The sequence below is a fragment of the Dasypus novemcinctus genome, chromosome 25 (genome assembly GCF_030445035.2).
Source record: "Dasypus novemcinctus isolate mDasNov1 chromosome 25, mDasNov1.1.hap2, whole genome shotgun sequence".
Taxonomy (NCBI): domain Eukaryota; kingdom Metazoa; phylum Chordata; class Mammalia; order Cingulata; family Dasypodidae; genus Dasypus; species Dasypus novemcinctus.
The window spans coordinates 24905010-25173584 of record NC_080697.1 but is presented as its reverse complement, the minus strand read 5'-3'; the positions used below and the strand labels follow the sequence as shown (position 1 = coordinate 25173584).

At 41.5% G+C, this 268575-nt stretch overlaps 1 protein-coding gene across 1 annotated transcript; it reads right to left on the bottom strand.

Moving 5' to 3' along the window:
• Positions 1 to 36493: 36493 nt before the first annotated feature.
• EBF2 (EBF transcription factor 2) lies at positions 36494 to 239943 on the bottom strand. The gene is made up of 16 exons (XM_004466523.5): positions 239260 to 239943; positions 236624 to 236780; positions 235480 to 235543; positions 235175 to 235230; positions 234597 to 234670; positions 228447 to 228515; positions 95875 to 95956; positions 79454 to 79571; positions 77797 to 77927; positions 76748 to 76874; positions 55170 to 55258; positions 53708 to 53773; positions 52600 to 52777; positions 50829 to 51014; positions 42367 to 42534; positions 36494 to 37096 (listed from the first exon to the last, which is right to left on the bottom strand). The coding sequence occupies exons 1-16, from the start codon at positions 239388 to 239390 to the stop codon at positions 37065 to 37067; spliced, it is 1728 nt and encodes a 575-aa protein (XP_004466580.1). The 5' UTR covers positions 239391 to 239943; the 3' UTR covers positions 36494 to 37064.
• Between the last annotated feature and the right edge of the window lie 28632 nt (positions 239944 to 268575).

The window sequence follows — 268575 nt, the reverse complement described above, 5'->3', positions numbered from 1 at the left end:
TGAAAACAAATACTCTGATGGCAGTGGGGCCAGAGGGTGGTGGGCATTAGGACGGGCATGGAGTACGCTGGCATTGTCCTCCAAGCACCAGGTGCTTTGCTAGTTGCTTCGACCTCATTCGTGGTCTCATTCAAACCTCAGTAAGTCCTTTAGTACAGAAAGTACCGCAGTCCTCAGCTTTACGTTAATTCTGAGAGGTTAAGTCTGAGTTTGCTAAACTACAAGTCACAAGGGCTGATGCTCCAAATCGTGTGTGTGGCCGGTATGCAGAGCAACACTTCATAGAACTTTTACTTTATTCAGAATGGGGGTTTTCTTTGGGAGGGGGTATTTTAATATTTAAAAATAAGAGGAATGCACAATTTACTTAACTATTTAAAGATTGCAAGCACAATTGCAAAGAAGATGCATTATGGTGGGCTTTCAGGCCATGCTTCCAACCCAATGGTATTGGAGTTCTTTTCTTTTTCTTTTATTTATTCATTTATTTACTTCTCCTCCCTCCCTCCATTGTCTGCTCTCCCTGTCCATTCACTGGTATTCTTCTGTGCCTGCTTGTATTCTCATTAGGTAGCTCTGGGAACCAATTCTGGGACCTTCTGGAGTGGGAGAAAAGTGATCATTATCTTGTGCCATCTCAGTTCCCTGGTCTGCTGTGTCTCTTGTTATCTCTCCTCTGTGTTTCTTTTTGTTGATCATCTTGCTGCGCCAGCTCTCCACGTGGGCCAGCACTCCTGCGCAGAGCAGAACTCCTGCACGGGGCAGCACTCCGAATGGGCCAGCTCACCACACAGGCCAGTTCGTCTTCACCAGGAGGCCCTGGGTATTGAACCCTGGACCTCCTATATGGTAAATGGGAGCCTAATTGCTTGAGCCACATCCACTTTTGTATTGGAGTTCTTTGACGGAAAAGTTCAAAATGCAGGGATGCATGATTCCCAAGGGGCACGCAACTGGCTGTCTTAGAGCCACAGTCATCTAAAGAAGTTACAGACTCTCAAAGATTTTTTTTCCCCAGCGTTAGTCCTGTTCTGTAATTCCTTTCTCTACTTCTGAGAAGGAGAGAGGGGAAAAATCACTTTGTTAATTAAGTTTGCAAACAGTGTTCTTGCTCCCGGTAACAGTTTGATGCTTCCAGTCCTGTGGCATGCCCTCCAGTATCCCTATCCCTTATTCCAGACAAGACACCATCTGGAATTATATTCAATCTGAAATATAAGTTAGTCTTTATATACATCACATCGTTAGTCTTTAAATACATCACATTGAAATATTTGGATGGGTTTTTGCTAAAATTTAAGAGTATTTGTAGGGTAAGCTGATTTAAAACATATAGGCCATCTAAAGTTTGTGAAATTTCCTTTGGGCAACCTCAGGAGGCATCTCCAAGGCAGAGACTGTTCTCCTCCAGAGCATCTGAAACTGAGTTCGCCTGAGATGCCCCTGTGACTTCTGATCCAAAGAAGCATGTCATACACACCCCAGTTACGATGCCCAGGAAAAGAGAAAAGAAATACAGTTTCAAGTGTGAATCCCAAATTAGAAGTCTCAAAGCAGATGCTCTGAAGTGATTTGCTGTGAAGCTATTTCCTGCATGGGCAATTCGAATCTCATGAGCTCTGGGACTTTGTTTACATGCCAATAAATGATATTCTATCCGAAAGGATGTGAGAGAGGGCACTGGTATCATGACACGTTTCTCCAGCAGAGTAGGGTCTCTTTTACATTTGCCTCCTTTGAGTTGAGCTGTTCTCTAATAAACAAGTAATCATTGACTATCTGCTCTAGACCCCAAAAAGTAGTATCTATTCTAACAGGTAACCTACCACACATTAGAAGTTTAAGGCTAAAGACACTTTGGACATTCTCTTGTTGAAATCTCATACTTTAATAGTGAAGAAACTGAGGCCTAGAAAGATGAGATGACTTCCCCAAGGTCATATGATTAGCTAATAGTAAAACTGAAAGAGAGCTCCCAGTTTAGTGTACTGTACATTGTTCTAAATAGCATGCCATGTTTTCTAAGCATCACGGTACCCAGAAAAAGAATGATGCTGGCCTATTTGGTCACTTTTCTCTGAAAAGAGGGAGATCATGACTTCTGATACAAACTGAGATGTTGAAAATGATTTCTCATTGGGGTATGATTTTGAGCAAAATTCACCCTCTTCTCCCTTCCCTGTGAAAGGAGTATCTCTTCCCACACCATTGGTGCACTAAGCCATGTGACTTGTTTGGCCAATGAAATGTGAGCAGACATGAAAATGTATCTAAGCAGAGGTTTTAAATGCACTCCTGAGGGTTGGACTCCTGTGCTTCTATCCACTATGAGAAGACCATGTTTCAGCTTTCTACTGCTCCTTCTTCCAGGACCTTAAAATCAAAAGACACAGAAGGGGAAGCGACTGTGGTTCAACCATTGGGCATCTGCCTCTCACATGGGAGGTCCTGGGTCCCGGTCCCAGTGTCTCCTAAAAGAAGACGAGCAGACGCTGCTCCGGCAAAGAGCTAGACGCTGCCCCCTGCCTCGGAGAGTGGGGAGCAGATGTGGCTCCAGCCATTGGGCACTCCCCTCTCATGTGGGAGGAGGTCCCGGGTTCAGTTTCTGGTGCCTCCTGGAGAAAGCTAGCAGACAATGAGCAGAGAGAGGAGAACCATCTAGGGGAGAGTCGGATAAATAAAGATAAAGTAAATAAATAAATCTTAAAAAAAAAAAAGACATAGAGGCAGCCTTGAACCCAGCCTGCAGTCTGACTGCAGCTGACGAACAGACACATTTGCCAGAATAGAGGTGTGTTGCTGAAAAACACTGAGATTTAGAGGTTGTTTATCATACAGAATTAGCAAAGCAAACACTCAAATAGACCTTTCCTTAAGCATTCCCTTCTTGCATTGCAGTGGACAAATTCAGAACGTTTGCTCCATTTTTCAGATGAGAAAATTGCAGCCCCGTCAGATCAAAAGATGTTTATAAGATTACACAGGAAAAACACAGAGACTCAGCCCAAGTTAAAATCCACATGTCCTTTCTGACTCCTCATATTCAGTTTTCTGTGGTATTTAAGAATGAGACTTTCCTGCCTTTGATAAAGAAGAAACCAAGGCAATTTGGTTCTATTTGGTCTGTCTATCTATCCATCCATCTATCCATTTATCCATCTATGTATTTGTTTGAACTGAAAAAAGATAGTCTGAAGGTTTCGTTGCTTTTTCTGCTGTGGGGTTGACATTTTAGTGACTAAAAAAAATCAGCTGAGTTGATAATGTTTAGGTGGATCTGTCTGCATCTGATTATGCTTGTTTCCAGATCCAAGCAGTTGTTAATGAAACAGTTGCTGTTTTGTTGACAGAACATTAATTACTTGATCTTAGGACTCAGTAATTGCACAAGGCCCCTCTGTATACATTACTAATTACATTAGCAATTATATGGCATTTTAAAGACAAAGAAATGACTGAAGCAATTGCAATGTCACAGGTAACCTGCTGTTAGATTTCAATCACATTCCTTACATTTCCATGATGTGCTAAAACAAGGTCTAGTGGAGTCTGTGACACTGGTGTGACAGACCTGAAGAATGGCCCAAGACTTCTTACTGATGAATCCACTGCCTGGTGGTAAGCCTACTACTATCTAGGAAAAGATAATATGGGCAAAGTATATGAATAAAGCAGAGACTTATATATATTTAAAGCAGAGAAAGAAAGTTTGGACTAGAAAAATTAATTCATTTATTCAGCAAATATTTATTAAATACCTCAATGTTAGGTGCCAGGAATACAGCCCTGTCCATGGCTTTGTGAACTTTATAATCTTGTGGAAGAGAAGGGTGTTAAATAATAACCACTCAAATAAATGTCTGTAATAGTCAGGGTAATGCATGTTAGCTGCTGTAACAAACAACCGAAAAAATCTCAAGAACTTAATACAATAAAATTTTATTTCTTCCTTACATTCTGGACAGTTCTTTCCAAGTGATGACTCAAGGATCCAAGCTTTCCTATCATGGCGCCATCATTCTGGGGTCCTTAATTCCCAGCCATGTGGAGAGAAGAGTCAGAATCTTGTGGGAGATTTTAGACACCAGGGTTGGAAGGGGCACATTTATTTGTCTTACATTCCATTGGTCAGTATCAACCACATGGTTTCTTCCTCACTGCAAGAGGGACTGAAAAATGTACAGGAAAAGGAAAAAGGAATACTTACCTCTTTATCTGCCACACAACATAAATACAAATTGTTGCTAGGGCTATGAAGGAGGTGGATATGGTTCAATGAAAGCATGTACTCTGATTTTGTGTTCCAGCAATCATTCCCCCTTTTTCTGGTGAGTTCTCTTGTTGCCTTAGGGAAATTACTTCTCTTCATTGAGCATAGTTTTCCTGGGGCTGTTATTCAGGGTTCCCTGCTGTCCCTCCCCATCTGCATCAGGGATGGGCACATAGTATCAGTTAGGCCAATCAGATGCTCTCTCCCTGGACCTTAATCTTATCTAGAGTGAGGCAAAGTTAAGAAAGGTTGGCTCTGATTCATTGCAGTTAAAGTGCCACAAATGGACTATCGGTTCTTGCCATTTGGGTCCCTGGATCTCTGATCTCTTTCCTTTCTGAGCTTACTTTTTAGTGTCCCTTTGCATCTCTGAATGATCTCATGTTGTTCCAATTAATTCTCTTTCCTCCTAGGCTAACCAGTTTTTTTGGTGCTTGCAATCAAAGAACCCTAATTGACACAGGGATGTAATTTAGATTATGAGATTTAAGCAAGGCCTCTCTGAGAAAGTGATGTTTTCACTCAATAGTAAAGCCAAAGTCAGGGTTAACCAGACAAAAAGTGGAGGAAATAATTTTTCAGGAAGAGGAAATCACATGTGCAAAGGCCCTAAGGCAGAAAAACCTTGCAGTGTTTGAGAATTATAAAGTAAACCTGTCTAACTGGAGAATGTAGAATGAAAGAAAAAAATGACATAAGATGAGGCCAGAGCAGTGGGCAAGTACCAGACTTCCATTACTTTGTAGAAATGTTAACAAATTTTGGATTTTATCCTAAGTACAATAGGAAGTCACTGAAACTTTTGAGAGGAAAAGAGACATGATCCAATTTACATTAAAAAATAAAATATAGGCAAGCTAACCTGTGGGAGATAGCTAAGAAAGGATCAGATGAGAAGAGGAGGATTACTTAGGAGTCCATAGGGATAGAGAGGAGGGACAATAATGATTTGTCATGTCAACTCTTAGAGAAAATGGAGGAAGAAAGGCAGACTCCAGATACTGGGGTAAAAATGGCAGGGCCTGGAGGTGAGAAGGATTTGTGGAGACAAGGGAACGATGTCAAAGGTAGACATATAGGGCTGGCATTCAGATGAGAGGCTTTGGTTTGAGATAAATATTGGGGTATTATGAACATAGCTATGGTATTTGAATAAACGGAAAGGAGGAGGCAAGACATCTCTAAGGCCCTTCCAGCTTCAAAATATATTTGCCCAGTGAGTAGATACCAAGATTCTACCATCCACCCCCACTCCAACCCATGTTTGGACTGTGCTGTGTCTACAAAAGCCCCATGCCTTTAAGTATGTCAGCCCATCTGCTCTACTTAGCTAAGACACAGTTGGAATGGCTCCCTTAATTCCCTTAACTTGGTCAAAGCCTCACTCCAAGATCACCTGCCCTCACCCTTCTACCCCTTTGCCTTTTTTTTTGTATGAAGCAACCCTGCTCCAGCCTCCCCAACATGAAGCTGATCACGTGGCTCCCTCCCTTGACTCTGGCTTCAACAGTGCGTGGGTTATTTCTGCTCCCCGCCTGATCCAGCCTCACCTCCTAGATGCTCCCCTGGTTTTGCCCCAACCTTCAAAAAACATAACAAATTTGAATTCATGGCATCCTGGCCATGGGACTAAACCACAGTTTTCAAGAGTTGAGGGGAGTAGGATAGAGGGACGGGGTAGAACAGCAGATGCCCGTCCCTGGAAACCCAGCCTGGTGCCCTGGAACTGGAGAAGGTCCCCAGACAGTGGGAGGGGGATTGTCCTCCCGACCTCCAGCCTCCCCTAGCCCTGGGTCAGTCTTCTTCTGTTCACCGAGCCCATGCATGCGAGAAAAACAAGGCCTTGCTGGGCCAGGGACTTGTGTATGAGAGAATTTGAACTTAATTGGTCCTGACATTTCTAGCTTGGCATGTGCAACAGTTGTTACACATATGGATTGTATCAAATGAGATAATTTATGCAAAAGCAATTTGAAATTTTTACGGGGCTATCCAGGGTATTGTATTATTATTATTATTATTATTATTATTATTATTATTATTATTATACCAGTACACAGGAAAGACTTTCCTCTTTAACATCGCTCAAGTTTTGATTTAAATTAGGTGGCAAATTTGCAAATCTAAAAAGTGCTTTCTTGTGTAGCCCGTCACGTATATCTATGGTGACCATATGGTCTACATTTTCCAGGACAGCCTAGATTTCATGTAATTTTATTCTTTACAACAAAGGTGATGTGCTAAATTCTTAGCTGAGTGCAATTTAACTATTAGACCTCTGTAATTCTTTTCTCAAAAATAAATTCTTAAGCCAGAATAAACACCTTTGTCACATCTCATGTTTCTGACTGCTGAAATCATCAGTTCTCCTTTTAAGGCCTACAACTGATTTGATGCACCTTCTCTCATTGCTGATGGCAATCTCCTTTGTTAATTGTAAATGTCATCAGTTGTAAATACAATCAACTAACTAATGATTTAAATGCAGGAAAAATCCTCACAGTAACAACCAGGCCAGTGCTTGCCTGACCAAACAACTGGACACCATAACCTAGCCAAGTTGACACATGAATTTAACTATCACAAGAAGGAACTAATATTTTGCCCCACTAATATATTCCAGAAAATCCAAGTGATACTTTCACGTTTGTAACCTCATTAATCACCACAGCTCCACCATGACCCAGTTTCACTAGGGAGGAAACTGAGGCTTGGAAGGATAATAACTTACTTACAGTTACTCAGCTAGTAAAGAAAATGGATGCATCAAGCATGGACCTTAACTTTCTGGCTTAAACAAATACCTGTATTTTATTGTCATTTACTGATGATTACACAGGTTAGGTGATAGGAGAGAATTCAAAAGTTTATTTCGGACATGTTGGGTTTGAGATTTCTGTGAGATATCCAAGTAGGCAGCTGTGTTTGAAAGTCTGAATATCAAAAGAAGAAATATAAATTTGAAAGTTATCTGCTTATAAATGGCATTTAAAAGCCAAGCTAGCAGAGAGTGTACAAATTGTCAGAACCTCTATAGAGAGGGGCAACCATAAAATTTATCACCTAAAGCAGACAGTTTTAAGAGGAAAAGGTGTTATTAATAATTATCCTAGGACAATGTCCTGAGCAAACTATGGCAATTGGACATTCTCTCTACAAAAGGAAAACTGGCAATATTTGAAAATCACAAATGCACATATTCATTCACTCACTTCTGGGAACTGATCCTACAAATACACTTTAAATATCCTGCAAATATACTCTGATATGTGCCAAATGACAAATTTATTATGTATTCACATCATTATTATTGATAAAAATAGAAGCAGATTAAATGTCAATAGACAAGATATTTAAATTAAAAATGGAATACAAGGCAGATATTAAAATAGTCTTCATCTATTGATATGGAAAAATTTCCAAAAAAATATTTTAAAAATCAAGGTACACTAATGTGTAGCATGTGGTACCATTTGTGTAAAAGAGGGAAGGGGCAACATATGTTTATGTATATATTGGTTATATTGATTACCTCCAGAAAAGTATATTGGGTTGCTATGGGCTCAGTGTTAGCGGGAGATTTTTCACTTTGCCCTTTTGACTATGTTGAATTTTGAATCTTTTAAAGATGTTACCTCTTCAAGAAATACATATGAACTTAAAATTTTAAAATAAACTAATAAAATGAACAGACTAAACTGCTACAATCCATGGAGGAAACGTGTTGTGGTGCTTACAATATTTCAAACATGATTTCTTATAAGAACAATAAACTACATTAGATTATGCAGAGAAAAAAACTCTACTTCTCATGTGAGATAACCAAGTTATCTTCACCCAGACCAATAGACTGACACTAGATGAAAGATGGCAAAATACCATCAACTAGCATTTGAGATTAATACCTGGGAGAAGCACAATAATAGCAACCAGATGGGTAGTGAAGATTAGCTAATAGACTCCATCCATACTTTTACCCATCCAAAACAAATGGGCAGAATCATTTCTTGCTCATGGATGAGCAAACAGGAAATAATAACTTGAGTCTATAAAAATGTTCTGCAAACATAAAGTGTGCAGAGCTCAAATGTCAGAGACAGAACATAGTTTTGAAAAAGACTTCCTAAAAGAAATGAGAGTTTGAAAAAGATTTCCTTAAAACATTTTTTACATATTTTCTTTTAAACTCAAAACTTTATGAAATCTTAGAGTCAATGAAGCAACATATAAATAATTTAGAAGAAAAAGAAACTGATGGAAATATTATGTTTTAATTTAAAAAGAGTGGCATGAGATAGATTTTTATATACACATGTACAATTGCAGATTTAAAATCAAATTTAAAGTTGCAAATGTTTTCAGCCATGACGGAGTAAGTAAATGGCACCAGAGTAGTTGTCACTCCTTAAACAACTAGGAAAAAAAGGGCAAATATATGAAATAACTCTTTTCAGACATTAGAAATAGTCAGTGAAGAACTGTAACAGTGAAAGAAATGAAACAAAACAGTAAGCCCTATAATTGCCCTACTTTTCTACATGGAGGTACATTCTGGAGGTACAAGAAGGAAGAATTCAAGTAGAACATGGCAGGTTTGCTGAGTTAAAGGAGTTTAAGAGATTGGAATTTGTCCTAATTTGTCTTCTGTGGGCCCTAGAAAATTATTTTCTTATGCTAACCCATTCCTATGCATATAAATGCAGTGTAGATGGAGCCTTTGTTTAGATTCCGTTAAGGGGCCTTGATTAGATCACTTGATTAGACTGATTTTGATTGGACTACATCAGTGAGGCATGACACAGATTGAGTCGCCGCCCTCTTGTTGGGTCTTATATAAACTGAGAACACACAGAGGCACAGAGAAAGGAGAGTGGCCGTTTTGACTCTGTCATGGGAGAGAGGACTCCAGGATCACTAGCAGCTGAAGTTGAAACAGGATGCCCCCAAGAGGCTGGGTCTGTAGAGCAGCTCAAGGCTGAAAATATGAGCTAAATGCCTAATCACACACAACGGGACTTGGGAAGAAAGCAGAGCAGCCTAGGCTGAGAGAGGAGGCCCAGAAAGAGACAAGCTATATGCCTGATTGCTCACAGCTGAGTTCTGGGAGGTAGTGAGCCTTGATGGGAAGGCAGGAACTTTGGCAGAGATCACCCACCATCTCGCCTCACCACATGGCACAACTCCAGGATTACCCAGTAGTTGACTTGGGTGAGAAAGCATCTCTGATTTAGACTTTTCATGGCCTTGGAACTGTAAGATTTTCTCCTAATAAAATTCCCATTATAAAAGCTAACCCATTTCTGGTATTTTTGCACTGGCAACTTTTGACAAACTAACACCAAGTTTCAGTTGTCTGTATGTAGTATGTATGTATATGTGTGTGTGTATGTATGTGTGAAGGGGGAAGAGATCCAGAAATATAGGGTCCCCTAATATGTGATGCAGATGCATTTATAGGATGCAATTCCATGAGGCCATACAAAATCTACTAATGTACAGCTTACGACTGTAAGTTGAACAGTTGGAAGAGCTTACAAAGGGCTGGAAAATGTTTAAGTTCCAATCATTTAAAGTGGAGAGACATTGTTGAACACTGGGGCATTCAGTAAGACTCTAGAAAAGTCATGTCTTAGTACTAAGGCTAAATTAACACTAGAGAAAAGGCTAATCTAGAATCTCCTGAAAAAATTTAAACAAATCCACACAAGGACCAAACTGATATGCAAGTAATTTAACTCCCTTTCAAAACAAAAATCAACACTCTTTAAGGGAAAACAACCAAAGCCAAATACACAATGTTCTATTCACAATACCCAGGATACAATAAAAAATTAGTAGACATATAAAGAAGCATGGATATATGATCTACAACTAGGAGAAAAAGCAGTCAGTAGACATATTATATAATTGGGATTTCTGAAAACTGTGAAACATTGCTGAGAAAAATTTTAAATGCCTAAATAAATTGAAGCTATACCATGTTCATTTATCAGAAGACTCAATATTGTCAATATGTTCATTCTTCCCCAATTAAGACCATTGTGGTATTGGCCTAAGGGTAGGTATATAGATCAGTGGAACAGAGTAAAAGAAATTGACCCATACTGTAAGTATGCATGATTGATTTTGATAAATGGGCCAGTGTAATTCAATATGGAAAGAATATTTTTTTCAGTAAGTAGTACTGGAACAATGGATATCCATATGGGAAGAAAGGAACATCCACCCTTATTTCAGACCAAACACGAAAATTAAATAAAAATAGATCCTAGCTTAAACACATAATCTAAAACTACGAAAGTTTTGTAAGAAACAAAAAATTCTTCACAATATTGGGGAAGGCAAAGATTTCTTAGATGAGACCCACGAACTACTAATCATAAAAAAAATTGATAAATTGGACTTCACCAAAATTAAAAACGTCCACTCATCAAAAGACATTTCAATTGGAGAACCATTGGAAAAAAAAAAAAAACTAACTCTAAGCCTCACATCTTTTACAAAAATTAATTCAATATAGATCATGGACTTAAATATAAAATGTACAACTATAAAACTTTTAGAAGAAAACATAGGAGAAAATTGTCAATATCTAGGGTTAGGTGAAAAGTTCTTAGACTTGAAATCAAAACACAATCCATAAAAGGAAAAATTGATATAGTGGATCTCATTAAACTTAATAATTTTGCTCTGCAATAAGTCCTTTTAAGAGGATAAAAAGATAAGCTACTGACTGGGATAAAATATATTCAAACCACATCTCCTAAAAGGACTACTACATAGAATATATAAAGAACTCTCAAAGTTGAGAAGTGAAAAACAAAAACAATCCAATTAGGAAATGGGCAAAAAAAAATGAAGGGGCATTTCACCAGAGAAGATATTTAGATGGTGTATAAGCACATGAAAAGATGGTTAACCTCATTAGCCATTAGGAAAATGCAAGTTAAAATCACAAAGAGATGTCTGTATGTATCAGAATGGCTAAAATAAAATAATGACAACATCAAATGCTGTCAAGGCTGTGGAGAAACTGGATCATTTCCATTAGCAATGTAAAATTTTATAGCCACTCTGGGAAAGTGTGTCCTATAAAACTAAACTTGCAATTACCATATGACCTAAAAATTGTATTCCTGGGCATTCATCCCAGAAAAGTTAAAGCATGTTCACACAAAAACCTGTTCATGAATGTTCATAGCAGCTTTATTTGTAATAGCCCCAAACTGGAAACAACTAAGATGTCTCTCTATGGGTGCTACACCCATACTATGGGATACTACTCAGCATTGAATAGCATCAAATTACTGATACATGCAACAACTAGGATAAATCTCAACAGAATTGTGCTAAGTGAAAAAAACCCCAGTCTAAAAAGGTTATGTACTATGTGGTTCCATTTACATGCTACAAATATGGCAGATGGGCAAGAGATTAATGTTTGTCAGGGTTTGGGGACAAGTGGTGAGAAGAAGGGAGGAAGGTGGGCGAGGTTATAAAATGACAACACAAGTGATTTTTTTTTTTTTAAGATTTATTTTTTTATTTTTTATTTTTTTAAATTTATTTCTCTCCCCTTTCCCCCCACCCCCGTTGTCTGTGCTCTGTGTCCATTCACTGTGTGTTCTTCTGTGACCACTTGTATTCTTGTCAGCAGCACTGGGAATCTGTGTGTCTTTTTGTTGTGTCATCTTGCTGCGTCAGCTCTTTGTGTGTGTGGCACCACTCCTGGAATCTTTGTGACAATAGAACTATTCTATACTTGACTGTGGTGCCAAGAACATGTACCCACACACATAGGATAAAATTGTAAAGAACTGAATATATACACACACACAAGCAAGTATGTGTACAACTGTGGAAGTTTGAATAAGATCAAGGATTGAGCAATATCTATTTCCTGATTGTTCTATTATATTATAGTTTTGCAAAATACTGTCATTAGGGGAAACTAAGTAAAGGGTACATGGAATCTCTCTATATTATTTCTTACAACTGATATGAATCTATACTTACTTTGAATTAAAAAGTTAAATTTTTAAGAAGACATTTCATTAAGAAAATGAAAAGGTAAACCATAGACTGGAAGAAAATATATCTAGTACATATACCTGATGATGAGCTTGTATCAGGAATATATTTTAAAAACTTTTAAAACTCAATAATAAAAAGATAAACTATCCAATAAAACAATGAGCAAATACCTTGAACAGATACCTTTCAAAAGACAATAAAGAAATGGCCAGTAAATGCATTTTGAAAATCACTGGTCATCAGGGAAATGCAAATTAAAACCACATTGAGATACACTACACATCCATTAGATGGCTAAAGTCAGAAAGTCTGAAAATATCAAGTGTTTGCAAGGATGTGGAGCACCTAGAAATATCATTTATTGCTGGCTTGTGTGAAAATGGTACAACCACGTTGGAAAACAATTTGATACATTTTAAAAATTTAAACTCATGCTTGATAAATGACCGAGCAATTCCATTCCTAGGTATTTACTTGAGAGACATGAAAATAAAAGTCCACAAAAATAAGTATATGAATTTCACTGCAGCTTTATTCATAATAGCCAAAAACTTGGGGAAAAAAACATCTAACAGGTTAATAGATAATTAAATTAGGATATAGTCTTACAACAGAATACTACATCAATACACATCAATACACACAACAAGGTGGATGAATCTCAAAAACACGATGTTTAATGAAAGAAGGCAGATATACAAGATTCCATGCTGTGTAATTCCATTAATATACAATTCTGAAAGAGGCAAAAGTCATCTACAGTGAGAGAAAACAGATCAGCTGTTGCTTGGAGTTTTGGGTGGGGGTATTGATGGCAAAGTGGCATGAATGAAAGTTTGAGGATGATGAAAATATTCTCCATTTTGCTTAGGGTGGTGTAGATTCACCAAAACTCATCAAACTGTATACTTTAAATGCTTTTTAAATTGTATAAATCATAATCACAATTGATTTTAAAAGTAAAACTGAGGTTTTAAAGAGCATATAGAATCTGTAAAATATAAAGTCTCTGAAACAGAGAACAATCTTAAGATGATCTCACAGATTGGAAAGAAATCAAAGTAAAGAAAGAAAAAAAAATAATGGGTATGGAGAACAGATTACAGAAATTCAACATTTGATAATCATTGCCCCATAGAAGGAAACAAATGGAAAAGAAGCAATAATTTAAAATGTAATTGTAGAAAAAGCATATGATTCTTATAAATAGATGTATACATCTATACACTATATAATCAATAATAGGATATGGGTACCTTTTCAGTCTAGGAGAAAAAGAAAAGATGGTGCATAGAGTTAAATATCTAAAACAAAGAAAACCACATAAAGATATAAAATACAGAAAACTGTGCATCAGAGATGAGACTAAACCAATCACTTGTGACATTAAACATAAATGGACTAAGCTTCCAGATAAAAAACACATATTCAACATCTGAAATAATGGCAAACATGGATGTTTGATAGACTTTCTTTCATTTTTAACTGAAATGACCAAGAAAATATAGAAGTAGAATAAAATCGACATCATTATTAGATATTAGGGAATGCAACAATTCAAATTCCTTAAACTTTGAAGGATTTATGCTAGATACATGCAGAATGAAACCAAATTGAAGAAGGCTCAATGAGCATCCTTGCAATTCACAGTTCAAGAAAGATTTGCAAGTAGTGAATAGAGGAGATTTTGGGTCTTGTGAATATTCTGTAATATTTAGTAGCAATGACTGGATATAAGGGCAGTCAAAAGGATAGATGTATAATATTCCTATTAGAGTCTCTTTAGCCACTGCATGCCAGTGATATTCAGTAGCAATTATCCTAGAAAATCCAGAAATAGGTAGGTACATCCAGCTCAAATTCAGCACTGAGTAAAATGGACCTATTCTAATAAAACAGCAAGGCTCATCTCTAAAGTGAAAAAATGAATCTGTGTGAAATTTGGGGGCATAACCCTCTCAGTCTTTGATATAATTGGATAGCAAAAATATACATAAGGCTAGATAAACTCATTAATACAATTTGAAATTATAGATATCTCTTTATTCTAAAATCTCACCTTCTTTTCTAAAGCCATGAACTTTTAAAAAAAATTATCATATTTTAGGTCACAAAGAAAATGTAAAAAAAAAAATACCCCTAGTCAGAAGCTGTACATACCACACTGTAGGAAAAATAGAAATTAATGACAAAATTATGAAATAAAAATTCTCATTGCTTAGAATGAGAAAGCCACTACTAAGTAATACTTGGGTCAAAAAATGCAAAACGAAAATTAAGATTATTCAGTTCTATGGTTAATCAACAAAAGCTGATCACATTAAATAAAACATAAAGATGTTTTGGAAGGATCCTGAGGTAGTAGTACACAGAATTGAAGGGAGAAATGAACAAAGAAATCTCAATGAAGTAGAAGGAGCTTGTTCCCAGGCTTTTAGCTATGGGAGTTAATAGTGTCTCACTAAGGCATCCTGCTAAAACTGCATAGAAGTAGAGTCAGCAGACAAAAGCAATAATTACCAAGACTCTGTAGAAGAGAGAATTATAATTTAAATCCAATGGGTTGGGGACAAATCTGTAATCAGAAGGAAATTAAATAACATTAAATCATTTTATTTCTAAGAAGTAAAAAGGTAAATAAACTTCACTTCAATTAAAAAAGGAAATATTACCACCATATCACTCTCCAAAAGTAAAGCAGTAAGGATAAAAAAATGAAAAAAGCAAAATTTGAAATTTTAACAATTATAATAAACCCCAGAATTTATTCTTTGGAAAAACAATAATCAAGTACCAAATTACTAAAAGTAAAAAAAAAAAAAACCCAATTCTACTATATTAGACTACAAGAAAAATTATAGGTACTATGCATAACTCTCTGCTAATCAATCTGAAATTCTCAATGCAGTGGTCATTTATGTAGAAAAGTTTAAAATAATAAAATTGACACTAAGTGAAACAAAAATCCTTAATTGACCAATAGCTAAGAGTAAAGCATTAAAATCTAAGTATTGTGTCCAAGAAAGTCTTCAAGCCCAGAAATTTTTATGAGCAACTTTCCAAGAATTTTTATCAAGAAAATTTTATCCAGAAAAACAATTCTCTCCTGTTTTGTAAGCTAGAAAATAATGAAAGGATTCTGATTTACTTTCTTTTTTTTTAAGAGATTAAAAAAAAAAAAGATTTATTTATTTATTTCTCTCCCCTTCCCGCCCCGCCCCAGTTCTCTGTGTCTATTTGCTGCGTGTTCTTCTTTGTGCGTTTCTGTTGTTGTCAGCAGCATGGGAATCTGTGTTTCTTTTTGTTGTGTTATCTTGTTATGTCAGCTCTCCGTGTGGGCGGCGCCATTCCTGGGCAGGCTGCACTTGCTTTCGCGCTGGGCGGCTCTCCTTATGGGGCTCACTCCTTGCACGTGGGGCTCCCCTACGCGCGGGGACACCTGTGTGGCATGGCACTCCTTGCACGCATCAGCACTGTGCATGGGCCAGTTCCACACGGGTCCAGGAGGCCCAGGGTTTGAAATGCGGACCTCCCATGTGGTAGACGGATGCCCTAACCACTGGGCCAAGTCCACTTCCCCCAATTTACTTTCTGATTGTACATAACCTTCAAGAACAAAAGCTTAGTAGTGCTAATACACGAGAAATACAAGCCAGACTTACTTTTGACTTGACTAGCAAATCAAATTAACAACTTATTTAAATAAAGAACACAGCAAATCAAGAATGCAAAAGTGGTTTGATAATAGAAAATCCATTGATAAAATTCATCATATTTATAAATTAAAGGAGAGTTATATAATTACATTACTAGACATAGACTTTTGATAATTTTCAGTGTCATTCCTAATATTCAACTTAAAAATATTTAAACTTCTTAGCAACAAAGAATAGAAGGCTTCCTTAACCACATAAAGAATATTTATATCAAATGGGCCAACATCATATTTAATGGGTAAAACTAAATATATTACCACTGAAGTCAGAACCGGACATGTGAGCTTGCCATCAACTACTTTTTAATATTTTCCTGGAACTGTTTGTCAACAGTATGTCAACCAAAGAAATATGAAGTACAAATATTGGAAATGAGAGAAAATTATTTGCCTCTGAGGAAACTAAGATAATATCCTTGATGGGCTGGGCTTTTGGAAACCAAACTCTCCTTCCTTTCTGTTTTTCGGTTGTGTTTTTTTTTCCCGTCTCATTCTTCCCCTAAAGTAACAAGGACACAGCCTCTTATCTGCTAGAAGAATGGAGAGAAGGAAAAGGAATACAAACTGGAAAGAGAGAAAAGAAAAACTGGGAATAACTACAAAAATATTTGGCCTAAACGTATCTGTGCTGAAAACCAATCTGGAAGATACACATCAAAATGTTAACAGAGTTTATTTCTCAATGGAAAAACGAACTGTTGATCATTTTCCTTTAAGCTTTTCTACAATTTCCAAATTTTCTAAAGTAAACATTTATTCCTTATGTAGTAGAATAAACCGCACATTATTTTTTAAAAACAAAAGGCAAATAAAGGGGGGAAAGGCTTTCAGATGGTAAGAGAAATGACTAGTTTGGAGCTGAGGAATCAAAGGGAAATGGGTCATTGGGGTGTACTGAAAGATCCATGGATTTGGAGCCAGGAGACTTGGATTTCGCTTCTGGTTGCATCCTTTATAAATGTGTTAACTCCGGGCAAGGCCCTTAATTCTCTGGGCTTTGATTTCCTTTGGGAAGCTCATATTCCTGCTCGTCATGTTTCCAATTGGAGTTTCTATGCTCGCTGCCAGACTTGAGCAAGCAGTCTGCTGGGGTCTCAGTGAAGCCCGCTTTCATATGTGGCTGTTGCAGCTTTCACTGCAACTACTCGGGCACAGCTTGGCATCGTCGCTTTTTAGGCACTGTTGGGCCGAGCTGTGCTTGCTGCTTTGGTTGTGGTTCTTAGCCAAGTGTGCCACTTTGGTTGTGGTTCTTAGCCAAGTATGCAAGCCAGGAGTTTAAACTGCAGAGTCAGCACATGGTCTATGGAGCACGGAGATGTTTCGTGCCAGGTATGAGCAAGCAGATGCCCCAGCTAGATCCGATGCCCCAGTTGCCATTCCTCTTTGTGTTGCTTCGGATCACAGTTGGAGCTGAGTGAGAGAACTATGGTGGGATTTAAAACGAGTCAGGTTCGTGTGGTTTGTTCACACATTCAAGAGTTGTTCACCCCAATTTGCCCCAAAATTTGTTAAGCACTGACCAAATTTTAGGTTTCAGGGATCCAAACTGTGACTCAACCTGCAGATTTTCTCCTTCCCTTGGATCCTGCTGCTGTGCTCAGGCAATACTAAATATGAGTTCTAAAAATATAACTTTGCATGGAAAACTGCTCTGGTGTTTGGGGATTTCTTGTGGTTCTAAATTTTGTGGAATATGGAGCTGATCCTATAATAATCTATGTGTTCTATTAACTCTTTGAACCCTCTGAAAAATGAGGCTCATGAGAGGCCATGAAGCAGCCACACCCGTTCCCATGGAAGACAGCCCAGGCTGCAGCTGCTAAAGGCACTAGAACAAGGCACTCTCGCTGAGACTGAGCAGAGCTGGAATCTGGGAAATGAAATTTTGGACATTAATTTCTTTGCATAGCAAATCACAGTAAAAATAAAACTTTGAACTGAACTTTAATTTCTTTGCACTTTTAACTTTACAAGTTAAGGGAATTTAATTTTGGGCTTTAATTCTTTTGGACCTAACCATCTTCGAACTTTCCTTAGAAGAGGATTTACTACTTTTGGGCTGCCATATCGCTTGGAAATTTCTACTGGGAGAAAGTTTATATTCAAATTGGTTTCCTCTATGTTGCTTGCATTGTAATATTGAGTATCTTTATTAGCATTTCATTTCATTTCAGAACCACTGAAAAGCATTGTATTGGACAACATGACAACATTATTTGGGAGAGTGAAATGGAATAGGCAGTAAATGTGCAACCTTGGGGTACAGTGCAGCCTTGGAGTTATTTCTTTTAATGTGCTTTTTGGGCCCCATTCAGAGTCTTCAAAAGGCAAAATCTAAACTGTCCACGTTTGATTCGAGACAGATTCTCCAAAGAGGTTGTGGCTAGTAGTGGGTGATTGGCTTCATGAAGATAGGAGCAGCATTACCATGAGAGAAAGTTGATTTCCTTCAGGGAGAAGAATCACAATGGTAGATAAGCTTGATTGTTAAGTCCAATGACTCAGGAAGATGAAAGAGCTGGGAAATGTTAGGGGAAATGACTTCTTCCCCAGGACTCATGTTTCCATAAGTAACTGTTCTGCTGTCTCCTTCCCTCCTTCCCCACCTCTCCTCCTGAGGAGGAGGGAGTTACTCAATGGGGAAATAAGTCTTTGTTGGATGCTTCTCCTTTGGGCAGAGGTCATCTATTAAAAGCCTGTAAGTACATGGAATTGTTCTCTTCCCTCTCATCCTGGATTCCTAATAAATGCATATGCTTTGAAGACTAAAATCTGGACTCGTGTGGACTTCCCCAGTGTTATCGTGGTGTGTGTTGTGTGTGCCTATGGACAGCGGGGCAGGGAATGTGAATAGGCTAATTGCATTCTGTGGCCACGTTCCCCAATAGCTTTTATCAGCTGGTATTTCTTCTGCCTTTGTCTATCTCCTGTTCTGTCTTGCAACTGGTTCTGAATTTGAGCAAGGAGAAGCTTCTTATTTGTTTCCATACAGAACCCCAAGAAGCCTCATCTTTAAAGGGTAAAAAGCAAGCAAACCTACCTTACAAAGTTGTATTTGAAGGTTAAATAGATACTGGACATGAAAATATTTTGTAAACTGCTAATCATCATGTAGTTTGGTCAATTATTTTTATTAGTTCTGAGATAACCATAACCTACTTTGCCAATTAGAATTGAAAAGGGCATTGTTTACTGTAGTGTATCAGTAGTGCAAGCAGCCACCCTTTATTGACTTCCTCTTCTAGGAATAGTGCTGGGTACTCTCCTAGATGGAATTGAGCTCCTGATTGTCTAGAAGCCTTGTCCTGCTGTTGCATTTAAGCCAGTTTTTCTCAGAAGGTAGAGATGGTTAAGTAGCTCCTATCTGGGAATAGTATGAAGCTCGGAGAACATTGCAATGGATGCCAACCAGACACTCTGGATGCCATTGCTATCTACGCATCTTTCATAAAAACGGAATAGAAGCAATATTTGTAGGCTTTTGCAAGAAGAGTTGTGAGCAAGGGGTTGCCTCCCTCTGTGTTGTTCAGAGTTGGAAGGATGCAGAGGATTACCCATTTCCTCTCTTCTAAACTGATATCTTTGTGTGTCGACTTCCCATTAGCTATTCTGTTGACACCCCTGTACAGCCCCAGCTGCCCCGTGAACTCTATCCCCCAAGCAGAGATAATGAGACAGTGCTACTTATATAACCTGGCCTGATTAGAGGCTCAGATCTTTGCACCTCAACAGCTGTGTGTTGTCACCAGTGGAAATTTTTAACTCATCTGCCAATTCCCTAGTTGCCCAAATAAGTGGCTGAAAGAGTGGCTGCTGTTTCACCATTTATTAGAATAGAATTTAGGTTCTGATAAACCCTAATGCTGAAAATTAGCTCCGAGGAAACTGCCGCTGCAGTTCCTGGTCTCTGGCTGTTAGGAACAAGTAGAATGTATTCAGGTGGGTTTTTTTAATCCTGTAGCCAGTTCAGCACACAAATTACTTGAGAGCTATTTTTAAAAATGTAATAGGACCAATACTTAGGAGAGCCAGATGCAGTGTGAGGAGGATCAGAAAGCATCTATTATGGGCTCGACTTTCACTCTCCCACCAAGCCTCGAATGATATTGAAAAATCTCTTTCCGGTCTTATTGGTGGCTTAGCCACGTCTCTGGAATCCTCTGGGTGCTCTCAAGACTTGCCGTGGTTGAAGAAGTCATTTTAGCCTGTGAAGGCATGTTGGAATCAGCCTTCTGATATCGGCACAGTCACAGGCATCACTGGCCTTTCAGACTCTGAGTAACCTGGAGAAGACGTCTCGAGGGCCGCGGAACTGCGATCTCTCCACTCAACGCTGCAGCCCTTGAGTATACTTTTTGAGTTCTCCATCATCAGCGGTGTGTTTATGTGTCTCACATCCATTTCATTGAGAAAAAGACAAATGATTAGTTTTCAAATGCATTCCAAACGCCCCCCCCCCCACCCTTTTTTGTTTTGTTTTGTTTAAAGTAAGATTTCTTGTTCTGACATAGTGGTCATAAACTCTTTTATTTATTTATTTATTTATTTATTTGAGAAGTTGTGAACTTACAAAACAATCATGTACATCATGTGTGGATTTCCTGTACAACACCCCTCCACCAACACACTACATTGTTGTGGAACATTGATACAGATTATGAGATAATATTATCAGACTATTACCATTAACTACGGCCTATAGCAGGGGTTCTTAACCAGGGGTCCATGGACCCCTTAGGGGGTCCGTGAGCTTGAACTGAAATTTTTAAAGAAACATTATTCTTGGGGGGACGTGTTGGTGCAGATGTGATATATTTATTAAATAATTTACAGTAGAGTGTGGACTCAGTAAGGGGTCCATGGTTTTCACCTGACTGGCAAAGGGGTCCTTAGAAAAAAAGAGGTTAAGAACGCCTCGTCTATAGCATATATTTGGTATATTTTTTCCATACCCCCCTATTATTAACACAATATATCTTTGGCATTGATACAATGATATTACAGTATTGCTGTCCATAGGTTATATTAATTGTGTTTTTCCCCTGCTTTTCCACATTCTTATCACCTGACAATAGTGATGTACGTTTGTTCTAGTTCATAGAAGGACATTCTTTTATTTGTACTATTGGCCACAATTTTCAGTCACGTCTGGGTTCACTATGTTATTCAGTCCCTAGTTTATTCTCTGACTTTCTTTCAATTGACATTTACATCCCTAGACTACTCTTTACAGCCACAATCCGATTTATAAACCAGCTGTGTTAGTTCTACTCACTATAATGTATTACCATCAACTCTATCCATTTCCACACTTTTACAGTCAAGTTAATTAAAACTTCTACATACATTAAGCATCAGTACCCCTTTTTAGCCCTTCTCTTACCCATAAACTCCTTTTAATCTCCACTCCCCTCTGACTTCTTTATACGCAATTCTTAGAGGTTGAAATTAATTCTACCCCTTTAGTCTTTCCTTTTTCAGACTCTAATGATCATTAGGTCAATTGAAATATACTACATTTCCAGCTGGGACGCTGACAAGGATAAGAGGAGGACACTAAGAGAAGTTATAAGTTATAGTTCCTGGTCTCATTGGAACTTAGCTTCTAGTGAACAAATTCTTGAATTTTTCCCTGTCAAGAAAACTTCCCTTTTTCTCTCCCAGGCTTTTGTTCATCTTGGCCATGTCCTTCCCAAACCTTTCCAAGTTCTCCCAATTCTTTCTTCATTTCCAAGGCCCAGCTTGAATATTGTACAGGAAAAAAAATCATCTTATTTTTAAAAATTTTAAATTTTAAAAATATAATGTCTTAGTTATATTATTTTAAAGTTCAAATGGGAGTTAGAGGTAGAGCTGGATTCTGGCTCTGCCACTGCTTGGCTGTTTGACTTCTGGCAAGGTCTCCAACCTGCCCCAGCCTCAGTTACATCATCTGTAAAACATGGACAGGGATAGCAGTTTTGAGCTTCATAGGAATATTAAAGGCTGAGGATAGAATGCTTCTTGAACCGTTTTGGGTTTTTTTTTCCTCCTCAAATTAAAAAATCACAAATATCCAAATTAGTCATTTCACGAATGAAAATAAGACAGGCCTATGGTTCTCAAAAAGCAGCAAGGTCCACGGCACCTCCTCTGTGATGCCTTTCTTGATTTCTTCAGTCATAGCAGGGCCTGTGTGTTTGTCAACCCACCTCTTCTGTAATTAAGAGGCCTTCAGGGAATGACATGTGTCTGTTCATTTGTGCACCCTCAACACATTTATACTGGCTGCACAGCTTATAAAGCACTTCCATGTGTACTATCATATATCTCATTTAATCCTCACAACAATATGGGGTCTTTATTTGGGTCCATTTTACAGACGATAAAGTGCACTCAGAAATACCAAATCATTTCTCCACAGTCAAACTCAAGTGAGACCGAAGAATCTCAGTCTTTTGCAAAGACTGTAAGACTCATGTTCTTGTCACTTCTGTACTCTCCAGTTCTGTGTCCTGCATTCAGAGCCATCCTCTTACTCACACACACACTCAACACCCTCTGCTACCTGGAACTTAAATCACCCCCCTAGCGAGACCAAAGTCTCAAGTAACCCACATGTTGGTGAATTCCAGGGGTGCTGCCCAAGCTGGTTCACTTTCCTGGATGAATGGGTAGACAGTGTCTGTTACTCATCCTGAGAAAACCAGACTGCCCTTGGGAGCTCATTCAGTCTGACTTGTTTGCTTACCCTGTGGCCCAGAATTTTGTCTGAAATATTTTTGTAATACCTGCAAAACAGCTTCAGTGGGCTTAAACTCTAAACATCACGGGGACAAGAAAGATAGCAGGTTGAAAGTTTGAACAGACTCATAGCCAATGAACTAGAAATGCTTTCCAGTGGCTTCTGATACTAAGTCTTAGTTCCTCTTCACCAAGACTCTTGGGCAAGTATACATAAGAGGGTGGTCTGCCCGTTGATCCTGACCAAATATCTTTCCCTGGGTTTCTCTCTTCTTCTATTCCTTTCCTCTGGGCCCTCTGGTGTCCTCTTTGTTTATCTGGGGAAATATTTGGACACATTTCCTCAGCCTTTGTCAGCATACTTCCTCAAAGTTCTTTCTGAGCAGAAGCTTTATGGCCTGAATTGTTCTAGAAGCTTTGCTGACCCCTTTATGCTCTGCAAAATGATTATTGCTAGCTCATCTCTTGGTCCTTCTGTTTCTTTGACTCTAGTTTTATGCCTCACTTGACTCTGGAAGTTCTATGTTCTCTGACCAGTTGCCTTTCTTTCTGCTTGTGATATAGTGAGAGAAGAGTTGCTCTCTATTCTACTCCTTTTGGCTGCAAATTTGGTTCCAAGATAAAAATTGATTCTCTGGTACACAAAAGCAAGGACACTATGAGGGACTGAATCGTATGTCCTACAAAAACATGCTCAAGTCCTCACCCCCATCCTGTGTATGTGAACCCATTGGTCAACAGCATCTTCAAGGATATTGTTAGTTAAGGTGAGGCCAAACTGAAGCAGGGTGGGGGGGAGCTTGATCCAATATGACTGGAGTCCTGATAAGGAGAGGAAATTTGGGCAGAGGCAAGAGGAAGAGACAGGAGACAGATGGCCATGTGACAAAGGTACAGAGAGCAAGCAAGCCACCACGAGATCACTACAGACTTCCAAGAAAGCATGATCCTGTGGACATCTCCACCCTCCAAAACTGAGACAATAAATTCCTGTTGTTTAAGTCACCAGTCTGTGTTATTTGCTAGAGTAGCCCTGGCAAACCAAGGCAGGCACCATGCTGCTTCAAAGCTCCATCCATCTGCTTGCAGCAGGCTGGAGTTCTACTCCTTTCCTATTTTATCTCCAATATTGTATGGGCTCTCTGTGGGTGCAGGTACACATCATTGGTGTCATCTTTAGCTGAATTAGAAGAGGAATGGGATTCCTCCTGAGTCTTTGAGATGGGCCTGGGCTGCTTTCTACCAAAGAACTGGCATTCTCTTTCATCCCTTAAGACCCCCAGGGTGGGTGAAGGATGAAGAGGAAACAAAATAGGCACAACAGGCCCTTCTACTCTAGGCCTTAGTCATGTTTTACCTTTGGAATTATCATTCTGTGTCTTTTACCTCTTTTTTTTAAAAAACAACACTTTACTGAGGTATAATTGACATCTACAAAGTGAACATATTTGAAGTGTACATTCTGATAAGTTTTGACACGTGTAACATCTGTGAAACCATCATCACAATCAAGACAGTGAGTGTATCCATCACCTTCAAGCTTCCCAGGCCCCTTTGTATTCTTTCTCTTTTCCCTGACAACCACTGAACTTCTTTCTGCCACTAAAAGATTAGTTTGCAGTTTCTAGAATTTTAAATGAATGGAATTATACAGTACATTGTTTTTAAAAACAATTTGTTGAGATGTAATTTAAATACAATAAAACTCACATGATTTAAGTGTGCATTTAACAGTTTTCTTCTGTTTACAAGAGTTATGCCTCTATCATCACAATCTAATTTTAGAACATTTCCATGATCCCAAGTCTTAAACATTTTTTCTTCCTGGATTTATCTTTCTATGGCTCTTTTCTGCCACCAGGGTCATGTCTTTGGGTCAAAGGTAAAGGAGCCAGAATGTCCCCTATTCCAATTCTTCATATTTTCTGAATATGAAGAAATTTTAGCAAGGCTTTTCCATAATTGCTCACTGATACTTATTACTCACCAATATATTAGAATTGGGGAAAAAATTACTCCTTAACAGATCTGATTCCTTGGTTCACATCCAAAAACCAATTCCCAGTTGTTGATTCAGAGTCTGAAGTACTTTTAATTCTACTAGCACATATTGAGACCTGCTCTGTGCTGGGTGCTTTCATAAGAGTCATCTCATTTGATTCTTACCCCACAAAGTAAGTGTAGGAGTTTGAGTCTTTTGTGGACCCCAGAAAATTATGTTAAGTTAATCCCTTCCTGTGGGTGTGAACCTATTGCAGGTTGAAACTTTTGATTAGAATCAGTTAAGGGCCATTTGACCAGATTACTTCAGGAAGGTATAGCCCAGGGTAAGTCTTAATCCTCTTACTGGAGTTCTTTCTAAATGGGAGGATATAGGCAGGAAAAAAGCTGCAGACACAGAGAGAAACCCCCTTTGGCTGAGAGAGAAAGCCCCAGAAGTCAGAAGCTAAAATCAGAGGAACTCGAGAGAGAGGCTGACAGTAATGGAGCCTAGAGGAAAAGGCAGAGCCCAGTAGACACCAGAATTGCCCTGCCATGTGAAAAAGGGCGCCAGGAACACCAGCAGCCAGTCGTTGGGGAGAGAGCTTTACCTGATGCCTTGATTTGGACATTTTTCTCAGCCTCAGAACTGTAAGCCTATAAATTGAAATAAATCTCCATTGTAAAATCCAACTCATTTCTACTATATTGCCTTGGCAGCCTTTAGCAAACTAAAATAGTAAGTAGTAGAATGTCCATTTTATAGATTACGGAACAGAGTCAGAGAGGCTGCAAACTGACATAATCCACAGGCAAAGGAAGATTTGAAAATAGTTCTTAGTACTTCCATTGTGGCTCAGCTGCTATTGTAGAGATTATCTGTACTATGTTCACCAGAGGCCCTGATATAGCGTCAGATGTGCATGAGTAAACCTTGCTAGGGGGAAGAATTACTGCGTGAAGGCACTTGGCTGGGATGTGAGAATCAGAAGGCAGGTTCAACTGGTATTTCCACCCATGCTTCAGAAAAGACAACAGGAAAGGGCACTAGGGTATTTACGGAGTGTTCTTTGTTACCATTGTTTAAGTCCTGGATTTTTAGAAACTAGGCTAGAGCATGTTAGGGAAAGCATGCTCTCCAGACTTATTCCCTCTTGTCTTTCTCTTGCCAACACAGTCCTCTATTAGGCAGAAAGCAGCACAGTGCTTTATAGGAGGGACCTGGAGCATTTTGCCTAAGGCTTTGTGTCTCCTTTGCTCCTTCCCTGACTCCTCCAGCTGCCGCCTCTGCCATAGGCTCCTTCTCCTCTGCCACTCTGATGGATGTCAAGGTGAGACTCCACATTCTGCTCATTTCCCAGGAGCTGATGCCATCAATCATGTCTCCTGTGCTCTCACAAAGGAGCAACCCCCCCTTCACTCCCCACCTCAAACTATGTCCTACAGGATAGAATCTTGGTGCTACTTCATATTTCTCTTTGACTTCTCCTTCCTGTGCCTGAGGCTTCCGAGAATTTACTGAACTGAACTTTTCTTCAGCGTGGTACTCGGTTCCATGCCAGCGTGGACTTCCATGCTAGGAACTCCTGCTTTTCCTTGAGGTCAAATACCATGCTCTCACGTCATTTGATCTCTTCTTCCACTCTGACATTCCTACTTTTTTTTTTTTTAAGATAAAGGCCAAACCATTAACAAGTTGAGTAGCAACCAGTGTGAAAACTACCCATGCAAATTAGCATAGGCTCACAAACTTGGGGCCTTCGGCCAGCGCAATATAATCCAACATAGAAGAAAAATTTATTCTCACACAGGAACATTTCCCCAGGCTTCTGGCACACTGCCTACTCTACCATCAACGTGCCAACCTTGCTAAGTCTGAAGAACGGGTCGACTTTTGAAAAGACTTACACAGGAAGGGTTTTTTTGTGTGTGTGTGTGTTTTTTTCTGGTTTCCCTGCAAAGTTGGGGGTGAACTTCCCAGAGGAGCTAGTATGATTTTTGTATTCGCCTCTTACACACTCAATGAACATAGGAAAGTGATAGATTCTTGGGCCTCAGCATGCCCATAGAGATTTAAGGATGATGGAGACAAGTACCAGTTGTTGGTTTCAACAATAAGAAAGTGAAGGCACCAGAGCATCACTTAGTAGGTGATTTTTGTAGCTTATGTCACAGAACTCTGTAGGTATTGGATTTTCCAGGAAAACTCCAATTTCAGATATACTTATGCTTGTCAAGTCATGAGTTTTAATAGTTGGCTTACAAAATATGATCACCTTCGTTATAGGGGAGCCTGTGCTATGTGAGGTCATTATAGTAATTAATTTTTTTTGGATGGCGTCAAAGATGACTCTGAGTTCTACCAAACTATATACCAAATGAGTCATAATACTGAGATGAAACAGTACAGTTACCAGGTGGTTCTGCTAATAATTAGAAACACATTTCTGAATTTCATAGGCCTAAGGAAAGGAAAACATCATCAGGAAAATGTTACATGTGGGGACAATTATTCAATAGGCCCTTGGCTGGGATTTATGGATATGAGCATAATTTAGGGCAAAAATAAAATATTGGGATAATACATGGAGATTTCTTTTATTGATGCTAAATTACAGAACACAGGAATCAACATTTAGTCAGGCTTTGATTATTAAAGGGATGATGACCCAATTTGTAGATTACCAATCCTTTTTCTTCCCTTTCTCACTCCCATACATAGTCCACTGCTTCTCAAATTTGAATGATGTATGAATTAAGAAAAAAATAGAAGAAAAAAACCCTTAAACCCTCAAACACCTCTTAAGTCATTTATATTATAATTATATTAAAATTTTCATAGATTTAGAATTTAAGATTAAATTCCTTATGATTATATACATGCTTGTTTAAAAAAACAATTCAAAAGCAAAAACAATTGGAACTACAAAAATCAATAAAGTCAATATTAACAACATTAATTTGCAGTGATGGATGATGTTTTGTTGAAACAACTTGAAGAAGTGCAATCTTCCCATGTGACCAGAAGCAGAGGAGAACCAAATATTGGAGATCAGTGTTGGAGATCCACAACTCCCAACTCCTCCCCCAGGATATCACAGCCCTTCTCTAGGGATCTATGAGCCCTGGCTTGAGAAATACTTATTTTTCTCCACGTGGAATTGATTTTCATTTTCTGTTCTTGCATTCCAAGATCTGTCAGGGCAGGGAGACAATGTGAAACCAGATTGGGTCAGTTACCCTTGTTGGTAAAAGTTGTTGGTAAATGGAATTTAGGGCTGTTTATACATTTCATTTAGATAATCTTTTCATTGGTTTCTCATTGCCATGGTTGTTGGAGGATTTTCCATAAGGATTCATCTCTGGGAATGCATACCTACTAGCTGTAGCATGGCAGGCAGTCATATGCTTTTTCCTAAGACTCCCTCATTAATTCTCAAAGAGCAGGAACACATCTATTAGGACTCCTTACAGTGTAAGTAGATCCACTCCAAGGAGCAGCCAACTCCCGCATTGTGATGTAAACAGTGCTCTCTTCCACCCCAGCCCTTTCATCTCCTAAGTGTTTCACAAATACTGGCTAATTAATAATCCTCTTTTCAGTGTTGCCAGGGATTTGTAAGGAAAGAATGATGAGTGGCTTTCCAGATAAACACATGTTAATTTTTATCCAAGGCTAAGGGGAAAGAAACAAATATATAAAGAAGAACACTTTCTGCATCTGCCACTTGCACATTCATTATTTTATTTAAACCTCACAACAATATTGACAGGAAAAGAATCTAGGTATAATGGTGTCCTTATCACCATTTTACAGTTGGGGAAATTGCATCTCAGAAAGATAATTTACTGATAGTCATTGTATTCATCAGAGGTGGAGGTGGAACTTGAACTCAGGTCTGCTGGCTTCTGATCACATTTTTTCTCCCACACCACAGTGCATTGAATAAAAGTTTTGCATTTTCACTGTATTAGTCATTATCATTATTATTGTCAACAACATTTGTTATTAATATTTAATGACCACAATATTTGAATTTATGTAGACCCTATCTTTGAGGTACTTATGTGCAACTGTTCTGTTCTTGCACAGTTCAAAATTGGTAAATATTTGGATTTGATATTAAAAGTCATTCTGACATCATTCCTGTGTGAAAAGCAATTTTTCAAGTTCAAACTCTTGGATTGGGAAAATTTGGAATTAAAAACAATGATGCTTTGTCCTCAGAAGTCATCGCCATGACAAACCAGATGTTCTGGTATATGAGAAAAAAATCTTACTAGCTTTTAATGGAAGAAAACATAGACTGGTGGTTAGAACATATCCTTCACTCTTTGTTATCATCACTTACAAAGAACGCTGAGTGCTGGAGAACTATTTCCTAGGCATGGAGGCTGTTGTTCAAGCCTAATTTTTACTCTTGGGTCAGGGGGTGTCCATGGCCAAATGTGATCCCATTGCTGCTCATTCTTTTAGCCACAAAATAGACCAGAGTAAACTAGCACCTGTCTGAGAGGAAGATGTTAACTCACCCCAAGGTAGGACCAGGCACTATGATTCTGCTCTGTCAAAGATGATGAGCCAGAGAATGTTGGGTTTCAGTGATTATTCCATCCTTGTACAAGTAAGTAGGAAAGCTGGGATTCAAACCCAAGCCTGTGGGACTTAAATGCCCATTTTGAAGCTGTTGTTTAATTTACAGTCTCATCACGTGAAGACATTTTACATATTCGTTCAATTGTTAATTTTTAATTTGACAAGTTACTGTCACTTAATGGTATGGACAAGTGACAAATACTATTTGAGTGCTGGGAAAATAACAGTAAACAGACCAAAACCAAAAAATCTCAATTCTTCATGAAGCTCACATTCTCTAAGGTATACATGGTTTTCATGATACATATATATGAATTGTGTAACTATATACTTATAAATACATATATACACACAATTCTAGTTTTGCATTTGAATATATACATTTGTGTTTTGCATTTGAGAAGACCAAGGCTCAATACAACAATTTATTCAAGATTACATGTCTAAGGCTAGTAGACTTTAATTTGAACCCAGACCTCTGAATCCTAGTTATTTCCATTTTACCATATTGTCTTCTGTGCATATAATTTATGGAAAATAAGGTTTTTCTGCTCAAAGTGGGATGAACTTTAAGGGAATAACAGAAAACACCCTCTTCAATACTATCAGTGATCCTGTGACCTGATAGTTCATGCTCCATTTCAGCAGATTTGTAATGGTCAGGCAATGAGTCCCTTTTTGTATATTATTCATTATAACAAATTCTTGCTGGACAATCACATTTATTTGTTGTTGGGAAATTATGTGTATCTCATTATTTGTATTTGACAGAATCCAATGGAGAAAGTGGAAAGGTAGCCAATGAGCTGGTTCATGAAGACTGGTTATCAAGTGTAATCTACAAAGTCAAAGGTAAACTGACACATGATGCTAGAATAAAGGAATTTGTAGCACTATGTAGCTCTCCCTTTTTCTTGAATTAACATGGTGCAAAGGAGAGTATATGAAAACATCTAGATTTAAATGCTATTATAAGACTTTTACCACCAATTCCTCTCAGAATCACTTAAAAGAAAATAGGGGGATGAGAAAGAGAAGCATAAATTTAATCTTTGGTGAAATAAGGAAAATAAGTTACCCCAAATCCCAATGTATTAGGAAGGGATGGCAATGGCTATGAAATTCAAACAGGAATGTGCAAAGACTGAGGAAAGATGCTTCAGCTTCCAGTGTCAGACAAAGCTGATGGGATACAACATGTCTGCCCTGAGGGCCAAAACCATAGTCTCGTGTTTGAAAAAATTGAAACAAGTAGATAGTCTGATTGCAAGCATATCTCTGGACCCCATTTGGCAGACAGATGAAGCACAGTAAGCAGAATTGAATGAGGAAATTACTGAAATAAACCATATTTTTAAGAAGTAGTCAGTTGGTGAGTAGAAGTCTGTAGTGTGAGCAATTGCATAAATGCTGATTTATTTTGTCCAAGAAGAAGTAAAAGTGAAAAGAACCCCTTCTTTCCTCCTCTTCCCCCTCTCTTTCTATTTTTCTCTCTCTCACACACACACATACACACCTGTCTAAAATAAGAATTTCTGCTAACCTGGAACATGGCCCTGGACCCTCCCTTCTCAAACTTCTGGCAAACAGCTGGTCCATGAAAAACTCACCTCAATCAAAGACAAGTAATGTCAAAAATTTACCAAACCATGATCTATGCAGATATACACTGGGGGAAAAATGGCAAACAAATGATAGGAACACTCACCAGAAAAAAAATTTGTCATGGAGCAGGTGATAATTTTGATCAAGCTTATTGCTACAATAAAAATAATATAAAACAATATCTCAAAGTAGAGACACAATATCTCAAGGAAAATAAGCCACACAATAGAAAGAAATGGGACATAAGCTGGCACAGTTCATGAAAGAAGTGGAAGAGAGAAATAAGTGCATCTGAGAAATTAAGGCCACATTAGAAGGAACATAAAGGAGCAGAAGAATGAGAAAAGCAAGCACACAGCATACAAAGGTTAAGAGCAGTTAGAGAGACTATGATAAATATGAATAATGGAGGACAGAGATCAAACATGTGCATAACTGGTGTCTCTGGCAAGAAGAACCAAAACAAAGTAACAGGAAATATATTTTAGTGTTATAATTTGTAAAAGTTTCCAGAAATAAAAGAAGGCTTGAATGTACACATTGAAAGAGAAAACTGCATTGCAGGGGGAAAAAAGTGACACAGAAAAATCAACACCAAGACATATCTTAGTAACTAATAAAGTTATTGGACTTATAAGTAGGGTAATCAGAGGATAGTTCTAGTTTACATCCTTTTTCCAGACATAATTATTTATTATGTCCCTTTTTCACCCTCAAAAATGTCATCATTTAGACAAAAATTATAGAATAGCCTTACTCATGAGGAGAAAAAACCCAGGGGAATGAAAAGGAGAGTCATGATTTCAGACATCTTCACAACATTCCACACTAGAAGATAGCTAAAATAAAGCCTCCTATGAAGTCCTTAAAGAAATCATGTTTTGATATGTATGAACCAAAGAGTATAATTCTTCTGAACCCTTTTAGAATAAACTACTGGAGAACAATATTCAGCCAACTGAGAAAGGAAAGGAGAAATACAGTGGATGTTGCCCCAAATGAAAATCATCTCTTTCCCTTCCCACAATCTTTCCCTCTGTATTCCCTACTTCCGCTAATATCAGAAAATCAAGTTGTCTAACTAGAAAACTTGCAGTTATCTTATTTGCCCATCTCCCTCATTCTCACACCTAACCATTCTATAATTCTTGTGAAATGGTAAAGATATCTTTCAAATATTTCCTCTACTCTTCATCTCCATTGCCATGGCCTTTGTTCCTGGTATGAGTATTTCTTGTCTGGACAATTGCAATAGTATTTTAATTGTAGGAATAATTTTAAAACATTAACAAGCTAGCATGGCACAGGCACACACCAATTAGAATAAATGTCAGTCATAAACCATGGCCCAGCACATGGTCTAATCTTTTGGTCCTGCCTAATTGGTCTCCATGATCCACTCTCTCCATCCCATAATCCACACTATATCATTGTGATCTTTCTAAAAAGTGAAGTCAGTCATGTCATTCCTTGACTTAAGTTCCTTTCATAGCTTTCCATTGCCTACAACATAGGTGCTACACTATGAAGTCTAAACTCTTTGGCATAAGGAACAAGTCCTTGCCTAACTCTTAAAGTTTCACAGGACATCACCCTCTCACATTCAGTACCCTATAGCCATTATGAACTTTTTTCAGTTTGGTGAATGTACCACAAGGTTTTCGAAGTTTGAGTGTGCAGTGGTCAACAAATTACATATCATATCTAGAATAGGAATGGAATGTGCATTCCCCTCAAAGGCCCTGATTCTGGTTCTGGAATTATATCTGTGCATCATAAGAATCCACATGGGATAAGTTCTGGCGTCCAGGGGCAAAGCAAACTGCCCAACAGGCCACCAACTAGAGTTCACTTCTTCCTTGCTTTCCCTCCCACTTTGAGTTTCCTATGTTCATTAAACAACCAGACCTGCTATGATATAGACACATTTCATACTTTTTCAATTAGTTGACTAGCAAGATAGTCCCTAAGGAGTAACTTCTCAAAGTGATGCTATTTCCTGTAATTTGTGACAGATCAACTACCTCTCCCACATATCTATGCAGAGTTGCCTCTAGGGATCAGAATTTATTCTGTTCATTCACTCATTCAACAAGCATTTGTTGAGCACCTCAGGCACAGAGCTCAGTGTTGAAACAGATATGGTCCCTGACCTTATCCAGCCTTCAATCTAGTGTGGAGTCAGACAGCCAGTAAACAAAAAACAAACAAATGAATACAGATTACAACAAGGACAGAAACAGAGCTGAGTTTAAGAGAATAAGAGGGGAATCTGGGTACTTGGGGGAGGCAGGCCATAGATTAGGCCTCCCAGAGTAGATGCTGTTTCAACAGAGGCTTGCAGATGAGAAGGCAGCAATCATGCAAGGACCGAGGAGAAAAGCATTCCAGGCAGAGGGCTCATCCAGACATAAAAAAATAGAGTTTTTCTTAGCTTAGACATATGTGTTTAGACATAGCATTTCACCCACTTGTGTAAGGAAGGCAGCAATTTATTAGATTGAATAGATCTGCACCTGCATAGAGAAATGAATACATCCAAATGAGTACATTTGTGGATACTCTGAGAATCACTTTAGGCCCAATTTCTCCTCAATGTGCTTTGTGAATTTCCCTTTACCCGTCTTTGTTCATGTTGTCGTCCTCATCTGGAGCACTTACCTCAAAATAACTACCCATTCTTTAGAGGCCCAGTCCAGCCCCTCCTCCTCCATAGAGTCTTCCCTGATCACTCCAATTCTCTGTGGCCTCCACCTTCTCTGAACTTCTACAGCCCTTCTGTCTTCCTGTATGAGCTGTTTTTTATGTATTATTTCTTTCCATGGGCATGTGTCTTGTCTCCCTCTCTCTGACTTAAGAATAAGCAACAAATCTTCATGTTCCCATCTTCCAATTCTTTACACAGTGTCTGATGGATCAAGTTATAATGCTTGTTCAACAAGCAGGTTCAAACTAAGCAGATTGCCCACCTGCTTTGGAAATTCCATATAGCCCAAATCCAAATAAAGTAAATAGACACTTTGATTTTTTACAAGGAAATTGGACCAGATGGGTGTATAGATAAATAAATATGGTAAAATCACCTAAAATCTTACATATTCTCTCCTCCAACTGACTACTTCAGTACACTTCTCATGTAAGCAAATGCTATAGTAAGATTTTTTCAACCACAGCTCAGGGACCAGAGTTATCAGAAAATCCCCAAAGTTAAGAAGAATAAATCTCAACCTAAATTTCTTCCATGTCAAATAAAATCAAAGTTCCAAATCATTTTTACAGTACAAAAATTTTATTTTTTGTTAGGTTAATTTAAAGTTTAAAACTGAAGTAGACATATTCATTTTACAAACAAGATATTCTTTCATAAGTAAGACCATTAAAAACAGTAAACAAAAAAGCTGTCTTTACAAAAAGCTCTGTGCATAGCAACTTTATACTGTATATAACTGACAAAGCAAAATGATTAAAAAAATGAAACTATACAGCTTGAAAAAGAAACCTTACTGTACAAAAGGTAGAGAAGATAATGGTTTTTAAACCATGCATATTGAAATGTGCAAAGAAAACCTGGGAAGAATTACGATGCCATAACAACAACAAAAAAAGTAATGAAGTAAATTGTCCCTTTAAATGAAAACTCTTACACAGCTCCTCTTACAAAGATAGGATAGAATTTGGAGTTACCTATAGAAATACTCGTATTCCAAGTGGCACAAAAATAACCTGGGACCAGGATGATTCAACAGCAATGACTAAAGAGAACAGAGTAACTTTGTTTTTAATTTATTATTACACTAAAAATAATCCTTACACACATTTGTACAATTAAATAGATCTGTTGCTGCCAAGGTTCTAGCTGAATGGTCAAGGATGTCTGGTATTTAGTTACACACATTTTTCGGTGTAAAGCTACCAACAAATTCTACAATCATTTTGAAGACAGTACTGCACTCATCTTCATGCAAGAGCAAAATTCACAGATTCTAAAAGCAATGCTACTTAAAAAAACATTTCCTTATGTTGGATTGGCTCAAATCCAGGTTGGAACATGCTTAATTTTGTTCTGCCTTCATTTTTGGACAGTCATGTTTGCATTCCACAAGCACTTCCCCTCCTGTTAAGATTTTTTCACTGGGGAACTTTCTCTCATGTGTTTCTGTGTATTTTGGCGCTTCCAACCCTGAAGTAGTTACAAGCACGCCAGGTTTTCTAAACCTTGGATTCTAATGTGCATAGAAATAATATTTGGGTCATACTGGGTGATTCCAGAACAGATTAAAGCAAATAAGACCATCAGGGCTCTGATAGGTGTGGGGATGGGTCAAGGGGAGAAGGGAAGGGACGCAGAATGTATGAAGTCACCTAAAATTGGCTCAGGTACACTAACGATGTTTTTCCATGAGCGCTGCATCCATTTCTAATGTTAGAACCCCACCCAAGAACCCCAAACTGAAGTCTGTGTACTCTATATTGTGGTGCCAACCCTGGCCTAGAAAAAAAGAAGCCATTCTTACTGGCAGTCCAAACAAGTCTGGGTGTATCTCCAGGAACACACAGGCTTTTCAGCATACCTCTTAAAGCATCAGCTACGGTTGGCCGCTATCGCAGGGACTCTCAGAGAGCCCAGGACTGCAGAGAGCCCACCAGAGGGCTGGGTAACTGCGCTGTTTAGAACAGATCTCAGAATCTGCCAAGAATCTAGATGTCCATTTTTTGAACATCAGAAGAGGGACTTAGAGCTTGAACATTCCTTTTCCGATCATCCCTCATCGCATTCTTGCCTAGAAACGGTGTAAAGTTGGATAAATTTTTAAAGAGAGTTCAATGCCATCAAAGGGGAAATCTGCAGAGAGAGGTAAGGACTTGGTGGTTCTATATGGACTCTTAAAGGGTCCAAGAAACAGAAGCCATCTATTTAAAACCCTGTTTCTGAAGCTCTGTGGAACTTATACCTTTGTGCTGAAACAGGCAACCAAAGGGAGGGAGTGTGTGGCTCTAGGGAGGAAGAATTCCAAAGGGAAATTTGTGGTTTCTTCTTTAAGGTGAAACACTTCTTTCCCTGGGATGTTCAAAGCCCAGGACACACTAAACATGGGAATTCTCTGAATTGCTCAGGGGGAGAAGGTTGAAAGCTAATCTGCATTAAAATAAAAAATATTCACAAAACGTGAATATTAAAAGGGACGTGTAGAGACTATTTAGAAAGCAGATGGAGCTGGGAATGAATTGATGGGTTTGAGTATTTACTTATGTGCATTTACTGGAGTCTTTGTTTCTATTTTGGGTTTTCTGTAGGAATCTAGATAAGTTACATGTTCTTGCTCATGGCTCAAAAAAATGATGGAAAAAGAGGGGGAGATGTAGGGTAGGGGATAAGAGTCTAGTAAATAACTGCAATAATAGTCACACACCTTTAAAACTTGTTACTACATGTTTGCATTATTTTCATTTTACATCAGGAAGAGAAATTTCCCCCTCTTCCAAAAAAGGTCTTAATTTCTACCTCTACTTACAATAAGTTACACGTTTATTTATTTAAATAATTGTAAAACATTTTTAAAATTTTCCCTTTTTTTTTTTTGTTTTTTTAAGAGATTAAACTATAAGCAAACACACATACAACAACATTTCATCATTCAATTCAGGTTTTGTTTTAAGAAAGTCTTCCATGCTGGTACCCTGTTTTGTTCAATTTTTTTTTCTGCATAAACTAAATTGGTATCTGAAAGGCTTCATAGAAAATAGAAACTTTCAACTTTTTTTTTCCTACAAAGAAAAACAAATAGTATCCAAAATATTAAGCATGAATTGTTTGCCAATTTTTTCTTAAATATTTTACAAACATAGGAAGGTGGTTTTCATAATGTTCATAACAAAGAATTGCATTTCTGCTCTTAGCACTGGCCAGCTCAATGCCATCTTTTGTCCTCATCCGCAAGAGGGTCAGTTTGTGTAGCCACCATCACAGCTACAGGAGAAACGCAGGACCAAGTAAGATGCAGGCTCCTCACATACCCAAATCTGTCCATCATGTTCATTTTGGGGCACAACTCTCCCCAAAGAGCTCATAGTGCTTTCCTTATTATTGGTCCATCAGAGTAAGTAGTTTTGTGCTATGACAAAGCAGTTCTTCCTCTTCTTTACATTGGGGGTACAACGAGGCCAGTCATGGCTGTAAGAAAAGAGTGGCAGAAGAATGAGATTTGGGGATGTTTCACGTAAAAGCCTGCAACAGAGAGGAGTAGGGGATGAGGATGAGAGAGTCTGGCATAATCCAGAGGGATCGTGCTTCAACTGGTATGTGAACCAATTTGTCCAGGTCTGGTCTAGCAGACAGCCTCTTAGAGGCATGGAAGCTTTATTTAATCGCTGCAATTTGTATTTCCAAGGCTTGTGTTATAAATGAGATAATAGATGTACATATGTAAATTTAATTGTCATATATGTAATAGGTTTTTTACTATTAGACTAAAATAATTTCTGATTACATTGCTCCAAATCACTTAGTTGGAACAGGAAAGAACATTCCAGTTGCTGATCCCGTTGAGTTACTAGGCATCATTTACAACAAACCAAACTGCATTCACTAATGGGCATGGAACCTTGGAACAGAAGATTTAATCTAGTTCCTAATCTGGGAGTCATTTCAGTGCCCACCCCTTGGCCCCTGTCCATGTGCAACGCCCCCTCCATCTATTCAGGAGGATGTGGACAATGCCTTTCTTTGTGCAATCACCTCCAAGGCTTCCCCTCGACGCAAGAAATAAAGCAGCATCAGCACAATGTGGAAAACTCATGCAGCAAAACACCTTCCTCTGGCCTCGGCTTTTATATGATAAACCAATAGAATTTTAATATCTCTAGAAACTGACAGAATATTTTCCTTACATCAAAGATTCAAACCGTACCTAGATTTTGATTCTTTGAGTTTTATTGTCTACATTTCGTCTGGGTGCTTATCAAAGCATCCTAAAAACCTTTGACTGAGTGGTACTTACTAAGCTCACAGGCAAATGGCCAAAATTCCTCCAGCTTCCCCCAACCCAGCTCTCTCTCTCTCTTTCTCTGTCTGTCTCTGTCTCTCTGTCTCCCGCTTCCTCCTCTCCCCTTCTCTCCACGCCAGCTAGTCCTCTCTCTCAGGCACACTCACCAGCCATCTACTTCCCTGCCCGTGCAGGTTTTATTGAATGTTTGTGAGATCTGGATTAAGGTCTTACACAGCTAGCAAAGCCTTAATTATTTTTGCCTGTATTACTATATATTGAATCGATGTAACTTTTCAATAAAGGTGGTTCAATTCTGGACACTCCCTGATGATTTGAAGATACAGCAGCCCTGGTAATTATCCCAGAGAGTAGGAGTATTTTTTATTTTATTTTAATTTTTTCTTCCTGGAGGGAACTAGAAAAAGGAATCAGGCGTGTAAGTGTATAATATTATCTTGACAGTCTACACTCATCAACTGTAAATGCCTGATAAATGAGGTACAAGGGGAGACAATGAATGCTGTATATATAAATCTCTGGCAGTAGAATTCTGACTCACGTTTTCAACTTTAACTTGTCTATTACACTTAAAATTCCTCAGCCATTCCTTTTCTGCGTCCTTAGAAAGTTACCAAAGGAACTTATTGGAAGGGCAGAGCTGCTCAAAGAACAGGAGCCATGGAATGGCAGAACAACAATAGATATTCACAGATTTTTCTTCTTCCTTGCCCCACACTGAGCACTGGATGGGCTGGATCTCTGCAAGCTGGTGATCCCGACTTTTCACTTGTAGAAACCAGGGGCAACAGAAGGTAGTAGTTAATTAGAGGGAAAAAGTAGCATTTTCACGGGGTGGGGGTGGGGGGGCTGCATCACTGCACTTTTTCCAATTCCTTTTTTACCTTTGGCATTTCATGGGAAAGGAAAGCAATAATCTCTCTTTGGTCCAGGTGGAAAGTAGTTATGGGCCCTGAGTAAAGAAAGAAACCACATTATTACTATCCTGAGAGAAAGAGTGGGCTGTGGGTGAGGGCACAGGCTCGGGAGTCAAAACATCTGGGTTCAAGTCATCTGTCACTTACTGTGTGACTTTGGGCAAGCTACTGAACAAAAAATGGTGATAATGGCATGACACTCCCCTTAGGGTCATGTGAGAGGCCTGAACAAAATAGTTCGTGGAAAGTTCAGTTCCTTCAGTTCCTTCACACTCCATGACGGTTAGCAACTCTTGGAGGATGTTGGCTGCACATGCCTTTTGCTGATGAGCAAGACCATCCTGCCTTACAATGAAGTTAGAGAAGGCCTCTCCATCGGTCTGTGATCACCCAAGGCTCAGCTCACATTTTCACTCCCGGACTCTAGGAACTAGGAAGCCGACTTGGCTCAACGTATAGAGTGTCTGCCTACCACATAGGAGGTCCAGGGTTCAAACCCAGGGCCTCCTTGACCCGTGTGGAGCTGGCCCATGCACAGTGCTAATGCGCACAAGGAGTGCCATGCCATGCAGAGGTGTCTGCTGTGTAGGGGAGCCCCATGCACAAGGAGTGCACCCTGTAAAGAGAGCTGCCCAGCGCGAAAGAAAGTTCAGCCTGCCCAGGAGTGGTGCCGCACACGGAGACCTGACACAACAAGATGACACAACAAAAAGATACACAGATTCCAGATGCCGCTGACAAGAATATAAGTGGGCACAGAACATACAGTGAATGGACACAGAGAACAGACAACTGGGGCGGGGGGTAAGGAGAGAGAAATAAATAAAAATAAATCTTTAAAAAATAAAAAAATAAAGAGATGGAGCTTTCAGCTTATCAGCCCCTCAGATCCCAGGATGCCTTCACTGACTGTAGGTAACCTCTGTCAACCCCAGCCTTCTCTCTGCCAGGATGTATGAAATACGGTGGTATTTCATATTATTAATACTTCACCTGTCTTGGTTCTTCACTCTAATTAATTCACAACAATCTTTGGCGGTTGCTCTCATTTCTCCTATTTATCAGACTAGGAAACTGAGGCTCTGAGATAGAATGACTTGCACAAATTTGCACAGCTTGGGAGGAGCTGAGGGAGAACTCAAAAACAATCTGGTAAGGTCACATCTAGTGCTCCAGCAACGGTTAATGATCTCTGTGGTTCTCGGAACACTCTTTTATTTTTTCACATATCACTTTTTATTTTCATAATTCTTTGCAACATGTTTTCAGATCTAACTAAATTGACAGGTCCCCTCCTCCTCCTCCTCCTTTTTAAGGTTCAAATCATCAGGGAAGGTCATTCCTCGACAACTTGGGGGTAACTGTAAGACCTAGGAGAGGTTCGGGCTTCACAGCGATAGCAGGTGGCAATGACGCTGGGACTTAGAGACTGTGCTTTTACGTAGACAGCTAAATGGTCACTTCTACAGACACCGTCAAGACTGCGCAGCTCAGCCACCTCCCTTGGTCCAAGCAACCCGACTGGTGGTGACCAGAGGGTCATGTGGCTGAGGACACCAGAGAGGGTCTTCCGGTTCTTTCTGCAGTTGCTGCCACCACAGGGAAACCTCGTTAAGACTATACGAAACTTTTCCACATCGCTGGGCTGACTCGAACCTGACTGGCATGGCACCCAGGGAGCTGGGGCCCCCGGCCAGAGGCAGGGTGGGCATCACACTCCATGGGAGCCTGTGCAAAACTTGGTCCTGGCATCTCTTAGGTCCAGAGCCAGGCAGCCCCCGGAGGTGAGACTCCCTGGCAACACAGACTCGGGAGATCTGAGACAACCAGCTCCCGTTTCCCAAACAGCCTAAGTGTGAGAGCAGCTAGGGCAGAGGTGGCCAGTGGAGGTCAAGGGACACTTTTTTTTCCCCTAAAGTAAAACTGAAAATATTCGCAAGAGCTGCCAGGAAGGAGAACAGGGTCGTTCCCCTCCTGTGCGCCTCCCATGCCAAAGTGGAGGGAAACCGCACTCCTCCTTGTGCCCCTCGCCCTGCATCGTCCCGAGCCCTGTTTAGCCCCCACTCAGTTTAAGGTACGTGAATGAAAACCAAAGAACTTGGAGAGGCGGAAACTTCATTACTGAAGGGTTCGTGGGAGAGAGGATGCTGCCGAGGATATCCAGCAATTGGTTTCTTTTCCTGGCCCGGGGATAAAGCCATGACGGAAAAAGTTCTGGGCACATCCCCTAATAATGGGAGAGAAAACACTGGTCTTGATGAAAGACAGGGCAGGTCGAATCACTTTGTTATAGGCTAAGCCCCTTTCTCTATGGATTAGATGTCTGGATGAAAACAAAACAACAGAATAAGTTCCATCAAATGTACAGATGTTTCCAACTACCCACGTGTTGGGTGGCATGCAGGCTAAGACTGCTTTGTCTACCTAGAAGGAAAGGGATTTCAGTGACTTCACTCCTCTGGACACTGGGTATTGGGTTCCAGTCTTGACAGTTTCTCTGTCAAGTCACTACATTTTGAGGAGATGCCATCACCTGTAATAGCAGAATGGGGCAGAAACCTAACCCAACCGCCAGAGCCTGCTCAGCCACAACTGGCAGAAGTCCCTTCATTTTTCACTATTATAAACCCACAAGGTCGATGCTGTCCCAGGGGCGGCACAGCTCATCCAAGGCTCCTGCAAAGCTCTTCAGACCTCAGCAGCTTTGACCCATGAGGGGTTCACTGAATCTCTGCCCTCTTTGGTTTTATCCAACTCTGCTTGTCGTGACTATTTTCACGTCAAGATGTGTGGAGCAGCCTAAAAATAATGTGGGTTGTCAATGAGCCATGGTGCTCAGCAGTTTCCAATTTGCTCTTTTGCCTCCCATCAGCTGCCTCCCATTCACATGAGTGAACATGAGATGATTAGATTCTCATGTACTCATCGCATTTGTGTTACGTCATGTCATATTATATTTTAGGGCTTTGCTCAAAAATGGGTTTGACGGCCGATATTAATTTTTGTTCTGAAAACCAGTATTTTTTTTTTTTCCTTTTCTTTGCTAAGCCTTCCCTGATAAAGCACCTGCTATCAATTCAACTAACATGTAACCACAGTTCTCAGAACTTGCTGGTTGTACCTGATGGGCTCTGTCCATTTGGGTCATGGGAATGTGCATGCACTGCAGATGGCAAGCACATTAGGTAAGCCATCATCACCACATGGCATCAGTTATGGTGATCCAAGCTCCCTCTGGGGAAAAGCGGAGGGGCCATGTAGAAAGCACGGTGCAGGAGTCCAGCAACTCCTGAATTGTATGTACAGCTCTACCCCAGTTGATTCAATGACCTTGCAGAGTTTGCAGACTTCTTTGTCTTCTCCTATCTTGCTTTTAGCCCAGTTGTGTAAACCGTTCCTGAACCATGATGAAAACACCAAGGTATCTTTTGTAGGTAGATGGCTAGTGATATAAAATGATGTGGTTTTTATTCTTACTTTGTGTCCCTATGGCGCATACCCCAAGGGGTACCTTTGCTTACCTCTGAATCCATTTCCATTGCCACTAGAGCAGGCTGGTGAAGGGGAGCCTTGGGGCCTGATGACAGGGGCAAAGGCACTCTTCTGTTTGACAGCAGGAAAAACTGAAGAGGAAAATGGGAGGATGGAGGACGTGCTGGAAGATCCGACGGTGGGACTTGATGACATGACTGGAAAGCAAATGCACAATCCTCTCTGAGAAAAGGACTCATCTTGGAATTAGGATCTTCTTTCAGTACTTATATTCTCTATACATCTATTGATAAATTACTGGTTTCCAGGCATTGTACCAGATTTCGGGGATAAAAAAGCTGAATGTGGCACAGCTACTCCCCTGACCAGTGAGAGAGAAATAAAAAATAGAGACAAACAGACAAATAAAAATAATATAGTAATCACTATCAGAGGAATGTACACCATGCTAAGGATACGCAGAGGGCAGAATTCTCTTCTGTGTGGGACAGTCAGGAAAAGTATTGCAAAGGAGCTGATATGGCGATAAAACAAGGCACCTTAGCAATCACCTCTCTACCCAAGAATGGACAAATCCTTTTCGTCCTAAGAAACCCTGCCTAGGAATGATATCCTTCCCTAGAGACTCACAGGGCTTCAGAGCAGTGATCTATAGAAATAACATCTTCTCTGAGAGTGCCATCTCCACGGGCCACTTCTTCATTAAATGTAAAAGTTTATTAATGTTCAGTAGATTACCTCCCTCTCTCTGTACTTGCAGAGCTCCTGGGAAATAAAAGCTGCAATTCAGTGTCCTCTGACATGTTTAGTAAAACACCGAAGTTAAAATATTAACATTAAAATTACCTAAAGAAAGCCAAAAGCTAAGTGTTGTGATTTCCAAGAAAAATAAAGGCAACTTACACAATGAACTGCCTTACCTCTTAATACCAGCTACTTCACCAAGTTACGTCATAAAGATTGGTTTATATTCTGAAATCAGCTTGCGTAAGAACTCGAGTTCATGAGGGTAAAATTTTTAGGTATAGCACCTGATAGTATAAAGTCACATTTCAGGGACTCATTCTAGTGTAATCCTCAGAATTCTGAACTGTTCAAGTCACAGGACTTGGTAAAAGAGTTGTTGGAGCCTAATACCAAAGCCCATGCTGACCCCTGGTTCGTATTTTCAGGGGACCAGTTAACCCATGAAGCAAACTTTGAAAGTGGGGATGTGAGTGTGACTTATGGTCTAAGGGCCAAGTTCAAAGTGCATTGAAAGTTTCGTGTTTTGACATCCTGTGTCAGACTCCGCCCTCATTTTCCCTTTCTCCCTGTAAAAATGTACTTTGGGCAATGGTCACTCAATTGAGACAAAAAAGTAATCATATAGCACACCTCTAGTGTGGTGACTTTTATAGCAAATACACAAACCAAAGGCTTCAAAACAACTTATCTAAAAACCAGTTATCCTAGGAAGGAAAAAACAAAACAAAAGTAATGATCTTTAGATAGGCCTGATTTAAGGGACTAGGCAGAGGAAAGATTTTTTTAAAATATCTCTGTCGTTCTTCAAGTAAAATGAATCAAAAGAAAAATGTTGGAAAGGGAAATAGAGTCCTGGAAGAATCACATGTAATACTTGAAGAAGTAAATGAATAAAAATTTAATTCACTATAATAAGAGACAGGGTTAGAGCATCAAGTATGAGTCTTATTCACAGTTCTAAGCAAACTCTTCTAGCCTTGGTTTTCACACAAATGAAGTAGAGATTGAAAAAATACTCTATCCTTTCTCTGAGACACAGAATTAGAAGTCAAAGAAAAACTGATACTCTGGACGCCCTGATTCCAACTTCAATTCAATCTGTCACACTACGTGATCCATGCTAACACTAACTGTATTTGTAGTATCAGAACCTTCCCACATACACCATGATAAAGAAGGATTTTCATAATGTTAATTAGGTAGAAACACACACTCGTTTCAATTTATAGACAGCATCTGATCTACTTTTACACATGCGTGTATTTTTTCTAATACCAGGTCCCATCCTAACATGGGGCTCACTAAATCAAGTATGGCTGCCTCTCCATGGAAGACAAATCACCCCAAGCTTTTCTAAGGAACATAAACGATTTCTTGCTGGGTTGTATAACACAAAGCTATAACATGTTGCTGGATGGGAAGAGCCACATTTAAGATATTTTTACAAAAATTTGTGATATCAAATTATTTCCAAATTAATTTTAAATTTTATGCAAATATAAATAAAGCTCCTAGATTTTAAAATTTGTGTATTTTGACAAAATAATTTAATAGTCATACATTAAAACACACACGCAACAAACAACAGCAAAAACAGTGTAAGAACCAGAAAAATTTGTTAATTTTTTTCTTAAAGTAGCAAGGATATTAAGAGTTATGAAATAACTACATGTGTGAAGTCAGTGTTTTACAAATGTACTAGCACAAAATTAGGCAGACAATCCTGAACATAATAGAGTCCAGAGACAGACCTGGATGTATATAAGAATTAATACCTAATAAAGGTGACATTTCAAGTTAGTGGGTAAATTAAATGCTTGGGAAAAAGAATCACTTGGAGATCAAAATAAATTTATAGCACTTCATGCTAAACACCAAAATGTACATAAGTAGATTAAAGGGATAATAGAAAAAATTAATTATAAAAGTGCTGGTAGAAAAAAATTAGGAAAACTTTGTAATTTATATAAGCCAGGGGTTCTTAACCTTTTTTGCTCCTCAGACCATTTTACCAGTCAGGTGAAAACCATGGAATACTACTGTAATTTATTGCATACATTCATAAGTGAAGGAAATGCTAGATTTCAGTTAGAGGGCAGAGAAAATAAAAATTGTTGTTGTTTTTTTTCCAATTCAAGCTCACAGACCCCTTGAACTCTTTCCAAGGACCCCTGAGAAGAATCCCTGGTATAAGCATTTCAAAATAAGACTCCAAAGCCTGAATGGAAATTCAAAAGACAAACTTGACTGTATAATGAAAAACTTTCTCTAACACACAAAAAAAGGCAAATAACAACTTAAGAAAAATATTTGCAATATTTATTTAGATATAATGCTAATAGCTTTAGTAGATAATAATTTCTTATAAATTAATTAGAATAGGAAAAATATCCCAGTGGAAACATGGGCAAAGGATTTGAAAAGGAGAGTCACAAAAGGAGAATGGAAATGGTCAAGAGACTTATGTAGAAATGTTCCAACTTGTTAGTAATACAAAGTAATAAAAAATAACTTACCAAATTGATAAGTATTAAAAAAAAATGATCAGAACAGAAAAACAGATACTCTTCCTTTTGTGGAGAGAATTAACATCTCTGGAGGGATTTTAGAGATACATATCAAAGTAATTTAATTTCTAGAAATTAATCCCAAGGAAATAATCATGAATCCAAAGACACAGAACCAAGGATGCTGCTTATTCTGTTTGTATAATAATACGACTTTGGGAATTAACTTGCCCAGCAAAAGGGTATATTTTAAGTCCACACAGTGGCATGCTATATAAACATTAAAACCAAAGTTGGAAAAGAGTATTTAATGATATAGAAAGATATGTTTCCTCAGGTGAAAAAAGCAGTTGACATAATATACCTCAACATCTATTTTAATAAATGCACATAGCAGAAGTCTAGAAGGATGTGATATACATCCAACCTTTAATGGGATAGCTCTGGCTGATGGGTTATGGGTATCCTTAAATTTATCCCGTTTACTTGCCCGTGTTTTTAAATTCCTTTACAATGAACATGTATCACCTTTGAATTAGGAGAAATCAAGGAATCTATTAAAATTTAAAAGTGAAAGTCTCTATTTCTTTGGTAAGAAATAACACAATCCTTAGCCACCAGTACAATACCTTTCCTGAAAAACATTAATGCTCCTCCTAGATTTAAGGTTTTACTGCTCTAAACAAAGTTGTCTGCTATCCCTCCTCTCTGTTACAAAAAACAGACAAACCCAAAACTCTTAGGAGAAGCTCGTTGGTTACAGTGAACTTTTAAAAGCAAACATCACTCCTAAAATCCATTCCCCAGCTCCTGGGACATAGTTCTGCATCACAGAAGGAGCCTAGCTTCATATCTGTGCCTTTGGAAATTTTTCCCCTTTTCTTCCACTCTCTCTTTAGTTGATCTTATAGCAGAATCCCATTAGTTATGCATCAGAGCAGATGCCGTAATTTTCAAAATGTTTCTATTCATGACTGGAAGACTGTACTTTAAAACTTAACAATGGTTATCTCCATATAGACATGCAGAGGTGTCATTTTCCTTCTTTTTATATACATATGCTTCTCAAATTGTCTATAATGAGAATGTTGCTATTGTAATAGGAATTTTTATGCTTTTCAGAAGAAAATAGAAATAAATTAAAATGTTAAAAGAGGTTGTTTCCAACAGTGGGAGTATGATTTTTTTAAAAATTATTTTCATATGTTCTAAACTGTCTGTAATAATTGTTTAATACTTCACAACAGAAAGTGGCTTAACATTTATTTTTGAAAATATAAAAGTATTTAAGCCAGGGGCAAAGTCTAAGACTATGTAAGTGAAGTAGGATTCCTCGAGAACAGGTTGGATTCCTGCCTGTATGGCTTCTGTCCCAAATTTCAGACTCTCGTGATGGTTATTCTGCTTTGGGAGAAGTGGTCCCAGTGGGCACTGCACGGCTATTGGGTAACTCATCTTTTGGGACACCAGAATTTTATGATAGTTGATTACACACACTCTCAACTGAGAATTTCTCTGGATATCTATCTATGGATGGAGGCCAAAGTAAAGACAAGCACGTCAGGCCCAGGAATCTATGTGAACGTGGGGACTTAAGGAAAAAACACTTTTCTTCTTCCAAGGATTGATTGGCTTGCAGAGCCCCAGCTGGAACTCACCGGGCACATATCCTCCTTTGCATCGAGCCATTGCGTTTGCTGGCGCTAAGGGGTCTGTCAGCATTTCATTATAACCCTCTATTGTCAGGGGTCTAGAATTCAGCCATAAAAACTTGCACTGAGCTGGAACTTGGCACACACTGCTACCGCCAGGAAGTGAAGTTTGTATGTAAAATTGAAAAAACATCTGTTTGGCCATTTTTGAAGTAGTGTGAGAGCAAAAGCAGTAAAGATGCAGGTTTTTTATACTCTGCATTAGCTGTAATGCAAGTCAAACTCGACCGAGAGGCTTGACTTTATTTCTTTTTCATGTCTCTGGCAAGTGATTTCTCCATGGCATGGTCTAGACACATAAGACCAGTTTAAAAAATAAAATGGAAAATCATAGAATTGTGTTTTCAGACACAAGCAACTGAATTGATGAAATATGTTTTCCCTTGGGCTTTTTAAAAAATTTCCCAGAGAAGTTAAGATTTAGTTGGTTAGAAACACAGGTCAGATACTATTATAATGAACTCCACTGGGTATTCAATATTTTCGCAGTAGGGGGATTTTATTGTATTGAATGTACTGTTTCGAATCCCATTCTCTCTGCAGCTCCATCAGACCCTCCCTCAGAAAATAAAGGTGCAAAGGATCACACAGTATACATCTGTAGAAAAGAGAAGGTACCCTGTGCAGTGCTGCTCATTCCTGGTTGGTCATCGGGCATGTTTTTCTTTTTCCTATTATGTATATGCTGTCTCTTATTAATGAGATTTGGGCTGTGATCATTTTTCTTATGGCAATGGGTATGGTGACCATGAAAGGAGAAGGTAAAAAGTGGTGGGAAGAAATCGTCCCTGGCTAGAGAACACCAAAACAAGGGAAGGGGCTGTCCTACTACATAAATTTTCTGTTAAGAAACACTAAGCAATTAACACCCAACTGGACACTTTCATTCATCTACTCTCATTCTCTATTTTTTTCTCTCTACCCACCTACACGTACCACTTACTGTATTTTTAGATTTACCATTACCTAATTTACAAAAACAATAATTTCACATGGTTCAATCTAATACAGATATTACACATGAAAATGCAGGGCTGGACTACATAAAACTGCTATGTCTGTAGACCAAAAAAGGCAAAATAGAGGCAATTTCATATGGATCAGCTTCATAATACATTATAAACATATTAGATATTACTTATTACAGTGTAATTTTTAAAACATGGCATTCTGAGTCAGATTAAATATGTTGGAGTTCCAATTTTTTTTTGTACTTTTTATTGGCTATGAATCCTTGAATAAGTTATTTAATAACCTTTCATATCTTAGAAAGGAAAATGATTGAAAAATAGTGTTGTGTTTGGATCTGGCTGGACTCTACATACAAACATACTTTTTAGGTTGCAAAGTAGAACTCAATTGTTACTTACTCTTATTGCCATCATCCTTGTTATATGGGATAATTTACACACTGACTCTCTCACCACTGTATTAATGTAGACAGTTGAGGATGGTGTCCCTTTAACACTCAGAGTTTCCTCTCTATTATTCATGGGAGAAACCTCTCTAAGGTGTCAGAAACAAAAATTAGGGTTTCTTCTAAGCCGCTTAAAAAAATAATGTGTAGACATAAAATTTAGAACCATAGTATTTCTCTCTTAGCTTTAGCATCTCATTAGCTCTAAGCCAAATCAATGGCCTTTTTGAATAAACAGAAGGCACCCATATATGCCCTCAGATTGATTTTCCTAAACTTATTTTTTTCTTTCATCTCTGTTTCTTATTAGCTTATGCTTTTGTATTACCCATTTGACTATTAAGATTCCCCCCAAATATTCCAAAACTAGAAAAGCTAAAACCAGGCAAAGGAGTAAATAAACAAGGCAACTATTTGTTTCTTAGATTACTCAAATCTAATATGTCTGGGTCACCTGACATGACACAATACAGAACTCACGTTTTGGAGTAATAAGATGTTAGTTGTACCAGAAGACTGTTGTACCTGTCTTGCCCTCTGCTTCTGGTATCTTTGGTAACTGTGTCCTTGTCATACTGTATAGAATATGATTGTATGAGGGAAGCGGACTTGGCCCAGTGGATTTGGTGTCTGTCTACCACATGGGAGGTCCATGGTTCAAACCCTGGGCCTCCTTGACCCACGTGGAGCTGGCCCACGCATGGTGCTGACGTACACAAGGAGTGCCCTGCCATGCAGGGGTGTCCCCTGCATAGGGGAGCCCCACACGCAAGGAGTGCGCCCCATAAGGAGAGCCGCCCAGTGTGAAAGAAAGTGCAGCCTGCCCAGGAATGGCGCTGCACACACGGAGAGCTGACACAACAAGATGACGCAACAAAAAGAGACACAGATTCCCATGCCCTGACAACAGCAGAAACAGACAAAAAGAACACGCAGCAAATGGACACAGAGAACAGACAACTGGGGTAGGGCAGGGGTGGGGGGAAGAAAGGGGAGAAATAAATAAAATCAATCTTAAAAAAAAAAAAAGAATATGAGTGTATGAATTGAGCAGAAAAGTAAAAAATAATCTGTTAGTGTAGTTTCCAGGGAAGACAGGCTCAACAGCTGTGAATGGCAGCCTCTGGATCCATGTCATGCAACTCTTAGAGCCCTGGTAGACATGGCTGTGTGCTGTCCTCAACTTGCCCACTGTCCTCAACTTGCCCTTGATCCTGGCATGAGGAAACTACTCTGGGTGAAAAGAGGGCATGCTGCAAAGCCTTACAAGAGCCAGCATTTCAAGACCATTCTACTATATCCCTTCGACTCTCCATCTCAGCTTATCCTCTGGTCTTAAGTATTTCCTAAGTACACGTACTCTCTCAGGCCCCTGGGACCGTTGTGTAAGTTCTAAGTTTAGGCCTCAAAGCAACCCAAATGAGTTTTCACAACGTCTCAGGATATCTAACTTGTATCTAGCAAGACCACAGATTAAGATGAAGAGGCTCTGACTCAATATATTACATTATTACAAGTATTCAACTCTCAACTCTCTAGAGCTATCTAGGGGAGGAGGCAGTCATGTAACAGAGTTGGAAGGGAGTACAGTGTGAGGTACAAAGCGACTGGAAGTCATAAATTCTGTGTTCAAATTATTGACATGCTATTTTCTATCTGTGTGATCTTGTATACCTCAACTTTTCCATGTATAAAATGGACATAATCATACTAGCCTCAGAAAGTTCTTATACAGATTAACTAAAATATTACAGATGAAAATGCTGAATAAAAAGTGCACAACATGTTAACTGAAATGGCATCTTCAGTCCTCAGGTGCATCCTCACAAGCCACATACATACCTTCTCGAAAAAAGGCAATAGTCTCCACACACACACCCTTTTTTTTCTTCCTTTTTTTTTTTTTTACCTCAGAAGGCCTTAAGTAACTGAGTGATCCCAAACCCAAGGGAAAGGAACAGGAAGTAGGGAGAATATTTCATCAAGAAATTGTAGTGTTTATTTGTGAATTACTAAGATTAGGGAATTCAACTTTTCTCTAAAGGGTTGACCAGTGAAAACCAGAGACAAGGAACCCCGAGAGCAGGCGAGACAGAGAGAGCACTTACTTCCATAAGGGGAGCCTGTGGGTGAGCCGTTTAGGAAGCCTGGCGACCCGGGCACGCCCAGGTTGGCCATGGGGACGCTGCTGTAGCCATTCATGCTGTTACTGGAGGTACTGTAACTCGACTGCTGAGGTGTGGAGCTGGAAGAGTACCCCCGTGGAGAGATGCTGCTTGTATTGCGGATGTATCCTTGACAACAGAGGAAAAGCTCATGTAAATCAGCCTGTACCTGGCGTAAGCTGATGTGGACAGCAAAGTCCATTGACCCCGGAAGACACAATACCACCAAGCTGACCCCAGGCACCGGTAGAGAGCACGTAGTTAGTTACATGCCCCTCCTGTTTTCTGCAAACCTGCACTCAACACCTCAAACTCATACCTAGGAGTGAGAGATTAATTGCAGTGGAGAATTATACCTCTTAAATCATATTTCATATAATACTAGAGTCCTATGCTATATTAATTGATAGCACTGAGAAAAGCTTCCATGGTCAAATATTGATGCTGCATACATACTGTAGTCACTTCTTGAAGATCTACCTATAATGGGCCTAGAGAATAAATAAACCAGTTTAACGTTGTTAACCCAGTGTTCTCCAAATGAAACAGACCATCCAATAATTTTGGGAGTGGTGGGGGTAAGACATCCTAATAACATCTCAAGGGTCACCAATAGTCTACAGAACACAGTTATAGAAATCTCAGTTCAAAATTGTTACCACGCTTGGGATTGGGGTGAGGCATTTTCATTCAAAAGGTGCTGAATTGTTCATCTAAATTCACTGCTCTCTGAATGCTTTTGAACCATCAGAAGTAAGCGTGGGGAGGTCTGGTCTGTGGGTGGAGTGGGGGAAGGTACAATAAGCCCCTCCCTTCAGCCTAGCATAGAGACATCACCTAATCCATTCTGAAAGAGCCCACTTTGGGTAACTGTCCCTAAAACTATTAGGAAATGATACACACATACCCAAAAAAGGAAGGCAGTATTTATGCCCTGTCCATCCTTTTGTAAGAACAAATTGATTCCACCTGGGGCAAAAGAATGAAGAATTCTCTTCCAAAGGATGACTACAGTTGATTTTGACAAGAAATAAACTTACATGTCATTTAATTCTCTGAATGAATTTAGAAATAAAACTATCCCAAGGTATGGACATCATTAGGAATATTTACTCCTTTTAAAAATTTTTTTTTTTTTGGTTAAATTTAGACTGGCACCTTAACAATAAAAAAAAAAAGTCAGTGAAAAAAATCTCTACCCCATCTGCTTCACATGTGAAAGTACATTTACATGTATATGTTTGTTGCTATATATTCATATATGAAATGATACAAAAGCAGAAGTTACCAAATAAAATCAAGCCATTCACTCTTGGTTACCAGGAATGAAGAGTTGGGCATAATAAACGATAATGGCAATAACTCAACCTCTTTCCATTATTCAGGGGTTATTACAACAGCAGAAGTGTCAATTTTATTCAATGTGTACCTGCAAATCTCATTTCAGTAAGGCTAAACCTTCCTGAATTCATAATACTCAATTCTGACCTTAGGTATTTCCAACCAAAGGCATTCTACTTGGTACTTTAAAAAACCTGAAAATCTAACAATATACCACATTAATGTTGAGATAATACAATATATTATTTTATTTCTTATCTAGGGACAAACTCTGTTTGACAATATATGACTTGAGCTTTGACTCCTTCGACTTGAACAGAACAGGAATTTACAAGTATGAATGCTTGAAGTTTGATCCTGAGAAACATAGTACCTTGGTTATTCCCCTGTGTTGACTCTGAGATGCTGACCCCAAGCTGGCTGCCATACGAATTGATTCCCATCATGCCACTGTGAGCTGGAGAGCTGGAGAGAGCTGGAATCTGGCTGGGATTCCTGGGGACACTGTAGAGAGCTTCAGCAATGTCTGCAGCTCGCTTTAAAATGATGTCCTACAAAATGACAGATTGAGGTGAGTATTTTATCCAGTGTTCCAAATTCAATGGGTAAAAGATGTGTGCCTCTGGGAAGAAGATTTGGCCCAATGGATATGGCGTCCACCTACCACATGGGAGGTCCAAGGTTCAAACCGAGGGCCTCCTGACCCGTGTGATGAGCTGGCCCACGCGCAGTGCTGATGCGTGCAAGGAGTGCCCTGCCATGCAGGGGTGTCCCCCAGGTGGGTGAGCCCCATGCGCATGGAGTGAACTCCATAAGGAGAGCCACCCAGTACAAAAAAGGGCAGCCTGCCCAGGAATGGCACCGCACACACGGAGAGCTGATGCAGCATGATGATGCAACAAAACGAGACACAGATTCCAGGTGCCGCTGACACAAGTGGAAACAGAAGAACACACAGTGATGGTGGTGGACTTGGCCCAGTGGTTAGGGCGTCTGTCTACCACATGGCAGGCCCGCGATTCAAACCCTGGGCCTCCTTGACCCGTGTGATGAGCTGGCCCACGCTCAGTGCTGATGCATGTAAGGAGTGCCGTGCCACACAGGGGTGTCCGCAGCATAGGGGAGCCCCACATGCAAGGAGTGCGCCCCATAAGGAGAGCCACCCAGTGCGAAAGAAAGTGCAGCCTGCTCAGGAATGGCGCCGCAAGCATGGAGAGCTGACACAACAAGGTGACCCAACAGGGGGAAACACAGATTCCCGTGCCGCTGATGACAACAGAAGTGGACAAAGAAGACGCAGCAGATAGACACAGAGAACAGACAACCGAGCTGGGGTGGGGGGGAGGGGAAATAAACAAACAAATAAATAAATAAACAAATCTTTAAAAAAGAACACACAGCGAATGGACACAGAAAGCAGACAACTGGGGGGGGGGGCGGGGAAGGGGAGAGGGGAAAAAAAAAAGATGTGTGCTTCTAACCTGGTTATTGTGTGGTGTGCCATAGAGGGCCTCCACTAGATCTGCAGCTCTTTTCAGCAGCATTTCCTGGTAGAGACAAGAAAGGATGTGTTATCAAATGGTAACACCCAAAATGGCAAAACAAAGGAAAATTACATATAAAAATCAAAAGTCCATACATCCTTCTCTCAATGTAAATAATTAGCCGTGAGGTCCTAAAGTTTTGTTTGATAGGCAGACTATAATCATACATATAAACCTCTCTTGAAATATGTATCTACATGTAATTCAGTTCAATAAAATGACTCCATAAATTATTGTGCTACTGAAACAAAAAACTACCAACCAAACTGAGGGTGGAGTTGTTTAAAAATAGTAATTTCATGGAAGTTCTGTTGAAAATTGCTTTCAGACCACTCAACTAAAAATCTACTACTCTAATTACCAGAGTATTACTAAGATGATTGAGTGACCGGAGTTTAGCTGCTTGCCAAGGAGCTGTCCAGAGTACTGAAACCATCTTGCAATGCCTTGTGCAAAATTTTATTCTAATTAAGATGAATTCTTTCAATAATATTTTGCTCTGTTCATTTTAAAAAGAGAGAATTAGTAATCAGTAATCCCTTTCCTCTCATTTTGTCTTTTACACCTCCTGGGTTTTTTGTTTGTTGGTTGGTTTGTGTTTGTTTTTTACATTTTTTAAATTGCTATTAACCTACTTTCTCCAGATATCATCTAATTTAATGGTGGGGTTGAGGGGTTTTCCAAGAGGAAAATAAAGGTGTGATGCAGGAGTGACTGCAATACTGGAATTTTACTTACTGCACAGAAGAGAGAACATTGTATTTTATAAATTGTGTGTTTAAAATGCAAACATAAATTAAAATTTAACAATTTCTCATTAATTGAATGACAACTAGTAAACTGAGGTGTTTTTTATAGAAAGAAAGCTAAAATCATGGGCCTTCCTGATAATATACTTTTCATAAGCAAATTCACTTAAAGTTTATGCATTTCATAGAAATTTTATATGGAGGTGTTTTTCACTTCATTAAATTCTTGTGTAAATAAATACTCCTCAATAAGTACATGGAAATAAATAAATGGAAAAATCTGTCCCTTCAATGATGGGTTAAAAAAATCATATAAATACAATAGAGTAGTGACTTTTACTTTTAAATAATTGTACAATTATTTATTTATTTTCATAAAACTAGTGACATTTTATAAGTATTCTTGTAGTATATCTGTTTTATAGGCCCAAATTTTATATTTTATATTTCTTCAGAAATCAATCATAGTACATTTCATAATCAGTAGATACTTTATGGGAATCTTGTATCTAAAGCTAGAGAAAAACTCTATGAGACTATTAGCCAAATTTTTCATAGCTGAGTTAAAGATGTTTAAATTGTTGAATTTGTCTAAATTTGTTAAAGTCTTACAGAAATGTTTTTACATGCCAGTTTCCAGTGTATTTTACCTTAGCTAATCTCTCAGGATCTCCAGGATGCCTTGGGATGACTTTCTGCAGTCTCTGGAAGCCATAGTCTATGGTGGGTTCATTTAATGCTGAAAAATAAAAGTCCTCTTTTTGAGAATGTTTCCTGGCCAAAAAAGCAAACCTTCTAATTAAATCTTCCAGCAATAACAGAAAAATTCTGATATTATCTGTCCAAGAATTGATATATAATGAATGCAGTCAATTGTGTTATTTGTTATTGACACTGGTTAAATTTGGAGTTTATAGCAATTGTACATTTTCCATTAGAATAGCATTTCAAAATTTTAGGATTATTATAATCATTTTATCATATCTTCCTCACAGGTACACACTTATAATTCTCTGCTAATACACAAATAATCAAGAATATTACATAATCAACCATATCTCAATTTCTTATGAAGACAATGAATTACTTTTGTTCTTTTCCCTTCTCTTCTCTCTCTGTTTCTAAAGTATGTTTTTATTATATCTTAATTCTTCTCTTAAATACTTTTTTCATAATTATATCTTAAATATATATATACATATACATATCTTAAAAATATATACATAAATCTTTCATGAGTTTATTCTCATAAAAACCCTGTTCCTATGCTTAATACACTTTCCACAATTTGCAATTTAGTTATACTCTCCAGAATCCAATTCTTTGATGTCAGTCTTCTGCATTAGACTATACATTCCATGGGAGCAAAGCTTGTATTTATTTGGTTTTTCCATTGCGCTCCCATTGTTTAAGACAGTGCCTGGCACATAGTAGGCACTTATCATCAGCAATTGTAAAATATTAAATAAATGAATGAATGACATACTTCAGCAATTCTCCTATTCTAAAAAGTTTTGACATTGGTTCCTTTGGTCTTTTTCTCCTTCTTCTTCCCTTTCTTAATTTTTAAGAAGTTTGTTTTAATTTCAGGATTTCAAAATTAAAATGGGATCAACACAAAGAAAAAAGAAAGAATAAAATCATAATCACTTATACTCACATTATACAGATAACCATAAGAGTGTGTATTTCCCTTTTGTCTTCCTTTTTGCATATAGGTTTTATAAATTTTATTGCTACTGTTCTAAATATAATAGAAACACTTTTTTTTAGGACAATCAAACACAGAACTTCATACATGGGAAGCAGCTGCTCAACTACTTGCGCTACATCTGTTCTTCAACAGACAACACTTTTTAAAAAAAGAAACCATAATATTTTTAAAGTAAAAATAAAATTACCCATAGTCTCACCACTTTAGAGATTGCCTAGATTCTTTTTTCTTATGTCTTTCCAGATTTAAACACTCCACACATACTTAAAATTATTTGGAGACATGTTAGTCACCCTGTAACATAACTTACATTTTATTCAATTAACAATAGAGCATAATATTTTCCCCAGGTTATTAAATATTCTTTTATAACATTATTTAAAATTGCTGCATATTTTCCACTATATGTTTTATAATTTATTTAACTAGTTTCCTATAGTTGGACATTTATCATGATCTTAATTTCTATCATAGATATCAGAGCAATAATTATCCTTTGTTTATTTCAATTGGAAAATTCCAAGAATTAGAAGTATTGGACCAAAAGTTGTGATTACATTTAAGGCCTTTACGTATGTTGTCAAATCACTCCTCAGAAGGATGTGGGGATTTGTACTCCCTGCAGCAATGCATGTGATTGCTCACCGGTGAGTTTGAGGAATGTTTTTCTTCTATTTCCTGTTCATTTTAAATTCTTTTATGAATGCTTATTAATACTTTCTGCACCTTTTTCTATTAGGATTAATCTTTTTCTTTTATTTTCTTAGGAAAAACACTTTTTACATTAGGATTCTTAACACTGACTGTCATCCTTGTTGCAATATTATATCCCAATTTGTCCTTAGGTATTAGATATAGAAAGACCACCCCAATTCCAAGATCTGAGGTTTTGGAAGAGAAAGCAGAAGACATTGCCATGTGACGAGAGACAGGGGATACAGGCAAAGGAACCCCAGGGATAGCCAGCAGCCAGCCTCAGAACAGTACAGACTTTGTGAAAAAAAGCATCCCCTTGCCAACACCTGAGTTTTGGATTTCTCCTCACCTCAAAACCATGAGCCAATAAATTCCCATTGTCTAAGCCAAAAAAGAAAAGGAAAAAAAAGATCTGGGGCATGCGTGTATGTGTGTGTATGAGTATATATATGTGTGTGTGTGTGTGTGTGTGTGTATATACATGAGTATGTTTATAAATTCTTATCTGGGCTTTGTTATATAAAATTAAGTATTTACATTTTTCCAAGTGTGTAACACAATTTATTGAATGGTTTCTAGGCATTCTATTCTATTCCATTGATTTGTGTTTCTATTCTGGGGTGAGAATCACATTGTTGGTTATAACATATGCTCAATATCTGATAGCATAAGCGACCCTCCACAAATACACAATCTTTTTAAAGTATATTTTCTCAACTATTTTCATTAATTTATTCTTCCAGATGAACCTTAGGGAAGTTTCAAAAATATTTCAGCTGTGTTAAGCCTATAACTAATTAGAGCAAAAAGCTGTATACTGTCAATACTCCTATTTTAGGTCCCTCAGCAAAATGTGTACTATTCATTATAGGCGTATGGTTGTGTTTTTGTTTTTGTTTTTGTTTTTCTGTTTTAGCTATTATTTTACTTTTTTGTTGTTTTTATTTTGAATACAATTTTCCCCCATTATAATTTCTAAGTTAGTGTTACCTCTATCTAGAAACACTTCGGGCACTTACATATCTGTGAAGGCAGTGTGCGTGATAATTGTAGGTGGCGGTACATGGTATAGTAGTTAAGAGAATCAGCTTTGGAGTCAAGTAGATCTTGGCTTCAAATTCCAGTTGCACCATTAACTAGCTACATAACTGAAGAGGATTTAATTTCTGTGTGCTCCTGTTTAAATTCATCTCCTAGGGTTGCATCTCATGAAACAATTTATATAATGTTTGTGTTTGGCACATAAAAGATCTTAACCAGTGGTAGCTGTCTTTGCTATTTCTAACCACACCCCTGACAGATGTAATTTTTTTCTATTCCTTCTTTTAGGCATGTACATTCAAATCACCTACATATCATGATCAGTTTGTCTCCTTTAATAAGTACCTCTTATTTCTCTTTAATCCTCTTCTCGTGTTGGCTGAAACTTATCAGTGTTTCAAAATGAGGATGATAGTGAATATTCTTACTTGTTTTCCTCTAAAGCAGTATTGTGCTAACAATTGACCACTAAATGTGGTGTTGGCTATTTGAGATATATATTATTTATTATGCTATGATAAGGTTTTTATCAGGACTTGTTGAAATTTTGAAAATTACAACATTTTCAATTTTCTCCTTTGACAAATTGATAATTGTATTTTATAAGAGATTTCCCATAATGCACCATTAAATGTCTACCCATGGCTATGGTGTATATTTTCTTAGCATATTCTTAATTTGTTAATATTTTCTTAAGACTACAATTGTGAGAACTGAATCAATTACGTTACTGAGATTAATGTCTGGCACAAAGTGAGTACTCAACAAGCATTACTTGTTTTTAAGGATTTATGTGTTCATATTGGATAATTAGGTAGTGGTTTTGTCCAACTTCTGCTTGATTTTTTTTTAATCAGGAAAGGTCTTTAGTAAAAGTATATGCCTTGGAAATCAGAATCTCTATGAGGGCAGAAGATCCGGGTTTGGAGTCCACAGTGTGAAGAACTGCCCCAAGTCCCATTGCAGAATTGGTCTGTTGAAGACCCCATGAAAAATAAACTGAGAGGCTCTCTAAATTTTATCCAATGCTCTATAAAACTTGTATTGTATGGATATTATCTCTATACCAAAAGTTTTAAAGAACCACACTGAAATTGCTCTTGTCAAGGTCATCTATAGTACTTTAACCAAACCAAAAAAGATTTTCCTGTTCTTCTCCTAGCCTAAAGTTAGCATTTGTAACAGCTCTCCTTCTCTCCTGGAAATACTCCCACCTATTGGCTTTCCTGAAGCCATGTTCTCCAGTTTTACTCCTACCTCTCCAGCCATGAATTCTCAGCCTCCTTTGAGGACTGTTCTTCCTCAGTTTGTCTTATAAATGTTGATGCTCTCCCAGGCTATTGTGAAGGCAGTGTTCTGCTTTGCTATACAATCTCCCCAGGTGTATTAGGCAGGCAAAGGGATGCTGATGCAGAGTACAAGAACTCTGTTGCTTTTATAAAGGGTATTTATTTGGGGTAGAAGCTTACAGTCACAAGGCCCTAAAGAGCCAATTCAAGGTATCATAAGAGGCACTTTCACCCAAAGTCATTTGCCACTTGTTGAAGCAAGGTAGTAGGTGATGTGTGTGAGGGTTCAGCCTTCCTTCTTTCTCTTAAGGCTCTGTGGTCCCAGACTCTACCCATCTCAGCTGCAGGCTGGCATAAGGCTGGTCTCTCTCCCCAGGGTTCATTTTATTCTGGGCTCAGCTGCTCTGTTCTCTTCACAGAGACTATCAGGCTCATCTCTCTTCCCTGGGCCTTTGCTGTGTCTAATGAACTGTATCTAATGAACTGTCTCTCTTCCTCCGTGTTCTTCTTCTCTACTTCTGTATGAGTCTGTTTCATCAGCCCACCAAGGGGGCTGGGACCAACACTCAGTCATACTCTAATGACATGGTTGAATCAAAGTTGTAATCTTAACATAAGTTAATCAGACGTCTCATCTGAATCTAATACAATCAAAGGGTTATCACACCCAGAGAACAGACCAGTTTACAAATATGTGGTAGTTTGGCATTCTTTATGAGCTCCAAAAATTGACATTGGATTGTGTGTGTAAACTGGTCTGCTCCTTTGGGTATATTAGATTGTATTGAATTCAGAGGTTTTGCTTATTTGATTAAATTATGATTAAGGCTTTGATTCGGCTACATCAGTAGGATGTTGAGTCCCCGCCCACCAAGGGACAGAGAAGACAGTACAGAGAAGGAAAACACAGAAGCAGATACGCAGGAAGAGAGAGTGCTCTGTAGACATGACCCCGGAAAGAGATGAGCTGACAGTCTACAACTGACCTTGTGGAGAGAACAGAGCAGCTGAGCCTGGAAAGAAATGAGCCCCAGGGAGAAAGATGAGACTTATGCCAGACACAGCTGAGATTGGAAGAAGCTGGTACCACAGAGCCTTAAGAGGAAGGAGGAAGGCTGAACCCTCACACACATTGCCCACCATCTTGCATCAACACGTGGCAACAGACTTTGGGTGAGAAAGTACCTCTTGTGGTACCTTAAGTTGGACTCTTTAGGGCCTGGTAATTGTAAGCTTCTATCCCAAATAAATACTGTTTATAAAAGCCAACAGAGTTCTGGTACTTTGCATCAGCACTCCTTTGGCTGACTAATACAAAATATAATCTATATCTCTTTTTGGAATTCATAAATAATATCAAATTGCCACGCTGGAAAACCTCCAATGCCCATGATTTCCATATCAAGCTACATGTTTACCATCACCAATCTATCTCCCACTCAGAAAGCTTGCCCGGGGTTCAGTCAAATATCCAAATGCCTGCTGGAAATTTCTTCTTGGGGGTCCCATAGGTTTCTCAAGCTTCCCCAAGCTCATGTGATTCTCATTGTCTATTTGAATGTCATTCAGAAATCTCATTAAGATTTTCCTAGAAAAAGCACCCATTTCATGAAGATTTTACACATTTTAGCACAGATTCTACAGAGTATTTGTTTTAAACTTTAACTTCCCATCTGTGATTCTTCTTCTCTCTTTCTCTCCCTTTCTTTGCTGTCATTTTGTGAGTAGTCCTATTTCTAATTTTGACTGCCTTTTGTTCCAAGAAGCAAGTTCTAAAATTTCATGGTGCTTAGGTACTAAATTGTTATTTATTTATTTTAGTTAACTTCATTGGGTTTAAAGATAATGACCTGCACAATATCTACCTTTTGGGATTTACTGAGGGTTGTTTGTTGAATTAATTCCTTTAATCTTACCTGTGTTCCTCAGGCACTGCATTAAATTACATTTCATATATCCTATTGATCATATATTTAAAACATTTTATCCATTTTTGCTACTCTGCATTTGTTTTTCTACTTTCCCCTTGTATTTCTAAAAGTTTTAAATGTATATATCTTTTCTAGTGATTTGTAAACTACACATCCTATTTTACTTTATAAGAAGTACCTTTAGATTTCTCTAAAAATATTTTAATTTTTCCTAATTATTTGGATCTGCTGAGCCCCTCCATGTAAGGAATTTTGCTTATTTTTAATTTCCCCATCTCATTCTCTCCACATTTAATTTATGTTGATAATTCATTAGTTTGAGTTGCTATTACTATTACTAGCTTTTCTATGCTCTGTATCTGTTAAGAATTAACTTTTATAGATACTCTATAGTTAACTGCTTTCTCTGCTGACTACCAGTCCTTTGGTACCACAACTTTTCCATTCTTACATCCTTCATTGATTAAATTCTCCAGGAGTTAGATTACATCAACAATAAGAGCTGAATTCTGTCTGGGTCCTTGAAATCTGTCTTCCTCACACATAAATGACAACTTCTCTGGACATAGAGTTGCCAAGCACACACTCGTTTCCCGTCTAGACCTAGTATCTGTTAGTGTCACTTGTTTTCACACTTGAGGCCGTGTGCAAGTGGTGTCAGGCAGGCTGAGCAGGGTTCTGTCTGGGTGTGCCCTCTAGAGTTCCTAGCCCTGCTCTTCTTCCCCAGGAGAGGAGTGATGAGTCTCTGCTTACACATGTCCTCCAATACAACCCTGTCTGCACATACCAGCACAATGGCACAAAATTTCTGGCATATTGATGACACCTGCCTACCTCCTAATTCTAAACTGGATTTCCATTATTTTTATGTTTTTTATAAAAATATCTTCAGATACATTGTGGGGGTGGGGGTGGATTAAATAGTTGCCCCAACATTACCATCTTACCAAGAAACACGTGTAGGAGTAGATATGTGTATAACTGGAATCATTCAGCAAACTTTTTTTCTTCACTTAGCATTATAATATGAGCAATATCTAAAACTTTTCTCTTTAATAAAAAGATTTTTGGTGGCTATAATATTCAAAAATGAAAATCACTATTACCACCATTACAATGTACTCTGTTACAAGCACTATGCTAAGCATTTTACACATATTAGCTCATATAATCTTCATTACCACTCTATGATTTTGGAATTATCTCCATTTTAAATATAGTTACAAGTGGTAAAGATGGGATCTGAACTCCGTCTTCTCTAACTCCAAAGCCTATGCTTTTAATCTTTTTGCTATGGAATCATAGATATTGTTCCCATCTTCAGTAAAGATATGCCAGCATCCACCCTCTGAGCCAACGGCTACCTACTCTGTACCCAGCTACTGGACTAGAGCTGGAGAAGAGCAGAGAAAGTGCTAAAAAATGGGCCACCCTCTGCTCCCTCTGATCCACTTCTAAGCCCCCTTTCCACCCATGCCCATGCTTCCTCCTCAGCTTCAACAAAGGGCTTCAGAGTTGGCCAATAAATCTCTGCCCAGGTTGCCTAAAATTCTCAGACACTAAGAGCAAGAGAAGGCCCCATTTGGTATCAATCAGCAAACACACACAGCTGCTCTGTGCTGCAGGGTGAACAGACTTGGTGACAAAATAAATCAGTCATTGCCCCTTCTCTTTTCAAATATATACAATTTCACTACCCACAGTGCAGTTGTTTTTAAATGGAGAAAACCAGAATTATAGATGTGGGTATGCTTGCAACATGCAACTACAAATGAAATAGCCCATAAGCTAGAAAACCCAAGTGTCCTCCCACCACTATCTCCATTACTATTCTTGTTCTTTCCTTTCTGTGTGCAGTGTGACTCTCAGGCAAGTGCTCATTCCTGTCATTGTAGCACTATGTGCTCCACCCACAACTCCCAGCTACCTACCCCTTTGTTCCTCCATCCTTCCTGTTGCCTGCAGAGGAATTCTCTAAAGCTCAGCTTTAAACAGTACGCAGAGATGGGATGTGGATGATGGTTTCACGTTAATAGAATGTATTGAACATTTGTACCATTTTTCTCCCCTATTAGATTGAAAAGCACCAGGGCACAAGGGTAGTGTCTGGTTTATAATGCATCCCTTCCCTCTCTTCCTCCCACTCACTCCTCTTAGAACATCTTGCCCCCACTAGGTGAGCAATTCATGCTTTTATCTGAATAAGTCGGTTAGGTACAGTTATCGCTTTTTATGTTGATAGCTTTTTGACAGGTCTCTGCTAGAATTCATAGGCATGAATCCCAGGACGGGTTACGTATGTACGCAAGATGAGAAAGCCTACAGTGCAATGTACTTCATCTCTGTGGCCAGGGAACTATATCACATGCACCCGGGGGTGTGCATACCCAATTTTGTTTAATCAAGTGCACTTCTGAAGTAGACCATACTCGGGCTCTGTTTAGTCAAAAGCAAACCATAGGAGGAAAATGCAGTCAACCCCTCAAGTGTTCAGCCTTCAAAACATCAGGGACAGTGTTTGACAACTTTCACTTGGGTTTGAACTGGCAAGCCAACTGACCAGTTGTTTTTTGCATCCTCTAGACTCAGTCTCATCTTGAGTCCCAGCTTCCCTTCCCCACGACCCATCCCCAGTGCCCTGGGTGTTCTCTGAATTTTCAAGTCGGTGTGAGCCAAGTAAACCTCAATTAGCTAATGAGCTGCCCAAGACCAGCACCAAGTCTGTCTCTAAGGGCCAACCAAGTCATTAACCAGCATCATCAGTGGAAATTTACAACTTCTCCTACCACATGGAGTGCAGGGATGCTGTGAAGTTCTGCCAACCATTTGGCTGACAGGTACACTGAGAAATGCTGGCAAGGCAAAAACAGAGTAAATTAAAAATATGCTTCAATCTAAAGGCTCTATTTATCTATGTCTTTCTTTAGTAACGTAACATTAAGGTAAAAGGTCATATCCCCACAGAAATATAATTTATATTTACCTTTTATTAAATAATTATGGCCTGGCATGAAGTTAAATATTACAGAAGCTAATCAAGGGGGAATTCAATAGAGAAAATTCCGACATGAGAATTTCGTCTTTGCTATACATAGAATGTCTTAATCCTCCACTGGGAGTCATTCGAGTTTGCTTAAGGAGTTTAATAATACACATTTCAACTGCCACAGAATCTAAATCCCATTTGGATCAGGCTTGAAGAACTTTCATCAATACCTTGAGATTTCATAATATTTCTCCTGAGAGCCTGGATCTTATGTGTCATTTCTCATTTTGATTGTGGGTATAATATATTAGATTGCTTACATATCTTGGGCCCAACAAATAGATATAAATTATAAGCAATGTGTGAAAGGTTTCTTTTTTAAGTAAATAGTATTTAACTAAAAATATCTAATGGGAACCACTCATATAAGAAAAAAAAGCTGGCTGGTGTCCAAAATTAATCTTCCCAAAGGACTTATGAGATATATAAATTCTATATGCTTTTTATCTTCCTTCCTTAAGAGGAGGCACTGAGCCCAGATAATCCTTACCCCAGTATGCTTCTATTTCTGTTTCCTGAAAAAGAAAAAAAGAGGAGATGCTGCCTAAAATGGAAAGAGGGGGTGCTTTTAGATTTTTAGTTAACCCTCAAGATACACAGCACTGACATTGCATGAGGGGTTTCTTATACCACTGATGAATCACTATGATGCCAACATTAAAGTCTGATCGATTTCCTCTGCAGGAATTTGGGAAGATAAGAACAAGATGATAGAATGAGGGACGATCTGGCTGCTCATCCCTGCTCTGTCACTATAGGGATTTTGGCAATTTGCCCCCCTGGCCTGGAATCCAGTTTCACTCATTAGTGAGTCTTCACTTGGATCCAGAGATCACCAAGGAGTCTATGGATAGCCTTCAAGAGGCCAATAAATGTCTATAAATGCTGAGCTTAGCTGATTGTGGACATTTGCATTTATCTTCAGAAAAGGATCTTCGCTTTTATCAAGTGTTCACAGCACCCATGGTCTAAAATGGGTTGCCACACATAGAAAAGCTCTCTACAGCCCTTATTTTAAACCCCATTCTTCAGGAATTAAAAAAGGAATTCTGTTCTTTGCATTCCAAATAAACAAAGCAAAAGCAAACCTAGAATCCATTTAATATGATTGCTAGGTCAGAAGATGGGTTTTGATATGCAAATGAAGCAGAACACATACATCAGGAACCCTCCACTGCCCATGTGGCTTTGGTCAAAGAGAGTCATTTTCTGTTGGCAGGGTAGAAAGGCCTAAAACAATCTAGCTTTGGGAGGAATTGAGATATATACATGGGCTGGCTCCTGTGCCACCTTTACGACTTTTCCACTCTCCTGTTGTCTTTCAGTCTCTAAATCTTTATATTGTTTTGGTTTTGCATGAAGTTCCTTGTGTTATGATTTTGCTCTTATGATTCGCCCTCCTCTCTCTTTCCCTCTCCCCAGTTTCTGCATCTAGTTATCTACTTTCTGCCCTACTTCTCCTGTGCCCAACATTCAAAGACTCTGCTAAATTAGCATTTGAATGCTCTCAAGTTAAATTTTTTATAGGATTTGATGGTGTCATGGAGAGAAAGCTGGACCCTGGCTTAGTATCTGCCTTTGTACTGGCCCTGGCCAACTATGCCTTCTCCGTCCAGTCCCTTGGTTAGGTGGGGCTTTGGCTTATTTCTCTGCAAAAAGAAAGGGTTGGACTAAGTGGCCTCTAAGACCCCTTGCAATTTTGTTGTATTTTATTATTCAAAAACTATTATTTATTTGATGCAGTGAAATTCTTCTCTGAGGAGTAGAGTTGGGTGGGGTTGAAGTCAGGTACTGTTGAATTTGTCTTTAACTTCTACTACATTGAAATCACTCTCCATTTCTACTTGTTGCAATGGAGCAAAAGTTCTATGCCACCAATTAAAGGGAAAAAAAATGAACAAAGAAAATATAGGAACACATTATTAAGAGATGGTACCTAACTGGACACAGGAAAAAGAATACATGTTGAGAACCACAGTGCACACGTGAAAGATTAGACTGAAGCCTTTGATATTTAATTTTAAATGAAATATTAATTTAATATTTAATTATGCTTTGGTTTCAAGAAAAACTGTAGCAGCAAGACAGATTGCTTGAAGAAGGGAGTAATATTCATGGTTAAGGAGACAACTGTAAAAATTAAAGATAAATTTCAAGGGTAAATCTAAATGCCACAATGGAGCATTTACGAATATGGTCTTGCTCTCTGTAATGTGTGTTTAGAATATTATAGCTGAGAACACCAGGCCATTAAGGGGCTGGCAAGTCTCTAGAGGAAGGAAAGCCCTCTACTCTGGGGCTGCCAATGGAGACATCCTTCTTCAGACTCAGCTGAATGATGTATCCGAATTCGACAAGAGGTGAGAGTGGAGAGAACTTCAATAAAAATGTAGGATACCCAGAGAGCTATTGGCTCAACCTGTTTCCATTTTGAGCAGGGCACAATTGTACTCAGGCTAGTTTTTGATGTTTGAATTGGGTATTTTTAACTAAAAATCAGATTCATTTCTTAAATGGATTTTTTTTCCCAGAGTAATGCTTTAAGAAAAAAAAAGAAAGAAATGAGAAGTAGGTAAGCGATTAACATTTGAAGTCTAGCGTGCACATCTGTGCAGTACAGCTTTGGGAACGGAAGACACACTCACTAGCCCCCTCCCCCCCCAACCCCCTTGCCAAGCCTCAGCTTTGACACTGTTCAGGGCATGAGTTTTGGGTCTGTGGAAAAGCTAGTCTTCCCATTTTTCTTCCTAATTGCTGCCTATTCTTGGCCATTCTCCTGTGGATGAACACTTTCTCCCAAATAATGAACAGCAGGAGTGAGTCAAATACATTTGTTCTTGCTAAAGTGAAAGATAAGGTGTTTTTGGAGGAGGAGCTAGCTGACATGAGTTCTTTGGATTCTCAGTGTGTTTCAATTACCCATGGTGTCTGGGTCTCCGTTAGGATTCAATCACACACCTTGTAAAGGTATCTACTTGGGGTGGCCCGGGTCAGCCGGAGCACAGTGGTCTTTTCTGCTTCTTTCTTTCTTCTTTTAATACCTGCTTCCCCTTCACCCACCACCTGCAGACTTCATGTTCTTGGGCTGCAAAATTCGGATTTGCTCATCTGGAACAAGATAGCAGGGGCATGATGTGGCGGGCCTTTCAAGAAGAATCCACGTTTCACAGAAAAGGAGATGGTGTTTCACACTAAGAAATCCATCAGCCAGGGAGCAGCTGGGGAGCAGCGAGCTCATCACACGATACTTTCCAGCTCTTGGCCAAGTGCCCGCAACAGGGAATTTTGCTATATTTGTATATTTATTTTACATACATATATAATTTCACCTTCCCATGACGATAAGTATTATCCCCTTGTTCAGGTTGGAAAACTGAGGTGAAGAACGGCTATGTGATTTTCCAGAAAATTGGGACTCAAGTGCAGACCTCTAAATTCTTGGTCTAGGGTCTTTCTACTGGCCATGAGCAACATCACCAGTCCTGTGCCCCAGCACTAAGTTCTTTTAAGTTGAATAACAAAGTGGAGTTCACAGTTCTTTGCCTTCTGTAACTTCCGTAATTCATGGAGAGGATAATTTCGGTTACTTCTAAGAAATTCAAAGCACTCCAGAGGCTCTCAGCCTGTAACATCATGAGGAATATTCCCATTTGTGAATCTGGAAAATTGCAAAATCTTCTGAGCTCCTCCTCTATGCTGACAGGTCACACTGCCTATTTCCCATGTACCTCCTCAGAGTAACAGCCAGAGAGACAAGGCAATCAGTATTTGCTAGATATACCAGACGTGGCCCATTTATTTGGCCTCAGTGTAATTTCCTCTATTAAGCTGCACAGTACTGGGAAATAATATTGGGTGGTTGTGGTTCAGAGCAGACCTTTGGAGTAAGACTACTAGGGTTGCACTTCCTTGGTGATCTTTGGTGGGTAACAACCTCTCTAACAGCAGGATTCTTACCTATGAAGTTAAGATACTGACGGAACCTAATGAGGGGAAATGGTGGTGCTCTACAAACTCAGAGGACAGAGCCTGGCCCCACGCACTCAACAAATGACTGATGCAATTACTGGAGTAGCATCATTTTCTTCTTACTAGTTCTGTTATAAGGGACACTTTTTAATAGACAGTGATCAAATGTTTAGCCCAGATTCTGCAAAGGTCCATAAGAACAACGATTGAAAAGTGGCGCTCATCTACCCATTTCTCAATGACAGGCTGTCAGCTCGCAGGTGCTGGATGAGTCTCCCTTGTCAGTCAGAATCAGCACCGCTGAGCATCATGGGGAATTTTCTGGATGGTGTTTCACTGGTTTTCTGTGGAGGGTGCAGGTTTTACAATTACAAACACAATCCCACCCCGAAATGCCATTCTCCAGACATTCTCTACCTGCACACTCGCTGCCACCTGACACCAACACAGCACAGAAGGACCTGCAAAACCAAACACCACGGTCCCATTGGACGTTCCTGCTAGGATTGTGTTTTTCCTGCACTACCAGTTCACTGTGGAAAACTCCGTGAAGGGAGCAGGGTAAGGATATTCCCCCTCTAAGCCTGGGCTGGCAGTCTTAAACCAGACAGAGGAAATCGGATTTTCTTGAGAAGTTACATTCTCGTTGCTGATCTCTTCATTCTGCAGCAACAAGCTGCACTTTAGCAAACCATGGTTGGAGAAAAATTAAACCTGTGAAGTCACACGTGTGAAGAAAACATGTTGTTTTTCAGAGCCCTGATGTTGTTTGTGCAACACTTGGCAGCAGCAACCTAGGGGAGCTGATTATTCTGTTTTGGCTAATTATACCCGGTAAGTTTAAATCTAATAGTCTTGGGTTCATTATGGTGGTGTCTCCTTGGATATAGGAATTATCCACGGCTGGACCATGGACCAGAGGAGGTGTGCGCAGGGTGGGTGCTAAAGGCTCTGTTCACCAGAGCCTCCTTTTGTGTCTCCCACTTTTTGAAACTCCTTTCGGAAAGGCTCCACCTAACAGGAAATACTATGTGTTCAAGGCACATGTGACCCATTCTTCATAACGACCTGCCCCTGGGGAGAATGGGGGAGAAAGTCTCCGCAACAGCCTCACAAGTAGGTTTCAGGGTCTCTCAAACTCGTTTATATGTTTAATATCCGGATTCCTAGACCCTTCCAAAAAAACAGGCTTGATATGACTGGAATGGAGCCAAGCATGAGTCTCATGATCAGCCAAACTAGGGGAATACCTGTGGGTAATAGTAAAATTAGTACCAGGGATTTACAGGCGAAGCAAATGAGGCTCCCGGAGGTTAGGTGAGTTGACAAAAGGACAAGCACCTAATGGATGACACACCCTGGGTCAGAACACAGGGCTCCTGGCTCTGAGTCCTGTGCATCACCTTTTGGATCTCAGCCTGCCCAGAGCGCTTACCGTCACTACTGAAGCTCTCTATTTCTGGGTGTCAAGCGTTTTTTCCTGCTATAAAATCAAGATTATTTTTTCCACTCACCATTTGAGCTGTGTATTTTGTTTAGATCTACAGTGACCTCCAAGCCCTGAACTGCAGCTAAACAATGCTGTGGGGTGGAGGGGCTGGTTCCCAAGGTTCTCAGGGTGTGTGGTTCAGCAATTCAATCCCAGCTCCCCCGAAGGCCAGGCTGGCTGGAAATACAAGAGCCCTCACGCTGCCTCCTCCACGGGAAGAGTCACGATTTCCCAGGCTAGCTAGAGTTAGGACGCAGGGCTGAGGTGAAGTCCCATCTTCAGCCACCTGCAGAAGCCTCCACCTGTTCAGCCATCAGACTAAGATTCTCAACTGGTTGTAAGTTAGATTTTCATGTCAGTAGTCACCCATTCGGTGGGAAAAGACAAGAGATCATCAACCCATGTCCCGTGGCATTTGGAACCTTCCACAAATGGTGTCAGCTTCTTGTCTCCACCAACCTGTGTTAAGTTTGGCTCCTTAACCTCAAGGGAGATGTTTTCATAGAATAACCAGCCTCCTGAGCCATCCTGGATGGTGGTTCTATTTCTCTTTTCTTCTCTGAACATGAAAGGACACACCACGAAGTTGTTATCCTTCTCATCCCTGTCTCCCAAGGTCCTTCTCAAAGGGAGTATTTTTGAAGAAGCTTCATTCACTCCCTGACAGGAAATACTCTTTGGACCTGAAAAACTAAGTTAACTTAGGTGTGCTCTTTCAGTAAACATGAATGACATTAATTTTATATATTTTGTCTTCTTTTACTTTTTAATTAAAATGACTTAATTTTATTAGAAGACAATAAACACAAAATAGCCAAATGAAAAAATATTTAAATAATACCAACCCCCGTAAACCTTTGTTGTTAAAACCTTGGTGTACAGGCTTCCATCCCTTAATTGTTTTCTTTGCACAGCTATTCTTTTTTCACACACACACATATATATGCATATGTGTATATATATAATTGGATCATACTGTGCATATTGTTTTTAAGCTTTTTGTTTACCTGTATCATGGATGGGTTTCATATCAGTAAATATCATCCACAGTCTAAATTGTTCCAGTGTAAGGATGTCCCATTATTTAATGAGTCCCCTAATGGACACTAAGAAAGTTTTCAATTTTTACTACTATTAACAGAGTTCCACTGAACAACCTTCAGGAAAACAACCTTCAGGAAAACTTATTTCCCAAGTATACATTCCTAAAAGTAGAATCCCTATGTCAAAGGGTATCTACATTTTTAAGAGTAGTACCATCAAAGTAAAGTACCCTCCTATAACAATTCACATTTTCTCAACAACATGTTAGAAAGTGCTTACTTCCTTTTGTTTTTGCCAATCTAGGTATTCTCATATTTTTAAAAAACTTTGCTAAATTGATAGGGAATAAATGTTTTCCTATTTTTGCCTTATTTTAATTTATTTGATTATTAATGTGGTTGGGATTTTTAAAATGTGTGTATTATTTATTTTTATCTTTCCTGAATTAACTCATAATGCTCCTTGTTAGCTTTCTATTTGGGTACTTGTCTTTTTCTTCCTAATCTGAAAGATAGCTAACGTTCACCTTTCTACCCAATGCATTACATATTGGCTGACAAACAGTAGGCATAAAATTATTTTTTGCTGAATCAATAAATGAATCTTCATATACCTAATGTAAAGTGTCATATAAACAAGTATTTTCCCAGCTTATCTTTTTCCTTTTGAATTAATGCAAGATGCTTTGATATGTTAAAATGTCTTGAAATATAATCAAATCTTTTGCTCAAAGATTTTTATCTTTGGTGTCAAAGTTAGCAAGGTTCAAGAGTGTATAATTATTTAGTGCTATTATCTTTTTAATGTCTATATTTTTAATTAAAATTGTTTAATTTGAATATATTTCAGCTTATGATGTTAAGTTAGAAATCTAACTTTTTAAAAATGCTTAACTAGTTGGCATAACACCAGTTGTGAAACATCTGATCTTTTCCACATTTACCAGAAATGCTCTCTCACCTATACTAATCCTTATGTATTTATACACTCAATGTGTGTGAAAATGGTTTTTTCTTTTACTTTTTCTTCTGTTACATGACATTTCTATATGTTCCTACAAAGCCCCATATTTTTTAAATTATTGAAACTTAAAATAGGTTTTAACATCCGCTAGGGCAAGCCCCCTCATTTTTCAAAACTCAGGGTCCTATTTTAGCACCTTTTAATTTTCCAGGTGAACTTTTATAAAGTTTCCCCCAAACATTTTGTTGGTATTTTGATTGGCATTGTGTTAAATTTATTCATCAATTGACATCTTTACAATATTAAATCTTCCCACCTCTCCGCCAGCTGGAAGTATTTTGTCCTTCCCCTGAACTCCCTTAGCACTTTATACCTTTTAAAAAATCACTTTCTAAACGATACCCACCCAATTTTTCAAACCTGAAACCTGAGAGTCATCCCTTCTCTCCCCTCCCCAACCTTCACCCCATCCAATTAATCATCAAGCCCTGTCAATGCTACCTCCTACATTTCACCCATTTCTGCCTCTCCCACTACTGGTGCTCTAGTCCAAGCTGCCATCATTTCTGACCTGGACCACTGCCCTGGCCTCCAACTGACCTCCTTGCCTCCATCCTTGCTTCCAAACCATTCTCTACACTGCAGCCAGAGTGACCCTTTAGAAGGCAAATCTTATCATGACACTCCCAGCTTTAAAATATTCCAGTATCTCCTCATGGTACTTGAGGTAGAGTCCAAAAAATAGCCCTTGACATAACCTGGCTCTTGATCTTCCCTCCAGTTTTAACCCAGACCCCTCTTCAACTCACTCTTTCCACCATTATCATAGCAACCATCAAATACATCTCATGCTTTTTCCTACCTCAAGGCCTTTACACATACTGTTCCCTCTGCCTGGACCATTCCTAACCTTCCCTCTCTCCTTCCTGGCAGTTACTCCCAGCACCCATCCCCCCCAGCCCTCACCATCCAATTTTTTTTAGTATTCATCACATTTGTAATTCCTTGTCCAAATCAGTCTCCATGATAACAACGATAATAATAATAATGTTAGTAATGAACACTTTTTGAATATTAAGATATTGGTCGATCGCAAAGCTTTTCTTTGCTTTTAAAATGCAACTTGATTGTTATCTCCTCTGTGAAGCCTTCTCTGATTCCCTAAAGTTGGTTAATGCCCCTACAATCCTATGTTTTTATATCTATTATATTAGAGGACTTAACCTATTTTCTGTAATTTTGTAATTTTATTGAAGGGTTTTGTCTTCCATCTAGAACTGTAAGCTGCTAGATGGATAGTGATATTGTTGATTTTGTGCCTTGAGCATAATTTCTAGCACAAGTTTGTTCAATGAATAAATGGATTATACTGATACTTGAGTCTTAGCTTCGGAGGTTCAAATTTAATTGTTCTGGGATCCAGCCTCAGCATTGTGATTGAAAGCTCAGCAAGGCTGAGAGCCTCTGTTTTCAGAAGGTTACCCATGTACACACACATGCACACAACTCTACAGCCACCCTGAGTACGTATCAGGGTCGTCTGCCCTCCCATAGAGAGCTGAGGACTAGGTGCAGCATGACTGTCACTATACCTACCCATCTTCTCATAGACCAGGCCCGTCACCCACAAACAGCGGGGGTCTGGGAGACCTAGAACTGCCTGAGCCCTCTATGTGGAAAGTGTCCTGGAGTGAGGCCCAAGCTGACCACTCCTTCTCAGGTTCCTTCACACACTGAGCCCTACGCGTGGGTACTCCCAGGGCACCATCTTCAGACTTCTTCTGTCTGCTAGCTACACTCCCTTTCATGGTGATCTCATGTAGTCCATGACTATAACTTCTGTCTTTAGGCTGATTGCTCCCTTCTTCAACATCCTCGATGTCCAAACTCCCTGCTCCTACCTGCTTTTCCTACCTCTTCTCCTATCATTCCCTTCCCTACCTGCTCCACTCCAGCCTGCTGGAATTTTTACTCTCCCTCAATTATACCAAGCTTGTTCCCTCATTAGGGCCTTTAATCTTGCTGTGCTCTCTGCCTGAAATACTTTTCCCACAGATTCATTGAACATCCAGTGCTGTTCTCATGAATGTCAGTTGACAAAACAGGAAAAACAGCCCAGAGGTCTGCAAGGATTGGAGGTGAGTGAGGGGAGAAGAGGCAGAGAGGAAGTCAAGCAGAAGGAGGAAAGGGGGGACAAGTTTCCATGGCTGGCACGTTCGTGTGATTCAGGCCTCTGCTACATGTCCCTTCTCAGAGAGACTGTCCCTGACCACCGTATCCAAAGCTCTACCTCCTCCTCTATCCCTTATTTATTACTATCTGAAATTCTATCATTTATGTTCTTTGTGGTCTGTCTCCTCCTCTAGAAAGTAAACTTTATGAAGGTGAGGACTTCATCTTGCCCACTTCTACATCCCAGAGCCCAGAGCTGTGCCAGCCCACAGTAGGCATGTAATAAATGTTAGTTTGAATGAATGAATAAATGAATGAATGAACTGTATCAGGGAATCTAGAACAGTTAGTTATTCCACATTGTTTGTTGGGAATGCAACAGAATCTTCCAATGACCCACAAAAATAAAACGCAACCAAGGTATGTCTATCATATACAGAGAGAACATTCAAAGACAAAGTTTTAAATAAATAGATTTTAAAAAGACCCTCTTCCATCTACTAGTTGCTGTCTAACCAGACATTTATTTATACTTTAATGAGAATAGGAGGCTGAGACCAAATGAAAGAAGAATATAACTGTATATAAACTATTACTAAAATTTGTAATGTACATGATATATTTTCTTGGTTTACGTATTTCTTAAGATATACCCTTTATTTTCCTATTCAAAGTACACTATCCTAGTGGATCTCTGCCTTCAATTGTTCTCTGCCTTCGCTAACCCAATCTTTATATCAACAACATTCATTTTTCCTAAAATAACAACTTTGAGTCACTCTCCCTCAATGTCTTATTTTTTGCCAAATCAAGTCCAAATTCCCATAAAAGGCTTATGTTTTATAATCTGTTTCATAATTTCCTCCCTTACCACGCCTAGCTCATCTAGTCTAAGTTCTGGTCTAAGTTCTATTCACATGCACTTGCCATTGCTGTTGAACCAGCTTGTCTTCTCCATGCTGTGCTCATTTCATCTTCAACCTTGTACTGTGACTCCCTAGAGTCAAAATGTTCTCCCTTCTTTTCCCCACCTATCCAAATTCTCCCTATTTTTACATTCTTTGATGCTCATCTCTTCCGTGAAACACCATCCCATTGCTCTAGCCCCCACCAAAATCTCTTTTCCTAAAACTCTTGCCCCATTCACTGGAAACACCAAACATTTCGAATTTACTATTTCTCCCTCTGTTCTAGATCAATATACAATTGCCTCCTCCCAAAGTTTCTAAACTTCCAATTAGAGACCATGTCTTATATGTTGTAACAATTTGAGATAATCTATGAATCCCAAAAAAAGAAAGATTGTATCTGTAAACTAATCTATTCCTCTGGGTGTGATACCCTTTGATTGCATTAAATTTACTTGATAAAATCAATTTAGGGCTTCTGATTGGGCTATGTCAGTACAGCATAACTCAGGTGGAATCCCTGCCCCCTTGGTGGGCCAATACAAATGGACTTCACTCATGAAGACACATGGAAGAGAGAAAGAGCTTTGTCAGTTCTGATCCTGGAGTGGTGGGAAGCGAGGTGAGACTGACATAGGAAGCCCTGAGAGATAGGCCCTATGCCAGCCTAAAGCTGAGATTGGGAAGAAGCTGGGCCCACGGAGCCTTAGGAGGAAGAAGCAGCCCAGGAAGGAGAGACCAGGCAGAGATCAGCGACCATCTTGCTTCAACATGTGGCAACGGACTTTGGTGAGACAGCAACCTTGAGTTGGACTTTTTAGGTCTTCTAACTATAAGCTTTTACCCCATATAAATACCCTTTATAAAAGCCAACAGTAAGCCCCTTCTTGATTTAGAGGTGGAGTGGACATCGCCATCCTAGGGTCCTCAGGATGGAGAAATAAAATATGAATTAGAGTGGACTCACTGGTATTCTACTATAGAATTATTGTGACTAGCAATGGAAGAACTTATATCACTGATGTGGAGACAGTGGCCACAGGAGTAGCTGAAGGCAGGGAGAGGGAAAAAGAGGTGTGATATTGGGGTATTTTCAGGACTTGAATTTGTCCTTAATAATACTGCAGGAACAGATGCAGGACATTATATATCCTGCCATAACCCACTGAATGGACTGGGAAAGAGTGTAAACTACAACATAAACTATAATACATGTTGTGTAGCAGTGCTCCAAAACGTACTCATCAAATGCAACAAATGTACCACACTAACGAAAAAAGCTGTCGATGTGCGGGGAGAGTGGGGTGTGGGGAGTGGGGTATATGGGAACCTCTTGTATTTTTTAATGTAAAATTTTGTGTGATCTTTGTATCTTTTTTAAAAAAAGATAATAATAATTTTTAAAAGCCAACAGATTTCTGATACTTCGCATCAGCACTCCTTTGGCAGACTAATACATATGTCATCTTTACCCTCCACCCAGAAAAAGCAGTAGACACAAAGTAGACCTTCAATAAAAGTTGGACTAATAGATTATTTCTACTTTCATAAAATTTTTAAACAATATGAATCACTCTGCAGCATAATTTGGGATATGGAATATACATCTTGAATCCTTTCTAAGAAAGTTTAATTGCATTGATCAACTTTGTCTAATTTTTCAAATCTGATTGTTTAGACAAAAGACTGTCCTAGCAGGTTCCAGAAGTTAAATTTCCAAGTTGTACACCTGAAATGAGATGCCATGACCATCTCCCAAACTGTGCAGAAATTGAAAATAAAATACACGTTTAGAGTTGAGTCTATACTTCCACATTCAATGTTTTATTAACTCAGGCCACCCTTTCCTACCAGTAGAAAGATCTAGAAAAATTAAATGGCTATAAAATGAAGAGACTATCTCACTGGGAACTAGGGCAAAGGTGAACCAGAAGACATTCTTCCTTGGAACCATTTTATCACCTACCTGTATATATGAACCTCCCTGGAGCGCCTTTGCAGAACTGTTTGGATTTATAAGATAATGTCACTTCCACCACTCCAGGGATGTGCCGAGGAGGAGTCTGTACTCTGATGGCATGAGGAGTTATTAGCTGAGGAATGAACAGGCAAGAAAAAAATACCTGTTACACAAGCCATCACTAAGACACTAAGAATCTCCCACTCCTACCCTCCCAGGTCTTCTCTCTGCTGTAGACAAACTGGCACATCCCCTGTGCTCCACGAGCATCTGAACATCCCTCCTGTGTCTGACATCTCTTACTTTCTCTACTTTCTCTCTCGGGAATTTTCACTCAGCCCAAGCTATCCAGGTCCTTTCCTTCCTACCTGAGCCCACCTTAAGTCCCTTCCACATCCTACTGTCCACTGCTCCATTCCTGCAATCACTCCCTCCATTGAATCGCTACCCTACTTATATGACCTCACACACAGACTTGGCAATTTCCAAGCCTACCTTAGCACTGTCACTTATCTTTCTGTAATGTGTTTTGTTGTTTTACTGACTAGGAATGAAAACATATTCAATTTAGAAAATATGAAAACTTTAGAAAAATATTAACACCACGTAACCCAGAGACAAGCAATGATAATCTGCCCCAGTACTTTTTCTGTGGCTGTGTTACACAATTAGACACTATATCCATAAACATTGTTATCTTGGTTTTTTTTGTTGTTTTTTTTTTACCACTTAGCATTATAGTGTAAACATTTTCTCTTCTCTTGTGCCATTAGAATTCTTTTCAAAACATCATTTTTAATGATGGAATTTTATTCCATCACTTTAAACATTCTTCTATTTTTTAATATTTAGGTCATTTCCGATTTTTCTAAATAACACCACAATGAATATTTATCATTTAAGAGATCTGTCCCTGCAATGATTCATGACTTATATGTCCTTTTATCCTTGGTGCCCTGCCCAAAGTGGTATTCAGTAAAGAATATTCCTGCTGCCGATGCTCCAGGCATCACGAGTTTCCCCAGACCAAAGCCATCTTTGCCTTCTTCGCCTACCTCGCTCCATACAAGCATGGTCCCAAACACCACTTGGAGACCATCAAAGAAATTATCCCCAATGATGATGACCATGGCTCCTCCTGTGGTCCAGCCTTCACTTGGGCTAATGGCTTTGATGCAGGGAGTAGCTAAGAAGATAAGAAGGAAAAAAGTCAGGTCTTCCTTCGGTGCTTGAACTTTGGAGTTTGGGGATGGGCTGCTCTTGAAAGCTGTTTATCATTTCAAGGAATTCAAGCTGTGCTCTGTTGACTTGCCATCATCCTCTAATTGGTTGGTTTTCACCAGGTCATTAAAGCCTAAAGTTAACTGTTAGGCATGAAACAGTGAAACACTTAGCTAATTGTGCAAAGGGTGTTTTAAAAACTCTGTTGTTTTCCCCATATTTTTATAAGTTGATCACATTGGAAATGTGTAAATCCCCTTTCTTCCCCCACCTCCTCTGCCACAGACGACAAGGTGTTAAGATTTACACAGCTTCTTAATGTGCTAGAGAGAGAAGGAGAAAGCAAAATCTACTGTAGTTTAAGATCATTTTTCAACTCTATCAAGAGACAATTTCTAATCACTTTATCAACTTTGTAAGAAAGAATTTTCCCTTCTTCTTCCATATGTTCAAGGCCTCTGGACTTTACATCCCAACAGGAACCCAATATGGTTTTCAGGCCATAACTAAAGTCAATCCATCACTCCATTTCCAAAGTTGACAGGGTCAAAGGTGGAGGAGAACTTTGGCAGGACTCCAAAAACATGAGCCTCCTTTGAACAGTCAGTCAATCACATCCAATCAGTCAAGGGAAAACTGGATGGGTTCCTAGTTCTGAACTCTGGGATTTTCATCTCCCCTTTCAGTGCCCACTGTGGGAGAATTAACACCACTCTGAATTCTTTACTGATTCAATCATTTTCTTTCAGTTCATTAATTCTTATTTAAAACGATACACGATACATTTTAAAGGCTGCTGTGGGGTGGGGGCTGCTGGGCAAGATACAGCAAAACATCACACTAAAATAGCAGCCCAGTTTGGCCATTCATTCCATCTTACAAGGCCCTCCTATACCAGAGAGTCAGAGAGTGTGGAAGGAAGGAGAAGAACTAAGATGGAATTTACTTAGGTTTGGCAGTTATCTTAATTGGTATACTTTAATTTTTGGACAACTTGAAATTTAGCAGTTACCAATATTTCTAATTACTTTAATGCACTTGGATAACTACCCAGAGCAGACCATGATTTCTCCTTGTCCAAGCAAACAAAAATCAATTAGTGTCAGTTTCATTCTGCACATTGTTTTGTTTTGCCCACAGTTTGTTTAAGGGCCCATCTGACACTTATTCATACATGTCTGGCACTGTAATGTTCCTGTTTAACTAAGATGTCATAGGCCTACATTTGCCTGAAATGCTTGTCTAGCAAAAAGAAAAACAAAGAACTGAATGGAAGAGACAGTGAGGCCCAGGGACTTCAGCATAGGCTGAGGGATGTGTGGAAATTACAATTGTGCAGGCTAGAACCAGAGCTTACAACTTCATTTTAAAAAACCCACATGGGTTTGCACACTTTCTTCACACCTACCCTTGGATGTAAATGTGAATATCAAACAAAGGAATTTGTGGAGAACGTCATTTGTCTACCATTCCTAAACCAGACAGCCCTACCTTCCGACGGGTCAAGTCTTCTTGCTCTCCGTCCATGCTTAGAGTTGTTATGAACAAACATGTTGTCAGAAACAGCCAACACATGTCCATCCACATTCACGGTTGTGGACAACACCACCTACATATTGAAAGAACAGGGGGTGTGGTAAGATCGGAAGGGTTAGTTTCACATAAAGTACTAAATGCTCTAGAATTCTATTTTGCCAGATTCCCATTTGGTGAACGAGATATGGAACAGAACTTGGGAACCGAGTCATGTTCTTGGCATCTTAACAGGTTGTCCTCCTCCTGAATCATGTCAGAACTTTATGGAAAAAGAGGCTGCTCTTCACCATGTGTCATCACATAGTGCTCAAGCTACGCCTGTGTAATGAAGTGGGGAAACTGGTCATCTGCCTGTCGGTTCCAGAAACCTAGTTCTCTCTCAGAGGTGTCCTGGACAATCATTCCCAGCTGAACCTCAAGCTGTAGAAACCACAAGAGCCAGTCGTGTGCAATTAGAAACCTAAGATCTATACTTCAGCTGGAAGGTCATTTCCCCAAGCTTAGGAATGGGTTCTTGCACTTCTGACATGTCCTAACACAAGACTGGGTACGAAGGTGCTGGCTGATCAGTTGTTTGTGATGTCCCTGCTCATTAGAAAGCAGAACAGAGATGCATAGACTTTTGGTAAGAATATAAGGTTGCCAGACTTCAATTTGAAAATGTAGGGCATTTAGTCTCTAACTTGAGGAAAGGGAAGCAATGGCATGGAATAGTGAAAGAACATGGATTTGGAGTCAGATAGAGCTGAATTCAAATCCTTGGCCTACTTTTTTCTGACTTGTAACCTTGAATAAGTGATAAGTTTTTGAACCTTAGTTTTCTCATCTGTACAACCTAAGCAACCATATCTACCTCACAGAGCTTTTGTGAGCATAAAACGAGATAACATACGTAAAGCACTTAGTGCAGGGCCTAGTAGGGGCCAAATGAAGATGAATTCATGTCCTATTTGCTTTGCCCCTGCCTGGTTTACCCTGTCAGCAAACCAGACAGCATTACTCATTGAGCCTCTCCTATATTCTAAGTCTGGGTGAGATTCTAGGAATGGAGACTTGGCACTAGGTACCAAAAGTTAGGACATATTCCCTACCCTCAGAGAGCTTACTTTCAAGGTGGAGAAACATGGTGAACACATAAACCAAACAGTTCACAAAATGCTATGTGACAGGGAAGCTGATGTGGCTCAAATGACTGAGCTCCTGCCAATCACATAGGTGGTCCCAGGTTCAGTTCCTAGTGCCTCCTGGAGAAGATGAGCAAGACAGCGATATGAGCTGGTGCAGCAAACTGACACAAGATGGTACAGCAAGATGACACAAAGAGGAAACACAATGAGAGACACAACAAAGCAGGGAGCTGAGCTGGTTCACGCGATTGAGCGCCTCTCTCCACATGGGAGATCCCAGGGTCAGTTCCCAGTGCTTCCTAAAGAGAAGATGAGCAGATATAGAGAGCACACAGCGAATGGACACAGAGAGTAGACAGCAAGCTCAAACAACAAGGGGGCAGGAATAAATAGAAAATAAATTTTTTAAAAAAATGCTATGTATGTGACAGGGTCCTGCCGTGTGGGCTACAGACCAAGGCTGTGTGAGCAGTTCCAAGGAGGTGGAGACCAATGAAGGTCAGAGCAGTTAAGGAAGGGGGTGGCAAAAGAGACTGCTTGCTTGATCCAGAAGAGAAGCCATCCTAGATTTAAGTCTACTTCTCAGCTCAAGTCAGTTATACTTGGCATTTTTGTTTTTTAAGAAAGGAACTGGTCTATGCCTTTTATGCATTTGCACAGATCTTTTAGGGAAAGGAACCGAATAGGTACATAGTGCAGAGAGGTGTTTAAAAATGGTTCTTCCTGCCTACTCCCAGATTAAATTTTCTGACACCTTACTTGTAATTTCTCTGCCACCTCTTCATCATCGATTAAATGAAGGAGAAAACCCTTCACCCTGCCTTATTTCCTAATATGGAAGCAGACTCATTAGATGGCATTTTAAAAACTTATGAAAGTCCTCAAACAAAATAAACAGAATACCATAATGAATCACTAGGTACCCATCATCCAGCTTTGAAAATTGTCAAAATACGGCAAATTTGGTTTCATCAATACCACCGCACACTCTCCAACCCTACTCAATGATGATGATCACAGCATTCGGTTGTTGCTTATTGTTTAGGTAAAATTTGTATACATTGAAATGAACAAATCTTAACTGCACACATTTTTTTTTTAAAGAGGTACCAGGGATTGAACCCAGGACCTCATAGATGGAAAAGCAGGCACTCAACCACTGATCAACATCCAATTCCCAGTGAGGGTTGGTTTTTCCATTTGTTTGTTTGCTTTGTTTTGTTTTTAGGAGGTACTGGAGATTGAACCTGGGGCCTCGTATGTGGGAAGCAGGCACTCAACCATTCGAGCTACATCTGCTCACCACTAGCTGCACAATTTTGACAACTGGATCCACTTGGGTAGCCAACACTACTATAAAAATATAGAGCATTTCCATCTCCCTAGAGAGTTATTTTGTGTTCTTTTCCCAGTGGATCCCAGCCCTACCCCCAGGCAATGTTCTCTGATTTTTTTCACCCTAAATCGATTTTTCCATGGTATCTTTAAAATTGTTATAAAGCTTAAAATTTAATGGGTTTGGGAGAACCCCTAAAACCTTGAGTCCACCAGTGTTTTACCTGTCCTTCTGTCCCAGCTGCCATGTGCAGAATGGTAGCAAACAGGGAATTTGACATGGAATAAGTAGGCAGTGATCATTCAACCCAGCAGATATTCACTGAGCACCTACTATATGTCAGATATTTGACAGGCCTTGGGGAGTCAAAGATGAACGAATAATGTGTTCCCACTCTGCTCCATGTCTCTTCCATGCTTCAGTCCCACACTGTGGACACATTACAGATAGAAGGAGGGTTGTTCTCTGTCTTTGCCTCCCTATGACATTAGCATGAACTTAAAGGAACCTAAGTTGCCATTCAGAAAATTATCAATACAATTGCTCATGATTCAAAGATGCAGCCTGTCTAGCTCTGGGTCTGTTTTCAATTGTGTACATGTTAACACGTTAGTGTCTGGGAAAAGTCCTTCCAGCAAGCTCCTATCATTTGGTGGCAACTGTGGGACGGAGACATCCATCACTCTCAGCAAGTGCTACAAGGCACAAGTTCTTATCAGAGGGATCTGAGCAAAGCCCAAGATTGAGTCATAGTCAAAGGGAGAGGCTGTGCCTCGTGACCACAGGCTGAAGACAAATGTGAAAGTTGAAAGCAATCACCACTGTACCAGCTTTCAGGTAGGAAAATAATAGGAGAAGGGGGACAGAAAAGAGAATACAGACCACAGTTACAAACTGTGCGTGTGAATGGATTTTCAAAGACGTGGCTGCCATCTCTGGAGAAAAAACAAGAGGAGGCTTCGGGATTTAAGTGTTAATGAGCTGCACTAGGCACACTGATGGGAACCCTTGCCCTGTCGGAGGATTATGAGGATGTAAAGAGTGTTCTCTTCAAGACTATTTTAATTCATCCCACAAGATTCTTGTCATACTGTATATTACAAGCTCCTCGTGCATTCCTGTCACAGACTATGAGGTTTTCATGAGCCAGCTGATTTCATCATTGTCCGTTTGGGTGGAGTGAGACTTAGTTCCAAAGTGAACGTTTCCCGAATGACATACCCTGATGGTTCAGATGCACTTCATTATTTTCTATTAACAATGGAAATAAATTTTAATCTCTTGCTGGCTAGCACTGGCCTCTCATGACAGCAAGGGAATTAACCTGAATTACTTCAGTGTCTGCAAAATTTATTACAAGATTTTAAATTATGTCCAAATGTATGTGCATATGTGTATATATAGAGAGATGAGGCATGTTCCAGTTTTTAAGATTTCAAATATCGTAGACCATGAGGTATCTAGAACAGCCTGCCAATGAAACTGAATTTGCAAAATGTAAAAGACTTAATTCACAAAGTCCACTACATGAAATCAGATGCATTTGGTTTTTATCCTTAAATATTGAGACACAGGCTTGTATATTGACTCTTGCATACATTCACTCCACTTCTGGAAGGTGAAGATACATTTGGTACATTCAAACTTCGAGTTTAACTTCCTTCACTATTCTCTGATGAATGATGACAACACTGATATTATTCTATTCAGAGAAGTTAAAATTTCTGAATGTTTTAAGACTAAAGGAAGTGGTATGTACATTCCAGCATCGTCTCACTCCCAGGCCTTCCCCTTCCACAAGCCAACTTCTTTCCCCTAGTGAGTATTTCCTGGGTCATGAAGACTGACCCTTTCCATCTGGAATCAATCAGTCAACTCCTGACAACTTCCTGAAACACCTCACTCCATTTCCTGTTCTCTCCCCCTTCTTTCTTTCCCCCTGGTTTGCTTCACTCTTCAAAACTGCAGGCCACAGCAGCTTAATGTTAGAGGGTCAGACACAGTTAGACTCCAAAACACTACACAAGGACACCTTTGACCTTCAAAAATCTTTACATCTTAGCTAAACAAATCAAGGTCAACATTTCTTACCATTACCTTGTTAACTGTTTGTATGCATCTTTGCCAATGATATTAAAATATATAACCATCAATACCACTTGTTCTCCTAAGATTATAAACCAATTTATTTTAAAAGTAGCCAATTCAGTATTGACAAAAGGTGCCAGCTGGAGGTACCTGAAACTAAAAACCACCAGCATTATGGCACACATAGGCAGATATTCCATACAAGGATTTTGCTGTCTCATCAATGTCTCCCATCCCCTAAACCTGATACCTACTCCTTTCTGAGGCTGTCGGGCTCTCTTGGCTCTGCCATTCTGCTGGCACAGCCCTAAAGGATGCCAATTAGGAATACAGATGTCTGTAATTTGTGTGGGATGGACCCCCAGTTTCTGCTGCTGACACTGGTGACAGCTTGCATTTATTTCTCATAGTTAGTGTATCTGTATTTCAACTCAAAGCTCAACTGGGAAAGCCTGTAGATCTAAAAACTAAGCCACTATAGATGATAGCTCTCCTCAAATACTGCATTTCCATTCAACACAAAAAGAACAACCAATTATTTTCATGAAAATATTATTTATGACGTGGTACCTTAAAGCCAAGTTTCCAAGAAGGCAAGTAGGGATCTAAAGAAATTGTATGTATGTGTAGAGAGAAGGTGGTTTTCACATTTTGCCATTCCTTTTTTTGCTTTGATGTGATCTCTAATTTCTGGTAAGGTCAGACAGTAAACATGGACCAACTGGAGAATGGCAATGGTAGGTTAAATTCAGAAGCATTTAATTATATGGACGTTTTAGTTGATCATACAGAAATAGGCACATGAATAAGAAGTTTGTACCTCCCCTTGAAAAACACAAGAAAGTTTGAAAAACAATATTTGCAAGTATGCTAGCAATCTGTTAAAAGCACTCAAGAAAACTGATTTGTTTTCACAAATTATATTTTTCTTCTCGTTACCCAAAAGTTCTCCATGTCCCTCGCTCTAATAATTTATACAAAGCAGGAGCTGAGTTGTAAAGAGCTTTTTCCTGCCCATAAAAGGCCACTGGGGGAGTTACTCTTTAGGTGGACACATATGTTAATCTGCCTGTATAACTTATTTTTCAAAAGAGGAGCTGTTTTTTTGGCATAAGAACATAGCCTGTGGCATAGGAACTTTTACCAAACTGACTTATTTCACTTTGAAATGTTCTTGGCTTTTTGGACCATCACCCTTTTGTTTTTACTGACTCTTTTAATATCTATCCTATTCAAAGCTCTAACTGCAGGATTTAGTTCATTTACATAAGCCAGAGGAAAGGCCATCTTGAATCCTACTCCCAGCTATCCATTCTCAGCTTATGCCCAGGTGTTCCTACAAAGACCCTAAGTCTCACACAGGAGGGTAAAAGAAAAAGAGAAGTCAAAATGAAAAATGTGTGGAATGACTAAGTGATCTGCTCTTTGAAGCAGATGACAATTCCAGTGTCTGTATTCACTGGAGAATAATTACATTGGTTAGAAACCTCCCCATATGAATCAGAGTTCTTGCTTTGAAAACACACCAAACTCTACCATTAGTCAGACACATTTCCCCTCCATTTCAAGGAAGGTCATGCACCTTCTAGCTGAATGTGGGGCCTTTGGTAGTTTAATCTCAGTAAAGCTACAACACACAGCATCTAGAACACACTCAATATTGAAGACACACAGAAACCTATTTAAGAACATACATACACTGAAGCAAATGAAAACGGTCCCTAAAACTCCTGTTATTTTGCCAAGTATGGAAAAAATATGCTTCCTGACATTTTACATCTGGAAATGGAATTAAATTAATGATGTGCTTTTCCCCTATAACTATTCAGTTGCTATATATGTTATTTCAGCTTTCCCAAAGCATAATTGTTATGTGGGATTTTATTTTCCACCTGTGAAAAGAGGAAAGGGACATAGAGACCATTAAAGGGGAAGGGAAAATCAAGACAGATTTCTGGTTATGGTGGTCGACTGAGTTTGGAGCCCTCGCCATGAAGAGAAATACGAAGCTGGTGTTTTTATACCTAGGCTAATTCTCACAATCAACAAGTTGAATCTGATGAAAGCATTTTATCTATGCTATCATTAATTCAGTCCAGGCTAACAACAACCAAATTGGCTACTGCAAATTGTTTCCTCCTACCATTTTATTCTTGGCACACATCATATTTTCAAACCAGGGTTAAAGCCGAGATTTTTCTGGGTTACTGGACTCAAGAGTTTACAAAGTTACCGTTAAACACCTACCCCACATGCATGGATTTTCTCCTCCTCTTATTTTAAGGAATTCCCAGAATTCTTAGTAATAGCTATTGTTTCATATTTTCTAAGGCTAAATTTTGTTCACATGAAGCATAATCAGAAAATATTACTATGCAGTAAGATATAATTAAGGAGCAAATAGTGTGGCCATCATATATTCTAAGAGTACAAAGGTAAGAATTAGTCCATATGGAAAGTAGTAAAAGATGTTTTCTTCAAGGAAGTGAGATTTGAGACAAACCTTGAAGAACTGAAAAAATTTAGTCATATAGCTAGAGATTATGAAATGGTTATTCAGACACTTAAAAATTTTTAGTTGGCATGAGTGACACAGTATACCAAAGAGCATCTCAGCTGGCGTATTTTGACAAATTTAGCCTAAGGTGGGCACTTTTGAGAGCTTGCTTTTTAAAAAGTAGCTGAATATGTACAGAAATCAGGTAGCAGTGTTCTAAAGCAGGGAGCCTGAGGGTTGTTCATCTGCTTTATGACACTGAATTTCCCTTCCTCTCAAAGATCACAGACACTAGCTACTTCTACCTTACTCATTTTATTCCATTGAACCCATTGCTTTTCCAACTTAAAACTTATGCCAAATGGGGGAAACGGACTTTGGCCCAGTGGTTAGGGCGTCCATCTACCATATGGGAGGTCCGCGGTTCAAGCCCCGGGCCTCCTTGACCCATGTGGAGCTGGCCCATGCGCAGTGCTGATGCGCGCAAGGAGTGCCGTGCCACAAAGGGCTGTCCCCCGCGTAGGGGAGCCCCACGCGCAAGGAGTGCACCCATTAAGGAGAGCCGCCCAGCGCGAAGGAGGGAGCAGCCTGCTGAGGAATGGCGCCGCCCACACTTCCCGTGCCGCTGACGACAACAGAAGCGGAGAAAGAAACAAGACGCAGCAAAAACACACAGAACACAGACAACCGGGGGAGGGGAGGGGAATTAAATAAATAAAATAAATAAATCTTTAAAAAAAAAACAAAAAAAAAAAACTTATGCCAAATGGGGATGGCTATGGTCAAGGGGTGGTAATTTCCAAGAAGAGTTTTGAGAGCCATAGGGCAGCCATGGCATATTTGATGCAATTCTTGGTTTGGTTCAGCCATTCTCTTTTACCCAACTCTCTCTACGGACATCATGAATCACCCATCATATATCAAAAGTCAGGAGCATGGGAGGTTCCATACACAGCTAAGGAATCTACTCAGTCTTATTGCAGAACTAAGAAAGTTTTACTTTCCAGGAATTTCTATATCTGATTGCTCGGGAATGTGTTCAGAAGGTGTTAGCACCCAAATTTGATTCCCCCAAAGTAGTTTAGCATTTAGCCCTCGTTTCCACCTAACTGAGGTCTGACATATTCTTTTCCCAAATTATTTAGGTAACCACCTGGTCTTTTTTTTTTTTTTATGTCCCCCACCCCTTCCCCCCATGGCTTTTCATGTGCTATCTGCTCTCTGTGTCCATTTGCTGTGCGTTCTTCTGTGTCTGTATTTATTTATTTATTTTATTTCCCCTCCCCCCTTGTGGCTTGCTTGCTGTCTGCTCTCTGTGTCCATTAGCTGTGCATTCTTCTGTGTGTCTATATTTACTTTTATTTATTCTCCCCCCCCCCCCCCACCTTGTGGCTTGCTTGTTGTCTGCTCTCTGTATCCATTCACTATGCACTCTGTGTTTTGCTTGTCTCCCTTTTTTGGCACGTCACCTTGCTGAGTCGGCTCTCTGCAGCGCTTGCAGGCCGAGTGGTGGCCTGCAACTCGCGGGCCGGCGGCTCTGCGCAGCATGCGGGTGAGCCTGCCTTCACAAGGAGGCCTCAGGACGTGAACCCAGGGCCTCCCATATGGTAGACAGGAGCCCAAATGATTGAGCCACAGCCGCTTCCCTAACTACCTATTTTTAACTTCTCTCCTTTTTCTCCCATGAAGAATTCATTTCTTTCCACAAAGAGCACATTTCCTGTATGAGTTTTTTTGTCCTCAGTTAAGACACCAAAAGTCAGACATAGCAGATGCCAACCACAGAACAGCTTGAAATCACCTACAGACAGCCATCCCCAAACTTAAAGCATTAGACTGAATGAAAAATCTGAGATTTTTTTCCAACTGCAAAGAGATAATTATTATTTCTGAACTTGAAATATCTGGTTTGTTTTACCACCAGATAATGGACTCACCTGTTGATCAGAGAGGCCATAAGTCAAATGATTTTCATTATGGGCTTTAAAACTGCTGCTCAGTAGCACAGCAACTTTCAAATGGTGGATGAGATCACAAAGCAGCTGGAGTAGCTCTTGAACTGAAAGATTTGAACTGAAGAAACCTGCAGGCAGCTGGAGCTGTATTAAATTTTTACCATTTGGAGTTAATTTAAATTCTCGTTTCCCTCTTAAACTGGCGTGAGAGAAACATTCAACATTTTTTATTTAAGGAAAATAGATGGTGGTGCCATTAAAAAGTTTTATATAAGAGCTGGGGTTTAAAAAATCATAAGGGGTTGGCTGGATCTTGGCCCTCTTCCAAGATGTGAGTAGCACTGCCCTTTGCTCTTACATCGTTTAGTAAAACAGACTAATGGTGAAGGCCCAGCTGTGTCTTTGTCATATGCATTTCTTTCCCCATTGCTCTTGGGCAGTTGTTGGATCCAGCATGTTGCTGCAACAGGCCTTAGGCCACTCACATTATCAAACTACCCTCACTTGGTCTCCGTCCTTTCTGCATTCTGATCAAATGGATCTCAGTGCCCTCAATTCACTTCCCCACTACTGTGCATGTCTTCCCATTTTCTCAGAGGTCTTACAGACTTCCCAGGGTATCCAAACACAGTGCCAACCCACTCCCTCCTGCCCTTCAAATTCCCCTCAAGATGCTCTTCTGATAGGCCCTTCCTGGGTATGTGTGCAGATCTCTAAAATGAAACCATAATCAACTCAGGACTGACGACTTTTCTTTCAATAGAAATATTTGTACCCTTTCATACACGCCAGCATCTTATCACTTGAATCAAAAGATAGCACGACCTGTATATGGTTCTCTCCCTAGCATAATTGCACATATTAAAAATGATTATTGTGGTGGACCCGGAATTTACTTAATCTAACCAGAGTAATTTAGGGGGTGAACTTGAGACACCCAAGAGATAGAAAAATTCAGCAAATGGCATTAACAATCTTCAACCTAATTACAAGAAAGCTACAAGTGTGAGCAAAAGAGATTAAAAATGATTTAGGGGGAAAAGGTATAGCTCAGTGGTTGAATGCCCATATACAAGGTCCCAGGTTCAATCCCTGGTACCTCCTTAGAAAAATGATTTAGGGGCTAGAGATGTGTTGAGTCACCTGCTACCAACTCAGAGTTACCTAACGTACAAACCGATGCTACCCATCTGATGGAAAAAATACATCCCTTCACAATGATCATTTCTTTTTAAAATTGAGTGCTTTTCCTGGCAGGAGAAAAAATTGGCACCCAGACCTCTAAACTTCCCAATCTCAAGAAAATCATCTGTGGATTAGAGTTGTATTTTAGACAATAGTGTAGAAAACTTAAAAAAAAAATTTTTTTGACTAGCATCCACACTTGCTATTGTCATTATAATCATTATAATTACTTAGCTCCTATATCACCCATACCTGATCACATCCCTCTGCTTCTAGACAAGTCACTCAAAGGCCACAGCAGACCTAAGCTATGGAAATCACCCATTTATTTTATTTTCTGTATCGCCCCATTAGGCTATAAGCTACGTGAGGGCAGGGATTTTTGCCTGATTTAGTCACTGATGTGCCTCTAGCACCTAGGAGAGCACCTGGCACATAGAATTCACCGTATAATATTGGTTAAGTAAGTGGGCAGGGGAATGACTGCACGTATGCTTTCATTCTGACCTGGAGCGGACCTAGTCAGCATATATATGAATGTGAGCAGGTAGCAATAAGCCCTGATTGCTGTCAACTTCTACTGGGTTTTTAGAATTTGAATGTGGGACATGATAGTGTTGTGACTGATTATTTTCTAGGCTTGGTTTCCATGTAGGTTTTATAACTGCCTGCTTTCCATCCACAATGCAGAAAAATAAAGAATGGGGTTCATTTTAGTCTTAACAGGCCTGTCATCTTAAACTAGACATAAACTTCCTTTCTTTCATTACGTTGTTAATATGGGTATTTTGTCTAATTGTTCCACTTCAAGAAGGGCAAAAGTGATTCTCTGCATGCATGCTTCATAGATTTAGATACTTTGGGCCCTGGAAATTTTCCTTTCTTTTCTTTTCTCTTCCTTTCTTCTTTCTTCTTTCTTCTTTCTTCTTTCTTCTTTCTTCTTTCTCTCTCTTAAAAATGTGTTTACAAACATCTTATTGAGCCCTACAAAGTACCTGACATTGTGCTAGGCATTAGGAAGAAATATAAAAATAAATAAAACATACCAATTACCCTCACGCAGCTCACAGTATGGTGGAGAGACAAACATTAACTGTAATGCAATGCAATAAATGGCATAGTAACAGTTCGTGGGGAATGTGAGGTTGGCACAGAAGAGGGAACCAATTGCTCTGCCTAGAAGAGTCAGGAAATGACTCCCAAAGGAGGTGACATTCAGATTTAGTCTTGACACATGAGTAGGAATCACACATTGGAGATGGGCAAAACCACACAGGCAGAGAGACAGGCATGTGGAAAGGATTCAAAAAGTAATAGAGGGAAGTGGATGTGGCTCAAGAGATTAGGCTCCCATCTACCATATAGGAGGTCCAGGGTTTGATTTCTGGGGCCTCCAGGTGAAGGCAAGCTGGCCTGCATGGCGAGCTGGTGCAGCAAGATGATGCAACAAAAAGAGACACAGAGGAAAGAAAATAAGAGATGCAGCAGACAAAGGAGCTGAGGTGGCACAAGAGATTGAGCATCTCTCTCCCACTCTGGAAGGTCCCAGGATCAGTTCCCAGTGTCTCCTAAAGAGAAGACAAGCAGACACAGAAGAAAACACAGCGAATGGACACAGAAAGCAGACAGTGAGCACAAAATCAACAGGGGTGGGAGTGGAATTGAAATAAATAAATAAATCTTTTTTTAAAAAAAGAAATAGAAAACGGAGATGTTCCTGGTGAGCAGTGAACATCTGAAAACATCAGGAGATGGGTATGGCAGAAAATCTGCCCAATGTAAGACTACAAAGTAGGTCTTCTCAGCCATGCTAAAAAGTCTCATCATTTCTATAAGGACAGTGGATACTCATGACATGCTTTAAGCAGGGGAGTGACTTGATTAGATTTGTCTTTTAAAAGAACTCTGGCAGAGGTGCTAAGGATGGACGGATTAGACAAGAAAGGAATTTGGGGGGTGGGGGAGAGATTTAACAAATACTTAGGAAGGGAAAGTGACACTTTAACAATAAGGGTTGCCAAGAAGGGGAGTAAGTATTGAGTTCAGTTTTGGCCATGTGCTCATTTGTCATCCAAGTGAAGATGCCCAGTAGGGAGTTACAGCTATATGCATGTGACTCCAGAGTGGGGTGAGGGCTGAGGATATGCATCTAGGAGCCATCAGGAAAAGAGGGTATTTGAAGCCAAGAGATTGGAAAGGTCAGCAGGAAGAGTCCTGAAATCAGATTCCTGGAGTAAGGGTTAAATTACATTGAGGATGTCTAGTTAGTGTTAGGTGGTGGTAGATGCATTTGATTTCTTTAGATCAGAGGTTCCCAATTTGGGATCCATAAGAGATGTTTCAAAAGGTCTAGGGACCCTTGAAATTTTAAACAAAATATTGATTAAATGTACTATTTTGTTGTGACAGAGGCTATAGATTTTACCAGATTCTCAAAAGAGGGTCAAAACGCATGTGCTTAGATAAATATTTTCTATGTCCTGTGATATTTAGGACTTGAACTGAATGAAAAGGAGGTTTGATTCAGGCTGAAAGATGAATTTGGTATAATGATTTTGTTTTCATTCAATCATTTCTGAAAAAAGAATCCAGGTTCTGCCAGTATTTTGGGGATAAAGAAAGGAGGAGGGATGAGAAAGGAGAGAGAATTTGGTTGGACTCATAATTTGGTTAGAAAAGTTTTCTGTTTCTATTTCAGTCAGATCAAGCCCCACAAAAGAATCTGTTAAATTAAATCTATGTTTGATCATATAACAAAAGTGAAAAATTGAAGTAATTGCCTATATATAGTTCTGGCCAAATGAAAGTTCTGAATGTTTTTACCTGAAATATTCAGACAACTGAAACCAAACTATGTGTGGGTATTTGGAAAAGTTGCTTAAATTATCTGGGCAACTGCCTCAATTTTTTCTACCTCATTTTGCATATATTGAGAGCCAAATTGTTATGAATACCTTTTTCATTCTGAATGAGATATATATTTCAGGAATTCCTCAAAGTTACCATACCTTTAGATATCCCTCCCCACTACCACCATTGCCAACAATCTCTGATTTTGCTTTATGTTTTTTAATGCAATCCAAGTTTCTAATGTGCCCATTAAAGCACATAGTCAAGCCTTTCTCCATAAGAGTCTTCTGTATCTCTATTGAAAAGATCTTTGGTTGAAGGATATATTCTTAATTAGAATCTAAGGACAGTATAAAAATGTCCAATTCTTTTATACATCAAAGAACCCTACCAAGAAAGTGAAAGACAACTCACAGAATGGAAGACTATATTTGTAAATTATATATCTGATAAGGTTCTGGTATCCTGAATACATAAGGACTATTATAACTCAACAATAAAAAGACTAATAACTCGATTTAAAAATGGGCAAAGGATTTGAATACACATTCTTCAAAGAAGATATACAAATGGCCATACATACATGAAAAGATTCTTAGCATCATTAGTCACTGGGGAAATGCAAATCAAAATCACAATGAGATGCCTCTTCATACCCACTAACATGGCTACAATTTTAAAAATAGCCAAGATGTAGAGAAACTGGAACCTTCATACATTGCTGGTGGGAATGTAAAATGGTAAAGCAGCTGTGGAAAACAGTTTGGCAGTTCCTCAAAAAGTTAAAGATAGGGTTATCATATGACCCAGAAATTCTGCTCCCACATATCTGTCCAAGAGAATTAAAAACCTGTGTTCACACGAAAACTTCTAAGTGAATGTTCACAGCCACATTATTTACAATAACCCCACAGTGGAAACACCCCAAATGCCCAGCAACTGATGAATGTATAAACAAAATGTGATACACACACACACACACACACACATATACACACGATGGAATATTATTCAGCCATAAAAAATGAATGAAAGCTGATACATGCTACAACATGGATGGATTTCTAAAATAGTATGCTAAGTGGAATAAAAGCCTGATACAGAAGGTCACATATTATATGATTCCGTCTATATGAAATATCCAGAATAGGCAAATTCATGGAAATAGAAAATGGATTAATGGTTGCCAGGTGATGGGAGGAGGGAGGAGGAATTCAGAGGCATGATTTCTTTTGGGGGTGATAGAAATGTTCTGGAATTAGTGGTGATAGTTGCACAACATTGTGAATATGCTAAACCTACCAAGGTGTTCACTTTAAAATGGTTAAAATGATGAATTTCAAGTTATATGAATTTTACCTCAATTAAAAAATGCCAAAAAATTTGCCAATTGACTTTAGCTCTACCCCAGAAATAAGATATAGAATCCACAAACTTAAAAAAAAAATAAGTTTCCCTTATCTTTGTAAAAGTCAAATATTTTCATGCAGAATGAGAATCCCTTATCATTTTGAGATCAGCAATATATATTCTAATCCACTCAAAAACTCTGGCCCATTAAAAACCTCTCTTAGTAAACAAAGAAGTGGAGGCAATCTTAGCATATATTTGTGTTGTGAATATATTTCTAAATTTTAGGTGAAATAAAATGGCAACACATTCTATTAGTAGCCTCTTCAAATTTATAAGGGTTCCCTCTAATTTAAAACTTTGGGAGTGGTGGTAGGGGTGAGACTAGAATCCAACTTCTTTTCCCTGCATCCGATTCTTTTGGAAGTGAAAAAGTCAGCTTTGGTCATTGAGGCACCTTAGGAATTCTTTTGAATTTTACTCTTTTTTGGACTGAAATCATTTCCATTTCCATTTAGAATACTGAGTAAAATGAACTTCCACTGGGCACAAGGTTCTTGTTCGGTCCCCAAAGAGGCTTGTTTTATTTCTATTTGCCTTCGCATCATACATACACCCGGGGAAGAATCTGCATGATGGAGAGGAATGGTTTAACTTTTTAAAGAGAGGCTGGTAATAGTGTTAACTTAAATATTGAAACAAAGCATTCCCAGTAACAGCAAGATTGTTTGATAACCACAGTGTAGTGGGGGAAAAAAAACAGGAATTTTTTTTGCAGGGTAGCAGTCACTGGGCCTAGTGTGTGCCACTCTCTGCATGTTCCCTTCCCCCCGTTAACTCTTTCATGGCTCGGTTCCTGACCATCTGTCTGCCTACGGCCAAACCACAGAAGCTCTCTGAGTGACAGGCAGGACCGCTACCTAATTTGTGGGGCCCAGAGCAAAATGAAAATGCACGACCTCTGGTTGGAAACTCAGTACGAATTCTAAGACAGCTACAGCAAAGCATTAAGCCAAGCGACTGCCCAGGTCGCACGCCCGTGGTCTGGGGGCACGAGTTTGATCAGACAGAACCTTCTGGCTCCCAGCTCTACCTCCTTCTTACTGTAATTAGGGGAAAGTTACTTAAACTCCCAGAATCTCAGTTTCCTCAGATGAAACCCAAGGCTAAGGGTCTCTTATCTCTCACATTGCTGAGAGGATTCTTATAAAAAGCCACAGGCCTGAAAACTGTCATTTAACATGTTTGTTCATTTTTCTGTGGAGAAGTGGACACTACAAATTTAGATTAAATACAAATGGCAGCAAAGCCATTTGGTGAATTAAATATGGGTCCTTCAAAGATTGAGGAAGGGGGCCGGAAGGGGCTGTACTTTCTCTCATCTCCAACCTGACACACTTTGCCTAGCTCTGGGTTTTTATTAGCTCGTATTCTCGGTACCTCCGTGGCAAGGGTGATGAAACCAGTGGCAGATTTAACTGCCAGGCAGCTGGGTCCCCGTCCCGGGGGTCTCGTTGCCACGCTGCGATCTTAAAGTGACCACGGCTGTTTGGGCTGCTGCTTTCCAAAAAGACTTCAGAGAGAGACCACTGAATAGTTAATCGAAGAAAAAGGAGAGACCGAGGGTGTTGCTTGCAGAAAGCACAGAGAAGCTGCTTTGAAAAATCCCAAGGTGGCTGAATATCAAGAACACGGTTCCTGCTGTGGGCAGCTGTGTGTGCGAAGGGCAGCCTGGGGGCTTGAAATCAAATCTCCTTTAGGGGTCCGTGCTTCTCCCCGGTGGGGATTTTTGGCAATGGAGGCAGTAGGCCTCAACTCTGCAGAAATGAAGAAAGCCTCAATACTCTCGGAGAAGGGTTATCATTTACCATTATCTTTTCTTATTGTTAGCAGTATTGGTGAATAAATTAATTTTTTTAAGGAAAAAGTGAGGAGGAAAAAGAAAACAGGATGACTTATTTAACAGGCAAGAACTGCAGGGCTCTTACCTGAAACCGTCTCATGTCCCTTGGGTTTCCAGCTGTTTTCAAACAATTCTGATTGCACTTGAGGAAAAATTTTAAAAAGAATCTGTGAAGAGAAAGCAATGTGTTACATCTTTAAGTAAACATTTTTTAAGGGGGACTATATCTGCATTATATTAGATTTGATTTGAAAGTGATTGTATTTCAGGTCTGGGGAATTTCAACCAGCCCTGCCTGTGAAAGAACATTGCTGACCCTTTGCAATTTGCAAATTTGGATGTTTTCAATCGCAAGTCATCCTCCCCCTTCTCCATCACTGTCGGGGATCGTTAAGTGGTTCGCAAGCTGGGCTCTGGGTTGTGCATGGCCCCGCAGTCACTAGGGCACGCTCTCTCCAGCGAGGGCTTCATGAGCAGCAGTGACCCCTGCCGTGCAAAAATGTCTGGCTCCGGGGTTAAAAATGGCACGCCCAGAATCCCTGGGTTTATCACGTATGTGGCTTTCCGCTGGCCACACACAAACTTGAGCTCATACACCTCACACATATGCCCTCACACCACAAAGGTGGGCTGATGTTTTCAACCAATTTACAGCAAATCAGAAAATTCTATGTTACCATCCGAAAACGAAAATCAGTTTTCACAGGTATATGTTAGGGTTTTTATGACTAACAAGTGTGTCTCCTTCAGACCATCTATAGATTATTAAAAACAAAAAAGCACGAAGGCACAAAATAATGGTTTGACATTATCATTTGTAAGATATATTTTAAGCCAATATTCTCCCAAATAACATACCTGTGCAATTTTTAAATTGTGAATCTTTGATTAGACATCTACATCAACTTAGAAAATTGGTGGAAATGGACTTTCACCAATTTAGATATTTATTGTTTGAGATTTTGTTTCAAAATACAAATAAGTTTTTCATTTATTTCACTTGCAGACTCCTTTTTCTTAAAAAAAAAAAAAATCGAGCTTTTGCAGTGTTAAAGTCCCAGGTGAGCTAGGCCTATTTCCCTTTCTGTTACTATGACAACGAAATTTTACCGCAGTCCCAAAGTCCCTTCAGAACTCTCACATCCATGCCTTGAATTAGAACTTTAAAGGAAAAGATATACATTTTTTCTAGGATTTACCAACAAAAATCAGTAGAAATCAACAATGCTTCCGAAAATTTTATTTTAAAGCAACACTGTAAAAAAAATGGTTGCTTCTTATAATTATGACTTTATTTTTGCATTTTTACCATCACACAAAATAAGTACCTAGTACTCCAATTAATTGTATTTATCATTTTAAAAAACCTGATGAGAAGATAAACAGTAAATGACAAAGGAGGGGAGAAGGAGAATGGCACTCTTTAAGAGTGGTTTTGTATCCAAGGGACTCTTTCACTCTTAATTTAATAAAAATATTCGGCAAAGTGCTTCTGACCCTGTCTATAAATAAGGAGAGACAAGAATTTGGAAGTAACAGCTATCTGGTTTTTTTCTTGATTTTCTGAAATCTCCTTTGATGGGCAGGGGATTAGAGATGGCCTTGTGTGCCGCAGAGGTGTCGGTGGTCCTCGTACGAGGTACCTCCAGCAGGACAGAGAAGATGATTGCGATGCTTTATGCACTGTTCACATTCACAACCTGCCTCTGGTTTCTAAAGTACAATGAAGTATCTACTTACAGTCACCTGAGAGCATTAGAAGGGATTCTGCTTTTATTTAAGAAAAGATTGCTCAGAATTCAAACATTTTCTTTTCGAAAGGGAACACATTCACTCTGACATTTGTGCATTCATGTCAGAGTCAGTCAGGGCCTCTGACAATACCTACAGATGCTGTGTGGACAGACTTACACTTGCCTTTTTTCTCAGTTGAGTCTCTTTCCGAACAATAGCCCCCATCCTTGCACCACATTTTCCCTCAACGCTCCCATCAGCAATTTCTATCTTTTCCCCTGTTAAAATTAAAGTGCTTTTTCTTATTTACTCCTGGATTTTCTGAAAGTTTTGCCACAACTGGACTCCTTATAATGCATTCTGCATGTCATTATACTTCCCCTTATTTACCTCCACCCCTTCTCCAAAGTGCATCTGGTGAAAACAATGTTTATGAAGGCATGATTATACAAACTGGTGTTTTAGGTAGGAAAGTGCAAAGGAGATAAATGTTTACATAAAATCAAATTGATTTAGTGTAACTAGGGGCCTGCTGAAAGGCTTTATTCATTTTAAATTAGGACCTTTAACAGTTCTTTGGATGGAAATTACCCAGTTTTGACTCTTTCAGTTTGCCTGGGGTCTGAATTTGTAATCCACTCAGCCCCTCCCCTGGCACACTAAGGATTTAGAATTCGGCTGATAATTGGGCAGGGGTGATGGAGAGAGGGAGGGAGGGAGGGAGAAGGGAATGGAGGAAAGAGAGAGTCCTTTTACATTGTATAGTACCTTCTAAAAGGTACTATACATAGTACCTTTTTCAGAAGTAGCACAGCTACTTCTAAACGGCTAGCACCAGAAATTATGGCCTGGGTATTTTGTATGTGGACCTGAAAACTAATTAAAAGAAATTCCGAGGTGTACTGACATCTCCCACTTTTTCTCTTCCTTTCATTGCTGTCTTCAGTCGCGTACCACCCCCACCTCTCCAACCACCAAGCTCGAGGTCTTGGTGCAGAATCCTTTACTAACCACACCATCCATTAACTGCTGGGTAACTTTCAGGGAAGGACTTTTCTCCAAATCCCCTGGGTCTGGATCCCTCCGAAGTAGAGCTGCCTGGAAAATGTCAGTTCTCTCCACTCAGAAATGGGAAACCCAAATGAATTACAAGATTCAGACCAAATGTGCAGATTCTCATCAGGATGGAAGTTGTTATTTCCACTTTCTCCAAACAACGTTGACTACATAAATATTATAACCACTTAGCATGCACACTTTGCAAGGCTTCTGATCTCATTCCTTAAGAGTCAACACTACAGGTTTATCCGGTGGGGTCAAAATGTGAACTCAGGCCCTAAGATTTCATTCTTGTTCCTAGGTCACTGTGGCAGCATAATGGGTGAAAATAGTGTTCCTTCACTCCACAAATATTTATTAACTGCCTTGTATATGCTAGTCTTGGCCCTGCTACCAACTAATGATGCAACCAAGTTACCCCACTTCTCTGGGTCTCAGTTTCTTCAAATATTAAAAGAAGAGTTTAACTGGGATATCTCTAGGGTTCCTTCTAACATTAATACTCTATGATTACAAAGAAAAATACACAGTGAGCCCTCCAGAAAGGGCTACTTTGAGGGAAGGAAACAGTGAAGACAGAAAGCCCATGACTTTCTAAAGACCTAGGGTGGGTTTTTTTCATGTGTGTTGGTGGCAGGGGTTTTCCTAAGAGAGAGGTCAAACTCACTGAAAGGAGACTGTCAAAGAAATATAAGCAAGGACAGCCAGTTGGTGAAAAATGGCATCTTGGGTGATGCCTTGGCCAGAGGGGGCATCCTGAGGTTGATGGGCAGGTGGTTGGTCAAGTGTACCATTCCATTGGGATCCCTTCTCTAACGCTTTTGAAGCAGGAGAAGGTGCTGCAGGAACATCACAGATCAGAACCCACTGGCCCCACTCACCATCCTGTGTCATCTGGAAGCTGAAGGGCAGAGAGGGGTCGAAAGGAGAAGGAAAGAATACTTGCCGAATGTCTATTCTGTGCCATGCAATGAGCAATGGGCTGGATATACAATGCTTCATTTAATTCTCAGAATAATCCAATGAGTGATGAATCATCTCATAGCTGGGAAAAACTAAGACTCCAAGAATTTAAGAAGTTTGCTGAAGATCACATAGCCTGTAAGTGGCAGAAACCAGGATTTGAGCCTAAATATTTCCAGCAACATGTTCCATCTGGTGTTCCGTGTTTCCTGCACCAATTAGATTATGGTGATGGCTGCACAATTCTGGGAACATACCAAAAACCACTGAATGGTGCACTTTAAAAGGATGAACTTTATGATATCTAAATTATATCTCAAAGAAAGCTATTAATGCAGAGCAAGTGTAGCTCAGTGGTTGAGCCTCTGCTTCACATGTATGAGGTCCCAGGTTCAAACCTCAGTTCCTCCTTAAAAAAAAGAAAAAAAATCTCTTTAAGAAAACATTGTCTGAAAAAGGCAAAAAAAAAAAAAAAATCAGGGAAAAAACCAATGTGAAGGAAGGCTGGTGCTGTGGAGAGTGAGAACACAGTGGCACCCTTAGTCATTATGTCAAAGATAGGTCCCATGGCGTTAAATGCTCACTATCAAAATCTCCTGCTGAATTCATTTATTTACTCATTTGCCTTAACACATTACTAATGTGTGTTCAGTGTGTACTACATGCCATGAAGGGCTCAGGCAGAGGGGGAAACAAGACAGACAAAGCCCTTGACCTCATAGAGCACACAAGCAAACTATTGAAAACATGCTTCTCCAAACTTGGAGATGGTTCTAGAGATCCCTGAATATGGGTCTGAGTATGATCCCAGGGAGATCACACAATACCTAAGAAATCCCTTCACCCCAATCTCTGGAATATTGGAAGGATACTCTATACTGTTTAAGAATAGAATGAAAGAGTCTAGGTGGCTCTAGATGTATTCTGAGCCCATCCCAAAAAGAAAGTGAGTTTCAAATTAGATGCACAAATAGGGCACAGAGGAAGGTCCAGCAGGTGATGTCTCTAAATCACAGGAGGGCCAACTACTTAATACAGGGGCCATGCTCTGGGATTATGACCCATGTTAGGACTATTAGAAAACCCAGCATCCATTTTTTCTGCACATTTATGGAAGAGGTCAATTTGCCCTTCTGAAAAACTTTAATGTATGGGATGGTTACCAAAAAATCATTAAGAAAAGAAAAATCGCTAGGAATGCACTGTGAATGATACCAAAGCTACTTTTAAGAAAAAGATTAGACATAGATAAATAGCAAAGAAATAGCTTAGCACTAATAACAGCTACCAATAAACAGAGCCTCACTCTATGTAAAAATAATATATAAAATACCTTTCACTTTTAAATCTTATTTCCTTACTCCTTTGGGGAAAAAATGTAATTCTGCCTACCCTGGAAACAACCTCAGCTATGACATGGCCACATCTTACACACCATGGAGATGAGGACCACCCACACTGTCCAAGAGCCAAGAGCAGAGCTCCTATATCAGGTTCTTCCTGTCTGCCATGATGAACCACATAAGCAGGCTGAATCACTGAGGTCTGAGACCATTATACTGTGGATACAGCCTCCCAAACCATGCAGGTATTTAAAAGGTTTGTGTCAATTGATTTCTGAGGAAGACACATTTTATCAGGACTGGTTGTTAAATCTTCTTTTTTTACAGTCCACTACATTAAAATATAATTGGGTTTCATTGTTTGTGTACACTTCTAAAAAACACCTGCACACCATTTCTGAGAACTACCAAATATAGGGATAATCTAGACCATAAAATCCCATTTGAAAAAAATGGTCAGTTTCCTTTCTTCTCCCAGGATCCTCTCAAGTTTACCTTCTTTTGATGCCTAGGTAATCCAAACTTTTACACTAGAGTGAGGAGCCAGGCTGAATGGATAAACCCATGGCACCAATTTCTCACTCTGAGAAGAGCCTTCATGGTAGTTCATTGTGCTCTCGATGACAGGAAACGACTGTTTTCCACTTGCAACCAGTGGAAACCACAATGATAATATTTTAGCTTTAATCTAGGTTTCAATTGTAATGTCCTCTTTGAAGCTTCCAACAACAGAAAGAATATATTTTCCTCTTCCAAAAGCTTTCAAATCCAGAGAATTCAAACCCAGACAGTTCAAGTAAGGTACAGAGCAGTAGTGGACCCCAGCACTGAACTGAAGAAACTAGTTAAATATTGAGCCGTCAGCCCAGACTAGAAAGGGTTCTAAAGCTTTCTAGGGCCCTGTGGAGACTCTACTGCAACTTCACAAAAGTGAAAAGACTCTGGAAGATCAGGTCCCCAATCAGTTCTTACCACACCCTAAAGTAATTTGGCAAAGAAGTGTCCAAGAACACTTACACTTGATTCCTGTTTAGTAAGGTGCAGCCACACAAAAAGCTGTGAAGAAACATAGAAGGACATGACAATTTGAAAGTCTTGACCAGCTGGCTTTTTTTAGGCTTAAATCAAATACTCATTTGTTTAAGCTAATTTTGTATCTAATACTTAAATGATCTCTTAAAATGTAAATATAAATACATGAGCAGAGTAAGTGCAAAATCTTTTTTATTTCACAGACCTGTCAATGGAAAGGATATATTATCATTAAAGCTTATTCATCTCAAACTATTTCAACGAAAGGCCATTTCAGGTTGGAAAAATTTAAGTTTACAGAAATTTCTTAAGCCATTTGCTTTCTTATTTACAGCTACACTTAACCTCTTTCCAATACCCCTTAACTAAAAGACTAATTATGATGATGACTGCAACAGTAATTTATAATATTCTTTGAGCTCATATTGTTTGCCATGCATGTTTTCATTTAATCCTTCTAACTCTGGGAGTAAGAGTATTAATATCCCCATTTTTATACTGGAGATAAGCTAGGCTCAGAAAGGTTACATTACTTGCCCAAGGACAATGAGCTAGTCAGTGAAAGAGCTAGGTGTAGAACTCAGATTTGTCGCTTAGCAAAACACTGTTCTGGGTGGGAGCTTATCTAAGCTCCTTTCGAAGGAGAAGTTGGATGGGATACACTGTCAAGCAGCCTGGGGAAGCTGTTTCAGGGGACCAGTGCCCTCATCGATCTATGGGGGAATCATGTCACTTCCTTTGTCTTTCTGGAAATGATAGGGGAGCCATTTTTCATGTTACAAAACAAAACAAGCAAACAAACAAAAATATCTATCATTCCTATTAGGGACTGCATTCTCTAGGAATTCTGTATTTCTTCTGTGGGTGAGAAGTTAAGGAAGGTCTATCAGAAATCTGGAAAACAAGACTTGTGAGAAGAATCCAAGAGATCCAAGGACGGCATAGCCCAAATAGCTGCAGCCCTCTACAAAAAGTGGAAAAGATTGCTCAGTGGATGAAGAAGGAGCAGGGTCATTAGTCCTTGCAGACCATGGAGGAGAAATAAAGCAGGAAGTCAAAAGTGTAACACAAGAAGTTGAATTAAATCTTGGAAAACATTTTTTAAGAATCAAGTCACCAAAGCTAAATTTTGAAACCATTACCCAAGGGATAGCATAGAATCTCCAACATTGTAGATTTTTAAATAGACCAGCAAGCTAATTCCTTTGGCAGCAGATAATTTCAGTCTCATATGTGGCAGCTAATCTGGGTGTTGCTATGAGCCATTTCCTTATGATTTCAAGGCTTCCACAATTACTGATTTTGCTTGCTTAATATTTATTGTAAAAATTAGGGAAACTCAGTTTCTTTCTCTTTTAACATGATCTAACAGGCCAGTAGTGAGGGTCAAGTATCTGGGCAAAGTGTTTGGGAAAATGCCTGGTACAAACATACAAAATGAGCTTCTTCAGCTCTTACTAGGATCACCCTATGTACCCTTCCCCCTATTACTCCTTTCTTACCCACCACATTTTTAAATGGCCCATTTCTAAACAAAGGTACTCCAGATGGAGTTGCCACAAGTTCAAGTCTAGTATTCTCCACCGCTGAGGTCTCCAACGCTAACACACACACCACTTAAGAAGTTCCCCTTAGAAGTTTTAGGGAGGAGGGGAGGGAGGGAGGGAAAGGGAAAGAAATAAAGAACAAACCAACATGGAATGAATCCATCCCAACAGATTTCAGGAAAAGGACAACAAAACAATGATGGATCCAAGTCCTCATCACTATTTTCAGGAAACTGCCATCAGGGCAAAAGAATTCCTAGCGACACACACATACGTGCCTTCCTAACTGGCAACAGGCCCCTTCCAATCATTTTCTATTCCGTGTTCAGTCGCATTACAAGCTTCTGGAAGTGGCATTTCAGTTTGGCAATAGATCCTTCATTACTATTACACACGGCCTCATGAGCAGGATCTGCTGCATTCATTTAGGCACCGGGAGGGAGCTCCTTCCCTCACTGTGTAATTCTGACTCCTTATCGATAGACTTCATTTCAAAGCCATTTCATGATTTCTTCTGAAGTGAATGTCTCCCATAGCTCAAGTGTCAAGCCATTGACTGTGAACAGCCACTGAGGTGCAAAAACAAGGGGGCCACTTAATTCTCCACTTATTTCTAACCGGTAACACCAGAGTTTCTGAGGACCTGGAGTTATGTGTTGAGATTTTTTTTCTCCTACATTCAGACATGTCTTCACTCTCCTGAATTCCATTACTTGGCACCATGGGGCTCATAGGGGGAAAATCTCTAAGGAAAACTCCTTGTTTTTGCACTCGGATGAAAATCTGACACCATTAATGAAAATAATAATTGAACTCTTTGGGCTTGAATTGGAATGAAACAACACTAAGAGCATGTTTGTAATTCCAATTGTTCTCATAAAATGTCTTTGGAGGGTGCCTCACAATTTGCACAGATCTCTCTTTTTTTTTTAAACCATATCCCCTTTCTTTGCTCTCCCTTCTCTTCAAGAAATGGATAAAAGGACTGAGCAAAACTGAACCCTGTTACAGAATTACTTCAGAAAAAAAACCTTTCAGTGAGACTTCAGAATTACAATACAAATCTATTTCCTCTTCTAATGCCATGACTACTCGGGTGAAGGAGAGAAATGAAGTTATTAGTCAGCCATCAGCTTAATGGGTCCTTACCGTCCTATTTCCTTAGCACCCCTCTCCCCTTCTCCATCCCGCCCCCTTCCATTTTCCTGCCCTCCCTGTGAAGCTCATCTATGCTAGGCTGAGCAGTGAACACCAATTACACCAAGAACCCTTTGCTGCTGCCTGGTCCGCTGGTTTTACTGTTTTGCCAGATGGTTGAGGCCAATGTGTAAAACTCTCTACCCTACCATTAATTCATAATTCGGTAATAACTTTCCCACGACTCTAGGAAATTGAAATGAAGTGCAAATGTGAATATTCGGAAAGGGAATCAAGGTTGGACAACCATTTTACACCTGCCAAAACAGATACCAGTCAGCCAAAAAGAAACCCCTTGTTTACACTGTCTGAAATGTTACTTTCCTTAAACTAAGACCGAACGAATAAACATGCATTAGTAGAAACGATGGTGAACAAAGTTCAGAGTTTAGTCTCCTCCTATCATCACTTTCTCTTTGCAGTTTTCAGCTTTAGACCTAGTGCTCCTACGGGTCCATTCACTAATGACCTTGGGTTTGAGCATCTATGTAATGCTATATTTTTATGACAGATTCATAGATTAGCAGATATGAGTGCATTCTCTTGTTAAGACAGGACACCATCCAATGTTTGTTAGCATCATTAAACTAAAACTGACTTTTCACCTGCTCCCATACCATATGCAGCTGCAAATTTTTAAATTAAACTATGAAGCCATGCATAAATTTACATATATTGCAGACTAGCCTCTCCATTTAACATGCAAATGTACTCCAATGTTTCAGAACACCTTCTGTCGCTAATTAATTTGCTGAATTATAATTAGACTAATCCTGCATAATTAATAAGCACAGATTTTTTTTTAATTTGTAAGCAGCTTGAGGAGATCATTCACTTCCTTCTATAAACTGCTAAGTAAGTGTTAAAAAAAAATCTGGAAAGAACATGTGTGAAAAGGTATGTTTGATGTCGCATACAAACTCAAACTAGCGTGGAAGATACAGAAGTCAGTATTGATAAAGGTACATATTTGAAGCCAACATTCAAACAATCAAAAAAAAAATCATATTCATAGGATGGGGATAATTCCCCCTTTGTCTCCCTGTATATAGTGTCTTATTCTTTGCCTTCTACCCATCGGATCTTCTGAGATCACAGAGGCGGGAAAGGATTAAAGTAACCGTATGTTGTATTAGGAGAGAGAATTATATTAACACTCCACTGTATATCAAAACACTCTGTGCATGCTGGGTGCTTATAAGCCCCTTTGATGGTATTTGGAATCATTTTCATTTTGGCTGCCAAAAACACCCGAGATCCATCTAGTGGAAACAATTAAGTTCCATTAGTACTGTATCCATTCGGTAATGATTACAATGAAGGGTCGTTCTTTAATGCTGAAGAGTAGAGTCTCAAAGAAACGGATGCATCTGTGAGCTTGAAAATGTGGCACTGTAAGTTTTACAACTAAAGATGAATCCTAATTTTGACCCCAAAATTTAACCAGGATCAGTTCTCAAAGTGTGAGTAGACGACCTGTTAAAGAATTTGAAGCAGGGCAAGAAACTGGAAGGCCAAGGTAAGTCGAATATATAACCATGCAAGTTGAGAAAGAATCTTGAAGGACAAAGTGGGGAATGTATTTTCTAGCAGGGGAAGTTTTGAGACCTTTGAAGAAAAGAAATACAATTTTAGAGAGAATATAGAGAGTCATAACCCTTCTTCTCTGCTAAATCCCTAATATCTATGGCCAAAAGATTGTGAGGCCAAAAATCTAGAGTCACTTGAAATGTGACTAGCTTTCCATCTCTGCAATTTAGTTTTTTATAGTGACTCTATATGCAATAGATGCAGAAAACGGGAGACAATTTTCCCAGCTCCATCACCATACCAAATACACCTTGTCACTACCAATCTGCCAACATTTCTGCTGTTTTTATTTTGTTTTGTTTTCAAAGCTAGGACATAAACTAGCTTGGGATTTAAGAGGAAAGTTATAAAGTGCCCATGACCAAAGCTGGGGAGCAGTTGCCAGCTGCTAATAATCTAAGGAGCCCCATTTGTGTCTTCCAGGCAAGCTGCTTCTCTTCTCCCTATCTGGAAGGAGACCCCGGACATGAGGGTATTACCATGACTAACTCAAGTGAGAAAAATATTTTGAAAGTGCCTGGAAAAGGCTGTTAACAATTTTTCTGAGGTAAGATAGTTTGGAAACATAAGGCATTTGGACAGTTTTTCTAAGGCAAAACATAGTCCTCGCCATCTATCCCCAACTGAAGAGATTAAATGGTTCAGAAAGATTTTTAAAAGCCTGAAAAGAAAGGAAGCTTTCTCTGCCTTTAGTAGTTATTCAGAAGGAACATAACAACAGCTGGAATAATAAAAGGATGAAATTACTTTCTTGCAAAAAACACATGAATGGCCAAAATCTTTAATAACATCTTCACCTTTCAAGAAAAATCATTTCAGTGCATTGTGCTTTTCTTCCAGACTCCCCATATCCCATTTTGAATGGTTATAATAGGAAACCTGATTTCCCTGTAGTTGGGAATGAGAGCAGATCTGTTTTGCTAGACTTAAAAAAAAAAAGTACTTAATGGTGAAACTATCCCATTCCAGAGAGTAAAAGGGTAGGTCTTCCTCCCACACAGCGGCTCTGCAAACCTACGGAAGCAGAGCTTAGAGTTGGAAAGAGCTAGGCAGGCAGGTCAACCCGGAAGTCCCGTCTATTGACAGGCAAGTATTTGGGGTTTGGTTTGGATATTGGCTTCACTTTTGCTCGGTCAGTTTGGAAGTATGTACTTGTGGAAGAGCAGAGAGAAAGTGACTGTGATCTGTGTGCAGTTAGCTTTGAGAAACTCCTGACAAGTTATTAGGGAGAAAGAAAAATTACTTTGCTGCATTTAAATACTAACTTGTTAAGTAGTTAGTTAACAAATCCACATCTTTGGCTAATGGCTTTGGCTCCTACCGTATATACGCCAGGAAATTTCTCTAATTTTATTTTGGCAGGAGGATTTTTTCCTCCACGAATACCACTTTCAGTTTATTCTTTTGATTCATTCTCTCTCCCTCACTCTTTCTTTCTTCTTTCTTCTCTTTCTCCCCAGGTCCATATTTTGTGCTTTTAGGTGCTACCTAAAAGTGGGGGAAGGGGGGTGGGGGGCAGGTAAGGAGGTAAGAAAGTATAATCGAAGAAAAAAAGTCAAGATGTTAATTATATCAAAGCTCTATTCATCTGAAAAGTATGATGGTTTGTTCCAATCTTGCCATCGAGACCCATACTCACAGTTAATGTAAACTTCATGCCAAAAAAGGAAAAAAGAAAGAATGTGTAACCTGACAGGTAGCAGGTGGTACATATGGAATTATCATTGGCTATTAACACCAGGCCAGGTATCATATTAGCCATTTTCAGGCTGCATTTGCCAAACCCACATAAAAATATAAAACCAGGTATTTCAATATTCTGTCACTCCCTTAGCAAAACAGATTTTCTTATATTACTCAGAGTAGAGTCAGCCGGCTTTCATTAGAAATTTTTTAAACTTTTTTTTTTCTTAAAGGGAGAACTAAACCTAGATGATGGAAAAGAGAAACTGGGACAAAAATCAGGTCAAGAACTTGTACAAAAGACACTCAGATAAAGCTAATAATATTCCAGCGTGTTGTCAGTTTAGCCGACTATCATTACATTTGGCAAATCTACATGAGGTTAGAGGAATCAGTCATTCTTTTTGCTTTTCTCATTCAAAATTTTTTATTTGAAAGCCTCTATTAACTCTATGTGTCATTTCCAAATCTTTTCAGAATCCATATCAGAAATGGCATCTTTTAAATGCCTAAGGAGATTTTTATCTGTTCCACTCTTCATTATCTGTGATAATAAAGCATTTTGTACTAACCAGTCATCTCATAGAGACCACTAACTTGTCAGGTTTCATTTCTCCCATGAGTGGACAACAGGAATCTCTTTTTTCATTTTCTTTTTTAAAAACTGAGGCAGAGATGAAAAGCCTCATGTGAGCCATCACAAGGGAACCAGAGCCCTCTCCAGACCTGAGCCCTCTCCTCTGGGAACTGACCCATCCCCTGGGCACTATTTCCGGGCCACCCTAAACGTCTCATTTTCTCTTCCATAGCTCAGAAATATGCTGGATTACTAGAAAAAGGTGAAACTGAGCCTTTCTTTTTTTTAAATGAGGTTAAGCATGAATTCCCTACCCCATTTCAGTTGCTGGGACTTCTCACCCCAGGTTCAAAGGAAGGCCAAATGTGAATGGGGCAGATTCATGTGAGTTCCATAAATCAGCAACAAGATCCTGAGTTCACTTTAAAGTTTCAAAAGCCCCTGACTGAGCCTTGCCTGATCTCCAGCTTTCCAAATAACTTCCAAGCTGATGAGGTTTTTCTCTCTTTTTTTTTTTAACCTGGATTTATGTTACACAATGTTTCAAAGCCCTGATCATTTCTAGAGATTAGAGCTCATGTTTGGTACTTATTCCTGCCCTTCATTAAATAAGACCCATTCTCAAAGCCTGGTGCAGTAGAATGTCTACGCAGTACATTCACTTGAGGTGCTGTCATCAGGATGACTCAAGCAAAGGAAACCTTTCCTGAGAAAAAGAATGTGGGGGCAATAGATATCAACATAGCCTAAACCTTTAACACTTCATTTGCTTTGCCAGAATAGATATCATTATTGAGTCAATACATATACATTTTTTTTTAGCATAAGAGATAGGGAAACCCAAAAAGATACAGAAGTCACATCTAGTTCCCAAAACTCAGTAGAGACTTTTTTAGTGCCAATGGCTTCCTCACCCTCTGAAATGCCTTTGAAAGGAATGCTGGTAAGCCAAAAGGAACCACTACAAATTCTTTTTGAAATGAGGCAAAGAATTAAATAAAAGTCTAAAATTTTAGCAAAAAAAGAAAAGGCTTGGATCATCAACTAGCTCAACATTTAGTAATCTGCAAAAACCAGAAACTTGGTTTTACCTACAGAAGTCTTCCTGGCCCAGTAGTTTAGAGTCAGGTTAGTGGATTTTCCCTGTGCCGTGGATAATGGAACACAGTCATTAAAGAAAAGTGTTAAAGGTGACTTCCCTTGAGGAGTCAGCAGCTGACCTGGAAGTAAAACACGTCAACCGCTCACTCAGAGGCCACAGGGCCTCTTCTGTTTTCTCAGGGGACTGCAAGGACTCTCGCGAGCAGCAGCACTGGATCCCGCAGCATGGGAAAGACACAGCCACTGCTCCCTTGGGAAGAGGCACAGAAAAGTTGGCGAGGCCAAGGCTGGGAGAAAAGGCTGCTCTGTCCACATGAGCACTCTCTGCTAACTCGGACACCAGGGATTTGATGCCAGGCTCTCCCCGGCAAATCTATCAGCAGGATCACACCTCGAGAAATGAGCCGGGAATGGCTATGGCCCAACACCACCACAGGGAAGTCATCTCGTCTCATGTGTGAGTCAGAATGTATTGGCTGCTCATTTGACCTGAACTGAAGATATGAGCCCATTTCTTCTGGCAGAGTCCTCCCTTGGAACATGGCAGAGCCCAAAACACCAGGCCCACTTTTCTTTTCACTATTTCTCAGTTCGCTGAGATTACATGAAAACCACACTGAACAAACAGCTAGGCATCTATTGCGTGCCTAAAGTTCATTGTCTAAATAAAAGGAGATTTTACAAATCCCCAAAACCTGCCTTTTAAGGCTGTTTTGTAAGACAATTTCTAAACTTTGTTCAAAAAGTGTCCCCATCTCTGTCCTTTGTTAGCTAGATCTTTTGGAGGGAGGGCTTATTTTTTAGTTCAAGTTTGATAGAATTCAACTCACTGGTGCAGTGAAGTTTGGTTCACACTCTTTATAGTTTGTACTTACCTTCAAGTTTATCATTTTGTTAGGAATCTATTCCATCTAGTGACTGGCCAAGATGGTACTGACAAAGACTTTTTGGTGAACAAAGCTAGGCAGACTGACTTTTACATTACAGTTTTTTTAAACAAGTGATAAAGCATTTAGTGGATTAACTTTTCTTTTAGCTCAATGATTTTAACCTAAGCTGGATGTTTACCCTTCTCCTAATGAGATGACTCACTGAAAAGTGAAGATAAATGTCATCCACTTTTCATGTGATCTATAAAATTAATCTCCCATGCTTATGTTATAACCAGTAATATAATGTAGGAGGCAGTGTGACCGAGAAGATACACTTAAGAGTAAGGAGATTATGTTCGATTATTCCCTATATTATTGACAATATTTTCACCTCCTCTGTGTTTCACATGCCTGCTCTCACCCCTCATACACATCCCTTCACACATCTTCCCTGTAAAATTGGGTAATTCCTCTGAGAGTCGCTGAGAGAATTACTTAGGTGCTTTGGGAAACAACTTGAAACACCTTTTAGAACTTTCTTCTGAAAGAGCAGATATTGTTAATATTCCTACCATAAAAATCAGCCTTCTGGTAAATAACCAGTGCACATACAGTAAACTGCTTTTACTCAGAAAAATGATACCCTCCACCCAGAGGGTTCCTTCCATGTATTTCCAGAGAATAAATTATCCAGAAGGAGGGCACAATTGATAGTAATTAAGTACCAAAGTTAAGAAGGATCAATGCCACACTTTAGGGGTTAAACTAAAAGCTGATTATGTCAGGAAGGAATTCATGTTCTGTATTCAACTGTAAAACAAACTGGGTGTTTTACGCTCGGTATTTGAAACCTCTTTTGAAACACTAAATCAATTTAATATCAATAATTGCCAGATATATGCTAGATTAAATGAACCAATACAGATAGCTTTGTTCACAGAGAAAACAGGGCCAAATGGCTTTCATTAGCATGACTAATCCCAAAGTTCTGTGGTTTTGATAATCAGATGTCTAAGGCTGAGTTTTTTACTCTGGCGATATATGATTTGGCACAAGTCTTTCTAAATACTACTCTTATATGACTCTAACAGACTTGCTGCATATCAGATCATCAAGGTGACCTTTTCAAAGCACAGCGGGTGCTTGGAAACTCATGAGACACACAGAAAATAAGGAACCTGCTCTTCCATATAGGGCTAAGGCATTTTCCAGACCCGTTTTTAGGGTGCTTTGGAAACACCTGTCTTGGACTTGGAGGGAACAATCTTAACAATGGCTTCAAAAACCAAACCAGTTTTCATAGCTCCTTAGGAAACCTGGGACCCTGGCATTTTCTTCCTCTTGTCGGCCCAGGACTGAATGGGGCCCTCTTCCCACCCTCAGCCCCTGAGAATATTTCCCCTGGGCTAGGGGGCCCTTTTTCAGAAATTCTGGCACACCTTTTCTTCTTGGAACGCTTTTAATTTTGTAAAGTTATATTAATGACAAACTTAATCTCTAAACAGCCCCATGGATTTCAGGATTTCTTTTAGGTTCTATTAACTAAAAGAGTTAATGGTCTTTTCAAAAAAGAAAAAATGAGTGGTGAAAATGAGCCAAGAAAAGTCACCAGAATGGCTCACAAGGGTGGAAACTGGTGACTCGTCAGGGGTGCTGGGTTCCGCCATGAGCTGTGGGCACTTTACAGCAAGTCATGCAGATGTGCAAGAAAGTATCGGCAGGGCACTTGGAACCTCGCAGAAGGGGGCCCTGTGGGCTTTATCGTTTGTTGGGCTTCTGTTTCTCCAATTTATCCCCCAACCCACCATTACATCACCTCAGTCAGACCTTGTGAATATACTCCATCAGCTGCTTTTTGAAATGTGTGTGTGCGCATGTGCATGTGTGTGAGCTGCCAGAAACACAGAACAGCTCTTAAGGGCCTAATCACAGCACAGCCGGGTCTCTGGGCAGTCTCCTTTGGAGGTCTGTGCAAGCCTCTGGTCAGAGCAGCTGCCTCTGAGTCATGATGGGCTGCGGGGCCCCAAATCCCTTCATAGCTCATATGGGAAAAGGGAGAAAGTGCTCAGTTTTTCATTTCTATGATAGAAAGGACTTTTTTTTTTTTGCCAAGTCCTTATAGCACATATGGAGAATGCATTTCAAAGGTCAGATGTGATTACTCCTTATCTTAGATTTTGAAACTCAAACTGATTATAAATGTTCCTGAAGTGCAACTGATGGCTGCAATTATCAGCCAATTCCTTGATAGATCCCTACCCCCATCTACTGCTTTCAGCCTCTACTCTCCTTTGCTATTTGTATGTGTGACAGATGCTGATTACAATGGTTCTCCTACTTTCCCTGTCTACATGATTGCAAACTATCCCTCAACCCTTCAACCCCAACAGGTGTTCAAAGGAATCTTGACTCAAACATGCCAGAAGCTCAGAGGTGTTAAGAGAGCTGGTAGGCCTTCTACAGTGAAGCAGGTCCACCAGGTGACAGCTCCATGTCTCCACGTATAATATCTCACGGTACAATGTGTGCGGAGTCCTCGTCATCCCTTCCAAGTGGTGGCGCAATGAGAAGTAATGCATTTATCTGTGTATTCTCTGGGATTCCATCAAGGTCAAGCTGGTATGGCCCACCATAGATGCCAGTGCATCTTTAGGATTTTAGGAAGCTATTTAGGAAACATCATGGCCTATGAAGTCTCTCCTCCCACACCCACCCTTATTTCAATTCCTATCTTTACAATGTTTTCCACAAATCTTGCTAAGAGATAAATTATTGCTTGGGTTACATGATGGTAAAGTCACTTAGGAAATTCCTTGGAAAGATGGAGACAACTTGTGCCTCTGTGAGTCAAACATCCCTCTTTATTCCTGGACTTTCACAAAGAGAAATGTATGCTTTCTTCTCTATCACCTCCTGTGGCCCAGAGTCTTCCATAAGGAGGGCTTTCAGTTAGTGAGAAATCTGCTTTGATGCCACTCTCCATCACACTCATTAATCCCTCGCATGGAGGACTTGAGGTTCATCTCAGTCCATACCTCCTCCATGAAGTCTTCTTCAATAATGTGCCAATATCGAGATCACCCTTTTTCAAATCCATGAATTCATTCATTTAACAACAGATACTTCTTGACTATTTACAGTATGCCAGGCACTGTCCTAAAATCTAGTGTTACAGTGATTTTAAAAAATGGATGAAAAGACCACTGCTTTCATGAAGCTTTCATCCTAATGGGGCACAATGGCATTGACTAAACAAATAATGTCAGAGAGTAACAAGGGCCAGTAACAAAGAAGATAATCTATTGCCTTATGGCATCTCTTTTACTGTAGTTTTGAGATAGTACCTCTTATAAAAGCCATTTATTTATGCATACTGAGATTCAGCATGTGGTGGAGAGTGAGAATATGTCTGCATTTTGTGGTAAGACACCATGGGATCAAATATCAGCTGTGCTACTTACTAGCCAGATGAGTTTAGGCAGGGTTCTTCACCTGCTTCATTTTTCTCATCCATAAACTGTAGATAATACTACAACCTAGCAAAAATGGCTTTTGTGAGCATTCAACAAGTCAATAAATGGAAGGCATTTAGAACAGTACCTGGCACAGAGCAAGGGCACTAGAGGAAACACTGTGAACGAGCAGGATTGGCTTGTGCCCCGACAAATTTGACAGTCACATTCCACAGAGCCAAATTGTTCATTTTCTCCTCTTATTTTAGACCACGACATTGCAGGTTCCTTAAGCCAGAAGTCAAATATTAACACTGCTTTATATGCCCCATGGTGCCTAACAGACATCACGGACTTTTGGTGTCCTCACCAGTGGAAGGAGAGAGTGGGACTTGATGTTTCTAAGGGATATCATCCTCCTCCCCAGCCCTATCCACAGAGCAGCTGGATCATTCCATCACCTACGAATCCTGACTTTCCTGGTAATGGGAGGAATAAATGAGCATTATGGAGAGTGGGACCAATGCAGATTCTTTCACTAAATGATAAATTTCAATATGGAGCATTCTGAATCAGAGAAGGTAATAGGGAAGAAAATATGTTCCTCTTTGTGAGAGTCTATTAATAAAGACTGATATTCAACTCACAGAGATATGAGTTCTCTCCACCTCTTCAGAATACTTAAGAGAAGTTATCACCATGCAACCCAAACCACTGTTTATTATTTCTTAACAAGACTTGGGAAGAACATTAGAAATCTCTGTTCATCTCCACTGAAGCAACCTAAGTTTACCAAATAACAACTGAGGGTTTCAGCATAGGATCTCTGACGAATCAGATTAACTCCCTGAGATGAAGAAGGAATTCCATCAGATCATTTCAGGCTAGCAAGAAGGCTTGGAAGTCCCAGGAGGCAGGAAATTAGAGAGCTTCAGGACCAACTGGAAATGTCCTCTCTAGGGAGAATTTCGATCATTATAGAAATTTGAAGACTCAAAAAATACTGACAGTACTAAACAGTGGGCACATTTCTGCCTCGGTGAACAACCCCTGGGTAGTCCATCAAACTTTACAGGACCTTCCTTCTGAGTGATGGGAAGAGCTGGATAAGGAAGCCAGAAGGAGAAGGTGGAATAGTGCTACTGTGACCTTACAACATTTATTTTTATATATTAGACTGAAAAGTACTCAACTGGAACTTAATTCCTAGAATCTACATGATATTGTTATTATTATGGTCCAACTATAATTAAAGTATATCAAGCATTTTTTTTTTCTTTTCTGAGAAATCCCCTATTTCTCCAGAGGGATTACATAACCGATAAGAAAACCTTGTCAAGAATAAAACCTGGCCTACGTTGCTTCAGGATAAGCCTGAATGTATTTGTTCCATTCTGTGAAAATAGAAATATAAGTAATCAGGCCCACAGTATCAAAGCTTATATCCTCTACCTCATTTCCTCCACACAACTATAGCCAAACTTTTGGAAACTCTAATAAATGGGATTCCGCTAACTAAAGGGGAAAAGAAATGTGTTAGAATCTGGTCGGGTAAAGGTTTCTCTCTGGGCCGAATTCAGCCAAGGAAAGAAATGTACAGCCAGCATGGATTTTAGAAATGTTTATGAAATAAAATCTTGCCTATTAAGTGCCTACTTAATGACGGGTCTCCATATCAACACTCAATAAATGGCAGTTGTTAGTATTATATTATTATTTTAAGTGCAAAGAGAACTGTGCAGAGTATTGAAAATAATGTAAATAATTTAATGCTTACTGAGTGCTGACCAGTGATCTAAATGGAATAATTCATTTATATACTCACAAAATCCTGTGAGAAATACAGCATTATTATCCCATTTTACAGGGATGGGGAAACTGAAGCACAAAGTGATTAAGGCACTTGCCCAAAGTCACACATCTTTAAGGGGACAGAGATGGGGTATGATGTGATATAGCATTCTAGCTCCAGAGCCTGCTGGTTTACCTGGTGCACTAGGTCACTTCCTGTTTGAGAAAAGTAATCTGGAAGATTAGAAATTCCAGAAATGTTACCTCAAAGAATAGCACTCAGTGCAATTGTTTCTGCTAGGGCGTTTGATCAGAGTCTATGGTGACTTAAAGCATCTAGTACAAAACTTACTGCAAAGACACTCGGTAAAGTATTTAATTGTGTGTTTACTCTGTTTTTAAGGCAGAGAACTTCTTATTTTAGTATGTATTGGTGTTCCACCATTCCTTTCTATCCAGCATGTCTCTCCTTTGGCTTTTCTAATCTAGCAAGTTCTGCCCATCTTTCAGGACACACAAATGTCATCCCCTTCATAAGTCTGGATACTTCGGTCCACAATGACTCCCTCCTCACAATATCGACACACACCTGTGGGGAAGACAATCTCGGTCCTGGGTGCGGCTTCAGAGCTTCTGTGTCTCCCACCATGATGCACCCAGGCCTTCTTCAATCCAGACAACCAGTGGCAAGTGGGATAATAATTGTAGTATTGTGTAAGAAAGGGCTAAGATTTGCTCATGAAAGGAAAAAAGAAAAAGAAAGGAAAGACGTGAAGGGGGAAACTAGAGAAGCATTGAAAGTGAGGAATGGGAATACAGACTTCATGGTAGCTGGGGATGAGAGAGGGATGGAGAACAAAATAATGAGGCAAAACCCTACACTTTGAATTCCATTTAATGGCTTTAATGGTCCTGAAAGATGCATAGAAAAAAATGAGGATTACTTTCAATTACTTTTGGCTACTGGAATGTTTGAGTATGGCATCATGCTGAGACAGGGACACATGGGCCTTTGATTTTATTCAGATTAGATTTCCAAGATTCAGGCAGGATCATGTTTTATACTTCTTGACTGTACTACTCATTTGGTACTTAATCTTACACTGACCTATATTGTTTCATATAGTGTAGGAAAAGCAACTCAGGTAGACGTTGACAAGAGCATTGCTTATAGCTGTGTGGCTTCAGCGAGGTCACTGAATCATTCTGAGCCTCACAATAATATATGCCTCCTTGGTTATTACAAGAAGGAAATAAGACAGTATAAGTGCACTATGCTGGGAACCAGAAAGTGCTATATAAATGTTATCATCCTTCAGTGCCTAGCAGGGACTCACTACAAACTTGTTGGTTGATGGATTGAATAATGCTGGCCCAACTTCCTTAAAGTTTGCTCATTTAATTAAGGGGATGGCTCTGTAAGTCAAGAGACATCCAAATAATCCACTTGGTTTTCTAATAGCCAAGTCCAAGGAATTTTTACGTATATATATTTGCTTGCAAACAATCCTCTTTCTCTTCATCAACGAATTGGACTTTGGTTGGGATGATGAAATCTGTCAGAATAAATAAGACCATGATTTTGACTAGATGCACATTTGAAGTTGGAAGAGTCTGGATTCCAAAAATCTAAGTGAAGGAGTCAGGGATGCCAAACCCCTGGATCAGCTCTGGGCACACAGTAGGTATTTCTAAAAACATTGGGAATTTGGCTGCATCTTAAATCTAGCAATCCAAATATTGCTGAACATACTGGAGTACCTGATAGGATTTTCATGAAACATCTCAGAGCTCTGTAACCTCACGTAAACAAGCTGACCTGCTGTTGAGTAGCATTGAAGAGAATGAAACTTCAAACTAAATTTTTATTTAAATTCTCCCCATTGTCAGCCGACATTTTCAATTTTCATTTCCCTGCCTCGGCCCATTTTGCCATAGAAACTTGGATGTTTTCATTGAACAGCAGCCAGTCAACACTGGACTGAAGGGGCACACTGTAAATTTGGAAAAATAAATAAATGCTTCAGAACTTCCACTTGAAAACCACAGCTAAAAATGAAATCAAATCTGACCCACCCCTTTTCTTTTAAATTGTGGGAACAGACTCAGTCTGCCTCAATTTTTAAGCCCATATTAAATTTTATATAAGCACCTTGGAGATCAGTGCATGGCCTGATCTAAAGCAATTGTGGGACCTCTGACTCATACAGCAAGGTTTGGACAGCTTGAACCATAAGGAATCATCCCTCCCATACCATGTGCCTTAATAAACATGTGTGCTTAAAAAATAAAAAGGGAAGAAAAATTGGCTTATGGGCATAGAGAGAATAATTCACTCCAAATTGCTCCTTTGATGAATGTGGACAAAAGAATAAAATTTGTCACCCAGCTAATATTACCATCAATATTTTGTCCAGTTACATTCCTTCCAATTTAAAAACAGTTCAATATCCCTTTTACCTTCAAGTAGCAGCACTTAATAAACAGTGATGGATGGTTTTTATTTTTGTTCGCATCTCAGTCTTCCCTGCTTCTGTTACAAGGGGACTATTTTGCTTGGGGGAAGTGTAGCTCCTCCGTCTTTCTTGCATTGACATGCATCCCTCAAGGAAAGACGGCCATATTTAATTCATAACCCCCGTCGGCTACACAGATATACAACTTCCCATCAATTAGGCAACACAGAGATGTTGTTAAAAATCAATGAGCTTATTATTAAATATATTTTTTTCATGTAGCAATAATAGTTATTGCTGCACTATTGTTATTACTGCACTGTCAACTGTTTAGGCAGCTTTCAGAGAGTTTGATTGGTTTTGATCTTGATAGCAAGGCATCTTATTATACAAGGGATCCGGGTGAAGCTTTCCTGTTCTGTCTTCTGACATATTTAGATGCCATCAAGAGAAGGGGAAAAAGCTATGCTGGAGTGGAACGAATCCTGGATTGCAGGCAGAAGACTTGGGTTCTAGCCCAAGCTCTGCACATAACTAGCTGTGTGACCTTGGGTAAGTCCCTTCTCCATTCTGGACGTTAGGTTTCCCATTTATAAAGATGAGAGGGTTAGCCTACGTTATAACTAAAGTCTCCCCCCCCAACTAAAATTTCTTAAATTCTTAAATAACTATTGCTTTACTAGCAAAGGAAAAGAGATCGAAATTGATACAATCCAGCAACTCTCAATTGTTCCTTTTCAAAAGACTCATGATTTTAAAAAAGAAGGGGGCAGAGTAGGGGAATGCTACTGAATCTGAAGCAGACGTTAAATTGATCTGAAAACCAAATATGGCCATATTTGTGTTTTCATCCTTGTGTGTTTATTAAAAATTATTTTGATATTTTGACACATGCCACTACTGTGGGAGCCTCCTGCCTACAAACAGAGATGTTAAAACTGTGCCAGCACATGCAAAGGTTAAAAACAACATTGCACAGATTTTGGCAAGTACATCATATGCTGTCTGGCCGCAGCTGATCTGAACTGAGTCCCCCGTAATTACAGGAGAAGGTGGAACAGGTTTGCTGCTAATTGGAAAATTCTGCAAATGGCAGCACTGAAGTAAATTGACAGTCGTTAGAATATTAGCAAAATGAGAGTACTGATTAGTAAAAAGCTCAGATGCAGACTTTTTTTTTTTTTACTGCCGGATTCTACTGGCAAATTGATAATAAAAGCTGAACTTAATAATAACAGCTGTTATTTGACCTAGTAATATTTTTTTTTAATCTGTTGCTGTTCCCAGACCAATAACACATAAAGAAGGTCTGTATCCACTGTTGCAAAATTATTTTGAATCCCAAAAGGTATATTCAGACTCAGTGAAGGAAAACTATGCTTAAAGGGGCAGTCCATCAATAGTCACGTTCTAATGAAAGTGTATTAACTTGAAAAGCTATGAGTTGTTTTGTTTTCACCACCTTCCAACAGGTCTCTGTAGACAAGATGGAGTGTTAATGTTTCCTTTTCAGAACTAGGCCTGAATTCTATTTCCAGTTTGCTTTTAATCTGTGACTGGTAAAAATGTCAGAGTTAACTTTTTTTTTTTTTTTTTAAAGTGGACAGGAAGGAAAGTAGGATGTTGCCAGACGCTGAGGCTTCTATCAACACTTGGCTGCTTGTACTTATTATTTTTCAGCAACTACAGGCAGAGAAATACAGATGGAAGGGACTGGGAATGGACATACTAATTAGAAATACTATAGTGGGTCTATGGGCAAGGGAGTGTAACTTCATACTACCTATACTTCCACATAACGGAGACACACACGGCTACATCCAGAAGACTTCCATTTTGGAGTACTCTGATTGACCACTGGTGGGAGTATAAATTGGTACAATCTCTCTGGTGTTTGGCAATGTGAATCAAAATTCTTAAAAATGCATATTGCCCTTGGCTCAGTAATTCCATTTTAAGGATCTGTTGCAAAGAAATAGGCATTGCTATGCCTAAAGCTTTACTCACATAGATGTTCCTTGCAGCATTGTTTATAATAAATAAAATATTGGAAAACAATTAAATATCCTGAAATGGATAACTGAATATCATCTACAAAGGAACACTACATTATTGTCTAAAATATGCTGTAGAATAATATTTAATGACACTGAAAGATAAACTAGTAAGTTAAAAAAACAGACTAGATTATCACTTTTTTTAAATACAGAGAAAGAGAGAAAAAGGACAAGACTGGTTGCGGGTTAACCAAGGGTTATTTCTGAATGGTGGGTTAATGGGTTGTTTTCATTTTATTCTCTTTTGCTTGTCCATATTTTCTAAACTTTCTAAAACGACTGTGCATTGTTTTGGTAATAATATATAAATTAATTTTAGAAAGAAAAATCTCTAGAGGGTTTCTCTTGTTGTTTTAAGTAAAAACACAGTCTATGTCAATGCAGAGAAAAAGCATTCCTACATGGCAATTTGGTTTCTTTGACTTAAAACTCTGCTGCCTTATGCAATACACGATCACCTTGGGTCAGGAGAAAGAAACAGGCCGCTGAAGGCATATCTTAAAACTCTAGGTGATTTAAAAATACTTATTAGTAATAATAAAAGATTCAACAACAACAGCAAAAATACCTCTAGGTGAAGAGCCAGTCTGCTGATTATGGTTCACTTAAACACACACACATGCACACGCACGCACACACCTGCACACATGCATTACGCATGCTCACGCACACATACCTTCTTTTTCAGATCTGCTGTCTGGAAACACTGGTCAGCAATCCCTTAGACCCTTACAGAAATGGACTTCCTTTTATGACTTTGGCCTTCATATTCTGGTAATTTTGCCATTTTCTTTTGCCCTTATGATAACAACACAGAACCTCATTTATTTTGAGTCAATGCAGGAGAGAATCGTTGCGATTTTCAATTTTTTTTTCCCATCCGCTAGTCAGTTGGAGGAGAACAGAAGTTAGAACCACACAAATATAAATCCAGCCCACAGCCTCACAAAATAAACTCTGTCCATTTATTCTAACGAGTAAGGTTTATTCCTAACTATATGCGGTAGTGCACATAGCACCCTGTTTACAAATCTCTGCATATTTAACAAAATGGTCGTGGCCTGAGCTCTCACAACATTCTTGGTATTTGAATTTCAGCCAAGTAGTTGAGTGAGGCTGCAAAATTTCAGGGCCAGTTGTCCAGTGTGTGTACGTTTGCTCGGCAAAATTGAATGCATTGAATTTCCTATCAGATCTGCTTTTTTAAAAAAAAATTCCTACTAACATCCTAGGGCGCCACTGCCAGAAAAATAAAATAAGATTTCAAAGGCAAATCCCCTAAGTTCTAGCACTGCCAGAACTGGCATTCTAGGCTTTGCCCTGGGACTGTAAACTGCCACAGTTGCTTCTAGCAGGGAGCACAAAGCCCACCCCGTTAGTTTCAACCAAAGGACCCAGCGACTTTCAAGCTGTTTCTCACCAGGAGTGTGGGTGGGCAGTGGGCAGGATCCCAACGTGACAACTAGACTCAATTGACTGTAACCCAGAATTTTTTGGACGGTGGTATCCAGGTTCCCATCGTTCATTCTTTCTAACAGTTAGGCATCCGGAAAACAAAGCGACAAGGAGGGAGGAGGTATGGGGTTGCTGCAGCCAGTTTGTGCCAAATACAGTTAAGGGTGGAGAGAGAGGTGGGAGTGGAAAGGGGGGGGGGGGAATCAAGTCACTTTCAATCAAGTGTCACACCTTTAAATAGTGGTTAAATCTTTGCATTATGCAGCTCATCCCTTTACAACATGGGGTTCCCTTAGAGAATTCCCTGTTTACACTGGGAATTCCTCCAGGGCCGCATCAATAAAGCTGAACAGATGTCAGGGTGGAATGCCAGCGGCAGTGGCTGTTGTCAGGGGTACCGGGGAGGGAGGCCCCGAACAATGAGAGACGGCATCTGCTCCACAAAGCCCTTGCGCGTGGGTCAGGTTCTGCCAGTGTGTAGAGATTCCACCCTATCCTTTGTTTGGGCACATTGCCTTTCTTGTTTCTCGATGACAAGGGTTGACACATGTCACCCGGCCCTATCAGGAGTGTTATTTGTTTGCCACTTGCATATGCACCAGTGTTCCTGACCTCCCTGCATCTCCGCTGAATGCATTGAGCAGGGCTGAAACTCTCCAGCCCGGCCCCAATCTACAATTTCATTATGCACTTTGAGTCGAAAGTGGGATGTAGATGTCCTTCTTTTTAATTAAAAACATGATTGATGAGACTTAACTGACAGTAGGAAATGCAATTTAAATATTCCTTAAAGAGGCACTAACCCTGCTTGTGTGGCGAGGGTTCCGTTTGTTTCCAAAGTTGCAAGCAGCAGGAGAAAGGAAATTAAAATAAAAGCCCGTTCCAGCCGGCCTGGCTGCGGCAGGGTAGCACCGGCAGCCAGCATAGCAGTCCTGCAAGCAGAACCGTGGGCGCGTTCGGCGCTAACCGGCAGCGTTCCTCACTCGGGGCCGGTAACGTCCAGTGTGATGAAGTCAGCAGAGGAGTGGGGAAGAATATGATAAGAAATCATGTAGAGGCAAAAACAGCCCATTCCCCGTATCTCCCAGCGACAGTCGGCTTCTTAAGGACCTTATAACAAAACCCACCATTTCCCCGCTCTACAAAAGTGGTTTTTCACCTCACTCCTGTGTCGCTCAGTTTCACTGTCATTTGCTCCTTTCTCAAGCTTTCCTTCGATTGTCATTTCCAAAATTCGCATCATAAGAAAGTCCTCCGTGTCTTGGACATTTCATCTTCAGCCGGGACGTTAGCTGCATTTCTAACACATTCCCAGTTTTTAAAAAGGCCTTCTCAGATTTGTTCCCCCAGTGACTGCTATTAGGGGAAATCGCGTGAGCCGCAGGATACAGTAAATAAACAAAATGCGATAGAGACGGGAATGAGTTTTCCTAATTACAGGACGTTGGCACTGGCATTTTCAATCTAGAAATAATGGATAATGTTGAATCTTAGGCGGAACTAAAACAAAATAAAGACCAACAACAATAACAGTTTAAAATTTATTTTTAAAATAAATCTCTCCTCCCTTTCTGGGTATCAATTACAAGAGGATTCTGTTGTTGTTTTGGAATGTTTTGCTTTCTTTTCCGTGGAGAGTTATTTTCTGAGAAATGGCAACTTTGAATTAAAAAAAAAAAAAGAATAATACGTTCCTAAACATATGCACAAGAATAGTCTAGTCTACACTTGGGAGACTTACTAAGAGTATAATCTTTGTGTTTTTCTGTGCCTTAAGATTTTATTCTAGGTTTTCAAAATCCCTTAAAGAACAGTAGATACCATTCAATACAGTCCTTCTCTTAATTCCTAATGAAAGACTGATAAAAGAACAGCGTTTATCGAAATGCTTGGATTAGAAGAAAGGGACTTACAACTGGAGCTCATTTTTAGTATTTATCTAGCAAAGGTTAATTAGAATTTTAGCAATGAGAGGTACAATACCAGATTCTGATCAATTGATTAATGAAATGTCAGAACGTACAAGAATTCACCTTTGGGAGAAATATTAAAAATGAAATATATTTGCAAAGCCATAATATCTTCCCTCTTAAGATTATTAACTCTAGCAGCTTTAGATGTTTTCCCATTGATGGCAATGCACAGAAAATTTCAGCTCCCAATTCTGTCAAAAAACAGCACCAAACTCTCACCCAAGTTGCTGCTATCCTAAATTTTCCCCTGCTTATGACATCCATAAAAGTTAACAGAGTCACTGAGAGTCCCTGCTTCAGCTCCTCTCTGTCGTCTCCCTCATTCCCTCTGCCATTGAATTATACATTCAGATTTATTTAAGAAAAACTCATTTCAAAATTCTGGATTCAAATTCATTAAAATAGGACGTTCTGAAGTGCCAGGACTGGATAGCCCCGTATCAGTTTCACTGATGACCTGGCGATGGGGCAGGGGAAAGCGTACTGCAGCACTTTCCTTTTCTCATTTGACTGTCCTGATGAACAAGCAGGTCTTCCTATTTGTGGCATAGATGTTCTTTGTCACAATAAACCACGGTATATTATGTTTATATGTGTCCTTCAGGCATGTCACAACAGTTTGGCATTCTGAGCGGCTCTACCACTGTGTACATTAAATAGTCATGTAGTTACATTAAACAGTGGGGAGTTCACACTTCACAACCACTCAGTGTTTTAAAACAGATGTGGGCTGTCTGTTGTCAGACTTAGTGGAAAAGCTTAGCAGGATCTTGGTGGGAATGCAATCTCCAAATGATTGAGGGCTCCCCCAGTTTTCCACCTATGGTCCCTCATTCCCCAAGTACTAGAGGGTGTGGGTGAGAGAGATTTGGGGGGGAAAGAAGAGAAAAGAGGGGAGAAAGTAATAACTTTTATGTCTTATGGTACAGAGATCTGCAAAAAAAGAATTCAGAATTTTCAATAGTTTGTGGCATGGAATATTTTGAGCGGGGTGGGCTTGCTTAGGGTATCGTGGGATTTACTGACAGGAGAATTTTTGACAGTTGATGGACAGATGAATTCCGTCATGGAAGCGTTAGTCGAAAGCGGCAAGGCCAGATGGAAACTCACAGCTTGTCTTTAATATTAATTTTCTTTTTTTTTTCAGGAGATCAGAATTCCCTAATTCCCTAAAATGTTTCAATGCATCTTGAGGTATTATTTTTCAGATGCCTTTCTCCACCTACTCTTAGTAAGAGTGTTCCTTTGTGTTAATGTTATTTTTTCCTCCCTTACTTAAAAAAAAAAAGAAAAGAAAAAAGCCTGGTTTCTTTCTTTCTTTCTTCTTTCTTTCTTTTTCTTTCTTTCTTTCTTTCTCTCTCTCTTTTGCTCTAGTTGTACAGCTGTTAAAATTCTCCCTTCGTTTACAGAAAATATAGATAAATATCTTAATCTTACATGGTACTAAATCTAAATATGAGCAATGCATCTGAAGCAATTGTGACTTTGAGCTTTGATAATTGAAAGGGGTAACAACAAGATTTTCTTGAATGAGAGGCATAACTCGGCATGCTTTCAGAAGGATGGAAGGGAAATTGTTTTTAGAGTGTCCATCTTCTGGACAGTAAGAATTAAGTCATGCACGCTATGTTCAGTGAGGCAGTATAAAGAGCAGTAAGGTAAGACTCAAAGGCTTGAGTTCTAGTCTTAGCTCTCCCTAGTTAGCTGAGTGGTGTTACACAGGTCACTACAATTTTCTGGAACTCAGTTTCTTACCTATGAATTGTGATTGGTATTGGGAGGGGACAGGGAGTTGAAAATGACCTCCACATTTCTCTTTATGGTGCTACAAAAACTTCTGAGTGAAAAGCTTAGAAGACCGTTCATATCTAGATGTCAAGGGCTGGTTCTTCTCCCCCTCACTGCTGAACTTCTCAGGCACCCAAGCAATCCTTCCTTGGACTCTTAGGAAGTGGAACAGTTCCCCTACCCACCTCTTGGTCTTAGTTCCCCGCCCCCCACCCCCCACCCCCGTGTTCTACACAAACTTAGTCACTGGCATTTTTTCTGTTTTGTTGACCTCACTGTTAAGACAAAAATCTAAAAACTAAAAAAACCAGTGACCAAAGATGACATTCCATGTTCTAATAAAACAAAGCTCAAATTTTCCTAACTTTTCTGTTCTCTGATTTTTCCCCCCTAGTTCCTTTTATTTTACATCACTGGATTTGTTTAGGTTGAAAGCAGTACTTTAAAACTCAGAGATATTTTTTGTGTCTACATTTATCTGTTTTTCTAACAGAGTTTCAAGTTTAGCATAAAAACATTAACATATGACAGCTTTCCCCAGAGTTTTCTGGGACATCACTTTGGTTAGGTGTTGTTTCTCAATGTGAGTTTCAGTGAGTGAATATTGCGGGGTGTGTGCGTGTGCTTACGAGTTAGTCTGGTCAACCAGAAAAACCTTTTGCATTTAATGTAATGAAAGCATTTAACCAAACAATGATATCCAAAACAAAGCAATGGCATGTGGTTTGCTAGTACAATGAAACAGCGGCTTCCCTGCATAAGTTGAGAGACCACCGCTATGTGGTTCAGGAAGGTTGAACAGTGGTCTTGAAACCCTGGTACAGTAAGGTCTCATCATACTCATGTGTAACAAGATCCCAGTCACTTAATTTTGGTTCAGAATTCCCTAATACCCTAATTCCCTTATATGTGAGGCTGGGAGAGGATTATTAACCTAAGCTAGAGAGGAGTATGAGATAGAATGAATACACACATATTTATTTAGGGTTTCAGAGGATAGAAACTGGGAACAGTGAGTAATACATAACTGGCTTGATATGAGAAAAACTTACTAAAGTATAACACTGCTCAAAATCAAAACAAGCTGTCTTGTTATGTGTGATTCCCCTATTATAACTAACCCATTGTCAAATATGCCATAAAGAGAATTTCTGCATGGCTTAGGTTGGACTAAATGGCATCTAAGCCTCTTCTAATTAAAAAAAAATTTTTTTATTAATAATAGCTAGCCATTAGGTTGTCTCACAAAAATACTTGACAATATTATCATGAAGAATAGATAATTACAACTGGAAGAAACCTTAGGAAAATAATATCTGAGCTGCCCTACATTCTGTTGGAGCTGGTGGCATAGCCCAGGTTAGCAATGATTTATGCTTGAAGAGTACTTTACAAGAGCGCAATTCACATACCTTTTTTGAGACTTTCAGCAAACTTCTGAGTTGGGAAATGCTAGTCCTACATTTCATTGAAGTAGAAACCCAGGCCCAGAAAGGTTATATGACTTGCCTCTGTCCCCACAGTTAGCAAGTGGGAGAATAAAAGGCAAGAGCTCAAGCTCCGCTCCCCAAGCTACTCCCTTGTTTCCTTCACGTTTTTCTTTTAAGGATCTCTGAAGAGTTCTCTCTTAGTCTCATTATTCCCTGCAGCATCCCAGATAGATGCATTAAGTGTGGTTAGCTTTAGAGACTCATCAACTTCCAAAGATGAAAAGGAACCTCTACTTTTATTTTCCTTACTTTCTTCATTTTTCAAAAGAGGAAACTGAGGCTTGGAGAAGTCATAACTTAGCAGCCTTCTGAAATGAAAACCTTGATTACTGCTTATTTCCTAAAGGATCTTAAATAGGCACCCACCCACCCGACCAAGCAAGTAATGATTTAAAGCTGGTGCGTGCGAGAATGATTTCATTCATTGTATTTTCCATGTGCCTCTTGAGGGAAGGCATGTGGAATATGTCTAGGGAGAGGGATGCCCAACTACCATTGCTTTCCCCTCCCTCCACACACAGTAGACTAGTAAATGTTTGTTAGCTATTTGCAAGGCTGACAGTAGGAATTATTTTTCCCATGTGCCAAACAACTTCATCCTCAAGGAAATATTTTAGTCTGGTAAGATTTAATAACAACGATAATAAACCTTTATATTTATACAGAACTTTATTTTCAAATCCTTTTTCACGCATTATTTCATTCATCAGTTGCTGGGATATGACACCAAATGATGCAGGGGTTTGGGGCACTTTGAGTGGGGCAGGAATGGCGGAAGTAGAGGCTGCCCTCCTCATCCCTGCATGCCCACTGCTGCTGAACTGGACAACCACTGGCATCTGTGAAGCAACAGAAGAGGTTGGGGTGGGGATGGGATTTCCACTCCTTGTCCTTTCTGCTCACCTTTTCCATCTGACATTTTCAGGAATGGGACGCAAAGGAGTCTGGGAGGGATAGGGGAAATAGAAACCATGACTCTCTGTCATCAGACCTCCTGGTCTGTTCTCTTGGAGGCAGTGGTGAGAACACCCTGACTGACCAAAGGGATCCACCTATAGTCCTGGCCCTCTGGCTGCTGCAGAATGGCCAAACCCACTGGTCCTGCTCCTCTTCCTCCCCTTCTTTAAGGTTCTCCCCATTCTCAAGAAACCATTACAGCACCTCAGCAAATTAGGAAAAATGTAGTGTGGGTGTCCAAAGTGAAACATTTCCACTCTCCTCATGGCCTGGGGGCTTTAGTCCATTTTAGTCAACACCATGGCTAAATTACAGGTTACTTGTCCACTAAACCAATGCTTATTGAATGTCTATCATTTGCTAAGCACTGGGCTAGATGCTAGAAATAAAAAGGCACTTCCCTGCCCTCAAGGAACTCACAATCCAGCGGAAGAGATAAGCACTGAAGAGAAAACTGCCAGGTGATTTTTAAGTCCCAAGACAGTGGTAAGCACCAAATGCATTGGAAACACCTAGAAGGAACCCCTAATCCGGGTCAGGTAACACATAATGGTACTCAGAGCCCACCTGCCAGGGTTAAACATGGATGATTAAAAACTACCTGCAGGGCGGCAGACTTGGCCCAGTGGTTAGGGCATCCGTCTACCACATGGGAGGTCCGTGGTTCAAACCCCGGGCCTCCTTGACCCGTGTGGAGCTGGCCCATGCGCAGTGCTGATGCGCATAAGGAGTGCCGTGCCACACAGAGGTGTCCCTGCGTAGGGGAGCCCCACGCGCAAGGAGTGCGCCCATAAGGAGAGCCGCCCAGCGCGAAAGAAAGTGCAGCCTGCCCAGGAATGGCGACACCCACATGGAGAGCTGACACACAAGATGGGGCAACAAAAAGTGACACAGATTCCCGTGCCACTGACAACAACAGAAGTGGACAAAGAAGACACAGCAAATAGACACAGAGAACAGACAACCGGGGTGGGGGGGGGAAGGGGAGATATTTAAATAAATAAATAAATCTTTTTTAAAAAACTACCTCCAGCAACCAGTATGCTAATATCACCTTTTCTCATATGAATCTGGTGAGAATCCTAGAGGAAAGGTGCCTGGTCAGATGGTAAACTAAACCAAGTACCTTTTTTTGAAGCATGCACAGTTCAGTAGCCCTCAAAACAGTGCTTGGCCCATTGTAGGTTCTCAATATGGGGAGTGAAAGGAGCCCATGGAAAAGGGAGGTGTTTACAGAGAAGCCCAGAAGGACTGGGCATACCTCAGATTTTCTCTAACTTTTTCAGACCTTGTGTATTTGGTGAGTTAGCAGGATACTTTTTGGAGATGTTCACAATTGGCGGTTCTGAAACCTAATAACAAAAAGCATTTTCCACTTGGAAAATTGGTCATTAAAAAGCTCTATGCATGGGACATGGTATAAGCACCAGGTACTGGGACAGTGTGGATTTGTGGAGTCACTCCTTTGCAGTCACCCTGGACATTAGCTTAAGTTTGTGTACCCCATGCAATTTGATTCTTCAAATGACTTGCCTTCAAGTCTGTTAATGTGCACACATTTAAATCTCAGGAAATGTTGAAGGACTCTTCTGAGGCATATACCTTCATTTACTGTGTCCTAATACCTGACATGAGAATATATATATATACAGCTTAGGTGTTTGTTGGATTAATAACTTTATCAATACACTAACTAATTGCTGTAGTCCCTCTCCAACAACCTTGGATTTTGGATTTTAAAACTCTCCGCCCTTTGCTTTCTTTCACGAGTTGTCAAAGTTCCCTCAAACCCCTATTCTGAATTTCTTCTGCCCCTTCCAGGACTGAGCTCTCCGCTGCTTAGAAATTCCCAGATCCTTTAATAGTTAGAAAACTGGGCTTAAGAAGGCACAGGCTGGACCATCTAAATTTGGTTCAGGATTGCGAGAAGCTGCAAATTCCTCCACTAAGTGAAAATGAAGTTTTTGGGCAAGAGTGTCTGGAAATAGTGTTTTCCTTTTCGCTTTGCTGTGAGCAGCTTTCCTCTAGAACTTGGGTGTTTTCGAAGCATTTTATAGCCATTCGTAAACTAAGGCAACATCCCCATGAGGTTTGTTCTCCTTTTAAAGAGGCTCTGTGGAGATTAACTGCTGTTAATCTCAGGTCACCCAGGAAAGACTCTAATCCCAGCCCCCACCTCAGGCGGCTGCCGATATACATATATGGCAAAGTTGCTCTTGATGGGGAAACTGAAAGGCTTTTCTAATTTGACCTAAGTCTAAACTGGAGATTCTACACATAGCTCCTTTCCTTGATAATTAAGTGAGGACTTTGGCACAGCCCAAGCCCAGAGAGGCTGTGTGAGAAGTGGGACGCCCCTTCAGCCCTGCCCACTCTATCCACTTCCCAGGCTGGGGGCTGTTTCCCCTTTGGCGCCACAGAACTGAATGCCTGTTTTACATCAGGGGTCCTTAACCAGGGGTCCGTGAGCTTGAAATGAAATTTAAAAAAAAAAACATTATTCTTGTGGGGATGTGTTGGTGCAGGTGTAATCTATTTATTAAATAATACACAGTATAGTGTAGAATTAATAAGGGGTTTTCACCTGCCTAGCAAAGGGGTCCATAGAGCAAAACAGGTGAAGAACTCCTGTTTTATATGCTCTTCGGTTGTTCACAGGTCACGCTGCCTATTTTTGTGTGGTGTGCATTGTAGGACATTTTGTGTCTGTGTATGTGGTATGTTGTGTGCAGGTCTACCCCAGTGAAATGGTAACTTCCTTGAGCACAAGATTTTTCTCCATGAAACTTATCTGAAAACTATTGTTCATCTTCTTGAAGAACTTTACAGGGTTCTTTTTTGTTCAAGCCTTAGTACTTTGTCTCAACTTTCTAGGATCTGGATCAGCCAAATAGTCAAATATTTATTTCTTCTATGTAATACAATTGTTCAATTTAAAAAGACTTTAGAGGCCATCTGGGTGGAAAAAAATCTCATCTGAAACTGAGATTTTAATTCTTATTTGAGATTTCCTATGTCCTTTCCTCTATATTATCCTGATGTCACAGAACCTGTGCGTGACTGGTCTTCAAAAAAATATATACAGTGACTGCTTTAGCATGGGTTAGGTGACAACTTCCCACCCCTTAATACAGGACCTGGCACATTTAATTGGGGAGGGGGTGCTGGATATACCCCTGGAAAAATACTTCTTCCCAGCTGAAACACTGAAACTCAATGAAAGAGGTCTATTTTGATCTTGAACATTCTTCTCCTCCATTCCATGGAGGTTGACTTTAACATGGAGCAGAATAAGATACTAGAGCATCCTCATGAGTGCCCTGATATCTTAGGATGTCACAAATGTCCAGAATTAGCTTTTAGCCAAAGGAAAAAGACCTAGAGGCAGAATAGGGACCTAATGTTCTCCAGACCCATGGTCCCCCAGCCCTACCCTCAACCAGGCTCTTATTCTCCTTTTCGAAGAAGTCTTACTGAACAGATCAGCTTGATCATGAGGAAACAGCCATTAAAACTACATCTCCTTATCATTATTATTTTCCATTTGAGTTATGCTAAACACTTGTTTGTTGTTTGCTCGACTCATACTGGGTACTCTCTGGAGATAAGGGTAAAGCACAAGACAGAGCTTCAACACATGAAGAAGATACAATTTAATTTGAGAAAAAGACATCAATGACAGAGGTTATAAGTAAATTTATAACCGAAAATGTATGAAAACTTTATAACATAGCACTCAGGTGGAGTGATCTTTCTCATCTCTAAACTCATAATAGTACCTACCACCCATATCTCTTTAGACCTTTAGTATATTGCCTGGTGTAGCTAGTTCATTTCTCATGGATATCAGTCTTTCCTCTCCTGATAAGACTAGAGGAATTTAACAGGCTCAGGTCAAAGTGTACTGTTTGAATTCCCCCTAACATCTACATCAGGACTTTGTAGATGATTGCCCATCAAAAAACATATGGTGACTCAACTTTATGCAGTTAAAGAGTTAGACCATTAGAAGTATTCCTTTCATGCAGCCTCTGTTTGGTGAGTCAGGGAGAACCCCTGTATTCAGGCCTACTTTTGAAAACCTTATTTATTCTTTGGGCTTCGGGTTTCGTACATGTAAAACAAAGGGTGGTGCCCATTTCTTACTCCACATGATAATCCTTCAAGTGTGTGGAGATTACTATGGTGCCCCTCCTCCTCTCACCCCAGGCTCCTCTGCTCCCAGCTTCCTCAGGTCCCATGACCTGGAAGATGTCTCCTGTGACCCGGTTTCATATCATGCATAGTTCCAATTGCTTTCCTTTGACATAGGTCCGGTTTGTCAATATTTGTCTGTGGTGGCCCCAAAACTGAACCCAATACCTATGTCTTACTTTGCATGAGTTTCCACTAGGCTTTGACTCCCCCATTCTATTATTTATGTGGTTCTGACCAGGGAATTTCTAGCATTTCTTCCCCTCTACAATTCTATGGGTGGCTGGGTTAAGGGGACTTAGACACAGATGCCACTCTCCTCTGTATTTTCCCAGCATTTTCTTCTCTGGCCCTGGATCTGAATGAATCTTGCAACATTTGGTAAAGAAGCAAAAAGAGTTGCCTAGGTTCACCCAATACAGAAGGTCTTGTGTACCAAATATGAGGACATGGTAGGGGTGGCATCTTTAAATGGAATCAACTATCGCTTTCTTCCCCTTCCTTATGTCTCTTTCAGCTTGAGCAGTGTTTGGTTTCTGTAATATAGTGAATGCCTGTGGACTTTCTTTCTGAAAATGTAATCCTCTGAGGGCCCCTGAATAATGAGTCTGGTAACTCGTGCCATATATAAATATACTTGCTGAGGGAGAAGCGCCTGAAATGGAAAGTTATCAAAGACTTCCCAATTTCCCAACAGTCAGCTGGGAAGGCGGGTGAGGAAAATTGCCATCAAAGGATTTTATTCTTCTGAATTCTGCAGAGGAGGTATCATTTCCAACCTTCTCTGACCTCCATGTACCTCATCTCCAATATCCCAAACGAACTCCTATTCTGAAACTGTCCCCATGAGCGATACCACCCCAATGTCTCCACCATCAACCAAGGCAGAATCCTAGAAAATGTCACAGACTTCTCCCTCTGCCACACTGTAATATCCAACTAAATCCTGGTGATTCAGCTCAAAATATTTTTCATGCTCATCCCCTACTTTCTATGCCCACGGCCACATCTTTTCTTCAAGCCTCCATCACTTCTCACCTGAATTACTGCCCATGGTCCCCTAATTGGTTGCCCTGCCTCCAGGTTCTCATCTCCATCCCCAGTCTGTGCCCCACACCCCAGCTCTAGCCCAAGGTATATTCAATCAGGTTGCAGCTCTACCTAGAAACTTGTTCTCCCCCACCCACCCCAGACACGACTGCATTCAGACCAAAGTTTACATTCTTTGCTGGGTCTAAAAGCCCTCTGATAATCTGGCACCTGCCTTCCTCTCCAGCCTCAGGGCTCCGCATACCCCCATATGAGCCCTTTTGGAAGTTTTGCAACATGTCATACTCCCATTCTCTTTTGCATATCTTGTTCCTTCTACCTGGCATGCTGTTCCTTTTTCTCCTGCTTGGTTAAGCCCTCTTCTTTCTTCAACAACTACTCTGGGAAATTACCCATGATTCTACTTTCCCCATGGCCGCGTTAGGCACCCTTCCTATAAATTTGATACAGACCGCTTATACTTATATACTCTTGTAATTTTTAATTTCTTTGTCTGTTTCTCCAACTAAACTGGGACACTCTAGAGGGCAGGGACTGTGACACTCAACTTTTATCCTTAAAGCAGACAGTCTGGTAAATGGGAGAAGTGCAAAAAATGTTTTTTAAAGGTACGAATGATGTCAGAAAGTTCTGCCAAAGGGCCTACTTGGCCAAGCTATTCATTCATCCATTTGTTCATTCACTTATTCATTCATTCATTCATAGAGTCATTCTTTGGGCCTCCTCTGCTTTGGACTTAGGATCTGACCAAAGGTTAATTTTAAGGGAACTGACTTATTAAATGACTCAGTTTCTCTTTTGGTTAAAGAAACCAAAAATGGAAACATGCAGTCAATTCTCCCTGCCCTGGCACAGGGTTCCTATGGATGGATAAAACCTTCAACTTTCACATTTCTCTGAAGAGCTTGCACTGTTACTCACTGTGGGGAAATGAACCAACTCTAAAACTCTGAGCAAGCAAACATGTAGAGCAGCTTAGAGGACTGGATGAGCAAGTTCTTTTCCAGATACCTCTGCCATCCAGAGAAAGCAAACCAGCTCATTGCTTCATCCTCCCCAGTTGCCATGTCTTATGAGGGATGGGCCCAGAGTCCCATTGTAATTAGACCCTGTTTGACTAGGAAATAGAGTTCCTGATCACATTGCTAAATCTCAAACTGACTCGACATTTATAACTACATTAAAAAGGAAATGCTCTTTGCTGTATGCTTTCGCTAGAGATAATTGTACAGTGATAACACTGTTGAGGGGCCTGAGGCCCTTCCCAAAATGACAGAATACAACCATGACTCATAAAGTAAAGGAAATACTAGGTCCCTCCTTGAGCCCCTGAACACAAGGGAAATAAACGGAGCCTTAACTGAAAGAAGAATATATCTCACAGAACTCCCGGGTTTTGAAATTCTGGGAGTTCTAAAGTCTAATCCTACCTTGGCAGCTGACTACCTCAGCTTTTCCTTATCTCTACAAAGTAAGGCTAGCGAGGGTGTGGGTTTAGTCCAAACTTCAACTGTGCTTGAGATTGCTGGGTGGTTAGGCGTTACTGCAAGTGATCCAGGAATCTAAATACACCCCAAAAACTGTGCACCAAATAAATAACAGGTCTTGCACAGATACAGTGTTCTACTTTTCAAATGTTTGCATCTATCTTCTTCTTCATCGTCATCATCACCGTCACCATCATCAACATCATCCGAGATACCATTTCCTGGGTGCTTGCCATATGCCAAAGCAATGTTCCAAACACGGCCTACAATTTAACTTCTTTAATCCTCACAACCACCCAGTGAGATATATTACCATTATTGTTCCTATTTTACAGATGTAGAAAATTGAGGTACAGAGAGGTCAAATAATCACCCACTGTCATACAGTTAGAAGATAGAGGAACCACAATTCAAGCCAGGCAACCTGCCCAAGAATAGTTCATATCTACTACATCACATATACATATCTTCCATTTCTCAACTAAGAGTCAATACAAGCATGCCCAAAACACATTGGGAGGCTGATTATTTTTCAAATATTTTATATATTTAACAAGGGTCTGCACCAGGTTTGGAACCACCAATTGGGCTAAATAAAGAGGTCCCAAGAGGCGGCCCCTAAAAAAACAGCCCTCCTACTACTACTGTGAGCGGGTCCTCAGGGATCATTTCCTTTGGCTTCAAGGGGCCCTCTTCATGAGGTTCTCTTAAATGCAAGTAACCTGAGCAAGGTGATTTAACTAGTCACCAGTACCTTAGAATGCAGAGGTTCCCTGGGCCATTTCCTCATGACCGGAAAAGGGGGGAGGGCATTTGAAGGATATAAGTGAGAGTGAAGAAAAAGGAGAAGATGGCCCTGAAAGCAATGAAAAGTAGCCATATTTGGAGGCAGTCAGGAAAGTCAAAAATAAAATTGGCCTATTTCACAATTTTGCCTAGAGCTGGCCTGGGGGCACTCATCAGTACCACACAGGATGACATTTTTGGTGAATTGTTTTAAAATTAGTTGAGACTTAAATTCTTATTTCTAGAAATATTAACTTCATCACCTTTTAAAACAAAAACTGTAGCAATAAGCAGTAGGCCAAGCAGACCTGGGATTTTACTTGAGGAAGACAACACGACATGGCTTAGCGATCAAGAAATGTATTAATGAACATCACCTAAAGACAAACTTTGAAAAAGTGTGGCCCCTTCATAAGTCCATCTGAAATGAGTTGCTCCGCTGGGCTGGCCATTTCCCCCTTACATCACTGACATGCCCTTTAGGTTCCATTACTTTTGCTTCCTTCAGACTCATGCAATGGCCTCTCATACACATATTTTTCAAAAACAAGACCATAATAAATGCCCACCCCACATCAGCTTTGCACACTTTTACTAAAAAGAAAAATAGATACGTGCAATAAAACAGATCTCAGTTTTCAAGAATAACTTATAAAGCATGGCCTGGAAATAGAAAAGTTGTGCTGATTGTGAAGCAAAGTCTGAGCCCTTCTGCTTCAAGTATTTTAATCATGCTCACAGTAATCTGTCTCTACCCCTTGAGCAGGATTTTTACAGTCCTGATGGGCTCTGAAAGCCCTGAAAGCACACAGGGGTGGGGGGTTGGGGGGATGATTTGCATAAAATGGGATGCCTGGGCAAAAGGGGGTCTTCAGTTCGTAACACTTCGGTGTGCCTGAAGAGTCCTGGCTGTCAGGCAAGTAGATGAGCCACCGCTGGCCACTGCCCTGAACATCTTATCTGGGTGGGTCCAAGACAGCCTCTCCATCCATGGCTCCTTATTCATTGCTGCCACCTGAGCACTGACTCAGAAGAGTAAGATTTCCTGGAGCCAACGAAAAACAAAAAGATCGGGCCTCTTCTAAGGGAGGAAGGGGTTAAAGTCGGTTAAGCCACCGACCTAAGGTCAAAGACATCACCGTAACAGTTATCATCTGCCTCAGGCATAGAGCCACAACCTTAGGGTTTGGGCAACCTTCAGGCAATCTTTTAATGCCTTGGCAGCTCCAAATCAGACCAGAAATACATAATTCACAGGCCAGCGAAGCTGTTAACAAATGAAGCCAGCCCTCCATAACCTTAACACAAATTCGTAAGAAGAAACCAGAATAAAATAAATGCAACTCAAATGAAATAAAAATGAAAGGTTTTTCTCCCCACCCTCCCCCAACTGACATCCCAGACCTGCACAGAGTAGTGTTTAAAGATTTTTCAAGGGGGGAAAAAAGCATGCTGTATGGCTTTCTCCCCACATGAAAATCAAAAATAGGTGCTGCTTCCCTAATCCATCTGATTTGGAAATTATTTGGCATTTTTATAAATTAATTTTTCCAGGCAATTAAATTAGCCAGTAATTTGATATCACCATCTTATTTCATTATATAGAACACATGCTGGAATGACACACAACCTCATTTTCATTTATTATTTTAGCAAATTTAGTACTCATAAAAAGGTGTTGGATTGACAGTGCCAGGGACCAGAATCTTTCCTGCTGGCTGGGAGAGAGCCGGAGGAGTGGTTACGTGAGCTGGACCCCAGGCTGGTGCAGGCAGGGATTGCCAGCTGGGAGAGCAAGATCAAATCCCACATCATACAATCCTTTATTCTCTGCTCCAGAATCCTGGTTGGCCCATCCAACTGAACATGATAAATGGCAGCACAACTGGATGGAATCCACCCCCTCACTTCCCAATGGCCACCTGGTATTTCTATGATTGCTTCGTCCAAAGAAATTTTAAATACTTTCCAAGCCATCCAACTCAGTTCTCCAACCTCTTAGACAAAGATGAATCTCTGCAAACCTGGAAATCCACTTGGGGCTGGGGGGAGCAGACCCAAAACCCTTTACTAGAGCAAAGGTGGGTGAGTTTTTCCTTCTCTGTAGCTTCTAAGGGTGAATTGTTATATTCTACCAAGTAAAAAAAAAGAAGTTGAAAAATTCTTTTGGTGCTATGCACCCATATAAAGAAATGAAAGCCCCATGCATTTCCCCATTTTATACATGGATAAGCTACGGTTATGGAAAGAAGACATAGTGCCCTCGAGCATGCTCTCTAAGAGAAAAAGGCAAGGTCAAGATTCACATTCAAAGTTCATCAGAAATGATACTTTTATTTAACCATTTAACACATTTAACACTTTAAAAGTGGGCTCTGTTAATAATGACACCAGGACAACAGGCATGTACCCAGCACTGTCCAGGGCAAACTGGGAAATGTGCTCACCCTGTATAATTGGAAATTTGCAAACTGTTTGGGCAGTTGTTCTGGTAGGAAGTATTGCAAATCATTTCAATCTTTTGGCTCTTCCCCAACCTGCCATGTTCACTCCTTCCTGCAGGCTTTGCTAATCCACCCCCATCCTCCAGCCCTGTGATATCCTCCCCCACCTTCCCTTCATCTACGTAAATCCTATACTTTAAAACCCAAATGAACATCTCTCCCAAGTAACTTTTACTATGTACTCCAACTCACTTGATTCTTTCCCTTTCTGACATTCCTTCATATGTACTGTATGTATCATATGGCATAGCTCTGAACTACAGAAAAACTTTGGGGTTTTTTCCTACTTGTTCTCTAAGTGTGAGGGTTTTTTCCCAGTTAGGATCTAAGCTCCCGGAAGACTGGAATCTACCTTGGGCTTCTCTTGTATCCTCCACAGGACAACCTCACACCTTATAGGGATTTTAGAACTGAGGAAAAAAGCATCACAGAAACCGCTAGTACCGTTACAGATCAAGATCCTGCAGCCTAGAGAGAAGCCTTCCCCAGAACCCCAGCCCTTATACAGCCTGGGGTCGAGTCCCCACTGTGCTTCCACCATAACTTCTGCATTTCACTGTTCAGCACACACTGTTGTATTTCTTCACATGCTGGGCTACAGTGGTTTGCTTACTTACCTGCCCATCGCCATACTGAAAAGTCCTGAAAGACAAGAACTTTGTGGGGTTGATTATTGCATCCCCTATGGCTGACACATAATAGACACTCAGTAAATGTTTATAATGAACAATTGAAGGAGTGAATAGAAAGTGGTTTTCCTTAAAAGAAGGTAATATAGGCACATATTGGTTTCAGTTGGATTTCTAGGATTCTAAGAGAGAAAAACTCCTCCCTAGACCAGTCAGGGGAGCAGATTGGGATGGCTGATTCCTGACTTCTTGCCTCCCAGACCGACATGGAGGAGGGAAAAAAGCACTGAATTCAAAGTCAGAAGAAAGGATTTGGGGGCTAGCTCTTCACTAAGTCTCTGTGTCACTATCACCAAGCCACTTTCCTCTGGGTTTCAGACTCCCCTGTGGAGGCCACTTGGAGCCCAGGTACCCACCCACCCCAAAGCTACCACACCGACCATCCCTCCCAGTGAATGCTGATCCTGGGCTGGGCGACACACCCAGCAGGGCTGGATCTCCCGCGCCTGTTTTCCCCAGTCATGGATTGACAGCTTAGTGGTGAGAGCCTCTGATTCTCCCTTCAGCTGCTTCCCGGTGGAAAAGTAAGCCTCAAATTAGGTTGCATATTAAACAGATGGGATGCACGTTTGAGACCTCTTAAGGGTTGGGGTTTTTCCTTTTTTTTTTTTTTAATAGACTGCCGTCAAGGTATGTTAGTATCTCTTTATTTAAACAAACTCCTTAGTCTTGGTACACAGAGCTGGGACTCGAAAAAAAATGAGTAGAATAAATAATCTATCATGCTAGCAACATAATTATAAGAACATATGTCAGCTCGAACTAGCTATATTCTAGTCATATTAAGGGTATGTGTGGGAGAGAGATGGCAGCAATGTCTCAAAATAGTTCAGGCGGAGGAAGAGCGATATCAGGCGACGTGGGAGCCCAAACTGCTTTTCTGGAGCCTCCATTTTGGCGTCCGTAGCATCGCAGAGGGCGGCAGTCGGTGCTTTCCTGCCGCTACTCGCCACCGCCTGGGTCAGGAGCTGGCCTGGGCATCGCGCCGCGCAGCTGCCTTGCCTTGGTGCGCAGGCCCGAGGGGAGCAGCAGGCCGGAGGGGAGCAGCAGGCCGGAGGGGAGCAGCAGGCCGAGGGGAGCAGCAGGCCGGAGGGGAGCAGCAGGCCGAGGGGAGCAGCAGGCCGGAGGGGAGCAGCAGGCCGGAGGGGAGCAGCAGGCCGAGGGGAGCAGCAGGCCGGAGGGGAGCAGCAGGCAGAGGGGAGCAGCAGGCCGGAGGGGAGCAGCAGGCCGAGGGGAGCAGCAGCCCGCGGGCGTGGCACATCCGCCTCACACCCGACTAGGCCGCAAGAGGACCGAAAGGCAAGGGCTACAGGGCCTGGTTCTTACAAATGCCTCATGCCATGAAGCATTAAAGGGAAAAAATATGTTTATTTTAACGACCCGCAGTGAAGGGCTCAAAGGGCGGGGCGGGGGGGGGGGGGGCATGCTGTTCCCCCCGGCTCCCGTGGGTTCTCCACACTGGTCAAGGCCGCCTCCGATAGCCCTTCTCAGGGAGGCCCAGGCTGGAAAGCGGCTCCACCGCCAGCCCCTTTCCCTGGGGAACTCCTGCTCCTCCTGCAGGCCTCGCCTCCACATCCCTTCCCACAGGAAGCCTCCCCTGCTCTCTACTCCGGTTTAAGTCCCCTGGTTATTTGCTGCCGTAGCACCCTGCAGTTCTGGATGCTACTAATACTCATTACACTTTTAATTATACAGCGTCTGTCTTCCCCGGCTGGGTTGCTGCCTTGGAGAAGGTAGGAGCTGTGCCTAATTTGTTCACCACGGTGACTGCTGCGCTGGCTCTGGGAACTGAGGTCCCCGCGCTGAGGGCGCAGGCGCAGCGCCAGCCTGTGCTACATCTGTAAACAAGGTGGGGCGGGAGCCCACCCGAGGGGAGGCAGAATCAGAGAGGGAGGGCTTGTGGGTGCAGGCCTCCAGGAAAGGTGGGACTGCAGCAGCCTGAAGAAATGACGGCAGGTCCCAGTAGCCAGGCTCAACCACGAGCACGGAGAGGTGGCCTGGGCTTGGCTTCCCTGGCAGGCATCTGGAGCCACTGAGAGGTAGGTCTTTGAGCAGAAGGCAAATGCCATCAACTCTGTGCTCTAAGAGGTTAACTCTGAGGCCGAATGGCCTGGAGGCAGGAAGATAAGGGACTAAATTAAGATGCAGACTGAGAGGAGAGAGTTCCAGAGAGCTTTTGTGGGAAGGATTATGGATTTTGTGAGACTTGTAAACATTTGGGGGGCCTAAAAATTTAAGGACATAATAGCGATTCAATAAATACTTGGCCATATGTAAAATAGATGACTTATGTCCAGGAACATATAAAATTGAAAAACAGATTTTTTTAAAAATAGTTTTAAATTATTATTTTAACACAATTTCCATATTGTCATATTATCCATTAATGTATTTAAAAGAATATGAAAGCAGGAAGAAGGAGAAAACTTGGGAGAGTCAATTGCTTATCTTAAGACCTTCACCCCAGACCACTTTTGTGCAGGTTTCCACCCTGGCTGTTTTTTGCATCTAGAGTGGAGGACTTTAGAAGCTACCATTCTGGTCACACTTAAGTGCTACGTTCTGCATTTGGTGAGTATAGTTAAGATTTGGAGATAGTAATGTATCTTTTCTTTCTTTCTTATTAGTGTACCCCAATAAGCATGGCAGTGACTGAGCAGGAGATGCAATTCTGCAGATGGATGGGGGAGGAAACCTTTATCTCTGGCCCTGGCACACCAGATTAACTAAAAGGGCAAGAATGGAGCCTACAAAGGCAGGGGTGCTGCTGTGACAGGCAAGTTTCAACGGACACTCATCCTCCAATTCTCACTTAATTTTCATTTTTAAATGCTAACATTTAAACAGTACCCTTTCCCAAGATGACATACAATCAGAATTGAACAAAATCCAGACTGTTTTGTCAGCAGCACCGATATGGAAAATATGAAGTTTGTGCTTGTCCCCAAGGAAACACTGCTCATTATTTGGAGGAAATCAGGGGGGTCCAGACTGGCATATCACTTGCTGCTGTGCATTTACCAATATCCATACTGATGGATTGGAAATATTTGGTGAGAGTGGCATTTACTGCTGTGTCTTACACTGCTTTTCAAAATGGTACAGAAGGGTCCAAAATGTACATTAAAAGGACACTCACTTCCCCTTTTTGAAAGAAAGATGGCAAGGGGATTTTTTTTTTAATTTTTGATTTTGAGAAGGAAAAATTATTTATTGACGGCCAGCTGAACTCAGGAGTTTCCTGTTTCAAACCTGAGCCCCGAACAAGAATTTTGAGTTTTATACTTTTATACAGAGAGGAAGGGCCAGATCATGCTTTGTTTTGGTGCTCAATAGGCTTGAATTAGCATGTATCTTCCAAATCCTAGGTAAGCTTTTTTTTTGGTCTTTATTTATTTATTTAAATATTACATTAAAAAAATATGAGGTCCCCATATACCCCCCCACCCACCTGCAATGGGATTTTTGTGTTCAGACTGCCGTCCTGCCTCATGACACCTCTTTCCTTTGCAACACTGCCATTTCAGCTCCAAGACCAAATCTATCTGCCCCCAGATAATGATGATGATGATGATATTTTGCCTGCAGATAATACAGGATACTCTACAAAACACTTTCTTATTTCTTTTTCTCCCAAGAGTTTCACCAAACAAAATAAATTGGCTAGTTATTGCTAATCCCACTTCTAAAATAGAAATCCATGTCAAAGCATGGAAAAGTGACTTTGTCCAGTTTCTCACCTTTCCACTCAGAGACCTTTCCAGTCCCCAGGTGCCTCCTCTTCAACACCTCCACTGCCTTCCATCCCCACAGTGTGAGGCATGCAGGTATTTAGCTGGGTCGGTCCATTCATATGATTTAACTACACCCAAGACAGGATGAGATATCAAGGAGACAGTAGAATTGGGGAGGCCAACTCCAGCCTTCCTATTAGTTACGCCAAAGAAGACAGTGTTTAAACTCTAGACTGTACTGTAATTCACCGGCTGCCTTCAGCCAAAGAGTCAAACCCAGCACTGCCAGACGGAGCCTGAGAAAGCGAGGGGTGGGGGCAGATCAAACTGCCAGGCTTCTCTCCACGACAAATAGAGAGGTGGGACAGCAGGGACAGCCCGTGCTTCCTGCCTCTGCAAGTGCTCCCCAGACAGAAAACTAACCTGCGCAGCGGTACAGCCTCTCCAGAGACGTTTCAGCCATTTCTAACTAAAGAGAAACGGATGGATGCAGTCCCCAGCAGACCCCAAAACACCGACTCCCACCTGGATTCAGCATACCCCGCAGCACAAAGGGCCTCCCGGCAGAAACAGCCCAGTCTGCCCAGAGCAGGAAAAGGTGAAAGTAAACAAATGCTGCCTTAATCTTGCCAGTAGATTGGAACAATCTGAACCAACCTGTAATTTCATCCAGACATGCTGGGATCATAATTTTGAAAGCTTGCTAAACCTAAATGTACCTCCACTCATTATGATTTCCTCTGCATTTTTTCCTTCCTGCCCCCTTCCCCATCTGCACTTTATTCAATGAACACATCTGCATTCTTTCTCTCTTTTTTTTTTGGCCAGAAATTCTATACAGCCTTATCACTGACACCTCTCTGCAGTTTCAAATTCCAACTTTGTGCCAAATCCCCATTTCCTGCTGCTTAATTTCCATTCATTTACTCTTGTTTTTGCTTCTTCTGCCATTCGCAGCATGGACCAGCTCCAGCCCAGCTTCTTCTAATTTTTTAAGGAAGGCTCCCCATCGAGTGCTATTGGAATCTGAGCCTGCACTCCATGCCAGTGACTGGCCATTGTTTATACTTCCTAACAACAGTTGCCAATAGTACTGTTTCTTTCCCTTTCTTTGTTTCACTCCCTGAGTATATATACTAAGGCCCAAGAGAAACTTTCCCTACATATGGTGACCCATTAGGTCTGATTTTATTATTACTTCAGTAGAATCTGAGGTAGTCTTTTTCCATTTCTTTTTCTAGAGGAAAAATTAAATAAAATAGATCTGGGAGCTTTGTTTACCCTGCCCCTGGTGCATGGTCAGCCGTAGCTTCTGCTAAACTGCCAGAAGGGTGGGCTCTTCGTTAAGCTAGGCTTGGTGAAAGGATGGAGAGAAAGGCTCTGGGAGCAGGGGGTGGATAAGCTGAGGCAGAAGTTTATATAGAGGCAGAGGGGTGACTACTCAGTACTTCTTGGGTGCAAGGATGGCTTAGATTCGTTAGATTGTTCTGCAAAGCTAGGAAGAAACAAGGATTGGTATTCTGGCTTCCAGGGAGAACAAGTCATTGTCAAATATCCTTTTTTTCTCTCTCTCATTATTTTTAAAAAATGTTACATTCAAAAAATATAAGAGGTTCCGATATACCCCCCCATACCCCCCTCACCTCGCTCCTTCCATATCAACAACCTCTTTCATCATCATGGGACATTCACTGCATTTGGTGAATACATTTTGGAGCACTGTTGCACCACATGGATAGTGGTTTACATCGTAGTTTACACTCTCCCCCAGTCCACCCAGTTGGCCATAGCAGGACATACAATGTCCAGCATCTGTCCCTGCAGTACCACCCAGAACAACTCCAAGTCCTGAAAATGCCCCACATCACATCTCTTCTTCCCTCTTCCTACCCTCAGCAGCTACTGTATCCACTTTCTCCACATGAATGCTACAATTTCTTCCATTACTAATCACAATAGTTGCATAGTAGAATATCAGTAAGCCCACTCTAGTCCATACTCTTTTCCTCCATCCTGTGGACCCTGGGATAGTTATGTCCACTCCACCTCTATATCGAGAGGGGGCTTAGATTCCACATGGACAAATACTACATGACCTCTCTGATATGAAGTAAGTAAACCAAGCTGTCTCAGAGAGTTAGAGAGTGGGTGATAGACTTAAAGGAAGTTGAGGGGAGAGGAAGGTTGCAAGTTAAATATCCTTTTATAAGCAAATGAATTGCAGTAAGGAGAGGCAAGCAGCATTTGTGTTCTCACCATGAGATTGGTTCTATTGTTTGGGGTGATTTTGTTTTTCCTAAATCCAAAGATCAGCTGCCAGCTCCATCCTTCACACCACAGCCATTTCGCCTTCGCTAAGAACACCTCTGCCCCCGATCCCAACACATCTCTACCCCCAAGTCTCTGCCTCCCTTCCTTTCCCTCTGAGTTTCCCACCTAGAATTATGTCTCTGGATTCCATCTCATTCATGGCAGCCAAAATGGAAAAGCTAAAAAGTCAGGAATGGAATTGCTCCGAGGCAAATACCATGGAGGGGTAAGAAAAGAAAATCAGTCATCACAAAGACTTAAGCAACACTGGCATTCCTGATGGTCTCTCCTTCCATTTGTCTCACTGCAGACTCTAAACTATAGAGCAGACCCCAAAATCCAACCACATCAGGTCTTTGGTCTCCTCACACTAGATTCTTCTATGCTAGGTTCCTTCTCTGAAACTGCCTTCAGAACATTCAGGATCATTCCTCAGAATGAAAGGAAATTTTGATCCCACAACGTGTGAATATTCTCAAACACATTGTCCCTTTCCCCAGCTTGCATAGCAACAAAATTACATCTCAGGCAAGAAAAGGAAAAGGGCCTTCTTACGTGGTTATATGGCACAGAAGTGTAGTGTGCCTCAAAAACATTACTTTTTAATTTATTTACTTTATTCATATTTTAAGAACAAAGTCATTCTTCCAGTAGGGCAGGGTTGGGTTATCCTCCTGACCCAAAGCAGACCAACAGTCTCTCAAATAGTATAGGTTATACTTATAAAACATAAAAGCCTGAAAGCCTTTCTCACATATTTTAAAAGTCACATGAGTGTGTGTGTATGTGTGCTTGTAGGTGATCAATCTCAAGAATATGGACAAGAATTAGGTAATATCGTTCCATTCTGCAGATGAGGAGCCAACAGCTCAGGCTTGCACTCATAGGCAAGTCTAAAGCAGAATAAACACAAATGATCCAAATCCTAGCCCACTGGACTTTCCTGTGCAGGTGAGGCTACACTTCAGCCCTACTACCCTGGAACAATGATCTTCCGGTTTCTAAATATGGGGTGGGGAGAACTTCACTGGCAACACAGAGAATATCAGCACCCACCCTCACATTTTTCCTACTCCCCTGATGGGGTCTCACAGACATGACAAGCTGATTCAGCACTTGCCCAATGGTATGAGTGCTCAATACCATGGCGTCATCTCAGTCCCTACGTGAAGGAAAGTCTATCATCAGATGGGCAATTTATTTTTAAAGACGTGGGATTCCAACTGAGAAGAACCAATTCCCCACCTTAGGGCCGTCTGTAGCTCTCCTCCCAGAAGCCTGCACAGCCTCCTAAAGCAAACTTGTGAAAGAGACAGCACTGCGTTTTGTTCCAGCAAATCTGAAGCAAGGCAAAACCACCACCTTTGAAAACAAAGGTCATGTACAAATGAGAAAATAGATGGCCGGGATAAATATTCATCAGATCTCTTTGGAAAAATAGAGAGATGGGATTAAAATTGTGGAGGAATTGTCGCATCAACAGTCAAGAAGAATCCCCGGGAAAGTTCCATTTACTGTAAAATTTCTGCATTACTGGGGGATACCTGTTGGTGCTTCTCTCTATATGAATTAGTGAAAGAAGAAATGGTCTAGTGAAAATATATTTTTTAAAGATTTATTCTCCCCTTCCCCTCCCCCACCCTGCTGTTTTTACTGTCTGTGTCCATTTGCTGTGTGATCTTCTGTATCTATTTCTCTTTTGTTTTGTCATCTCATCTTTCTCCTCTAGGATTCAGAGGGATTCGATCCTGAGGATCTCTGATATGGAGAGAGGTTCCCTGTCAATTGCACCACCTCAGTTCCTGGTCTCTGCTGTGCTTTACTTTGACTCTCCCCTTCTTTCGTTGCGTCATCATCTTGCTGCGTCACTCACTTGTGCGGGCTACTGGCTCACCATGCGAGCACTCACATGGGCACTCAGCTCACCACCTGGGCCCTGGCTCACTGTGTGGGCACTGGCTCACCACATAGGCATGCTTTCTCTTCTTCTTTTTCACCAGGAGGTCCCGGGGATCAAACCTGGATCTCCCATATGGTAGGCAGAGGCCTTATCACTTAAGCCACATCCGCTTCCCATGGTGAAAATATTTTGCCTATTAAAGAGTCTTTACTTTTTGATACCACGTCTTCTCTAGATCATCATCCAAAGGTCTCCCAAGAGATGGAGCTGTTGCGTTTGTCAGAATTGTTTCTACCAGTGACTTTTCACTGGTAGACTCTTCAGAAAGTTGGACTCTATATATAATTAAGTCTACTTAATGGTATCTTCCTCATATCTTTCAACTCCCCAATTTTAGACTCCTACAACTATGGGGGAGGAAAATACCACTGGTGTATAAATGTAAAAATATATATTCACATATGTATAAAAGTGTTAAGTGTGTGTGTAAATAACTATCACTCTAACATAATACTCATTTCATTATACATATGGAACATAAGAAAGAAGTATATATATGTACATTATATTGCATTACAGACATATAAAAAAGAAAATAAAAAGATGCAGAAAATTACAGTATGAGAAAGGAAAATAGAAAATTATAATTAAATTCAAAAAGGAAGTTAGGGTATATTGAAACAAGATTGGGTGATATTGTAGATGGGTATTCATTAGGTCATTATGTTTGAAATTTTCCTCAATGGACAATTTAAAAAACAATAAAATTTAATAAAAAAAATAGGATTTCAACTTTCCTGTTGCAAATAAAATGAATCTGATAATTTGTTATTTATGGAATATTTCAAATAATCAACATAGAGCTACCTCCTCATTTTTTAAATTATCTTTTTGTAGATTACTCCAAAACTTTCCTTAGCAAATTTATAAATCAAACCATGCTTGCCATAATTCTAGAATGTCCTTCTCCCAATTGCCCAGCTGCCCTTGTCATTCATTAAAGTAGCTAAATTTAAACACAAATAATAATAGCGGGGGGGGGGGTGGAAAACATGCATTCTGAAACTAAATACAAATCATACTTATTTTCTTCTCCATTCAAACACATAGCTTGTGTTTTATGTGTTCCTATACATAAAAGGTAAAACAAAGAAACGAGGGTAGCTCAAATCTTGATTCCAGATTGCATCCAAGACCCATTTCCTTGAGGATTGTAAGCAATATCGGCACAGTGTGTTGGCAGTGGTAGCTATATGATGCATCTGGTTTCCCCTGGACCCTGTGTGCAAGCGAACTGTCTCGGATAACAAGCAAGTCCCAGGGTAACAGGCCCCTCCAGAAGCAAGAAGTATTGGCCCCAATGTAAATATGGTGGGTCCCAGGAGAGAGCAACCCCTTCGGATCAGCTTCCAACAATTACCCAGACATATCTGAATCTAGCCTCTGAACCTAGAGCCATCCATCTATCACGGGTAACACCGCACAGTTTCTTGGATCCACACAGCCTGACCGAAAAAAAAAAATCCTGCAAGTGTGTGACATCAACATGTTTTCCTCCACTAACAAGCTTCGCTATTCACCAGCAGCCAAAAATTTTAAGTGCCTCTTAAACAAAGACAGCCCAACGAAGAATAATGATGTCAAATCCAAGCCATAGTTCCGTGGTGTGAACACAAAATCTACAGGACCCAAGTTAAAAATGATTTACAGACAGATTGATCAGAGTCAGATGTAAAATGGTGTCTTACTGGAGACAAGCCAGTGGCTATCAATCCCAATCCCCTACAACAAGTTATGTCATTAGCCCGAATCAATACATTATGGAGACAATTTTCTCTTTTGTCTCTTGGCCCATGAAATTTTCTGAGATGAGTTGTATCACTGGACTGCAAGGAACTTGCATTACAACGTGGCTGACAGGAATCACAACCACGACTCCTTCACATGGCTCTTTTGGAGGGCAACAGAAAAGTTTAAGGAATAAATCCAGTTAGACATGGCAGTCTCAGAATAATAGTTCCAAGGCCTCTGTTGGCAGGTTTATTTTGAAGTTGTCTAGTCCATTTCTGCAATTTATATCATTTTCTGAGGTCATGATTTTGGACTCTCAGGTATAGAAGTGGCACCAGTCAGACTCTTGGTTCCATCTCTCCCAGGGAAGGAATCACCTGATGATCTTAGTTTAGCCAAAACTTAAGAAAAATTACTTGCTACTAAAGGTCAAGACTCCTAGTCTCTGGCCTTTCTGCTCTCATTTTTCTCTCCTATGGCACACAGCCCATTCACCTGCAAAGTCTTCATGTACCTGCTTTCTTCTTTAATCCTTAGAGAATGGCCACAGTGCCTTAATAGTAGGTAGTTGTGTAAGATCCCTCTCAAGTGCCAACATGTGAGCAGTATTTTTTCCATCATTAATGTTATTAAGGATATTTTGCATCATAGATTGACACTGTCATTTTAAGAACCTTAAAAGCTCTTGAGGGGTATGATAGAGAATAGGAGTGAAAACAGGAAAATTGAAGACAGTAAGAGCCTTGTTTTCTTACTGCCTTCAAGTTCTTCCTAAAGAAAAATTCCCTATTCACTCCCATGTGCAACTCCAACACAGGATATTTTTCCAGCTCACTGGTATTTCATAAACACTATTTGTTGTCATGTGGTTAAATTAAAACTGAGGATATCAAACATCAAACAGTATGTTAATGTCAAGTATGCTTGAATAAATAGTAAGAGTTCAACTGAATGGAATATGTGGATTGCTAGCTAATTAAGCAAGAAGCAGGTGTGAAAAAAATCTAATTTAGGCAATTTTTTATAATTAATAATGTTTACTTGTAGTACCCTTCTAATGGGGCTCTAGTTTAGCCTCTTGTGAATTGCTAGGAGTTTACGCCAGTATTTTAAATTTATAATTGAATGGAGAATTTTACAAGAGATCAGGTTTCCTTTGCGGATGATGGAGCACCGGTAGAAGGTTCCTGACAGTACTTTGTATCAATAGGATCAATTAGCAAATCACCCCAGCAATTAAAAGTTAAAACACACACAGCACAGGCATGGACCCACACGTAAAAGTTCTTTTGCAACCCTTAGCAGGAGTGGAGACAGAAATGAGCTTGGACTGAATGAGAATCCTGTATTGAAACCAATCATTAGACAAGGATGATGAGGATTTTGGTGAGTGTCTGCAAAGACCAGTGACAAAGAACATTTTGTTACAATTAGAAACAGAAAATTAAGATCATATCTGAACTGCCCTGGCAAATTGCACACAACCAATCAATTAATCCAAGTATACATTTAGGTTGGTTTTCTTTCCAAGAAGCCAAATGGAAATAGAGGAGGAGAAAATGGCCACAGATGTGAAAACAGACCTGGAATATTTCATGGACGTGACATATCTACTGCATTTAATTAAAAGAAGAATGTATGAGAACAATGTATCCTTCTCAATCCGGGTCGAGGGAACAAAACAGGACTGGATTAGATAGGACAACTGTAATCCCTAGAGACAGTCCCATGTTTAATGGGAGCGCCACATGTTTGATATGTAGGGAAGTAAGTGGGTGTCCTGGACACAATCCACTATTCATCATAATACCACAGCCCTGTTCATTCCCAGAGCGGAGACTTAAAACCATGAAACCATATGTAGAATATTAAAAATCATTTAACGTTAAAATGCACATTATGAAAGCATGCACTTTGGACAAGGCTGCAGTCCAAGGGAGCTCTGAGAAAGCTCCAGTTTAGTTGACAATGGTTGTAGAGGTAAAATGAGTTGTCTGTACATACACACTCAGACTCATAGAAACTAAGTCCTCATCTGTGCAATGTTGCCTTTTATCACTCTGTTTTCCTTACTGATTTCTATAGTGAGGCCAAGATCAATAATTGATTGAGTGATGCTACCTAGAGCATCGGTACATTAATTTATAAATAAAGATGAGAAATACCAGTTCTTCTCCCACCGTCCATCATTTGGTATTAAACCATTATATATATATATATATATATATATATATATATATATATATATATATATATATATATAAAATGGCTGATATTAAATTGTTTCTCAGACAGAGTCAATAACCTTACTATATTTTCATGGTCTTTTCATTGCCACTGAATTAATCACAGCTCTGCCCCTAACCACATGGAATTTTATTTCCCATAAGAGCAATGTTTACTTTGGTTTACTTTGTTGGAACTCACAGTACTTATTCAGTCTATGAAGATTTAGTGTCACATATTTTGTCAGGCAACATTAAAAGCACTCACTGACAGATCTTGCCTTATATTGCTTTGCTTATATGCAGATCCTATGTGTGTTTGATCTCATCTAGCTCACCAACAAGAACAAGGCTGAGAATAGCTCCAATGTGCACAGAAATGCTAACTTCTTTGGAGACTGAGAATTCAGTTGCCAAAAATAGTATATGAAGTGAAAGGTGAATGCAACGTACCAAGCATGCACCCAGGGAGAATCCTATTTGTCAACTTTTAGCAGAGAGATGATAGAAAAGCAGAAATGTTCCCCAACTTGAACTGACAGTTGATAATTTGATTCCTACCATTCCAACTAAAAACGGAAGGACAGACAACTGCTTTATGGTAGGGTCACCAAAGGTCCTTAGAACCCCTGCCAAAGGGGACCTATCTTACCCACAAACTAAATGGTACATGATCTCTTTAGACCCCCGGGGTAGATGTGGGGAGGATATTTACTAGCACAGCAAACATCAGATCAAGTGAAGCAGAGAGAAATCCTTAAGAGGTCTTAGCAGACTAAGAACGCATGGCCGTGATTTCCTCTGACCGAGCATTGGCAAAGCATTTCCTGCTGTTAGTTGTACTGGCTGCAGTTGACCAGTATGATCCATGAAAATAGAGCAACTTGTTCAAGAATAACTAAATGTTGAGGAGGTATAACTCCCTTACTGATCATATGGGGAATAGTTTGAAACATGCAAGTAGGAAGAAGCTAAATATGGGTTGCTTCCAGCAATCCAGCCATGAGTGTATATATTCTATCCCATGCCAGCTCACGCTGGCTCCTTCTGAAAGAGAAAGGCCTGAGACAGCAATAGAGACACTTTTCCAAGTCAGGGAGGAAGCCACATAAGCTTCTAGAGACTTTGATTAGTGGATTGGCAACATAAGAACATGTGTATTTGACCCAAGTCACTCAAACCTGCTCCTGGTCCCAAGAAGACAGAGAAAAGAAGGTACAGCAATGGGGTGTAGGATACTGGTTTCCTGTCATACTCTTCCTGTCATACCCTATCCCCAAGCCTATCGTAGCAACCCTAGGACCTAGGGGAAATCTCTTTCTTGCCTCTGCCCTTCCCCCACCCTTATCAAACAACAACAATAACGAAATGTCTATCTAGGCAGAAAGAAAGGGAATAGTAGTTGAAAGCAAGGCTATACACAGATCTTCCTCTCCAAATCCTGATAGTCAGCATGCTGGTAGGCATGTACAAGAAGACAAGGAGAAATTTTCAAGTCCAAGACAATAAAAATACAATTACAAGCCTTGGTGCCCTTCCTGACATATGGCTGGCCAGAGATAATTGTCCATAGACTATCAGTAGATGGCCAATCCAGACATCAACCCTAAATAGATAGATAGATAGATAGATAGATAGATAGAGATATCCTGTGCCATTATCAACAGTGGATAGGGATAAGTTATAATGGCTAGGCCACAGTGGCTACAGCTACAATAGATGGGGAGAGGGAGGCTAATACAGAAATTCATCTTTGATGATGATGCAAGATAATGCAGATGGGTCTTTGTATTTGGGACATCAAATCTCCAGTAAATGGTACACACTGGATGTTGCTGGGACAAAGCTGACATTGGATGGAGGCTGGAAAAGAAAATATGATTTATATGTTCTTAAACCATTGCTAAAGATAGAGACTAGAGGCAAGGGCTTGGTAGTCTGTGGCTCAGCCTTAAAAGTAAACACAGAAAAAATAGAGCTCTTTCATGGGTAGAGAATTGGGATGTGTCTGAGTATGTGTGTGTTTGTTGGGGAAGGTGCATTTAATGACTAGGCTCCTCACCCATCTCTGAGAGGCAGCAAAGAGCAGCCGTTGAGACTGCAACTTTGGAGTCAGACTGCCTGGCCTTGAGTTCCTGCTCCATCACTAACTTGGGAATATTTTTTGAATTCTGTAAGCCTCAGTACACTCATATGTAAAATAAGGGTAGCAATAATAATAGAACCTGCCACATAGGAGTGTCATTGTGAAAATTAAATGATACAACCAGGTAAAGCACTTAACACAGTACTGACATACACAGTATATACTATTAGCTGTCTAATGAAAAAGCTAGGATAAAAACTTTTAGAAGATTCCAAAAATAAAGACTATGGTTGGTACTTTTTCTGTGAACTGGAGGGCTCTCAAGGCACTTGAGAGCCACCTAAGAATCTTAGTGAAACACGAGATAAAATAAGCCCCCCTTAAGGAAGAAATAGAATAGATGGATCATAGGGCATTTTTAGGGCATTAGAATTGTTCTGCATGATCTGTAAATAATGGATACAGGCCTCTTTAAATTTTACCAAAACCTGTAAAAGTGTACAGTCCAAAATGTAAACCATTGACCATGGTTAGTAGCAATCCTTTAATATTTGTACATCAATTGTACAAATGTACCAGCCACATGTAAAATGTTATTAATAGGGGAGAATGGAAAAGGCAGAGGGCATTGGGTATATTGGAGTCCCCTATATTCTCTATGTGACTTTCCTGTAACCTAAAGTTTCTTTGAAGATGAATGAAAAAAAAAGATACTGGGGGAATATATAGAACAAAATATCACTGTATATATAAGACAACAGCTCTTATGGTAATGAAAGACACAATGTCTAAAAAAATTTTTATCATTTCAATTTTTTTCATATTTTGTTATTTTTAAAAACTATTATTATTTAATTTTCTCATTAATTTTATTTGGTTATTTTTTGGCTTCATTTTTGGAGAGGTTTTGGCTCACAGAAGGTTCACTACTGTGGCAGGAGAGGATCACTGGTGTGGGGTGTCAGAGATGGGGAATGCATGGGTAGGGGTGCACCTGGAGCCTGCTTCTAAGGCATATGAATATGTCCAAGTGTTCATGGGGCATTGTCTCGGTGGGTGAAGACCCACACAATATGAAAAGAATATTGAATTCCCATCCTGGAAATTCTGCTACATTCTTTAACAGAACAGCAAGAATCCCCAGAGTACAAGGTTAGTGCCTAGCAAAAAAGGACAGACCATTATGCAGGCCCTTGATATTGATTATTGTATTTATGAATCTTTTCTTGTGAAATTGAAATGTAGCCTAGTATTATATATTGCCTAAGAGTCACCTCCTGAAAGCCTCCTTGTTGCTCAAATGTGGCCTCTCTCTAAGCCAAATTCAGCATATAAGCACACTACCTTCCTGGTCAGTGTGGGACATTACTCCCAGGGATGAGCCTCCCTGGCACTGAGGTATTACCAAGCACCTATTAGCAATGTATCTGGAAAAAGTCATTGACCAAAAGGAGGAAATTGTAAATACGAATGAGTTTTTATGGCTAAGAGATTTCAAAGTGAGTCCGGAGTTCATTTCAGAGATTACATTTATGCACATCTCAGCAGGAGCTCATTGACTGCCACAGTAAATGGTACCTCAAATAGCAGGGCTCTAGAGACATCCAGACACTACAAGGAGGGCAGACAAGTGCAGGAATTCAGCACCCTGTCAGTGGGCCTTAGCTGGAATTTATGCTCCCCAGTGTAACAGAGTTAGACTCATTTATAGTTTCCCCATCCATGGCTCTTCTGCCCCTTTTATTTGAACCTATAATTAGCATTATACTTGTTAAAAATATGTCCCAGAGCCTTAAATCTTTTGTCCATTCATGTGCCAATTGAGTCCTGAATCTCAGCAGAGTTGCAACAACTAGTTTCCATTTGACTAGACTTACCCAGGACAACTAACAAGGAGATGATGATGGACAATGCCCATCCCAAGGAACAGAGAATGCCTGCAACTGCAAGAAAGATAGTTCCATCCATCTGCCCCATGGGATCTAAGTCCCCTCTCAATTAGAAAGAGAGTGGACATCATCATCCCAGAATCCCCAAGATTGTGGAATGAACAATGGACTCAAGTGGACTTACTATTATTCTACTACAGAATTTTTATTATTCTAGCAATAGAAGAACTTTTTATCATTGATATAAAGGCAATGGCTACCAGAGGTTCTGAGGGGATAGAGAGGGAAGAATAGATGTAATATGGAGGCATTTTGGGGACACTGGAATCGTCCTGCATGACATTGCAATGACAGATACAGGCCATTATGTATTTTGTCATAACCTATAAAACTGTGGAGGACAGAGTATAAACTATAATGTAAACTACAGTCCATGGTTAGTAGCAATGTTTCAATATGTATTCATCAATTGTAACAAATATAGCACACTAATGAAGGATGTTGTTAATGTGGGAAAGTGTGAGTGTGGGGTGGGGCATATGGGAATCCTCTATATTTTCTATGTACCATTTATGTAATCTAAAGCTTCTTTAAAAATAAAAAATAATAATAAATTTATAAATAAAAGTCCTCTTCAAATGGAGATTAATGATCACTGGTCTCTCGAATCTCCCTGTCCTGGAGACCCTTCTCTTATGACATCCCAAAGGCAAACCCTGGAGAAGAAAAAATTGTCTAAAATAACTGAGTTCAGGTCTGATTAACAACAAAATCAATCATTAAAACAAATTCCCCTTCTCTCCCATGTGTGAATTGCTCCTCTGGTGTCTAGAACTGGCTCTGTCTCCAGTGTATGGCCTGGGAATCAGGGAGAGAAAAAATCATTGTATTCTGTGAACTACAGAGGGAGGCAATGAGATCAATCACCTGTTCCAGAAATTGACCATGCTTCTGAGAGGAAGGGTGTGGGTTACTGACCCATCTGAGTTCCACTGGGTCTAGACTCTGTTTTAGAACTGTATATAGGAAAATCAGTGTCAACATATCTGGAGAACCCATCCTGGACAAGTACTTTGCGAACCACGGGGGTAAAATGGCAAAAATTATGTAAAAAGAACGTTTGCTCATGCAAAGCATATTTCAGGGTATAGTAAGTTTCTTTTACTATCTTATTATTTTGAAATTCTTTCTCAGCCATGAACTTCAATGGAGACAGGTCAGTTGAAAGCTCAGGTTTAGAAGTCAGATGGCTCTGGGTTGCTGAGTAACCTTGGGTGGGGAATTTAATCCCTCCTGGCACCAGTTTCCTCTTCTGTAAAATATGGATGCCATTACCTATTTCTTAGAGTTGTGGTAACAATTCAATGAAATAATGTGTAAGGCAGGCTTAGTACAGTGCCTAGTACACAGCAGGTGCCCAACAAATATTTGCCATTGTTACTTATTATTCTTACTATAGACTTTTGAGATGGGTTTTATTATATCCCTGTTACCAAGAAGGGAGTGGCCACACAAAGAGGTGTGTGTCTAGGTGAAGATGATACAGTCCCATAAACTTCATTTTCTGTTCCGGCTCCGTTCTTTCTAGTCTGCTTTTGAAAGAGTCCTTCTGATCCATTGAGGGAGCAAAAGAGCTGTAGCTGGCAGGCCCAGGCCATAGGCTCCTGTCTTCAGGTAAATGAGAAAGCGACTTCCATGGTGGTAGATTGGGTTCCGCTATCCAAAAGAGTAAGTGAAAAACTGTGTCCTGCTCTCCCATTCACCTCCACAGGAGCTCTCATCTGCTCTGCCTTCTGGGACAGTGTATTGGTCTGGGAGCCTGGCGCTGAAGCAGGTGCAGGCATATTTTAAGCTCCAGCAAATAACTTTAATTGAGCTCTCCTTAGACATATGAACCCACAGAGTGATTTTTTTTCTATTCTAATAAAAAAAGAGCCACAACGAACCAGATGGGTCTCTGTCCCTACCCAGCACCCCCCCACACACACTCTCCGGGCTCCCCTAATAAATCTTTTAACTCTAAAGAAATTACCTTCCTGGAAGTAAGTATTTCATCTGGTTGCATTTGTGTCTTCTAGCTGCCTCTGTGGGTCAGAAGAGGCCTGCTGCTTCTGGCTGTGACATCTAGAACCTTCCATTGCCAGTTTTTCCCTATGCCTGCTCCCGTCACTGCTGGCTCACCTACCACCCCTCTTGAGTGCCTTACCTCTCCTCAGATTTGAGGTCTCTGCTTCTTGTCAGTCTCATCTGAACTAAAATCCCCAACTTGCTGTGGCACTTTCAACACTGCTGTCTAATGCGAAGGGATCTAGATAGAATTCCCTCCAACAAAAGCCAGCTTCACTCTCTGGCAATGAGTGATGAGAAAATGGGCCCGATACCGCCCGTCAGGAGAACAAGGCGGCAGAGGCAGCACTGGCAGTGGAGTTCATGTCCCGTTTTGCAGACATGTGTTCCCTTTTAATGTCCCATATACGAAGATGGCAGTGGGGGGGGGGGGGGGTGGGTAATACAACAACGTGAATGGATTCCAGACCCTCAAAAAAAAAAGACTCCAGGAATCGCCCAGGGCAAGATAGAAGCAACACACTCTGGATTCTGATTTATGAGCACTGAATTATGTGGTAGGAGGGCCCAGAAGGAGTCGTTTACAACAGAAATTATTGCAGGCAAATGTTGGTTGGTATTTTAAATCACTCACTAATATTGATAGGTTAATGCCCGTCACACTTGCTTAAGGGTCATGAAAAAAAACAAAACAAAAAAACTTTTATCTTCGACTTGTTACCGGCTCTTTAAGTCTAATGACAGATACACCTTTTCGTTTTTCTTCCTCAAGCAAAGTCTGCTGTATTATTGATGGTTTTCGGAGTCACTGGCCGTAGCCTGCATCTGGATTTTAAAAGGTTGATTTGCAAAAAAACAAAAGCAGGGCACCCGCCCGCCTCGCCAGGCTGGTGGGAATCTGATTGCGCTCCCGCCGCCCCCACAAGAACCCTCGGCCGCGGCAGGCGCCTCCGGCGGTTGGGGCCAGATGGCGAGGGCATATTGTTCCCTTTCTGGTGATATTCCTGCTGTGGCAAATAAAGTTAAATCAAAAGGTTACTACTCTGGCTCCAGCTGACAAGAGCGGGGGCTGCAGCGCAGTCTGTCAGGGCGCGGTGGCTGCGCCGTCCGCTCCTCCCGTGCTGACCGCGGAGGCTGGACTCGGGCTCGGCTGCAGAAATAGACAGGAGGGTCCTCCCACCCGCAGCCTTTCCTGCCAGGCTCCCCAGGCCTCACGTTAGCCAGGGTCTCCCTGGATGACTGGAACCACGGACCTCGCCGTCCTTTCCTTCCCGCAGCCCAAGGGGGGCCGAAAGAGGCCACCTCAGCCAGCTCCACGCCAGGGACAGGGACGCCCAGAGCCTCCCCCCTGAGTCCTCCCCTCTGGTCAGAGAGCAAAAGAACACCTCTTTCCCCAACGAACAGTGCGTCCCTTCGGGGGTGGAGGTGGCGGGGTCTGGGGGGAGGGAGGGGTCCCACTTCGGGAGGGTCAAATGACCCGCTCCTCTCACGAGGGGAGCAAAACCGTAGAATGCAGGTGGGCAGCGCATCTAACGCGAACATGATGCTTTTAAGTCTGACCGAATTCATGGGTTATTTTACAGGATGTCAGGGCGGCCTAAACCGGCTTCCCCTCCCAGCCTCGGAGAGGAAACGTGATTTGCTCAAGGTCACAAAATAAGGCAGGGGAGCCAGCAGCAAAGCCCAGGCTTCTGAGGCGGTGCCAGGGTGCTTCTCACTACCTGAGCCGCCTGCACGGGAGGTTGCGCCGAGAGGGTCTGAGTGTGCCCGGGATATGCAGCATCACAGGACCCACAAGTTGTGTGAGTTTTAAAGAAAGATTGGGAGGAGATGATACTTTACGTGAAAACAAACACACCGGGCGGAATAGAAGACAATACTGGAGTTATTTTGCAAATCACCTTCTTTATAAATCATGTTTGAGCTCACCTGACATTTCAAATTAGGCATTCCACCCCACCCCACTCCTAACAGTTGGAGCTTCTGGTTTCCTCTCCTCCAGTGGGCTAACTCGATGGCATATCTTTGTGCTCTTTTCTCATCGAGTTTCCAAAGCACAGCCTTTACCCATGAGGCCAATAGTTTCCAGGGTATCGAACACAATTAGGCGATCTGTAAAGCGTTTGTTATTTACCTGAGAGACCCCAGGCCATCCTTCGGTGCCAATTGGTCTCTCAGGTAAATATGAACTTGAGCAGACTTTCTTAAGAATTAAAAAGTAAACATTAAAATATGTATTTAGGGATTTTTTAATGCTCATTCCATCTTTGTAGTTAAGTACCTTCCTTTCCTCCTGCCCCACTTCGGTCCCCTAAACAGATATTATTTAAGCAATTTCAGTGCCTTCAACGCTGTTCTACTCCATACCATTTACAGGGCAGAATTAAAGCAGCTCTAACGAAAAAAAATCTCAAATAATTACATTTCTATACTCAAATCTGTCTACTTACTTAGATTGTTTTACTCGCCTTGAAGCCAGTCTAATATTTTTCATTTCCACTAGGAAATGTATGGGGTTCTGCTCTTCTCCAAAAAATATTTGGGTCTGAGTGCAGTTCCAAATTGAAACCATTGGAGAGATTTTTGAATTCTTACCAAAGGTAAGAATTTCAGAGTGGAAAGACGCAGTGGAGATCATGTTGTCAAACCCTGACTTTGAGATGAGGTAGTTGGTCACCCAGGTGAATTGGCTTAAGTCACAGATGGAATGGAGAGAACTAATGTCAGAATCCAGGTCCCTGGACTCCTTCCCCAGTGCTCTTGCCACCTCCCACTGACTTTCTATCACCAATGACTTCATTCTGCAGGCTTGAGTCTCACCAGAAAATAAGAGTAAATATGAGATTTCATAAAAGTACAGTGCATCCCCTTGGATTTACTATCAGCTAAGAATATTGCTGCAGAAATATCCTAGTCATCAAAGTGAAAACTTCTCTCCTTCTCCCTGGATGGGAAAAATCTCTGATTTGGATATTGGTTAGTGACTCAAGCTGGGAACTAGGTAAAGTTTTAGTTTGTCTGAACTTTGAGGGGTGTATGGACGGAACAAACAACTGAATTTGCTTTTCCACAAAGGGAAAAATATTTTTAATCAATGTTTTCAAAAATATTCCTGAATATATATATATATACATAGTACTTGGACTGGAAAACAATACAAGCCTCTGCTCTCTCTCCTGCCCTCCCTTCCCAACACACACTAGCCAAAAAGCTACAGTTCTCCACGAACTACATTTTTCTGACATCTTGTGCATTTTGAGGTCCAGGGAGACGTCCCGTTTTCCACACTCAGCACTTGGTGGGTCACTGGGGTCAAGGCACCAGGATTCCCAACAGACCCCTGCTAGTTCATCCAGAACAATCTAGCTACCGGCTGCTCCACCCCTCTCGTTACAAAGCTGACATCAATTTCTCAAGGAAGCCTTACCTTTTTGTGTTGTTTTTACCAGAAAAGCAAAGAAAAAAAAATTAATCAGAGAGACTATCGAGAGCTAGAGCAGTTCCAGGCTCAGCTCTAAATTTGCATCCATTAAACTCTGTGTATCCAAGTTCGAAAAAATGAAATGAAACTTTGCATCCTGTCCATAGAAGCTTCTGTTAAGACAGGAACTACTGAGCTGAACTGAAAATCATATCCTCTGTTCAACCCTGTGAGCAGTGATTACAGGGAAAAATGAAAGAAATGATACATGTTTCAAATTTTACAGCAGTTTACATCATGCAAAACTGAAAGGACCTTAGAGGTTTCATTCTCGATGAAGTATAGTTGGTACAGAATCAGCAGTCTCAGAGAAAACTCACTACAGGCACCTAATATTATGTAGGCAAACACTGAAAGCAATATCAGATACCTTTCTTGCTGCTTCATTATGATAAAATTCAGATACAAGTTTTTAGTGCTTAAATAATGGGACAAGGTTAAATAGATATCCAAGCACTCATAAATTGTGTAATATGATTTTCATGTTATTAATATGCTGATCATATGCACTGACTTTATTAAATAAAATATCTGAAATACACAGAACTGCTTTTTATTTTAATTGTTTTAACGGTGCTATAGGAGAAATTTTACATAAACAAAATTGTGCATATGGTTTTTTTCACAGTCCTTTACCTGCCTAATCCAAAACTGCTGAATTATGATAAATGAGTAGAATTTCTCTTTTCCCAAGAAACATTTTTTTAAAGTTTTCCTTTCATTTCTACAGTAACTCAAACTAATCCTAAATTGTAAAAATTGGCGTTATATACACAATTACTGAGGAGGATTAATAGTCAGAAAATAATCACAGAATCTGAATTTTCTCTTTAAACAGAGCTAGTGACTGGTGATTTCAGATATGAATCTGCACAGCTGCCAAAGGAAAGTTAAAAATTACATCTAAAGGATGAACAGCTGTGGTCAAAATTATGCCGCAATGTTAATCTTTATGAGTTTCTTCAATAGGATTCAAACCAATGCCAAAAATTTCCAGAGATATTTCTTCTACAGAATGAGTCAGATTTACCATGTTCTTAGTTTTTGGTGTGCTTTTTGTTTTGTTTTGTTTTTGTCTTTAAAATAAGAATGGTAAATTAAATTTCATTAAAACGTTCCTTAGATGAAAAGTAAAAATTCAACTCTAGTGCATCATGTTTTTTATGAAGATTCATTATAATGTCTTCATTTCTTTTAAAGGATATAGTTAAAATTATTAAATTATTGATCTAGTGCTGAAAAACCACTTGTGCTTTTTTCCATGTTCGTCCACATGTTATAATGGAGATCCCTAAAATTTTGCCAATTTGGCAGCCAGTTCAATAGATGGTTATTAAGCACTATTTGAGCGTTAAGTTTTTGAACTTCCATTCTATTTTGTGGTCCTCTATAGAACCCAAACTACCATTTGCCATCTTTAGAAGCAGTCATAATTGTTCTGGGCAAAACCTTAGGAAAATGACACAGAGTTGAGGTTAGCTGCCAAGATACAATATATTTCAGCTGAAGACTTGGATATTTGGAGGCGATTTCCTGTATTTCTCTTCTACTTATTTGTTAATCTGATATATTTTCCAGAGTTTGGAATGTTCATGTCCTTTGTACTTTAAAGAGAGATAGGGGCTTCCTGGAAAAAAAAAATCAACTTACTTTCTCTCCTGAGTCTCACTTAATGCCGAAGGTCTTAAACCTTCTAAGTAAACATGAATGTGCATACATTAGTGGTGCTTGCATTGAAAAAAAATATATGAAAGAAAGAAAGAAAGAAGATTGGTCTTTTCCCTGTAAATATGGACTCTTAAGCCTCTAAATGATTTGCCAAACCGAATGGGATAATAAAGGGTTTAAACTTTGCCACTTTGGGGTTAATGTGAAAGGCTTGTCAACATCAGATTGTTTAGACATTAAAAGGAATGCGCTGTGTGCCTCCTTTTAAACCCCGTGTTCACTTGAGTTGCAGCTTCCAGTGAATTTACCCAGCTGTAAGTGATTCCAGATGCGCTGCAGTGACAAGCTTCAGTCTCAGGGTACTTATTCATTTCACATTAAAATCTCATGTTCCCAGGTCTGAGCTGTTATCTGACTGAGATCTGATTAGGGAATACAGCAAAGAGGCATTTCCAAACCCAGAGCCTGTCCTCATTTCCCGCCATGGATCTGTGGATCTCTGGCTATCTGGCACCTCCGAGCGAGGGAGAGGTGGCTAAGAGGTGCGGGCGAAGGGTGGGGGGGGTTGGAGGGGTGGGGGCACAGATCTAGTCTTTTAATACTTGTGCACACCTCCGATGTGCCATGTACCTCCACATGGGCTATGTCATTTAATCCTGGACGGAACAGTAGATATCTTCAGGCCTGGCTGAACCTAATTCCTTAATCTAGCAGAAGCTTGCCCTCCTACATTGCCCAGCACAACACGCCATGTGCAGTGGGGCACTCAATAAATGCATTATGAGTGATGATTGATTTGCCAGGTCCACCAGCCCTTCAGTTCTCTCTCTTGCCCCCAGCTATGTTCAGACCATTGCAGAAGAAGGAAAGGAAAAGGGCAGGGTGGGGGTGGGGGTGGGGTAGAAAGGAGGTCAGGGGCCCAGAGAAAGCACCTAATTCAACCACGCTAGCCGTGCCTTTGTTCCCGTGCCAGTGGAGGCACAGTCCTCCCTGACCTCTGGCACGGCCAGAGTCTGTTCCAAGTCAGTTTTCACTCCCTTACCTAAGTGTAGAGGTGCAAATGCTATTGGCTGACAGTTTCTTCCACAATGCATGTCGAAGACAGGTTTTTTTACTGGCTGCAGAAATATGAGTTGGGGACTGTGGGTAGAGACTGAAAATAATGGAGTAACTGTGGGGAGAATGCTACCTCTGTGCTATCCACAGAAGGGGTGGGGGGATTAAGGGGCATCATTCTTTTCCCCTCTAGCCAGGTTTTGTGTATAGTGTGCTTTCACTGTACATTTTTTTTCTGCCCTGCCCATTGTCACTTTGAGGGCGGTAGGCAGAGAGCACCATGAACCCCAGCTGATAGACTGTGGTCACAGGCTGCTGGGCAGCCCCAGAGCCCATCAGAAGCTCCTGTCACTGAACTCTCATCACACTGGAAGCCCCTGAAAACATGCACTGAATACTGCAACCTACTCCCCTCATGCTCAGTCTCCCCAAGAGGAACAGAAAAGAATCACTCAAACCCCAGATTCAAAGTGGAGGGGATCAAAAAGTCAAGGAAGCCCCAAAACTGCCTCCGAGGGCTCGGGTGGTAGGAACACAGCTGGCCACACGGAAGGGGAGCAGCGGCATTTGGCTTGGCGGTGGGCAGATTTTCTTTTATGACTGCTAAATGCCTGCCTTTCTCCCCAAGCAATTACAGTGCTGTTTCCCATCAAGATGGCTGTTAGCAGCGGATCTCCAAGTTGCTGCAAATAAATCAAGAATGCTATTGGCAGCTGTCTTGGAGAGTTGCCTGGGTGGCCACCCTGGTCATCCAGGAGAGTGGAGAGAGGCGTGACGGCAACAGTCCGAGCTAAACTGCATCTTGTAGCTAACGGAGCCAGGGCAGCAGCCTTCCTGAAGCCCGAATGGGTGAGGAAAGGAATACTTTGGCACAAGAGGGCATCCTACTAACTGTAACTTCCTACCTACAATACATATTTTGCCCAAGAAAAACATAACCAAGCACCTTCCTCCAGCAGTCAAATGCTGTCATTACCGTTAAGTGGACACACACGAAGGGGCGATTTGGTTCACAGTGGGCACAATTCATTCAGTCATGAAAGCTTTTAAAAGATGATGCAAAAGATGCACGTTAGACACAAAGGACAAATAACAAGTATGATATTAGGGTCATTTCACTCTACAACTTGCAAGAGCTTCAGCCTGAAAAACAGGTTGCTTGACCTCCGCAGGATCTCCGTTCTTCTTGTGAAATGGATTGTCAGAACGTCAGTAGCTTCTCCATGCTTATGAACACACACCCATATAAGGATCCTTTTAGAAAATAATGGTGAGATTCCTGGGTTTTGCACAAATTTCCCTGCTCACTCTGACATTTCACACCCATTTCCCACTGAATCATTACCAGCAACTTGCTTGTGTACCTCACAGATGCAAAAACATTTCCTCCATGACAGTGTTTGGAGTGAAGAAGAATAAGTGATTTGGGACAGCTGCCAGGGGTGTTTGGCAGCCAGGTGGGCCGTGTCCTCGGAGAGAAATGCGTGCTGGGCTAAGTGGCAGTCCCCGCACCGGACAGGCTCAGCGTGCCAGCTGCAGAGGCGAGCCCTGCCCCTGGCCCTCGAGTCACATTGTGTCATGCCACACAGCATTTAGATCAGGAGACGGCTGTGGCATGCTGCGTAATATTTTTAAAAGCCCATTTCCCTGTTCAAGGGGGAAGCAGGTGGAAAGCAGAACCCCTGAAGGGCAGATACTTTGAAAGGCCCCACAGGCAATTCTCCAATAAAAGAGCGAGCAAAGCTGGCATATATCCCAAACTTTCAAATTGACCTTCTCTCTTGATCTGGGACTTAATGCCTCCAAACCAAACTAATTCCAAAAGTCACCTTCTCAACTTCTCTGCACAAAATTTGAAAAAAAAAAAAAAAAAACAACAAATGAAAGCTCAGGTATAGCCTTCCCTTGCAGCCCTTCTGACGTCCTTAGCTGCTCAAATTAAATCTGAATGGTTCGTCTCTTTTTATTATACGATGGGCCATATGTCACCAAAATAAAAACCCAGCTGAAATCCCAGTACAGATAAAGGGCATGAAAGGCTGTTCCGGCCACAAAATAGAGACCCTGTAAATCTTATTAAACAATAACACCCACCCTTCCATCCCCTCCCCCCTTTGGAAAAAAAAAATCAGGAAGGAAATTGTGGTTAAATCATCTCATACTTTGGCTAAAACTTGTACCTCTGAAAAATGAAAAGAAAAAAAACTTAGTTCTGTGTTGGACTCACACAGGCTAATAAAAAGCAGGACTGTATGGCTTTGCACTGTAGCTGTCAAATTCTCAGCAATGAAATACAGATCCTGACTCTCCCAGTCCCTTGAGTCCCACCCCCACAGACCACCAAAAAAGGAACAGCGGGGGGGGGGGGGGGGGGGGGGACATTTATCCTCTCCCATTCACAGGGTGAATCTTGTTTGTTGCTTTGTTTTATTTTTAATTATTTTTGGCCTGAGCATCTCTTTTCCTGAATAAAGTTTCCACTGTTGTTACAAACACAGTTAGACAGATATGTAAGGGGGTGTTTGGGGCTGCTCTTTTTAAAAGGGCTATGATTCTGTTTTCTTGTAAAGATACAAAACACTTATATTCAGAGAAGTGCAGGCATTGCAAAGAGGGTATGTATATTTTTAAATAGAAGAAATAATAGAAGGGAAGGGAAGGGGGGGAGGGAAGGAGAAGGGAGGGGAAGGGAAAGCATAGGAGGGGAGGAGAGGGAGGGAAAGGGAAGGGAGGGGGAAGGAAGGGGGAAGGGATGGGGAGAGGAAGGGAAGAAAGATAGAAAAGGAAAAAACTTCCATTTCACAAGGCCCCCAGTGGCCTCAAATGCTCCTCCTCCACCATCAAAAATTCATAAAGGGATCAGCATTCTTCACCGAATGGATCCCAATGGCACCATAGACCTTGCTGGGGAGAGAGGCAATAAATATCGAATTATACACCTCATGGGAAGAAAGGACTGGGCTTCAAGCCCTCCACATGGTCCCTGGGGGAGCTGGCTCCAGACTCAAGGTCCAGCACAGAAAGGAAATGGGTCAAGTGTGTCAATTTCTAGACCGATGACCTTTGACTTGCTTAATGACGCTGGGAGGCCACCACAAGAAAAGATGCCAAATGCCTTGGAGGAAAGAAGTAGGTAGGGGGAGGGGTGTAGTTGGGGACCACAAGAAGACTGCAACCACGGCATCACAACGTGGGTGATGCGATTTGCCCCAGAGAAGATCTGGCCCGCTGAGTGGTAGAAAGCCCATGAGCAGAGAATTTCAATTACCACATATTTTTGGTTCCCAGCTCGAAGGAAGGCTCATCTTCTGCCTAAAACTCAAAGAACATTCCCTGCTTGTCCTCCTCCAGACTGTGCCCATACAGAGTCCCCCCTCCTCCTGTGCACCCAAAGCCTTCCAGCCTGCCTCCGTGCAGCCTGCCCTCCCTGATGACTCTCCATCTGGCTGCCACAGGCTTGTTCTCAGCCACAAAATGTAGCCTCAGTGATAATTTGCTGTCTTGCACCACTCTCTTGGCGTGCACACTTGTTTCATCTCCCTAGTAATACTATAAACATCTACAGAACCCAACTGGCCTACACCTCTCCTAGAGCCCTGGCCCCCCACTTTCCCCCATCCCAGCACTGTGTCATGCTGTGTAATTGAGGCTGATCACTGCAAAGCAAATTAAAGAGTCTAGGCCCCAAAATGACATTTGTAGGGAATAAAAGTGGGAAAAAAGTATGAACACCATCCGATAACATGTATCTGCATATTCCCAATTTAAAAATGTCTGCAGAGCTATTCACTCAGTAAACAGTATATGGAATAGGTACCCAGTTCTCCTTTCCTTAAATTGAAGGATCTAGACCTTAATTTCCAAAATAATCTTATTTTGCAAACTAAGAGTCTCACAAATGGTTAATAAAATAGAACAAAATTTCCTATAGACTAGAACACTTCGCAGGTAGAGTATAATAGAGCTCATAGACTAAGCGTTAAAAAAAAAAAAAAGGCACTTGGCTGCCTCTGCCCCAGAGGGACGTCTCGGTAGTTCCAGTCCCTTGTATTATATATAAAGTTGACCCAATTAGAGTTTGGATTTGGATGGGCATTTTTAGCTCCCCCGCTCAGACACCTGGCCTTAAGATCCCATTTATACTTCAAAAACAGTTGAAGTTCTTCTTTCCCATACTCTCTCTAAACTCCACTGCCAATTCCATGAGCTGTTCCTTCAGACATTTGCTCAAGGGTAAGTGGCGAGAAAACTGCCTAGAACACCCACACTGAATCTCCCGGTTCCCAGATCACAAGCTGGGTGGGACGGAGCCGCCGCCTTCTGTCAGCTCAGCTCCACCAACGCAGGCTCCCCACCCCGGGAGCCAGGGACACGGGCTCGTCATTCCTTCACCCTTCTTCTCGCTTCCTGCCCCTTCCTCACTGCATCTGACCCTCCACCAAAAAGTGGGTTTGGGAAGTGAAAGGTGAAACTTGGCTCATTCCCCGGGGAAGAGTTTTAATGCAAGGCTCCATGGGTGAGAAGACTGAAACGACGATCTGAAAGGAGGCTGGGGGGGTGGGGTGCAGATTTCACTGATCTGTGTTTACACTGCCCGCCAAGACCAGTAAGGCTGCTCTGTGGCCCCTAACCTTTCGAGAGTGGGAACACACCAGGGGCATCTGATTTGACCAGCACCTTTCCTTCTCTCCCCACCACCGCCATAGGGATAAAAGGGTTATATTCTTTTTTCAAAAATTTAGATTGATTTAAATTATTTTGGTTTTCAGAATACAGAACCAGTCATTAAATTTAATAGAAATACACCGGAGGACAAGCATGCAAGACTTTTTGTATTTACGTAATTTCGTATCATACATAATAAATATATATAAATATATCATAATGTACATAATGAATATATTATATATAGGTAGTATTTCTATATAACTAAGATCAACATTTATATATTTCTATTTATAGGGCTTGTATTTAGGGTAGTGTAGGTATACTAATCTCAATTCTATGGTGAAAAAGTAAGACTCAAAGAAGTTCAATAATTTCCTATAAATCACCAGGAGAATACAAAGCAGAACCAGGACTCTTCTCATCTTCTCCATATGCATGGATATGTTCATCAGAGCACTTTTAGAAATAAAGAATAAGAACTTACATATCAGAAATAATGCTGATATGGTTAAGTAAATTCTATTACATTCATCCACTCAATGGAATAGTATTTATCCATTTTTAGAAGGATAAAGAATATATGAGTGCGGCAAGTGCACATCTTGCAATATTAAAATTAAAACAGCAGCCTCCCAAATTGTATGTACTCTAAGCTGCATAAACATATGCCTATAAAAGTGATTGACGGGAACACTCGAAAGACTAAAATGCTGAGAGTTTGAGTGCTTTTTTTTTCCCTTCTATTTTCCAGACTTTCTTTACTTTTGCTATTTCATCACAAAATTTCAAAGAAACCTTTTAAAACAAGTCTCCTGACTTCAAGCTCAGCACACTTGCCCCCACACTTGCTGCCTCGAGTGGGAAGACACCTCTCGCTCTCCGGTCTCCTCCCTCAGTCGTCCGCTGGGACCCAGGGATATGTGCAGGGTTGGGCCTGGGGTTCCCAAAACTCCCCAGGAAGCTGGAACACTAGGACAAGCTGGGACTGCTGAGGTCAGATCTCTGGTATTCAGCCGCCGGGTGCAAGCTTTCGGAGCACTGCACTGCGCTCCAGCTGTGTGCAGGCCCCCCCCCCCCAATCAGGGGCCTCTCAGCTTATGAATTATGAAAGCTCACCGGGGGAGCCCGCCAGTGCATATGGATCAGCTGAGACCCGACTGCGGGAGACATAACAAAGCATCCCATCCCCCACCCTTGCTATCAATGTCAATTAACAAATCAAAAACTTGGCTTTGTGAACTTTATCCTTCCATGTCCTGGGCTGTTATTTAAAAGATAGTCCCAAGAAAACTATTCAATGATTCCTTCAGGAAAAAAAAAAAATAATAATAATAATTCCGCTTATTTCGTGGTAGATGCGTTTCATGCAGCATTTATCACACCCGCCGGGGGCTGGGCTCTTTCTTCCAACAGTGCCTGATGACAGATAACAGGGTCAAGAAGGACAAAGAGTAAACCAGAAGAAGGTGTCCACCTCTGTGTGTTTATGTACATGCGTGGATGTAAACTGGAATCTAAATAAATTATTTCTGGAATACGAAATCTAAGAAGAGCTGGGTCTCCCAAATTTTTTGATGACTATAAGAACTTGACCATTTCGCAGAGCAGTGCAAATGGCTGTTTCCCTGGAACAGTATTGGCTAACTTAATGTGAATGTCAGATTTACACACAGTTGCATTAGCCATACAATTTAAAGCATAGGTAAATAGACCCTAAATTCCAGGTTTGTCCGACATTTACACGCAAACAAGGCACAAAGCCTGGAAAAAATCATGGAGATCCATCGAGGCTGATAGTACCTCCAAAACCCCCAGTATCCAGACGATGAAATTTGCCCAAAAGTTCCTTGATGTATACATTTTGGAATAGCCTAGGTTTCTATATTCAAGTAAAGGCCATCAGATTTTTCCAGAATGAGATCTACAAACTTTAGATCTGCAGCTACCTTCCTGGGTGTTCTCAAAGATTCTTATCCACCCACCCTCTGAAACTGAGAAACTTCCCAAAACACTCAGCTTCTGCCAAAAAAAGAAGAAAAAAATCACTGCCCTACAATATGCTAAGGAAAAAGTATCTTTCTTCAGCCTCCAGATCTCAGGGACAGTAAACTCTGCTCTTAAGGGTGGGAATTGGTTTATATTTGAAAAGTGGTAAAACAGAACTGAGCAAAGTACGAGCTGCAATCAGGAGGAATGTTACTAAGTTGGGAATTCACCAGCACAATTCAAGCCTCGAACGAGGCCTCAGAGTCCTCCCGGGGCTTCTAGCTAGTCTCCCGCTTACTTCCCTGCCAACACCGTGTTATGCGTGCCCTTTAAATTTGCTGGGAATTTAGCTGCCGCCTTCCCTGAAATACCCAGTGGCTACATATAAAATATATGGTGCCACAGCAGATTTCTTCACACATGATATACACATAAAATTTCAGCAAACTCCATCAGTAAACCCAGGTGGTAGGCCTCCAGAGAGCAAAGCAGGATAAATGGGCCCGGGGTTGTAGTTTTCCAGAGTCAACTTGGTACTAATGAAAAAGCCAGGGACTCACTTGAGAAGCCAGATTTCTAAACGGAAGACAATGCTATAGTGCCGCTGTTAACTAGCAGTGTGTCCGTGGCCAAGTCACTTAACCTCTCTAGGTTTCAGTTTCCTCCTCTGTAGAGCAAAAGGTGGGACCTGGCATATACTAAGATCATTCTAAATAAAATCCCTGACATTCTCTGAAGTGCTATTCATCATCCAACCTGGAGAGAAGTTAAGGGGGAAAGGAAGTCATGGAATCTTGCTACTGAAAAATGAGCTAGGGTGTTGGATAAGTTTTATGAGCTCCAACAGTTATAAGTTACACAGCCCTAAAATATGCTTTAATTTAGACAACACATATTTGTCAAGGGCCTATTATGTGCTACCTACATACACTGGAGTGCAAAATACCATCATTCTTGCCTTCATGAAGCTTCTTGCTCAGCACGACCTTATCTCTGAATCTGCCGGTCCTGCTCAGCTGCTTTCACAAACCCGGCTAGGTCCACCCTCCCTGCCTTTGTTCATGGAATGTCCTCCACCCATTTAAATTCTATCCATATTTCAACTCTCAGATCCTTCACGAAGGCTTCCTCTGTGATTACCTGTCTTCTCTGGGCCACAGGACTTAGAGGAGCACTGTTGAATATGAAACTATATCATTGGTAATTGCTGTTGTGTTAAAAAAGTGTCACCTCTATTAGACTACAGACTCCCCAAAGTCATTTCTGTCATGCCCACCACAGTACCAAGCTTAGCAGTATAATACATTCTTGCATGATACTTGGCTGCAAAAATCTCAACATCCATGCATTGTTTTCAGGTTATCTGAGAGTTCATTTTTATTTCACTCCTATTTTTATTTAATCCTTTTAAGTTGAACTAATCCACTTTCTTAATGTGGTAAATCCAGTATGATGATGAGATAACTTCTTTGGTGGTTCATCATTATCACCCCTATTCTCTGTAAACTTGACAGAGAAGTTTGAGATTGGGGCTGAATCTGTGTTAGGCCAGTAGTTCTCAAAATTTTTTAAGCAGCTGAACTCTTTTTGTTAAATAAAATCTTACAGAGAAAGCTCAATGTGTACAAAGGGACAACACTGCCAAAGCCAAAATGGGAAGGCCAAGCATTGCCTGGACAGCCCTTCCTCACGTCCATCAGCTCTCCCAGGCACTTCTCTGGGTCTCACTGACTTCTGCTATCTAGGACACAAAAACCATTGCTCTAGACTTTGTCCTGGAATTTTTTTTAAAAAATCCATGATAATTTGCATCTTTTTCATAAAAATGATGTGTCTGGACATTATATATATAAATGTTTCTATAATAATTAAAACATTTATTGAGTACTTTAACTATGTGTGATCAAACAGTTTGTTACTATTATTTCCCCATCTTACAGATGAGGAAACTGAGGCACAGAGAGGTTCAGTTATTTGCCCATAGTTACCCGGTTGGCAAAGAGAAGAGTTGGGATGTGAACCCACACAGTCTCAAGAATCCTTCTCTGGTCTACTCAAGTCTTCAAAAAGCTTCAGTGATACCACATTTTATCTGTTTAGCATTTTAGAGTTTTCTGAGAACGTTTATGCATGATATCACATCTGAGCCTTTCAACTATCATATACAAGGACTACTTCTGAGAAAGCTGAGGCACACAAAGAAATTTATTCAGAATTACCCAGCCAAATCAAAACCCAGGTTTCCTAGCCTCTGAGTTTAATACTTTTATATCATATTATTCCTCTCTAAACTAAACTTTTCGATCCTCACCCCCATTCCAGTGTCCCTCTGGAAAGATTTTCCTGTGTTCCCCAGAAGCTTCTACTCTTAGGGGTTTCCAAGCATTACTGGGATACCCAGGCAGTAGCAACATTTCTACAGACATATAATCAACCACACAAATAAATATATGTTACAGTAATACAACAAAACAATAATAATAATCTTTTGAGCACACTTACCAATTTTGCTAGGCTTTTCTATTTCATAGGGAATCTTAGCAGTCGCTGAGTTCTTTCATATCCACAGGTACATTCTAAAGACAGCTTAGTGGTGTCCGAAGTTTTGCAAAAGACCTAATATCTCAGCATAGCCTGCCCCTTGCAGCCTGGCATTTTCTGTCTATACACCATTGGCCCAGTCATTGGATAATGGGTTGGGGAGTGTAGATAGGTGGGAAACTCAGGAGAGTAGAGCATACACTCCCACCCTGGGGTCCTCACCACAGTCTGACAGGCCTCAGCACATCAAAGAGCTGCCCATGGAGCCACAACAGCTTGAAACTAGCTTTGATCTTGCACAGGCTCCATTAGGCCCTATGTAGCAGCCATTAGTGACACCCCACTAATGGGAACCCCCCCACGCTTGCTGAAATAGTCTATGTGATCACACATGCACACATTTAAATAAGTTTTACAAGGCCATGCTCGTATACATGGATGTTGATATATTTGTATTAAGAAACATTTTTCAATCTGCCAAAAAGTATCTCTAGGGTATCACCATTTGAACAGGGATATATTAAACACCGGGGGAGACAAGAGACATGGAAGGGATGCTCTTAGCTTTCAATCAATAAATAAATCAGTCAGTCCCTGGCTATTGAGTAATTTCTAGGTAGCTGCCACAATACTGAGTTACAGAAATAGAAAAGTGACACATCTAGCTAGGAATGTAAAATCTAGTTGGAGAGAGCATTATAACAATCTTTTACATTTTACATAATATATCTAAAAATGCTTTCTCAATCATCATCCCTCATGCAATTCATAAGATACCTAATGTTCTCCCCAGTTTGCAGAAGATTAAACTGGACCTCAAAATTGATTTGCCCAAAGTCACATAATTAATAATTAGAAGAGCAATAACTTCAACCTAATTCCAAATCCACAGCTCTTTCCAGGAAGCTACACTGATTCTGTAAGACAAGACTAATACATGAAAACTAAACCAAACAGCATCATATTATTCAATTAAATGAAATTAATTGTGTGATACCCAATTATGAGGAACAGCTAGAATATAGAGGAAAGAACACTCAATTTAGAGTCAACCTAGGTTCTGTCACTTGCTGTTAAAATATGTGACTTCACCCAAATCCTTTAGCCTCTTTGAGCCTCAGTTTTCTGTAAAATGGGAATAATGACAGCAACCACCACAGGGTTGTTGTAAGGTTTAAAAGAAATAAAGTGCACAAAGGCCCTTTACAGACAGCAGAGGAAAAATTAAATGTGACCCTTTGGTATGGGTGGTGATGCAGTAGGAAGGAGACTCCCCTTGGTTGAGGCTGTTGAGAGAAAAAACATTCAGCATTTGGACCAATGCCACATTACAGCTGGCCTCACTACCTCCCTCCGAGACATCCAGGGTAAGGCTTTGGCTTGCAACATGTTCACATCTGGGTTATAAAGATCAATGTTGTAGCAAACTTCATCTAATGCAGGGTTCTTAACCAGGGGTCCGTGAGCTTGAATTGAAATTCAAAGAAACATTACTCTTGTGGGGATGTGCTGGTGTGGGTGTGATATATTTATTAACTGATACACAGTATAGTGTGGACTTAGTAAGGGGTCCGTGGTTCTCACCTGACTGGCAGAGGGGTCCGTGGAACAAAAAAGGTTAATCTAATGCAAGACTTCGTCTAATGCGCTCTAAAAAACAAAAAATATATATAGGATTTGCAAAACATATTATTTGGCAGGTAAAACTCCAATTCTTTAAACAAATATCCACCTAAAGAGGTTTAGAGGTTATAAATATTATACCCTTCAGTCTCATATAGCTGAGGCCCACTTCGTAATAACAATAATTCAGATGTCTGACAATCCAGGTGGCTTGAAGAAAACTCTCCCTACATTTACAAGGAGTCTAAATTTCTGACCCAGGTGTCTTTCCAGGACTCCTGCAATTGAAAGATATTCTTCATTCCACGTAAATAATTGGAAAAAAGGGCAAAAGAGGGTCACCTTCCACAAACTTGGTTTACTTGGCTTTCTGGATAACAGGGCTGGGTTGGCTGATAAATAAATGTTGTAAGCAGCAGATTTGCCAGGAAGCTTTCCACTGAAGGTTAATGGTTTTCCTCTCCACCAGCTCACTTGGCCTGGGGTCAACTTGTAGAGCCTAAAGCTGCATTAGGATTAGCAAGGGAATTCAGCCCCTGGTGGCTCTCTCCTGTCATCTCCTATATTCTCAGCCCCAAAGGATGCAAATAGAAGAGAAAGCCCAAGGTCAGAAGGAAGAGCTACGTCTATACACAGTAGGTGTACAGTAATATCTTACTGAAATCCCAGTTTTACAGTCACTCATTTGCATAAATAATTGTTCTTATGTACATAATATAGTATTCAGGACGTACACACACAATCAATAGATCCATTTCTACAACAGCACATATTTCCCGAGTTTGAAATATTTTATTTATATGAATGTTAAATAATAATTAGAAAAGATCTAACAGAAAATCTATGAGATGACATATAATATTCTTTTTTGTTTTTTCTTTCTTTTCTCTTTTTTTTGGTTTTCTTTTTACTGTATTAATTATTTTCATATATAATATTCTTCTAAACAGAAAGTTTCAAATGTGCAGTGTTGAGAATAATCTGAGAACCCTCCCCAAAGTCAATGTGGAATGAAAAATGAAAAGCCAGATTAATTCAGCTTGGGCCAAACACTCATGTCCAGATTCTTGAATACTGTGCTGTAAGAAAATAGACTGTCCTTCTTATCCCAAAGAAATCTATCACCTCCAGAACTGAACCCAAATCCTCTTGGTTTTTAGGTCAACAACAGAGTAAAGAGCTGTCCTTACCACAACAACAAACTAGCCTGGAAACATTAAATTGACTCAGCCCATGTTTTATTAGACACAGCTTAACAACTCTGAGTTTACAAAACTCAGCCAAACAGCATCAGGCTTCAGCATAAACTTTTGCTAACTAGCCCACATAGTTCCCATATGCTATGAGATGTTGTTTGAGCCAACTCAGTACCTTATAATTATAAACACACGTCTTTCAGCTCTTCTGTGTATTCTTCCCAGGCAGAACGGAAATATGTCACTTAAATTAGCACTTGGAGTACAAAGTGGGTGCCAAATTTGGGTTAGCACAAACAGGGTAAATAAAGCAGCACCAAATTAAAATGGTAAAATAAACTTCTTTATGCTCCAATGGAAACTGCTAAGTCCTAGCTGAATGGTAGCTAATGGGTCTGGGAAAAGGATTTCCCTCAAACTGTAGCTCTTGGCTTTTGAATAAGGTTTTCTCATCCAAGGATCTCGAAGCAATTTCTTGCAAAACTCAAGTAGTATGAAAAAAAAGTAGATGCTATTTCTTTTGCAAACTCTTTTGCTGTCATTTTTCTTCATCATTCCCTTCCAATAATACTTGGAAGGTTTATGTTTTTATCCTTATGGAACTCAAGAGGAAAGGGAGAGATTTGAGAGGAAGAAATGAAGGCACATAGATATGACATAACTTGGCAAAAACCACAGAGCTAGAAAATAATGCAGAAATCCAAATGTAAAAAGTCCCTACCTAAAAGCCTTTGTGCCTTTTCTATGTACCCATAACTACCACTTACTGAATGCCTGCTATTTGCTAGGGACCTTTTACACATTTTCTCACTTTCTTCCCACCACAGCACTGTGAGTTAGGGATTAATATCTCCATTTTACAGATGAGGAAACAAAGCCGTGGAGAACTGGAGAAACCTGCTCAAGATCGCACAGGACAAAGTGAGAGAACCAGAACCAGGCCCAATGACCTGATGGCCTGGGATGGACCCCCTACTCTACAGTAACTATGTATCTTGAGCAGAATGTGCTCTAAGAACCAAAAAGGATGGGAGGGAGGGGTTAGAATGGAAGAGAGCAAAAAAAGGGGGTAGGGTTTATGGCAGCTTTGTTCATAATGGCAAATACTGTCCAACAATAGGAGAAGAGCCAACCAAACAGTGACATATTCATACAATGGAATACTACTTGACAATGAAAAAGGAACAAAGACTGATAAAAGCATCAATATGGATGACTCTTAAAAACATGACTCCAAGGCAAAGAAGCCTTACAAAGAAAGAGAACATCATGGTTGATCCCATTTACATGATGTTCTAGAACCAGCAAAACTAATTCATGGTAGGAAAATTACAGAACCATGTTTATCTCCAGAGCAGTGGGTAGGGTCAGGGATTGACTGAGATGGGGCAAGAGGGAATTCTCTGAAGTGACTGGAGTGTTCTCTGTCTTGATGCAGTTTAGCTTACCCAGGTTTGGGTTACTCATTTGTCAAAACTCATCAAATGGTACACTTACCTTGTGCTTTGTAAAATTCTTCCCAAATGAGAAAAAGGAACTATAAACAAATATTGAACTCTAGTTGATACGGCTGCTGAAATACTTACGGGGAGTGAAGTGATACCTGATACCTAAAGTTTACTTTGAGAGCATAAAAAATACAGACTGATGGATGGAACAAGGGATAAATAGGTGAAGCAAATTTAGTAAAATGTTAACAATGGGATCTAAGTGCTGAGTATACAGGTAGTACAGTAAATTCTTTCAATTTCTCTGTACATTTGAATATTTTCTTAATAAAAGGTTGGAAAATAAAAGGAGGTCAGGGAGAGAAGATAGAATATGAAGGGAAATCAAGGAAAACAGAAAAACAGGGAAGAAAAACATTTAAGAGATGTCTAGGGAAGGAAGAGTGGAAGAAAGTCTAGTTGGACAGAAACCATGGGAAGACAGTACAAATAAGGAAAGGGAAAAAAACTTGTCATAAGAAAGAAGTCAACTAAGGGTGAGTGAAGAGAAAGGAACAAGAGGAGAAAGGCAGCCCTGTGGGGTATCTTTTCCGAACCACCTAATTTTTGAAGTTGAAGTACAAATTGCACATCTCCTAGCTGTCGTGCCACTTCCGTTCGGTGGTGCACCTGCTGGAGAGGATCCCACTATCTTTTGTATTAAAGCCCCCAATCCCTCAAGCCCAAAGGCTGGATGGCAAGATGGTATCCTGAAAGTTCAAAAACCAAACTATATTAACAATGAAATGTCTTTAGATAAAAATCTCATTAATAAATTGCAACACTGTAATAAGCAAAAGGGAATCTGCTCTGGTCAATGTGGAGGGAAAAGGGGCCATGCCCGGTGTGCTAAGTTGCCTCCCCGCCCCCTCATCTTTCACTGCTCCTCACTAATGACAATTCTAGAGTTTATGCAGAATCCCAAGGCTCAGTGGAAAATCCACGGCACTAAAGCATAGAAGATGGGATCCTTGCCGTGACTCTGCTGCTAAGTGGTAACTTTGAGTAAGTCGTTGAATCACCCAGCACCTTAGTATGCTTATCTCTGTCTGCATTGCCAGCCACCCGAGGCTAAAGGGATCAAATGAGGCACAACCATGAAAAGTTTGAAGTTCTCTGCAAATGCCCAACTATTAGGACTCCTCTTCCCTATAAACTGTCTATGAACACACATTGAAAATCTGTAAGTAGACTTCTGGTTCAAAATTACCACCAGCTCACAAGCCCCTAGGCCATCCCTACAGCAAAATGCAGAGAGACAATGAAAAAGAAGAAAATTCAAAAAAAAAAAAAAAGAAGAAAATTCACCAGGGCAATGAAAATTATTTCCACATAGATTTCATATTTAGCCCCTTCTTCCTACACTTATTGCCACTATCCTGGACTGAACCGTAGTAATTTATTTTCTCTCTGTAAGAGTTGCATTAACTGGTCTTCAAGTTGCACTTCTGTCACCACCATCTCAACCTTCCCTCCAGTGCATTCTCCCCCTGCAACCAGGGAGAAACCTGCAACCACTACAAAGAGCACATGCTTGAGATATTCTCCTAGAACACAGAGTAAAAGGACAAAGAAATACAATGGAAGAAAACTAGAAAATGTAACAGAGGAATATTTTTTTAGTTGAGGAAATGTATGCATATTTTAAAAGTTCATCATGTTCTAAGTATTACCAGACTATCTCATTGCAAAATGACAGAATACACTGAACAATACCTAGAATCTATATTCTAGACTCTAGACAGTTTTACATAGAAAAGGGTATGGCCTTAAGAGTTTTATAGCCAAGGCCTCATAGAGTCTTAGGCATGCAAGATATAAGAAAATACAGCACCCATGTATTGGTCTTGACAAAGTCACTGCAGATGTAATCCATCTCCTGAAATATGAAGAAAAATTAAAAGCTCAAAATTTCAGATACAATTAATCTGAAGGACTAATGGGGGACACTGGAACCAATTAAAACAGATAAGTCTAGTAGTATAAATGTGGCTACGAAACTTAAGTGTAAATGTTAAAAATATTTCTTCAAAGAAAAATATATTATGAAAAAAGCATATAATAATATTAACCTGGATATACAAACCCAGATTCTTATTTTAAAAGACTAGGAAGCAACTGGAAAATGACCTTGAATTGAAGGTTCGATGCGGAGCAGCAGAATATCCCTGTCTACATATAATAACATGACTTTAAAATGCTGTTTGACCTAATGTAAGGGGGAAATGGAAAGGAGAAATGAGTTTATATGGCTACGAGTCTCTAAAAAAGAGTCTGGAGGCTGTCAGAAGGATTGCCCTTATGCACAACTGAGCAGAGTCTAAGAGACAGATAAAGTAGATACAATCCCCAGGTACTGGTTCCTTGGAGGGCTAAAGAGACCCACGGGTTTTATGGTCATGGCAGATGGGGTTCACTGCCATGTCAGATGGCCCTTCTTTGGAGCTGGTGTTTCTGCCTGATAAAACTGGACTCAGATGGGATCTCTTTTCATAAGACTTTCATGCTACTTTACTGGAATTGCAGTTGGTGTTGGGGTTTAAGATATATTTAGGGAATTTGAATCTCTGGACTGACAGTGTGATGGCTGGGCCCTGAGCCTCGGCAGACTCCAGCTCCTACAATCTGATTTATTGGACTCACCTCACTCAGCTAAGATGGAGTTGAAGGACGGCCGCCACACCATGGAGCCTAGAGTGCCTACAACTGAGAGCAGGGGGATTGCATCCAGTATCCATGTGGAATCTGAGCCTCCTCTTGACAGGGAGGTGCAACGGACACAGCCAATCCAAGGTCCACAGAGAAAAGGTGGCTTTGGAGTAGGAAAAGTGGACATGGTGGCTGAGGGGTGTGGGGAGTGGCAGGAGGAGATGAGATGTGGAGGCGCCTTTGGGACTTGGGGTTGCCCTGGATGGTGCTTCAGGGGCAATCACCGGACGTTGTGAGTCCTCCCAGGGCCCACTGGATGGAATGGGGGAGAGTGTGGGACTTAATGTGGACCGTTGACCATGGGGTGCAGAGATGCCCAGAGATGTACTTACCAGGTGCAATGGATGTGTCATGATGATGGGAGTGAGTGTTGCTGGGGGGGCAGTGGTGGGGTGGGGGTGGTGGGGTTGAATGGGACCTCATATTTTTTTTTAATGTAATATTTTTACAAAATCAATTTTAAAAAATTAAAAAATTTAAAAAAAGACTAGGAAATAGGGTAAGAAGAAAGAGAGGAGAAGAGATGATGTGAAGGCAAAATTATGCTAAGTTATTCATGTCAAATGGAGAGAAAGATGTCATTTCATTCATAACTCTGGCAATAACAGAAAAAGAGCTAATTAATATTTTTGGAAACTTTTTTTTGAGACCAGATACTAAAACTTATAAAAGATATATACACTGTAAAATATTAGAGAATGATTCAAGCAAAGAAAACAAGGTCTGTATACAAAATAAGGTCAGCTAAAGGAAATAGCAAGTAAATAAAAAACAATAAAAATGGAACAAGATGGCAGATTTATGCCCCAAAATATCAGCTATATCAATAAATGTAAATAAGTTAAATTCCTCTATTAGTACAGGATTGAACAGGCTATGCAGATGGATGAAAAATATATCCAACTGTATGATATTTAAAAGAAAAACTTTCAGATGTTGTATAATTATAAACTTATTTTTTTTTTTAAAGATTTATTTATTTATTTAATTTCCCCCCCTCCCCTGGTTGTCTGTTCTTGGTGTCTATTTGCTGCATCTTGTTTCTTTGTCTGCTTTTGTTTCTTTGTCCGCTTCTGTTGTCGTCAGCGGCACAGGAAGTGTGGGTGGCGCCATTCCTGGGCAGGCTGCACTTTCTTTTCACGCTGGGCGGCTTTCCTCATGGGCACACTCCTTGCGCGTGGGGGCTCCCCCACGCGGGGGACACCCTTGCATGGCATGGCACTCCTTGCGCGCATCAGCACTGCGCATGGCCAGCTCCACACGGGTCAAGGAGGCCCGGGGTTTGAACCGCGGACCTCCCATATGGTAGACGGACGCCCTAACCACTGGGCCAAAGTCCGTTTCCCTAAACTTATTAAAATTACTGATTTTTTCATTAAAATTACTGACTTGTACATTTAAAATGAATGAATTTTGTGGCATGTAAACTAAATCTCAATGAAGCTGCTTTTTTTTTAAAGATTTATTTTTTATTTATTTCTTCCCTCCACCCCCGGTCCCCCCATTGTCTGCTCTCTGTGTCCATTCGCTGTGTGTTCTTCTGTGTCTGCTTGTATTCTCATTAGGCAGCTCTGGGAACCAATCCTGGGACCTTCTGGTGTGGGAGAGAGGCAATTACTCTCTTGTGCCACCCATCTCCCTGTTCTGCTATGTCTTCTTATTTTCTCTTCACTGTGTCTCTTGTTGCATCATCTAGCTGTGCCAGCTCTTTGCGTTGGCTGGCACTCCTGCACAGGGCAGCTTTCCCATGCTGGGCGACATTCCCACACAGGGCAGCACTCCTGCACAGAGCCGCACTTATGCACAGGGCTGGCACTCTGCGTGGGTCAGCTTGCCCTCACCAGGAGGCCCTGGGCTTCAAACCCTGGACCTCCTATATTGTAGCTAGGAGCCCAGTTGGTTGAGCCATGTCTGTTTCCCTAAAGCTGCTTTTAAAAATCCCAACAATAGACATGACACCCGGGGATGAGCCTCCCTGGCAACGAGGGACCACTATCAACTACCAACTGATGATGCAACTGGAAAAGAACCTTATACGGAAGGTTCAATGCGGATCAGCAGAATATCCATGTCTACATAAAATAACATGACTTTAAAATGCTGTTTGACCTAAAGTAAGGGGGAAATGGAAAGGAGAAATGAGTTTATATGGCTACGAGTTTCTAAAAAAGAGTCTGGAGGCTGGCAGAAGGATTGCCCTCATGCACAACTGAGCAGAGTCAGAGAGACAGATAAAGCAGATACAACCCCCAGATATTGGTTCCTTTGAAGGCTAAAGAGACCCATGAGAGTTATGGTCATGGCCGATGGGGTTAACTACCAGGGCAGATGGCCCCTCTTTGGAAATGGTGTTTATGTGTGATGAATCTGGACTCAGATGGGATCTCCCTTCATAAGACTTTCATGCTAATGTGCTGGAGGTGCAGTTAATGTTGGGGTTTAAGATATATTTAGGGGATTTGAATCTCTGGACTGTCAATGTGATAGCCAGGTCCTGAGCCTCAACAGACTCCAGCACCTACAATCTGATTTATTGGACTTACCACACTCAGCTAAGATGGAGTTGAAGAAGGACAATCACCACACCATTGAGCCTAGAGTGATTACAACTGAAAACGAGAGGATTGCATCCAGCATCCATGTGGAATCTGAGCCTCCTCTTGACACAGAGGTGCAATGGACACAACCAATCCAATGTCCACATAGAAGAGGTGGCATTGGATTGGGAAAAGTGGACATGGTGGACGATGGGTATGGGGAAAGGCAGGAAGAGATGAGAGGTGGAGGCGTCTTTGGGACATGGAGCTGCCCTGGATGGTGCCTCAGAGGTAATCACCGGACATTGTAAATCCTCACAGGGCCCACTGGATGGAATGGAGGAGAGTATGGGCCATGATGTGGACCATTGTCTATGAGGTGCAGAGGTGCCCAAAGATGTACTTACCAAATCCAATGGATGTGTCATGATGATGGGAACGAGTGTTGTTGGGGGGGAAGAGGGGGGGTGGGGGGGGGGGTTGAATGGGACCTCACATATATATATTTTTTTAATGTAATATTATTACAAAGTCAATAAAAATAAATAAATAAAAATAAAAAATAAAAAAAAATCCCAACAATAAAAAAAAAAAAGATTAGAAGTAAATAGATGTGCAAAAGTTTAAGAGGTAAATGGGAACAAAATTAAAACAGAGGTCACAAAACTAATAGCAGACAAAGTAAAATTAAAGGCAAAAGGCACTAACCTGTATGAAAAACTATAATTTTATAACCATAAAAATAGCTAACATTTATATTCATAATAACATATAGTAACATAAATGTAAATATACTGCATCAAAATATAAATTTTTAAAGTGTTAGAATTCCAAAGATAAATTGACAGAAAGATAATTGTATGTTAGAGATGTTAACATACTTCTCTTGCTCTTTGACAGTTAAAATAGGCCCAAAATAAAGTTGGAGAAGACATGGATAACAAATTAATAAAGTTCATTTTTTCCAGGGTCCCCAAAAGCAGAAATTGTGCAAAGCACATTTTCTAACCAAAATGCAATCATTTAAGGTAATCTGTTTAATTTTAATAAAAACAATTCAATCACTTAGAAATCAAAACTGCAATTTAAGTACTTATAAATAAATCACAGTTAGAAAGAAAACATTAAAACTCAAGGAAACTCAGGACCAAAATGGTACACAGAGAAAAACATATGGACCACAAAACTTCAATTGATAAGAAAAAGACTAAAAATAAACAAACTATGAACTCAACTAAGGAAACTTGAAAATGAAATAAACACATGGAAAGGAGGACTATGGAATTAACAAAGATGAAAGCAGACCAAAATTAAGTAGAATTGACAAATAAATTTATATAAAGAATTTAAAGTAAATTGGAAAAACTTCTGCCAAGGATAATGAGAGGAAAAGAGCACGATGAGAGAGTAAGAAAGAGAATACAAATAAACCTCATTAGAAATGAGAAACGTTGGGAATTTGATTGCAGCCAATGTGGAGATTTTTTAAATTACAGTAGAATACTACGTATAACTATGCACTAGTAAATATGAAAATGTTGATAAAATGCATTATTTTCAGGAAAATATCAACTCTTAGAATAAAACTTCAAAAAGAAGTCAAAAATGTAAACAGACCAATAGTTGCAATAAAACTCAAACACTTTTCAAAAGGGACCCCGTGAGCAAAGATTTTGCCACCAAGACTGAGGACTGCACAGCGGAACAGAATTCACAGGAGGTGGTGTGCATCCTACTCCAGCCATCTTATCCCCTGCTAAAATACACTCTATTTTGTGCCATGGTTGCCTTCCACTGAGGTTGGTAGATCCCAGACCTACATTTCTTCAGATGACACCATTGCTTTTACAATCTTTAAAAAAAAATTTTTTTTAAATCAAACAGACTCATGCCAACCACCTCCACCTGGCATGGGTTACAATAGAAAGAGCACTGGAAGCCTGAGTCTTGCTCTACAACTATAGTTTTAATTCCATCTTGATGAGGTAAATTTCTATGGTCTCAGCTGAGGCATAAGGTTTAGCACTAATAGGCTGCAATTCCATAGACCTAGTTTTAAAATAAATCTGAGAAAAAGAATAGCCACATTGGTTCCAAAAGAAGTTCCCTCTGCATACTTTTTTTCTTTTTCTAAGGAGGTAACTGGATAGTGAACCCAGGACCTGGGAAGCAGACACTCAACCACTGAGTTACACCCATTCCCCTACACACTTATTTAAATGTCTTCTTCCCACCCCCCACCCCACCCCCACCCTCCTCACCCTCCTCACCATCACGGATCTGATGGGACAGAACCTGGAAACCTTCCAATCAGAAAAATCAGGGGGCACCTCCTATGCAAATAAGGACAAGACATAAGTCCTACTCGTAAAAATCTCGCCATCTCTTGAGACAGACATGACTTCCAACGCCAGGCAATGAAGGGGAAAAAAAGGGAATGATGTGGACAAATAAGTGGTTCAGGCAATGAGTGTAAAAGGAGATAGACAAGGCCATCAGAAAAAAGAGAAGAAAGGTTGATTTCACAACAGCAGCAAAACTGGTGCTTCCTTGCAATTTCAAAGAACACATGAAGGACCGTCCAGTCTTGACGGCAATGCATGTAAGAAGAAAAATTAAGAAAGCACATTTTAAGGGTGCTTTGCCGAATTGCCATGATTTGAACCATAGCTGCATACATAGTGGATCATGCCATATGAAGTTCTTTCTGCACATTTACTTATAGTACTTTCTTTTTTTTTTTTTTTCTTACAGTACTTTCTGAGTTGTGTTTCAAGGTGTCATTTGATTTCATTTTATGGATCCCTGGTTGTAAGTGTCTCAGCATTACCAGGGCTTAGAGATTTACAGCCTATTTTAAACTCAGATAATGATGTTTAATTTGTTATTGGCTGTGTAAAGGTTAACAAAGAAATAACTCAAATTATCATCTCAGGGATAACACATTACAAGAAGGCAATTAAGTGCAGTACCTGGCATTACACAAAAGATTGATATCTCGTTACAAGAGTGCAGATGAGTTCAGATTTCACAATACAGGAAATGCACTCGTCACCACCATTTCTCTTTGAATAAACAAATAGCAGGTCCCACTTATCAGCACCACTGACTAACTAGTAGGGGAAGAAACAACTTTCTGAGAAAAGGGAAGATTGGCATGCAGCCAATTTCTTGTAGAAGAGCTGGAGAAAAAAGAAAGAAACTCAGTATCTTGGAGAAAAGTAGGTTAATGATACCCAAGTAAAAGATTAAGTTCCCTCTTACTTGTAAACAGATGATGCTAAGGGGCAGGCAAAACAGACATGTATCCAATAGGCCCTTAAGAAGAGGAAGCAAAATAAATATGAGTATCAAAGCCAAATTGTTATTAAATTGTCTCTGAAATGGAAAATGAAAAACAATCTATTACAACAACCATTTTTCACTATTTTCTTCTCCTCAAAACACCTTTCCAGGATGATTTGGTCTGTATTCCATGGGTTTTAGTGCCAATAAAAATATAAATAAGTGGTATTTTTAAAAAGTGATTAGATAGATTGAAGCAATGAATGCACACCAAAAAAAAAAAAGATTAGATAAAGATATATTTTTATTTCCCAGCAACTCTCTCTTTCTGGAGCCCGTTAACAAATGTAGCATGTCTCATCCACAATCTCCTCTCCCTCAAAGAGGATGTTCAATCTTTTCTCTATATTCATTTTCTGTCCCTTTCCTTTTTTCTCTGTGCTGTCTTGGTCTCTCAACATCCAGGCTTTTTATTTCCTCTTTTACTCCTCTCTCTATATATCTTCTACTTTCATGTTTTCACTCTGGCTCTCATCTTTCCATTTTTCCCCCTTTGTCTCCTGTCTTCCCAAACCTTCTCCCATACCTTCACATTTTCTCTTCCATGAGAGTTCCTCCTCTTTAATTCCCTCTTCCTTTATGTCAGCTTCTGCCTTCCTACCAATTCTCTTTGCAGGTTTTCTGCCACGCCATTTTTCGGCAATCCTCTATTTTCTCATCTTTTTCTTCTCTGCCCCCCTCTCACTAACTTACTCCAGCCTCATCTGGGTGGATGAAGATATCTGGACCACGACACCTAAACAGACTCTGAAGTGAAAGTTCCCACAGTTCATTTGTCCTTAGAACTAACAGCAGCACCAAAAACTCAAAAGCCACAGGTCTACCCACCACCATGGCAGAAAACCTCTGAGCAGCCAGAAATTCATCAACAGGCCATGAAAAACTGCAGAAATCACAATTTTATCATCCCAATAAAATTCTGGAGTCCTGGAATCTCCTAAATTACAATCAAATGAGTCTAGCATTTTGAGCCCTTATTCCCATATCAGTGCTACCATAAGGGATGTGGGACAGGCCCAGCCTTCTGTCTGGCACCACTGCTTTATCTTGTCAAAGGAAATAAACAAGGGATGGTACATATGGTTTGCCACCAGGCACCACATTTTTGGCTTGCCCAAATTGACAAAGCAATGCAAATGCTAGCTACACTATCAGCAGCAGCAGGAGCATCAACCAGCATTTATGAAGCACAAACATATTCTGGGTCTAGTGCTAAATACTGTGCATGATGGAGGGCTGTGGTCTCTCCTATCTTAACATGTTTAGCCTGAAAATGGGTACCAGCAATGCACATTAGTGTTTGTGCTATATTGCATGAGAAAAATAAGTCAAACTCAATAGCGAGCCTCTGTTGACATATAAATAAATGCACTCTTCATTTGTTTCTTTAATCAGCTGGCTGAACTTCAGTTCTGTTGCCTAATAAATGGAATTGTTAGTATTTCATAAGGATGTGTACATTCTAGCAGTCTTGAATGTCACACCAGGGAGTCAAGCCCAGACAACACTGTCATATGGAAACACCTGTGATCAAGGGATAATGCATTAGTTAAGCAAACTAACCTTGAGCTTTTGGAACTGAAATATAAACAAAAGGATAAAATAAATCTGCAAATTGTTCTTCCCAGTGGACATTAGTCAGGCGTTTGTTCTTTGGCCAACAACAATCAACAGGCACAAGACAACTGCAGAAATGCCAGCCGAGGAGCTAATCCAATATACAAAGAAAAATACTTGTATTATGGATAAGCAGCAAATGATCATGCTGTGGAAAGTGAGCAGTGGATTTGAGTAAGAGGAGGGAGGCTGACTCAAAAGTCTGTCCCACCTCAAGGCGTAGCCTAGCTAATATAAACTTGAGACAGAGGGCTTTCCTTAGCATAGGGTTTCTAGAATGTGAAGCAACCACATGATATTTAGGGTCCCTAAAAAGATGTAATAAAACCTAGTCTCTATGAATGCTAAGTACATACTAAGCCCTGTGCTGGGCAGTGGCTCACTGAGCCTTCAAAAGGCTTGCCTACCCACCAAATCCCACCACGCTGTTCATTCAGAACTGGAGTGAAAGGGAAAGGACAAATGGGAGAGTGTCTTATAATATTTGCTACCTTTAAAAAAAAAATTACATATATTGAGAGGAAGATGGGGAGAGAAGAGGAGAGGGAAGCAGAAGAGATAAATAGAAAGGCATCAAGCTAAATAGATTTCTGTAAGAATATTTATCAAGTGTTATTAGTGGTTACTCCTACCTGGTGGGCTTATAGGTGAGGTTTTTTCCCCTTAACCTCGCTGTAATTGTGTGTAAAAGAAAAGTTTATTTAATGAACTCTTCTACCTGTTTTCCCTCCCCATGCCTGCACTCCTCTCCCCAAGCAGCCTCCAGATACTAAGGGCGATGTTCACAAGTGCATACCAGAAATATGAAGTATGGCAGATCAAATCCAACTGAAATAAACTGAACTCACTAACATTATTACGAAAAATAGGAACGCTTCCCTTTCTCCGGCGTAGCAGCCAGAGGGGGCCTTGGCACCACCCACCTCCGGCATAGATGAAGTGCTGGGAAAAGGAGAGCAGCAGTACAGGATCTCCCGCCTGAAAGCCGCGTTCCAGGCACACGCCCATCACCTGGAGCCACTTCCGCGCTGAGCCTGTGGCCTCCTTGCCTAAGGTTCCACGAAAAAGCCTGCTGGGAGTGGGCAGGGAGGTGTGAGGATGGCACAGAGGGGTGGGCTTGATGGGAGGTGGGTCTTTAGTTTGCTGTTCCGGTCTTAGATAAGGGTGTGAGAAAAAAAAAATTATTGATGAACTACTTTGTCATCGTTAACAGTATCGCTGACACGCTCACAGCAGGCCCACTGCGAGGCAGACAGCACCGCGTCTACCGAACGCCTTTTGTAGCCGAGACATGTGCTGTGCATTAGGCAAGGTGTGTAAATTACTGCAGCCCACGTTCTTCCGCCAAGGCCAGGTCTGAGCAGTTCTCCGCCTCCTTCCCCCTTTGTGTTCTCTCTCCCCACGGCCCCCTGCCTCAAAGCAAGCGGCGCTCCTCAGAGAGAACATTAACAGGCAGAGGCCCTGGCTCGGAGTAAATATTGCAGGATTGAAATGCGGAGGGAATTATACTTCTTTTCCTTGCAGGCTTTGGAGTGCTGGGTGAGAAATAAATAATGAGGGTAATAATGGGCCCGCTTCTTCCCGGCTGCGCCTCTCCCCCTGGGCGCGCAGCGTCTTCTGCAGGCGGAGCGCGGCTGCCGGCCGCGAGGATTCGGTCCTGAAGGCAGCGGGAGGAGCCCGCCCAGTCGGGAGAGCAGGTGCCCCGGCCCGGGGTGCGGCGGGCCCGCGTCCCTGCGCTCGTCCTCACTGCACAGACGAGGCGTCCAGAGGACAAAGAGAGCCCCTGACAGCACGGGGGAAAGGCACATGGTCCTAGCCTGGACTCTAAGACACTATTTTCAGTTGGTCCCCTTCTCCCGCTCTGCAAGTCTCTTGGAAATGTGTGTGAAAATGGAGCTGCGTGCGTCTCAGTGGCACGGGCGATGGATACATCAAGTGGTGTAGTTTATCCTCCCGCCCTGAGCCACTACGCAAACCTGCTAAAAAGTGGCCAGAAAAGTTTCGGGCCCTTTTAGAAAAGGGCCCAATATCCTACTCCCCTCCCCGTCTTCCCTGCCACTATTCAACTGCCGCTGTTAAGGTGTTTTCTCAGAGACAGAAAGTTCATAATTTCCCTGAAATCTCCATCTTTTCCCACTACTCCCAACCCTTTCCCAAAAAGAAGGGGATGAATGTACTTTACAATTACTTGTACATGGTTAAAGCCACAGGTAAATAAATCTGCTCTTGAACTTCTGGACTCAGATGGTTTCTATGCTGAGCACCAGGGTGAGGGGGAAACCTCTCCCAGATCAGAGGGCAAGCTGAGGTTGAAATCCAAAGCGCTGCCACCGCCTGCGTCGATACTGAGGCAGTTCTGAGAACTCTGTGCCATCCTTGGGGGCGGGTGAGGGGACTCCCCCTGCCTCACACCACCTGACCCCTGGGGGGCAACTCCAGGTAACTGGCAGATTTGCTGCAAGCCACGTGTCCGGAGAGGGCGAGTGCTATTGACCACGCCCACCACCTCTGATCTGAACCGTTACAGCTCTCCTGAAAAATCAGCTCTCTGGCGAAGCACCAAGAGAACAATTAGGGATTAACCAAAGTGCTCTTGCCAGCAAGAGTTTTGAATCTCAGGGGGACAGAGGCAGTTCGTAGCGCAGCTCTTTGTCTCTGGAACTCCCTCATCTTTGTTTTCCATCTTGTTAGGAGAGGCTGTTTCCTTGCACTGTGCTGAGGACTTTAGCTTTGAGGTGACGTTTAATTGTTAAATTAGTATTTTCCTCATGTCCAAAGGTCTTAGGACAATGGTGGCATATTTAAAAGAAAAAGGGGATTAAAATGACTCAAAACGAAATCGACTCACAGTTTGTTGCTACTATTGGTTTTAATACGTATAAATCCTTTACAAGTTGGCTTTTCCTGAAACACAATTTTCACCCCAGAATGACCGGCGCACATTTGGTAAAATTATTTATTGCAAGGGAAAAATGAACAGGGTAGAATTTTATCAGTATTTTTATTGATACCCAACTTGCAAATTGTACTCAAAGTGCAAATTACTTCAACTATTGCTACAGGGCTAAAATCAATATGGTCCCTTATATTTTGTTGCCTATAAATACTATTCTACCAAAATTAAATGCATAATTTTTTAACACTATAGTCTCCTAAAAGGCATGGAAAGCCCTCAATATTCCAAATGTTAACTTCAAAACCAGGGCTGAGAGATGCATGTCATAGTTCTAACTAAGCCCCACTTCACCTCTTCATAATGAGTAAAACAGAATTATCTTTAATATCTTCATTTATCAAGAACAACGAGATTGTACACAACAGTCCCATGAGGTTGTCAGTACTCCTTTGAGGTACATGAGAGACACAGGAAGATAATTGAGGCACAGAGAGAAAGAATTACCTGCTCTGAAACACAAGTGGCAAAAACCAAATTAAAGTCCAGGATTCCCTTTCCTTTATCTAATGTGCTTTTTACCAGGTCATGGAAAAGATCATGGGGCACTGCTAAGAATTTATGGATGTTGAAGAGTATCTGGGATATTTTTCTAAGAGGCATTTTTTACATTAATGTCCACAGCAACAACTCTATTATGAGATAGAGTGCGCTATGTACTTTTTATGGAAAGAGCTAAAAATGATACTAGGAACAGGACAATTTAAGACAGTGGCCTTAAAACATGAGTCTTATCCAAAGTAGGCAAAAGTTAAATTTGCCATTTTAAAATTTATTGAGGCTTTTGAGATGGTCAAACCCCCTTATGGCATGTCCATACCAGTATCCTGGTTCCTCCTCAGCACAGGAAAAAATTCCCTTTCTGCAAGAGAAAGACTCATTTTCACAAACGGCTAAGCCTCCTTGAACACAGAAAAATCCAGAATGGGAATTAAAAGTTGAAACATTACAGGGCATTTTTAGGGCAGTGAAACTATTTGGTATGACACTGTAATGGTATATACATGACATTACCCTTTGTCAAAGCCTATAGAACTACCCCACACAAAGAGTGAACCCTAAAGTAATCGACGCCCTTTGGTTACCAAAAATGTATCAATACTGGCTGAGCTGTAGCAAATGTACACTAATGCAAGATGCTAATAATAGGGAAAACTATGTGGGTGGTAGGTGGTATATGGGAACTCTCAGTACTTTCTGTGTAATATTTCTGTAAACCTAAAACTGCTCTAAAAATAAAGCTTATTTAAAAAAAAAAGTTAAAACATCCTCTAAAGCAAGTCCTCAAAAAACTGGCCCTAGTGATCCTTCTTGAGAGCATTAATTGTAATTATATTAGAAAACGAAAATAGAAGTAAAAAAGGAAAACAGACCCAGAGCCATGATCACACCACCCCAAACCACTATTTTATTCTCTCTTCCTGCACATGCATATCCAGGTACATTTTACCGACTAGTAATCAGTAAAGCTGAACCATATTCTACTTTTCCCTAAGCGTTTCCCCACGTTGCAAGACGGCCTCCATAATTATTTTTAACGGCATCAAAATACTGTGCCATCATTTGCTCAGTCATTCCCCTCCAGTGAAATAGGGTCAATGGCTCAAGTCTTTGTTCTTCTAGATAACAAACAATATAATGAACATCTTCAGGGATGCAGGATTTTTTTCTGCTACATTATTCCCTATGAGTCTTTTTTTAATATAAATGACCTCCCTTCCATATACTTCCTGATGAGAAAGCTGCATTGTCCAGTTAATGACCCTCCCTTGACACCACCTCATTGCCAGTGCCCAGCAGGGGTTCTTTCAAAGGAAAAATCAGAAATGCACTAGCAAGGCTGATGTTGGCTTCCCTGGGACCTGGCATTCTGCCATATCCTCATCCCTCCATTTCTAAGAGACTGGAAATAGTATTTTAACTTCTGAGTAGTGACTCTTCCAAACCAGAGTAATTTCTTTTTCCCTTTAGAGGTCGTGGGACTTGGCGATAGGAACATAGTATTACCCACTCAGCACATACTTTTTGGCCCTCAGTCTGATGGAATTATCACCAGAAAACACTCTTCTCGCCATCTTTGTGTTCTCACCTTTATCTTGCCAGGAGTTGTCTTCTTCACCAGAAGGAATAAATAAGTTTTTCTCTAGTTACGGGAAGGAGCAAGCCTCTCCAGAAAGCCATAGTGGAAGGAAATTGATTGAGTTCATGTACAGATGCCTTTAAAAATCTCTCAAGGAGAAACAAAGTATAATATAAATAGAAATGTGGTTTCCCCTTGCTTTTTGGAGCCACGTTTCTTCGGTGAAGGTTTCTTCTGTGATCTGTTTGATCATTTCACACCACGGATATTTTCAATGACCCAGTCACGGGGAGAAAGCTGGGCCCCTTGGTGCGCTGACAAGAGGCCAGGGTCCGTGTCCTGTCTTCTGCGCTGACTCACTCCGCGGTCTTGAGCCCATCCCTGAGCACTCCCTGTGGCATCCGACATTCCCACTGACAAAATATGACTCACTTTAGTATCAGTTCCCTTTGGGAAACCAGAGATGCAAATTGCTTCCTAATGCTTTCCTGCTAATATTGTCCTTTACTACTTGTTCTCTACTTCGTTTGAGTTGGTTTTTTCGAAAATCATCTATTCCAGGGCCAATTTGTTAAATACGGAGATGTAAAGAAATGGATGGAGACCATACAACCCCATCTAGAAAGCAATACACAAGTTCAGGCTGCTATGGAAGGAGTTCAATGAGAGTATGGAGAAGTCTAAATGACACCAAGACATAAACACCTCTGCATTGAAGCCTGGGCTCTCACTGGGCCTTCAAACTGAGGAGTGGGAACCAGCCAGGAAGCCTAGGATCACCCTGGATTCCTGGATCAGACTCGGATCTTGACCCCTAAGGGACCATCACTTTCCCATACCCTTGCCGCCTCTGGCACACACACACACATGCATGCACACACACAGGGCAAGGGCCACTCCCAATTACACGCCCAAGGCCAGCTTTGTCTAAGTTGAAAGGTATGGCACCATAGGTTTCCCTAAAAAATAATTTTACTGGATGGCTCAGCTTGTTTCCCTGAAAAAAAAAAAGAAGATATCATTGCATAGTTTCCAAGTGAAATCGTTTTAAATGTCCTACATTTGGGCCGTTCACAGAGGCTAATATTTGAATCCACTTGGGAGACTCTGTCCCCAATTCCAATGCAATCATCACTCCCGGCAGGGCCTGGGAGATCTTAGAGGTCAATATTAGTTTTCACCAATTGCATACAAGATGGACTTAAGTGGTCCATGGGTGTGGGTCTATTTTTACAAAGCAGTGTTTACAGCACCAAACAGGCAGTGAAGCCATTCTAATGCCTTCCCCTCAGCCAGAAGCACAAGGCCCAGGCCCTGGAAGTACACAGAAAATTACCATGTGCATAATATCTGCACATCTGCATTGACATAGGCCTCCTTTAATTGCAGTTCCCTTCACACTTTCTATTCTGCATTTGACCAATAATACTACAATATATGTTCTTCCTTTATCACTGTGGGAATCCTCAGTTGAAAAGGACCTGGTAAGTTCACATTCTATGCCCATTAAATTATAGTTTTACCTTCTTACTTCTCAAGAACGAAAAGTTGGCCTCTTGGGGCCACAAAGAGCTAGACTGGGGTGGTACCCGAGAACACGCACAGGCATTCCGCGCCTCGGTCAGCCCAGGTAACCCACCAAAATCCTCACTCAAACACCTGTAGTTGACAGGGAATGATCTTCTGCTGAAAATAGGTAAATGCAGGTGAGGACGAGCATTAAGACTTCACATTTTATTTTTCCCTTTTGTCTGACATTTTAATACCAATATTAAATTAGCAGCATTTTATCATCTTTGCTTTTCATATCTCAGACATTTGTTTCCTTAGAAACAAAATGGAAGGGAAAAAAGAAGTCATTCTATAGAAAAATACATTGCTAAATGTCCATCCCTGGCACACAAACTACTCTTGGTCATATTTATCAACCTCTCACAAACACAAAAACAAAAAATGAAAACACCAACACACTGGGTTTGTATAAAATTGTAGGCAAAGGTGATTAAGCCAAAGAGTGTATGATGTTTTATACAGCACGCTCACAAACTGAAAACAAAATGTTGATGGCTTTTATATCCTGAAGTGTTTCCTGCCTACATATCCTCAGAAGTCCCTAGAGCTTTCCTGGACACATGGAAAATTTCAAGCTGAGCCATTTTTAAGTTATCCATGAGTGAAAAGGGGAAAAAAAAAAAAAAAAACATGGAGTGGGAGTTTGAATTTGTCATTAAAAAAAGAAGAAAGTTATTTTGCTCTTTCTTTCCCCTTCCTTGAGTTACTTGACAATAGCTAAACATATTTTGCCCAAGTTTTTTATTTTTCAGAAAGGAAAGAATCACCCTTGTGCTTAAGCCAAGTATGAACATATTCAGCATGTTCTACACAAGTGAGCACCAGGGAATTCTTGAGGCAGATCTATGTATAACTGTAAAATTAGCATTACCAGTCACAAATCATATCGCACATCATAATGATAAATAACAGCAAGAATAATAAAGCAAGCATGTACTTAGTATCTGTCATCCAAAAAGAATTAGACTTCTTAAATTATTGTGAAGTATTTAACAATACAATGACACAGAAATAATCATCTCAAAGAGAGACATCATTTACTGAAATGCAGACGCCGCTAGAAAAGCTTGGGAAGTTGGGTATCGACCAGGTTTCACTTCTCCCAGCAGTGATCCGTGATCTGCTTCTCTAAGAAATACTGCCCCCAAATTAAAGATTTCCTACATTCTTTGCAAATGGCATCCATGTGGTATCTGGTTAGAAGTGGCAATCATGTGTCAATAACAGCCGGCGCTGAGAAGTATGTTAAAGTAGAAGTGAACAAGTTAAGTAGAGGGTAGAGGACAAACCGTTTTGTAGGGAAACACCCTCCGCAGAAATTTAGTTGCTGGCTTCGTTTCATGAATCTCACATAAATATCTGCGAATATTGCCGACATCCTAGAGCCAAGAGGAAGAACACACATTTAAAGAACAAGCAAGGGAAGCCAGAGCAGGGAATGATCATTCTGCTGGACGCCCTCCATTTAGATACCCCTGGCTTAGACTACTCCTAAGAAGGAACGAAGAAAATGGATAAGACACTGCCCAGCCAGGAAGGGCAGAAACCTTGCTCCTTCCAATAAACTTATCGCCAAGAGAGGCCACACATCAGAAGGGAAAGTAGGGGGAAAGCCTGAAAGGGAAGGTGGTGGGTCACAGGGCACCTTCCCCCACCCCATCACCTAGGCAGGCACCCAAAGGAAGGGGAAACCGAGTATTAGCATTGTCTGGCCATGGCCTTTTTTTTCCTTCTCATAATATAACTTTGTGGATATGTTTAAGAGAGTGTCTGCTGTTATTGGTCTAATGAGCTAACTCTGAAATATGAGCTAAAGACAGCTCCCTAGTGGCTGCTCACTGTTCCACAGACAGAAAGGAAAACTCCTTTCAGGGCCCATCAGGGCAAACCGCTGCTGACAGCTTGGAACTGCACAACACACAGATTTATTTCACAGACAGCCACAGACAGGAATTTAGCACCCTGTGCTGGCCTCCTGCTTAGCAGAGAAGGTGTTAAAATGCAACCATGCAGAGCTCTCCCTTGAACAAAACCCAGTAGCGACTAATCAAGCGGTCACCCGTTCCCCGGCAGAAAATACCCAGCGACGCGCAGCTGAGCGCCGAGCGGGGAGCACGGTCCTGACAGCTGCTGCGGGGCCGCCGCGTTCAGCTTGATGGCTGCGGCGGCGATTTCTAAATATTGTGCGTGACCTTTCAACTCGCAAATTAATTGATTTATAAACAACGGCAAATGTTATTTATTTATCTGTGACATCTTGGAATGCCTCCCCTCGATGTAAGGGCAGAAGGCTGAAGAAAATGTTCTCCGACGCCTGCCGGTACATCCCATCCAGGGGGTGTCGTCTTCGGTCCTTTATCGACATGCGTTCCACGAGGACAGAGCTAAAAGGCATTTACCAAGCGGGGCAGTGAGCTGTTCATGTCCACCTATCCCCACTAGCGAAAATGTTTCTACGCACAGTATTACCTATATAAAATAAGCGCATAAGTTTTGAGTGCTATAAATTGATATTTATGTGCATATAGTTGTCTCAAGCAGCACTCATCTTCAGGTTTGCAGCAAAAGTTAATAACTCTCTTCACCGCTGTACTGCAAGCAAGTGTTCAACAGTTGATCCACTTAGCTATTTATGGATAAAGGCAAACTGCGTTTAGTAAAGCAATTGAAATTGCTCCCTGGTACCTTGGGGTTGTTCCCAAGGAAATTGCATACAGTTGGTAATACCGTTTGTATTGATTATTTTGCTAATCTCACTTTAACTCGCACATGGTATGGTTTCCTATATTTAGGTTGTATTTATGAATTTATTCTAGTAAAAGATGGAGAAAAGAAGAAGAGGAAGAGGAGGAGAAGGAGGGCAAGTAACATTTTCCCTTCATATTTCTTGTGATGGGAGCAAGTCTCTAATGCTCTTGGTTTAAATTCCATTTCAAATGGCTTTAAATGCTGGCCTCGCTTATTGTAGCCCAAGTAAACAGATCACTTCAGATTCTTTCTTTTTATGTCCCCCTCAACTTGTAAAGTCTGCCAATCAATAAATAATAAATGACCTCAGTCCAATGTTGTAACCATGTCCATACAGTGATTCCAAAGGTACATCAGCTAAAACAGTGATCAGCTTCCCAGAAGGTTCTTGACAAACTTCAGTAAATACTGACTAAAAAGACCCTGAGGAAGAATCTGGAAAGAATCTCTACAGAATCAAGCATGCATTTGCAGGTTAGTCTGGCACCCTTCCTGGCATGGTTCTTCAACTTTTTGGTGTTTATTTGGACATCAGTTTGGACTTAAAAGCAAAAAAAAGCAACATGTTATCAAAGGTCTGGGACACATGTGCAGCCAGAAATGGCACAACATCAATAATAAACTGACACCTGGGCCAGCGCCCCCTCGCAGAGCTCCTCCTCCAGTGCGGGTTAACCTTCTCCCACCTCACGGTGACTGCTTTTCAAAGGAAGCCTTGAAAGAACTGGAGGCTCAGAAAACTGAAGCAGGGAAAGCAACCTCATCACCTTAGGAAGTCAAATCTGTCTGCTCCTATTCCAAGGCAGAAAAGGAAAAATTATGTCCTGTTTATTTTTCGACTTCTTTGCAAGCATATCATTTTCCTAGAGTTCTTGTGTCACAGATTTCCATGAAAGGAATGAGGTTTTCTGTGGGGGTGGGGGGCAGGGATGGGGTTTGGGAAAAAGAAAGCAACAGGTCTAAGTCAGACCAGAGGGACTTTCTATGGAAGGTTGCCTTTGCTTAGTATATAAATATGTGTGTGTGAAGTTAATATCAAACCTACCAGTACACAGAACATTAAGATAAGCGTGTTTTAATTTATATGCAAATAGTGGTTTATAGGAACACTATTCAAAGAAACACACAAATGAAAATAGCTAACTTGAAACAGGCTGGAGAAATTCGCCTTACCCCAAAATTTATAATCATCTAAGTGATTCCTAAAGCATAGAGGCCGGTCACTATTGCTGTCCTTTGCACTCTCACTCTCTTCCGAGGGTGGATATCTCATTTATTAAACAGGCTCTTTCATTTTTACAAAGTATGTTTGCATTCCAAAATGAAATCTATTAAGCTGAAGTATGAAATTTCTGGGCAACCAAGATGAGTAAATAAAGTCCTTAACCTTTCCCCTAAAGGACATAGTTTTTATTCTGAACTAATATGTACATACTCTGCCCCTTAGACACTTCTGTATTTGTGGGATTTGCCAGATTCAAACAGGTGGTACTAGTAAGGCACATAGATGGGGAAAAAAAAGAAACGTTGCCCCTGTCTCCTTGCTCACAGGGTATGGCAGGTGCACTCAAAGCATCCACAGCACATTTGACATTTTCTGGAAGTGACACGTGCAACAAAGTCTGCCATGAAGAATGAAGTTATTCACTCATTAAACAAATATTTATTGACACCTACTATGTGTTAGGCATTTTTCTAGGTCTCGGGAATAAACCAATGAATAGAAAGATTAAACCTTTACCCTCTTTAGCACTACTTAGCTTCATAGCGGGAGCCATGGAGGGGGATAAAGACCATATATATAATACAAATAAGTGTTATGAGAAAAATTAAGTAGGGAAGTTAAAGAATGCTGAATTGGAGGGGTGGGGGTTCACTAAGGTAACGTTTAAGCAAAAACCTAAAGAACATTTGAACGAAAACTTCGCACTGAAACATACAGTTCCAGCTAAAATGTGTGTGAGAATGAGCTGATGAGAATGACATCCCCATGAGTTTTGATCCTTCCAGTCACAACCAGTGGTGAAACATCTGTATTGCTCCCCATTTGTCTTCAAGAAACCAGATCATGCTATTCTCACTGAACAAGTTTATTCTTGCTGTCTTAACTGTAGGTTCTTTCATTTCTTCAAGTAGTATTTGCTGAGTGTCTACTATCTGGCAAGCATTTTAAGGAAGGAATATCAGGGGGCATGGGAAACAGCACCTGTTATGTCACATAACTCTTTCCCCTACGTTAAGATTCTGTTGTTTCCCCCAATCCTGCTACTTTCTCTCTCCTTTTCTTCATAAGGATAAAGCATCCCAATTTAGTACTTAGGATTTTTCATTTCAGGTACCCCCCAAATTGTACATAGAAGTACTTTAGTTATGACGATTCTAATTCTCTGGTTTTCTGATACAAAATAGCTAAAATCACATTCCATTCACTATTAAAAATCAAGGCAAGCCACTACAAGATGACTCCATGCAATCTTGTACCACAGGTAAAAGAAAACCTTGTCGATATGAAATCAGACAGTGTAAAATTCTCTCCCAGAGGAATCTGGCATTATTACATCCCCCATCAATCATGGTATTGTTTCTCCAACAACTGTATCAGATACGGCATCCAGATATTGCTATGTCATCCTACCACTTCAGCAGTCCCTTTCCCTTAAACCATGAGAGTTGGATACCATTACTAACAATACCATGCCCATAAAAACCTAAACCCTTCCAAAAGATTTCAAGTTCCTCATTTGTTTCCAACAATTATCAGCCCTCAAAATTCCAGGACCATGAAAATATAGACACCCCTTAATATGGGTGAAATAGAACAGATGAAGTGAGAAAACTCTGAATTTGATCTAGGCATATAAGGGGAAATGGACAATAGATATAATACTAATAATAATATATATTACTAATGGCCTATACTTTAAACTTATCAAAGATTAGTTCCATTCTGGATATCCTATTTAATGACAGGCAACAATTCCCTCTAGCCCATATTATCGATCATCCATAGCTAGGATCTAAGCATTATACTAAGTATCCAGGATATACACCAATGAATTCAACAAAGCCTCTGCCTTCTGACTTTATGTTGCTCTTGTTTTTGGTAGAGATTTTTGTTTTTTATTTCATCAGACACTCCCAGTATGGCTAAAAACTACAAAACTAGCTTAAGCTTAAGGATAGACACTTAAAGATAGAGGAAATTGTCTTTCCTCTGTCACCTTGCACCATTATATAGAAAACGTTTCTCTTTTTCTCTCTCAGTCACTTTTAAAAGTTCACTTGAAAGTTCCAATTTCCCTTCACATTTTCTCCTTGTCTTTGCCACTGATAACCCAAAGCAAGTGATGTGAAGATCTTGTCTTAGCTCCTGCTGTAGAAAATGCCAGAGTACATCCACCTTATGTACCTTATTTATAATCCTCTGTAAATTCACCCAAAAGTCATGAACTACATAATACTAATTCTTATAGGTTGACATATTTCCCTGATCTTTCATGAGCCACATGGGGAAACAGTTTTCTCCTGATCTGAATGAAGAAGAAAAACAGTGATCCTAATCAACCATTTGCCCTTAGTGGCTTCCCTAAACAAATCTGGGAAAGCGCTTAAAGGCTTGGGAATAACCATGACCCTGCTTGATGCACTGTAATAACCCTACCTAATTATACTGATATAAAAACTAATTGGAAAGATAGCAAATGTCAGGGTAAGATGCAAATCGTAGGGTGTTAATTGCTGAACAGGTGCTGGAATAGAATTAAATGAGCATTCTGATTAAAAGAGTGGAGGAAACAAATGTGGACCCCCAGTACAAACTTGGCCATGTGATTTCTTCAGCAGTCCATTCCACCAGGGAAAGGTCATGATGCCTTGACCTCTGTTTTGTGATGGGTGGGCCAAGAAAATAATAGTGACCACAGTAGAAAAACAATCTAGCAACAATATCAACATGACTTCCAGAATTGACTGCTAAGTTTGAGCCCAAGAGACAAGCAGTGGGGCTTAAGAGTTCTTAGATAAACAGATAAGCCAGGAAAGAACCAATAATGCATAAATGCTCACTGATCCCCAGCCACCAGGCCACACCCTTCTTCCTTTCTTAAGTTCTTATATCCCCCACAGCATTGCCTTAGTTCTGAGTGCCTACTGGGTGCTCACTACACATTGCGGGTTGACCCAGTGCTTGACAAATTAACTGAATCAATAGCACTGCTTGCCTTCAGTAACTTGGAAAGGTATGAAAGCAATAGCACTGGGGTGGCGGACTTGGCCCGGTGGTTAGGGTGTCCGTCTGCCATATGGGAGGCCCGCGGTTCAAACCCTGGGCCTTCTTGACCCGTGTGGAAGTGGCCCATGCGCAGTGCTGATGCACACGCAAGGAGTGCCCTGCCACACAGGGGTGTCCTCCACGGAGGGGAGCCCCACGGACAAGGAGTGCACCCCATAAGGAGAGCTGCCCAGCGTGAAAGAAAGTGCAGCCTGCCCAGGAATGGTGCCGCATACACAGAGAGCTGACACAGCAAGATGACGCAACAAAAAGAGACACAGATTCCTGTGCCATTAACAACAACAGAAGCAGACAAAGAAGACGCAGCAAATAGACACAGAGAACAGACAACTGGGGCGGGGGTAGGGGAGAGAAATAAATAAATCTTTTTAAAAAATAGCATTGGGCTTGGGTAACATGGAAAATAAGTCTGAGGATCTGGTTGCCGTGTACCAGTCATTCTTATCACATGGTATTTATTGATGCTTTAGCAATCCAAACTCTAAACCACACATAAAAAGGGGATTTTTCTCCTTATACCAATGTAACAATGAAGAATGCTTCCTGCACTCCTGGTGCTTTACTCAAGGCCTTGGCCAGTCTTCATTAAACTTCCCAACATGTAGGGAAGACTGGCCCACTGGTGCGTGCATGCTGTGTCCTTTGAGAGAGAAGAGGGTTCCAAGGTCAGGGCTAGTAGGTAGATGCTAGGTGACAGTACACAACAACAACTTAGCACTGACCACAATAGCCCTCCTACTTTCTCTACCTAAAAAAAAGAAAGCCCTTTCTCAGCCCTATAGCTCCCACCCCAGGAAAAAATGCTCTACATAGAGGCCCTAATATTTTTCCCAACACACCACCACAAAATAACCTACAAAGTTTTTTTTTTTTCTGTTTCCCGATAGGATGCTGCCACTTAAATGTTCTTTTCTCCCAGGACTTTGCAGGTCTCTGAGATGCCAAAAACCTGAACTAGCTCTTTAATGCAGTGAGGGCAAGGCAGCCCAGTCCCTCCTCCAGTCTGCTTATCCTCACTCCACCCCATCCATGGTAGAAGAGCGATTCACTCACCACACTCATTCCACTGGGGGGCACTTTACCTAGTGCCTTCCTACATATCTTTGGTGTGGGTGACACAGCCTGGGGGTAGCAGGGGACAGATAGCACCAAAGTTAATTCCTCCACTAAAGTTAGAGCATAGAGCTTATCAACCCAGTTTGCATCCCCCCCACACACTTTTTTTTCTTTGTATTTAACCGATTTGACCTCTACTTATACTGGACAAAAGAAAATAATGCAATGGTTATATTAGACAATGCTCCAACTCAGCAAGCCAATTTCAAAGTTCAAATAGAAGAGCTCCCAACTGCTTTAAGGGGGAAATGTGGCTACAGGAGGCATGGGTGAGATTTCACCTTGTTTATTTATGCTTTTATAAGGATGCTGAGAAGAATAATAAAACAGGATGGGAAAGAGAAAAATTTTGCTCCAGCATAGAGATGGGTGGGTATAACCTCCCTGCTCTTATCCTTTTCTTTGATCTTAAGAAAAGCTCACTCTCTCTTGCTCACTCTCTCTTCAAGGAACAAAAATAAACTGTCTCCTGAGTAATAAAGTCAAGGCACTTGCCAATAAAATTTGGTTAAGGTCATCACTTCTGAAGGTCAAATGAGTTTTAGACAAGATGTCATGTGGGATCATCATTCAGCACATTTAGTTAAATGGTTAAAAATAATAAAAATAATGAGAGTAGTGGAATTATTTTTAAAAAAATAAAGACACTGAAGTCAGAGAGAAAATGAGAGAACCAGATGTCTTAAAGGAATGCTGGGAAATGCTTAAGAGAAAGATTTCTCTCACCCCAAACAAAAGCTTCCCCCAAGGATCTTTTGAGTCTCACTGTCAGTATCTGATGCTGATGCAACATCATGTACCTTTTTGGGTTTTTGCTATGTGGTTTTCCTATTTGTTTTAACAAAGAAGACACAATAGGGAACATTTATTTTAAAAGCTGGCAATTCAAGTTGACCCCAAAGTGTACTTTTTTCCAGGTTTCTTGTACATCAGTCTTGTCTAAAGATCAGACGACACTATAAGTTATTTTGCTCTGAAGCTAAATTGGGATAGAAAAGGGGCAGCCTCACTCTTAGTTATTCTGAAAATGATACTGTCATATTAGATGAGAAGAAGACACAATCTATTCAGCTTCCAAAGGAAGGTCATTGCTTTTTTACAAAATAGAGCATGAACAGGTCGAAGCTAAGAGGCTGTTACTAGATGCAAATGTGCTCTCATGGGAAACCTCCGTGGTTCCAAAAACAAACTCGGAATCCACTCTGACAGTTGAGTCTGTGTTCCAGATTGTGTCACATCCTTTCACATGGCAAAGTGGGCAGCGAGGCCCCATCCCTTTTATGATCCATTTGCTTTTACAGAGCACAGCTCACCCGCACAACCAAAAAGTCTCCTGTGCGAAGGGATGCTTGAAAACTCCAGTGAGGCCACCATAAGAATTGAGTTCCAAGTATCGCTCATTGCCAGCAACAATTAGAACAATCTGAAAATGTTCCTCTTAGAAAAAAATACACTCTTTTTGTTGTAACAGGGGTGTAAACGGCAGCCAATCTCTTTTGGCTCCTGGTGCTATAAGAAGTGCTTTCACTGTGCCACCTCTCGACAAAAACGCCCTCAATGAGCATCCTCCAAGGACTGGCTTTGAAAAGGGGTTTCGCATATCAGGTTAATGCATGCACTTGGCACGGCCCAACTTTTGCACCAAGGCTCTAGGGTATGGGGTGATAAGAGCCAGGTTCTGTTTGTTAACGATAAGGCAATTATTTCTTTGGTACTTCATAGAAAAAAAATATCTTACAGCAAAGATTCAAACAAGGATCCCTAGGGAGACAACGGAACTCATAGGTTGGAAAAGTTTTTTTTTTTTTTATTTTTTTTCCTTCACAGGAGCAAACAAATGGGCCATTGAGAGCAATAGAACGTCTTAGGCTAAGTTGCCGACAAGCACACTGTGGGTCGGATCCAGCAGAAGCCCCTGATAACTTAGGGAGGGGAAGGCGGGCAGTGCAAAGTAGGACAGAGGCAGAAGAAGAACAGACATAAAAATGAGAAGAAAGGAAAAAAGAAAAAAAGGCAGAAAATACAAGGGAGTGGAGAGGAACTAAAGAGGAGAAAAGGGATGAGAGAACAGCTGCAAGGCAAGGGAATAATATGTTGTTGGTAGCAATTCCCACAGTTAGAGACTGAAGAGGGCTGTGAACTCAAAGAGGTAAAAGTTAGATCTTTATTTTCACTGACCTCTAACTGGAATTTAGTATTTCCTTCCATTTTAAATGTAGACAATAAGCCACAGGACATTATAGATCCACAGGATTCACTGGGTTCATGGCACAAGAAAGGTTAAGAACCCCAAAACAGGGAAGGTATTTGGCATCTGCTCACTTTGCAGGCTGCGTAATATTTTCAAAGATAGGTATGCCTGATACTCAGTCTGAAAGGGAGATTCTTTCATTTACTCCTTGGGCTGGGCTTTCTCTTTAGGCCAAAGCTCCCTAACCTTCCCTGGAACTCTATAATGTATAACAAGTTTAGGCTTCAAATGCCAGAGAGCTTTCAGGAACTCTTTCTCAAGGTCATCACATTTGATTAACAGCTGAGAGTTAGTTCCACAGCTTTGCAGGTCAAGTCCAGCATGAAAATTTTTTGTGACACAAGTTTGCCCAGCTGATCCCCACTAAGCTCTGTAAAATTAAAAAATAAAAAATAAAAATTTTTAAAAAGGTAGGCTGTGAGTTTTCAAATAAGCAGGCCTCTGAAGTCCGAAGTCTTATTTTTGGTTTCTTATCAGGGTAGGGGCGTGGACAAGAACAGAATGAGTCTCAATCAAATCACCTTCCCCCTCCCCACTCCCCCTTGCCCTCTGAAACACATCATAGAATCCGAGACCCATGAGACTTACGACCAGTTGTCAGGGCAGACAAGCAAACAGAAGTTAATGGGCCAGTAGCTTCTGTGAACTACGGGGTAATCTGCCAGTTTTGCCCCTTGACAGATTTGGGTGGGTCACCTATACCCTAGGAAATTCCTACCTGGTATTCTGGTATCACTGGTCTGCCTGGCCCAGCTGATAAGGGACACAAATGCACCAGTAGCTCTTTCCTGCATGGATTCTAGGTACTGAGATCTCCTAAAGATCCTGGGCTCTATTTCAGAAGTTTCTAGGCCAAGGTCACCTCCTCTCCATGAGGAGAGGTGATTTTTCCACCTGGACTTTGGGCTTCCTTCATGCTGGATTAGGTTGGAAATCTTTAGAATGTGTATCACACTCTAAACCACCTGTTTGACATTATTGAGGCTAAGGAATGGGAAGGCAGCCTCTTTCAGGACAGCACCAAGCGCTCCTCTCACCTAAGGAAGGGGATGTTTTAAAAGACAGGAGAGGGTTTCCCAAAAGGGTCCTCATTTGCCCACAGTTCCACTTCCTCTTTAGAGAAGGAATGGTTTCTACCTGACAAGATGAGTTCAGAGGACTCCACTTGATAAGGTGTACCCACAAGCAGGCAGGTACAGCCATCACGGGCAGTGGAGGTCAGGCACAGAGTGAAGAGAGATGTGAAACAAGATGTGCCTCCACCAAAATCATCGAGAGGCTTTCCTCACTGTCTAGTTAATTTTCTTCCAATTCAGTGGTGTGAATTAGACAATTGCTTTAAAAACTCAGAAGCCACCATAAAAATAGAAAATTATTGCTTCCTGCCATGACCAAATATTAGACACAGTGCACACCTAATGACTCTATCCCTCCCCAGGGAAAGAGCTTTATGAACAATAAAATCCCAGCAGACTTCCACTGTTTGGGCTTAGAGGTCTCATTATGGGCTTACTGATCCAATACAATTTACAAGCTCAATGGACTCCACTCAGAGTACAAACCACCAACCAGAGTTATAAACAGAACACCTACGGTGAAACCAGCATTTCATTCTTCATCAGGGAACAAAAAGAAGAAACGGAGGGTTTAGAAGAAAAGCATTAGGGTACAAGTTGCTAATGGAAATATTCCTGAATGCCTGAGTCAGAGTTGATGTCCGAAACCCCACTAGAAAATGCAAGGCAATAGGGAGAAGGCAAGGGAGACCCTAAAACAGAAGGTAGGAAGTAAGAGGAATTGAGGCAAGGATGGCGGTAAAAGAGAAAGGAGGGAAGAAGAAGGAGAATTGTTTAAAATCTGCCATCCCTTTTTCTATGTAGATTGAATCTACACATATTTGAATTTTTTTTTTTAAGATTTATTTTTATTTATTTAATTCCCCTCCCCTCCCCCAGTTGTCTGTTCTCTGTGTCCATTTGCTGCGTCTTTTTTCTTTGTCCGCTTCTGTTGTCGTCAGCCGCAAGGGAAGTGTGGGCGGCGCCATTCCTCGGCAGGCTGCTCCCTCCTTTGCGCTGAGCGGCTCTCCTTATGGGTGCACTCCTTGCACGTGGGGCTCCCCTAGGCGGGGGACACCCCTGTGTGGCACGGCACTCCTTGCGCGCATCAACACTGCGCATGGGCCAGCTCCACACGGGTCAAGGAGGCCCGGGGCTTGAACCACGGACCTCCCATGTGGTAGACGGACGCCCTAACCACTGGGCCAAAGTCCGTTTCCCCATATTTGAATTTTTGAAGTTAAAATTTTTAAAGGCTCACTAAATTATCCAGATATATTTCAAAATGGTGGTTACCCTTCATCTTGTGACTCAACATCTGGATGATAAAATGCATTAGCCACTCTGAATTTACATGCACAAGAATCAAGGGGACTGTTAGAGTTAAACTGAAGTAAAGTCTGGCTCTTTTTCAAACATCAGCCACTACCAAACAGGGGAGAGTGGAGCTTCTCCTTTACCTTTAACGCCATGCAATTTATCACTCGAGCCTAAACAGTCCCACATGTTTTAAGAGCTGAAGAAGGAGTCTTAGGGAATGCTGAACAAAGGCTTTTAGGGAAGTCAGAATGAAAGTGAGCAGGAGATGGACAGTGGATACTAAGCAAAAGCAATCCAGAGGAGGTGACAAGGCCATAAAGCAGGGTCTAGACAGAGCAAGAGACTACGGGGCTGAGAAGTGACAAAAAAGGAGAGAAGAGATGGAACGTTGAGGAGGGGGACTAAGGGAGGAAAAACTGACAAAGAAGAGAGGGGAAATACTGTTGATTCCCAATAATGCTTTCTGCTCACTAATCAGCTTCTTAGAGGAATTTCCGAAGTGAAAATCAACTTCCACATAGACCAGGAGGCAAAGATCAAGAGAACTACATACAAGTAAGAAAGCCATTAAAAGGAAGGAACAGTAGTGTGTGCAGATTGGAGTCAGTCATGGCAGAGAGCACTTTCACATGCTTATACTAAAAAATTACTTGCTGTTTATCTAAAATTCTAATTTAACTGGGCATCCTGTATTCTCATTTGCTAAATCAGGTAACTCTAGATTCAAGGAGAGGGAGGAAATGAATGGATGGATGGATGGATGGATGGATGGATGGATGGATGGATGGATGGATGAGTGAATGAATTGCAGAGGAGTATTCAAACCTAGTTCTGACTCCAGTTTTTACTCTAGTCATTATTGTGCTACAAGAATAATAGCTACTTCAAATATTCAGTCCTCTTATCATAAATCTGTGTCCTGTGTGCTGCCTTCCTTCTTCTGAAGTAAGGGAAAGAAAAAACAGTACAGAAGAAACTGACCACATACAAAATTACTGGTTATAGTGAAGTAGAAAAAACATCAGACTAACCCATGACAGAATCCTTGGAACGTGGTGAATCCTCCAGAACTTCAGTCCAGTTAGAAGCATTGCAGTTCAGTAACCACACCTTCCACATGAGCCCCATCGTCTCTCCTGTCCCTCACCTTGCATAGACTACCTCAGTTTTGTCCTGGGAGACAGAGACCTTGGCTCTAATCTCAGTTGAATCTTTGACCTGTTAAACAACCCCTGAAGTAGTTGCTCTTCAATTGTGTATTCTCATCTGATATGTGGAATACACACACACACACACACATATATGCATATACATATACAGCCCTGGTATATAGCAAATGAGTCATGTGCATAGCTTTAAATTAGTCAGAAAAATGTCCTGTGCAATTGTGTATAAGTAAAAACAAACAAACAAAGAAAATAACGACAAAAATCTTCAGCACTTGTCTTCATGGAGACTAACCTCACAGCTTACTGGAGGGGCTATGTTTAAGTAGCAGCATTCAGGAGTACGATGACCCCTGCCCTGAACTCACTACCATTTTGTGAGTTCTCTTTTTGAAAAAGTCTCAGAATTAAACACACAAAAAGATGCTTAACATCATTAGTCATTAGCAAAATGCAAATCAAAACCACAATGAGATAGCTCTCTGAACACCCATTAGACTGGCTATAACCTAAAACATGGAAAACAACTGATGTTGGCAAGGATGTGGAGAAACTGGAACCTGCGTACATTGCCAGTGGGAATATAAAATGGTGCATTTGCTATGGAAATCAGTTTGATATTCCTCAAAAAGCTAAACATAGAATTACCATATGACCCAGCAATTATACTCCCAGGTACATATCCAAGAGAACTCAAAACAGGTATTCAAACAAAAACTTGCACACAAATGTTCATAGCAACATTATCCACAATAGCCAAAAGGTGTAAACAATCCAAATGCCCATCAACAGATGAATGGATAAACCAAATGTGGCATATTGATATACTAGGATATTATTCGGCCATAAAAAGGAATGAAATTCTGATACATGCTACAGCATGGATAAACCTTGAAAACATTATGCTAAATGAAAGAAGCCAGACATAAAAGACGATGTATTATATGATTCCATTTATATGAAATTCTGGAATAAGGAAATTTATAGAGTCAGAAACCAGATTAGTAGTTCCTTAGGACTGTGGGGGATGTAGGATAAGGGGGTATTAGCTAAAGCGTACAGGGTTTCTTTTTGAGATGATGAAAATTTTCTAAATCTGACTGTGGTGATGGTTGCATATATCCATAAATATATGAAAAACCATTTAATTGTATACCTTAAATGGATGAATTGTAAGGTAGGTGAATTATATCTCAATAAAACTGTTTTTTAAGAAGTCCTGGCTTCATATGAGCCTTTAAAAATGGAGATGTTAACCCCGAGATGCTGGCCTTACTCCAGTGATTCTATCCCTGAAAATTCCTCCACTCCTGCTATCGTATGGGTGGAATTAGGAATTTCTCCCTTAACCCTTCTCAAAAGCTCCTGTTGCTCAGGGGGAGCTATAGCATTTCTCACCAGCTCTGACTCCTTGGTAGTCTTGAGAAGGTCTGGGCAAAGTTGGTCTTCACTGGGAACTTTTTTAAGAACAAAATTTTCCTGGAGAACAATCATTTAATTAATGACTCAGTCCAGACTGATGAAATGCTGCTTCCTTTTAGACTTGGGCCTAAGCTGACCAACATGTTTTGAGGTTCTCATCACTCAACTACTTTCCTTTGTGATCAAATGCCCCCTTCAACAGCAATCCTTGGCCAATATGAAGAACAGAACACAAAAGAAGAAAACCTTACAAGATTTCAATCAACAATCAAATCAAGTCCTAGTAAGTAGAATCCTAAATCTCCAAACCATCCTTGGAAAATTTCTTTCTCATCTCCTTGGAATATATAGTTCCATTTCCCAATCATTTGGCCTGTTAGCCCCTTATTTGGCTAAATCAAAAATGGACCCAGACTTCCAGGAAAATGTAAGATTAGAGAGGCAGATGGATCACTTCTCTCCCAGAAAAAATAGCTGGAGAATAGACAGAGACTGTCTGGAGGGCTGCTCTGGGGCTCAGGACAGCAAGGGAAGGGGAAACACCACCAAGAAGAGAAAGGGGTGAATGAAAGGAGTCTCAGCTCACTGAAAAAAATCCCATGAGTAGAGCTGCAAAAGCAGCAGTGGGTGCCATTCCCCCCACTTACAGAGCAAATAGCTGTGGACTGCAATGGCTGTAGACTGCAGTAGCTGAAGACTGCTGGGGTTGCAGAGGTCCTCTTCCCCAAGAAAGGGGAGGAGAGACACAGCTGTAGCAGTTTGGCATTGTTCATGAATTCCAAAAATAGATATTGGATTATGCTTGTAAACTGCTCTGCCAGAGGTATCAGCTTTAATTGATTAAATTATGATTAGGACTTTGATTGGGCCATGTCAACAGAGCATGTCAGTAGAGAAAAGATATGGCAAAGTACAGAATTGAGAGTTTTGAGCTGGAGCCCAGGAAGTAAGCACATAGAGGATTAGAGAAGATGATACCAGAGAGAAATGAGCCCTAGAAAGAGAAGAACCCAGGAAGCCTGAATCCTGGCAGATGTTGGCAGGCATCTTGCTCCAACACATGGCAATAGACTTTGGTGAGGGAAGTAAATTATGCTTTATGGCCTGGTTACTGTAAGCTTCTACCCCAAATAAACACCCTTTATAAAAGCTAACCAATTTCTGGTACTTTGCATCAGTACCCCTTTGGCTGACTAATATAACAGTCTACAGCAAATTCAGATTTTGTCCAGCAAACCTGGTCTGCCACGTTGGAGGAGCCACACACTTCCAGGCCAAGTAGGCCCCTAGCATTCTCTGCCATGAGAACCTGCAGGGAATCAAAGATAATTTGCCTTCTCAAACACCCTCCCAACTTCCAGGGGCTGATTGCTGAGGAGGCAGAGGGAGGAAGGGTGTGGTCTGCCAAAAGTGGACAACAGCTTCTGAAAAGTTTGTTTTGAAGCTTGACCAGCACTGAGGACATTGCTTCCACACTGCCCACCCTCCTGAGGAGTTACTCTGAATGCATTCCCCCATAGCACCTGGGGTCTGAACTGAGAGGTCTACCAAAGAAAGCCATCTACCGGCCAGATCAGAAATATGCATGAAAAAGAAAAAATAATAAATGAATGAATGAAGGAAAGAAAAAAAGAAGCAAGAAGGTGCCTTTACTGCCCCCCAACCCTCCCTCCCCCCCGCTCCAAGGCCCTTGGAAACTGGCCTATACTCCATTACTGGGTCCTTAGCCCTAGTTTGAGCAGTTAAACATGGACAATCATAAATATCTAGAATGAATTGAACCAAGAGTCAAAGAACAATGGTAGCACACAGCTATTTAACAGTAAATTCCTAAGCAAAAAAGAGAAACTGAACATCAGAGTAAACTCAGCATCAGAATCAGATGCCTAGACAGTAGCAAAAAATTGCAAGCCATACAAAGGAAAAGGAAGACATGACTCAGGCAAAGGAACAAATCAAAGCTCCAGATGAGACACCGGCCTTGAAACAGCTAATCAAGGAGGTTCATACAAATCTCCGAAATCAAATGATGAAGATGAAGAACAACATGGCTGAAGAAATAAAGGACACTAAAAAGACACTGAGGGAAACGGACTTTGGCCCAGTGGTTAGGGCGTCCGTCTACCATATGGGAGGTCCGCGGTTCAAACCCCAGGCCTCCTTGACCCGTGTGGAGCTGGCCATGCGCAGCGCTGATACGCGCAAGGAGTGCCGTGCCACGCAAGGGTGTCCCCCGCGTGGGGGAGCCCCACGCGCAAGGAGTGCGCCCGTGAGGAATGCTGCCCAGTGTGAAAAGAAAGTGCAGCCTGCCCAGGAATGGTGCCGCCCACACTTCCCGTACCGCTGACGACAACAGAAGCGGACAAAGAAACAAGACACAGCAAATGGACACCAAGAACAGACAACCAGGGAAGGGGGGGAAATTAAATAAATAAATAAATCTTTTTAAAAAAATAAAAAGACACTGAGTGAGCAAAAAGAAAAATTTGAAATCTTGGATTGAAGAGCTTATAGGAATGAAAGACACAATAATTGAGATTAAACATACAATAGAGGCACACAACAGCAGATTTGAAATCATGAAAGAAAGAATCAGTGATGCAGAGGAAAGAACAAATGAAACTGAAGACAGAAGACAAGAAAGAAAAGTATGGGGGAAAACTGAGCAGGGGCTCAGGGACTTGAATGATAACATGAAGTGCACCAACATACATGTTATGCGAGGTCCAGAAGGAAATGAGAAGGGGAAAAGGGCAGAAAGAGTATTTGAGGAAACAATGGCTGAAAATTTCCCAATTCTTGAAAAAGACATGAATATACATGTCCAAGAAGCAGAGCATACTCCAATTAGAATAAATCCAAATAGACCTACCCTAAGACACATAATAGGCAGAATGCCAAATATCAAAAATAAAAAGAAAACCCTGAAAGGAGCAAGGAAAAAGTGATACATCACATACAAAGGACTTCCAGTAAGACTTCATACAGATTTCTCTTCAGAAACCACGAAGGCAGGAAGGCAATGATGTGATAAAATTATGGTTTTGAAAAAGAAAAATTGCCAGCCAAGAATTCCTTATCCGGCAAAACTGTCCTTCAACTATGACAGTGAGCTTAAAATACTCATAGATAAACAGAAACTAAGAGAGTTTGCAAATAAGAATCCAGCTCTGCTGGAAACAGTAAAGAAAATATAAGAGAGAGAGAGGCTTAGAAGAGAGTGCAGAAGTGAGGACTATCAGAAAGAGTAACCAAAAAAAGTAAAAATATGGGCAAAAATAAGATATATAGAAAGTCAAAGGATAAAATGGCTAAAGTAAGTAATGCCTTTACAGTAATAACATTGAATGTCAATGGTAAATTCCCCAATCAAAAGACAAAGGCTGACAGAAAGGGTACGAAAATATAAGCTATCTATATGCTATCTATAGGAGCCTTGCCTTAGACCCAAGGATGCAAATAGACTAAAAGTGAAAGGCTAGAAGAAGATATTTCATGCAAATAGTTAGACGAAACAGACTTTAAATGTAAAAAGGTTATAAGAGATGCAGAAGGCCATTATATATTAATAAAAGGGAGACACACCAGGAGAGAGTAACAGTCATAAATATCTATACACCTAACCAGGGTTTCCCAAAATACATGAAGCAAACTCTGGCAAAAGTGAAAGGAGAAATAGACGTCTCTACAATTATAGTTGGAGACTTCAACATCTCATCCACCTCAAAAGATAGAACTAGACAGAAGATCAAAAAGGAAACAGAGAATTTGAACAATATGATAAATGAGCTGGATCTGACTGATATATACCGAATATTGCACCCAAAATCAGCAGGTTATACATTCTAATCAAGTGCTCACAGAACTTTCTCTGAGGTAGACCATATAATGGACCCACAAAATGGCTTTCAAAAAATTCAAGAAGATTGAAATTATATAACAAAGAACCTTCTCTGATCATAATGGAATGAAGCTGGGAATTAATAATAGGCAAGAAGGGGGGAAATTGGCAAATATATGGATGCTAAACAACACACTCTTAAACAATCAGTGGGTCAAAGAAGAAATCACAAGAGAAATTAGTAGATATCTCCAGCTGAACAAAAACAAGAACACAACATATCAAAACTTATGGTATACAGTGAAGGCAGGCTTGAGAGGGAAATTTATAGCCCTAAATGCCTATATTTAAAAAGAAGGAAGAGCTAAAATCAAAGACCTAACTGGACAACTGGAGAAACTAGAAAAAGAACAGCAAACCAATCTGAAAGCAAGCACAAGGAAAGCAACAATGAAGATTAGAGCAGAAATAAATGAAATTGAGTACCAAAATAATAATAATAATATAGAAAATTAACAAACATTTTATGTAATCTATGTATCTTTTAAAAATAAATAAAAAATACATTTAAAAAAGAAAAAGAAAATCAACAAAACTAAAAGTTGGCTCCTTGGGAAAATCAATAAAATTGCCAAACATTTAGCAAGACTAATGAAGGAAAAAAAAAGAGAAGATGCAGATAAATAAAATCAGGAATGAAAGGGGAAACATTAGAACTGAACCCACAGAAATCAAAAGAATAATAAGAGGATATTATGAGAAACTTCACTCCAACAAATTAGACAACATAGATGAAATGGACAAATTCCTAGAAATGCACAAACTACATTGACTCTACACAAAATACAGGAACTCAATAAACAAATCACAGGCAAGAAGACTGAATCAGTCATAAAATCCTTCCAATGAAGAAAAGTCAAGGACTACAAGTGAATTCTAACAAACATTTTGAGAAGAATTAATACCAATCCTATTTAAACTCTTCCAAAAAATTGAGGAGGGAAAATTACCCAACATATTTCATGAAACCAAGATCAGCTTAACACCAAAGCCTGATAAAGATAGCAGAAAAGAAAATTACAGACCAATCTCCCTAATGAACATAGATATAAAAATTCTCAACAAAATACTTGCAAATTGAATCCAATAGCATATGAAAACAAGTATACATCACTATCAAGTGTGTTTTATTCCTGGTATGTAAGAGTGGTTCAACATAAGTAAATTGGGAGGGAGGTGAGAGTTTTTATCCTGGAGCCCAGGAAGTAAGCACACAGAGAAACAGACAAGAGGAAAGAGAGAAGGATCCATTAGACATGGCAGAGGCATCAGGGAGAGAGAGGAACTGTTTGCCTGACAGTTTACAGCTGGCCTTGTGGAGAGAGGAGAGCAGCTGAGCCCAGCGAGAAACTAGCCCTGGGAAAGAGACAAGACTTTTCCCAGCCTGTGGCTGAGATTAGAAGAAACTGGGACCATGGAACCTTTGGAGGCAGAGGAAGACTGAGCCCTCACAAACATTGCCTGCCATCTTGTGCCAACACATGGCAACAGATTCTGGGTGAGAAAGTACCTCTTCCAGTACCTTGAGTTGGACTCTTTAGGGCCTTGTGACTATAAGCTTCTACTTCAAATAAATACCCTCTCATAAAAGCCAAAAAAAGAAAAAGAAAATCAATGAACATAATATACCACATTAACAAACCAAAAGGAGAAAAACCACGTGATCATCTTGATTGAGGCAGAAAAGGCATTTGACAAAATCCAGCATCTTTTCTTGATAAAAACTCTTAAAAATATAGGTATAGAAGGAAAGTTTCTCAAAATAATAAAGAACATTTATGAAAATCCCATAGACAACATCATATTCAATGGAGAGAGGTTAAAAGCTTTCCCTCTAAGATCAGGAACAAGGCAAGGATACCCATTGCCACCACTGTTATTCAATACTGTGCTAGAAGTTGTAGCTAGAGCAATTAGGCAAGAAAAAGAAATAAAAGGCATCCAAATTGGAAAGAGGAAATAAAACTCTCACTATTCACAGATGACATGATCCTATATTTCAAAAATCCTGAGACATCTGCAACAAAGCTATTTGAGCTAATAAATGAGTTCAGCAAAGTGGCAGGATACAAGATCAACACACAAAAATCAGTAGCATTTCTATACACTATACACTAGTACTGAACAAGCTGAAGAGGAAATCAGGAAAAAAAATCCCATTTACAATATCAACAAAATGACTCAAATATCTAGGAATTAATTTAATCAAGAAAGTAAAGGGCCTGTATTCAGAAAACTACAAAACACTGCTAAAAGAAATCAAAGAAGTCCTAAACAAATGGAAGGATAGTCCATGTTCATGGAATGGAAGACTAAACATTGTGAATATGTCAGTTCTATCCAAGGTGATTTATAGATTTAATGCAATACCAATCAAAATTCCAACACCCTACTTTACAGAAATAGAAAAATCAATTGCCAAACTTAGTTGGAAAGGAAAGGAAAGGGGTCCCAAATAGCCAAAAACATCCTAAAAAAGAAGAGTGAAGTTGGAGGATCGCACTCCCTGAACTTGAAGTGTATTATAAAACTTCAGGTCAAAACAACATGATATTGGCATAAGGATAGACACACTGATCAATGGAATCAAACTGAGAGTTCAGAAATAGACAATCACCTCTATGATTTTCAATAAGCTACTTGTCAACTGATTTTCAATAAGCTACCAAGACCACTTTTCTGGGACAGAACAATATCTTCAAAAAATGGTGCTGAGAGCACTGGGTATCTGTAACCAAAAGAATTAAAGAGGACCCCTGTCTCACTCCCTATACAAGAATCAATTCAAAATGGATCAAAGACTTAAACATAAAAACCAGGACCAAAAGAAGGAAGGTCCAACAATGAGCCCTTGATACTAATGACTATGCTTGTGAGCCTGTGCACCTGAAATAAGAACAAGGCCTAGAGCTGCAGGATACCTAAGAGTTACCTCCTGAGAGCCTCCATGTTGCTCAAATGTGGCCAGTCTCAAAGCCAAACTCAGCATGTAAACGTGTTGCCTTCCCCCCAGCATGGGACATGACTCCCAGGGATGAGCCTCCCTGGCACCAAGGGATTACTACCAAGTACCAGCTGACGATGTAACTAGAAAATGACCTTGAATAAAAGGGTCAACTTGGACCAGCAGAACACCTCAATCTACATATAATATCAGGAGTTAAAAATGCTTTTTGACCGGAAGAAAAGGAGGAAATGGAAAGGACAAATGAGTTTATATGGCTATGAGTCTCCATAAAGAGCTGGGAGGTTATCAGAAGGGTTGCCTTATGCACACCTGAGCAGAGTCCCAGAGACAGATAAAGTAGATACAACCCCAGGTATTGGTTCTGCTGAGGGAGACAGAGACCCACAGGTTCTATGGTCATGGCAGATGGAGTTCAGTGCCATCTCAGTTGGCCCTACTTTGGAGTTTGTGTTTCTGTGCAATGGAGCTGGACTTAGATGTGATCTTTGACCACAAATCTCTCCTTTTACTTTTACTGGAACTGTAGTTGGTGCTGGGGTTTAATGTATACCCAGGAGACCTGAATCTCTGGAATGACCATGTGATAGCCAGGCCCTGAGCCTCAACAGACTTGAAAATCCTACACTCTGGTTTATTGGACTTACCCCACTCAGCTAACATGGAGGTGAATAAGGTCAACCACCACACCAGGGAGCCAAGAGTGCCTGCAACTGAAAGCAGGGGAATTGCATCCAGCATCCATGTGGAATCAAAGCCCCCTCTTGATATAGATGTGGAGTGGACACAACCATTCTAAGGTCCACAGGATGGAGGAAAGTATGGATTAGAGTAGACTTACTGATATTCTATTCATGAACTATTGTGATTAGTAATCGAAGAAAATGTGGCATTGGTGTGAAGAAAGTGGCCATGGTGGCTTCTGAGGGTAGGGAGTGGGAGGAAGAGATGAGATGTGGGTGCGTTTTCAGGACTTGGAGTTGTCCTGGGTGGTGCTGCAGGGACATTACCAGACATTGTATGTCCTCCCATGGCCCACTGAGTGGAATGTGGGAGAGCGTGGGCTATGATGTGGACCATTGACCATGAGGTGCAGCAGTGCTCAGAGATGTATTCACCAAATGCAATGAATGTCTCATGATGATGGAGGAGGTTGTTGTTATGGGGGGAGGAGTGGGGTGAGGGGGGTGGGGGGTATATGGGGACCTCATATTTTTTTAATGTAATATTTAAAAATAAATGAAGGCAAAAAAAAAAAACCAGGACCATAAAACTCCTAGAAGACAATGTAGGAAAGCATCTACAAGAACTTGTAGTACATGAGGATCTCTTAAACATTACACCCAAAGCATGAGCACCAAAAGAAAAAATAGATAAATGGGACTTTCTTAAAAGCAAACACTTCTGCACCTCAAAGAACTTTATAAAGAGGGTAAAAAGGCAGCCTACTCAATGGGGTAAAATATTCGGAAGTCACATATCCAACAAGGGTCTAATATCCATGATATATAAAGAGATCCTAAACTCAACAATAAAAAGACAAATGACCTGGTTAAAAAATGGGCAAAAGACCTAAATAGACATTTTTCTAAAGAAGAAATACAAAAGGTGAAGTAACATATGAAAAAATGCTCAACAACCTAAAAATGCTATTAGGGAAATGCGAATCAAAGCTACAATAAAATATCATTTCGTACTTACTAGAATGAACACTATTAACAAAACAGAAAACTAAAAGTATTGGAGAGGATGTGGAGAGATAGGAATGCTTCTTCACTGCTGGTGGGAATGTAGAATGAATGGTACAGCCACTGTGGAAGTCTGTTTGGCAGTCCCTAAGGATGTTAGATATAGATCTACCATGTGACCCGGCAATACTGCTACTAGATATATACCCAGAAGAACTGAAAGCAGTGACACAAACAGACATCTGCACATCAATGCTTATAGCAACATTATTCACAATTGCTAAAAGTTGGAAACAACCCAGGTGTCCATCAACTATAAAGAATGGATAAGCAAACTGTGTTATATACACACGATGGAATATTATTCAACTATAAGAAGAATGAAGTCATGAAGCATATGACAACACAGACGAACTGGGGGGACATTATGTTGAGTAAGCAAGTCAGGCACACACAAAAAAATGTTGTATCACCTCGCTATTATGAACTAAATATAATGAGCAAACTCATGGAGTTAATAGCTAGAATATAAGTCACCAGAGAAAAGAATGTGGTTAGAGAATGGAAAGCTGAGGTTTAATCTGTGCAGAATTGATAAAAATTTGATTGGAAATGTTTGGAAATGAATAGAAATGGTGTAGTGTTAACATATAGATATGATAGTGGTTTGGTCTTTGTTAGGTTTGGTGTGGGGTTTTTTGGAGTAATTAAAATGCTCTAAAATTGATTGAAGTGATGAATGCACAACTCAGCGATTATACCAAATGCCACTGATTATACACTTTAGATAAATTGTATGGTTTATGAACAAAAAAATAATAGGGTGGGCTGGGGGAAAAATACACCAAATGTAAGAAGTGAACTATAGATGTTAGTTATACTTTGATGATACTCTTCTATAATTTGTTACAAATGTTTCACAGAAATGCAAGGTATTTGTGATGTGGTGATGTATGGGAACCCTGTATGATGTCATACATGTTTGTTTTTTAAGTTCATAACTTTTACTATACATTTATTGTTTATGTACATTCATATATGAATGATATACTTCAATAAATTGTTTTTAAATGAAAAATAAATAAAAATTAAATGGATTCAAAAGAATTTATCTATCCCAGTTTATTCAAACAGAAAAGAAAAAAAAGAACAACTGGAAATTCCATGAGGTGCTCTTTGAGTGAACATGTAGTCTTGTTTCCTTTCTTAACCTCCAGGTCCTTTGTTCCCCCAAAGTCAACTATACAAGTTTGAGAAGCTGTTTTCTCTAGAAACCAATATCTAGTTTTGATTTCCAGCACAGAACAACTTCAGAGTATTGTTCTTCCATGTTTCTTGACTCATTCGCTTCCTGGCAACATTGCTATTTAATCACATCTTACAATTTTATATGGAAGAAGCTGGAAGTTGAAGCATACCATTATCTGTTCCGAACAACCCCAGATCTCCTCTGATTTTCACTGTACTTGATCCAGGGGAACAATGCCCTGGATTAATTTTGAATGAGACAATGCCAGCAATGGTGAACTGGCTTTGGTCTTTCTTTTTCTTTTCTAAATAATTGCTTGTAAAAGGTTGGGACTCTAGCCTCAGAGTTTCCGCTTTCTCGCAAACATCCAGGCTACTAAAAAAATTCACAGATTGCCAGATGGTACAACAGCAGTTCGTTGCAAAGGATCTGAGCTTCCAGTAAACAAAGGACAAGTACTCATGGGGACAAGTGGCAATATCAGCAAAAGCTTTGGAGTGGTAGGTGTACAGGGGGAGGGGGACGCAATGTGGAAAGGTGAAAAAATGGGCCTTTCACCTCCAGTAACTGATACTGGTGTATTTGGCAGGTTAAAACTGACTCCAAACTGCTCATGGCAGGAGAAGAGGGAATGTCCAAGAGAAGTTAAAAGAAACTAACTTAGAAACTGGGATATTTTTCTAGAAAGTTGTAAAATTTGGAGCTCTGTATCCATTTTTCCAATTCCTAGTGGTAAAGGGTGATGGAAATAATACCCAAGCCTTGGCAGGAAAAGGTCACAAAAGAAAGAGCATTTGTGGACTATTTTATCTTCCTAATAGATTCCCCAACTTCTAGTCTCTGTTTTCCAACCTTTCCTCAAAATTATCTCTCCAAAATATTGACCTGACCATGAAATTCCACTACTCAAAATCCTTCAAAGTCTTCCCATGGCCAAGAAATAATGTGAGAAGTCCTCCAAATTCCAGACCCAAAGAATCTTTCCAACTTCTACTGCCCTCCCCCACACATATCCATGTACCTATAAAACTACAAAGAGATTTATAAAATTCTTCCCCAAAGACTAATAAGAACACATTCTGGGAAATGTCTACCATATAGGAGGTCCCGTCTACCATATAGGAGGTCCAGGGTTCGATAGGCAAGATTCGTGAAGGCAAGCTGGCCCATGTGGCAAGCTGGCCCACAAGGAGTGCCGGCCTATGCGGAGTGCCAGCCCACACAGAGTGCTGCCCCATGCAGGAGCACCGGCCAACACAGAGAGCTGATGCAGCAAGATGAGGCAACAAAAAGAGACACAGAGGAGAGAGAATAAAAGACATAGCAGGCCAGGGAGCTGAGATGGTACAAGAGAATGATCACCTCTCTCCCACTCTGGAAGGTCCCAGATCAGTTCCCAGAGCCACCTAATGAGAATACAAGCAGATACAGAAGAACACACAGTGAATTGTCACAGAGAGCAGATAAAGGAGGGAGGTGGGAGAAATTAATTTTTTTAAAAAAAAGAACACATTCCTTTCCACATGTCTTTTCCTACACCTTTACCTCCTCTTTTGGTGCCCTGACCTCACCTGTATATGTCCAAGTTACAGCCATCTTTCAATGGCCAGCTCAATTACTTACCACCTCTATGAAAAGTACCCTGACTTTTATCTCCACCCCCACTGCCAACATGGAAATTATTTCCCTCTCCTCAGCTCTCCCAGGGTTTTTGGCTCTACCTCTTTTATGGCACTTTTTATATTCTACATTGCATGTTGTTATTTCTGCACATTCTATATTTTTGCTTCTAAACTATAAGTTCTTAATGGAAAAGTTTTGTGTCTACTTAATTTTTTTAAAAAGATTTATTTTTTATTTATTTCTCTCCCCTTCCCTTACCCCAAGTTGTCTGCTCTCTGTGTCCATTCGCTGTGTGTTCTTCTGTGTCTGCTCGTATTCTTGTCAGCGGCACTGGGAAACTGCGTCTCTTTTTTTGTCGCGTCATCCTGCTGTGTCAGCTCTCTGTGTGTGGGGCGCCACTCCTGGGCAGGCTGCACTTCTTTCGCACAAGTCAGCTCTCCTTACAGGGTGCACTCCTTGTGCGGGTGCTCCTCTACACGGGGGACACCCCTGCATGTTATGGCACTTCTTGCACGCATCAGCACTGCACGAGGGCCCGCTCACCACACAGATTAGGAGGCCCTGGGTACCAAACACTGGACTTCCCATGTGGTAGGCAGACACTCTATCAGTTGAGCCAAATCCGCTTCCCTCTACTTACTCTTATTATCCCTAAAAGCATCTTACAAAGTCCACAACATAAGAGGCCTTCAATAAATATTTACTGAATTAGTAAGTATCCAACCTGCTTTACATCCTAGATATCTGTTCTTGGCACTGTTGGGCACCTAACTGCCCTGTCAAGATTACTAAGCAGTTGTCAAATCAGGTAGCTGCAGGAAAGGCCTCATATGAACTGGCAAAGGACTCCACCATCCTAACTCTTAAGTGGCTGTGCTTGGCAGTCAGAAATTGATCTGTTAACTAATATTCACTGAGCTTCTATAACATACAAGCCACTGAATAGACATAGCAAGAGGTGCAGATAGTAGCCACTATGATTTTTTTAACCATTGTTCTGGGTCATGCACTGTGTGGGCACCTTACATGCATTAATAAATTTAATGCAACAACCCAATGAGAGAGGTAGTATTATTAAAGCATCACACAGTTAATAAATATTGGAATCAGGAATTAAATGACATGTGCTGCCTGATATCCAAGAGTTATAATATAGTTAGGCATATAAGACAAGCACTAACAGATAAAAATAATAATAACGATGATACACATATAACCTAGCAAGAAAGAGTATATGTGATAAAAGTCAAGTGAAAAGACTTTGGCTGTAAGAGCTGATACCTTCGAGGAGGCAGAATCTGAACCAGGCCTTAAAAGGGGGACAGAATTTATATTGTCTGAGAGTTTGGAGAGGGTATTCCAGGCAGAAACGATGTATGCAAAAGAAGAGAACAGGAAATATTCAAGGACAGTTTGATGGGACAGAAGATTTGTTTAAAAAGAAAAGAAAAAGAAAAGAAAAGAAATGATGAGGCTAGAAATTTGGAGCCTATCTACCATTCACCTACTTGGTCTTCACAACACTTATCAGCTTGTAAATACCTGGTCATTTGTGTGATTATTTAAGCTGTGACCTCCATGAGAGTAGGAATCATGCCTATTAGATTCCATGCTGGTGGCTCCAGTGCCAGGAGTTCATAAATATTTGCTTAATAACTGAACAAAAGGAATAAATAAATGCACAAATAGTTGAATGAACCCACTTGTAGAAAATGAAACTCACTCATGTCAAATCCTAAACCTCTTCAAGTCCTGGTGGACTGGTCAGTTGAGTGGAATATGTATAATTCTTAAAAGCGAATGCAACTACAGCACTAAACATCTTAATTCAGCAGTACCAGCCCTTTAATCAAGAGGAGGAAAGTGACTAGGAAATTGAGGGTTTTTTTCAGGTTGTTTTCAGTGAAGTTTGACCATCCAAAGGGACATTTTTTCCTAGACCAGCAAGTAGCAGAGTCCTTCTCCTACCTTTAATTCCCCTGAAATTACAGAGAAACTAGCAAAGATCTTGGTAGAAACCAAAGGAAGGAGAACATGGAAAAAATGAGGTGCATTCACATTGAACAGATATTCTGCATTTTTTAGTGAGAAAATCTGGGTCCACCCCATGGGAATGGAATTTTTACTAAAAAAAAAATAGCCCCAGGCCAGGCTTTTGTAGACTCTTCACAACACTGTGCTCTCTACACTGGAGATGGGAAGTCTGGGCAGAGAAGGCATACATTAATAGCTCCTGTAAATTATTGATGAGCAAGGTTGATGAATTAGCATGCCTGACACCCAAAACTGGGTCCTCAGTTAGAATTAGAGAAATTAAAGCTGCGAGGTAATGTAAAGGTCACCCATTAACCAAATGCACTACATTTACAGAAAAGGAAACTGAGGTCCAGAGGAGGCTGCATGACCAATGTAACAAGAGACAGTAGTTACTGAACATTCTGGGGCCAGAAGCAGGTCTCCTGATCCTAATCCAAGGTTCTTTCTGCTGCACTGTGCTGCTCTCAGTCACACTGGGGACTGATAGTCCATCAAACCAGTCACTCAGCTGAATGTGACTTGTATATTCACACACTTAACGGACACTTCAGGGGCAAACAATGCCCACTGCTTCCCAGAGAACAAATTTCTTCTGGACCGTGGTCAAATAATTTCACTGGTACTACACCATTCCTTGGCATTCTTCAACAGTTCCACATTCAGGAATGGTTTCCCTTCTGTTATAGCAGAATCTTTCTCTTTTACCACTGAAACTGACTATGTGACCTTAGGCAACTCGTTAAGACTAACTTCTTCCTCCATAAAATTGAGACTTTTATCATCACTGAAAATAATTAAGAAAATTATTTACCTAACACAAATTACTTAGCATAATGCCCAGTATACAGGAAGTATCAAGTAAACGTTAAATATGTATTGTCAGTCTTACCCATCCTCCTCAGATCCAGAATTCTGTTTTCAGGAGGCGTCACTCCTGATATGTCTTGCTTGCTCGTTTCAAGGGAAAAGGAAGGAGTGGTCACAGCCTGTAAACCTGCCTGCATGGCCTAGGACACAGGCATCTATCTGCTGTGCGTTGTAGATGTAAATCCCACCCAGAGCTCAGCTCCAACTACTCCTCAGATACTAATTTTCTGCTGAAAGGGAGAGTGGGTTAAAAGGAGAATCTACACCACCGATGAAGAATGGATTGATATGGAAGTCGTTTGATAAATTAACAAAAAGAAAAAACTGCAGTGTTTAGGATTCATGAAATACTCTCTAGCTTACATGGCAGGTGGATAAGGATGTTATTCTCCACAGCTATCCTCTGAAATTTCCCATCCCACAAATACCACTTCATTGAAGCTAAATGATAAACTTGAGCGAAGAATAACATGGATGACCCAGAAGGAAAAGGATTCAAACATATGCTTCAATGGAACAAGTCAGTCTGTGAGGCAGACAGAGGCAGGAAGAGCCCATGCCAGATGGCAGAGGACACGCAAACGAGAAGCCTGGACCAGAGGCGGGAGGAGCAGGTGAAGATGCCTACCAAGACAGAGGTGGGAGACAGTGTCATTACAAAGGAGGAGGATGACAGCACAACTCTGGTGAAAATGAGAGCCACTGAGTACACACTTGGAATGGACTGTACAAAGCATGGGACTGTATAACACAGGGAACCCTGTGATGGGAGATGGACTGTGGTTAACAGAACAAACCTGAGAATGTTCTCTCACAAATGATAACAAATATATAAAGCTAATGCTGGGTGTTAATAACCCAGTGGGGGAAACGGACTTTGGCCCAGTGGTTAGGGCGTCCGTCTACCACATGGGAGGTTCGCGGTTCAAACCCCGGGCCTCCTTGACCCGTGTGGAGCTGGCCATGTGCAGCGCTGATGCGCGCAAGGAGTGCCGTGCCACGCAAGGGTGTCCCCCGCGTGGGGGAGCCCCACGGGCAAGGAGTGGGCCCGTAAGGAGAGCCGCCCAGCGTGAAAAGAAAGAGCAGCCTGCCCAGGAATGGCACCGCCCACACTTCCCGTGCCGCTGACGACAACAGAAGCGGACAAAGAAACAAGACGCAGCAAATAGACACCAAGAACAGACAACCAGGGGAGGGGGGGAAATTAAATAAATAAATAAATCTTTTAAAAAAAAAAAAAAAATAACCCAGTGGGTTGGGGGGGAAATACACCAAATGGCATATTTTGGGCCACAGCTAGTAGTATTATTTTAACAATGGTATTTCATAGTTTGTAACAAATATTTCACAACGCAAGTTGGTGATGGGGTGATGTTTGGGAGCCTTGTATGATGATATGCATGTTTGTTTTGTAAGTTTACAATTTTTATGATACACTTATTGCTTATGTATGTTCATCTATGAATGAGAAACTTCAATAAAAGTTTTTTAAAAGAAAAAAAAACAAGAAAGGAGGAGGAGAAGTGGTAGTAGTAGTAGTAGTAGTCAGGAAACTTCTCACCGGCAACTAAGCACTCAGATATTTTTGAGAAACCTTTTGAATGAGGGTCATTCTATTATTTGTGTGACCTCTTAGAAAAGAAAATAAACAAAATCCATCAGTCAAACAATTAAAATGGTCCTACTGGGACCAGGATTCAGAAATATGTGAGACCAATGTCCTAAGACAAAAAGCTGAACCATTTACTATGTGAGAAATAGGTGGGATCTGCCCTTTTATAGAAAATACCCTGCCAGTGTGTACATGGGCAGGGCAAGCCCATAGAGAGTCAAATGAAAATCTCCCCCTCTAACATCTGACTTTCTAGGGAGCTAAAAGGACAGGACCCACTGGAGCCTTTTTCCTTCTCCCAAGTCAGGGAGACTGTCCCTAAAATATTCTTCACATGAGCCAACAGATTACCCTGAACCCCAGAGACTCAGCAGTTATTCAGAAGTTTTCAGATACAGAAGAAAGCACGGCCCAAGACAAACAAGGTTGAAACCACAAAATGTAAATCAGTTTGAGCCGTTTTATTTTAATTTACCACACAACTCTTTGTAGGAAGGATTTAGGCTGAAGAAGGAAGTAAGGAATTTTTTATTTTTATTTTTTGTTATGTTTTATTATGCTTTTTTTTTTTCAGATAGGGACTTTGGATTTTTACACTAAAAATTAATAAGTCCTACTTGCACTACACACACCTACACATTTTTACCCAGAACGAAGGCTCTGCTGGAGACCCATGATTCAGCAGCAAGTCCTGCTGGGTTGTGTGTTGACCTGGCTTTGTAGAGATGGGTGTGGCTGCCCAAGAATTCACAAAAGCATGCTGAAAGGGTAACTGAAAATAAAGAAATAAATTTATGTCTCTAGAGATATCCAGGCAAGGAGTAGCTTAGCAGGGAAAAAATGCCAAATCTGGGGCTAATTCTTGGGAAATGGAGAACTAAGTCAGTGATGGGGAGTACTCCATTGTAGAATCCAGTGGTGTTCAATTAAAAGGCCACCAGGTAATAAAAGCCACCCTTGATATTTTAAGCAGCCTATTGGAAGCTGAATAGCTGCCTGAGATGTGATCACACAGGCTAACTGAAAAGTCTAGTTGTTTTGTCTTCTAGCTGGAAGTCTATCAAGTCTGTGTGGTGACACTGGTCGGCTGACCCTAATAAGAAACTCTCACTGGCCATTGACGACATCCAAGACATTTCTGGGATGAGATTTTTATTTGCCATTCTATGTCTTTGATTAATAGAAATTGAATTACAACTGAATTATTACTTGTTAATCACAGTTTGGCAGGCAAAATCTTGCAAAACCCTGGGTTGACTGAGAAAAACAATAAAAGGGGTCCTTGGGGATGAAAAGCTTGGGAACTACCCTTGAGCCTATCCCAAGCAAGCTCTATTCCAAAGGAATAAACAGGCTTCCCTTGAGCCAGAGTGGAGCGTGCCTGTTGTGTGAGAAAACTAAAGGAGACAGTGTAAATTAACTGCACCTGGATAGGTCGAGTGAGGAGGAGGAGATAATTAGTTGGCATTACAGGAATAAGGACAAAGAAGAGAGGTCTATCTACACCCAGAGTAAACCCAAAATAGACTACTTTGCACCCATTTGGTGCTTGTGGAGAACTCATCACCTCCAAGCTGGTGGACATTGAACCCAGGGACCAGATGCACAGCTCTACCAAACTCCTGGATAACACTACCCATCCTTCCTCCAACAACTGACAACCTGATTTTATCCCCTTTTACTTCTATAAATAAAGGCAAGAAAGCCAAGGTAAGCCCCAAAACATTCAAGAGCAATAAGGCAAGTGAGGGAACAAAATTTTCAATCAAAAGCCCTACAATGAGTAAACTGAACAAATGCATCTGTTTATAATAAAATAGGTTCTCTTAAAACCTGATACTGGTCAATTTACAGTACCTTCGGTATGTATGTTTCCATCTGTAGACGTGCAACATTTCGGAAGTAACACATATTTTAAGGGGGGCAGAGACATCACTGGGCTGTTTTATTGTGCACAGGACAGTAAAAATAAATGCCACAGTCACATAAAACTCCATTGTACATAGCCAAGATACAATTTCCACCTCAGAAGAATTTAAGGCATTCTAGCACTATGAAGGCATCTAACATGAAAATCTTTTCCCTCCAGAAATGCAAAACAATTGGACTTTCTTTTACACATGAAACATTTGTATTGCATAGGAAGAAAACATAAGCATAGTCAACAATTATCCATGGATGCAGGTTACATGTAGATTTTTTTAGGTAAGAACTGTTGGTAAGGGCAGTGCCATTAAGATGTGTGCTGATGAGATGTAAGGTCCAGGTTAGTATTTACAGGTTTGCAAACATTTCTATAGCTGGTTTACAGGGTGTTTCTTACAAGAAATGATATAACAGTCATAAGGTTAGAGTCCCTTCTTCAAAGGGGAGCTCAAGTCAGTGAAAAAGACTAGATGAAGATTAGTGAGCTCAGTCTACACACTAGAAAAGACTAGAAATCTGGAACTAGATCTAGGCTACCCTCATATACCTCAAATTCCCCAAAGGACCCCAAGGGCATCCTAGGAAGCAGGTAAATAATGTCACGTGTAATCAGCACACCCAACTCACATAATTAGAACAGAGAAAGTACTGGAGCAGGGTTGCTGAGGCAGCGAGAGGAACACTGGTCTAGAGGGACAACCTTGTTCTACTGCCAGCTCTGTCCCAACCAGCTGTGTAACCATGGGTAGTCATGTCACCATTCTGGGATTTGGTTTCTTAACTTATAAAATGAAGAAGACGGCTGACCCCAAAAAGTTCTTGCAACTTTTTAACTTCTATGCACTTTCAGAAAAACTGAAGAATCTACAGTTGTATTCAACTACAGAAGTTGTATTCTCCTGAACCCCCTAAAATGGCAAAGAAACCATACACATCCAACAAACATTTCATTTTTGGTTATCCTCTTCCAAGCATCTCAGAGAACACTGAAAATCTGCCATTGATATTTCACTAGCCTGGAACACGTAGCAGCAGGTAGTACCTTCCAACCTAAAAGATGCTAAGTGCTTCGTCCAAGGTCAGTCGCTAGGACACGGTCAGGATATCAGATTCGTAATTCCTAGGACTATTCTATACTTTCTACAAAGAAACGAGGCTGATTTTCTGGGAAGAATGCCAGCGGTTCTGTTCTCCCAATTGAGAATTCATTGGAATATTGGAATAACAACTTTGGAGACTGTGGTCTCTCCAATCCATTTCAGGACCTGGCTAGAAACACGAAAACCCACAGAAAGAAGCAATAGGGAATTATTCCGTTTTTTAACGAAAGAGAAAAAATTAGGGGTGGGAATATGAGGTTTCTTTAAAATTACATGATTGCTGGAAGTTAATTTGGTATTTCTTAGTTGGTTTGTAAGTTCTGTTTCCAATCACAAAAACAGACAGTGGAGGATGCCTAAATCATATTTTAATGAATTAACATCCTGACCCAAAGACTCTTTCCCACTCTGAATAAAACAGAACCCAGAATGCAATCTTTCATGGCAGAAAGGAATTTCACTCAATGCAGTAGAGAGTTTGTCATAATCTCTAAAATCATAACCTAAATTGACACCCTTCAAGCCCAGCAGCAAGCGCTGACCACGGAGGTTGATACTGAACTTGACCTTGATTGACACCCTTCAAGCCCAGCAGCAAGCGCTGACCACGGAGGTTGATACTGAACTTGAGGCACACTAGCCTTCTAGGAAGCTGATTGAGCCCACACCCTGTCAGATAGGAAAGACAGCCTCCTTTACCATCCACAGATTCCTCATTAAGCTGAAATTAGTGCACCTGGAAATAAAATGCCATCATAGATTTAGAAGCGCATGTTCAAAAAGGAACGTTTTGACTTCTTCCAAGGAAGGCCAACTGGAGAGAGGAAATACATGTTGGACTAGCTTAAGGCCTTGAAGATAACATGAAACCAACTTTATGGCAATGCACCAAATGAGCGGTACTTGGTGTTGAGGGTCACAAAGGGGGGGCGGGGAAAAACCCAAAATGATAAAAATCACATTTTCCCCTACCTGTCGATGATGACAGGGTCTGATGGGGTCTCATTTCGGTTTCCACAACTTTTCTTTTCACAACACCGACTGCAGAAAGGGAAGGAACCAAAGAGTAAAATAGATTTATTAAATTAAGAAAATACAATGAGCATATCATGTAAGAACATAGCCTAGCCTCCCAATTATAAGCTGAGAGCAGAATTTGTGGCCACAGTTAAAAAAAAAAAAAAAACCCAAGAACTTAAGAACCAAAAGATGTTCGTTCAAATTCTCACTCTATTAGCTGGGTAATTCCCAGCAAATCACAACATTCTAGGGAGCAATATTTATAATCTCAGCCATGAACACTTGGATTTTAAGTCTACAAGGTCACTTTCAGCTCAGTGGTCAATGCTTATAAAATCATAAGCTGGTATATTTTAGGTCTTTTTATCCCAATAAAGTAAGATTGAGAAGGAAAATGTATAAAATAGACAACAAGTAGCTGCCTTAATTATTATACACTATTTACATAACATCTTTCTCTAGAAAACTCAGTGTTCTTTATAAATATTTATTCATTCATTTCCATCACTTACTAAAGAGGAAGGAAAAAGATCAGAAGTATGCTATACATTTTAAAAGGGGAAGAAAATGTGGCAGGGGGTTGTAGGATGATATCTACAATCATTTTCACCAAGTCCGGGACAGAAATGGGACACAGCACGTGAGTCCCAGTGTAGAAAACTCTACCCCCCAAGACTTCTACCTTGCAGAGTGCTGAACACCTGGTAGAAGCTCAATAAACGTTAGTAGGATTATCTGAAAGAAGAGATAAAGAGAAGCCCCTAGAGCAATTATAACAGAAGGAAATATTCAGAAGGTCCTGAGCAGACAGCAAAACACTCCAATCGAAAGGTACAGGTGCAAAATACTTAGACAAATGTGAAAAGGGTAAAGGAAATTTGGTGGTAGAGAAAACACTGGGAATCACCTCCCCATGTTGCCAGTCTGATGCTTGCCAGGGCCACAGACATCTGAATAACTCTCGATTCAAGTGTACCGCCCTCTATCAACTGGAGTAGATAAAGAGGCAACCTTGCAATAGCTTGTAATAAAAACATTATTGTCCATATCAGTTGGAGAATACATCTAATAAATAGTAATGATAACCAAACTATAATAAATGGCAATAATAACCAAACTATACATGAGCACTGCTCTTGCAGTGATGGTTTCTCTGTAGCCAAAGATGACATGGTGTAATAGAATGTTCAACTTCTAATTAGGGCTCTAGCATCTAACCCAACTCTGACTAACCAGCAGTGTAAAATTAGGCAAGTTCTTTAACCCCTCTGGCCTTTGTCTCCCTTTTATATTAAGTGAAACTGTCAGACTAGATCATCTCAACCTTGTGAGATGGGACCTTGCTAGGTTTAAGAAGTCCATGAGACCCTGAGATTCCCAGCACACCCTTTAAAAATGATGTCAGGGTAAGAAAAAGAGGGATGCCATGTGGTAGCAAGGACCCAAAGGCCTGACACCAGCCCAGTAATAAATTTACTTCGTAGAAGTCTGCTGTCCATTTTTACTCTGGTTGTCCACAGAACTAAAAATAAATTAACAAAGATTTAAAATATTTAAAGAGCCCATTTCTCACATGCTTAGATGTTTACATTATTCAGTGAACAAGTCTACCATTCTCTGAAAGTAAAATATACTTGAGATGCTAAAATTTTTCACCAAATGGGCACAATGAGGTTTCAAGAAACAATCAAATTAGTAGAAAGTCAAAGAAAAAGTGTCTCAACTTTCTTAAACACCAGAGTTAGCCACTGAGACTTTCTGAAATAATATTTTGCCTTTGACATTATACTAGGTCTTAAGTTTTAAAATTTCAATCCAAAGCAAGATTAACACCAATAAAAATGCTGGCCAGCAGCTCTCCCATCTCCCAGAATGCTTGTATGTCTTCCCAACTTCTTACCCCACCTATTTCCATCTCCCACCTCTCCTATTTTTGGTGTATTCCTTATGTCAATGTAATACCTCTGCAGCTCCAGCAAACTTCTTTTATTCACAACACAATTTCAAAAGACCCATACATGCTAGTTACCAAAAGCCCTTCAAGCTAGACTCTTGTTTGACATTCCCAGCATGTCAACCTAACTCCAGATATGTGTGAGATGCTGGGTACAATTTAATTAGAAGAGCCCACTCTGTCAGAGTGTGCCAATCTGTTTAGTTTGGGAAGGAATGACTCTGAGGAGGCCAAGTAAGTTTGCAAAATTGCTCAGCTGAATTCAGCTGCTTTCCACTGGGATTTCCTCTGGAGGAGAAGAAAAACAGATAAAAATGTATGCCTGGAGCCAGTGTAATACAATGTGGGGGAATCAACTCAAGGAAGGAAATGGTATTCAAAGAAAAATGCAGAGAAACTTTAGGACTCAATCTTTCATTTTCCAACAGTAACATTTAAATATAATCTCTAATGTTGATATTCAGCATAGAACAGAAGTAGAAGTCACTTGGCTGTTGAACTATAATAATAAAGGTATAAAAACAACAGCAGTTGGCTGTATCTGCACCATTTCAACTCTTCTTAAAATTTCTCTAAGCCAAAGCTAATTCTTTTCTTTTCTTTTGTAAAGAAAAAGGCTCGTCTATTATGTCCTAGTTGTTCTTTATTTCATTTCTTAGATAACATCCAGCCATCCTTAAACCAGCAATATTAAAATAAGCAAAGGGACATGGAGAGTTGAAGGAATTCAGGAACTGACCTTCCTAAACAATCACTTTAGGATCTTTGGGGATACTCCACGCTAAGAAATTGGGTCCCTGCATTACTCAAATTACAAACTCAATTCTCCCTTCCAACTGCTGTATAGACAAAGCCCGAGTGACCAACCTCAGATTTGGCTACTTTAGTTAAAAGGTTTTGGGGTTATTTTCTAACAAGCAAGTATCTAAGTCTGAAGTTTCTGATTTGTGTATTTTTTTAAAAAAGAAAATGACTATAAAATAGGAGAAGGAAAAAATGAAACACAGTGGCAATTAGTTTTGATTCTGTTCACAACTACTACAGAGAATGCTCATGAGTGCCCTTTTATACTAATCAATGAAAAGGAAAGCTGTTCCTCTGTTTGACTTGGTTTAGTTTCCTTTATTCTAGAACTTATTTGGAGACCCTTTTACCTGAAATTCTCTCAATTTGCTTTCAGGCCTCTTTCCTCCTCCCTATTTCCACACTGAGACTTTAAGAGGGAAAGACAGAGCATCAAACAACTGGGGGAAGAAGGGAGAAGAAATTTCATCACAATCCTGAATCTTACCTGGATTTTTCAGAAAGGGAAAAAGAAGAGGGATGAGAGATGGCGTGGGGGGTGGGGCGGGCAAAGCCCCAGCCACATACCCAGGGTGTCCAGCCAGCCAAATTCCTATTTGAGACAAGCTTATGTGCTCCTTTCCCCTCCAAAATGGTTTTTAAAATTCAACCCTCAACTTTCAAAAATCTGTCTCTAATTTCAAACTCAAATAAGCGCACAGCATGGTGGCTTTTGTTTTGTTTTCTTCTCCTCAACTCCTCCCTGCGATTGCATAACAAAAGTGTCTAAATTCACACCATCTGGCCGATAAAGACACTGGCCCCACTGCCCGGCTGGCCCATCTGATTAGGGCCCTGTCTAGCCTGCGCCTTGTGGCGAAAAGTCACAGCTGTGGGGTTTGCCCGTGCTCAATACAACTCTGTTATTAGCCAGCTGTAGGCCTTGAGACGACTTCTGTTCAAATTATAATATCTTTTAACCCTCTGAGCATTGAGGGCGCAGAGGTGGCTGGCAGCAACATAACAACTAGATTTCTCCTTGCAAATAATTGGCAAAATGAACTAAACAGGGGAGAGCAGAGCGGAAACAATTGGGAAAGGGAGGGAAAAGTTATTTTATTTTGATTTGTTTTGTCCCCTTTCTTTGTTTGCCCCTTAACACTAAACACCAAATTATGAGCCTTTTACTAAAGATTACAGAACATAAAAACATTGGGGGCTGTGCCCAGGTATGCCCAAGAACGATATGCAAATGAGACTAAGTATATGCAATCACCGAGGAGAAATGGGCATCAGATTCAGCTCTCAAACATTGACTGCTATAGCTGCCTCTGAAAATGTAGAAGGAACTTTTTTCCTTACTGGAAAATCAACCAGCCCTAACTGACAGATTGAATGAAAACTTCTCTTTTAGATGCATCCAGTATTTGCCGCCCATCCCACCTCATCTCTCACCACACACACACACACACACACACACACACACACACAATGCAAATATAGTATCCAGCCAGTGGATCATTTATTTATCCATAATTAATATTTGTTTTAAATTCTAGTTTGGAAAGAAAATAGCAGAGCATCTTCCCAGGTCTCAAATGCAGAGAAGTTACAGTACATTAAATTTTTATATTGTGTTACTAATGCAGACTAAACTAGAGGCTTTAAAAATTGATGCTGCTACTTAAACAGCATAAAATGAGGAGGATTTGATTGGGCTGAAAAATAAAAATGTCAGGCTTAACTGCAGCTGGATGGGGCATCCAAATATTGTTTAAAGTGATAGGTATAATTCCTCAGACAATGGGCCAGTTTTTTGCTTTGTTTTGTTTTAAGATGATCTCCCCAAATAAAGATATTTGAAAGTGTAGAGAGGAAGGGAAAACTGCCCTTGGATTAACCAACCAAATCAACGGGTTCTGTCTATTTAATTTCAGTGTTACATGGAAGTATTTTCTTTCTGAAGTGATCTATCAAGGGGCATCCCTCAATGTTCCCAGGATAAAGGAGGACCTATCTGTTTACTCCACCCCCCACCCCCCCATACTTCATCCAGCTACCCGGCTGAGGCTACCGGCAGAGTGGAACTTTACATTTGGCTGGTTTGTTTTTCTAATACTTGGTCAAAACCAAAACATGTCTGATTGTTATGGTTTCTTTCTGGTTAGGTTAGGGAGGGACCAGGCTGCATCCAGGGAGCTGCCCATAAAACAATCTTTATCAAATCAGACTGCTTAAAATTACCCAAAACTAGCAATCTAGAGTTGGAAGACATTCAACAAAGCCATAGCAGAGTAAGGAACAACTGAAGCTTTCCCTCCCATCAGAGATTTTGGAAGAAGAAAAATGCCTGTGGAATAAACATTTACATTTTTAGAGTAAAATAACCACGATCTTCAAAGGGTTGGGTTTTTCAAATATATTCATTGCTGTGGAATCCCCAACACCCTATACCTGGCACGTATTGGGCATTCAATAAACATTTTTGAAAAAATAAGTATGTTGGTGAATTCCTTTTCCTTTTAAAAATTTTGTCTCCCAGCCAAGCAGAAGCAGGCAATCAGCAGGCTGAAAACGGAATGGATTGCATCCCTGAAAGGAAGATGAAAGGAAGGAGGGAAGAGGTGTAGAAATGAGAACAGAATGCACCTTTCACAACCTGCCCACTGGAAACCAGCTGTTGCTGCAGACACCAGATTTCCCAGATTTCTCCCTCCCACCCACGGGTGGGGAACCTACCCATCTTTCCACCCAGAGCTTCTACCTGACCTAAGAAACTCCCCTGACACGGGGAATCACAGGAGAAGCAACTGCCCGGGAGGAAGGAAACGGGTCTGGAGTCACAGCCATGGCGGAGGGTCGGAGGAAGGTGGGAATCACCTCGGAAAAGCGCGACTGGGACGCAGGGTGGCCCCGGCCGGGACAGCCGTGGCTCCGCTACTTTGACTCGGAGTGAATCGGTAATTCCACAAGTGGCCTCGACTAGAAACTTACTCCGAGCCGGCCGAGTCGGCGGGTCTCTGGCAGAGAGAGTTTCAGGGAATGTCCCCAATTCTAAACCAGGCCTGGGTCGCAGGGGCCCCACGCTCCGAGACCGACAGAAGCGCAGCGGAGACTTTCCACCTGGTGGAGGAAACTCCTGCGACACCGGAGGGGCTGGAATCCTGAGTCGACCTGGGGTTACCTTGCCGAGTCCTAACAGTAACTTGCCGCGGGTTGGGGAGCGGGTCTAGTGACTTCGGTTCCCAGGGCGAGGCCTTGCCCCGCGCACCCTCTCTCCTGCAAGGCAGCCCCGGGCCTGCCCGCGCGCCCGGCGCTCACCTCCGGGCTCTCCCGCAGAGCCCCGCGCAGAAGGCGGCTCTTACCTGCACATCACCTCGTGCGTCAGAAGGACTCGGCACATTTCCGGATTCTTATTCTGTCCCTCATAAGCTATAGGCTGCGAAAGAGGTGGGGGGCAGAAAAGGGAAGGTATGGGAAAGGGTAGGGGGACAGAGAGAGCAAGAACTTTAGAACAAGCACAGAATCATTCCCCCTTCGCTCACTGCACCTCTTTATGAGTTCCAGCGCGCAGCACAGGAAGTGGCTGACCGGTGTCATTTAAGCGAAATAATAGTAGAAACGTTTGTCCCGGGGAGGAAATATTTCTTAGCAAAAGGGAATTTTTGAAAGGGCTGTATTTCCCCATAATTGTTTCCTGCCTGCATCCCTTTGGTCGCCTCCCGCCGCCCCCAGCGTCTCCCCAGTCGGAAAGAAAACAGACATTTGAGGGGACGGGGGAAATTTTTTTTCCCCAAAGCGGACAAGGTGCGAGTCAGTGTGAAACGGGTGTGAAGGCTGACGGTGGAGGGCGCGGAAGGCGGAGGGGAGGGTGGGAGACAGGCTGGGGGGCGGGCGGAGGAGGGCGACCAGCGCCCTGCGGGGAGGGGCTGGCGGGGCCCACCTGCTTGGTGACCGAGTCGATGAGCCTGACGTAGAGGTCCTGCTCCGTGCGGACGCCTGCAGGGGGAGGGGGCAGACACAAGTCAAGGGCTGCGGAGCCCTGCCCGGGCACCCCAAACCTGTGGTCGCCCAGGAGCCGGCGCCCAGGCTGAGCGGTCCTGGGGACAGAGACCAGCTTCCCACAGCCCTGCTCTCCCCGGGGTCCACCCTGAAGGCTACCCACCAGAGACAGAGGCAAGGCCACCTGCCTTCTTTGCCTCTGGGCCGGCAGCCCGCTCCCTACCAGGGGAGTGCAGGGGGACTCACCGTTGCTATAGAGGAGCTGTAACTTGTAGTGAGTGCCGTTGTTGGTCTTCTCGTTGCCTTGTTCCTGAAAGGACAGGCGGCTTTCGAATCCCCCTTCCCCAAGCTTTCCAGCCCCACAAAGGAGAGTAGGAGGAGGGAGCAGCCCCCCACAGGGCCTCCCACCTCCTTTCTCCTGCCCAAAGGGTCGCCTTGATCAACCCCAGCCCAGGCCCCGGTTAAAGGGTAGGAGTGCCTGCCTGCCCATGGCTGGCTCTGGAAACTTGTCATGGCTCTCGGCCACTTGACCCTCTCTGCCCGTCTCTCTCACCCTCAAAAATGACTTCGGAAGAGCTACCCCCAAAGCAACACAAGGGCACGGCTCCAATGCTACCTTTAAACAGGCCCCGGTTGACCTTACTCTGTCCTTAGAGGCTCGAATCTCTTGGCAGAGGGGAAGAGGCCTGTCATTTGGAAGGGGGCATCCGGTCTCTATCCGGCCAGGCTCGGAATCCGCCAGGGCCACAAGCTCAGGGACCAAGCCCGAGTTCAAGAAGACTCCACTGGAAAGGACCCCAGAAACCGTCTGCTCTAAATCTTGCATTTTGCAACTGTGGAGACTGAGAGTAAGGGTCTTTCCCTTTGGTCACACATTGGTTTGAATAATGTCCTTCATTTGAGATCAATTCCAGCCCACAAACTAGGGTCCAGGGTCCTAGCAGGGGCTGCATGGGGCGGGGGGAAGGCTGGGTTGGGAAGGCATACAGAAGCTGGGCTGTGGGTTTCCACCGAGTGCCAGTTCACATCACTTTGTCACACCAGCAGGTGCAAAGTAATAAAAGTAACTGGGAGAAGGGGGGTATACTTTTTAACTACATTTTAATCAAAAGGCTTTTGCTCCATGGTCAGTCCCCGACCAGGTGCAGCTCATGACCAGGAGGCTAGGTGGACAGAGGGGCCACAGCTCTCGGCAGCACAGAGTGTGGGAGCTGGGGCAGGAGAAGATGCCGGGAAACCTACTTTAGAAGCTGGGAGTGAGGAGCCTCGATTTATCATCCCTGATGATGAGAGCGCAAGAGTGTCTGGAGTGACAAATGAAATCTTTAGTGTTTTGCAAGGAGGGAGTTATTAAGCCGCAACCGGGAGCGGGCGGGGAATCTCCACTTACTTTGTCGTTCTCCACAAAGTCCACGAAGGCCGTGCGCTCGATCTCCACCGGCTGCCCCTGCCTGTCGTAGAGCGCCAGGACAAAGTGGAAGAAGTTGGATTTTCTCAAGTTGGAGGGCGGCTGCTTCTCAAAGTGGGCCCGGGACAGGGCGACCCCACTGAGCAAGAAGAGTTGCGAGGGGCACCGGACACGGGAAAGGGGGAAAAGACAGACACGTTACCAACAGGCACCCCCCCCCCCCAAACACCGCAAAGGGGCAAGGGTCCACATGCGGGGTTCAGAGACCTGGGACCCTCAGGCCTTTTCCAGGTTCAGAATAGGAGGTCGACACTCCACAGAGGAGTCGCAGTGGCCGCGGGGGGTTGGTGGCAGGGCCGACACCCTTGGCCGTTCTGCGCCACCGCTTGGTGGTCCAGCCTCCGGCGTCCCAGCGCCGAGGGGCTCACCCGCCGGCCTTTAGTGGAGACGGAAGGACGTGGGCTGCGGACCGAGGCCGGGAGCGATTCCCGGAGCGGCTCCTGGAGACCGCGGCCCCTTCCTGTCTCTTCCAGCCGCCTGCATCCTCTCCCTCACTCTCAGGTGGCTCGACCGCTGGCTCCGAACCCGGAGACGGTACTTGGGCTTGAGGTCATAACTATCCCGTTTAGTTTTGAAGATGTGACCCTTGTCCTTCATTTGAGTTACCAATCCTGGCGCCACTGCCCAGAAGACCCCCCACGCTAACTTGGAGATGCAGGGGGACAGGACCCTCCAAAGGACAACTGGCGGAAAACCCAGAGCCAAAGTTCCTCCGTCCTAGACCCGGAGGCTTCACCCCACCCTCCTTGTTTTTCCAAAAAGTTGCGCTCGGGACAGCAGTGGGGCAAGCCCTCACGACCAGCTCGGGGGATCGCTGGCCACCGTGCCCGCCGAGACACTGTGGAAGCACCCCACGTACCCCGCCACCCCCCCACACACACACCCGAGGGCCGCCGGGCATGGAGAGGCCGAAATGTTACTAAAAAGCAAAGAGTGTCCTCGCCAGGGGCTGAGGGCATCCCCGCTCCCGCCGCGGCTCCCGGCGGCGCGGGCCAAACCTGCCGCCTGCGAAGCTAAAGTTAGGGGTCCAGGCAGGCACCCGCGAGCGTATCGAGGGTGTGCATCCATGTCCCCCACCGACCTGCCGCGCCCGGGGCCAAAGTGGCCACCCGGCCACATGCAGCCCGAGACCCGGGGCCCAGGCGAGCGCGCAGATGGCGGGAGCTGCCCCGCGGCGCTGGCCCTGCCAGCCCCTCGCGGCTGGGAGGGAGCACTTTCACTCTTCTGAGGAGTAGAGGGTTTGGGCTAGAATCCTCCCACTCGGGCTACCTGTTACAGCTCAATTTAATCTGGGGAAGCAAGGTGGGCGAGCCGTCCCGAAGGAGCCGGGCTAAGGAAAAGCTGCGCGGAGCTGCCTGGCTGCGCTCGGCTCCAGCCCCAGCCCCCAGCCCGTCCGCGCAGCTGCTGTCTTGCCCGCGGGGCCCCGCGCGTCTGTGGCTCGAGCAGAAGCGCGGAGCGGCGCGACTGCTGCTGCTTCTCCGAAAAGGTTGGCGGCATGTTCGTTCTACCCGGGACACCTGGAGACGTGGCTTGTCTGGGAAAAGGGCACTTTCTCCGTGTGATGCCTGCGAGTAGCGGTGGGTGGCAAGGATAGCGGGTGGGGAGGCGCCAGTCGTGGGGAGAAGTTCTTGGGTTCTTTGGACTAAGGAGGACACGGAGGCTCTGAATCCCAACTCTGAATCCCAACTCAGACCGAACGTCTTCCTGGGGTGGCCCCCTATACAAGGCGATCACTATCCCAGCAGGCCGACGTTCTAGAAACAGTCAACCTCAGAGGCCCGACGACCAACGGCTGGTGATCCCTGCCTGTCCCCTCTCCTTGCCTCTTCCTTCTTCTGGGGCTCCTTCCGCTCTTACTTCTTTTGTTTTCTCTTTTATCTGCCCCCCACCCCCATCCCGCTTCCCTGCGTCTGACCCACTATTTTCTCTCCGACCCTACCAGCCTGTTTCCCACTTCCCCTCCTCCCAGAGCTCCCGGCCGCCTCGCCTTCCGGGGGAGCCGCCCCGGCCTCTCCCGCTCCTCTAGCCGCCGCCACCATCTGGCCGCCGGGCTCCCCGCCTCCAAGAATCGCCCGTCAGGAGGCCGGGGGAGAGGCGCTCGCGCGCGGCGCGGTGAAACCCGTGGTCCCCGGGAAGCCGACTCTCTTCCCGAGGCCGTGGCGCCCAGTCCGGTCCTCCCGCTCCGCTTGGGGCCGGGCGGGTCTCGGAGGACTAGGGGCTGAGCTGCGAGATGTTGGATGCTATCTTGTTATTTTTCCTCCGGAAGAGTGCTCTGCGGGGAAGGAGTGGGGAGAAACCCAGACGACCCAGGCAGTTCAAAATCTCGAGTGTTGGCTGCCGGGTAAGTGGTCCCCTGGCTGCAGCGACCTGCCTGCCCGAGGGCAAGCCCCAACGCGTGGGGCCAGGGCGACAGATGGAGGGGGGAGTGATGGGGAGCAGGGTAGAGGCTGGGGGCGGGCGGGGGACAGTCAGAGAGAGACAGAAAGAAGGACCGTGAGAGAGAGAGGAAACGAGGGAGAGTCTTGGAGAGCATAGTAATTGCGCGGCCGTCTCGTTACCTCTGCGCCGCGACATTAGCATCCACCACGCCGACATTCCGAACCCAGGACCTGACCGAATCCATCTCCGCGCCCAGCGATTTCTCTTTCAGTGCTGGTCCTCTTCCTAAAGTATCTTGAATCCCAAACATTTAAAAAGTCTGATCCTCTACTGTCGCTTTAAAAATAAGAGTTACAATAACACAGTCTTGTCTGTTCCCAAAGTGGCCACCAAACCGTCTTCTTCCAAAGCAATCCAAGAAAGGGGATCAGGTGCTGAAGTTTGAGTCTCTTGGAGAAAAAAGAAAAAAGAAAAAAAAAAAAAGATAACCCGTTCTTGGCTTCACACGCGAGGTGGCGGACTGATGTAAACAAAGTTTGTGTTTTATCCTCCGCAAGTTCAGATCTGCCTTCTCAGACCCTTTGCCCTAGCTCGCTCGCATCCTTCCAGCCGCAGCTCTGTATCCAGAAAGTGATACAATTTAGAAACATCACCTGTTCTGGGAGAAACAGGAGGAGATTGATGGCTGCCTAATCTTTCCCCTACCTCCTGCCTCCCCACCTCCCTACTCCTCCCCACCGCTCCAATTTAGAAAAAAAAAAAAAAAAATCCCAACAGGATCAGTTGTAAAAGGAAGGGGAAGACCCGGAGCGGAGAGGAGGCGGTGGCTGCGAGCGCCACCGAGCCCGGCTGCAGCCGAGCGCGGGCCCCATGAATGGGTTACTACCGCCGGTACCGCCGGAGGCGGAGCCGGGGCCCGAAAAGGAGCCTCATTTGCATGGGCGCTCGGGATTGGTCAGCGCCGGGCGTCCTCCGGCGGCGCGCGCCACGCTCGGCGTGGCTCCGAGTCCGGGAGGTGAAAGGGGACAGAAAGCTGCGGGTGCCGCGTCCTTGTCTGGACCCCACGTGCGTGCGCGGGCTGAGGGCCCGCAAACCCTGCGCCGACGCGGGGTAGCGAGGATCTCCGGGCTGGGGTGCCACCTGCTCGGCCTGACCGCGGGAGCCGGAAGCCTCCGTTGGTCCTGCCTCTAGACGCAGGTTTCTGTTGCCTGCCGGGAGGCAGTTTCCTCCTCCGGGTTTAGGTCTGTGTACAAATAGACGTGACTGTGAAGAAACGTTTGTGCAAACGCCCCCCAGAGCAGCCCCGTTACCCGAGCGTCGTGGAGTTACACGGTGACCCAGATTTTGTGTGTGGTTTGCAAGCTGTTGAGAGAAAGGATGTGTGATGAATGAAAATGAAAGCCGCGTGGGCTGGCGCGGGGAGAACCGACGAGGCTCGAGTGCTGTTCAAATAAATAACAGGAGCCGGGAATGGCCGCGGAGCTCAGGAAAATGCCCGGGGCGGACGAGTGGCAGGCGCACCCGTGCGCGTGAGAGGCTGCTGACAGGCCGTGGCAGGCTGAGTGCGAGGTCCGCCCGCGCGGGTTCCCGGGAGCCGCCCCCTCCGCGCCCTCCCCCTTCCCCGCGCCGCCCGGACTTCCCGAGGTCCCGGGGAGCGGGCCGAGGAGCGGGAGGGGGGACAGCGGGGCAGTCGCGTAGACTTTGTCCACGGCGCGCGGTCGCCGCGGCGCTCGCCGCAGGCCGATGGCCGGGAGGCGGCGGCAGCTCAGCCCAGCAGCTGAAACCCTAGACGGCTTTTTAACTGCGCCAGGCAGCTCGCCGTGCCTATTAAAAGTCCTCCTGGCTGGGTGTTATTTTCTTGCTTCTCCTTTTGTATTCTGATCTGTACAGAGATCTGCTGCTGAAATCTAGAACACCAGCGCGAAAACAGATTTGAAGACAATGAATGCAAATCTGTGCTCAAAGACCATCTGCCGTGGAGGAGACAATCAGCTGTTCCGTAGTTAGAGCGACTGCGCCCGCGTCTCCGGGCCTCCTTACGGAGAGGGCCTTTGCGAAAGCCTGGATTTCCCCGCACTTAGGACTCACATTTGAGTGTGATCTGACTCCCAACCAGAGCCCTTAAGTGTAGGCGAGCACTTTATAAATGAACTGCGAGAGTTTGCCGCTAGAGGACACAGCGCCTTGCAACGTGCCTGGCTGGATAGGAAGCTCGCACTTTCAGAAAATGCCGCTCTCTTGAGAAAGGGACCGGTTGGCGCCTCCACCCCACCCCGGGGTGCAAACCGCGGCTCCAGACTGTGTGGGCGGGATAGCGCTCCGGCAGGCGGCGTGGGTCTCTACTGCGATGATTCATTCACGTGAAAACCCGATGCGAGCGCGCTGTCCGCCTCTGCACAGACCTCTGAAGCGAAGGGACTGGGGTGGTTGACTTAAGGGAAGGAGAACGTGGAACCCCCGCCTTCAGTGTGGACTGGGGCACCCAGACCCCAAGGTTCGGGCTTGGTCCGCCCCGGTGGGCAAGAGGGGCGGAGAGCAATGCAGGGCGACTGGGTGTCCAAAAGGGAACGCGGCCGTGGTGAAAGCCAGGTCGGTAGGAGTTGTCCCGAGGAGGGAAGGTGGGGAGGAAATTTGCTGGGATGGAAGTTACTACACTGTTTCAACTAGACAATTCTGTTATATGCCAGTTTTATGGGTAATTTCGGCCCCTGTAAAAATGAACCACCCGGAGTCTTCAACCCCGGCCCTCTATCTCTCTCCTAGCCTTGGGTAACTTTTCCTCCCCATCCTTGTCTGGCGTCTGCGCCCAGGGTGAGCCCCTCAAGACCTGGCAGTGAGTCCAGTGATACTTTTTTCCCCCCAGGCGTCTCTGGTCGGCTGGACCTTGGTGCTGACCGGGAAAGGTGCGGAGCGCGGCCCAAGGGGCCGCCAGGCAGCAGTGGCCCCGGGCCTGTTCCGGACCGCCTGCCTCTCGGGCCGGGGTTTGGCGAGGGCTAAAGGGCAAAGCCGGGGTCTGGGAGCAGGCTCTACTAGTCCTCAGCAGCTGCCGCCCAAATTATGCCCCTCAGGAAGCGAATGAATTGGTCCTTTCTCTGGACTCCCTGCTGCCCTCCCCAACCCGGACCGCCGCGCACGAAGGGTACTCCTCCCCCCCCCTTCCATCCCTCGGGGCAAGTTGAGGGGCCACGGAGCCCCGTCGAGAGGTAGTTTGAGTTGCTGCGGCCCCGAAATTTTGACCCGGGAGGTGGATGATGCGGCTGCTCGCCGAGCGCTAGGGGCGCCCTCCCCGCTGTCGCGCAGGGCGCTGGGGAGAACGCGGGGCTGATACGGGCCCCTCTGGCGGCAAGCCGGGAACGTCGAAGTTTCTGCTGGACCCCGGCGGAGCGAGGCGGGGCTTCAGCCTTCGGGGAGCCGGGAGCGTTTCTGTCAACCCGGTTAGACTTAATTTGCGTGTGTGAGGGTTTGGGGGAGCGAGTGGACGCGGCATCGGCCACCCGCACCGAAGGAGCGTTAGTTAGTGATGGAGTGAGCGGCGGCGGCTGCGCCGGGAGGGTCGCTCGCGTCTCCATCGCCTCCGGCTACACCCGAACAAATCTCCTTTTCCAGCGGGCAACGCCGGCCCGCCCCGAGCCGCACGCGGTCGCGCGGGCGCAGCTGCGGCCCCGGAATCCCGGCCCGGCGGGGGCGCCAGGCCCGCGCGCGCCTCCCGGGCCCGGCGCCGCCAGCTTCGTCCCGTGCTTCCCCGAGATGGAGAAAAATCCACGAGGAAAATTAAAATTTTCTTCACGAAAATCTATTTACACAAAACGGGGGTGTATTCCGTCTTTTGCTCTCTCCCTTCCTTTGTTCACTCTTTTCCCAAAATTAGCCCCCCACCCCGGTTTTTTCCTTTGCGAGTTTCACATCTGCACCTCAGTGGGAGATGTTCAATTTTCTCTTCACTGGTTTTAAGACGGGTTTCTCTAATCTCGTCCTGTCCAGTTATCCCCGGTGCCGCGTCTCTCGGGATCGGAGGTTCGGGTTTAGTTCTTCGAAGTGCTCTCCTGACCCGGGTCTCGTTAGGCGGGGCCCTGGGATGAATTCGTAGGTGTGAGAACCGCACTCCTTCCCCCACGACCTTCACTCCCACCCGCAGGGACCCGCACCGGTGGCGGCTGGGTCTACGCAGCCGGAAGTACAGAGCCGGGCTAGTATCCGGGGAATTCGATCCACAGGGACAGCCAGTCTGGATTTTGCAAATGTAATGAATGGAGATCCCAATAACCACTCTTTGGGCATGAGTTTTCATTTTTTGTTCCTTTCTTCGCAGGAACTTTTGCTCTTTCTTTGCCGGAGTAGAAATCAATGGCGTGGCTCGCTATGTCAGAGTCCTGGCGAATATTTAGCTCACAATTCTTCGTGAAATGGTTTTTTAAATATCCAACTTTATTAACTCCCATTCCAAATTTCAACGTTGGCATCTTTCCTACGGAAATTAGCCTTGTGTGCTCCACAAATAAGAATTTCCTAGAGAGAAAGAGGAAAAAAAAAAAACTATTCATAAATGCACAACCAGTAACTCAGGAGGACCCTGCTCCCGACACCAAACAGTTCCCTTTTAGTATAGTTCTGTAAGAAGTGGGTTCGCTTCTTGGTTTTGGTTTTAAATAGTGAGGAGAATTCGAGCGGGAACAGCTGCAGAAACGCTAAGGTGCGGAAGTACTTCTGTAGACACATGCTGTCACACCCAGGCCCCTTGGGTCTCCGCGGGGAGCTCACTCAAAATTGACCGAAGGACCCGAGTCCACTCTAACAGTGGCACCTCGAGAAAGTCTCTTCCTCCTCTTTATCTTCTTTCTCTTCTCCTTTGGCCTTCCCCGCCTGCCCTCAGTTTTTCCCCTCGGAAATGCCTTCCTTCCCTTTCCCTTACTCCTTGTGCAGAGCGAGCAAAGAAGCCCGAGCAGAGGCAGAAAAGAGGAAAGGGCAAGAGAGCCAATTGTGGCAGCCTTTGGGGCGCGGCGCGGCTGCCTGCGAGGCACCTGTGTTGGGGGACAGCGGGTCTGTGGAGAGCGCAGCGCCTGGCGCGGCCTCCACGCGCACGCCGGGGGCCCATTCCCCGGCTGGGTGGGGATGGCGTGCACGCCAGGTCCCGGGCTGGGGCCGTGATGGGGTAAACCGGCCGGCTGCAGCCCCTTCCAGGAGACTAAGCGCGCCGGAGGTGGCATCTCCGTCACCGCGGTACTTAAGTCGCAACGATCTAGGGACAGATTGGCGCGCCTTGAGAGACCCAATCGAGCAGGTATTGTCGCCAGGTAAGACTGAGAGGCAGTTACAAACGAACGGAGGCAGGACACCGCCCGCGCACGTCCTGGGTGGCACTGCCACAGACTCTCTCTCTTAAACCTGACGGCCACACTTTCCAAGTGGGACTTATTTGACCCGATGTTACGGATGAGCAAAATGAGGACCGAAGATAGCCAGTGGTGTCTCATCTGACGGATGGGGAACAAAGACGCACACCAGGTTTCCAACCTCTAACACGCCGCAATGGCGGGCAGGGTGAGGCCTTTAAACAAACAAAAAAAAAGTCAAATGTGACTTTCTTCCCTCCTTTTTTCGGTTTCTGACATCAATCAAAGGAAAAGATATCTGAAGAACTACTCTGAAATGCTCCCCCCCCCCTTTCCCGGTGCCCCCACCCCGCCAGCCGGCAGAGGAAAGCCCCGGGGAGCTCCCAGCTCCCTCCCCGCTCGCCGCCGAGGTGTGAGCTATGTGTTGATTATTCATATTTTTGCCGAGCGCACACTCCACCGCGGCCGGCGCTGCCACATTTCACACGTACACACGTATACACATGTACGCCCGCTCACCCGGCCTGGCGCGCACACACACGTCCCACGAGTCCAGGAACCCTCCTTTGATGGGGAGAGGTGACAAAAGGCTCCCGCGCCCCCTCCTCAAGTCGCCTCTTTCTGCAAGCACTCCTGGCTTCCAGGTCCAACTTTCTTCTCTGTAATGCACTTGTCTCCCCAACCGGGTTATGGGCCCCGGGGCTATAAAATATGACACCAGCTAGAATTTCATTCTATGAGCTACCAGGCGATCCCTGCACACACACACATCACCATCACCTACACCTACACCACGCGTCTCAGGTGGCAAAAGAGAAAATCGGGAAAATACACTAAATGCATGTTTTTAAGAAGTCTTTAACAATGTAGATTGAGCTTCTAACTAAGGGAATCACTACAGATACCGACCGTGGTCTAGAAATTCCATTTCTGGTTAATGAAACAGCACCCATCCCCACCTACCCAAATGAGGGACAAGTATTTCAGGGCGGTGGGTCTCAGGTGCACGGGACGTGGCACCCACGGAAAACTCAGAGCCGGCTGGGAAAACAGAGCTTGCTCGCCAGGCTGGGCAGCTCCATCTCACCCCCGAGGGGGCGACGCATCTTCCACTTGTCTGGTTACCCCCAGGAAAGGGTCGTCCCAGTGCTTTGAGCAGTTTTTAGGGCAATGCTGGCCGGGCCACATAGGGGGCGCTGGACTGAACGGCGCGAAGCCCTCGCCGACTCCCGCACTCCTGCCAGGTCTGACCCAGGGCAGTTGGGTCTCTTCAGTTGGAACTCCACATTGCAGGGCAGCGAGGCGAAAGAGAACCGCTTCCAGCTCTGGTGTCCTCAGAGGCAGGTTAGAGCCTGACATTTACTGGTGCGGTCTCGGACATTTGCTAATACTCCCCTGGACCTCAGTTTCCTTATTGTTACTGGTGGTATTTTTTTTTTTTTTTTTACCAGGAGTTTCACTTGCCTTAACTTTAAAAAAGATAGCTTAGACGAAAGTATCTGGCACCTAGTAGATGCTCAATAAATGTTTCCCACTAGCCTGTAAGCATGTTGAGGCAGGGTCCAGACTTCATTTGCCCCTGCAGCTCCTTGGCCGGTTCTAGAGACGATGCGGCACTCTAATTTATTTTTACTTGGAACAGTATCTGGAAAGGTGCCCTGGAGCCTGTTTGGTGCCGCCGACGTCAGAGGACACGGACGACCACGGCGCGGGCCTACGATTCCACGGTCTTTATGCCCACCGCAGGTGACAGGTCGCATTCCAGAAAGCTGACGAGGATAGCTGCACAGCCGCTGCGGGCGGGCCGCGGGCGGGGATCGCAGGAATCCCGGGGGGATTGGAGGACATCGCGAGGAGTCTGGAAAGGCCCTTCGGCTCGTGTGACAAACACCAGTCGATTAAGGGTTCTCAGAGAGCCGGCCGCGCGGAGGTGCGCTGCGCTCTTTGCAAAAGTAGGCGCGGTTCTCCCGGAGCTGCGGGTCTGGGGCTCCCAGAGCCAGAGTCCGCATTACACGAAGCCGAGGGCAAGGAAAGCCGAGAGGCTAGGGAAGCGAGAGGACGTGAACTTGGAGAAGGGCGGAAAGAAGGGAGCAGGGAGGGAAGGGGGGAGGGGGGAAGGAATGGAAGAGTAGCTTCCAAAATTTTCTATTCCACCGGACTGAAATCTCTTAGAAACCCTTTTGAAATTCACTCTGTATACGAAGGTGCAATACGTGTTTATTGTAGAAAAAATATTTAAATGACAATAAAAGAAATGTATAATCACCCCTATTTACATCAATAGAAATAGCTGTTATTAATATTCGCGTGGGTCCCCTCTCCTCTTTCTTTTATGCCTGTTTCTATATATTGTAAGCATAGACTATATACTGGATTTGTAAAGTTTGGCGCCCTTAATAGCATTTTTTTCCATATCATTAAATATTTTTCTACAGGAACATTTATTAGCATAATATTTCATTGTCCAGAAAAGATATACCATAATTTGTTAATCAATGTGCTATTGTTGGACATTTAAGTTGTTTCTAAGTCTTCCCCATAATAAACAACACTATGGTGGACATCTTTGTATTGTGAGCTTTTCACACGACTATAATGATTTCCTTGAGATAAATTCCTAGAAGTGAATTGCAAAATCGAAGTGTATGCATGTGTTGAAGCCTTTATACAGATTGACAAATTGCCCTTGTAAAAGACTAAATCAACTTACATTCCTACCAGCCCTTCTGTCCCCACCCCCAACCTTCCTCAATTCTTGAAGTTAATTTCTTATAAAAACTATTTGTGGGAGCACATGTGTTCAAACAGTTGAGTGTCCCCCTCCCACATGGCATGTCCCAGGTTTGGTTCCAATGCCTCCTAAAGAAAATTTTAAAAAACAGACAATGGGGGGGGGGGGGGGAATAGCAAAAAATAAAATAAAATTACCAAGCAAACACACGAAGGAACCATGTGGGGGAAAGGGGAGTATTTGCCAATTGGAAATGTCTTCTGGTATTTTTATGTGTATTTTATTTATATTTCATGATTTCAGTAACGGGAAATTGTTTTTTCATAGTTTTTGGCCACTGTACATTTTGAGAAGTTGAAATATCTTATTAAGAATTTTGAATTTTAATTTATTTGTTGCAATTATATTTCCCAATTATTTGTTTGCCTTTCATTTTACTTATGGTAATTTTTTGGTGGCAGGTGCATAGAAGTACTTTTTAGAAGGTTTTCATCAGGTAACAAAGTGACTAGCAATGGCAGAAGGAAAAAAGCCATTTAATCTTAACATAACAGTAAGTCTCCAGGTTAGGTTTAGCACTCACTGATGCCATAAATACTGGTTCTTTCCCTCTTCACCCATCTTCTTCTGCTTATTGAGTTTTCAGACTCCACTTTATATCTCACGGTGGTAAGATAGCTGATGCGGTGGCAGACATCACAGCACCCGTTCAAGGTAGGGAACAAAGGACCGAGGTACCAGCAGGTTCAGGTCTTTTATTTATTTATTTTAACAAAATAAAACTTTTCTGTAAACTGTCCTTATGTCTGCTTTACCATAACAAGTCACATAACAAGTCGAAGAGTATCTGAGAACACAAGTATCCAGCTTCGAGTCTTCTATGGTGAGAGGCCTCAAAAAGGGGGCTTGAAAACAGTAGCGGGGTTAGGCAATCAATCAAGCCCACCGCAAAGCAAGTCCTCAGGTTGTATGTACTTAAACGCACCTATCCTTTCCTTTATAATATATTCCTTTTGTGTTGTTCTTAGGTAATCCTTCTCCATCTCAAGAGAATTTAAATATTGACCTATATTTTCTTGTGATTTCCTTCTTACATTTAAAGTTTTTTCCTGAAAAAATTAATTTGTTTGTTATGGTCTTGGCTCCACATTGAACTATAAGTACCATATTTTAGAAGACTAATTTAAATATAAGTTTAGTTACAGGTACATTTAAATATTTAATTCATTCTTTAATTCAAAATATATTTAATTTTTATATATCTATTTATGCCATCTGGAATTTATTTTGGTTTAAATGATGCAATAGAAAATAAACTTCTGTTGCCAAATTATTTGTACATATAGCATTTATTAAATAATCCATTATTTTTCCCAAAATTTGAAGTGCCACTATATGTGTATGTATGCATATATGTGTGTGTATAATTCCTAAATAAATACCGAAATTTTTACTGGAATTGAAAATGTATTATTAACTTAGAAACTGAGAAGATGATTCTCAAAGTACTCTTTTTCTTTTGTGTACTGCAGTAAAAACCTTATAGTATCTTTATATAGGTCCTGCACCAATCTTCTAGGTAGTTTGTGGATATATTTTTATCTATAATTCCTAACTGATTATTTCTGGAATACAGGGAAGTTGGTTATTACGTAATCAATCATCTTACATAACTCTTATTAGTTTTTATAGTTTTCAGTTGATTCAGCTAGGCTTTCCAAATAGACAATTATATCACTTACATAATGAAAACTCTCTTTCTTTCCACTATACGCCTATATTATCATATAAGTTATATATATATATCATACAAAACATAATTTATTTTACTTGTTTTATTGCATTGTCTAAGACCTCTAATACAAAGGCAAATATTGGAAGTTTTGGAGACAAACCTTCTCTTGTATCTGCATATTACAGGTAATACTGCTATGTGCCATTATTAAGTATGATGTGACTATTCCTGTCAGATGTTATCAAATAAGCATATTTCTTTATTCTTCAGTTACTAAGGGAAGCGGATGTGGCTCAACTGATAGAGCATCCGCCTACCATATAGGAGGTCTAGGGTTTGAACCCAGGGCCTCCTAGCCCATGTGGTGATCTGGCCCACATGCAGTGCTGCTGCACACAAGGGGTGCCATGTGCAGGGGCGCCCCCAGCATAGGGGAGCCCCATGCATAAGGAATGCGCCCCGCAAGGAGAGCCGCCCTGTGCAAAAAAGCACAGCCAACCCAGGAGTGGCGCCACACACACGGAGAACTGACGCGGCAAGATCATGCAACAAAAAGAGACACAGATTCCCAGTGCTGCTGAGAATGCAAACGGACACAGAACACACAGTGAATGGACACAAGAGAACAGATGTGGGGGGAGAAGGGGAAAGAAATAAATTAAAATAAATATTTTTTTAAAAGTCACTAAATTTTTTTAATCACAAATAGATGTTGAATTTGTATGAAATATATTTTTTAAACATTTATTGGAATGATTATGAGGCAGGTTAGTATAGAGAAAGAGGAAAAACAGCCGGGACCCAGCAGAGAACATGGCTGTGGGTGCCCCCCCAGAAACCCCCTGCTACAAAGAACAAAGCTGGAAAGACCCCGCACAAGACCCTGGCCATGAGGTCCTATTCCCAGGGCCAGACCAAGATAATTCCAAAAAAAAGGGCCTCACCATTGCCCCTAAGAGCTAACAGGTGGGGCAACCAATTAGAACAGCAAACAGCTGGGGCCCCTCCCCCACATTAGGAAAGCGGAGGTGGAGCTCTTGTAAGGCCTAACACAGGGCCCACATGAGTGTCTCGCCCTGTAGCATGCCCGCAACCTGTGCCTCAGGTTGTGTACTTACGTCTTTTCTCATTTCTTAATAAACTCTTTACTCCTTGCCTACGCTATGTTGTGTCCTTAAATTCTTTTATGTGACGTAGCCAAGAACCTGGAAGTCCAGAACCCAGAGCATTCCACTAACAATTTTAGGACTTTTCTTCTGTTACTGTGATGAATTAGATGAATGCATTTACTAATATTGCTCTTCTCTGCATTTCTGTAATAAACGGGAAGTAGTCAATCATTTCATCATTTATTCATTCAATACAAATTTATTGAAACGCCTACTATGCTAGGGGCACTGTGTGAAACAACCCCAAATACATGCCCTTATAGAATTTATATCCCAGTGGGGAAATTAGCAATTGATCTATAGTTTTCTATTGTTATTTCTATCTTTGCAGGTATGTGATGTATTTGATCACTTGATGCTCTTTATTTATTCCCACCCCCTCTTGTGTGCCTTCCAGTCCTATAGATTTACTTCTTCAGTATTCTCTGGGTCATTCCTGATAGCCCTGCTTAGAGTCTGCCTCTCCAACTTCCAACTATTTTGCAAACATCAAATTTCCTCTATTGAATTCCTTTTTGCTTATGATGTTTAGAGCAGTTTATATTTCTTGTAGCAAAACCTAACTGACTAATCAAGTTTTAGTGTTAGGGTTACATAAGCTCCGCAAAGTAATTCTATCATTTTCTTTGTTCAGATTAGTTTAAATAGCATAGGATTTATGGGTTTCATTAATTAATAGTATTTTCCCATAGGCATGGAACAATTGACAATTTATCTAATTTATTTGATGGTTATTGGTTTATTTTGATTTTCTATCTCTTGTTGCATATATTTGAGTAATTTTTATTTTCATAGAAATTTAACTGCATCATTGATATTTAAAATTTTATTACAGTTAATGTTAGTAGTATCATTTTGAGAAATAAAACCAAAGTACAAAATACAATTTCAACATTGGAAATGAGATAGGAAATTATTTTAGATATAGAAAAGTAAAGTTATAGCAGAAAACTAAGTTTGAGCTCTATCATTATAGTAACAATTTTTTAAAATACCAATGATACAGTTAAATTTTTTTTTTAAGATTTATTTTTTATTTCTCTCCCCCCCCACCCCCGGGTTGTCTGCTCTCTGTTTCCATTTGCTGGGTGTTCTTCTGTGTCTGCTTGTATTCTTGTCAGTGGCACCAGCAATCTGCGTCTCTTTTTGTTGCATCATCTTGCTACATCACCTCTTCCTGTGTGCAGCGCCACCCCGGGGCAGGCTGCACCTTTTTCACAGTGGGCGGCTCTCCTTACAGGATGCACTCCTTGCGTGTGGGGCTCCCCTACTCGGGGGACACCCCTGCCCGGCATGGCACTCCTTGTGTGCAGCAGCACTGCACGTGGGCCAGCTCACCAATGGGCCAGGAGGACCTGGGTTTGAGCCCTGGACCCCCTAAATGGTAGGTGGACACCCTATCAGTTGAGCCAAATCTGCTTCCCTTAAATTTCTACTGAAAGAAATTTAGAGGATAATCTAAGGACCATATAACATAGGGTTTTTGGTAGTGGAAGATGATTGTGGTTAATAGTACAAATACAAGAACATTCCTCTATTACATGGTGTTAAGAATATGGAGTTACATGGGAAAATACAATATAAATATAGACTATAGTTAACAGTAAAACTGTAATATTTTTACAGCAATGGCAAAGAAGGTATTATATCAATGCTAAGTGTCAATAATGGAGGGTATGAGGAAGTATGGGATTGTTCCTTTTGGAGTAATGAAAATGCTCAGAAATGAACTGAAGTGATGACAGCACAACTCTGTGATGAAACTGAGAGCCACTAAGGGTACACTTTGGATGAACTGAACAAGGCAGGCGACCATATAACACAGTGAACCCCGTGGTGAATGATGGACTGTGGTTAACAGTACAAATATGAGAAAGTTCTTTCATGAACAATATACAATACAAATACAAGGTGTTACTAATAGGACGGTTTGTGGGAAAAATTCACCAGATAGAAGCTATGTACTATAGATAGCGGTGATATCACAATGATGTCCTTTCATCATTTTTAACAAATGTGTCACAACAGAGTAAGGTGTTGGTGGTGCAGCGATGTATGGGATGTATGGGAATCCTGTATGGTATGCATGATTGTTAATTCACAACTTCTCAAAAAAAAAAAAAAAAGATACAGCAGTTTACCTTCCCATGAACAGGGCATGAAAGCCCCTGTTTCCTGTATTCTCACCAATAACTTGGTATTTTCTAATTCTGTAACATTTGCCAACCTGATTGGTATAAAGTTATATCTTGTTGTTGGGTTCTTTGCTTTTTTTTTTTTTTTTTTTGCCAGTGAGTTCATATTTCCAGATATCTTTTAGCCAGTTGGGCCCCCTTCATAGCATACTCCTTTTTTTTTAAATTTATTTTTTATTTATTTCTCTCCCCTTCCCCCCACCACCCCCACTTGTCTGCTCTCTGTTTCCATCTGCTGGGTGTTCTTCTGTGTCCACTTGTATTCTTGTCAGCAGCACCAGGAATCTGTGTCTCTTTTTGTTGCATCATCTTGCTGTGTCAGCTCTCTGTGTGTACGGCTCCACCCCAGGCAGGCTGCACTTTTTTCACACTGGGCAGCTCTCCTTACAGAGCACATTTCTTGCACATGGTGTTCCCCTACGCGGGGACAACCCTGTGTGGCACGGTACCCTTTGCGTGCATCAGTGCTGCGCGTGGGCCAGATCACTACACGGGTCAGGAGGCCCTGGGTTTGAACCTTGGACCTCCCATGTGATAGGCAGATACTCTATCCATTGAGCCAAATCCGCTTCCCAGCATTACTCATTTTTCCACTGCATTTTTGGCCTTTGAGGTTGTTGTTTTTGTTGTTACAGTTGCTGTTTCAGCAGTTGATGTTGATGATTTGGAAGAGTACCTTGTACATTTAGGTATTAATCCATGGTCAGTTGTTACAAATATTATCTTTTAATCTGTCCTTTATCTGTAACTTTGTTAGTATTGTCTTTTGTTGATTAGAAATACTTAATTTTTATGTAGTCAATTTCATTCATTTTTGTACTTTTGGGTCTTATTTAAGAAGTCTTTCTTCACCTCAATCACAGAGAAATCCCCCTATATTTTTATTATAGTTTTGCCTTTCATATCATGTGCTTAATCTATCTTGAGTTTAACTTGTAACATGGTCTAAAATAGTGGTTTAGATTTTATTTTCTCTATAGGGTGAGTCAATTTAGCCATCACATCACCAAATCTTTTGCAACATGGAAAGCAAGAAAATTGTCTCATTTCTGGTCTGGGACAGAACTTCTGTTATGTATGTGATGTAATTTACAACTCCTGGGAAATAATTAGCATTCTTGAGCAATTTTCTGATAGACTTTAATGAGCACATCCTGAGGAGTTGTATTGAGAAGTGCCTTATACTGTTAACTAGCATCTCATTTTTGTACCTTCTTTTCTTGCCTATAAACTTCTCTTACAAGAGAAAATTCTTTGAAATGTCTAGCTCAGGAGGTTCTTCCCCCATGACAAGAGTGAAATAAAACTTTGGAATGGGTTTGCAATCATTTTTTCAGAAAACTTCCTTTAATAGCCTCCTAAACATGCTTGAATTTTTCATTTAGATACCTTTCTCAGTTGACCAAAGTACTTCTATGATTAAGTTTTTTTTGGAAATGATATGTGGATATTATTATTTTTTACAACAGTAGCACTGCCTCCATTACATTTCAATTTGGTAATAATCCCAAGAATGGTTTAGAATACTTTTACAAAACTTTGATTTTAAATGTTATCTATCAATGTTTACTCTTGTTAGATGACAAATCAGTCATTTAAAAGGCCTCCCTCCCCTCCCCCCACCCCCAGGAATTCTAAATGGCTCATCAGATTGATCTCTTTTTTTTTTTAGGAGGTACAGGGATTGAACCTGGGACCTCATAAGTGGGAGGCAAGTGCTCAACCACTGAGCTACATCTATACCTTGATCCCTTCCTTTTAAAACTACCAGCTCTCCTTATGTCTAAGGACTTTGCATATCCAACATTTGTTCTTACAGAGGCGAGTCAATGTGAGTTTCCTGGGCAAGGCACTTAACATCTCTGTGCTTCAGTTTCTTCATCTATAAAATGTGATAATGACACATTTTAGCTAGTTTTCATTATGTTCTCAGGTAATGGGAGTTGACATGGAGTCTTGTATGGATGTTCGTTCATACTCACCAGGCTTCAGTGAAGGAAGAAGGAAAATATTTAGAATTATTGTACATTTTCCCTTTCTAGATTTAAGTTCCAGGGGCCCAGAGAAGAGAAAAGCAGCTACAGCTAGGGACAGTTTCATCTAAGTTTTTTAGCTTCATCTTTATGCCTAAGAGTTTTCTTTTCATGTTTGTTGTAACAACTCAACATTAACTGGGGCAGTGACCTTTCCTTTAGGAGCTCCTCTGCCCTCTTAGTGCCAACCTCTGCAGTGCCCATACTGTGTTTAGGATGCATCCCCAAACAGATGAATACTATGTATGCGGGAGCAGGCCCCTCACCTGAGAATCTCTCTGTGCAGGTGTGTAGCTCTGAGGCACAGGTAAGACTGAGAGCTCCTCTACCATCATCTCCAGTTCTGCCTGCTCTGAGTCAGGGCGTGCTGGTGGGTGGCTTCCACTAGCCCCTATGTAGCTTTCCACTTAAAGATAATGCATGAAATAAGTGTAAAGGAAACACCTGCCTAGGTACACCCTTCTCTAAATCCAGTCTCTCCTGTAATATACCTTAGAAATATTCCTTGAAGTTTAGTGTATGGGAATGGCACCTTTCTCCATTTTCCAGCAATATGTTTTTTTATTATAATACTCTTTTGGCAATTTCAATAGGAATTTGGAGCATGGGGTCAGATGCCTGAAATCTCTTACTCAGTTCTGTATTCCTAGCACCTAGTAAAATGTAATAAGTAAAAGAATGTGTATGTGATGAAGAGATGAATTAGTACAGTGGCCAAATAATTTATAGTCTAAATCAGGATCCTTTTGAGAACAAAAGGGGATACTGGCCAGATGGGCTAGCAGATTAACAGGAATGAAATGGGACTTCCCCAGCAAGCCAGGATATGTGACTACCCTATGAATAAGTGAAATGGGAAAGAAAGAAGAAAAGTGGTGGGGTGCAAGAATGACAGACAAAAATATATGGCTGTGTAGTATGTTGGGATTCCCTGTGAGACTAAGTGTGAGATGGAGGTGAGTGAGCACCAAGATTATTAAGGTTACTCTTATAAACAGTAAATGAGAGTGAGAGAGAAAGGCAGGATTGGGCAGAGGGAGAAGTGAACTGCGGTGGTCCACAGGGATCCCTGAACTTGCAATGGCCCTTCAGAGATGTGCCAGCTCAAGGCAAGGAAGCCAGGCTGCGTTAGTCTGATGTAATTTATGAATCCCAAAAATGAGATATATGATGTTTGTAAACTCATCTGTTCCTCTGGGTGTGATGTCCTTTGATTGTATTGAATTCAAAGGTTTTAATTTTACTTGATAAAATCAATTTAGGGTTTTTGATTCAACAACAACGTCACTAAGGCATAATGCAGGTCAAATCCCTACCCCTTTGGTGGGCCTATATAAACAGACACTCACTCAAGAAGACACACAGAAGAGGAGAGAACTTGGTCATTTTGGTCCTACCATGTGACAGAAAGGAGAAGGCTCATACAACTAAAGCCCCAGGAAGAAGGATGAGCCACTTGTCTGATAGTTTGCAACCAAAGAGAACAGAGCAGCTGAGCAGCAGAGAAGGCCAAGAGACCAGGCAGAGATTGCCCGCCATCTTGCTTCAACACGTGGCAACTGACTTTGATGAGAAAGCAGTCTTGAGTTGGACTCTTTAGGACCTTATAAATGGAAGCTTTTACCCCCAAATAAATACCCTTTTTATAAAAGCCAACCAGTTTCTGGTACTTAGCCTCAGTACCCCTTTTGGCTAATACACAGGCCATTATCCCTGCATCCACTGCTCATGGGGTATGTGCTGACCATGGGAAGAGGGTATAACCTTGAGTGAGGCATCTCCCTTCCACTGAGGTCAATTCCCTCAGAAGGATGTAGCTGCGACCTTCAGCAGCCCACACATGCCCAGCAGCTAGGGGTGGGGAGAATTCACCGTAGCATCCACTACAGTCTATTCCTTGTGCCCCTCAAATCAACTCCTTCACAGAGTAATTTTACCTGATCTGGGGAAGCTCTTATGGGATTCTGGATGGTGTCTTTTACTGTGGAAACTTAGAAAAACAAGTAGTAGCTGGTCTGAAGTCATAACTGACACTCATCAACTTCCTCCTCTACAACCAATTCTAGATTCTCATTCTCAGATAGACCTTTTGCTAGCCTATGTGACTTGCCTAGTGGCTAACCTAGAACCTTATCCATGGGAAGTAGGAGTCAATGGTAACTATGTACTTCTCAGGCTATGGATGCTGAGCTTTTCCGTTTACCATCAGAATTAGGCAGGGAAGCACAAAGAAACTGCCCCTGGATCACCTGGGAGCCAAGGATATTCTTCCCTGACCAGACCATGTAGCAGCAGCCCTACCTCCTGGCAATAATAAGGGTCAATTACCCCAGTCTATATAGTGACTACTTGCTTTGGCTGCTGGTCTTTTAGAACAAGGAGCTTAAAATGGCCAAGCAGTAGCCATACCTTGAAGTTTAAAGGGACTCCTGCCATATCCCCTGGTGGAAGGATTTCCCCTCTGGAAACCAGGCTCTCTAGACCTATCTAGTGTTGCAGGAAAAGGAAGCATACATTCCCTAACCGTGTCACTGAGAATGACAAAAATGGAGCCACTCCTACTTCATTCCATATTTCCCAGCCCTATGTGTTTTATCTATTGGGAACACAGCACAACGTAATAGTCATTGATTAAGGATGTATGCTGAGTCCTGAAGAATAGTACCCCATCCTCTCAAGTTATCAGCTCAAAGCTGATGTTTCAGCTGTGCCTTCAAAGGTCATTCAATCACTCTATCAGGCAAGCAGCTTTCTTGGTGGTGGAGTATATGAAAGAACCAGTGCGTCCCATGCTTATGTGCCCACTGCACTCCTCCTTTGCTGAAAAGCAGGTTTTCTAGTCTGACGTGATATTTTGCAGGATCCCATGTTGGTGGATCAATGCTGTGTAAAGCATAAGAGAGTTGTGCTGGCTTTAGCCCTGCAGGCAGGAAAGGCAAATCAATACCCCAATTATGTCTCCATTCCAGTCAAGATGAATTACTGGCCACTTTCTACCAAGTGGCAGGTTGGTCTACTCAAGGGAGCTGCTGACCTGGAGGCTCAGCATTGGTCTCTGTTACTGGCAGTTTGGACAGTTGGCAATGGCAGTAGCTAGGTCAGCCTTGGTGAATGGGCACTGATGCTGTTCGGTCAGTTCACAGCAGGGTGCTGGGTTGAGAAACTGGGCACAAAAAATCATGACTTTTATTAGGATGGCATCCCTCAGCCTTTGGACCATCCATCCTTGGTTTCTGCTTAATACATATATGGAATAATAACTTTGTTAGGTGCTCATCTATATGTCCCTAGAGGTGTCATTTTCTAGTAACTCTCTCTGCAGCTCTCCATGGGTCAGACCCCCTGGCTGCCAATCTGACTTTGCCACTAATTATGATAATTACCTCCACCTCTCTGAAGGTTATGTGCCATCTCTTGGCCTCTGTTATTTAGGAATCCTAACTTCCCTTTTGTGGTGGGAGCTGTTACCTAACAGCATCTCCTACCATCTGCCCTGGCCTACAGAGCACAGCCACCCCTGAATTTCTCAGTGATCCTGGTGCCCCTCTTATCAGCTCATTTTCTTTTGCTTTGGTGAACAGAATGTCCTCCAGACTCTTCCGTGCAATATGGTTGGTTGGTGAGCTTTCCAGCCTTACGCAGCATGCCCACTCTGTTGAGGGTCTTGATCCCTTCTTCCACTGTTTTTCATGGCAATTCTGACATTTCCAATTCATTTAGTGTCAGCCATCACTTTATATAAACTTCCAAAAATCACACTAATGTGTCTCCTAGGATCCCAGACTCTTAGAGTCCTTTCCAAGGTATTAAATACTACAGTGTGCTCCTGTATCAACTAATTCTCCTTTATCTAACTTTGTGTTCCACTCCCCTTGATACAGTGTCCTCAGGATCCATTCTTATATAAACTCTCCTGGCTCCTGCTACTACATCAACATAGCTAGGTCCTAGGAATCCATTGTGACATAGTCTTTTCCTCTCTTAGCAACCTCAGAAGTTCCCTGGCTAGGTTATATTGGGATCTGACCATAGTTTTGGTCTGGTAGCCAGGACGAAAGTGGGATTAGATCTTGAGAGGGGCATGTGTTGTCTTGAAGGGTAGGGGTCTCTGCATTGTCTTCAAGAAATTGACAAGTGCTAGCCTACAACATTTCCTCAGGTCCAGAATGTTCAATGACTTTAGGAATTCAAGATGGTATAGATGTCACCATCCATTTCAACCCAGGGCTCTTGACCTCTGCAGCTGTGCTGCTCTTAAAATGAAATCCCAGGTCCAATCCTTAGCCTTTTCAGTTTTCAATATGCAGGATACGAGTGTCTTTTTATATATTTCTAGGGAGATTGGCAGGGTCCCCACTAGGTCTATAATTGGTGATTAATTTCGCTCAGTCTTTCATGAATTGTCCCCAGCAACAGTGATTCAATTCCATAAAGCTTAGAATTATTAATACTATTTCCCTGGTAATTCTCAAAGGCCTGAGTTATCATACCCACCAGTAATATTTTCTTCCAACATTTTCATCACCAGTGAAAGTTATAATTGCACAGCTGCAGCATGCCAGGAGCAGGCATGTTGCCACATCCCACCTGTCAACATGATGTGGCCTTTTCTGCCAGCTTGCCAGTGGGCCATCTCCAAAGTCCCATTTTTAGAGGCCGCTTCCTAGAACCACCCCCAGTATCAGCTGTTTGGGGTTGTTTCCCAGGAAAACACACTTGGAGATGCTAAGATTTGTATGCAAAGGTTTTATTCGGGAATACTCTCAGAAACCAAACTTGTGAAGGTGCAAAAGAAATAGAACTGGGCAGAGGTAAGAAGTTAGCTGCATCAGGGAGCTAAAGCTAGAATAGCCCTTCAGAGATGTCTTAAGTCAAAACGGGGGGAGGGGGGCGGGGAGCAGAGCAGGCCTTTGTACCCCTGCATCAACCAGTCATGGATTGTGGGTCTCCCCTGGGGAAGGCACCACCTTGGGTGAGGTAGCTTCCTCTTCCCAAGAATAATTACCAGAGAAGGACATGAGCTCTCATAAGCCAACCCTCCAAACATTTCGGGGGAGTGACTATCATGGTTCTGAAAAATGACCCACGACATCCAATATAGCCTGGATCACAAGTTCTGCGACCTGCAGAGATATCTCACATTCTTTCTCCTCAGATGTTCTCTTGGGGATTGCCATGTGAGTTCAGTAGCATACACTCTAATAAAAGGGAGCCCGAGCCCTGCTCTTAGGCAGCTGGCCTGTTTGCCCCCTTTACCCAGTTTTCCTTTGGGGTGTGTGACTTCTCTCCTTCGTATTCCTTGGCCTTTTCCCTCACCTCTTCCCTTTTTTACCTTCTAACACCTTCTTTCCTGATTCACTCTGTGGTAGTTTGAGACTTTTATGGACCTCAGAAAAATCATGTCCTTAGAACTAATCCATTCCTGTGGGTGTGAAACTATTTTAGGTGGGATCTTTTGGTTAGATGACTCAGTAGGGTGTGACCCAGGGTGGGTCTTAATCCTCTTGGTGGAGTCCATTATAAATGGGATGAATACAGAGACATAGACAGAGAAAGTCATAGAATCTGAGGGAGAAAAGCCAGAGGAAGCCAGAAGCTGAAGTAATGAAACCTAGAAGAGAAGGGAGACCAGCAGATGCCGCCATGTGCCTTGCTGTGTGACAGAGGAGTCCAGAATCCCTGGCAGCCAGTCCTTAGGGAGAAAAGCATTGGTGATGAAGCCTTATTTTGGACATTTTCACAGCCTCAGAACTGTAAGCTTACAAGTCAATAAATTCCTTTTATAAAAGCCAACCCATCTCTGGTAAACTGCATTCCTGCAGCCTAGCAAGCTAAAACACATGCCATTTAAAGGCAAGATTGTAGCAAGTAAGCAAAGTCAGTCCAGTGAATAAGCAGTTTAACAGATTTGGGTGTTCCCACAGCAAGTGACCCTGACAAAACTGAAGACCAGAGGGAAACAGCCTGTCTTCCCCAGTTTCATTTGTCTGATCTGAATTGCTGGGCAAAGGTTATCTCCCCTACCCAGGGTGTGTTTGATAAAATTGGGTGGCTCTGGTGAGTTTGTGAGGGCTCACTCTTGGATGCTCAAGTGCTCCTTTTGAGTGCTACTTGAGAAATGGGACACCCTTCACAGGGATGTAGGGATTCATAAAAAAAAAAAAAAGAGAAAAGTCTTCATATTTGTGTGTCTCCAAGTCCCCCTTGCTGAGACACATGTTGCCCACAGTGCTTCTACTTCAGAGAACCAGGTCCTCAGACAGCTGGAAAGGGTGGAGTTTGGGCACATGCCCTAGAGCTCCATTCTCCTCTCTGGGTTCATTTAGTGGATGGAATTTTGGGGGAGGGTTCTATGAGGTTGAGAGCCAGCAGGGGTTCTTCATCTGTAAGGATGAGAAAGTACCCTGCACCACCTCAAATACTGCCCTGTCTTCCCTATCACATTTTTCCCACATAAAGTGCATAGTGACATTCAAGTAGCAGGAAGAGCCACTTCCTGGATTTTTATTTAAGTAACCAAAAAGAGTAGGTAATATTTACAAAGCAAAGGAAATTTAGAACAAGCTTAAGTTGTATTTGTGTTGCGTGTTTTGGCATTTTCAGGGCAGTTTCTCCTCTATTTTACCATATTGGACTTCACAACATTGAATGTAAACAAGGAAAAATAAATTATTCCCACTTATCTAATGAAAAACCGGGTCATAAAGAAGATAAAGAGGTATGTTAAAGCTAAGCAACTCGCAGAACTAGGTTTCAAAAGTTGGACTCTTTGTTAGACCAGTAATTCTATCAACGAAAGGTCAGAAACATTGTATTATGAAATAATGGCTCCTGGGATTTATGTCAAAGTGTTTGTGCTTTCCTTCAACTTAATAGATATCAGGCAAAGAGGTAAGAGGAAAATTGGTCATTTTTCTAAGTTTGCTAGTCACCATAAGATCTATTTATGGTGCTTAAAACATATACCCAAGTCAGTTTTTATTTCCAAGAAAAAAACATTGTAATCTTTTACAAACCTTATACATGTCAGATTTTTGTCTACACCATTATTTTTTTAAAGGGCAGTAAAAAAAAAAAACTTTCAGTTTTGTAGCGAACTATACTCTATCAGTTTCTGTCCTTGCAACTTCTTTCTGTAAGTAAAAAGACAATGTAATCATCGACAGGTCACAGAGTATATGAATCTATTTTGAATCTTTTCCAGAGGTAATGGAGAAAGCCAGAGTTTCCTCAAACCGCCCCAGCTGATTTCAGTGCATAATAACCGACAGCCAAAAGAAATACTATTTTGTTCCAGAATGGGTCATGGAGAAAATTCCTCTTAAGGCATCCAAGCAAATAAACCCTGACCTACAATCTTATATCCTGCATGAAATAGTTTAGTGGCAGGGATATATTTTAACAGCAATTGAAAGCACTAAAACTCACTCTTCCCTGTGTAATACCCAAGCAACGCAGGAGGCAGGAAGAAGGAAGAATTAGGGAGCAATGAGTAGTTAAGTTGCGCTGTCCAATTCATAGCCGTTAGCCATATGTGGCTGCTGAGCACTTGAAAAGTAGCTAGGGCAACTGAGAAAACGATTATTTTATTTCATTTTTAGTAATTTAAATTTAAGTAGCCACATTGGAGTGGGACAGCACTGAATTAGAAGAGAAATGACAGAACCCTGCGCAGTAATTCATATTCCTCACAGAGCTTTGATGTGGAATGTCTCATTTGAGTCTCTTAACACTGCACTTTGAGCAAGATGAGCAGGTAACATGATTTGGAGTATAAGTAAAGAAACAAACAAACAAAATAATTCATTTGGAATTATTAAGTAGCTTGTGACAGAAGCATATCTCAGACTCACCATTTCTGATGAGTTTTAGCCATGATATCTATGTATTAATACAATAATACGTTAATGTTGATGACAAAGTTGGAGTAATGGATATTGGTGATTAACACTAGTAGAAATTAACACTACTGAATTGTACACCTGAAACGTAAAAATGGGAAATTTTTAGTTGTATACATGCCACTACTATAAAATGTTTAAAAAATACATTCACAATATAACTAATATTATGGACTGTGCCCATAAGTTCTTGTCATGCATTGCTTTGCACCTCATGGCACCCAAAGAAAATGTCAATGTAGATATGATGGCTCTGGGGTTAACACGGGTAAACAGTCCCCTCCAGTGCACTGTCTGAAACAATCCATTGCACTTAATTTTCATTTTATAATTATGATGAAAATAAAATGCAGAATTGAGAAGATACTAAATATTGATTTTGTATGAAACTCCCAAATGAAATCTTCATGAGATGTTTAATGATAAATTTGAACTTGCTGCTTCTAACCGAATCTCTTAAATATCAACTTTCTGCTTGAAACCACTGAGCACAATTCCTGACTAAACGACGGAGGCTGCCCAGGGCTCCACCGCAGCGTGGCCCCGCGCTCGGTTTTTTGTTCTGCTATTGCTGTCTTGAAATTATCATAAATTTTTTTAGCAGGGGATCCCACTTTTTCTTTGCACACTGGGAGTGACAAACATTGCTCATGCCCTAACGTCCAGACGTTGCTCATGTGGCCTCTTGGGGGACAGTCCCCCCTAAAATTTCGGTATCCCACAGTACACTGTAAGTTGGCATGTAGGTGGGAGCTCTGCAATACCTCATTTAACCCTTACAACAATCCCATGAGGCGGTTGCCATTCACATACCCGTTTTATAGATGAGAAAATGAAGGCTAAGAATGGCCAAGCCGCCTCCCGAAGGCCAAAAAGCCCTACGAGCCACTAGTTCCAGCACAATGATTTGGCTGAGCCCAACTCTTAAATATGCCAACTTCTAGTCCATGGATTAATCCACTGAACCTCAATTATTAAAACAAGAAAAAATAGCAAGAAAAATTGTTACCTATCAGCTATAAAAGTAACAAAAAATTCAGAGAGCTACCCTTGAAAAACACATTTTTAAAAACCAGCTTGATAAGATGGAATTCAAAAATGTTCAATTCATTTTCATAAAGAAACTGTAGTTAATTTTCAGAAATACAAAATACACTAAAATATGTAACAGCACAGTTAATGGCATCTCTAAGACTTTACGCACAAGAAAGTGACCAGGCTGGACGATTCTGGTTTACGAGAGCGGAACGGCATGGCCCGGGAGCGTCCAGGGAAGTGATGGCAGATCCCTGACCCACCTGTCACATGGCCTCTTCAGTCGTCCCAGCCACAGGCACAAGCTCACAGCCAGGGCCTCACTCAGGCAGGTCTGCTGGACATGGCTCACCGTGACTTTTTTTACTTGGACACAACCCTGTGAAGGCCTGAGATAACACGTGTGGACCTGGACTTCTCCTCCAGCCCTCCCCAAGTACACACACAGGCACATACCCACACACATCCATGTCCACACACACCCAAATACACATTCACATACATTCATTTACATCCACAACTGCACACATCCATTCATCCACATATATACACGCACAAACACACCCATGCACACACATACACATCTGCACACATCCACACATACATCCACACATACATCCACACATCCACACAGTTGCACGTATGCACATCCACACATGCTTGGCTCCGGCAGAGGCCGCTGTCCCTGGGGAGCAGTGGGCAGCTCAGTCTGCACACCCCGAGCTCTTTCTCTGACCATTGTTCTCTGTACAAAAACAGACACCCAGTCAAGTTTGGACTTACTTTTGTTACTTGTGTGCAGTTTCTGTCTGAGTGCTGGAAGGACACCTGGCCTCGGGAAGCAGAGAATGGAAGATGCTGGTTTTACTTCTCCCACGCGGCGATTCTGAAGTCCTGACGGCGGCAGAGGGCCAGGCGTCAGTGTCCCATGCCATCCTCCCTGCATTCGGCGCCATGCTCCGGGAGGGCCTCCGTGCGGCCTGCCCAGTGGTGGGGACCTGGTTCCCTACTTCGGTGCCCACAGAGCCAGTCTCTGCTCGCCAAGCAGCCCCTGCCCTCCCCCGGTGGTGCTCACAGACTCTCTCTTTCCCTGGACCACTGAGCCTTGGGAGAACAAAGGCTTTTATGACAAGTTTTATTAGCGATGCCTCCTGTGCTAACTCTCAGAGATAGGTCAATGCTATTAACCCCATTTTTACAGAGAGGGCAACAGACCCAGAGAGGTCAAATGCTTCTCTCAAGGTCACACAGCATGTGCCGGGCAGAGGTAAGACAATTAGCACCAGCCTGCCTGGTACTCATTTTTCTGAGCTGTACAGATTCTTGGGCCAAGGTTCAAGGAGGACTCGTGACACGGGCTCTAGGAGGACCACCTTTAAGGTCCTGGAACTCGGATCTCAACACCCAAAAGCGTCACTGTTACATGACACCTCACACTCCACTCACTCACCCACTCTGACCTGCCCACCCCCACCAGCCCCCTACCTTGACTTTGCTCCAGAGAATGTTTCCATTCAACATCACTAGAGCCTCAGAGACAGCCAGGGGAGAGCGAGTATGCCAGGTGCCCAAATGTACCTAGGAGGAGGCTTCCAGAGAACTTCCGCAGCTGCAGTGACTTCGGGGTCCTCAGTTACAGAGACCAAAGGCAGAGCCGAAAGCAAGTGGATTATATTCTGTTGTGACTTATTCTCTGATTCAGGAAAGCACACACTTACCCAAGTGAATCGCATGCTGCTCCCAGCAAGGAGTGGGGGACATTGTGTTGTGTGCCAGATGCCCCTTCTCCCCAGCCCCCCATGCCTTGCTTATGGCTGGACATAAACAAGAGACTGGTACCTGCTTGTAGAACGGATATGAAAGCGGAAGGCGAGGCTGAGGTCACAGACATGTAAACTGGAGAACACAAGAACCAAAGGCCACAAACCTCGGCTTGGAAAGCGGGTCCCCCCTGTCAAAGCATGTATTTAGGCCTGACTCTCCTCGGGAGGTTTACAACTGGCAAGTCGGCAAGTGTGTGCTGGTAACGGGTGCGTCCTGGGAAGGAGCCCAGCCCCTCGTGCATGCCGCTGAGCTTGTGAGCTACGGCTGCCAGAGGCAGTGCATTTGCCAAATCCAGCTCGCCTGTGCCAGTTTCGGAGGTTCCCAAGAATATACAGACCCAAGATTCACAGGTGTCTCAGGGTGGATTGAAAAGAGCACTTAGGAAGGTTGTCTACAGGGCGCCTCCCCTGTCCTCCTAATTAAAGCACCATGCCTCCTCAAGCCCCCAGTCTTCCTTCCTGGGCATGCCCCCCTTCGGCACAGCCTTACCTGCTCTCGTGAGTGACAGCAAAGGCACACAGGCTAGCTGGAGGCAGGGGGAGGGGGCACCATGCACCTGTGTCATCTGTTTGGCTTTCCAACATCTGATCCACTTCCTCTGCTTGGGAACTTCTTTTCTTAAGAGCCTTGGTGGGAGACAGAATCTGTTCTCCATAGTAGAAGCCAAGGACGCCCTACTACTATTCTCAGCTTCCCTTGCAGCTAGGGCCAGTTAGGAGCCTGGGCTCTGCCAATGGGTGCACAGGCTCTGGACCTGGGTCCTGGGGCACATGAGCCAGGCACAGGGGCAGAGGGGCGCTCTCTTGCTCTGGTTCTGGTAGCAGCACAGCAGGAGCTGCTGATCACGTCCCTGTCACAGAAGAGGCAATGTGACTGGCAGAGGCTGCTATTTCAGTCAGTCTGTGCTCCTGGCATGGAACACAGCAGCCATGCACGTGGACCTGTCTGGTGCTCAGAGGGGCAGCAATAGAGGCTTCCTGCTGAGATGAGTTTCCACAATGTGGTTCCTGGCTGCTTAGCCTCAAGCTCTAGCTCTCTCTATAGCCCTCCCCTTGATTCCATGAACTGTCTGGCTCCTTTTCTACTTAAAGTAGCTAGAGCCAGTTTCTGTTGCTTGCAAATGAAGATCCTAACTCATACAGAAGGGAAAACTTCACTTTACAGTCAAATCTCCATGAAATACGGAATGTGGTAAAATTTTATTTTAACTCAGGAACATAAAAGACTTTTGACATAACTATTAACTTAATAACACAAAAAAGTAAAAGTTTCACTTCAAACCATTCTTTATAAAACACTCCTCCTCAAGAACCTACGATGGCTCCCTATTGCCCATGATTTCAAGTTTAAGTTCCTTTGTCTGGCTTTTAAGAAACTCCATAACATAATTACAGCCTACTTAGCCCATCCCACACCCTACCACTATTATCTTCTGCAGCTAACGGGGTCTCCTCCTTGGTGGTAGTATAACTTGGTGGTAAATGCATAGGCTTTCACATCTGACTGTAGAGGCTTGGATCTAGCCCTGCCACCTGCTGGCTACGTGACTTTGGGCAGGCTGTTTGACCTCTCTAAGCCTCGGCTTCTTCAAGTATGAAATGGAGATGACGATGCTCCGTGGATAGCACAGTAATTGACTTCTCAGCATTCTTGTCATCCCCATAGACTAGTCTAAACCAGCAGGTCTCAAAGGGTGGTCGCAGGGCAAGCAGCAGCATTACCTGGGAACTTGTTAGAAATGCAAAATCTCAGACCCAGTTACTCTGGAGTGGGAGCCCAGCATCTGTGTTTTAACAAGCCCTTCAGGGATTCTCATGTAACATTTGAGAGTCACTGCTCTAAGCTAATACTGGATCTGTCCCCTCTGCTAGTGAATGGTTTGAGGATGGCCAAGACGAAATCTTTAAGGTCAATGAGTCTCAGTGAAAAACTTGCCCGAGGGTACTGGATTTGGCTCAAGTGATAGAGCATCCGCCTACCATATGGGAGGCCCAGGGTTCAAACCAGGGCCTCCTGACCCGAGCGGTAAGCTGGCCCACGTGCAGTGCTGATGCGCACAAGGAGTGCCGTGCCACGGAGGGGAGCCCCACGCGCAAGGAGTGAGCCCCGTAAGGAGAGCCTCCCCGAGCGAAAAAAGCGCAGCCTGCCCAAGAGTGGCACTGCACACACGGAGAGCTGACACAACAAGATGATGCATTAAAAAAAAAAGAGACACAGATTCCTGGTGCCACTAAGAATGCAAGCAGACACAGAAGAACATGCAGCGAATGGACACGGAGAGCAGACAAGAGGGGGAGAGGGGGGAGAAATAAATAAAAAATAAATCTTTAAAAGAAAATTGCTTGAGGCTCATATGAAAGAAGCTCCTTGGCTCTTAAGACAAAGACATAAAAGCTTGTTTTCCCTCCTCCTCAGGAATGTAAGAGCAAATGGGTTGTGGGCCTGAGAAAAGTCAGCCCCAGACAAAGCTGATGCCTGAGAGGCAGTACCAGGACAGGCACTGAGAATTGAGAAGTAGAGCCAGGGCCTCGAGGAGGCCCTACCTGAAAGCCACACGACTTAGACACACCCAGTTACGTGAGCCAGGGAAACTAATATTTTTAGGCAGGTTTGAGTCAGGTTCCTGTTACTTTCAGTAAAAAGAACCCTATGATTTACCTCCTAGAATTGTGCTATATTAATACCTGTTAGGATTGCTGTGAGGTGAGATTGTACACCCAAAGCACTTAGCACTATATCTGAAACGCTGGAAACAGTACATGTCTATTATCATTATTATTATTACATGCCAGGTACATTCAAACAAACTGCATCTTGACCAATTCTAACTTCCTGCTCTGAACACATGCCACTGTATTCCTTAGCTTTCTAAATCTCATCTCCCTATTTCAAGGCCCACCTCAAATCTGACCTTTTCTGGAGTCCTTGAAAATTATTGAGCCCTCTCCAATCTCTTGCCAGTGAATTCTTGTTGTATCTATTTCAATGTCTCAGTATTACATGGTTTGATTTGTAACTGTTGTATAACTGCACCAACCAGGGTGGTTGTGTGCAGTTGTGGAGGTTGGACACTGCACAACTTTCCCTGCAATGTGGGATAAGTCTGTGTGTCATATGCTTGCTTTCCCTCCCCAACTAGAGTGGAAGCTCTTTGAAAGCAGAGGCCATCTGTTATTTCTTTTGTTTCTCTACAAGACCTAGTACCATCCCGAATGCCCAGTAGGAAGGGAGCTGGTTTTCACACAGCATCCACCACATGCCAGTCTCCACGCTCACGCTTTGCCCACATAATCGCATTCACCTGTCACGACAATTCTGTGAGGTACTTTTCTGTGTTCCTCAGGGCACACCAGCTTGACAGTCAAAATGGTCACAACGAGTATCTTAAAATACCATATTCTTTGGCTTCGACTGGACAGGGGGAATTCCAGGCCTTCTCGGAGACTGGTCCTCCCCCGACAGCTCTGAGGGGTTGTCAAGGGTGGCTCGCCTGAGCTCTCGAGCCGTCCTCGAGGCTCACCCGGGGCACCCGCCACCTTCGC

Excerpts from the sequence above, each read along its gene's own strand:
- EBF2 (XM_004466523.5), bottom strand. The coding sequence starts at position 239,390 with ATGTTTGGGATTCAAGATACTTTAGGAAGAGGACCAGCACTGAAAGAG. Across the intron at positions 228,516-234,596 it reads ACGCACGAGGTGATGTGCAG|TCGGTGTTGTGAAAAGAAAA; the intron begins GTAAGAGCCGCC and ends CCCTTTCTGCAG. Across the intron at positions 95,957-228,446 it reads GACCCTGTCATCATCGACAG|ATTCTTTTTAAAATTTTTCC; the intron begins GTAGGGGAAAAT and ends TTCTCTTCACAG.